Below are 273,327 nucleotides of genomic sequence, written 5' to 3'. Positions count from 1 at the left end.
ATATTTACCTGATACTTGGGCAGAGAGACTCAATTTCTATAAGAGAAGTGTTGATGCCTAAATATTACACGACTAGTTGAAATAGGAGAAATAGTTATTCTCAGCCGGACAGTATAGCCTGGAGCCCCTGACAATAGTCTGGTACAGTTGCGCGTGCGTCTATAGTAGTGAATAAAAAATAAATACAAAGAAAGTAAAGAGAGAGAAACACTCAAATTTACACGATTCGGTATAATGTTTACGTCTACAGGAGTTTGGAGAGAGGATATCCATGACTATAATATAAATATTTTACAATCGAATATAGTCTCTCATTTCTCATTATACAAAGGAAATTGACGATCTGTTTGTTGGAGAAAATCTTCTCCCTTAAGTGTTCTTTGAGAGGTTGAATAAGCTCTCTCTTGAAGTCGTCTGGCCGCTTACTTTTTTATCTAACCCTCTTTTCACGTGCGCTTCGTTAGTAGTGAGGAACGTCTGCTTTGTGTGTCTGACATCTTCTTTTTATTTTTATTTTTTCCCTTCTCCTCTTATCCTTTCCTAGCTTTTCTTCTGACTTCATCCCTCTCGTTGTTCCCATTTCCTCTCTCTCTCTCTCGTCTCCTAGTGGTGGCCTTTAGGTGGGCTAGGTCTGGTTTTGGGCTTGAATATTCTATCCCCTTCAAAAAATGTTACAGTTATAAAAGGATCTCATAATTCATAAAAATAAATTCACAAATTAACATAATTTCATATATTATGTTAAATCTACTCTACAATTCATCTCAAGATCTCAAGATCCAAGCCAGACAAAAATGAGTTGAAAACTCATCTCAAGATCTACCCGCGAACACAAAGCTGTGGTTGTAAAGAACTTTGTTATTGCAAATAAAAGTCTCTCAAATCAAATTTTCGAATAGAGGACCGCTTGAGGCCGAGAAAGCAAAATAGATTGATATATATTTTAGGTTTGGCATAAAGATTTAGAGGTTGACAGAACTTCAAAAACACACCCACCTATATTATTTGATTTGATACATCTTACTGCAAATTGTACACATATTTGGTACTGATACAATGATGAGATAAATGTTATTTTGTTTGCCTTTGGAATCACATATGTCATCATGTCCTGAGGTCGTAGACATCCAGGTAAATGCAACGAAATACATAAATATGTAGCTATTTCTATCTGCAATAAACACCTGAATTTATCCATCTATGGGATTTATTACAGTTTTCAAGACAATAAATTTTCTCAAAATGTCTGTCTTCTGTCTCATCATGCATGAAGATCCATGAGTCAGACACAAATTTCAGGGAGATATTGGACCAGAAAATGTTGACACCACTGAGGCTGTTTCATCTCTAAGATAAGCAGCAAGGCTTGGTCGGACAAACATCCTTTCACCTGGTGCCTTCCTTCCCTCCTTTATGAAAGATATGCCTTGTGTTGCCGAATTAATGTTATTTGATCCCAAGTGTTGGATGCCCAGAGAAAGTCTTCTGTTTAAAGGCATAGCATTGTTGAATCCTCCATTCAAGCTTCTGTTTGAAAGCCGCCGACTGCTGGTTCCTGGCCTGGATACAAACAAATTTTCCTGCTCAACTACTACTTGGCTTTGTACCTTCTTCTTTTCCTGTGTGGAAGAACATATCAGAGAGAAGATGAGGAAAAACTGGTTACTGTGAAAGTTTGAAGACGTACTAAGGAGAATGCTATAGATATGTGAACTTGATTAGGAAAAAGAGAAAAAAAACTTTAACTTGCTATTGCATTATTTTATTACACCAACCCTTTGTCTTTGCTTCTCCTCCTCCTTTTCCTGCCTTAACATGTTGTACTCTTCCAACATTGCCAAGAGAGGTACCTAGACAGCAGAATATGTCATTTTCAATTTAATGGCTTACCAAATGAGTCTGTCCAGATGCTTAGTACCATAATGACACAGAAAATTGCAAACTTTTAGGAGTTTGAAAATGTCAGGCGTTAAAAAGAACGCAGGAGTTGGAGTGCAACTGATTTGATGAGTTCTCAACTAAACTCTTCTTGTCAGGTTCTTGGTATTTAAATTTGTTATGTTTCTTAACAAGGTTCATTTAAATTACCATACTTAAAACCATCCATACAAAACATTTTGCAGTTTGAAATTGCTGCGTGACGAGAAATTTATGACAAGCAGCTACATTTTCACGTTTGATTTATGACAAGCAGTTGCATTTTCAGGCTTGAAGCATCGGCAGTAACGTTTTGCTTGATTGCAAAAGAGGCCATAGGGTACGTTTGGGCAGTGAGGTGATCTCAGATGATCTGTCAATAATAGTGAAAAATTGATGAAAAAGTAATGATAAAATATTAAATACTAGTGGAGGTCCCTCCACTATACTTAGAACGAATACAGTTGAGCAAGTCAGAACCTGCTATATGAGCATGGTTATATAGGCATATGATGTAATGAGTTGCCTGTTAGATGGAGGGGCGCCCATGTGGGGCTGAACCCCTCCTTAAACCACAGTATGCGTTACTTGCTTGAGCCATGCATTACTGCCATTTCAAAATGGCAATTGAAGGCTGACCTTTAAGGTCAGCCATGTAGAGGAGGACTATATATAGTCTTTTTCAATTAGTTTTTGGGACCATCTGAAAATATACAAAAAACTCTCCCTTTTTGTTCTCTCTTGAAAAAATGTTTAGGCTGTGGATTTGTTAAGTGTTACTCTAATTTTATACTACGTAGTACACTTTACCACTAAGAGGAAACATTAGAGATTTATCAATCTGGAAAAACTTGTGGAGCAATTTTATAAGCTGAACTTGAGGTATTTTTTCTGCTGTGCTATCTTACAGTTGCCATTGACTGGAAGAGAAGTATGGAATCGATGATTAACAGAAGAAAATCTCCAGAAAATGAGAGTCATCCTTAATGTGGATTCATAATAAATGCTCTTGCTTATGCTTGATTTCTATTTTACTCCAGATTTTACTGTCTCTGAAACTCTAGTCGACACTATCTTCTATTATCTCTGAATATCAACTCTCACTAAAGGTGAAATGATGTTTGTTATTTACATGTTTAGCCAATACTCCATGCAATATTTTATCAGAAAATAGTACGAGCAAGAGAATATGTACCTCAAAAACTTTCCAATACTCCATGCAATATTTTATCAGAAAATAGTACGAGCAAGAGAATATGTACCTCATCATACAAGAAAACTTTCTTTCTTTCTTCTTCCCAACTTTTTGTCTTTGCTATTAGCAAATCTAGCAAAGCTGCAGTTGAACCATGTTGAAATCGCATACAATCAAATATTTTGTAATGCCTTGTAAAATGTCTTAAGCTGTCTAAAATTAGTAGATTTTTCTATTTGTATTTTGTTGATATTTTCTATTTTACCATCTACTTGGTTAGTATTTACATGGAAAAATGTTTCAGCAATATCAGCATAGTTTTGTTACGAGTCTTTAAAAGCTTTCATTTATTTACACGGCCTGGCAATGCAATCAGGCGTTCAAAAAACAAAAACAAAGCTTCTGAATATCACCTGGGATTTTGTTGGCTGTTATTCTGGCACGTTCTGCACGTCTCAGGTTCTTGTGAGCACCTCTGCTGACTGAGTATCGATTCTCATCCTGAAAGCATACTTGGATTAACAAAAACATGTAATGGAAATGGTAAAAGGTTGGAGGAAACTTGTCATCTAAAGCAATATATGTATCTGATAACCGTGTTATATTCTTCCAACCAGAGCTCCTCATCACGTGCCAGTATCCACTTTTCCACCTTCTCCATTATCACCTTCCTGCTAAAAGCTTCCTCTTTTGCTCGTGATATCTGTTCATCCAAGCTCATGAGGAGATCGGCATGGTCAATCTCCCCTGTTTCACATTCAATTCAGTTCGTGGGATCCTTTAATTTCAAACAAGAACATCACCACACCTCTAGAAAATAAGAGTAATGCTACTATTCATCTTGAGTTTTGTCATCTTCGGTCATATACAGTTGATGTGGCACAATTTTAGCGACTTAATAAAAGTCAATTAAAATACGCCACATTAGCTAGAATGACAAAATCTGAGATGAAAAGGATCATTTCTGAGAAAACAGTTACATATTACTCAGAATCGCACCAGAATTTATGAGGTTTATTATGTTATCCATATCTGACTGTGAAGGAATCTCCATGTGTGTCTTATTGCATATCTCCTCCAGCTCATTCTGTTTCTTGAGGAAGAGCTCTTTCATCTTGCTTGCTTTTAACTGATCCAACCTCTTGACTTCAGCTTCAGCCTTGGACAGTTTACTACATTGTCATGTCTTATTGTTTCCAAAACTTTTTTGAGTGACATAAAAACATTATATACTGACCTGCTGAATTATAATTGAGGTAAGGCTTCCTGGATCTGATACTTCTTCAGACGAGACTGATAATAAATCGGTAACATGTGAAAACAAATGTCGATCATCGAAGGGTGTGTCCATAAGATTCCACAAGTTTGTCAATGCTCTACCAAGTTGGCACAGCTGCAAAATTATATGAAGACATATGCTAACTTTATCTATCAGTATATTGCATCTCCAAAGAGAAAAATAAATAAATAAAGGAAACTAGCAAAACAAATGGCTGAAGCTGGAGGTGATTAGTACCACTATTATTCAATGAGTAATTCTACATACAACTGTGAAGTGCATAAACGCCACGTAATCGCTTTGAAAAAGAGTGGGATCCACTACTAAAAAATTAATTTGTTTTTATGTTGGTCTCATGTTTTATTCACTTTTCAAAATGATTATGTGGCAGTTACACAATTCACAGTTGCAAATATCTTTCTCTTATTCAATTTGTGTGATTTAACCTTGGATTAGGTCTGTTCATCATTGAGTTCAATTTACATGTCATTACGTACACGGATAATGATAAACATACAACATTTATATGGAGGATAATTAGTTAAACTTTGAAATTAAAATTAATTAAAATTGTTTTAGTTTTTATGGAGTGATACCATCACATTAATAAGTCATAAAAAAAGTTGCATGAATATCATTATCCATGCTTCAAATACAATGATCATAGCTACATAAGTATTACCTTCTCAAACCGCTTCTGCTTTTCTTCCTCCAGAGACTTTACCGTACTATTGAGTTTAGCCAAAATACTGTCGCTTATATTTTTTGACATCCCAGATAATTCATTCAGGCTTGGATGAACTTTGGTGATGATCATCGAGGAATCCATCCCCAATATTGCAGATAGGTTGTGGACTTTGTCTGTGTACTTTTCTACTCTTTGGAGCCTTTCATTCTTCAAAGAAAATAAGAGTAAAAAGAGTAAAGCAATAACTAATCTGAAAAATGTGATCGTTGTCCACAAAACAATTTCTTATACTCTTAATGGTACCTTCTCATTATGGAGTCTTTGTAGCTCAACTTGATACTCCTCTAGTTTCTTTAATGAAAGATCATTCTCGTTCACCATGACAATTGATGATGAATCATGGTTCTCTGATTGACCTGATATTTCTGCGGAAATTTTCTGAATCTGTTCATGCAATGCTCGGAATTGGTTCACCCTCTCTTCTTTTCTCAGCCGCATCTCCCGCAAAGCCGGGGTGATTGAGTCTAGCTGCTCTTTCAGTGTTCCCCTCATTTTTTCTGGCTGTTCAGACGAAATTCAGTATCAGTCCATTTAAGACTCAACTAAAAGCATATTTCATGACTGGAAGTCAGCCATGAAACAATGATCAGATGGCCAACTGTCCATTATAACTAATTCAATGAAATTCTGAGTTCTTTCTCAATAAAACAAGACTTTTCAAGTAGGGTACCCGTCCAGGGAGAGATCTTTCACCAAGAGACAGAAGAAGATGGGTGAATTCAGCCTCAGCTTCTGCCAACTCCTGATGCAGGCGAGCTCTAGATACATTGGCGCTATCAACTTTTCTCCTGTAAACTTCTAGACACTCCTGTTCTGAATCCAGCAGAACCTTCTCTCTTTCAAATTTGTCTTCTCCAACTTCATCCCAAATCATCTGTTTCCCAAATTATGGTAAAAGAAGACAGAGTGAGAAAGATTCATAAACATTACTTTTGTATACAATTCATAGGGAAAAAAAGGGCTTGCCTGCAGCTCCTGAAGTAAATATCCACATGAAGTTTCTAACAATGCAGAGCTTCTCATTCTAACTGGCATCTGGAATGAGCCTTTCTGATTGTCCATTTGATATCGGTTAATGGAGCTTTCACAGACACACAAACTACTAGTTCGTGAAGTTCATTGATGATGCACTCAGGATTGAGGGAAAATGGAGGAAGAAAGTATGATGGTTGGGAGCTTTGAACGTGAGTTATTGCTTAAAAGGCAAGGGTGACAGAGTTAGGTAATGTTGAAGCTTTCGGTTCAAGGATAAGTCAGTTCTTTTTTATTCTTCAGGTTGGATCTTCCCTCTCTGGATATTTGAATTTGAATAATTTTAGAAAAAAAAAAAAAAAAAGGCGTCTCTCCTTTTATTTATAGTGTCTTATATTGCTCAAAGAAAAAAAAGTATTACACATTAGTCTTTAGCAGAACTTGATTCGTAAGCAATCTATGCCCAAAATGTAGACAGCTCAATTCATGCTTTTCTGCAACCAACATCGATTACACCCTCCCTCAGCTAGCTATGGCCCAATGTGTGTGCACGAAATCACTACTTATCCTAAAAATTTACACTTAAATTGATAGGAAGGGATATATTTTATTATTTATTTTATATCTTAACACTCTCTCTCACGTGCATACCAACATGTGGGATATTTAATTAAATAAGATAGAGTGTAGAGTTAGGATTCGAACTCAGGACCTCTACTTTGATACTATGTGAAATCATCACTTGTCCCAAAAGTTTAAACTAATGAAAAGATATAGATTTTATTATTTATTTTATATATTTACAATGTGATGGACCAATAGTCATCTCAGGTCACGCTTGTTGATTTAACACGTTTTAAATGGTTTAACGTGACTGATTTTAAAGAAAAAAATCTATTCATCATCCCAACTCTCATCATCTCATAATGTGGTATTAAATGATAAGTTCACAAGTAAAATATAATAAATAATTTTCAATCACTTAATATCACATCATAGAATAATGAAAGGATGATAGATGTTGAGACGATGACATTAGTCGATTTTAAAACATCATATTTCTCCGTTTAGCGGCCATTGATTCTAGACGTTTTAACTTCGATGCTTTTTGATTGGAATTGATTTTGCTGATTGAGAATCGTGGTGTGGGTTATCAAAATTTTTAAGTTACTCAACGTTAACCCCGAAAAAATTTGAAAGGTGGCATGCTTCTTTCCTTATAGGTAGAACAAAGTTTTACAGCTTTATTAATGTTAATTTTGAGATGAGTCTAATTTATAAGCATCATTATCATGTGATTTTGAACTTAATAGTGTTACCATTTTCAGCAAAACACTACTCTTTGTTCAGATTAGCAAAGTTATATATAACTTGCAGATTTATGGGTGACATGCTTCTTTCAATATTGGTAGAAAAAAAGAAAAAGTATTTTTGCCATCAGTTTCAATACTCTCATTTTCAACAAAACACTACACCTTGTTCACCTTCTTGGTTTTAAAGAGTGAGTGGTCTATTTTGTGGTTGAAGACAGAATTTAGAGAGAGAGAGAGAGAGAGAGAGAGAGAATCTGATACCAAGAGTGTTAAGGATGGATTAGTAACATAGAGATGGAGTTGAAATGAACTTGTGTACTTCTAAGAACTTCGTAAAGAAAAAAGGAAAAGTGAGATTTAGGGCTCGTTTGAATGCATGAATCATTTCATCTTATTTTATCATTATAATTTTTTCAAATTTTTATAAAAAATATAATAAACAATTTAATTTTTTCAAATTTTAAAATAATGATAATATTAAAAAATAATATTTTAATAATATTTTATTCAACTAATATAAAATCATCTTATCTAATCTTATTTTATTTTATCTCACTATCTCGTTACTAAGAACAATAATACTTCTAAATTTTTACAACCAACCAATGTGATAGTACTACCTAACAATCAATGAGCTCTTACAATTTTCGGCCTGACGCTTGATTCATTTGATTTGCTTGATGAACTGTGTTGGGAACATCTTCGTTCGATAATTATATTCCAAAACTATAATTAAAAATCTTTCTTAAAAAAACTGAATTTTCTTAAATAAAAATAAAGTGATTTTCAATATGGTCTCAAATCATAAAATCAATACTCTTAGGTTATTGTACGAATTCTATTGCTTTATTAAGTTGAGAAATGATTTGTATGCGTCTTAAATTAGACAAGTTTTGTGCAAGCTTCTGTAAAAATGTAGGCCCGAGTATAAAAAAAAATCATTCTTTTTTAGCAGAATTTGCATTTTTACAAAAGACTTATGCGAAATTTATTTATTTACGACTATACGTATCATTACTTCTATTAAGTTTACTGTTAAACCACTCATATGGTTCTTCAAGATGATTTTTATTGTAGTGTCGCATCAACCATGAGAGACTACCTTCTGTTGAAAAAGGTTGTTATGTTTAATAGCAGGTCTATTTCTTAAGACGTTATGAATTAAATTTATGTGCTGATTACCATGGTAACGTCAAGTGGCGATGGGTGTAAATAACTTTTAAGAAGTTCTTGAAATCTATGCAAATTCTTGTAAATTTGTGATTTTTCTTACTATTCCATCCATTAAAAATATCTAAGAAATCCTAGATCTAATTATATGATGAGCAAATCTAGTACACTTTTTTTAATAAAATTAGGATTCATCATTAAAAAAAATATTTTTTTCATATAAATTTTAGATTTATTTATTTTTAATAAAAGAGTGCACGAAATTTACATATTATAATACTGTAAATATTATTTAAGTTATTTTTTAATAATTTTTAGTACATTGATATATATTTTTATTTTTTAAAAATATTTAAATATTTAAAAAAAATAAAAAGATAAATTTATGCTTAACGGCAAGCCCAGCTGTCTTCACTACTCAGCATTCATACAGATATCATAAGCAGATTGGTGAACACTAACGACTGATGCGTGGAAGACCAACCCACCAAAAGCCTAACCAACGAAACGGGCCTTTTAGTTGGGAACAAACTGAGTCCCACATTGTCTAGTTATATGCCATTTTAAACGTTAATAAGCGCAGACGAGTAAAGACAAGAGCGTCCCTTCGGGGACATCCGATAAAATTGGAACGATACAGAGAAGATTAGCATGGCCCCTGCGCAAGGATGACACGCACAAATCGAGAAATGGTCCAAATTTTTTTTTTCCTTTCCCAAATTTTGCTCTCTGATTTAGCAGCAATGTACACTCTCTCCGATCAAGCTGCGCTTATATGGATTCCGCTGCGTTTGTTGTGCTCGTGGGAGGAGGTAAAGCTGGGACTTTTCTCTTCTTTTGGGATCCCCGGCAAGTCCTACTGGGACTAGGGTTTCTTTTCTGTAAGGATGGTTTCTTCTTTAGGTTTTCTTTAGGATTTTGGGCGGAGGCGTGATTTTCAAATTCCGAGTCCTGATAGTTGATATTCTTTAATATTGAAGCTTGGAATGTCTTTAACGTAGTAGTTTTTGACGTTGTGAAAATCTTCTTTTCATTTTTCAGTAGCGGTGTTCTTAATGAAGGTGCGCACACACCATACATGTAGCTATCCGGAACTTGGGGATTGCATTTAGACTGCCTTAAAACTTCATCGTGTAAATTTCAACCATTTTTTGTGTTATTTTCCTTTTTCAAGCTTTGGTGCTAAATAATCAGAAGCCTCTCATAATTTTTTCATTCAGAACGGGGATAGTTTGAGGAAAAAAGATAATATATGCTACCAAAGATCTACCGAATTACTTGCATGATGGTGGCAATGTAATGCAAAAATAGGACCCCAAATTTCAGTCTTGGCCTTAACCCAGAGAAAGAGCGAGGAATGACATACTCACTCACAGGCCCGCAAAACAAGATCACCTCTTTGTCTCTAATTGAAGCTCAATAAACTGATGGGAGTTGCACTTGAGTCTGCCTTGAATGTCATAGAGTGATTATAGGAGGAACCATTGCCGTAACTTGTCATTGTAAAGTTCCGAATGATCTCTCCTGCTCGGGCCTAAGGCCCCAAACCTTGAAAATTTCTCACACATGAGGCATTAGTGTCCCCCATTGTGAATTCCAGAGAATAAGTTGAACCCGTTGTGAGCATTGGTCTGGTTAGGATTCAAGATGGACCCACTGAGTTGATCTCAATTGCTGCCTTGCCTTCGGGAACCAAGTCGTGTGCGGAGTAGATGCATTTCATGACCATTGCTGGAGTGGTTATTGAGCTCCAGTTTGATGGTCTTTTTTCTGCTTTAGATAGTCAATCTAGCATCTACGCAAATCTTGGTGCCGCTTGTGGTTCATGTAGTTTTAGTACGTGTGCTAAATTTCCACAAAGATTTAAGGTTTAATCTGACTCTATAAACTAGCAGTTTTTTAGGTACGAGTGCTTGTTCTGACTAGTTTTCTAAGAATGTGCTTTAACCAATTAATTTTGCAGATGGGATACTGTTAGCATTTTAGAAGCTGCTAAGGAATAATGTTGGCCCAACTAAGGATATCATATTCAGTAAGTTGGGCCACAAAATCGGGAGAGAAAAAATAAAATTAAGTGAACGGATGGATAGAACCAAAGATTTAGCTATGCAACACTTTGGTTTTGGTTTGGTTTGATCGTGGAATTTGATTTGCTCGTCAATATTCATGATGTTGACCACGCTTATGGAGTTGTGGTGTGCCATATTTCTTCAAATTACTTCAGATTTAGAATTTCTTTCAAAAGAGAAAAAAAAAATCATGTAGTTGCTCACATAGGAATAGCAAAAAGATAGTATAAGTATAAGATTCATTGGTTTTCCATCCTGTAGATTAGACAACTGCTCTAGAGTTTTGATGATTCTAGCTATTAATTTAAGCTTCTTTATATTATTCTGATTCTCTGCTGTTCATTTTTTCTTTTACATTTTTCTGTTCTTATTTGATTGCCATTTTATTTTGTATACATAGTGCATTTCCTCCATTTAATCGCGAAAATTACAGCCCACATCAAACCCTGATATTGCAGAGTCGAAAATTACATACCTGTGTAGCCAATTCATGTTGTCCCAACTTTTTTTTACGAGGAATGTATCCACCACAGGTGTGCACTTTCCTGTGGTAGTATATAGTTTGATATGCTTTGGAATTCCAGGTTAATGAGCGCTTCTTAATCTCAACCAGGAAAGTAGCAGGCATGGCTCTCCCACGGTTCATTTTCACAACATCTTTGAAAGGAAAAACCCGTCCTTCAGAAATCAGAAGTCAAGACGCTTACAGCAGTAACATTATTGGAACAGTCTTCGCTCCCAGGAGCAAGGATGAGTGTAAGTAAATAGTCCATGTACTTCCTGTAGTTGTCACCCTGACCCAACTGCACCGCATGCTATATCCTGCAATGAGGTCTGAGGACCTTGAATTTAAATGCCAAACTGTGCCATTAAATAACCAACCAGGAATGCGTTGTAGTGGTGTTTGTAGACTTTGTAGCCATGGCAGTCGAAGGAGATTCGAAGTCCGAAGGGGATTCGAAGTCGGATTCTGGACTATATTTGAGAAGGAAAATTTGTGATTAGCAGTAAAGTTTTCTAAACGTGATGGCGCAGATGACATTGAAGTGGAGGAATCACAGGAGAAGAACTTCAAGAGCCATGGAAAGGGAGAGTGCTCCGTTTGATTGCAGAGTTGCTTTACACACGGTTCTGTACATACGAACATTGCTTGAATGCAAAGTTGCAAAATAGCTTGGTTTACTATTTCCCATTTGCGATTGCTTTGGTGTGTTTGAATTTGGAATGCATCGGTTTTGTAAAGGCTGAGACTACTCTCTCTCAATCAAACAAGGATACTTTCTCTCCATTCACTTAAAATGCATAAAATGACAGTTTTGGTAATTTTACTTAAATAATCTAATCATTTTTATAAATACAATGACTGAAATATTTCATGCTTCACAGTAGTACTATCCATTATCAAAGGAAATAGAAAGAATCTTATTCTCTCCTGAAAAAGCTAATAAAAAAAATTAGTTGTGGATTTTTTTGGATAATCAAATGAAGGGAAATTAAAGTTTGATATCAATTTTAAATTGAATTTTAGAATTTAGTTATGTGAATATTAATTTTATATATTCAAAACTATTGCAATGATATCAAATCTTCTTTCCAGATGGTATTTTGATATCAAAGAGTTTCGTGGAACAACTTATCAATTCGTATGTGAAAGTTGTGAGAAATAAGTACAGTTTTATAAAATACATATTTGTGTAAAGCATTGCTGCTTATTATGTATGTAAATTTATTTTTATTTCATTATTTTGTAGTTTTTTTTTTTTTAGTATAGATTGATGTTTAGCAATTAAAAATATTAGTATATTGCTTGAGTTTATTTCCTTATTTTAACCGTTTATATATTTAATTTGTTTGTTTCTTTCTTTTTAATATATTGATATATTTTTTTATTTTTTAAAAGTATTTAAATATATTAAAAAAATATAAAAGATAAATTTATGCACGCCCAGCTGTCACTGGCGGCAGAGATATCACAAGCAGATTGAAATTGGTGAAACTGACGCGTGGAAGACCAACCCACCAAAAGCCTAACCATCTAAACGGGCCTTTTAGTTGGGAACAAACTGAGTCCCACATTGTCTAGTTACATGCCATTTTAAACGTTAATAATCGCAAACGTGCGAAGACAAGAGCGTCCCTTCGGGGACATCCGATAAAATTGGAACGATACAGAGAAGATTAGCATGGCCCCTGCGCAAGGATGACACGCACAAATCGAGAAATGGTCCAAATTTTTTTTTTTCCTTTCCCAAATTCCATCCATGGCTTTCTCTCAGCTATCTTCTCCGTTTTCTGGGCTCAAATCACCAGGTTTGTATTCTTCTAGTTGTTCTCTTGTGTGTGTGTGTGTTTTTTTTTCTGTTTTTTGTTTCTATTTATATACTGGGGTTTTTCCTTTCCCATATTCCATCCATGGCTTTCTCTCAGCTATCTTCTCCGTTTTCTGGGCTCAAATCACCAGGTTTGTATTCTTCTAGTTGTTCTCGTGTGTGTGTGTGTGTGTGTTTGTGTGTGTGTGTGTGTGTGTTTTTTTTTTCTGGTTTTTGTTTCTATTTATATACTTGGGAGTGGAATTTTTTGGTAATCTAGCGATTTAGCTATATGATATTTTCTAGTTCTTTGTTGGGCTAATCTGCTGAATCAGGTTCCAACAGGATTGGATTCCCACCACAAGCCATTTATCAATCTCCATTTGTTTGATGCCATTGTGAGCCACTGTGTTCCTGTCAGACTGCAGTGCATGGCCATTCTCTCGAAGGAGATTTTGGGATCTGAAATTGCATACCCAATGAATTGTGTCGCTCAGTGTCCGGCCCCAAATGACGAGAGTTTGGATTCTGGAGGCGTTTTGTTTGCAATGTTTTACTCGAGATCCATAGTCCGGACTATTGGGTAAAAAGCCATGGAACAAGTTTGCTTTGAAGAGTAAAATAGTTGAGAGTTTCGCAGGAAGACGAGCTGCCTTATCAGCAGGCGATACTTCTGTGAGAAGGAAAGAGAGAATCTATGCAGATTGCAAGAGCCATGGAGAGGGGCATTTGTTCACTTGGTTTATGAATGCAAACTCGGCTCTGTACGTTTGTGATTGAGACACCGATCTCTTGTTTGAAATTTTAATGATGCCATTAAAGCCTCGTAGCATGGTTATGAAATTAACATATAAAAGGAAAATTCAGGTGTATCTGTAGTTGTATATATTGAACATGGAAACACTGTAAGTCCATGTTTGAGATTTCGGTAGAAAATATTACTTATAATTTTAAGACTTCAAGACTTATAACTTAAGTAATAATTTCTATTATTAAAAATTTATTTATTGTTTGGTATCTATATGTTTAAAACACTTTTAAACATGTTACGTTTATTCGGAAATAAATTTAAAAAGTGATTTCTGATGTAGAAATAATAATTATTTAAATTTTTAAAGATTATAACCATATTTTTAAAAGTTTAAAAGTTGTAATTATATTAAAGTTATACGAGTATTTTTTTCATTGACAGTCTTTTTAATATTCAAATTATGTTCCGCATTATCCGGAAAAATATGTTTAATGCTTTTTTTCAAATGTATTTTTTAGCTTATTTGAGATTAAAAGTACTTTGATGCATAACACAACCAACATAATGTTTTTATTGAAGAACTTTTAAGGTTATTCAAACACTTCTTACGACTCGTACCACAACCCCACAAACATGACCTAATGAACTTTTCAGTGAATTACTTGTATCCGTAGCACATCATATTTTTCCACTTTCATCCAGTTTTGCAGGAAGGAGGAAATGATATATTTGCAGGTCAATTGAAGAAACATAAATCTTCATCCCTTTTAAGAACGCCTGGTAATAAAGCTGATACGCGTTGTGATAGCCTCAAAAAAAAAAAAAAAAAAAAAAGCGTAGTTTCCTCAGATTACGTTAAATTCCATGTATGTAGCATTTCTATCGAGCCCATGCTCGTCCATTACCACAAAACGAAAGCCACGCAATAAATCAAGTCAAAGACCCTCTATTTTCTGTGAAACCACCTAATCCGAGTCTGCAAATGTACAAACAATTCTTCTGATTACATATTAGGAACCAACTTCTGCGCTCTTTAAAGTCAGAAACACCAGCGCCAACCCAAGCTCTTCAATTTTTTCTTCAACACAAAGAAATACAAAGAATGTCACCAAAATATGTGGACTGAGGAGCGTGTCATTCAGTGTAGTGTGTGAACGGAGCCAAAAACCAAACCACAAGAAGAACATGTCCTCAACCTCTAGATTTAACTGACCGATTGTGGTTTGTAACTAGCTTTGGTTCTTTCCCTTTGAAAGTAATCATTATAAATGATGAAATGACTATGGATATACAAAATCACAAAAGCTGGCTCCTGAAATCATCTTCTCCTCCGCCACCAGTCTGGGACTTTCAACCTCTGGCTTCTACGTACAGCAAGTTTGACTCCAGGAAGCTTGTGTTTTACCTGCCTCCATAGCATATTGACAGCATCTTCTTTATTTGGGGGGTACTGGAATTCATAATGATGGGAGATGTTCTTAAGCCGCTTCCACATTTCAATCCATCTCCCTTTTGGAAAATTCCGAAGCTCATTAACCATGTAGCCAGGTTTCAATGCCTCTTTGAAAGAGAAGAATATTGAGAATTGGGCATAGTCAATTTCATCCTCGAACGGGAGCTCAATTTGATCACTTACGATGACAGGAACACAGTGGCTCACAATGGCATCAAACAGGCGACAAGATGAAGGCGTGTCACCGGCAGGATGCAGACAAAACTTTGACGAGCGCATTCCTTGCGAAGACTGGTACAGCAGAAGAATAAAGGAATAAGGGAGACAGGAAAGTAAGCAATTAAGTTGAGGAATTTCCATGGTCAAGGTTAGATATCAAATGCCGCAAACAATATGCGATGCTATATTATCCATCTAGCAACATGTATCCAGATATTCAGAGAGTAGTTATAAGAACTAAGCTATGTATCAGGAAGTTGGGCTAAATTCATGATTACAATGACAAATAAATAAAAATAAAAATACTCTTCACAAAATCACTACATCTTTCTACTGTCAGGAAGAAGCATTGACTGATGAGGACATTACAACTGGTGATCTCTTATGGACAGAAATAATGTGCAATATCCAAATTCTATGACCAATATATGCAAACAAAATATCATTCATAGGTTAGCACCACATACCACTTTTATATTTTCACCTGTCGCGACACTTCGCTCATAATGAACATCATCATAACCAGCCAATATCTTTGCCAATTTAACACGAACAATTCCTTCCTGCAGCATGACAATATTTATGCTAATTAAGTAAATTTTTGTAAAGATTAAGAACTAGACATTGTCTTTCATGCAAACAAGATTCAGCCTGACGCACATCTTTCCTGTATGTCCTCCCACGGAAGAAAAGAAGTGTTGTACGTGATTCAAACGGTTCTGTAGTGTCATCGTCAGTAAATGAATCCACAACATGCACATATGGGGCCACCACATCTTTGCTTATATTTGACATTGTTCTAGGGTAGCGTCCAAAATCTACAACAATCTGAATAGATGCATTTACTTGTTCTCGCAGAAATCTGAATGCATTGGGATGTGTCATAGGAATCACATGGTCTCTGCCTCCAGACCGTTGCCAGTACTTGGATTGCCGCAAGAATTTCAGTAAATCAATCTGAAATCAGAAGGAACCCATACTGAACTGTAAACAAAAATACATAACTTCAAAAGGGGGTAGCATTTGAAAAATATTGAACTGTAAACAAAGATACACATGATACAACTTGTGGGTTCCTGATCACACACAACCGGTTCAATATGTCAGTTCTGATAAATGACTTGGAAGGGGGGGATCCAAATTTTGCATAAAAATCACCTGATCTATCCATATAATCTAAAATGAGCTACTTTTATTTCATCCAAGAATATAATGCTACAAACGTTGGCAATTTTTTTCAGTGTCCAAGAGATTTAGCAACTTGAGCACACTGCTCAGATCAGTACTTTAGCAAATTGAGCAAATGATTTCAAGTGTTATACAATCAAGCTTAGCTCGACCAAAAGAAGACACACAAAAAAAGAAAAAATTATAAAGTAAAATCTACCAAATGATTGCGCTATACCGCTATATATCATAGGGTTTTCTCCCCACAGACTCCTTTCCTTCATTTTGGTACATAATAGAGATCATTAGAAAGTTATATAACCACTCAAGAACTAAGCAAAAGCAACCGATTCAATACTATTAACGATAAAACTCAATGCCCATTTTTCGAATTCTCCAAAACTTAGATCAGTAGCTAACACAAATATTTACCCAAAAATAAGTAACCTCAATCAAACCGATCACGTGCCTGCAATTGGTGATCTTTCTCGGTATCCGGATCCGTCATTACATGCCCGTGGGTATTGAAGCTCAACGAAGAGAAAAACGGCACGAAGAATATGTCAGCCATTTCCGGATCCGAAACCCTAACCGCCTCTCTCTCCTCGGCACCGTCTCCTTCATACAAAAGCGAGCCCATCATCCAGTACTCCACGCTGTGCTGCCTTTTCAGGCCAGAGTTCTTGGGCCAAGGCGGCCAATTACCGCCCGTCACAGGGGTCTGGTCCGGGTTCCGGCGGTTCAGCATGCCCACGTTGAACCTGCGAGGGAGATCGTACATGTAGACCCGGAGAGGCGGGTTGGGTGCACAGAGTGGGCGCGCACCAGCGGGTGACTGCAGCAGAGGAAAGAAGTAGGATCTAAAATCGACGGTCCCCATGAAGATGGAGTACGAGAATAGGAGGAGGAGAACGAAAACGAGAGAAAGCGTGGCTTTCCCGTACATCCTCGGAGATTGGTATGTCTGTGACTCTGTATGTCTCTGAGTTGGTCTGATCTTTGCGTTGGTGCGAGTTTTAATTCGCAGTCTTTCTATCTTCTACTCCGTTGTGTCAAATATACAAACCAATAAAGAAAAACAACAACAAAGAGGAACAGAGACATCCATCCAATCTGTCGAGACTTCGAGAGTACAATTTAGGCAAGCGATGCCTTAGGCAATTGAAACGTCATGCGTTGAGGATGTGCTTGATATCGAAAATGATAGTTTGCTGATCATCCCGTGTCAGTTAAAAGAAGATCAACACTATAGTTTTGCTTCTTTTTTTATTTTTATTTTTTGAATAAAGAGTTTTGCTTATGTATTTTAAAAGTTAAAGGTTTAGGCATGTGATATTGGTTCGGTAGTTTGGCCTGCGTCAAGGTCATTTGGATTATATGGTATAAAGTTTGGTATCTAAATAGAAGAATTAGATTCGAACTGTCCACCTCAATATAAAAAAATAATAATTTGGCTTGCATTCTATAAAAATATTACCAAGTATGTTTTCTATTCTCAAACATCTACATTAGATACTGTTTACATGACATAATTTAATTTAAAATATCAATACTATTAGAAGGATAAGATCGATTAAAGTGAATAAATGAATAGATCAAAGCAACATATATCCTATAATTTTTTCACTAGATGTACACCCAAATCTGAGAATTGCTACATACAACCGGCGTGTGCAACCGACATGTAACCGCCTGATATCATCTGTCAAAATTGAAAATAAAATTACGAAGTCGACTGAAATGCGAGAGAGAAGAGATCTGAGAAGCCAAAGAAGTATTTGGCAGCGTTCCATCTTTCGTTATCTATTGGAAGAAAAAAGTTGAAGCATTTGAGAAATGACTGACAAATGCACATAGAATATAATCCAATAGACTGAAAGTCGACTGGCACCCATGGCTGAAAAGAAGTCGACTGAAACCCATTTCCGACAATCCAAAGATTAAGAATTGAGGGGTGATTAAGAAAATATATAGTTTTTTGTTTAGGTTTACTATAACATCCCTTCTCTTCTTCTCCATTATGGCAGTTGAAACTATTGAAAAATGCTACAAAAAAAAGGCCGAAGCCTATCCGCTGTAAAGGGGCAATTCTAGAGTCATGCCTCGTGAATTTTCTAGCAAAAGGGACAAAAAAAAGTGTCATAGACAGGAACTAGAAATATGAGCATTATGTAGGGGATGAATTGAAAAGAAGCTGGTGGAATGTTGAAGGATTTTGTGAGTATTATATCCATTGCACTTCCTTGTTGGACTAAGAATGTTTGGAGTTGGGCTAAAATGGTATTGAAAATGATGGTGTATGCAAAGATCGGAACAACTGAGATCAAAATCTTCACTTGGTGCACTTGAGTAACCATGCACAATCTCCATTAGCTTTCCTCTGTTTGAGCCCCGTTGTGGATTTCGATGCAAGCTCTGTCTAAGAGCTTGATATTTTTGCATGTGGTCATTATAACAGATAAAATTGATAGAGAGAGAAGAAACAAAATGGAGAGAGAGAGGAGAAAGTAATGAAAACATTTATTAAATAGGTTACCAGTTGCGCAAGGTTGCACTAGCGGTTGCAACAAATATTTTTGCCCAAATCTTAATTTAGTTGTGTACTCGATATTGAGCCATAAAAATCGTTGTAATTAGTAAAATCTAAATAACTTTTATGGATGGTGAGGGATTCAAATCGAATGTTCTCAATCATGCATACAAATTACAAAATTCTCACTCTTCAAGTCAATGTGGATCCACCCACAACATGAATCTATTACAGATCATGAATTTATTTAATTTTATCTGATAGCCACGTTTTGATTCCTATAAATTATTAAAAAAAAAAAAGCTAAAGACAATCGCTTTGTGTAAGCGCAGTGCAAACACTGGCTGATGTGACAAAAAATAAAAACGCCCCGTTTAGTGATCCCTCCTTCCATTTCCCTCCCTCTCTTTCATTACCCTCGAGAATTTAGCTCTTCTAAGACGAAACGAAAAGATAAAATACAGAACTAATGGAGTTCTTACCTCTCTAAAGACGATCATGAAAGATTTCGATAAGGTCTCTACTACATAATCAGTGGAGGCTGAAAATATCAGAGGTTGCTCTAATTCTTCCAAAATCCTTCATCTGTTTCATAAGTTCCTTGTAATATAGCAATGCAGAGCTGAAGCCTGCGCTAATGCTCAAAAAGTACGTCTCTCTTTTCCCGTTAATTTATTTATGAGTTACCAGAAATAAAGTTTCGATTTTCTACTTTTTTTTTCCTTCATTTCAATGTTTGTTTGATTTTTGGTGGTGGGTTTTCTGAGTATATGTATTTTTGGTAGTGGGTTTTTCATTTCCATTTTGGTGCCTCTTCTACTTGCTGCAAAAACTTGAAGACTCAAAACTTGGGACCAAGTCAGCTAGAGGCCAGATCCCAAAAAACAAGTAACCAAATACAACATCTAATTGACATATGTCGTAGAATATTATTTGTTGATGAAGAAGGAAAGTCCACGTCATTGGCTCCTGAAAAGAGTATTCAATTTGCGAGAAAAACTCATTCTCAAGATTTGCTAAAATTAGCTAAGCTGCCAAGGGAAGATTTGAGAATGGAAGTAGAAAATACAAATCAAGTTGGCAACTGAAAACCCAGATGAGCAGGAAGATAAAGATCCAAAAGAACACGAGCTCTGTCTCAATGTTTTTGTTTGGATTTTTTCTCTCTCATTTTGGTTTCGCGTAGGCCTGGTCTTGTCTTCTTTTTATATATTTTATTTGACATGGCCTTAGCGACCCCGCACCATTTGCATGAACCAACTGTAAAATAATTGTAAATTATTTCCATCTATATGAGAATATTTAAATATATATATATATATATATAAATAAAGGACCTAATTTCATTCTTTACACAGTAGCCGCTAACTTTATATAGGCCGAGTACGTTAAAATGGGACAAAGTACAACTAAGAAAGCGGTTTTTACTTCTTTTGGGAATAAATAATAATATCTAAAGCTAGACTGTTGGAAATTGGCGAGAGTAATAAATTTTTTTAATGAAATTGGAAAGCATTATTGTATTAGGGAGTAAGGAGATTAAAGAAATATACGGCTCTTCCAAAGTACACTGTCCTCTCACGGTGGCTCTATACAGTATACATCACCCTTCCCTACCCACCGTGGTGGTCACTCTATCGTGGACCAGTGTGATAGTGACATGAAATAATAACATTATAATGTGCAGCAATAAACACGAGAGTTATGTTAATTATTCTTCTCATCAATAACTATTCATTATATACACTCCACATTTTATGAAAAATACTTCATATTTTATAAAAAAAAAAAAAACTTTCATGTGTAGGATGAATAATGACTGATGTATAATAAAATTTTAATTTTAATTAATTATTTTCTTCGCTAAAAGGGTTGGAGGAGTGACCAGATATAGCTTCTTTATCAGGATGTGATCATAATAGTACTCAATCCACTGGAGAGACAGATAGGAGGGGCTTAGATGGCAAGAACCGCAGGCGCTCCTTACAAGTCGAACTTAAGCCATAATTTGAGGCGCTCCTTACAAGTCGAACTTAAGCCATAATTTGACCCTAGCCCCACGAAGACATTAATGGTCCATGAACCGATAGGTCACCAATAATTCTAAGCGTTTTCCGTTGTGGAATTCAACCCTAGGACCTAGTGCCCAATGGCAAACTCATGGACTATTGAGCCACCACCCTCAGTGGTCCGTTATTCATTCTTATTTTATTCCTCAGGCAATATTGTTTATATATTCTTGAATTAGTTATTTTAAAAAATTAGAATTAATCTAATAATTGATATATACCGTGACAAGTGGAATAGAAGTATAACATAATTCTTATACGAAAACTGTTGATAAGAATTAGATATTTTGTAAAACTTAAAAGGAAGGAAAAGCTTTAAAAACTTTCATTTTTGCACAATCCTTTCGCACGAAAATGACATGGCATGCCACGATGAAAAATGAAACGATGCATTTCATGGCATTCTGAAGGAAATAAGATTGTTTTGGGCAAGAGAGGAAAACAAGCGAAAATGACTGTAGGAAAAAAATAAGTGATGAAACGATGCATTTCGTTTCATCATTTACCTAAAGTTCAGAGCATAAAGGTTAAGAACATCGATCAAACAAGTAAAAGAAAAAGAGATATGTCTATATCAAAGTATCTGAATCTTAGACAGGCTCCGATAATTAGAGGAATAAGTAGCTATGTAGCCATACTCGTAAAGAAGCATCGAGAAATTTGGATAATATCAAATCTGAAATTTGAGTTACCTAAATATTAACGAATACTTTTTATTGTTAAGAAATCAAGGTAGAAGAGATTTTAACTTTAATGGTTTATTGGCTTCGGTTACTACTAAATTCAAAATTTTCCCTAATTTTCCTTCATTCTCTTAACAACTAAAAAGAAAACAACAAAGAAAAAAGAGTAAGTTGCCTCTAACTCCCACATTATTGATCAAGGCGTTGATATGTCTAAACGCGTCCCCAGCCTTTTATACGGATGCCTTGATGGTGGGAGCATCGGCACAAACGTCTAGCTTTACAGCCACAACTCGAAAACCTTGGGAATCAAACACCAAAGAAGAAGGGAGGTGATTGATTTGGTGGTAGAGGGAGTTGAAGCAGTCGACCCTGCGAGTGTCGGCCATGATCTTGCAGCATGCATTAGCGAGGTCAACACAAAATTCACATCCAAGTCTGAAGGACGCCCTGTCACCATAACCACTTTTCCCTCCAGGTTCCACCTCCATGGCTTCTGCAGGTGCTCCGAGCCTTACTTCGCCATTTCCAGAGAGAGAGAGAGGTTGTGAGGTGACCCTCATTACTTAAATTCTGACGTCAGCTTCAATACACGGATGATTTTGATTAGAATAAATATAGATAAAAGTTACTGTTAGAAGTAACTATTTTGCACACATGATGTGACATCATCTAGATCACACATCTTTTAAGTATAAAATAAAAAAAATAGAGAATTAAAAATAACTATATAATAAGTGTAAAGTGTACACTGTTACAGTGACTTCTCTTTAATATTACTCTTTTTATTAACATAAAATTTGAAAAAAATGATTTTGCCAGAATCTCCACCTTCGCGGTATGCGCAATTTCATGTGTAAAAATGACTGGTTGTAGCATAATTTTGAAAAGAAAGCTCAAAAATAGATCTAAACCACGTTCTAGTCGATGGTTTAATTGGAACGAATTGAAGTCATTATAATTAATCGCAAGTAATATGAGATCTTATATATATACCACCCTTCATTCGGTACAAAAGTATCCCAACGTCTCTGCCGAATTTCTTAGATGAACTACTCAACATGGGACGTGACAGACAATCCATCTAATCGGATCTACGTCCAAATGGAGGAATCTATTTTTGAGAATATAAAACTTGTTATCTTTTCACATGATGACATTATATTTATGCGAAAAGAATCGGATCCAACTCAATTTATTATTAAAATTTTTTTAAATTTTAATATAAAATATAATAAATAATTTAATTTTTTTAAAATTTTAAAATAAAAATAATATTTTAACAATATATTACATTCAAATCCAACGTTACCACAACCAAAGCACCTCGTATCTTATACCGAGTAATACTATATAGATTTCGAATGAGACAAAGAAGGCGTGGATCATAAGACTCTTTGTATGTTTTACATTTACGACATCCAAAGCACCTCGTATCTTGTACCGAGTAAATAGTAAATACTCGAGTGAGACAAAGAAGGCGTGGATCATAAGACTCTTTGTATGTTTTTAGTTCAAGTATGTTCATCCTTTGATTACTGGTTAATCTTTATACATTCCAATAGGAAAATGACACGTATCTTCCCACCGACTCCGCCGATAAATTCCACTATATATTCCACGAGCAGTATTTTCTTTTCCATTTGACGTCCATCAGTCAGCCACCCTCTCGAGTTTAGAAGTCGCAGCCCTCCCTCCCACGTTCGTATCGTCTCCAGATATACCGGACTCATTTCTCATAAAATCTATCCGGCCGTGTAAAATCTCGTCCGGTTTGTGCGTTTAGGCTCGCAGGGAAAGGAGGAGGTGGATAATGGCTTGGAGGTTAAGCACAGCGGATGTGTGCGGGTTCAAATTCTTGATCTCTTTGGCGGTTATGTATGGCCTCATGGCGATGCTCGCCTACTCCGTCCTCCATATGAAGTTCATTAAGCCGCTCGGCATCCAGGCGCCTCTCGATCGCTTCTCCGAGGCGAGGGCGCTCCAACACGTCCGAATTTTGTCCAAAGAAATCGATGGCCGTCAAGTGAGACCATTTCTTTTTTTGGCTTATTTGTTTTGTTTTTTCAAATGAAAATAGTTCTACTCATTTTATTTCTCCAAAGTTATTCTTACTGTTTTTTTTTAGATTAAAGTTATTCTTAGTTTAGTTAAAAAAAATAAAAGTTATTCTTAGTTATCTTTTGAATAGCGAGCTGAGATGGGATAATTAATATAGAAGTTGAATAAAATATTATTATAATATTATTTTTTAATATTATTATTATTTTAAAATTTAAAATAATTAAATTATTTTTTATATTTATGTGTAAAAATTTGATAAAATTATAACGATGGAATGAGATAAAATATTTTCATTATTCAAACGTTTACTGTTAAGTAGTAAAGTTTTGTTTCAAAATAAATTAAAATTTTGAACGTTAATGCTCTGTTTGGTTCCCTGGAAAAGACATAGAAGGAGAAGTTGACTTAGAATTGCGAAGTTCAAATTTTAACATTTTCGCCAGTGTATTTTTGCAACCAAAGAAGAGAGGGAAACTGTCAACCGTTGGAGAAGAGCCTTTAAAAACACGATAATGCTGTATACACGGACACAAGCACGGGTTCAACACGGAGACAGGACAAATAAAGTTACTGTTCATACGAAGATATTATAACTTAGGCCTCGTTTGCATTCAAAACCCACCTCAACTCATTTCAACTCATCTCATCTCATTATTACAATTTTCTCAAATTTCCACACAAAATATAATAAACAATTCAATATTTTCAAATCTTAAAACAAATTTTCCTAATTTCCATACAAAATATAATAAATAATTTAACTTTTATTCTACTATTCACAAACAATCTCAACTCATCTCTGAATCCAAACCACTCGTTAGAGAAAAACTTCTAACCGGTCTTTCTATTTATATCCCCCAATAATAGCCCTCCAATGAGGAAATGTCACGTATGCGTCCCATTTTATCTCCACTATACCGCACCACAGACCAAACTTCACGGGAACAAAAAAGCACCCCCGCCAAATCTTCCACCCCCTTCTCGCAACTGACGACAAACCCTCGCACTGGTGTTGACCGAGTCCTTACCTGTGATGCTCCCCCTCACAACCAAGCCCTCCCCTCACATCGACGGAAACCCACAATCTGTCGAAACCAAGCTCTCCACCTGCTCTGCACTCACTTGATTCTTTGGAAGATTTTCTACTAAAATCACCAAGATACACGCACGAGTCATTTCAGTATATGCATAAGATCTTGGAAAATTTGATGAACTTTAAGATTATAAACTCTCGTTGAATTCTGAGACCTTGAAGGTAGCATTCAAAATTGAGCAAGCATGGATGATTCTAATGATTTAAACCTTGATTTATGATCTATTTTAATGATCAAACCCAGCTCCTGAGCATGGGGCAGGGTCAACCTTCATCAAGTACTTTATCTTAATTGTCCCAAAAACTTCCTAAAACCAAAGCTTCGGTTCAAATCTAGGTCCTTAAAAAAATGATTTTCAACCAATAGAGTTTGAGAAGACATAGATCTCTATCATTTTTCCCGTGATTTATGCATGCCACTAGATGTTTTGTCGACAATGACATGTTTCAAATGAAAACCAGTTCTGAACATCCAACGAAAACACACTCCCTTCAAACTCTTCTTTGATAAATCCCATCGGCAGCACTCCATGGTCAATCTCGAAGATTTCGCTTGTACTCTCTTGCTCAATCTCGCACACACTAGTACTGCTATATGTATGTGGCTTGAATTGGTTATGGTACGCAGCTGTAGCACCACTTGCTACCAGCGTTGTTGTGGATTGACAGCTTTTTCTGTTTGAAAGAGGATTTGGATGATTATTTAAAAGCCTTCAAGATGATAAGGCATAAAAAGCATAAATGGGTTGTGGTTCCAAAGCTAGATAGAGAGGACGACGATGATGGACACTATTGTTGTTGACGCACTGCTGTGGATGACGGTGATAAATCACTGTTGTGGACTCTTGCGGTGAAAGTTGGTGGCTAAATCACTGATGTGGACTCTTGCGGCAACAAACCTTGGTGGTCGACAGACCTTGGCGGGCAACAAAACTAGGTGTGGCGGCGACGGAACTGGTCTGGCACCGACGACGGAACTAGTTTGACAAATAGCAAAGGATTGTTGGGAGATGGAGTGAAAAAGATGATAATGAAATCTTGGAATTCTCGGGTGTGATAGTATTATGTTCATTTGTATAGATTTGCTGACGTGGCGGCCTTTAATTGGGGGTTGTTAAATGTCCAATATTAGTCCGACTGTTCCAAAGAGGAACTGTATAACTTATATGCTTGTTTATTTGACAGGAAGGGCGTCCTGGCTTGCGAGAAGCTGCTCATTATATCAAAGGCCAGCTGGAAACAACAAAGGAGCGGGCTGGGTCCCATATTAGGTTGGTATACCGTCTATTCATTTCCATATTGTCATGAAGTTTTGTCATTCAATTTTAAAGCGGTTAGATCTTTCATTCTGTGTCCAATGCGAATTTGTAGGTCGATTTCGTCTTGTCTTATTGCAAGTAAGCTGGAGGAATTGGTTGTTGATATGAGTTCTAGTTTACAGTTGTGTCTTAATTGTTTATTTTGCAGACTAGATGTCGAGGAGAGCATTGTTAATGGCTCCTTCAAAATGATATTCTTAGGCCACAGCATAACTATGGCGTATAGAAACCACACAAATATTGTAATGAGGTACTTCATTTTGCTGATTGCGATTTTGGAATTTGCCTTCTTGTTTTGCTCATTTTGGAAGTAGTCCTCCCCCCTGGGCACACTTTTTTATGCTATTAGGTAAAGTTTTAGACATGGTGAGAAAACAAAACCTTTTGAACCCATCATAGGAAAATAGAAAAGGAAAAAAGGAAGAGAGGCTGGTGGAGTAACATCCCTAGTAACAATCTCAAAATGTGGTTTACTAGGAGAGAATGAGGAAGTATCTGGACAGACTCTACTGATATAAATTTGTTGTGTTTGGTACTTGTAAATTGTAAGAGGAAATTTGTCAATCTGCTTATCCTATGAGCAAATGAAGTATAATTTATTTACAGTTTTTTAAGAATCTGTATGGATGAACTTTTACCCAAAATGACAGGATATCATCCGCAGACTCAAAAGATACTGATCCATCACTTTTACTGAACGGCCATTTTGATAGTCCGCTTGGTTCCCCAGGTGCTGGTGACTGTGGTTCATGTGTTGGTGGGTACAATGAAAATCTAAACTTGTTTAGTGGCCACGCTTGCTCGATTTATTCATATTCTCATCATTACTTCAATCTTTTCCCAGCATCAATGTTAGAAGTAGCAAGACTCACTGTAGATTCTGGCTGGGTCCCTCCTCGACCTATTATTTTTCTTTTCAATGGTGCAGAAGAGCTATTTATGTTGGTAAGACACAATGGTATTGCCCTTTCTGGAACAAATATTATCTTACTCGGGAATAATTTTCTCCCTGCATTTTTTTCCTGTCTTGTAAAAAGTTATCTTCAGCACATGTGCCTTACCTGGTGTTCCATTGTTTTATTTAGGTGCCGTTTGGATAGTGATTTGAGATGAGATGAGATGAGATGAGATGAAAGTTGAATAAAATATTGTTAGAATATTCTTTTTTAATATTATTATTGTCTTGATATTTGAAAAAGTTGAATTGTTTATTATATTTGTGTGGAAATTTGGAAAAGTTGTAATGATGAGATGAAACACTTTCACTATCCAAATGGGACCTTAGATGTACAATGTTGTTTTGATTTTTATGTGATCCACCTGTAGAATCTTTGTTTATGCTTCTATTAAGGATATACATTACAAATTATTAAAAATTGATAGAAGCGATAATTGCTTTAATTTTTATCTCCCAATTTTTCAATGAGTAAATCCATATCTCACAAATTAACAAGTTAAGAGAAGAAATTTGAAATAGGCGGCATAGCACCCTCCTAAACAATTACATAGAAAGGAAGGCAAACCAAGGTGCTGCACAAGAAGAAAAACCAAAGTGAAAAAAACAGAAACCATCACAATTTATGCTAGCCGAGAATCATGTAGTTAATTTGTACCTGAATATTTATTTTCTTCTTTTTCTTTTCCATGTAAATTGGCTCACAGGATATGTAGCTTATGGGATGGAGTTTATTTGCACCTGTTGTTTCAGGGTTCACATGGTTTCATGAAGACACATAAATGGCATGATACAGTTGGAGCTTTCATAAATGTAGAAGCATCTGGTACTGGAGGTCTAGGTAGGATATGATCCAATGCTGATATTATTTTCCCAAAAGTTTTAGAATGTACACTTAATATGGCTGCATGAAGCAATGCAAATATGCAACTAACTTGTTGGCGTACCTTTTTCCTTTTAGTGGATAACTTAGAGAGTAATCAATGACCTAGAAAACATACAAAAAACTTTCTAGGATTTTTTTTTTACAAGTAAAAATTTATTAATGTCAATAGGCGTAACCAAGTACACTGGATGTATACAAAAGAAAACGCCTAGTTGGGATGCAAAAGGGAAAAAAAAAAAGGATAAACCCATTTAGGAAAATGAACCTAACAAAGCCCTAGCCCAAGCCCAAAGATGCGCCTGCCCCAAACCACCACCAGTGCACCAAGCCTATCCCACCAAACCAGAGTTTGCCCTCAAGCCTATCCCACCACCAATTCCCCACACTCCTCAATACTTGTAAACTCCGAACGAGCCTACTAAAAATATAAAATTGGTTATGTCTTCCCTCTGGTCCTCCCTTGACTTGAACTACCTCCCTTATCGTCATAGTTGATTGCCCAAGTAAGACGATTTAACTCTCTGCTCTTCTTAGATCTTGATTTTGCGTTACCGCCTCCATTGCATTGAGTAGTGCTGTGAATTGGTCCTCTAATTCTGCACAGGTAATCCCCACACACTGTTGTATCTCATTTACCTTGTCCAAAACCCAATCTGATGATGAATCAACTATATTGTTAATCAGTGGGAGAGATATCAGGAGAGCAACATCTTCTGCAGTCTCCTCTCCAAACTGTGGATCAGGCCCTAAAAATGCCCCCTCGCAAGGCACCAATGACAGCTCCATCCCTTCCTCCACACCAGTTCCTAAAACTCGCATCTCCTCCATAGTGCTATTGATGTTGTCACCACCTTGGCCAAAGTTATGTGTCGACCCACAAGATGCTTGAAGAGGTACACCGGTTACCTCTGACATGGGTGGTGGAACCATGATCGCCATTTGAATTTTGGGGTTAGCAAAAACTCCTCCGAAACTCGGCAATACCACAGATTCTGTCGCGGGTGTCGTAGATTCGACGAAAAGAGCATTGACTGTGCAACTCGTCGCCGATTTAGTCACCGTTGGTGAGGGGCAGTCCGTTTTGGTCGTCTCCACGCCAATACCCGACGTAGAACCCTCTTCGAATGTAGATGACCCGCTTCTTCTTTTGACCCTCCACACTCGCCTAGGTCTAAATATTGAAATTGGGCCAAAACCAACTTTCTTTTTTCCTTTATCTATTTTTTTAGCATTCAGCCCATCACTTAACACGCCAAGTTCGCCCTTATTGGGCCTTATAGCAGCACCATTACCACCTCTTAGCTCACCTAGCCTCTCAATTTTTGTTGATAACATAGCAACCGCTGCCTTCAACTCAGCAAGCTGGTGTTGCATGTCTTTTAATGTACAGTGCATACCATTGGGAAGACCCAAACCATCCAAGTAGTCAGACCCCTTCTGACTTGGAATATTTCCATGTACAATCTGTAGAGGCTGCATACCCCTTTCACTGCTTCCCTTGTTGCCCCTATTAGCAAACTGATTAACTGAAGCAGGACCCCTCGCCTCACTACTGTGGTTGCACTCGGGTCTTTTTGTTTCAGGCCCATATTGTTGTTCTCATGAGCAGATAAATTCTGTTTACTTTCTAGGATAATCCAACTGCAATCTTGATTAACTTCAAAAAACTGGGTACATTACTGTGTTATGAAATGTTCAACAAAATCAACAGATGGGAACTGTATTGACAATAAATATTAACATGTGCTTGATTTCCATTACTAATTACAAGCTCAGTGAAATAGAGGAATGATTAAAATATTGAGAATTGTCTCCTTTGTTGATAGAGCATAAGAATAACTTCTTTATTTCTTCCCAGTCTATATTTGGTTTTGTAGTGCTGTAACACACTGCTGCTGTTGTTGTACTCTTAATTAACAGACTTAGTTTGCCAGTCTGGACCTGGTTCATGGCCTTCTCAAGTCTATGCCCAATCAGCAGTATACCCAATGGCACATAGTGCTGCTCAGGTGTTTATTAGTCTTTTATTTTTTGAACAACTTTCTTATAGTCTTAAATTCACATCCAGGTGGTGATCATTTCATTTTTATGATCTACGAGTACTGAGTATTGACTTTCATGATGTCAAAACAGCACAATTTCTTCTCACTTCCTCTTGAACCATTATTTACTTGATTTTATTTAAGAATCCAAATTCATGTTAACCATACTTAGTGTTGATACTGAGGTTGGGGCAATGGATTATATTTACAATCTTTCGTCGACCTTTGTGTGTGTGGTATGCATGCATGTGGATATGTGGATGTGTTCGTATCTCCTCAACATTTTAATGTGCCTTGGCTGCAGCTATATTCTGTTTCAATATTACTGATTTAATTGCAAAGGATCTTTTTGTATGCAGGATGTTTTTCCTGTTATTCCAGGAGACACAGATTATCGAATATTTTCCCAAGATTTTGGCAATATTCCTGGGCTGGATATTATCTTTCTCCTTGGTGGTTATTTTTATCATACCTCCTATGATACAATGGAGAGACTATTGTATGCATTACATCTTCTATTTTGGTACATATTCACTTAATTGGAATATATATTCTATTTTGTCCTTGAAGACTTCCTCTTATACATCCTAATGTCTCCAGACCTGGAAGCATCCAAGCACGCGGAGAAAATTTATTCAGCCTAATGAAGGCCTTCACCAATTCTTCTAAGCTACGAAACCCCCACGATAGAGAACTTCTGGTTGCTACTGATGCAGATGAACGATCTGTTTTCTTTGATTACTTAACATGGTTCATGGTATGCTTATAATTTATGGTTTATGATGCAATTATGATACATAAGTTGTCTTAAAAGTATGATCCTATGTGATTAATAATGTGGCTTCTCTCTCTCTCTCTCTCTCTTCTGTGTCATGAATCACTCAGATATTCTATTCAAGAAGGGTAGCTGTGGTACTTCATAGTATTCCTATCGCCATCTTCCTTATTGTGCCATTCATTTTGTGTTTACTGTATTCTGGGTTGCGTTCTTGGTTTGCAATCATCTGTGATTTTACAAGAGGTAAATGGTCAATGTCAATCTATTGAAAAAGGATTCCCACGGCTCTTTTCATGTTCTTCAATTTATTATAATATTTTCTTGTTAAGTACTCATTATCTCAATACTCAGCATTGACATAACTTGGAGATTTTTTTTAACTTGAAAAATTATTGATTTTCAGGAATACTATTCCATTTTGCTGGGATTATTCTTGCAATTATTATTCCAATTTTATGTTCCATCCTAAGGTTGCTGTTCTCTAGTCATCCAATGAGCTGGTGGGTTGATATATTTTTTGGATAGCCTCTTCCTTTTAAATTTTGTTTTGTGCATATTGTTCTTTATATTATTATTGAAATGAATAGCTTTCTGATTATCCATGGGTTCCTATTTTTTCTCTTCTTTGTAGTTTTGTTTTATAATCTTTGATTTCAAGGCACTTCAGTTCTGCTGATAAAACCTGTTGTCATCAATGCGGCTCTTCCTTATGCTGGATGATACCTTGTCTGTTTCTCTGGTTGAACCAGTAGCATATTACAGCTATTGTGAAAGTCATGGCTAAATCAAGTGACCAATGCTAGCATGTAATTTCTCACGTATCAACCCATCTAACTGCGTCCTCTGACTCTACTTACTCGAGTCTTGATCATGCCTGAGAGGAGATCTGGTAGGATTCGGTTAAGAACTAAGTGATAAATTTGGCAAGATTTCGGATGATGTATTGAAATAGTATGGTTTTTTAAGAAAAATTCCATCTAATGTTCTGGTCTTAAACTTATAGAATCTTCCGCAAAAATAACCCCAGCTCTTTCAAATATCTCTGGTTCCCATTTCAAGATCTAAGTATTTGAAATCTCTGGTATTGGTGCATTTGCAAGGTTCTTGACATGTTGAACCGTAATGCAGGTTTGCTCATCCATACTTGGCTTTCATGATGTTTGTCCCTTGTTCACTTGCTGGTCTGTTAATTCCAAGATTTGTTTGGAGTTGTGTACCCCTCTTTCAAGGCATTTCACTTCTTAAGACATCTAGAGAGGTACACTTAATGTTGAATTTTTTTATACACTCCTTGATCAAGGCCAATATTGTCATATATGTCTGTCATAGATCCTATCTTTTATTTTTTCTAAATATTTCTGGCTTACTGGCTGGATCTCTCTCTCTCTCTCTCTCTCTCTCTCTTTCTCTCTCTCATTTTGTAACGGTTTCAGCACAATTAGCTGTAGTGGATCTTGCTAAGATTTAGGGCTCGTTTGGATACTAAAACTATCTCACCTCATCTCATCTCATCATTGCAACTTTTTCAAATTCCCACACAAAATATAATAAACAATTCAACCTTTTCAAATCCCAAAGCAATAATATTATTAAAAAAAATATTCTCACAATATTTTATTCAACTCATCTAAAACCATCTCATCTCGCTATCCAAACGAGCCCTTATCCATTTGTTCATTTCCTTCAAATGTTCATGGGATGGAATCCAAAGTGTTGGACATGTGATGCTGGTATTTGAAAACTGACTTAAATTTTGATGGGATCATTCCCTGGTTAGGGTTTATATATCTACCACAGATGCTTAATGTGGTTACCTTAGCATTGATCTGGAAGATAAATCTTGTAGGTATTATCTGATGAAGCAAGATTTTGGGGAGCATTTGGGTTTTATGCCATATTAACTTTGGTAAGTATTGGCCACTTTGATTAATTTTATTACTCAAATGTAGATATCTTGGAACAGAAAGAAAATTTAAAAATATCTAAATACCCTTTGTAAAAAGCAGGCTTATCTTTTAGCTGGTCTGTGTGGAGGCTTCTTGACTTTTTTTGTGTCCGCTTCTATGCTTGCTGCATGGGCTTCCTTTTGCTTGTCAAAATCTTATAGTTGTCAACCATTCAGGTATGCATTTAAGGGCGGTCAGTTTGATTTCTTTCTTCTCCGAGTCTTATGTCAATTTTACCAGCTGTTCATTTGAAAGGCTATTATGTTAGGGATGTTTTCTCATGTGTAGCGAATTTCCTACTGCATTATGCAAATGTCTTCTACAATACTGTATTAGGCAAATGTCCTCTAAAACTACTTTTTTTTTTTTTTTTTTTTGCAATCATAGCAAACAATGTTTCTAAGATCCCACATCACCTATGGCAGTTTATTTAGCTTAGAAGTCTAATGAGCTTCAGCCCAACCAAAGAAGGCAAAAAAGAATGTATTGGGCTTCCCCGGGGTATGAACTCTTTGGCTTCTAAGTTTTGGGAACCTTGTCTTGAAGAAGTTAGGTAGTTGACCTATTGGGAAAACAACCGTGTATATATTGTGGGAATGGTGATGGGTTGCCAGTTTCGTTATTGCTACAATTTGTACCTAAATAATTTTATACAAGTTTTGACAACGTCAGTGAAATGATCGAGATGTATCAAAGGACTTTCTATGTTGTCCTCTGGAGTTATGGGACAAAACCTTATTGGTGGATTGAATGGTCAATTGTGTGCGAGGCTTTCCATTGTTCTAGACTCATCTCTCCTCTGTAAACAATATGGATATAATTAGCAGAATTACATACTTTTTTTGTATTTTAAATAGATAAAAGTTCTCCTTACTAATATTCCTGATGGATAGATTTTTTTATATAAATGAAAATATCCTCTAGTAAATCCAGCAACGGAACTGTTGCAATTCTTGCCATGAACTGTTGCACCATGCCATGACTTTTATTTCAGCACAGAGATTGCGGAGTTAAGTCTTTGGTAAATCCAGTTTATAGCTGATTGTTAAATATGAATTTGGGACTTCGAAACTTTGTCATACTCTATCTCGTTCTGTTTCCATTTATTTGTTTGTTCCTTTGTTGATTTCTTCTTTTAAAATAAGAAAAAAACCTTAATTACATTTTTATTTTTGGGACACATTGTTCTCCCTCCCTCCCTCCCACTCCCACTCCCTCTCTCTCTCCCTCTCTCTCTCTCTCTCTCTCTCTCTCTCTCATTAAGGTTCTATATCTTATGTCCAGGTGGAGTTAAAAGTAATGGCATATTTAAAAGTGGGATCTGATTAATTTTGTTTTTATCAGGTCAACAGTGTTTTACATGATACCTCTGATTCCATTCCTTACTTACTCTGTTTACTTTGCGGGTTTTCTTGCTCAATTTTTGATTGAGAGGATGGGTATGATGGGCGCTGTTCCTCCACCTTTTGGTTAGTGTTTCTGAACTCCTATATTTTTCTTCACTGCTAATTATTCACTGCCACTCGGTGTGCACTTGGATAGATGTGGCAGTTAAAGTTAAGCAATCAGATGTTTCCATTTACTTGAAAAATGGATCTTGCCTTACAACTAATATTATTTTTATTGGGAGAAACTCTATGAACTAGTTGAATTATATCTTATTCACAGCTGCTGCATTGCCCTGATTGGGTGAATTTTATTCATACATTTTGATGAAAAATGTGTAAAATATTTTTGTTAAAAGTTCAATATATCAATGTAAAGTTTGAAGTCTGAAGTTTAGAACTTCTTATGAAGGCTTTAAATTGTTTTATATAAGGCTGTTTAAATGCAATGTTTGAGCTGATGAGGAAAGATGAATTAATCATTTAATTGTGGGACAGATTTGCCTTTAATAAGTCGTTCTAATACGTTGAATGTTAATTGAGATGGGGCAAAGTGTAGAGTTAGGGTTCGAACTTAAGACTTTTGTTCAAATATCAAGTTAAATCATCAATTGTCCTTTTAAGCTTAAGGGAATATATGACTTTAATCATTATTTTAAGAGTAATAATCATAGCGACCATAACCATATAAATCTTTGCAAACTTAATGGTACTGGTAGTAGTAATGATTCTAATACTTAATAAAAATTTTTAGCAACAACAATGAGATAAATAATAATGACAAGCAGACTCTTGATTATCACCATAGCAAAATTAATGGTACTGGTAGTAGTAATAGTAATCAAATATTTTGCTTTCAGGATATTTTCTTCCAGATATAATAGTGGCAGCATTAATTGGAGTTGCAACTGGTTTCTGTGTGGGCCCCCTAATACCTATATGCGGTCATTGGTTGGCAAGGTCATCAATTTTTCAATTTTTGCTGCATCTTAGCGTGCTTGCCTTGGCTGTGTCATCGCAATTCTTTCCTTACAGCATGGATGCACCTAAGAGGGTTATCTTTCAGCATACCGTTCTTACTGCAGGTACTGAAGCTGCCAGTATTTTATTCTACTGAATGAAATAGTAAACACCGTAGTTTAATAGATTATTTCCAGAAAAGAGATTTTAAAAACTATTTCTTTGAAACATCATAGTTCAAACAAAAATGTCATATTTAGAATGAACTAGAGAACATCATAGTTTTTTTTATTCCCTGAAACAGGCTTTTAAAAACTATTTCCGAAAAAGGCTATCAAACAGGACTTCTAAGCTTTGTAATATCTGACAAGTTAGAGACTGTTATACTTAGCTAGCATTACACTTTCAACCCATCATGTATACTGTTTCCACACCTCTTACGTTACTAGCAGTGGTCTCAGCTACCCCCCCAAAAGAAAAAAAAAAAGGAAACTCCTGATTGGTTACCTCATAATCTCATATAAAAAAGCTGTTGTACTCCATTGGTTATCTCATATAAAAAAGCTGTTTTATTTTGGGATTGCAGATGGAAATCAGGTTCTGGACTGCACTTACGATTTTTCTGTACTGGATTCGAATTCTTTAGCTTTTGTTTTCGACTATGCACCTGAAGTGGCAAATGAATTGCACATTGGTTCGGAGTTTTCTTTTGAAACTGCAACATTGCCTCACCGGGAGACTTGGATGGTATGTGACTTGGAGACTTTGAAACTATGCACTAAAGTTTTAAGCTAATCTGAAGTCATGGGATGAATTAGATGGCCTTGTATGCCTTACAAAGGCATGAGTTTTGGCCTTTTCCATTTCAAACATAGCTAATTTCTCAATTGGCAGTCCCTTCATCCCTGCACAGTAGCAATGTATTATGTATACCCGAATCAATTATGTAAAAAATTGATTTGAGATCTGAGCAATATTAGTATACTATCATGCAAAGAAAACTCTCTGTCAGATAGCATATTTGTCAACCAAATGTTTTGTTGCAACAAATGGTCATGGGATTAAGCAAAAGCTACTTTTACTCCTCATTGATACTTAAACTGGTCTTCTTAACACGTGACTTTTGGCCAAAACAATAAAACAAAAGCACCTGGCACAAATATTGGGGTTTGCTATTCTTTGTTGAATTTATGAATGTTGGTATATTCCCACCAAGGATAATTTCATAATATAAAGCAACTTTCAATATTGCTTTATATAATTTCAAGGTTTATGTTGACTCATGGGTGTTAATGAGTGAAATGAAAAAAATCAGAGGATCTGTTTCTTTTACAGGCGCTATTTCCAGTTTCTCTTTTGTTCTCAAGAAGCTTGAAGCTTCCTACAAAAAGTGACGATGTCCTTAAGCAGTATTCATACTTCCCCCATTTGTCTATTCATAAGCCACATACGATATCTAGCGACGGATCTCGAAGGGTTTACTTGGAACTTTCTTTAGGGTAAGGTGTTGAAATGTAGTGTTATCTATGAAGTTACATTGATCTGCATAAACATGTAGGAACATTTTCATGTGCTTTTAAAAACAATGCCATAGTTAATATTGGAAGTCATAAAGTTTCATGTTTTTATAATAAATGTAGATTTTCCTGCACACAAAATCGCTTAATGCAAATCTGTTGGACCTATGAAGATTTTAAGAGCTATACTTTTTGTAGACTTTCTGCTGTTTGAACTTTGTATCCCTGTAATCTGGTTTCATTCAGTTGTAAAGATTATGCTTCCATGCACAGATGCTCATCTACCCTGGCATTTGTGTTTTCATCAGTGCAGAACTGATCATGTAATCTCTGAAGACTTCAAAAGTCAACACTCTTTGTAAGGCATGATTGGTACATGTATGTATGGTATGCACCCAAAGATAGGGGAAGAACCAAAGCATGCAACAAGGTGTCTTCTATGTATGACTTTGCTTATCAGGCAAAAAAGTTCAGCATAATTTTGTTATCACTATAGTCAAAGTTATTCTTTCACATGATTGAAACATATGAAATGATATAAGTGAACAAAGTTAACTTTGGAAGTGGGCCTCCTCCTCCTCCTCTTGATTTCCCCTGATTTGATGGGGCATTAACATGCAGTACATAGATAGATGCAAATGGTCCATTAGTTTGTTTAGAGATCATTGAAAACGCAGATTCCATGACGTCTCTGACTATGTTTTCAGTGTAAGGATTTAAACATCTTCATGGGTTGTCTTCCTTTCAGTTCCTTAGAGGAGGTTTGGGTTGCAGTCCTCAACATTACTGGTCCTCTATCCAGTTGGTCATTTGCAGATAATATTCTTCCAGGTACGAAAATTCTCTCCAGTTCCACCTGATTTTGGTCTAAAGTAATTTCTCTTTTGTTATATCACTTTTGACCTCGTGAATCCTGTACAGCTCCTGAAACAGTCGATGGCGGTCCACCTTCATATATATGTCGGCTTAGCGGAGCCAGCCATGAGAATTGGACCTTTTGGTTAGAGGTAAAGTTTGGTCACAACTAGTAGTTTATTTTTATCCCCCACCCTCCTTGCATCCGTTTGCAAATCATTCTCAAACCTTTTGATCTTGGCAGGCTAGCAGTTCTGAGGATTTAAGGGTGGAAGTTGCTGTATTAGAACAAAAATTAGTTGATGCAGCAAAGAAGTTGAAAAGCCTATTTCCGGACTGGGTGGATGTTACTGCTTATTCTAGCTTTATGTCCAGTTATATCTTTTAGTTCCACATTGGCAGTTCTGTTTTGCAGACATTCAACAATTTTGTATGAGAATTCAATAAAACCAATCTCAGCTTTATAATTTGTCCCATTTTTTTTCCTCTCTGGGTGTATATAACTGTGGACGGCTACATCTCCATGAAATTGTATCCAATGATCGATTAAGCATATTTCGAAGGTAGAATTCATCAGGAAAATAAAGAACGCCTGGTGGGGTGGGTGGATGCAGTGAGGTGGAGACCGGAGAACTTGCCTCGTTTGGCAGCTGAAATAAATCATCTCAGAGGTCTCTAATATGCTAAACACGAAAACATCTCCCTCGGGAACTTTTTCACAAAACAGTTTTTGTCACTTCTTTGATTAAGGTTGCCTTTGGTAGTGAGGTATTTTATGAATAATAGTGAAAAATAGGTAAAATAATAATAAAATAATAAATACTAGTAAGCTGAATAGCTCAGTATCCAAACTAAAATAACATTAAAAATAAAAAAAATAAAATACAACCACCGAGGGTGGCCATCACCATGTGGCCTGTGCGGCCTTCCAAGATCAGGCCACCCAAGGGATGACTTGTGACTTGTGAGGGTCCCCAAACTCATTTTTTCTCCTAATTTCTTTTTAAATATCCAAGTATATTAGAAATAGGATTTGTGACTTTCACGAAAATTTATAAATTGTTCATCTCAAACTTTCTTTCAAATAAATTTATAAAATGTTGATACCAGTTTTCTTGTTTTCTTATAATTTGATCATGTTGCAGTATACTCCTAATTTACATGTGTTTAATAGTCATGTTTAACAATTATGCTCCTAATTTACATGCGCTAATATTCTTGCGCAGATCGGTCCGTTCGGATTTAAAAATGAGTTGTGATAATTTGTGAATAATATAATAAAATATTATTAGAATATTATTTTTTAATATTATTATTGTTTTAAGATTTGAAAATTTTGAATTGTGTAATATATTTTGTGTGAGAATTTAAAAAATTTATAATTATTAGATGAGATGAGTTGATGTGAGTTTCCAATCCAAATAAAGGTATTTTTATGTTCACCTTAGACCATTCACTATTTTTTAAAGCTCAATCTCTCTTTCCTAGATAAATTATATAGCTAAAAAAAACTATGACCTAGAATAGAAAAGTTTGTCATGCCCACGAATAAATATTTCATTCAAATGAAATAAATTTTTACTAGGTAGGGGTAAACTCAGCTCTTGAAAACAAGAGTAATCCAGTTTGGATTAAAAAAATATTTTATTTCATCTCACAATTATAATTTTATTAAATTTTAACACAAAATACAATAAACAATTCAAATTTTTTAAATCTTAATTCAACTTTTTGAAATTCTAAAATAATAATAATATTAAAAAATAATACTTTAACAATATTTTTTTCAATTTCATATTTCATTTAAAATCATCTTATCTCATATTTGAATTCAAATCAGCCCTAATTATTCCATCTTTTGAGAATATAGAAATCATTTTCTCAAAATTTTATTGGTATATTATTTTCTGGTAGGATAGGAATTTCCCGTTATCCATAATTACTTCAAATAATTTCCTGAAAATAATAGGATATAATCAAAACTAGATGGGCCTCCAAAAGCCCGGCCCAAGTCCCGATTGCCATTAGGTCACGGATGATTAGGGTTTTATACTTCACCCCCTATAAAAAGGATTCCGCCCTCCGTTTCCTCGCCTCCCTCTGCTTAGAACAAACTAAGCAAGTGGAATCCTCAGCCGAGGCAGCAGCATCGTCCCCATCCCCTTCAGCGGCCATGGTAGCGAAACTTTTTGTCCCCCTTCTTCTCAACTTCGTAGAAACGCAGTTCGTTCTCTGATCTTCGATTATCTGATAAAAAAATTTTGTTTTTATTTGGTTTTTTCAGGTGAAGTATTCCAGAGAGCCCGACAACCCCACCAAGTGTAAGTATCCTTTTCATTTTACGTACTCGGTCTCTTGGTTTTTCTCGTTAGCTACCAATTTATTTTCTTTGTTTGCTTCTTCCGTTTTCGGATTTGGTTTCAGCGTTTATCATTTCGGATCTAATAGTTTCCTTTAATGTTTGTATTTAATGCAGCCTGCAAGGCCAGGGGTAAGGACCTTAGGGTTCATTTCAAGGTACGTTCTAAGATCTTTCGCTGTCTTGTTAAAATATTCTTTTTGCAAGTTCAAGTCTGTGCTTTTGTTGGATTATATTTAAGATGTGTGAGGTATTGTTCCTTTATTTACTGTTGCTTGTAATACCTGATGAAAAAAGCAGTGGCCTGTTGCCTATGTGAATGGGCCTCTCGTAAACGTCAGGGATATCATTCTCATTGTTATTGGGTGAACCTATGTTAATTGTTTGTGACTGAAGGTTCAGTAAATGATGGGACATTTACTATTCGGTTGTTGTAGACTTTTGTATGATTTTTCACTAGAATACAAGTGAGCCGTGGTGTCTTTTAAGATTGCATTTAAAGACCCAATAATACAAGCCAAGGTGAGGTCAGTTGCCTACAGGACAGCTCTTCTGTAGGCATCAGATAACTCAGTCCAGTTCTAGCAAGTACGGTTCATTTCGAACCCATTTTCGAACTCATTGATTGTCAATGTTTGACTGTGTGGCATGTCAATATGTCTTGGATACAGCCTTATTTGTCTCCACTACCCGCCCAGCAAGTAAGGAAATAGTTTTTAGGAATAATTTTAGGTTTGTTATGAGTGAGAAAGCTTTCAAGTGACATACAGACACTCCAGCTTATCAGCTGAACTTCAGTTGATGAAAAATTGGAAGGAACTGGAAAACCAGCGCAGCTAACTGATCACAAAATATGCTACTTTGACAGGTGAGACTAACTGGCTTCTACTACTACTATCTAGAGATTATAGGGGCGGGTAACAAGCTCTATGTTCTCAGTAGATCTCTTAAAGCTCCCTCATGTAACCACACGAGCTTTAACTTCCTAATAGATAATCTGCACCGCCTTTTCCTCCTATTTCAGTTTATTATCAGCCTCAATGGAATTCGTGTGCCCCAAATATATGATTAAATGCAGGCTCTCCAAGCCAATGTGCATAAAGTCGGCCTCGCATTTGGACTAGGCTCCTTTGGTAGTACATTCCTCTAAATTCTTCTGCTGAATCCACATTGGAAAAGTTTTGGATTTGTTAAAACTCTAAATGATGTTGAGGAGTAATTTTGGATGGTAGTGAGAGAAATGTGGTGATATTTTTAATTGTAAAGATTTGGTGTTTTCTTAGGCACAAATTTTTGTGAAGGCTACAAATGTGGTGAGATTTTGCAGATTTCAGGTCTATATCTTGTGATTTTTTTTCTCCATTTTCTGGAACCTGATTAAAAAAGCAGTGCCTTTTTGTCTTTTGTGAAAAGGGCTCTCGTAAATTTCAGGAAAAATACTTGCATTGTTATTGGGTGAACCTCTGTAGTTGTTAGTGACCGAAGGTTCAGTAAATGATGCCACATGTGTTTAACAGTTTTTCTCTGCATGCCTATTTTTGGTCAATTAATGTAGTCTCTCCTTGTTCTGATTTTCTCTTTGAGCTGGTCCTTATAATTCTACTTCTTTTGTAATTGAGAATTGACTGGTCCTTGTTTCCTTATATATTATATATATTATTGTTTATGGATATTAAACTTAAAATGTGGTTTCTTTCTATAGAACACAAGGGAGACAGCTTTTGCAATCAGAAAGTTGCCATTGACCAAGGCTAAGAGGTATTTGGAGGATGTTCTGGCCCACAAACAAGCAATCCCCTTCCGACGCTTCTGTCGTGGTGTTGGACGGACTGCCCAAGCGAAGAATAGGCATTCAAATGGACAAGGGCGCTGGCCTGTGAAGTCTGCTAAATTCATCCTAGATTTGCTCAAGAATGCCGAGAGTAATGCTGAAGTATGTAACTTCTGGCCATTCCCTTTTTTATTGTTTCATTCATCCCCAATTCCTAACTGACTCGCGTAAAATCTTCCAGGTTAAGGGTTTGGATGTGGATTCTCTCTATGTATCTCACGTTCAGGTGAACCAAGCTCAAAAGCAAAGGCGTCGTACCTACCGAGCTCATGGAAGGATCAATCGTATGTGCTGAAGATATGTTACGCAATAGTTTGTCCGTCTTGGTTTGTTATGATAGTTGATTTTGCATCCTTTTATTTTTCTTGGCAGCCTATATGTCATCACCCTGCCATATCGAGTTGATCTTGTCCGAAAAGGAAGAACCTGTGAAGAAAGAGGTAATTCTTCATTATTGCAGCAACTATTTTGTCAGAAAAGTAGGAAATGTGGTGGAGAATGAAACATTGGTGATTGTATTTTGGTTCTGTTTTTTGCTTATTTACCATTGTTGGTTTGCAGCCCGAGACCCAGTTGGCAACTAGCAAGTCTAAGAAGTCTCAAGCTCTACGCAGTGGTGCTTCGTCTTGAGTGGCAGTTTTAGAACTGGCAAATTGAAATGAGTGCCCGGAATTTCTGGCTGGCTGCACGTTTTGCCTTTCGATGGAAGTTTTTTTTATGTTGTTATGTAGTTGATTTGGGTCGCTTTATCTTTATTTCAAATTATGGTTAGTTCAATCTTCAGTGATATTTTTGTTGGATATTTTTGGTTGGAAAGACTATTAATTCAAGAGTTCTATATACAAGTATTCTGAGATGCATAATGCCCGAAATTGCAATTATTGTTAGTTTGATGAACATTTAGTCATTTCCATGTACATACATTCTCTTCTCTTGATTTTGGACCCCGCTCCTTGATGATAATCATGATTTTACATCCTGATTAAATTATCATGGTGACGAACCTTTTCCTCGGTTAATGTTTTCCTTCTTTTTCTAGACCCGGTAGGAATAATTATTTTTTGAATATCGTGTTTTTCACCTATTTGGGTTTTTACTTTTTACTCCCTAGAATTCCTCGATGCTTCCCTTTCTTGGGGGAAGACTATTTATCGTTTTCGTCAAAACGTTGCCCTCTGTTGCTCATTCTGACAATTTTCCTTTTAATGAGGTGTGGCTAGTATTTTCTTGTTAAATTTATAGTTTGTTATGCACACCAAATTACGTTCTACTTCGAGATTATCGAAGGATATGAAAATTTGTTCAGCTTGCGAGTCACCTTGTAGAATGGAACTCCCCAAACAGATAAAAGACAGTAGACTCAAGTGCAACTCAATTTTTCGAACAATAACTCCTAACAAACCAAAAAAATAGGAGAAACGGAATAACACTGATATGAAGAAAGACAAGAAAGCTCTCCTTATCCTGCAAAATGGATTGGGAACTGAATTCCATGTGTATAGAGGTTTATAGAATTCGAAATTTCTTTTCTCGATTTATCGGTATAGAGTATGGACAATTGTGTTTTAGTGACAAAATAATAATTTGCAATCAAAATAATATCATACAACTTATTCACAAGATAAGATAATTCAATCTTATAATCTGGTAGATCATTATCTTTATCGTGTTATTCGTTTATACTACATCCTTTGTCATCATAGAGAAGTAAAATGTTCAATCTCTATTAAATTAATTACCCATGGTCTCAAAAACTTAGGTCCTGATTGGATTCAGAGATGAGTTGAGAATGTTTATGAATAATAGTGAGATATATGAGTTGAAATTTGTGAATAGTAATCAACTCATCTTCCAATCCAAACTAGCTCTTAATTTGTTTGGATAAAATGAGAGTGTAGAGGCCCATGAAGATAAAAATCCGCTACGATAACAATGAAGGGAGAAAGAAAGAGTCTGACAATAGATGAGGCTTGATCAAATATAAAAGAAAAATGAGACATAGAGCTAGAGGACAAGACATAAATAAGAGAAAGAGACTTAAATAGGAAGATAGGCAATAAAAGAGGAGGCGGATTCATTTTCAAGATTTGAGGATCGTTGGAGAGAAGAAGATAACTAGAGAGAGCTTCAAAGTGAATTTTGGAGGCTGAGTGGTTGTAGAGAGTTGAGTGAAAAGTATTCGATCATGTTTATAGTAGATTTTACATCCAATATTTATGGACATAGGCTTCACAACCGAACTACGTCGACACCGTTTTCTTTTCTTTACTCCTATCATTTATAATTGAAAAATGATATAAGAACAATTATATTACAATTTATTTACAATTAAATATAAAAAAAATTATTATTTTATCTACGTTGAACTGCTGCAAGTTTAAAAATTTTGAATTAAAGTCAAATTTATTAATATTTTAATATATAGCAGTAATTGAGTTATAATATAGTTGGTGGTGTATCATTGTCGTTTATAATTAAAGCCAGCCATGAATGAATGCCCTAAATACACTACTGCCAAAACCATCATTTGAGGCAAATCTAATCAAAATAGTTGAACTTTATCATTTAATTATATTTTAACGTCATCTTCGTGTATATGAGACGAAATGTAGAATCGGATCACCTACTCCTATCAAAATGAAAAGCAGCAAGCTCCCTTCCCAGTTCTTCTGTTACGACGACCTCCTTGACAGCACCGGTGACATCGACTCATCACATGGTGACTATTATCTCTTTTTCTTGCGTAGTAACATTATCATGAATAAGATGTTTACCATTTTAGACATGAAGAATCTTAGCAGAGCTCCCTCCCATCCCAAAAGTCTAGTTGTCCACCTAAGAATCTTTCTTTGTTTTCATTTTATCTTTTTCCACAAAGGTAAGTCCTTTTATTTTCATTCTTACTTTGAGACGTTCAACTATGGAAGGAAGTTTCTTCACATAAAGCGCTATTTTCCTAAAGATCAACTCCTGCTTCTCTGTCTTCTTCAGTTAAGTCAGTTCAGCTGGGCCTATTTGAAGACAAGACGGCAATGGTTGTCTAAAGAAGCTGTTTTGCAATGGTCGAAGCAAGAGCCGCTCGTGTTTCAAACTTTAATTGTACGAGACGGAATTTACACACTCACGGTGTGTCCTAGAGAACTCAATTTCTTTTCCTTCCCTTTCCTTTCTTTTCTTTTCTTTTCTTTCTTTTTCCCATTATCCAACAGCCATACGGACCCAAAAAGGTATTAAATTCCAAGTTCAATCCCAGTTCAGCCTACAGTCCGATGACGATGGACAACTGTTCTCTTCTCAAAAACCGCAATACTATCATAGAATTATTGTAACACTGAAGAAAAGAACGTTGCAATGAAAACAAAGAAACAGTTCGTATAAACATTCAAATCTGTTAAGAAAAATTGTACAAACAAGTAACAGAAGAAGGCAGCCATATCTCTCTTGTTTCTTGCTTTAATTCTTACTCGATCAGTTAAGGTCAGCGTGAAAACGGTACAGGTGGAGGCAGTCAAAGCCAATGGTCAAGGCTTGAAAGCATTCAGAACATGAGTCCCACATCGATTGCGGAGATAGATGTGCGAGAGATAGCTGCGTATAAGTAGGGGAAGCATACCCGGTTTTTAACTATCTTTGCGCTTGGGGCAATGACGCAGCTAGTGAGGTTCTAACCGAGGCGCGTCTATTGCTGGTTGAAAACTATTTCCAAACCCCCTCTTCGGCCTGGGTTCAACCTTGGCCGTCGAGAATTTCTGGAAGGGCTCCCCTCGGGGTAAAGCTCTACATTTCTAGTTCATAAAACGTTTGGGTCTTACTCTCCTGATGCGCTCTTGCATTGGACTTGGTGGTTCAGTCAAGAATTAGAGAAAAACAGACCCAACACCTTGTCAGGCCCAGATATAGCCCGTCCACCCGAGTTTGTATTGTTTAATCACAAAATTATTATTTGTTTTTACGTTCTTAAAATGATTTTATAATTTTTATATTATTTTAGATTCTGCCGTATATTTTATTGTTAGATTTTTTATGCGGAAAAATTTAATTGTAAGTGATTATGTGTATTAATATGTACATTCATTTAATATGATTGATCATAAAGTACATTTTATTAAAAACAGTGTCAATTTGAATTTAGAATATGAAGATAATAATATTAGTACGCAGATTGGTACGTAAATTTGTTTGTATATAGTAAAACTCTACGTCACCGTAGAAATGAGGGGGGTCTTCAATTTAAAAAAAAAAAGCAAATATGATGATCAAAGTAATAAAATTGGAAATCTCGTGAGCAAAATGATAACTGATAAAATCTCAAAGGCTGAGTATGGGTACTTTTAACTCAAATTCTTGTGCGTTTCTTTCTAGCACAGCCAAAGAAATAGTGCATGCTGACGTGGGATGAGAGAGGCTATTTGAAAATCATGAGTCAAGCTGTAACAATTTACAATAATTATAAGTACTTTTGGAAGAAATCGAAAAGTTAATTTATAGATATTAACTTAATTATCTTCTCACAACTGTTTTATGATGAGAAATGCTATGACTACAAATAATTTCAGAAAAATAAATTTATAAATTGATGCAATTTGATATTATAAGTGAAATTGTAAAGTTTTTTTTATTTTTATTATATAGTAGATTTAATATATCATATAAAATCATGTTAATTTCTGATTTGTTCTCTTCGAGGGAAGCTCCTCCAAGAAAATGAGAGAGAGATTGAGAGAAAGTGAGAGAGAGATAAGAGAACTTTCTATAAAATTTCAAATGATTTTCGTAGAGCTCCTTAGCTCCTTACATATAGTCTATAGATTTCCATCCACCTATGGGCCTAGACTAATAATATGATAAAATTGAAATGAGAACTACATTAAGGGCCTAAGTCTATTAACTATTACAACCAACAGTCCACTAAAATATTCTAAGGCCTAACACATAAGGGCCTAAGTCTATTAACTATTACAACCAACAGTCCACTAAAATATTCTAAGGCCTAACACATAAGGGTAAAAGAAGTAAAAGGATAAAAGGATAAATCCAGTCCATGGCTTGGATTGGGCCCAAGTTAATTGGTTTATTACATTGTCGTCCCCTTCAAAGAACCTTGTCCTCAAGGTTGGAAGCATCGATGCAACTCTACGAGTCCTTGTAACAGACTTTCCAATATATGATTCCACAGTCTCCAAATGAAATCTTCCGTTTTACTCTATTGGATCAAGACTCAGCTTGATCGTCTCATCAATAGCCTTGTAAGGCACAACGATAACATTACTATCACCAATTGGCTCTAGTTTATCACTACATGAGGCTACCAGTAAGCATCAGTTATTTCCATAACAACCCATCGTGAAATACATGTGGCCACCACCAGGGTCAAAATGAAGATGATATTTTTCCTAATTTTTTCACACTTCTCTTCTTTAGTCCCTTTCAATCCCTGTGTACTTAGTTTTCGGATAAAATGTGAGGATGCATGATTACAATGTAATCGGCTAAGAGACTCCAAAGATTTGATGCTATTACTCCACTGGCTGCAAGGTACTTCCAGAGGAACACGTCTAGGTGATCTAAATAATTTTCCAACAAGTACTCTTGCTCTGGGTGCTTGAATTTATGAGCCCAATAAATCCTCAAATCCCCCAATACTTTTCCAAGAAGACTTTAGACCATGGAGGGCATTACTATTATTACATTCTACCAGAAACTTTACCACCACCATTATTGGCAACATTGATAAGAACGCACCAAGAAATACACCCTCAGACAAGTCTTTTCCACATATTGGAATGGACCAAAAATCACCTGAACTACCACATCTAGCCTTCACTAACATTTTCACAAACGAGTGAGGCGCAATTACTACCTCTTTCAATTCCGTTTTGATAATCTGGTCATGTATGCATGTTCCAATTTGCAGAGCTTTTTTAGGAATATCATCAAACAATTGAGGAATAAAAAGTTTCTTACACATATGCAGGAGATTTGTAATTCCTTTCTCAGCATGCCCCTGTTATACACAAGGTTTTGCTCTCCCTCCATCCTCTGTCTATGGCATTCCTCACAGCCTCGCTTCAATGCGACCACCAACTCGAGCGTCAAACACCACAGGACCCAAAATAGGTTCGCATTACTCAACTCTTTCACAACTTTTGCACCAACCACCCAACTCACTACCAACTTGCCTACCCATTTAGCAAACTTGCAAAGGGCATCATCAAGATGGAGACAGACGTGGTCGGAAGAGCGGCTAAGACAGAGGACGATGACCTTTATCTTTGGGAGTGGCATGAAACCATGACTGAAATGGCTTGTAAATAGTGCTTCACTTTTGCAAGATGCAGAATCAAAGGCGCATTGGCGAGAAACAACTTTCTCAACCCTAACACAAGTACTATGCCCATAACTCTCATTCTCCCTAGATTTTAAAGAAATTAGAACTCTGAGTATCAAAAGCAATACCTTGTTTTTATAACAAATCCTAATCCTAGGTGAGCAAATTCAGGATTTCCATACAGCACCGCAACAAAAGCACTAATTCTTCAAGAGCGTTGGCACACATAACTGTATTTGATTTAACATCATATAAATCTGAGAAAAACTGCATGAATCTCCCATCGTTTGAACAAAATCTCATAAAGCTTCTGTACTTCTCTGAAATCCACTTCCAATTGGACTGATGTTGTATCTCTCTTTCCCACAATAATATTAGAAACTTCCAGTGCCTTTTGGGCTTTAGCAATCGAGAGCAGCCTCAGGTGACTCCTGAGACCCAATAAATCCCTTTGAAACTCGTACGGGGTTAAATCAGAGAACTGATTCATGCCATGAGTGGCCATTGGGGTCCAGACTCTGGTGGTACTGAGAACTTGAACATGAGCTTCTAGGACTGCCTTCCAGAACTGCGTTGTAGGTCCAAGTAGCAGATGGAGCTGAACTACCATGGCAGTCGTAAGGAGATTGAGAATGGAAGATATGGCGTTGAGACTAACGAGGTCGCTGCAAACTAGGTTCATGCATCATTCTGGTATTTTCTCTGGTCTTTTATCAAACACATTACATGCAGCTCTCACACTGATGATCATCGGCAATCAAGAAAATGGTAATGAAGAAAGACACGGGAAAGAAAGGAAATAAACGAGAGAAAGATAGAAAGGAGTGGAAGAAGAGTTGTTGGCCTTGAAAATATGTGTTTGTTTTTCGAGAAAGTGTAGGAAAAGAAATAAATCTAAAGAATCTCCTTTCTCATATGCCCGAAAGTTGCTTGAGGAGGTGAGGATTTTGATTTAAGGAAGTGAGAAGCTCGGTTTTGGGAGTTTGGGAATTGTTGGACCGTGGATGAGTGAGTGACGTCTCCTAGCTATGGAGGATACCTAACTAGACGGGGCCATTTGCTTGGAACTTCCGATAGTAGGGAATGAGAGGAGAAATAATTTCTGGAAAGTGATAGAAACGAAAGTCGGAGATAGGAATTTGAGTGTGGAAAAATTAATTTTGGAACTGTAAGAGAATTTATGAGAAAAAGGATATCGACGGGATGACCCCTGGCTTGTTCTTCCTCTTCCTACAATGCATGGAACTCTTGTTCCAGATAAGTGAATTCTTCGTTGAAGTTGTTGCTGAATTTTTCAAAATTATTTTTGACATCTCTGAATGTCTTTAAAATAACTTCATAATGTTGTTGCGACTGCTCGACCATCTCTTTAATTTTGAGTAATGATGAGATAATTTTGTCATTTTTATGGATTGATGAAGTTGATGCCAATGAAAGACTGGCTATGAATATCACTTGTAACACACCTTAAGGGTTAAAATAAAATAATACTGATTTGCTCTCTTCAAGGAGAGCTCCTCCAAAAAAATGAGAGAGAAATTAAGAGAAAGTGAGAGCTATAACATTTCAAATGATTTTCGTAGAGCTCCCTGGCTCCTTACATATTGTCTACATATTTCCACCCACCTATGGGCCTAGACGAATAACATTATAAAATTGAAATGAGAACTACATTAAAGGCATAAGTCCATTAACTATTACAATCAACATTCCAATAAAATAGTCTAAGGCCTAACACACAAGGGTAAAAGAAGTAAAATGATAAAAGATAAATGCAGTCCATGGCTTGGATTGGGTCCAAGTTAATTGGCTTGTTATAGGAATAAAAAGTGGTGGAGGAGAAGAAGAAGAGGAAGAGGGCGGTACTACCTTGGCGAGAGGGAGAGAGACAGAGATGGGAGGAGGAAGTGAGACTGAGAGAGCCAAATATGAAAGAGGAAAGAAAGAAATGTGGAGAGGTGGAGTGAGGGTTAAGTTTTGAGTTTTCTTTTTTAAGAGAATAATGTTGTTTTATTAATGAATTTTTTTAATATATATATATATATATATGTGTGTGTGGGTTGGGTCGGATGGACGGACAGACGAAATAAATCTTAGACGGACTGGGCCCAACCAAGGCCCACCTCTGCCTCAAGTTTCGTGCGAGGCATCCCCACAGGTCCCTTATTAGAGAATGGGGGCCCCAATCCTAGCCAAGCAAATGCTAGACAGGGTGGTGCCCTGCAACCCAGCCTTATAGACAAGGTTTTGGATATTGGTGGGAGCCATCATTACAACATCATCTAAATGCACCATAACACCTCTTAAATTACACACCTATTACATTAAATTAGAATTTTTTATATATATTTTTTAAGAGTTATATATATATATTTTTATATATATATATATATATATATATATATACGGGAATGGACTCAGGTGCGTTAGCTTCGGGGTGTACCTGACATAATGATTGAAATAAAAAAAATGAAGAATTCAATAACTTATTTGTCTAAGAAAAGAAAATACAGTGTTAAAAAAAGACACAAAAATCAAGATTAAACAAAAACTAAACTTCAACAAAGTAATAAACAAATTAAATATTGTACGTACAACGTATAAATATTGACAATATATACATGATATATAGTTCTTTTATTATTATTTTTTCTTCATAATATGAGCATTATTGATTAAGTATATAATATATATACATATATAAGATCATCAGTCATAAACAAATCAAATAATGTATGTACAATGTATAAATATTGACAATATATACCTGATATATAGTCCTTTTATTATTTTTTTTTCATGATTTGAGCATTATTAATTAAGTATATAGAACTATTAATGTTTATACATATTAGTATTAAAAATTGATCTTAAGGGCTTGTTGGGCGTATAATAATAATAATAATAATAATAATAATAATAATAATAATAATAATAATAATAATAGAACAAGTTCGTTGTCATTGTTAATATAATATTATTGGCTGCAGGAATTTTTAGTAGGCCGAACGGCTTTAACTTTTAACGAAAAAATAATAAAAACCGTTTTTCGCCTGATAGCCACTTTACATATATATTAGGTGGGTTGCAACGTGCAATGCACATTTGCTTAGTTTATATTTAATTTTATTTTGTTAAGAACTAATTTTTTATTAATAACGACTTAATGTTTTTGGCTAATTAAGTAATGATGTAATGTTCATGTAATTTATAAATAATTATACGCTGTGATATAATATATAAGAAGAGCATTAATAGAATGTATAACATGGTCCTATAAAAAAACGTCATCCATAGTCTTACAAAAGTTATTTGAGATAATTTTGATTCTAAGATGACGATCTAGCATTTTCCTCATCTTGCATTGCCTCAATAGAGAGAACATTAAAATGCCTATGTTTTTTCTTCTTCAGTTTCTTTGGATCTCCAAAAACTTGAATCTTTCAAATTTTTGTTGATAATTTCTCCGCAACGCTTTTAATACATGGTCGATGTTCCTACAAAATAAATTTTGAATAGAATTAATAAAAACCCAATTTCTTTTTTAATTAACTCAATATAACCAAACTGAATTTTTGAATAAAAATTTTAAAAGATATCTCTCCAACATGTTCCATCAACTCAACTGCAGAACAACCAAATGCCTCTTCTGCTACTTCACCAAACATAATAACAGCTAGTTTTTCAGTATTATCGTCCAGTTCAACATATGCCATAGCACTTTAAATGCATTGAATATATTATTTTCAATTTGAATAGTGTTAAATTCTAAGTTAAATTAGATATCAATTATAAATTAAAATTGTAAGATACATACCGTGGTTTGCAGACCCATTGACTTTTGCAATATATACAAACAAAGCTTTCATTGTATTTATATCCAGTTCCTTTATTATAGCCAACACATGACATGTAATAAAATATTTGGGCCAAGTCAATCATATTTATTTTCGCCTCTATCCAGAATTTTTCTTTATACGTTAAATCATAATCAATTTTTAGAATGAATGCTTGTGTAAATATTTTAATTTATTACTAATAAAATAATATTTACCGCCATGGGTTGCAAATCCTTCGTCAACTCTACAATATAGCAATTCTTCACAATTTCTCAAATACCAACAGATGATAGAGGGGCAAATGTATATGTCAAGTTTCTTGCAATGATACTTTTAATTATCAAATCATTGTTATCCGCCCTTAAAATTCAGAAATGAAGAATAATATAAGGAGATGAAATATATAAGTAAATTACATAAATCACATAATTAACTCTAATATAAATGCATTAATATGTAATTATTAATTTGTGAGAATTACCATTGCTTCATTGTAGCTGTCTCAGGAAGAAAATGATTGATTGTAAAGGTACTTGAAGGACGTGATGACAGAGACAATCATTTGTTGAAATTGAGATCAATATTAATGCAAGCATATCTAAAATGGAAGAATATCTAAGCTACTTAATTATTATAAATACCATTATTTGATCGAACAGATACTTTTGTTCCAAGTATTATTGGTTTATCTTCAATAATTTTTGATATTTTCTGACATTCGAGTTGGACAAATCGACCCCACATAGTCAAACATATTAGATTCAAGTTACAAAATCAAAATAATTAAAATAATTAATAGAATTTAGAAGGAATTCAATTTTAAAAGAAATGAGAAGTTATAAGAAATTTTTACCTTTCATCAATAACATTTATCTCTTGGATTGTTGTTGGTTCAAATGCAATCGTTACCTCTTTAGTTGGCTTAATTTTGATTGCAACAGTTAAAATATTTAAATATTCAAATATGAAATGTTAATTTATTGATAATTAATTTATAATAAAATTAAAATTAAATTACCTATTTCTTGAATCGACCCTTTGTAAGCATCTAAGTCCATGAATGGGACGATCTCATATTATGGTGCCTCTATTTACTCTTCATTTTGTGGAAAATCTTCTATTATTGTTCTTGAGTTCAGAATTCATTAATATTAATATTCTCTAATTTTGTACTTTGGATTTATTGGTTTGGCATGTACATTGATGATATAATACGACTGAAAAATATTTAAAGTGTCTTCCTTAGGGTCAATATCAGTTCCAAACATTGCTGCTTGCACTCGATTTCCCTGGACCAACAATAAAAATATTTGTGATTAATAATGTATTATATAAAATTATGAGGATTATTTTACTATAATATTTTTGTTAATAAATTTTGTATGTTTGATTTTTTTTAAACAAAATATGTTGTAAGAAATTAAATAAATAAATGCAACATCATTAATATTTTTATATAATATTTAAGAACCTCTAATCTCAAAGAATATAAAAAACTGGAAACATAATATATGCTAACAAATATTATACCTCTTGATCAATTAATGTCAGATTTTGGTACTTCAATATTGTGCATTGGCTTATTCGCTTAGGTGACTTCTCCGCAACGATCATCTTAATTTTTCTGTTATTTGTATTTGAAGTGATATCCATTATTGATGTATACACCGTCCGCATTTTTTCTTCTTTTCAAATACAAAAATATCAGATGCATAAGTTTAACAAGTCTTAATTTTAATTCATGAACTACCAAAACAATTGACGAAGACATTTAATTAAATGACTGAATATTAGTCATATAGAGATTAATATTATAATAGATAGTAAATCGAAACTATACAATTAAATATAGTTACCTGTATAACATTAATTCGAACATGATAATGTTAGTAATTCTATAAACACAATATTTTTTGTGCAGTGTTTTTCACGTTATTCAGTGGACACTGGTCGTATTAGAATCCTCACTATAGATGTTGTCTTCGCCCTTGATAAAACCACATATAATTGATCATGTGAAAAATCTGGTTGAGGTAAATAAATCTCAACATAATCCAATATCTACCATTGTGACTTATTTATAGTCATTGCGAAACTTAATCTTATGCTGAACTGAGTTCGTTTAAATGGAAAACTACTATTTTCATCAACATTTGGTAAGAATGATATCCTTGGAATGAACACTCTTTTTTCGATATGGTGTCCAACTGCAATTTCTGCATCTATGATATTTTGATAAAAAGCCCGACAAATTAAACGGGTTCTATTGCATAGCCCTTCTAAATGATTAATGTTTCTAAGCAGCATTATGAGACAAATTTTCTTGAGTAATAATTCATGAGGCGGAAGTCTATTTGGAGTTAGAGTATTTAAGAAATCTTTCATAACTGATTATTCAGATGCATCTATTGTCTCATCAAAACTGTAATATCACTGAACTTCACCTGGGAATCTATGAATTAATAATGCATTTATTTCATCAACAGAACCACTATTTGGTGTTAATATGATCCGATTCATCATAGTTAAAATATTTATTGAATATTCATGAATATTGTGAAAAGTATATCCTATTAAATGATCTAAAGAAGTGTTGTCATCATCATAGGGAACAAGCATCTCATTTAGAATTTTTATGGTTTCATTAACTATATTTGGTGGCATTCTATTGCCTACTTTTAACACATAATCTGAAAAAAAAAAAGATCTAATATTGCTCACATATTTTCAGTTAAGTGGAACTTGGTCAACTTAGGCCACAAATAGGAATAAATCAAACTGGAATTAACCTGTTCTTGTTTCGTTCCCTTACGAACCATGGGTAAAACCTGTCAAAAATCTCAATCGAAAACAACAACCTTTCCACCAAATGTTACATTAGCATTTTATCTAATGCTTATGTGTGTTATTTTCTTGTCATTGGAACCTCATCCCATATTATTAATTTTGCTGCACAAAGTAGGTTTGCCAAGGCACTTTGTTTGCTGACACAACATGTGCTTCTTTTGTCAGTATCAAGTAGAAGTTTGAAATGTGAGTGTGCCGTTCGACCTCCCGAAATAATAGATGTGGCAACACCTGATGAAACAGTTGCAAATACTACTAATTTTCTTGATCGTACTGTTGCGAGAAATGCTTTGTATAGGAATATTTTCCCTATCCCACCCAGGCCATCTACAAAGAATGAAACATTTTGGTTTGCAAATACTTTTTCCAGCACTGCATTATAGATATGTTTTTGTTCACTATTAAGAGATTCTGATGCGGCAATATCTTCTTCTGAAATTTCAACAGTCAATTCATCATCGATTTATCTAGATTGAAATTCTTCTTCATCAAAGCAGATGTCGTTATCAAGAAGATGGTAGGAATTAATGTATTTTCCCATCGATTCAATTGTAAAAGAGATTGACCTCAATACTTGGGTTCTTACATTTGATATAGAATCTTCTATTGATTTGAAATCAACTGACATATCTTGCTCAAAACGTTTCCAAAGCTCCCTCGGATTGGTTGGATTACAATAAATCAATATTGTTGCAAATAATCGTCTCAAACTGGACGACATTTGATATAGAAATGCTTCATGTAAGCAATCTTCTAAGCTACTGTCTTTCTGTAGCAAATCATGCATTGTTGCTATTTCGCGAAATGTTGGAGCCACAACACCATCAATTGTCCTAAGATCTTCAAAAGACAAAGGTCATCTTACATGATTTAGCAATATCTGCAGATAATATCTCTCACCTTCAAATGGATTTGCTGTAACAATATAACCTATAACGATTTTTTTTTTTCGATGAGTTCACTCTTTATATTGTTGGCTCTAAACATAATATTCTGGAAATTCTTTATATAGTAATCTCTTTGCAATATCATCTACTTGATTTAATACAAAAAATTATGTTAACATTGATTTTTTAGAACGATCTAAACTGACAACGTTGATTAGATCGTCATTTGCTCGGAAAGTCACTGAGTGTTGATCCTCCAAATGTAAATGTAAACTATATACTGTTGGGTACATTTCATTAATAACAAAGCCATATATTCTCCATATAGTTTCAGGGGAGCAATCCATCAGGCCGATTGGAATTGTTAGATTTCATGAACTTGTTGATTATTTTGTTTATAAACCAGGTTGAAAGCAACACGATCATGCCCTTTATAAATGTACTGATAAAGATATTTGACTGCTTTTATTATAGAACAAATCTCGACATTAATGTGACAGTCAAATGTTGCAAGTAGATGTGGATTATATGGAACAACCCAACAATTTTCTAAATTTTGGCCTCTGACTTTGACAGTTATTCCATTGTTCGAACGTCTATATATTGGAAAGCAATCATTTCCAACAGTCGTAGTAGATGCATAATTTTTTGGATAATTACTTTTGCAACAACCATTTCTTTTCATGCAAACATTTTATGGGTTCAAGGCTCCACATAATTCATGTATCATATGCTTAACAATAGCGTTATGCAAGTTTAAGTTTGTATTTTTATCAGACACCTCTGCTGATACGATCTCATCAAAAGATTCAGGCGCATAGACTTTTCAATCCTTCTATAAGATAATTAAAAAATGCGCATGTGGAAGACCTCTTTTTTGTGGCTCGATAACGTAGACATATGCTGAGACTTTATCAAATATTTGCCTCTTGAATAATTGATCCTTTAATTCTTCTAATTTTACATGAAAGACTCAAGCAACCAAATCAGGTCGATTCTGACTCTCCTCATGCAGACTTAGTTTGTTTGTAATTTCTTGCTAGTTTAGATTGTACATCATTGTTAAGAAAATATCTGGTTTTCCATAACGTTGAACTAAAACAATTTCTTCTATATATTTTTTTCTCATGTCTCTTGGACCTCCAATAAATGACGAAGGCAGTATAATCCGTTTTCCAACATTAGAAGCGTTTGTTTCCCCAAACCTAATGGTATCAACAATACTTTGATACAACTCTGATCGAATATGTTGTTTTTTGTTTCTAAAATAATCTAATCTTGACGTCTCGATCTTAACATACATATGTACTACAAATTGTTGCAATAGTCGACCAGAAAGTAGTAAAATTGATCTAACAGTTTCTCTTATTTACCATTTGTAGCAATAATATTTATGGCACAAAACAATTGGATCATTCATTTCTCTGTTTAACGTTACAAAAGTATAATGTGAATGAAATGTTACTAAATTGGACGTAGATATTAAATGAGATTTTTTAATATTAGTACTGCAATCTAACCTCGCTATTCTCTTGCAAGTAAGTCTTTTGCAGTCGCTAATTGTTGAGGATTTATTGATCGGTTTGTTTTGTTATGTGTAGATCTGCTTCCTTTACTAACCCTTTCAATCCATTGATGCCAATCAATATTGCCAAAAGGAAATAACAACGGATATGCAGCGGATCATAACATCCAAAATAATACCGAATCATATGACTTCTACTAGAATGGTTAAAAACAAAAATGTCGCGTCCTTTTAGTTGATCTTCATCATCATTTTCTACCCATATTGCTGCAACTTGTGAGGATGTGGGGGCATTGAATACACGGTGATCAAGGCCAACATATGATCTTATATGAATTATTTAATTTTCCAAATCTACCAAATCACCAAGAGAATGGAAAAAAATAGAATACGGATTGATGCGAAAAATATCGATGAGTTGAGTTACAGTTGATGGATTCATTCTATTTGAATCAGAAATGCGATTTTCTAATTCATACTCTGTATCATAGAAATACAATTGGAGATAAGAAGGAAGACCATTTGAATGAAGCAAATCGTTGATATAGTGATAGATCTGTCCCTGAGTTCTGAAAGTATAAATTTCTCTATTTCTCCTGCAAAAATCTTTATCAAATTTTACTCCAAATGATGTAAAATCGAACTTGTTATTATAAGTTCGAATGTATGTCCTAAAATGTGTAGATTCATCTGTGTTGAAGGTGAACAACGCATAAAGCTGATCAGGAACATCATTTGTGATTAAAAAAATTTTCCTATCAGCACAGCAAAAGCCAATTGTTTTATGGCGGAATCGCTTTGCTTTGCAATGTATGCATCTGGGTACTAATGACAGAGAATATGCTTCAGATGGCACTACCTTCAACAATTGTCTAAGTCTAGTAGAACCATGATGCGACTGACCTATTTTGTTGAAAAATGAAAATAAGGTAACAAATGCAAACTCGTCATATTGATTTGACGACTGAATTAAAAAAAATAACTAATTTTATATTTGTTTATTATCCCTACAAGGTGTCGGTATATTTTTTTCGTAGCTTGACTCTTCTCGAACAACATATGGATCCTATTTGTATAATAAATTTTGAAATCTCAAAGAAAAAAAACAAAATGATGGTTGAATAAAAAAATAATTTGGGGAGAACCTGTTGGATAAATAGTTGATTAGAAGATTCAAAGACATTGTTTATGGATGAATTTGTTTCTATTTTAATGACACATACATCAACATCAAGAAGAACACATACTTCACGTTACGAATCCTCTTCAATGATATCAATATGAATATCATAATTTCGTTGTCTCTTTGATACTCTTTGAATAAAACTAAAGTCTTGAATGTTGTCTGTATATTGGGCATCATTGTTTGAATATCGAGCAATCGACGTAATCATTTGATCACCAACAGATGTATCGAAATTATCATCACCAAATGATGTGGAATCATTTATACGAATCGAGTTGCTTCTGGATGCTCTTTGTTTAGCATATCTTTCTTTTTATTTTATACGGATCTCTTCCTTTTTCTCTTCTGGTAAATCTCTATACATGATTCTTTTTGCAGGTTGTTTTCTATGATCTTCAAGAAATAGTTTACAAACTTAAATTTTATAGAAATTTATATTTTCATTTGTAAATTTTTTTAAAAAAATTATTTATAGAATCTTACCACTTCTCATTATGTTAATGAAGGAAATGATTGTTTCAATTGTTGGATACAGTTCTACACAAGTAAGATGAAATAAATAAATAACAATTATTTCCTACACTTAGTTAAATAAATAATCAAATGATAAAATACTATAAAACTAGAATCTAACAAAAGCATATTTCAATATCACATATAAAAAATATTTTAGAAACTACTTAATTTCTATTCCAAGCAACTATCAACTATTTATTTACTAATTATTTTAAAATATTTCTCTACTAATTTTTTATTTGGATGTTATGATTTTTTAGTTTTTTTTTTAATTGTTGATTTTTGGGAAAAAATGGATGGTTTGAGCCTTGGCGAAAGAGATCGATTAATATGGCATGTGATTTGCGTCAGTTTGTTTCTTATTGTATCTAAATCATTAAGATTTGCACATTTTTTTTTTAATTTTTAATTACTATCTTTTAAAATTTTGCATCTTCTGATTTATATAAGTTGAATGTTTGGGTTTATAGGAAAAATGAAACAATACAAGCAATCAAATTATCTATACTTTAAATAAAAAAGAAACGTACATAACAAAATAACATATCAAATCAAAAAATACTAAGAAAAGGAAACCTAAAAAAGAATATATCAATATCACATATTAGAATTCTTAAATAAAATATTTGTCAAAATTTATTTGTTTTTCAAAGCAAGTAGCGAATAAAAATTATAAGTAGGACCAGCTTATTTAAAATTAAAAAAATATTTATTTATTTATATATTAAATGTGGGTGAGGGCTTGATTGGGCACTTTTAAGATCTTGTTTACATTCAAAACTCACCTCAATTTATTTCATCTCATTATTATAATTTTTCTAAATTCATATATAAAATATAAAAAATAATTCAACTTTTTTAAATTTTAAAACAATAATAATATTAAAAATAATATTTTAATAATATTTTATTTAATTCATCTAAAATTATCTTACTTCGATCATTTCTGAATCTAAACAGAACTAATTGTATATACATAAATTAAACAGTATTCATACGTGTATATATGTGCAATGAAAATGGCTGACATGATATGACATATATAGGCTTATAAAAATAATCTTTAATTAGCAATCATAAGAAGGAGTCCACGTAATGATCTTTTAGTAAATTGCCCAATTACTTTAATTACTCCTATCATGACTATCCGTTGTCTTTCTATAGTAAATTTGCAATAAATTTATAAGCGAAATTTTGCATCAATCCATTCTTCAAAATTTGTAGACTCCTTATATTAACATACAGTTCCATATCTAACTATTTAAGTTATCGACTTGGCCTAACTATATTGTGATAAATTATTTGGAGATAGATCATGTGCTGCTCATCTTTAAAGAAGTGCTAGATCCATTTAATTATAATTTTTTTTTAAATATCATCATTTTATTACTCTTTAATATAGTCTCAGATAATTAGATTTTTTTTTCAATACTTAATTGTCAAGCATTTGTTGTCACATGATTCATGATGATCACGATCTTAGGGATCCTACTGTCAGACCTAGGCTGGCGATGTCATGACTATTTAGCATCATTTACTTGTTGGGGGTCATGCATGCATCATCTCTCTAATCTAAAATCCTTATGTGAACTATGTTTTTGTTGTTTAGGCGTCTTTTATTTTTAGAGATGAGATGAAATGAATTGAGATTAAAGTTAAAAAAATTTATTAAAATATTATTAAAATATATTTTTTAATATTATTTTTATTTTAAGATTTAAAAAAGTTGAATTATTTATTTTATTTTATGTAAAAATTTTAAAAAAATTATAATGATGAGATGAGAGGTTTTTAAAATTTCTAAAATTTTAGATTTTATTCTTGAAAACAAACAAGCCCTAAATTTGTTTTTGATTTCTAAATAATGAAACTTAATTTTATTTTTTTATATACTATTTCACTCTATTAAACCCTATTTCGATTTTTGAATAATAATTTCTTATTTCTATATATATTCCCAATGTATATCTTGGTGCAAATAGTACCTACATCCTGACACCACGTGAAAATGAAGAGCTCAGAGATCCAAAAGTAACAAAACCACGCGAAAATAACAATTATTTACTGCACCCTTCTTAAATTTGTCATCAGTTTTGTCCCTCTCATTTCATTTACGAGAGAGAAACTCCGGTGTAGGATCATGATAGCCTGTGGAGTGTAGGATCTTAAATTAAATACATACCTCTATACAGTGCCGTTTAAAGAAAAATTAACCCTCATCATTGACACTTTCATTTCTGCACTGACAGTTTCATAGTTTTTAATAAACAAACTATCAACTAAACCTAAGATTTATTTCTTCCGTCTACTTCTTTTTTTCTACATGCCGACACATTCATTTCTTCTCAACTATTCTTATTTTCTTCTTTCCTCTATCCTCACACTTTCTTCTCTAATCTTCTTCTCCCCCCTCTCTCTTTTTCGTTTTCTCCTCATCTTCTCTCTCTGAAACCAGACTTTTTTCTCGCTTCGTCTTCTGTCTTTTCTTCATTTTGTATGTTGTTTTCGTCTTCATCTTTGACACTTCTCTCTTCAGGTTTGTCTTCATCTTCATTTTTGACACTTCTCTCTTCAATTTTATAAAATATATATTATTTTTTTCGTTTTATTGACGATTTTTTTCTCAATAAATAATTGTTTTAAAATTATCAATCAAAATTTAGTATTAGAAGAAATAGAGGGATTTCTTTGGTGATGCGTTTGTGTGGATTATTGTTTAAATTTTATTCATTTGCATTTTTTTTAATATGTAAATGGAGAATTGTAACAATCAATAAATAATTGTATGAAATTATCAATCAAAATGCAAGTTGCAATGTCTTCTTTGTAACCGTTATATTTACAGTGTAATTATCAAATGTGGAATTGTAATGTCCAATTAATAATTAGAGAATTGTAACAACCGATGAATAATTATTTTGAAATTATCAATAAAAATGCAATCATGATACAGTATTTATTGAAGCTACAATGTCTTTTTAGTAACAGTTAGATTCACAATATACGGATGGTATTGACGACGTTAACTTAAACGGAGAAATAACAAAATCTGTTAAAACAATAATTTTCTTTAGATAGTCACTTTATATATATAAAGATATATATAGATTCTTTTAATAAAATGTATTTATATTAAAAAAATTGAGAGAATCTCGTTCCACCCACCCATATCTCAAGAAAATGAAAAAAATAATGATAAACATTAACTCTTTTTTGTAACTATTACCAGAGTTATCTTTTAAAATGGAGTAATCTTTATAAAATAATGGTATTTTTATAATTATTTTCTAAATTATTTTACGAAATGTCTTTTGTTTAAAACATCTCTAAAATAAGTCGTGTATTTATTATTAGAAAATATTTTATTTAATAAAATTTTTTATGAAAATAAATTTATAAAATTAATGTGATATATTATATTTATTTTATAAAAAAGAAATTTATAGATAAAATTATATCAACTCATAAATGAACTTTTATAAAAAATTTTGATAAGACCTCTCTCTCTTTTATCATTTTCAAATAAAAAAAATCCAACGGCTGCTGTTTTCCTTTCACGAGAAGTACAGTATAACTATAAGTAGCTTTTGAGCTGCGTTTCTGATTCTTTTATACTCTTTGGATCTCGGACATTGTCTTTGCATTCTCGGTTCAGGTACACCCCATCACACTCTCTCTCTTTCTGATTGCTTAAAGTTAGGGCGTTATTTTGGTCTTGTTCCCAATTCCAATATACGGATTCCATCAGCACCCATTTCTCATGGCTATTTGTGAGCATTGAGCTTTGACTTGTTATGTTTGGTTGATTGAAGATCGAAGAAAACTAACCAGATACCTGGGGTTTACTTTTTGTTTCGTACTCTTCTCCCTCCTTAAGTTTTTGTTCTTTGATCAATTGGGTTGATTATCTAGGGTTTTATATCAGATTCTAGGGTTTCAGGATTGTACGATTTTATTCAATATTTGATGACGTTTGTGGAGTTTGTTTAGATGGATTGGCAAGGGCAAAAGCTAGCGGAGCAGCTGATGCAGATATTGCTCTTGGCATTCGCTGTGGTGGCGTTCGCCACTGGCTATATATCGGGATCGTTCCAGATGATGGTCCTAATCTACGCTGGCGGTGTGGTTCTGACCACATTGGTGACGGTCCCTAATTGGCCTTTCTTCAATCGCCACCCTCTCAAGTGGTTGGACCCCAGCGAGGCTGACAAGCATCCGAAGCCGCAGGAGGCCGTGAGTGCCAAGAAGAAACCCGCTAAGAAATAGGTCAGCTATTTTGATCATAGTATTGGCATTTGGTAGGGTTGAAAGTCAATGCTTTGTTTGCCTTTTCTGAAATTGATTCGGTGTACTTGATTGCCCTAAATTTCGAACATTTTAGACGATGGATAGAAAGAATTTTCTTTTGGTTTTTTTATAATATAGCTGGTATTGTTATATTTACATGTGTATCTCCAATTGTTTCCAGTGGTTCCTTTGCTTTTTTATTTTTACAATGTGAAAGTGGAAGTCCGTGCTGCCTTGATTTCCTCTTTGTCACAATCTTGAGAAAATTTTGAATTTGCTCAGTGTTGGCATTGTCAAATTCAAAATTTTCTCAATAACTTGCTTGTCTACGAAGATAGACCTAATTTAAGCTGGAGACAACAGAGTTGTAAGAAACAAGATGGGCCCAAACCCTTTAAACTCTAAAGGAAAATGGAAAATTGGATTCGGCTCTGTCCCCATAACCAGATCAAGGAGAGTATGGTGGGTCAAAAGGAAATCTAGAATATTTGAAGCAGGGTCTACTTCCAGTATCGGCGTTGAGACATCAGTAATGGAATGCCATTCGCCTCTTGTTACACCCTTGGTCTCTGAAAGAACTATGGCTCCCTCGTCGGAGTTGAACGAAAATGGTGTACTGCCAAGGTCGGAAAGAGATGTAGAATCCGATACCACCCTAGAGGTAAAGGAACTTGCTGTCACCCCAGAATCTCCAATGGGCTTGAAACCATTGGAGAGAACCGATGGAGTTGCTGAAGAACCAATGAGCTTAGCGTTGGTGCCTTGTATAGAGGAATGTCCACAGGCGGGAGTGCAGTTGGATGTTGTGTCTGGGGATAATGTTGCTCCCTTGGTCTCTCTTCCTCTAATAGCAGATTGGATTCTGCCTAAAGTTAGTGAGATTTAGCAGTTTGTGAGAATTTCACATGGAGGATGTGAAGACCAATTTAAAGAACTAATCACTGCAATTGAGGCAAGCCACGCGCTTGAAACCAAATCAAGTTTCAAGAAAAGTAGGGAGTTACAACGTCTTTATTGGGCAATCAACTACAACACTAAGGGCTCGTTTGTTTTCAGAGATGAGATGGGATGAGATGAGATTAAAGTTAAAAAGTTGAATAAAATATTGTTAGAATATATTTTTTAATATTATTTTTGTTTTGGGATTTGAAAAAGTTGAATTGTTTATTTTATTTTATGTGGGGATTTGAAAAAGTTGTAATGATGAAGTGAGATGAGATGAGATGAGATGAGATGTTTCTTGAAAACAAACGAGGCCTAAGAGTGGTAGCTCAACTAGAGGGAAGTCTAAAGGGAGGGCATTGTGAAGTTTTAGTTCTAAAGGACGAAATAAGAGGTTGGGGTTGGGTTTTCGGGTAGCGTTTTAGTTCTACAGGAAACAAGAGGTTTGGGCTTAGTGTATTTTGGGTTGTTTTTCACTGGTTTTTTGGGTCATTGGGGTTAATGGGCAATGTGTTTTCTTGTATACATCAGTGTACTTGGTTATTTCTTTTTTATATATATAATATTTTTACTTATAAAAAAAAAAAAAATTGATTATCACCACCCTGGTTGTTGAAATATATGATTTAGGGGTTGAGGGTATGGAAGTTGGAACTAGTGTCCAACTAGCCAAAAGTTCTTGTTCAGATGATACTTTCTCCATGCAAATGGAATGGAGGATAAGTCATGGGTTTGAGACTTGGTGCGTGCGTGCGTGTGTGACTTTGCATATAGTCACCAATTGGGAAAAAAACTGGAGTGTTTTAACACTCTAAAAGCGAATGTATCCTCTTTTGAGCTTTTGGCTGCGATGAGATCATGAGTCGTTCATTAAGATGGTACCCTGAATTCCTTTTTCTGTTTGAGAAAGCAGTAAAGCCTTATGTAAACACAATGATGAGTCAATGATAGATGATGGCTCTGCTTTGTCTCTTTTCTAGCATTTGGATTTTTGTTTTATGAACATCCATATGGTTACAGATTTTTGAAGTTTGTCCAAAGTTTATATGCTGGAACTTGGAAGCAATGTGAGGGGCCGCTGCCCTTCTAAATTTGGACGCCATATGGTAAGTTCTTGCCTTAGGATTGACCGTGTTTTTAGAAGCATGATAACTTTTCTGTAGATTAATGACACTAGTAGTAGGCATGAGCACGAAGGCCTGTAGCCTTGGCTGCTGCTCCATTGAGAAGAGCAGCAGCAAATGGTCCACATTTGCCACTGGATGCACCATCGTACACCCAGTCAATAGACTCCAACCAGCACCCTCTATATTTTTCAACACTGCCCTCACCAATTGCAGCAGCTCAACTCTAACTCAAGAAGCTTCCTAGCCGACAATAGAGCTTCTAGTGATGCACATGAAGTTCGCCTGGGTGGTGCCGATGGTTTGGAATTTGAAGAGAGAAGGTGAATCGGCTTGGTTGCAGATGTTGGATTTTCCTTATCCGAGAGCGAGGGTTCCCAGTTGGGCATTTTATTCTTTACTGGTACGAGCAATGGAGGCATCGCGTTACATGACAAACCCGGAGACAAACTTTACAGTCTACTGCCTGCTTAAAATTCAGGCCCCAACGATCAATTACCCACCACCTGTAATGAAAAATCTATTTTTACCAAGTTCCTTTGGACCATATGACATAAGGCCTAATCTCTAAATGGGAGAATCAGGTTTGAACCCCCCATCCCCTATATAAAAATAATAATATTTTTCTTTTCTTTTGGGTCTCCATTTGGACGACTTTGGTAGATCGGTAAGGTACAGAGTTTGTGGACTTCTGTAAGGACTGCTATAAGCCTCTACACCGCACTCTTTTTTTTTTTTTCCCTCTTATGTCATCTCTTCATTTTCCCGTAATCCCATTTCTTCATAATCCCATTTCCCCATCTCTCTCTCTCTCTCACCAAACCCTTTCTCTCTCTCATCAAGCTCTCTCTCTCTCTCTCACCGATCCCATCTCTCTCCTCGAGATTCAAGTCGGGCGAGGGGTTTATTTTTCAGAGAGAAGCACGGCCAGAGGAAGGTTGGGGTAAGGCCGGCTCAATGGTAAGGCCATTTAGGCTCTATGGCCCCCACCATGTGCAAGCTCTCCAAAAATAAAAATGAGGTTTAAAAAAAAAAAGAAATTAAAAATAAATAATTTTAATATTTTTCAATGTGTGTAAGGTCCCATAATACTAAATTTAATATTTAATACAATAAATTATTTATATTTTTAAATAAATTTTTTAAGATCTTACTAAATTAAGGTATCAGATTTGCACTGAGTCTCATTTTAAATTATTGTATTAAATATAAAGTCAAGAAAATCTTATTTAAATATTTTAAATAAAATCTCATTTTATTGAAAATTTCATCTTAGATCTTAATTTATATTGAGGCGGCCAGCTTCAAATCGTGACGTGCGGAGTAGAAAAATTGAAGCAGCTGTTGTATATAAATTCTCCTTAAAAGTTTATAAAGTAAAGGTTCCAGTTAAAGACGACCTCTTCATCACAGTATGTCAGCAAAGTTTGATTGAAGATTAGATTAATAAAATAGACCAATTCCCAAAGCAAACCTCATGAACTAATTTACATTATCTTCCAAAAAAGAAGAAAAGAAGTGAAATGCAGCAAATGAAAGCAATCCCTTTGCATCTGTCGTACAGAATGTATGGTCTATACGCTACAGTATCACGAGATTGTCAATTGTGCGACCGATTCATACATTTTCCAAATGTGCTGTTTGTAATCGTCTTTACAATAGGAGTGATATTTTCTAATAAAACTAAAGATTTATATGCGCAATCTGGATGCCTTCGTATCCAAGTTTCAACCTCTATCCTCGAATGACTCATCTCCAACTCTGTACCAATTAAATAGTTTGCAGTCCCGTCAATGCTTTTTTGGCTAAAAAGATCAGAGGGGGGAATTCAGTGGATTTGGACATTAGCCTTTCGATTAATGAAGGTGTTATATTCTTTCTCGGTCGCATCAAAGTAGATAATGTAAACTAGCTTCCGTTTGAAACTTAAATTCAACTGAAGTGAGATCAACTTAATTAAATTTAAGGATTAATTATATTTTATCTTTTCAAATTTTTATTCAATTTATAATATACTTTTAAAACTAATAATTACATTAAAATAAACTTTTAAACTTTCAAAACTTACTAATCTTTCCCTTACGTCCATCAACAGCATTAAATTTAAAGAAAATTCACTACAAAGATATAATTTTTTATTTAATTTATTATTATTGACTATATAAAATATTAATAATATATGCTAAAAAAATATTTAATGATTTATTATTAATTGATAGCATATATTATTTTATATTTTATATTTTATATAGTCAATGATAATAAATTAGATAAAAATTATATCTTTACAGTGAATGTTATGCACATGAACAGCTCGTGTAGTAAATTTTCGTTAGATTTGACGCTGCTGATAGATGAAATGGGGGATTGAGAAGTTTTGAAAATTTGATGGTCCACTTTGATGCAATTATTAGTTTCGGAGGTACATTATGAATTGAGTGAAAGTTCGAGGGAATAAAGTGTAATTAATCCTCAGTTTAATTTTAAACCGAGTCTAACATTCAAACACTCAACTCTCTAATAACTAAACTCATCTTAACTCAAAAACTCTTTACACGTGGGACCCATAATATTTTTTAACTCAATACTTTATTATACACAAGATCCACAACCTTTTTCAACTTTTTATAAATATATCTAAACTCAAATTAATATCTAAATACATTAAACTCATCTTAGGTGGGTTTTACAAAACTCACTCTATCATTTCAACTCATTACTATTTATAAAGAACTCAATACATCTCAACTCAACTCACATCAAAACGGAACCTAGATCGATGTTGGGCTACACTAGAAATACATATGCAAAAATGGAATATAGCTTCTCTAATAAAACAAGATTTCACATAAAGTGTAGGTTTCCCCATGAATTATTTATTAAAAAACAATCAATTCTATCGAATTCTCAAGAAATTTGAAGTGAAAGATATTTCTAATTAAATAAACGTGGTTGTTCGAGGCTATTGATTAGCTCCGACTCGGAACTCCTTCCTTCTTGGTATAAGATCAAAAAAGAAGTAAATTAATAGATGAGCGGTGGCAATATTGTTAGTTGAAATGTCTTGTTTAAGATGGCCAGTATTAAAAGGGGTTGTTCATAAAGGTTGCCATTACTCGTGAAGACATGTCCTTCTTGTCCAGGCATTCTTCACTCATAATTAGTCGAAAATACCTTTCGATTGAACCTATGTTGTATGCATGAGACACTAAAGATAGGAGAATTATTAAATATTTTTTAAACTATATATAGATTATTTAGTATTTTTTTCTATAAAAAAATGTTATATTATTTAAATTATTTATGTGATACTAATTTCTATTAACATGCTGTGATATGATAGGATTCAAATATCATATGTCCAAACTCTAAAAATTCCTAATAATTAATATAAAATAGAAATGCCATTGAATTTGGGACATGGTGTGTCGGATAAGGGATGTAGTAGTTGTTTATTTATGTGCCACGTATAATAGTTTCGAGAAACCCCGCCCGCCTTCTATTGAGCATACTGCATACATTACTTGACTTTTGATTGTTCACCAACCATATATTCGATGCAACGATTTTTTTTTTTTTTTAAATATAATTACATGAATGATTATTATGAAATAATGCTCCTATAAGGAAAATCACTGATATAAAGAAAGAAAAAAGGTAGGAAATAGAGTCTTTTAAGAATTCATGTAATATAAAGTTGATCATATGTGAATGATATTGAGTAGTTGATAATTGTAGTATAATTGTCTTTTGAAGGAAATATCAACCTTCTTTTATCAATTCAATATATCAACTTTGTAACATCTATAATTTTGGAGAATTTTTCTATATCGTTGGCCATTTTTATTTCGTTTTGGCAAAAACAAATATATAAATAAGAAATAATTTAATTACAAAAGTAAACTTATAAATTGACGTTGTTTAATATGGTATTGTTAAATTGTAAAGTAGATTTAACGTATCGTATGAAATTATAATCAGATTTAAGAAATTAATATTGTAAGATATTTTTCTGACTGTAACAGTGTAACCCTACTCATTTATAAAATAAGGAGGTAAATCCAACGGCTCGTATGGCAGGAATCATCGACAACCATAGAAAGCAGATCCGAACACGTGCAGGACAAGTGAGAGTGTGGCTAAAACTTGATCTAATTTGGACTGTATCGATGATATTAATAATGAGGCCGAAAAATGTCGAATTTGCGGCGAGTGTTGATCACCAAGTTTCCAGAAATCAAATTTGAAAAAGATGTCCAAATCAGCCTGAAATGATCGAACTACGTATAATCGACGTCTCCTGTGCTGATCACCATTAATTCAACGGAGAAATCTGGAGATTCTGTGTCTGTAAATCTAAACCAGAGGATTTTTATTTTTGTTTTGTTTTGTTCTTGGACACGAACACGATAGGCACTGCGACGTGTGCCACCCATTTAAGTTGTTCTGTCCTCTTTTTTCTTGTTCTTGTGCGAGTTCTACAGCTTGAAATATCCCAACATGAGCATACAATCTGTTGTTGTCTGTCTTAATCGAAAGAGGTAAAAGATCATTGAATCGTCGAGCTTTCACAGTGAGTTATGCTGCCACCACTTTTCCTTTCAACGAAAGATTTAAGATTACGTTTGAATATTGAATTGAGTTGAGTAGTGAATAGTAATATTTTATAAATTCTAATAAAATAAATTTAATTTTTTAAGTTAAAATATATGTAGTAAATTGAGATATGTTTAACTTTTTTATAAGAAATTAAAAAAGTAGTAGATCTCATCAATGATTGATTTGAAATAAGTTAAGTTTGATTCAATAACCAAACACAACCGTTGCATTGGGTGTGAATAGTAATGAGTTAAGATGTTTAAGTAGATTTTGTGAGTCCATTGAGATGTGATTGAATATATGAAATATGTTGAAATATATTTGAACTTTTTATGAAAATTTTAAAAACTAGTTGATTCTATCAATAATTAGTTTGAAATATACTGAGATGATCTCAGCATCCAAACATACCCTATGCATAAAACTATTTAATTTATATCTTAACATTTTTTTTAATATAACTTGGGCAGGTTTTCTTTCAATAAATAGGTCCAAAAGCAACAAAATATTTCTAAATTTTGGTACCCACTTGTCAGAGTATTGGCAATGGGCTAGCCAAATGTCAATGCAAGTCTAAATTTTAGCTAGATGTGAGAAAAAACTTTCATATTAGACTAGCCAATAGTCCAAAACTTAAGACTTGATGAATAGTAAATCTTAAGTCCTCTCCAAACATAGTTAGCTACTATTCATAATGGAAAGTAATATTTAATTATTTCATCACTTCCTCTCTCTTTGAATGGTAAAACATACATGGCATGCACATTATTTCTACGAATTGATAGAGTAGACATATTATTTATACAAAGTATAAAGATCTAAGAAATATATAAATTATATTTACAAAAAAAATTAAAAAAAATAAAATATTATATTATTATTTTAACTTTATAATGGCTAGTCCAATGTAGATTCACCTAATCAAAAATTAATATTATAGTCAAAAGTTAATATTTTAGTCAAACTTTAAACTTGACAATGAGTAGACCATTGCCAATGCTCTCAAGGGGATAGACATTGGGTGGAGCCAAACATCATTCTAACTTCTTATTTATATTTGATCAATTGTTGGAGTGCAATGCCCGTTGAGCTTCTATATAATTGTATATATACTCCAAATCTGACTACTTGAAATATTAAAAAAAAAAAATGTTAAGGTCTGTACAATATAATTAACGTCATATTTCTATCACATCAATCATAAAAAATAAAAATTAATTAGTATGATGTCTGTCACATTAAACGTGTTGCTTTGGTGTTACAAATTAAATTTTAATCATTTTCTTTGTTATAATTCCCTAGCGTTCTTTGTTATATGTTGGGATCATTACGACGAAACCGAAGAAAATAGAAGAATGAGAGCTCTTGAATAACCAGACTAGATGAGGCTGGCCTCATCATAAGTTCATAACTTCCATTTTTTTTTCCTTAATGAGTCATCAAAACTTATCTAATTAGGCCTGGTTAGGATAACAAAAGTCTCTCATCTTGTATGATCTTATCTTATTTTAATATGCAAAAATCATAAATAAAAATATTTTTTAATTTTTAATTTTTAATTATTTATCTGATTATCACCTAATTATTACAATTTTTTTTTATATTTCAAAACAAAATACAAAAAATCAACTTTTTTAAATTCTAAAACAAAAATTATATTAACAAATTATATTATAACAATATTTTAATTTTATAATATTTTTATTCAACTTTTTTTTTCCTAAAATTTCATAAAATCATTTCATTACTATGCACATATTATTTTATTTCATCTCACTATCCGAACGATTCTACTTGTCTTTGGTTTATCATTTGGCAATTTAGTATTTTTATCAAAGTAAATTGTCCCTAACCATTTCCATTAAATAAAAAATAAATAATTTAATTTTCTGAATTAAATGGTATGCACAAAATTAAATATGATTCACTTTGTCCGAAAATATCACGCGAAAAACATTGCATATTTTAAGATCGAATCTATTTCTTTCTTGGAAATTCACACAGAAAACCAACGGCAAAGAAGCGCGATGGCAAAAAATAGTACTGAATCGGACGGTATAAAACGTGCCACACAGAGACCACTCTGTCTGGTAAATTAGACCGTAACTGGAATTATACCTCTAACATTATCCAGTTTCGGTCTAATTTTGAGACACAAAAATATCGTAAAAAGCAAACAAAGGAATTACAATCTCCCTCTATTTCAGGAACACGAGTGCTGGTCTCTTTCCTTGCTGGTTCGAGGGATTATCTCTAACTTTTTTTTAATTTTTTATTTCTCTGGAGTGGTCTCTCTTTGTCATTCTATCCTCCGTTTGCTATTCTGAGTCCTATAAATTCCCATCTAATGCTCGCCACCACCTTCTCAATCCCCCACCCGCCTATGTATCCTCCCGATTCCAACGCTCTCCCTTGATTTCTTTTATCTTCTTTCTTTCTGGTAAGTTTCGTTAACTCGTTACCTCTTCTCTCAGTCTCTCTATTTGACCTCTGTTCTATATTTTGAACTCAAACCCACCGACATTTGTTCTCCGGATTCAGATGCTTCTTTTACGTTCTTCATTTGTTTGGTTTGTTTTCCATATTTTCTATTGGATCGGATTGATTTCAATATATATATTTTAATATCAGATCTTGTATTTGTTTGCTTGTTCTCCCCTGTAGTTGTGGTTCTGGTAAAAATTTATCATGAAGTTTTTATTTTTTTCTGGTTTTGTGCTTGTATGCAAGTTATCAAAAAATAGGTTTTTTTCAACATTAACTCGTCAGTTTGATATTTTTTGGGAATAATTAGGTGGTTGTGCAACTTGTGCTCGCTTTCGATGTCAAACATCTCATTTGCTATTTTAGTTCCCATGCGCTTAAAGTTGCTTAAATGCGCAAAAAACTTAAAAACGACTTTTTCTTTTCCCTGCACCCTTTCTATCCATCCTTCACTTAAACTTATTTGTACTTCCTATCTTATCAACTACTTGCAGACACCTATGTTGTTCAGCTTTAATTCCTCGAATTTATCTTCTGTTTCATTTTTTCATTCTATAAGCAATCGATTGGCCTCGGATCCGGTTATTTATGCTTTTGTTCTGTTATTTTTGGGCTATTATGTTAGATTTGATCTACGTTATGCTTTTTCAACTGGGAAAAAAAGAGACTATAAATAGGTGATAGGATACCCAGTGCGCTACAGTTGTGTAGATCTTTCATCTTTGTGTTTTCATATTCGCCTTTTGGTCTTTTTCTTGGAGCATGGTGGGTGGCTGGGTGGTCTTTGTAGTTTACGCGTGCATAATTCTCTTAACAGAAAAAGAAAAAGTCATTGGATTCATTATCCGTGTCCATTCAGTTGTCTACCCCTTTAAATAAATTAATACGTTCTTGTTTTCGGAGATGGAACGTGATGCCCATAATTTAGCGCATGAAGTTGGAGGAAAAATTTCTCTTTCTTTGTACTTTTTGTTTTCAATTATGGTGTTTTCTAGCGACTAGTAGGCCCGTGTAGGTCCCGCGCTTTGAAAACGATATTAACAACAAATTGGGGAAGTTTGTATTCTAATGTGTGTTTTGGGTAGAATACAGTTAAAGCCGTCTTATCACTTTGTTGTGATGCTCTTAAGCTCGAGTTTTGGTGATATTTGAATCGACTTCTTTTATATGATCAGGTTTCCTGAAATTGAATCAAATGGAGGTCACAGGGGGTTAAGACTTGCTGACTTTTATGGCCTTGTCTGGTATGTGTTTTTCCATCTTCTTTTTACTCTGATTTTCTGTATTGAAGCAGTTGTTTTTATTATTATTATTATTATTACTGCTTTATTCATACTAAAGAATAGGTTGCGATAACTTTTTCCTATGATATGTAGATATTTGGGCAATGTGTGGAGGAAGAGACAACGTTGGTTTAGAAAGTAATGTGCATATAGTAACAGGAAGAAACCACTGTAAGAGCAAAACTTCTGGCATGGAATTTGAATCAGACTGGACAAGACAAGGAAAGTCCTCGGCATTTACTGCTCAAGTGATTCGTTCCACAACATCTTTTATGCCTTGGTCTTGTAGAATCCCAATAGGTGAAGGATATCATGAATTTCTTTAGTTAAACGTCAGGAAACCAAATATATTGAGACATCATTTGGGTGATATAGTTGATTAAGCCCGAGATCATCTATATCTTCCAGGATTCTGTAAAACTGCTCATTTTATACTATGCCAAGATTTATGAGTGGAAAGAAGAGATTTACAGAATCAAATATGTGTATGTACAAGTCTGTCAAGCAAAATATACCTGCTCGTTCGAAAAACAATCCACATTTTTCTTCTCAAGTTGATAGCCCCATTCTACCTGGGCTGCCTGATGATGTGGCAAAGTATTGCCTTGCACTTGTTCCTCGTTCCAACTTCCCAGCTATGGGTGGTGTCTCCAAAAGGTGGAGGTCATTTATTCGAAGCAAAGAATTCATCATTGTGCGGAAATTAGCTGGGGTGCTAGAGGAATGGCTCTATGTATTAACTATGGATTCTGAAGGGAAAGAAAGTCACTGGGAGGTTCTGGATTGTTTAGGCCATAAACACCGGCTTCTGCCACCAATGCCTGGTCCAGTGAAAGCTGGCTTTGGTGTGGTTGTTTTTAATGGAAAGCTTCTTGTCATGGCTGGCTTTTCCATGATTGATGGGATTGCCTCTGCCTCCTCGGATGTTTACCAATATGATTCTTGTCTCAACAGGTTTGTTTTCCATTGCATTTAACGGGATTAATCTATTTAAACTGGATAGGGTTATAGATTCATATCAGTTGTCAAAGTCAGTTGAAGGTTTGTTGTGATTTATGCTGGATATGAAATATATTCTCTATTGTGAGTTGTTTTGAGCTCTTTTTTTTTTTTTTTTTGAAGTACTATAGGCAATTATCTTTCTTTTAAACAGCCCAAACTTGGCAATTTTGTTGGAAAGATTAGCAGATCTGGACTGTTTGATCAACTAATCCATTGCACTAATTATGAAAAAGATTGGTTTTGAATTACTGCCCTGAACATTAAGAACACTTGGAACATAAATGTAGAAGAAAAGGGATGACAACGTAATACTTTTCACAATACTTTACACAACTATATTTTAAAATGACGGATTTTTTTGTAAAATGTCTCATAAAAGTAACATCTCTTTATAAAAATATCCTTATTTTAAAACATAGTTGTAAAATATATTGTGAAAAACTTTGTGTGGGTATCAATACTTGAGTGGTTTATAATTTTTAAGCCATTGAGTAGGGTGGGAGCAAATTTACTACTCTAGTTCAGGTTGGTTTGGTCAGATTTTGTTGTTGCATTATATGAGTTGCAGCTGAATTATATTATTTCGTGTGGGCATTTAGTTATAGGACTTGAGTTGATTTAACATCTGAACCATAAGATGTCGACTGCCATAAATGATATTTTGCTTTTTAATTAAGACCTCTCAAAGGCAAACATTTTATAGAGCCCCCACCCCAATCTTTTCTTTACTTTTTATTTCACTGTCTTTTTTGCTAGCTTTGTGACAATTTTTTTTGTTTTTGTTTGGGTAATTGCAGTTGGAGTAAATTATCAAATATGAATGTGGCTCGGTACGACTTTGCTTGTGCAGAGGTTAATGGTATGGTTTATGTAGTTGGAGGATATGGGATAGACGGTGAGAGTCTATGTAGTGTGGAGGTATACAACCCCGATACTAACAAATGGACCCTGATAGAGAGTCTTCGCCGCCCAAGGTGGGGTTGCTTTGCATGTGGGTTTGAGGGAAAGCTATATGTCATGGGTGGAAGATCAAACTTCACAATTGGGAATTCAAAGTTCGTTGATGTGTACAACCCCGAGAGACACACCTGGTGTGAAATGAAGAATGGTTGTGTCATGGTCACAGCTCACGCTGTGCTGGAAAAGAAACTCTTTTGTATGGAGTGGAAGAACCAGCGGAAACTAGCAATATTCACTCCAGAGGACAATTCATGGAAGATGGTACCAGTTCCATTAACAGGGAGTTCATGTATTGGCTTTCGATTCGGAATACTGAACGGAAAATTACTACTATTCTCTGTCCAGGAGGAACCTGGTTATCGCACTCTACTGTACGACCCAAATGCAGCACCAGGCTCAGAGTGGCAGACTTCCGATATAAAGCCGTCTGGTTTATGCTTCTGCAGTGTGACAATCAAGGCCTAAGAACTGTCTTAGATCGCTGAGGACTTTCTCATAAAGTCTTGAATGTATCTTTTCATTTGCTGCTCTTTTTGCATCGATTTAACTCACGGCGTTTGTCACAATTACCGTTTCAGTTTAATTCTCTTATGTATTCTCTCATGGATGTTGATTTGCAGAACGTCTCATGTGCCCATCGTTTAATGCATGTGTTGTCTGCTCGGACTATTCTCAGTTGCACTGTGTTCATGAACAATTTTTTTGACATATATACTTGCCTTTAATGTGTACCTCTGAGGACATTAGAGCTAAGTTTTCCCATAATGTGTGTAGAAAAAAGAACTAGCAATCCTGATGAGATTGGTAGGCGATTCCTTGCGTTTCAGCCTAAAGAAGCCAGCTGGTCAAGTCAGCCAATTTAAGATGTTGCATCATCCAAATGTTGAAGAGGGTTTACCATTGTCATGGGTGTTGTGTTAGGGACGTCGGTTAAGTGACTAATTATTAGGGGTATGCAAGCTTGCCTTGTCTTTGTGATGGCCAACTTGCTTGCCCTTGAACGTATGATGGCAATGGAGGGTCTTTAGGTTGATGAAGATATGGTGTTTAGTGATGGAATTGATGTTATGATGGGTTTGGATGATCGAAGTGATGATTTGGTGTGTTTGACACAATATAGAACTGCTTGATGGTTGCTTTTGATGTTGGTGTCACTTGGATGATGCTTAGGGTTGGTATGATAAAGTGAAGTTAGGGTTTTGGGTGTGGCTAAGGGGGATCACGAAATTGGGATGAGGTGGCTTAGGGTTAATGTGTAGGATGAGTTGCTAGGATTTGAAAGGAGGATATGGTGGTGATTGAATCTACAATTGTTTCTTAAATTTAGGGATTGGCTAAGGTAAAATGAGAAAGATAGAATTTGGATATGGTAAGAGAATGAAGGTCTTTGGTTGACTTGAGTTATTCTAGGGAATGAGTGATTTTAGAGATTGAGGTTGTATTTGGATGTTGAATTGAGTTGAGATGATAAAATATTGTTAGAATATTATTTTTTAATATTATTATTATTTTAGAATTTGAAAAAGTTGAATTGTTTATTATATTTTGTGTTGGGATTTAAAAAAATTGTAATGATGAGTTGAGATGAATTTATGTTCCAAACGAAGCCTGAATGGTTTTAGGGGTTGAGTGGTTCAAGAGATTGAGTGATTTTAGGGATGAAGTGATTTTATGGATTGGATTTAGAGGATGAGATAAGAATTCCAAAAATGTAGGAATTACCTTGTGGGACTCTAGGGTTTTGGCTAGAGTTTAGCTGGATGAAGGGATGCTAGGGTTAGGATTCTTAAAGTTTAGGAAATCGTTATGGAATGCTAGGGTTTTCAACTAAGGCAAGATATGTGTATAGAATGATGGAGGCAAAAAGAATTTTAGCCATGACAATTTGTGGAATGTATAGAAAGTGGATTTGGTCTTTGATGACAAATGAAAGATGAAGAATTTATTTTTGGTGTTTATGGATATTTGAGAAATCAAAAGATATGAAGAATAAGGCTTATGATATGTTTGATCTGCGAGAAAATATGTGAACATTCAAGAAAATAAATGAATAACAATGGATGATATGAATATTGGCTAGAGAATGGAAAATATGCAAGAGATGGATAATTGAATCACCACCTCTTGACGAATTGCAAAGTGATGAAACAAAAATAGATAAATGGACAATACCTATTCAAGAATTGCAAGGTGTTAATAATCTCCTTGAGATTCATGAATTGCACCCAAATAGTCCAAGCGAAAAAGCACCGAAATGATCTCAAGAACATAACTCAAACCTTCTACAAAGAAAATATGCCAAAATATGTAAAATAAAATGTCTAAGGTCATATTTAAAGCAATAACATAAGTGGAAAAATCCTAAAATGTCCTATTGTAAAATAGGTCTTGAGTGGGCCCCATAATGGCCCGTGTCATATGTTGGCTTGATGGCCTAGGCTAGCCCATGCTATGGGCATGGCTGACATGACTGGCATGACTGCTGGCGTGTGGCTGGCATGGCCCAGGCATGGCCTGAGCACTGGGATGACCTAGGCAAAGGGCATAAGCATTGGGGGGGGGGGTTGCTGCTGCATGGGCACGCTGGCATGGCCTAGGCAAGGTGCCTGGACGCTGGGTGTGCGCGCTGGGCTCATGCTGCGCACGTTGCTGGCATGGTCATTAGCCTCAATGAACGTCTTGTGCTTGTCATGGCATGCCTGTGGGCTTGTCATGGCAGGGACCATGACATGCTTGTGGGCTTGCTATGGGACTGTCAAGGCATGCTAGCGATAGTGTTGAGGCCTGTGGAGCTGTCGGGGCATGTCAGCAACAGTGTTGAGGCATAGGTCGTGGGGCTGTCCAGCTTTGTCAATAACAGTGTCAAGGCATCAACCTTGGGCTCTTCAAGGCTTGTCATGATATGATTTGCAGGTTGGCCGTGGGCCACAAAATATGGGGTTCTGACATGTTGACTAATGTATTCGAGTTTACATGTACATGATGTCGAGGGGACGAGACTTTGGGCCTGTTTGGAGTTGGGGTGAGAGTATTAAAAAATGTTTAAATGATTTTAAAAGTCTTTTAATGAAAAAATTAAGTTATTTGAGTGTATATTTTAAAGTATTTTTTAATCTTAAATAAGTTAAAAATATATATTAGAGGAAACAAAATTATTTTGATACTTTTTGTCAAAGGTGATTTTGTGAATGATGTAAAACTGAATAATGTAAAACGATTTAAAAAAGACTGTCGCGAAAATATCAATATTTTAAAAATTATACATACTAGAAAAATGAAAGTGCCACAAGTTAGGAAAAAGGTCGGGCGATCTAATGGCGCACTCCGCTTAACTTTCCAATTTCCCCTCTTTCCGCTCTCTAAACAACAACAATAACAATGTTCGGAGCTCAAGCTTCCTCCTCCGCCTTCGGCACCCCCTCTTCAACCCCAGCCTTCGGCACTCCCTCTACGACCCTTGCTTTTGGTACTCCGTCTTCGACTCCGGCATTTGGAACTCCCTCTTCGGCACCGTCTTTCGCCACTGGATTCGGTTCCTCTCTCTTCGCCACCCCGTTCTCTTCTCAGCCCCAGCAGCAACAACAGCAACAACAGCAACTCACTCCGTTGTTTCAGCAACCGACTTCTACGGGTTTCGGGTTCCAAACGCCAGCGTTCTCTACGCCGCAACCCTCTCCTTTCCCCAATGCGCAACTGACTACTCAGATGGCTCCCGTGACCCCTCTCCCTTTCTCTCTCGCCGATCGAGATATTCAAGTAGGGCTATTTTTCTTTGACAAAACCCTAATGGCTTTTGCTTAATCTGCAGTTGTTGATTTTTCTTTCTTTTCCTGTGTGTTTTTTAGGCAATTGTCGATGCTTATAAGAGCGAGCCTGGAAACCCTAAATATGCTTTTAAGGTTCGTATTGTTGTCCTTTTCTCTCTTTCAGTTTACGAATGCATTGGATTCCCACTCATGAAGTAAGAAATCCGCTTGCTTTTTTTTTTTTTTTTTTTTTTCAAAGGAAAATCTTGAAAGAATGAAATTTTCCTTAAAAAAAAGGAAAGCAGAATTTTGAAAAAACAAGTTATTGGTGTGTTGTTTCTGTTATGTTTTTCGAGTGAAATGTGTTACTCAAATAATGACCGGTAAATTTCCATGACATTCTCTGAGCAATGGAATTGAGAATTAGGGTTTTGGAGTTTTATGTCATGTGTTGATGGCGGCATTGGTTTCGCAGCATTTGTTGTTCAGCGTGACAGATCCGCAGTTTAAGGTGAAGCCTGCTGGTGTATCAGATGTGAGCTATTTTCTTTCGTTATTTTTCTGATTCCTTTCACTTTAATGAAATTTGTATCGGTAGCTTCAAATATTTCTGTTTTTATTTTTTTGGGCTGAGTCTGGAGGATAGTTTGCATTACCAGATTATGTGGGCAGAGGCTATGGGGAAACTGGAGGGTATGGAAAGTGCTGACAGGGAACGCCTGTGGCCTCAGCTTGTTCAGGGTTTTAAGGATCTTTCACAGCGTCTTAAGGTAATATCTGTTATAAGTTTGGGAAAAAAATATTCCAGTTGTGTATAATTGATGGCAATGAATGATTTCAATAACTATATACATGAATTGGTAACTTAGAATATAGCTAGATGAAGGGATAAAACTTAGGAATTTAGTGAAGGCTACCCAGCTGTGGCAAAGAGATTATTTATGTTGTTGCAGTTACATTGCTGCTGTTGGTTCTATGGTTGCACTTCCGAGGATAATTGGTTATTTCAGGAAACCGTATCATTTTAGTAGATTATGTTCTCTTTCCTTTCCTTATAAAAAAAAAAAAAAATGTTCTCTTTCCTTTTATTCGGCTTTTGGGACCAGCCAATGTACCATTTTAATCTGGACTTGATGCAGCTCCAAGATGAAGTCATTGTTTCGGATGCTGAGAGATTGCGAATTACTCAAAGCAATGTGAAGATGGTACTCTCTCTCTCTCTCTCTCTCCCCCCCTCTCTCTCCTTATAGATTTGGCATTTACATATTGAACAATCTCTGCAGCTTCAAAGACATTTTCAAGCTGACACTCTTCCTCGGATCGAAAGAATGAGACAGAAAGAGCAAGCTCTTCAAAGGCGTCTTTTAAGGGTGAGGACAAGTTATGCTTTGTTTGATGAGCTGTGGTAACTGTGTAATATGATTTAATTGCATCAGAAAATCAATTTGAATGGTATGGCATTGCTTGTTTTCATCATGATGATGAATGGTTGAGAGCAGAAATGCTGTTGGTTGAATGGCTGAAGCTGGGCCAGTCATAGCTGATAGGACATACTGGACATTTTTTAGCTTGGGTCAGCCATGGCTGATAGGACACACTGGTCATTTTTTGTTTTAAATTTGATTTCTATTGACTATCTAATCATTTTGACTCTCTCTCTCTCTCTCATCAAACTTCCTTTGGTATGCCTAAGGCCCGGTTTGGATACAAAAGTCCCCCTAACTCATCTCAACTAATCATTACAATTTTCTCAAATTTTTACACAAAATATAATAAACAATTCAACTTTTTCAAATCCCAAAACAATAATAATATTAAAAAATAATATTCTAACAATATTTTATTTTATTTTTGGTAAGGAATATTCTAACAATATTTTATTCAACTTTCAACTTTCATCTCATTCATTTTATCTCAACTAACTATCCAAACCTCCCCTAAAGGTAATGAGAATAGTGGAGGCATTGGAGGGTAAGGGTTTCAGATTACCGTTAACGAAAGGGGAAGCTGAATTGGCCGAGAAGTTAGCTGCAATAACTAGACAGGTAGATGTTTCATTTTGAAGGTTGCTAATCTTATGCTGTTATCAGAAGATGGTACTGACAAAATAGACAATCTTTCAGTTGAAAGGATCTGGAGCAGAACTTTCTAGGAGGGTACAAAACCTGCTCACTTTGTCTCGTGTTCAAGCAAATGGCATTGGGGCTGGCAGTTCTATTTATCTTCCAGGATCGACCAAAATAGATGAACAGAGTCTTGCTGATATGCAGGAGGTGAGAGTAAACCAAATTTGAAACTTTTTTTTTTCTTTCTTTTGACTTGTATTTTTTTAAGAGTTGTGAATCTTGGATTCTTGGTAACGGTAAATGTATGATGTCATTTCTGAAAACATATGGTTGCATGCACGGTGTTCACGTCATTATTCTCATTTTTGTGGGTCAGGTCTTACAACAGCAGACGGAGGCCATTGCTAGGCTTGGAAATGTTTTGAAGCGAGATATCAGGGACATGGAGATCATAATGGCCGAAGACACACAACGGACAGAATTTATGAGCTAAATAAGCGTAAGATGCCCAAGGCACTGGTGAATTTATTTACTATGATGTTTACAATCTGTTGGCGAGTTTTTGCATGAGGTAACTTGAAAAGTCACTAACGGCTGATGTAAGTCTCAACCCCCCAACCTTTTCATTTGGGACTCTTTATTGATTGGAAAGCATTTGAACCTGTTGTCTTAAATTTAAATGCTAAGTTTAAATGTGTAACCATTGGAGGAATATATAGATATGCTAACATATTTAGTTAGTTGTGATATGTTCCTTTCATTGAGTAGATAGACTGAAGATCATTATACAATAAAGGAGAACAAAAACCTAGAGTTGGTAAAATAATTGAAGGAACCCCGAAAAGAAAAAAGAAAAAAAGGAACATCTTTAACGAGACCAACTGATTTTATCATAGAAGAGACGAATGTGGCTCTTTGATACCAACTACCTTATCCTTTTATAGTAATATTTTTGCCCAGATTTTGACATATTTGGTCACTTGATTGTTCTATATCAATATGTATAACCATGGATAACAAAACTTAGAATGAAAGGTAGAATTCCAAATTTATTTATACGGCATCCAGTTAATAATGCAGCCTCTATTTTATATGAACTATGAAGTGCTACTGTTTGTGTGTGTGTTTCGTTTTCATTCTTGGGTGGAGAGATGTGTGACAGGGAGTCGAGCTCTCACTGAAGAGAGGAATCCAAGCTACAGCCAATAGCCACGAGACTAACCAGAACAAAAGTACATTGAACCTTGGATGACACTATGACCAGAGTTATGGGACACATACATAGTTTATTGCTTCGAAACATTGTAACATTAACTATAAAAAAAACTCTTTACACCCTCATCTAATAGTTATAACCATTAAAAGATTGACGTTCGGTCTTGATTTGTCGAATTACAATGGAAGATGTAAAGTATCATTTTTTTCGTAGTTTTAAGTGTGTAATCAATTACCAGAACTAATTTGTGGAGAAAAAATTTAAAAAGTCCACAATTAAAAGGAGCAAAAGGTAACTATCTAGGTTTGAAACGACAATTGCCTACACTTAAACAATTAGGAGGAGAATCTGAGGAGCATATCATTACTTAATAAACACGAATCAAACACATACGGACTTGATTTTAACAAAAAAAATCATACACGTCTTCCAATGTTGGAAGTGTTAAACACTGGCAAAGATGAAATCATGAGCCTGATGATGATGCCACGACAACTCAAGTATGGAAGATCTACCAATCATGAAGTAATCGGATCCGTTAGAATACATAAACCATGCTCAGTCCACCCATATGCTAATAGCTACGTTGGTTCATTATCAAATAAAGCATATCCATTTGGATCGGAAAGCCAATTACAAGAGTCTTGCCAAACTTCCTAGCTCCTCACGCTCTTACCTCTCGTTATATACAAACCCCACCACCTTTGTTCAGCATTCAGTACAGTAGTATCTTTTCTAGTATGGATTGGAAAGGCAAACAAGGTGATGGAATGAGAACAATAAGCTTTCGATATGAAAACTACACTAACAGAAGGGCGTTCTTGAGAAGTTATCCTCTTCAATGGGGAGCGGATGATAAATCCAACGGAGATATGGTGAGGGTCGCTGATCAGCATGATCAAGAGAGACCCACGAAGAAGATTATCCAAGATGAGTGCAAGAAAGAAGATGTGCAGAAGGCTGTCGATGGGCACAATCAAAGGAGACCAGTGAAGAAGATTATTCAAGATGACAAATATATCGAAGAGGATGTGGGGAAGGTTGTAGATGGGCGCAATCAAAGGAGACCAATAAAGAAGATTATCCAAGATGACAAATATAACATAGAGGGTCAGGGGAAGGTTGTCGATGGGCGGAATCAAATGAGACCCGTGAAGAAGATTATCCTCACTGTTTTGCACTGGGGTGGAGACAAAGTTTTGTTCTTTAGGAGATTCAAACATAAGCTAGCACTTTATGCCATTGCATGTGTCCCTGCTGGCCTTAAGACCCCCAACGCCCTACTTTCAGCTTGATCTCCTCCTTTTTCTTCCCATCTTCTTCCAACATATATGGGTTGCTATCGTACAAAAAGGCATTGCCAATAAATGTTTCATGTAGTATTCAAATTGGATTTCCAACCTAACAGGCCTGTTTCAATAAAATATGATAATGCAACAAAAGGCTCTGCCCTCGGCACGTGATACTTGTTCTATCATAACCATTACCATGACAGGAATTTTTACAACTAATGATGGAATATAGGCAATGAATGGTTACATCATCAATAAAAAATTTAAAAAAAAAAAAAAATCCAGAGAACGAGGAGAAAAAAATGCCAACTAGATGAAGCAGTATTCTCTTCACACAAATCCTTTGGTATCAAATTTGGATAGATTTTCCATATGAAAAAAGTAAAAGAAAACACAGATGAAGCTTACATCTGAATACAATAAGATGTAGCTCAGAAGAAGATGATTGACACACCCATGGTAAAGCATCCAACAGCCACCCATGGGCTCAAGCGCTCACCTAATTCAGAAAACCAGACAAGGAATTGTTAGCCTCTCAGATTCCAAAGCATGAAGAGCAAAGAATTAGAAGTTGGAACGTTGCTATGTCCACAGAAGATTTTTACCGAAATCCTTTACCGAACACTACAAATATTTTTTTTATTTTTTTTATCTTTTCTTTCACTATTTGTTTAAACTATTTAAATATTTTTTTTAAAAAAAATACATTCATTTAAAAATACTTACTTAACCATTAAGTAAAAAAAATTTCGGTAGACATGTTCTATGGGCATAGTGTTTTCCTTAGAAGTTCATGGCATTCTAAATGCAAGGGCTGCTTGACTTTCAATTCCTCTGACTGCATGTCTAAGAGTTCAAATGTCAGAGACGCTGGACATCAATCAATGGGCAATCTGAAGTTCTGCAGACCCTTTGGTAATAATACTACAAGTTGTCTTGCAAAGTCAACGATCATAATTTATAAATTATCAACCACACCATCCAAAAGGAAAAAAAAAAAAATGAAAAGCAAGAAGTCCCCAAGAAGAGAAATCAAAAGAATGAAGTGAAACAGGAAAACATGGACTACTGTGGATAGATGATGGTACAACATCTAAATAAAGGCCCACCTATTCTAGCTGCCTTCCAAAAGAAACCACGAAACCTGTCAGATAAGCATATTTTAGTCATTAGGGCCAATTGTAATCACTAAAGACAATCAACTGTTGACCCAAAAAAAAATGGATAACTGTGCCAATCAATCTTTTAATAATACAAAACTGTGCTTAACATGGATAACTCAAATAGATAATAGGCTCGACATAAAAACGTTTGGAAAGAAAAAACAATGAAAATTGACATTAAAAAGACAACTACTAATTGAGCTCAGACAATTTGAAGTAACCAGCCGTAATTAGAGCTAGAATGGGGGATGGAGGGAGACAACGTCTAATCTGTCTACGAAACATCTCTGCAGGTTGTCTGGTGACCATCACAACAGACAACTCCGATAAAATTTCACTCTATAAAAGAACATATTTGTCATCTTCAGAAAATGTGTTTATAAGCGATTCAGAGAATTATGAAGTCAATAGAAGATGGTACAGGTTGACATTGTCATATCATCTACAACAAGGGTCTAAAATGTTCTCCACAATAGTCAGAAGGACCTCATCCATCAATGTACCATGTGTGGAGCTAAAAGAACTCAGCCTAGGGTAGCCTGGCTCTAAGAAAATCTTCTAAGTAGTGGGTATACAGAGTTGGTTTCCATTGTAGGGTCCGGGATCGTGTTATGGTACACAAAAATTCTTCAGTGTGACGTGAGGCACACCCATTTTGCCATTCAAAGTATGCTCTCTGACGATTCTTTTTGTTGAATGTTAAGCTTAATTGGGAAGTTAACCCTTTAACTATATAACAGGCTAACTACTAGAAGCCTAGAATAGAAAGCATGTTTACTGCAAAAGCTTCAAAGATGCAATCAAATCACTCTCCCATGAATTTCTGTGACATTATCACTCTCACAGGAAGTTCTTTGACATTACAAATCTTGCTAGAGAAGAAGAAGAATGGTAGAGTATGAATCAGTGCAACAATCTCAAAACCAAAAAAACTATAATAATGATCTATTGACCATACACAACAATCAGGGAAACAAAATCTCAATAAGAATAACAGAGAGAACATACCCCGTTCTCTGTTCAAGGATCGCTGGAAAATGCATCTTCAAATAAGTACAGGCACAGATTCCCAGCAGCACTACTGTTAAAAACGCATGGAAGTTGAAGAGTGCAGACTGGAAACGAGCAATAACAATGTCAATACTGCATCAATTTCAAAAATAAATCGGAAGAACAATTCAAGAACTAAACTCAAAATGGCTTTACCATCTCAGGCTGTCCTTAAACTCCAAAATTTATTTCCTTCCTCCACACTACAAAAATAATAATAAGATATAATGAGTGCCAGAGGTCACACAAGTTGACACACATGAGCAAACACACGAATACCGAGCAGCAGAAGTGATGCCTCGGGAGCCTTATGGTGCTAATTAAATACCTAACGTCCATGACACGATATCAAGTAATTCATGAATTTACTAACCTTTAACCAAATCTATGCATTGAACTTAGGCAGACTAAGTATCTTTTATTCCTTTTGATTTCTTTTCTAATTGGAAACAGAGAAAGTAGCTTTTACCTCTAATGGCATGTCCAAATAGTGATATGATTTTGAGTATTAAGCTTCAATTAACGCTCTTTTCTCACGATCCCAATAGAGGGTAAAAACTACAAACCGTGACTTATTAAACGAAAAAAACAACTAAAAATCCTAACAAAAATACTTTCTCATACCGCATCTTATCCTATATGAGTAATAAAAAATTTAGGAACCAAACAGGACGATTTAAACCCAAACCCTGATTTGAATTTCTTAGTGTCAGTCACACAACACCTCATTATCACAAACAAAATTAATAACACAAGCCAAGCGAAAGGGGGAAAACTTTACCTTACACGGAAAGACGAGAAAGGAAACAAAAGGGCGCGCCTGAGAGCAACGGATCCAAGAATTACCGGAGCTCAGCTCGGCAGAGAGTGGAAGGCTTTACCAAATGACGAGCAGTACTTTTTCAAGTGGTAACGAGGAGAAGATAAAAAAAGAGAAAAAGGACTGCTCCGAGAAATAAATCTGCTACGGTGCGTCACGCAGCAAGTGGAGGAGCGCCACGTCATGCGTTTCAGTAACTTTTCTCGTTGGACGTAGGGGTGGGTGGCGGGGGACGACCCGCTGGCTCATGCGGGGGCGGTCCCCCCCGCCCTGCAGTGGAAATGGGTGCTGGGCGGGCCCCGAGGCGGGCAACCCTGCCAGCGGGGCTGGGCTTAGGCCCAACCCAATATATATAATTATATGTATAATTTTGATAATGAAATTATTATTTTTTTAATAAGTCGTTTCGGAAGTTTAATTTAACCATAGGGCAACGCTACTTGCCGCCTAGCCTTTACCGCTCAGCTCTTTGGTTTTTTATTTTTTTTATGCTTTTTTCTTTTCACATTTTTTAATATTTTTTAAAAATAAAAAAATATATCATTACACTTAAAATCACTAAATAAAAAAAAAAAAAGTTTGACCAACGATCAACTAGGGCGGTACAATCAATATTTTGAATACCGTACCGGACGCCGTACCGATCAAGGCACTGGAACGAAATATTTCGATACCGGTATCGTTTCGAGATAGAGTATAACGTTTCGGGATAGTCGATATATGAATAAATTATATATATAAAAATTATATTCTAAAATAATAGTCTATATATAAATAAATTATATATAAATACATATATATATAAATTATAAATAGTCTAGTCTGAATTGGGGGTTAAAAAATAAGCTTGTAGTTTGAAAAAACGAAAAAAAAAAACACAGGCCGAAATATTGGCCGATACCAGCCGGTATGGAACAGGTATAATACTTGTACCGGCCGGACGGCCGAAACGAAAAATTTCGGCCGTACCGGTCAGTACGGTACGAAATTTAAAAAGCTGGGTACAATTGTGAGGGCAAAATAGTGTTTTCCTTAACCATATCCCTCGAGTCTCTTCCATGTTTCATCCCTTCCCGAGTGGCTCACTGGCTCTCAATCTCACCGCAGCTCACGACGCCGTCTCTCTTTTGATCCTCGCCACAATGTCATCTCTCCTTCTCAGGCTCTCTCCTTCTGTGAGTCTAAGATATCTCTTTCATCATTGTGAAATTATTGTGCTCTTGTAGATTTTTTATTGTATTTCATTATATTTTTTTTGTGAATTTTGTGCATAATAGCATGTGAGTGCGTGGTGGATGGGGGGATGGAGCAAAGGTCCGGCCCGCCCCGTCCCCATTGTGCGGGAATGGATTCCGGAGAAAGAAATCCAATCCTACACCCATGCAGAAAGGGGGGAAGGGGCACCCCTAGTTGGACGGGTGAAACTTAAAAAGATTGACGAGTGATAACCTTTATGTAACAATAAAAGAGAAGTGCCATGAAAATTCACATCTATAAAATTATAAAACATATAAAATAAATATTAATGTGTCATGTCAAATTATATTATTGTATAAATTTAATCTTAAAAAAATCATGTACTACATATATAGTATTTTAAATATTTTATTGTGTAAAATATAAAAATATTTAAACTTTTTTCACTTTACATTCTGTATAAGTTACTTAAAATATGTCTCGTTAAGATATACTGATGATTATAAAATTTAAAACAATAAATAAAATTTGCTCTCAAACTATGTTGGTCATTATATTTCTAATAAAAGTGATTAAATTTTTAGGTAAAATGATTCAAAAACTTCATATTATATGCTAATTGGATACTATAAGTTCAAATGAAATGAAGATGGTGGTTACATAATCTCATATGAAATGAAGGAGATTATTTTTAGCTTATCAAGCACCCAAGAGAGGATGAGTCAATAATAAAATTATCGTAAATATTTACCATTATGATTTGTTTTCCAAGTCTAAATATTTAAATAAATGATTATGAAGAGAATATAATAACGTGGATTGCTTTGCTTGTTTCGAAAATTATATATGTAATAAGTTATTATTGTTATTATTATTCTACCTTTGCAAACTAACATTCTTAGACTGTTCCATTTAAAAAAAAAAAAAAAACATTCTTAGACTGTGTTTGGTTGGCAAATCTACCTCAATCCATTTCAAAACATTCATTGATAGGACGTACTACTTTTTGAACTTTTCATAAAAAATCTCAACATACTTTATACATTTAAACACAAATTTTAATATGTTTACATTTAAACACGTCTCAATAAGATCTACAAAATACTATTATTCATAGATCAATTTAGATAATTTGAAATCACATCAACATCCAAGCGTAGTTTTAATGTCTTATATGTGACGTGTGAATAAGAAATTTAATATAGTCAACTAGATATGTTGCAAAATTCTGAATTTCACCACAATTTTGATAAAACTCACCTGATATTGGTACTGATTAAGAATTATTTATTTCGAAGAAAATATTGTTCAATTATGAAATATATACATAATAAAGAGAAGTGTAACCGTTATAAAAGGATTTTATAAAAATAAAATCATAAATTGATATGGGTTCATGTAACATGTTATATCAATTTATTTTTATAAAATCTCTTTATAATTAAATAGATCTCACATGCAAATAGATCTCACAACATTTAAGGTTTCCACGAATAATGTTGGCCTCAACGTTAAATATGGTGGGATCTAGGATTCTAAACATTACAACTATCTCTTCTTAATTACAAAAAATATATATATATATATATATATTATTTGGCAAGAACAATAATGGATATTGATAGCAATGAGTCAATGGGCTTGCATAAGGTCTGGATCACTTGCTTCACGTTCCGATCCTGCCAATATTTTCCGACACGTTTTTCATTCGAGGCCGAACCTCGGGGTCTGCATCTGTGCAAGCGTGCGCCACATGGAACAGTGCAAGCACCTCTTTAGTGGCATGAACTGCTTGTAGCAACATTGGGTCTACAATGTCTGAGAGCGGCTTTCCTTCTTCGAATCCCTTCCTCGACAACCTCACCAAATCCGGGACTTCCACTGAAGTCGAAGTGGTAGGAGAAATCTCTGCCGACTTCCCGGTAAGTAGTTCTAGCAACACAACTCCAAAAGAAAACACGTCCCATTTCTGGGTGGGTCTGTTGCCGGGGATGCGTGCCTCGGGGGCTCTGTAGCTGTGGACACGCTCGGTTTGGACGGACTTCTGGTAAGGCAGAGCACCGCCGATGAAGCCACCCGATGAAGAGGGATTGTTGATGCCGGCGACGCTGATCAATCGGTTGAGGCCAAAATCAGAAATGTAGGATTGGAATTCGTTGTCGAGTAGGATGTTAGATGGTTTGATGTCACCATGCACAAACTTTCTTGGACTGCATTCATGGAGGTAGGCCAAGCCCCGGGCTGCTCCCTTTGCAATCTTCAGCCTGGTAGACCATGACAGGCTCGTTGAAGGCTTACCATTTCTCCCTAGAACAACACAACTTTTATTATGCAAGCAAGCAAACAAACAAAGGTGCCAGAGGCCAAAAGGCATAGGATTTGAAGAATTTGAAAAGACAGGCTCCGACACTCACCGCGAAGAGCAGAAGCCAGGTTGCCATTGGAGATGAAATCGCTTATCAGAAGCTTCTCGTCGGGAGCCCAATAATAAGCTCTCAACCTCACAATGTTGGGGTGCTTGATTTTCCCAATGGTCTGTACCTCCGCCACAAACTCCTTGTACCTTTGCTGGTCGCCTCCCTCTCCCAGCCTCCGCACCGCCACTGGGATCCCATTCCCCAGCACCACCTTGTATACTATCCCAAACCCGCTCTTCCCGAGCACGTACGCCGACGCCCTCAACAGCTCGTCTAGCTCGAACGTGAACCTTTTGTCAATCGCTACCAGCTCTCCTCCTTCCCCTCCCTCTACTTTCTCTCCGTCCTCGATTTCAGAATCCTCGTCTTTGAAGCCTTTGGCGCACACGCAAGTACAAGCACATAACCGCGTTTTCTGGTTTCCTCCGAGTTTGCTTTTCCCTGTGCAGCTACAACCATTTGAGTTGCCTTTCTTTTTCCAGTATACGAAAACGATTACTACGCCGAGGACTGCAACTCCAGCTGCGTCACCTAAGGATACCAGTAAGATCAAACCGGGTCTTAGACCTTTTCTTGTTCTATTTTCAGCTTTCGGGGCCCATTTTGGACTCTCAGCCTCGGAATCGGGACACTTTTTTTGCAGAGGAAACCCACAGAGCAGAGGATTCTCGAGGAACGCGGTGGGTCCCTGGTTCGCGAACGACCCCGTTTGAGGTATTTCGCCGCTGAAATTATTGTTTCGGAGATCGAAACTCACTGTCACAGCTAAATTCCCAAGCGATTCTGGGAGTTTGCCCGACAGATGATTGACCGAGAGATTCAGCGTGCCGGAGAGAGAGCTAAGATTGCCGATATCTTCCGGAATCGATCCGTTGAGATCGTTCTCCGAGAGATCGATTTGGATCAGGTACTGCATTTCCGTCCAAATTCCCGTCGGAATCTCTCCAGAGAACTTATTCCTCGCGAGAATCAGCCGCTGCAACTGCTTGCAATTCTTTAGATCATTGGGGATTGGTCCGGAGAGGGAATTGTTTGAAAGATCGAGGTTTTGGAGCCCGGAGAGGTTGCAGATAGACGGTGGAAGGGAACCGGAGAGATTGTTACCGTAAAGGAAGATACTGTACAGCGAGGTGGCGTTGAAGAGCTGGGAAGGTAAGGAGCCATAGAAGTTGTTGTTGTGGAGGTTGAGTCGCCGGAGATAGGCCAGGGTACCGAGCTCAGACGGAATATACCCCCTCAGATTCCTCCCTACAATGGAAATCCCAACGACGCGTGGATCGCTGAACCCCGAGACATTCATGCAGGAAATGCCGGTCCAACGGCACGGCGTAGTGTCGTTCTCGTTCCAGTCGGAGAAAGCTTCATAGCCGCCCGACGGCTGATCCACGGCAGATTTAAGAGAGAGCAACGACAGGCCATCCGGGGAGAGACAGAGAGAGAGCTTTATCAAGACTACGAAATGAAGAACGGCAAAGAAGAAAGGAAGACTGTTCCTGCCATTCATTATGATGGGAACTGGGAACTCCAGAAATGGTTTGGGTAAGAATCCAGCTAGCAATTGGCTGGGAAGACGAAGGATTGAGATGAGGGAGAAGACGGGATGGTATTCGTGGGGATTGGTTGAGTTGGTGCAGTATTTATGAGAAAGAGAATATGGAAAGGGACGAGCTTTTTCACTGCTGAGGAAAAGAGTGGGGAAGTAGAAGAGAAGCAATTGAAGTGGATATATTTATTAAAAACAGTATCAGTCTGTTTGTTCGGTCCTGTTATTGTCTTATTAAGTTATGATGGTGATGCAATGTGTCCAGCAAGAGTCTCTTCCGCTCGCGCTTAGACTTTGGATTTTGGAATCAAATGGACTTCAACTACTTTTGTTCCAAGGATGATGTTCTTGGCTGGCAACTTCAATCCTATATGCAGTCTTTTCTAGGACCCTTTATAAATGGAAAGAACATAAAATATTTTACATATAAACTACTTTGGATGCTGGTTTTTTTACGCTGCGTTTGTAGAGATCAGCTCAGTTGATTTGAGTTTAATTTTTTTTGAATAGTAATGAGTGAAATAGTAAAAAAAATTATATAGAGTCTATTTAAATTGAATTTAAAGTGTGTTTGAATGTTAAGATAAGTTTAATACTTTTTATAAAAAATTAAAAAATATTGTGGGTCTCACGTATAAAGATATTTTAAGTTAAAAAAAGTTGTGGATCTCACGTATAAGAAGATTTTAAGTTGAAATGAATTTAGTAATTTGAGAGTTACATGTTTAGATGTTAGACTCGGTTTAAAGTTAGATTGAATTTAGTTGAGTTTGAGAATCTAATGCAGTAAATAGTACTTATAAAACTATTTAAAAATATAACATATTGATAAATAATAATCTTAATATTATGTATAATCTTAGAATAGTAATTATACTCTTAGGCCACTTAAGTCTCCAACACCACACACCACTTGAGCTGAGTAGGCTTTTATTTATTTATTTATTTTAAATAATTCTTTAGACTACTCTTTAAATTTTCCACATTCTTTCCGAATCTTCCATTCGAATTTCTCCTCTCACGTTCTCTCTCTACGCTTCTTTCTCTGCTCTCTCCCTCCCTGTCGAAGCCCAACCAAATAACACATGGACCTTTTTCTTGCATGACTTAAGATGTCAAAAACAAGCAATAGTTAAACATGAAAAACAATTATTTATTTTCATTGTTGTGCAAGGTTTCGCGTAACAGTTGATTATTTAAAGAAATTTTTATTCCCATTAAAAACAAAGCAGCAAGATGAGAATTCCACACCATATCCAAAGAACACCGTTTTCATGAACTACAACAAACCCTTCTTTGTCGGACTCTCTCTTTTATTCATTCAAAGATCTAGAGGAAGAGATAAGGTATTCTCACAAATGTTGGCTATCTCCAAGACTTTGTTGTTGATGACTCTCATGGCCATTATTCTCTCATTGGTCGGTACAGCTCAAGTCCAAACTGTTGAAGCCCCAGCATCTAGCCCCACCTCTGCTGCCCTCTCCACCTCCCCGTTCTTGAGGTGGGATTTACTCTGCTCCGTCGTGACTCTTGTCTTTGGATCTACGCGCATGGTCTAAGAGTCTCTCTCTCTCTCTCTCTCTCTCTCTCTGAGCACGTCATTCTCTTTGTGGACTGTTTCATGGCATGGATGGATCGTATAGGGTGGATTGAGATTTTATGCTTTAGAGTTTGTTGTTTTACGTTTTTTTAGGGATGAGAGTGGTTCTTTTGGAGTTGCCTTCAAAGTTTTCACCTTTCAGAGAAAATATCCATATGCAGAAGCTCAAAAACAGAGGAAAAATTACAAAACACAAATAAGCTTTTTTTCTTTTCAATGCCATTGAATTGAGACTTACTATGAGCAGAGGCTCACAGATAGTAAAGCCTGCTTATTTATCTATTCCCACTACTTTATTTTAAGTAAAAAGCTCTAAGCGTGATAAAGATGAAAACTTTACACTAATAGTTTCAGTGGTATTCTTTTTTGGGTAAGGCCCAAACCAGTCGATTCTTCCATGTCTTTTCTGGGTAATGAAAACTTGGGGCTCGTTTTCTCTCTCTTGAGTGACTAAACTCCGGTTTTGGGAAGGGGGACAGAGATTCGCAGAGGGAGGGAGGGACGAAGGGAGGGAGGGGAGAAGATGGATTCGGCAAGAAGGGGGAGAGAGAGAAGGGGGAAGCTTCATTATACCGTTTTTAAGAAATCGGGTTTACTACATCACTGGTGTGTGGTGTTAGAGAGTAAACAGACTTAAGAATAAAATTACTCATCTTAGAATGAGTAAATTCTGTATATTCTATTTTAAAAATAATAAAATTCAGTATTAAAAAGTGAGTTTTTTTATACGTTTATTGTATTTATCTAGTTTTTAAAAAAATACACGAGACTTACGTACTATACAGATAACTTTCATTATTACTAGTCTTTATGTTTCACTTATTCAACGAGGACATGAAATGCGATGGCCTATTTGAGTGATCCCTTTCACGCAACCAACACCACTTTCTGGAGGTCGAACTACATGACAATATTTTACACACTTCTAGTACGACATTTTTAAAATTATTGTTATTATGTTTTCTTTTTTCAGTGGATTCTTTTGGTTGGTTCCTTTATACATGTTTCAGGGGAGGTGGTGTTATTTTCTAAATTCTGCAATATTGTGGCTTTTTTTTTTAATAAAAAAGAATAAACAATGGAAGCAAATTATTCAACTGTTGAGTGGTATGATGGCTGATGATTGATTATAATATCAATCATTAAAATGTGCTTAGAAGCTAACAAATCTGACAAAGGGGGAAGACAGAGCTTGTCCTTTCCCACCTTATAATTATGCTGTCTCTCAGTAGTGAATGCTTTGGAATTTACTTATCCTTTTCTATTTGTGGGAGAAAAATAGCTTGTTAACGTCCATGAGATCTTAAATGGCTTCATTTTCGTTTCGTAAAAGTAGTAAAAGAAGGGATGTATTACTTACCACATCATTCATATACATTTCTTTTATTATATTACAACTGCAAGGGGATATTTTGTGAAGCTCATTTGGCCAAAGCCTGATACCCAGAGATTACTCATGAAAAAAGACGTCTGTAAGGAAAAACAAATAGATGGCTGATGAGACAGGCAGGCTTGATATATCTTGATCACACTCTGATCGTGGAGACTTGTACAGGACAGACCGGAAAAAGATAGAAAACCCTTGATCTTTTGACAATAGAGCATCGATGGGCTATTGAAAATAAAGCAGAACAAGGAACCACGTCGCATTAATGACACCACATTAATGATGTCGTCTCAGAGCCATGTCGTATTAAAGAACTCTGACAGAAGGAACAATAATGTCGTCCCAGGTACGAGTAACGCTTTCTGATCTCTAGACTCTCTTACTTATTTACAAACTTCCAAGAGAATTTACTGATTTTAGCATCGAAGACTCCCCGGCCCCAACACCACCCTATCTCAGTTGTCTTCTTCTCTATTTTTGCAGGCCCAAATTCTAAAAACTTGAATTGCTGGAATATGGCTCAAAGACGTACGAAACACGACGTTAACAACAACTATATTGTTCTCTTTTACTATATAATAAATGTTTTAATTATAAATAAATTATATAAATATAAACTCACAAAATGACTTAACTTGATGTGATACATTAGTTTATAAATTTATTTATTATAAAATAGATCTAACGTATTATATGGAGTCATATCAATTTATAAGTTTACTCTTATAGTATCTCTTTATCTCATGTGAATTCCTTCATATATTAATTATTTAAACAAAATAAATAACATACGTTAGTAGATTAAAAATGAAAAAATAAGAAGGAACTCATTTCTTTTATTTATATTTTGTGACTATTTGGCTAGTTAATATAGCCCACTAGTAAACAATATTTTATTTTTTTGAACTAGATTGCACATAGAGTAAGAACAAAACCGGTCTCAAATTAGATATGGTCAAGGTTTCACGTAGAACAAAACCGGTTTAAACTTGATGTGATTTTGTTTTATGTTTGTCGTAAAAATAATTTTTTTAGGAAACAATAAATTCCCAGAGAAAAGAAGTTGGGAAGAGAAAAGAGTAGTTAGCTTTGTAATTAAGGGATATAATTGATGTATACAGTATCGGAATTATAACAAAAACAATCAGCCTCTGGTTGTTCATCTTGATCATGAACCCCTGGGCCTGGGTCCCATGTGGCGCACAAACTGATTCTCAGTGATTACACTTCTTCTATCTGCCTGCTCACCCTTTCCCGTCTCATCGGCCTCCTGCAGGTCTTTTATACCTTTTAGATGTATTTATGTGCCGCATGTCCCAACAGATGTGATAGAATGCCTCATTCATGAACTCTCTTATTTCTCTACTAAATTTTCTTCTAAATTTAAGGGTCTTTCTTTTGGTTTGAAGCGATTATTTTAAGAGTTTTTCAGCATGGATTTTGACTCAACCAGAAAAATGGTAAATTTTAATTAGTAAGGTTACATACAGTTATAAAATACACAAATACTGTACAGAAACTTTAAAAAGAAAGTAAAGTCAACTATTAAAAAGTTTATTTATTTATTTTATTTGTATCACGTATTTATTCACTTTTTTTAAATAATTGCACAACGCTTATCCATCCACAACTACAACTATCATTTCTTAGGTCATATATAAGTAGAGTTTGCATTTCCATGAGCAAAGAAAACAACTAGAATCATTCAGAAACCACAGCTACAGAGATTAAAATCCAATTTGAGTCTATGACCAAGCTAGAATTTGGTTAAGAACATCAGCAACAATAAACAACATTAAAGTTTTAAACAGCCATGAATGATGAGGGCTCCCGTAACATTGAACGAAAGACGAGTCTATCTACGAATTGTTTCAAAGATCAAATGCAAAGACATGCACTTCAACCATTTTTTTTCCCTTGTAATGGAGCCTGGCCTCCCTAAAGTAAGAAAGCTCATCGCATTGTCCCCAAGTTCCTGCGATCCTTACGCCCCAGCCACTTCAACCATTTCCTGTTCCACTGTAGTTGGCATAACTGGATAGTATTTGTAATGAAGTTCCCCAACATCATCCCCAGAGAGCTTCTTCCACCCATCGGGCCCCACATAATAAACTGATGAAAATCACAAGCTCAAATTACACTAAAATCGTTAAAATGTGTACACAGAGAAAGAGAGAGAGAGAGTACCGCTAGCAACTCCACCACTGGCCGCATCACGGAATGTTGCATGATAAATAGCCCGTCTAGCCAACTCTGCAGCTTCTTCGATTGACATATCATACCGGTAGCTGATGTAAGTTCCACAAAACAAATATATGAATACATTGAATGCAGAAATAAATCTGGTGCAAAATGCTAAATGATGGAAGAAATAAGAAAAGAAATCGATTATCTTGTCAAAGAAAAAGAAATTGAAAAGAAAAGCAGAGCTCCATTTGAATCGAAGGGACATTGAACAAGGAAAACAAGGATAAGGCTGCCTATTCAGGTTCCTAGAAAGTTACATTCTGAACATTCCCAGGAAGTAAGTTTAAACTGCTGCGTAGATTGTCAGGTACATAATTGCTAAAAACAAAGTATCCATACTGTGTGCGCTGCAATTGCAACATTCTATGAGTTTTTAATAAAGTTCTTACTGATAAAAAAAAAAGTCTACAAGCTCCTTCAATACTCAGCCAGTTAGTTCACGAGACAGTCTCCCATGCATCAATAAAACTTTGGCTAGGTTTTTAATAAGATTATATAAGTTTCCAAACATACTTCATGTATCGGGTTCTTTTACATTATTCACCTGCTTCTTGCTCTTTCCTTCTTAATTCTCATCATTTTCTTTCATAGATATCTTAGCTTATTATTTCTACAGCAATGCCACATTATTGTTTCCTTCCACAAATCTCAAGCAGATACCTAGAGATTCAGTTTCCACAAACAATGGCTCAATCATCAGATGAGAACTGGAATATATAAAATTATGCGGGAAAGGGCACACACCCATTATCCAGCACACCATAAGCATAGGGTGAACCAGAGCCAACTGAAAATCGTGTTCCTTTAAGCCTTCCTCCTTCACTGTCGACATAATATAGCCCAGGTCCCTAACACCAGTAAAAGTACATATTACAACAGCCTGATTGAAAGAAAATGTAAAAACATGAAATGAAACATGAAATATGTTGTTACCGTTTCATCCCATCCAGCAATCATGGTCCCAACAGACAGACCCATTCCACGGTAAGAGAACAGAATGTTTGCCAGCAGCTTTGATGCCCCAGTAACTGAAATTCTGCGCTTGTTTGCCAATTCATGCAGTCGGCACTAAATAATTCCAAGATGTTTCCATTAGCAAGGGATGTGAGCAGTTACACATACAATGTTCAGTTATACGGATTCTATCCATTTTAAAAATGTAGTTACAGCCTGTAATATTCACAACAGGGCGTGCCCAGTAGCTCAAATTTATAATCTATAGCTAGGCGATGGTCTCTGCATTCGGCCAGCCACTGCTTAGGTGTTAAAGAAACATGTGATATGACTATGTGATAGATCATATTTGCTTTCCCTCTTGAAAGGAATTATTATTATCTCTAGCCCCACCATTATCCATGTTTGAAATAATAAAGTGTCATGGTGAAACATGCATGCAAAGAAAAAGTCAAGATAACACAGTATGTAACAAGTACCACCACTAGATCATTTTCTAGCTGGAAAACCAACTATAGCCTCAGCAAGAGAATGGATACTCGCATCCATTGTAGAGCACTATAACTTCACTAACCTAAAAAGTTTGTTCGACACAGTGGAGTATTACAAACATCAGCAATAAATGTAGACATCACAGAGCTAATGAGTGGCAATTTGACGAAAGGTCTTGCATTTTCTAGATGTAGACACAGTATGTAACAAGTACAACCACTAGATCATTTTCTAGCTGGAAAACCAACTACAGCCTCAGCAAGAGAATGGATACTTGCATCCATTGTAGAGCACTATAACTTCACTTACCTAAAAAGTTTGTTCGACACAGTGGAGTTTAACCAACATCAGCACTAAACGTAGACATCACAGAGCTAATGAGTGGCAATTCGACGAAAGGTCTTGCATTCCCCCCCACCCAACCACATAATTTTTTTTTTTTTTGATAGGTTAAAATGAAATATCAATTATGGCAGAAACAAAAAAACCAATAATAATAATAATAATAATAATAATAACACCCCAAAGACTTAAATCCAAGCTTCGTCCATGGAGCTAATGATACTAACCTATCATAATCACTCCCTTAAAATGAATTGCTACTAGCATGCCAGAATAAATCCAAACAGACACCCCTGACTATAAAGCTTCTTGCGAATACAACAAATATAAAATAGTAATATATATATATATATAAATTACCTTAATACCCAGATTCCGGTGCCAAAACTGGCAGTCAGCAGCTCCTCCAGCCATAGTGCCAAGCATGTAAGGATTGATTTCAATAATTTTCTTCACAGACTGCGATGCTGATAAGATTAGCAGAAAAAGTAAACATGGTATTCTTTTCATATCCAGAGGTAACACAAACAAACACCATGATTAATGTCACTAGCAACATAAAAAGAGTCGAGAATTTGTGACGGGAACAGTCATAGCTATGTCACTTAAATTAACAGAAGAAAATGTTTAAGACCAGGCCAAGCATTGGCATGTTTGTGTGTGTGTCTACAGACGTAGTCACGTAAGCATGATCATCAACAAGTCCATTTATAAAGTGAATGTTTGTGCGTGTCTACAGATGTAAGCATGATCATCAACAAGTCCATTTATAAATTGAATGTTGTGTGTGTGTCTACAGATGTAAGCATGATCATCAACAAGTCCATTTATAAATTGAAACTGGATACGTACAAAATCAACATACAACACCTAAAATTGCTCGCTAGTTAAACAAAAAAAAAAGACCAAGCACAACGTACAGATATAGCCTCCCATGCTGGCTCGAGAATCAGCAGCGACCATGACACCCTCCTTGAATATGAAGGCAAGCGTGGTTGTTCCCTTAGCTGGCTTGACCATCTGTACAGCCTCTTTCTGAAAGCCATCAAACTGGGACAGATGTGGAAAAGCAAAGGTTCAAATATTATTCAGTCCATACAACTACTACTTTCTCTAATGTAATTTGTAAATGAGAGAATGTAACAAACACCAATAGAACTCACGTCCATCGTATCAGGAATCTCAAATGATGGACCAGCTGAAATCCCATCAATAAGTACATTGCTTGACCCGAACAATGGAACAGATGATTCAAGACCACTAGTATCAAGCTTCATTTTTTTTCAATAAACTGTGAAAAGGATTTGAGTTGGGACTCCAACAATCAATCCACGTACACCTAAACTGAGATTTGAATTGTACAATTAACAATGGTAACCAAAATCAAATACCACGCCACGAAATATATCGAATTTATAGATAATAAACTGAAATCACAATACACAAAAAATCAGAGCTTGAGCTAGTCAGACAGCATTTGAAGGGAAACCGTAGATCAAATTCCATTATTTAAAAAAAAAAAAAAAAAAAAACCAACTCAGATACAATCGTTTTTTTTTTTTTTTTTTTTTTTTTGGTGTGTGTGTGTTTTCTCCAGAAAAAAGTATCAAATCATGTAAACTACACCACCATACTTTCACAGACCATAAATTTAACTACAATTTTGCTAAAATCTGAAAAAAAAAAAAAAAGGGACATCCCCCCACCCGCCCTAAGAAAACCTAGAGTTCAAGACCTGATTTATTTCTTAAACTTTCTCGACAACCATAGTTAGAAAATGAAATTATATGATCGCATAAAAAAAGGAACCCCGGGGGGGGGGGGGGGGGGGGGGGGGGGGGGGGGGGATTTGTAAACCCTATATGAAAAAAAAAAAACGATCCTAATCACCGCTGTACTGACGAAGTCACTCAGAAATCGAGAACAATTGGGATGAGAAATAATGACTACCTATATGACAGATAAATGGAACGGAGACGAAGAAGAGACTGCAGACGATTAAAATGAAGAGAATGCTCCGGAGCACGGACACTAAAAACTGTTTTGGGTTTCTTGTTCTCCAGGCAAAAGTGACGACGAGCGGGTAAACATGGGCCGGGCTTAGTATATAAAATGGGTTAGGAATTAAGGCCCCAATTATCCTGGGTGTTGGGCAATTTTTGTTGAGGCTTCGCTGAATTTATAGGGCTCTAATTCAAATTAAAATGATTTGAAATGCAGTGCAAAATTTTCGAAAGGAAAAATCTTCTGGCATGCATATTAAATTACCTATTGATTCTGACATGTAAGGTATTTAAAAATAAAATAATATAAATTAAAAATAAAAATAATTTTTGTAAAATAGATGATCTTTTATTCTCTCAAGATTTTTCTTTTTTTATTTTTCTTTTCAATAAAAAAAATCATATTAACATCGGTACATGTTGAAATACGACTGTACCGGCTGGTACGAAATATATATAGTACATGTACCGACCCAATGGCAGGTATGACAAATACCAATCGGTACGGTATGGAATTCACAATACTGATTTAATACACTAAACCGCTTGTACATAACAAGACTCTTTTCCAAAATGTTAACTCCACCTAAAAAAATAGCTCCCTTTTTGATGGATTCTATTTATTTATTTTTAAATGCTCTAAACTTGTAACTAGTATTCCTTAATACCAATGAATTTTTATGTGTGGGATATCGATACTACAAATAGATTATAGAGGAATAATAAGAGAAATGATACTTGTAGTCATGAGTGCATAAGCGTTGTGTAATTACTTTAAAAAAATAAATAAATACGAGATCTACATGAAAAATAATATTAATTTTTTAATAGTAGATCTCACTCTTTTTTAAAGAGACTGCACGATACTTGCGCACTTTACAACTGTATATAACATTATTCGAAATAATAATATGTAATTCATATCTCTTAAAATTTTAATTTATCTAATATTTATAGACAATTAAAAAAATAATAATGCTACCTTCAAATTTTGAGTGTCTATGTTGAAATAAGCACTTTGGAAAACAATAGGCTCCACTGAGAAATGCTGAATTTTTCTAATGGTGCTATTTTTTTCAAAGCACTATCACGTTCGAAATTTATATAAATAGCTATTATTTGTAAAATATTTTCAATTGAGATGATTATATTTAAAATGATCTGGTGCAAGAATGGGTAACGTGAACGAATAGAAATCAAACTCTGATTTAAAAATCATTTATACTATAAATTGACTTGCTTTTTTATTAGGCCAACAACCTATGTAGACAGGAAAATTAATTAAGGTGTATGCCCTCGTAACAATTTTTTAATTTTTACTGTTCATGCATTTTAATTTTTTTTATTTAATGATTAAAAAAGTAATTATCAATAAAATTGTATATTTATTTTTTATTTTTTATTAATAATTAAGAAGATTAAAAAAATAAAAATTAAATTAAATTAAAATTAAAAAAAATAAAAATTTATATTTAGCGATACGCCAGCATTTACCGCTAGACAGCCCGCGACCCTCGCCTAAAACATGGGGACAGCCCTTCGGACTTTGCTGTGAAATCAAGGGTATGCACTCTTATGGATCACGTGAATCCATGGGAGGGAGGGGTCCAACCACGCATATACGGCAATAAAACTATCTTTTAAATTAAATTATTTCAATATATATCAAGAACTTACGAGTGGCTATAGTATGGTCCCAATGACATCATTCTAGTTAAGTGTCGTCGGTATCTTGATATTAAGGAGATTTTTCCTATTAAATCAATCCCCCTTTCTTTTCGATTTCATTAGATTAGTCATTGAGTTTGAACAAATTATCAATAAAGAAACTTCGTCCATATTTACGTGGTAATGAAGATTAGAGGCTATAAATGAATACTTATAAATTGCCGTGTACGCATTATTTATTATGGGCTATATTATATTATAAAAAATTTAATTTATTTTTTATATTAAATGATGTAGAATAGATAGAGAAATACCTTAGTTACAAAGAGATATTATAAAAGTAAATTCCAAAATTAACGTAATTTGATGTGATAATTAGATTGTAAAGTTATTTTATATTGTAAAAAATAGATCTAATGTATCATATGAAATCATGTCAGTTTGTAAATTTATTTTTATAATATATCTTTGTAATGTAGTAATTCTCATATAAGGAAAATGGTATTTATAATCATAGGGTATGCAAGTTTTACATACTCTTTTTGAAATAAGTAGATAAATATAAGATCTATATTAAAAAAATAATTTTTTTTAATTCTAGACTCTACTTTTCTTTTAAAATATGCTGTATTTGGATATTGAACTAAGTTGAGTTGAGTTGAGTTGAGATGATAAAATATTGTTAGAATATTATTTTTTAATATTATTATTATTTTAAGATTTGAAAAAGTTGAATTATTTATTATATTTTGTGTTATAATTTAAAAAAGTTATAATGATAAGTTGAGATGAATTTATATTCCAAACGAAGGCTTCGTATATAAAACTTACACAATTCAAGACTATATCAATATTACTTCCTTAATAATATGTTAAGTGGGTTAATGAATAAATTTATAAATAGATATTTTTTGTTAAAAAAATTGAAAGGCAGAGCCTTCCGCCGAGAGAAATTGGACGTGTAAAAGCACTATTATTGATTTTTTCTATATCCATATGTAAAATCATATTTTTTAGAGATTAATTTTTCGTATCAAGAAAAATTCTCATATTAGATTGTGCATATTTAAACTATAATAATATTAAATATTATTATTTTTTATTTTTTATTGTTTTCTAAAATTATTTTTTTCTTTCAGATTTTTTTCGTTGGCATTGAGAGAGAGCAAGGAAAATGAAGTGTTTAGAGAGACAGTTTTGCTATGCACAGTTGTCTTATGCAGACGGCGTACAGTCGGCTCATGCCATGTCAGCCGTTTTTAAAAAAAAAGAAAAAAATGAAAACGAAACAAAGATGAAAAGCGAAGACCTGTTTTACATCCATTTCATTTCCCGCTCGTCCTGTATATCGTTTTTGTGCCGGGAGATTTGGAGACTGCACGAGCGAGTTTGGTCTGCAGATCGAAACCTAGAGAACGTTGGTGTGTGCGTTGGGCTGGGTCAAGGCCGGTCTGCATTGGGCTGGGTCAAGTTCGTGGGCTTCGACGGGTCAACTTAGTGGGCCAGCGTTTCGGGTCAGCGACGTGGGTCGGTTTCGCGGGTCATCTTCGTCCCCAGACTGTCGCGCTGTGGGTCATCTTCATCTCTACTTTGATTTGAAATTTTAACTTTGCATTTGATTAAATGTTGTGGTCACTGATAAACAATGAAGCATGTCGTGATTTGCTTTTTTTTTTCTTCCATTATTGTTGTGATTTAGCTGGTTTTTTTATTCCATATATTAGTTTTTTTTGTTCCACAGCATATTATGATTTAGTTGGTTTTTTTCTGTTGTGATTTAGGTTACGTTTGGGTACCAAGAGTACCTCAAGTACTCTCATTATTATTCTTTACTTTATTATTACTTTTTACCTACTTCTTTTACTATTCATTACTTTTTACCTACTATTCACTATTCTATTATTACTTTTTCATTAATTTTTCACTACTATTCACAAACATTCTCAACATATCTCAGGTATTCTCACTACCCAAACATAGCCTAAGCTACGTTTGGGTACCAAGAGTACCTCAAGTACTCTCACTATTATTCTTTACTTTATTATTACTTTTCACTTACTTTTTTACTATTCATTACTTTTTATCTACTATTCATTATTCTATTATTACTTTTTCACTATTATTCACAAACATTCTCAACACTTCTCAGGTATTCTCACTACCCAAACGTAGCCTAGGTTTCGTTTGGAATATAAATTCATCTCAACTCATCTAAACTCATCATTACAACTTTTTCAAATCCCAACACAAAATATAATAAACAATTCAACATTTTCAAATCTCAAAATAATAATAATATTAAAAAATAATATTCTAACAATATTTTATCATCTCAACTCAACTCAACTCAACTCAACTCACTTTAACATCCAAACACAACCTTTGTTGGTTTTTTACTTGCTTTTGGACAGTGTGCATGGATAATTGTAATTCTTTACTTGCTTTTGGACATTTCCGGCTGATGTTTTTATTTGTCTTTTTTTTCTTTGAAGGGATTGTGTCTTTACCTTATTTGTTTATTTCCTATCAATAAAATTTAGAAGATCATGGAAATAGTAAATCTCATGATGCCCACATCCTAAATAGCTAGCCTAGATTTTAATATGATGAGTTTGAGAAGATACATTGAAGGGCTATTAGTTACGGACTTACAGTCCTTAATTTGTGCAATCACAATGGAACTCATACCACATTTGACCCTTGTATATCACTTTTTCATGTATAACTAATTGCATTGATATGCAAAGACTTCTATGCTCTTTATCTTGGTTCATCTGGCTGATAGTCAACTTTTTAAATTTTGATGTTCCTTTTGAGTTTTTACACATCAGCTACTCATGCAGGTTTCTTCTTCCTGCAACTCTTATAGTCATCAATGATATTGCTGCTTATTTCTTTGGTTTATTTTTCGGAAGAACTCCTTTGATCAAGTTATCTCCAAAGAAAACTCGAGATTCCTTCATTGGAACGACTGTTACCACTATCATCTCTGCATTTATGGTAAGCACAAGTTTTTTTCCCTTGGTCATGGTAAATGCATTTCTGTTCTATTATGTTTATATCGATTGCTGAGCCACTTTGGGAGGCATTTCAACCGGAGTTATGGAGGCCATCTCCGGTTGCCCTCTCCTACCTTTTTTTGCTCATGAAAAAACATAGGTACTTATTAACAAAAAAATCCGATTAGTAAACATACATTTCAGTGAATGGCAGTGCTATGAGAAGAAAGGCATCAATCATCTGTGTAAATAGTATTTGATGCTAAGCAAATTTTTATTAGTTTTTTTTTTCTTGTAAGCAGTATGTACAATATTAGTCTTCTGGTTGATTGAAGTAATTTTCTTGATAAATTATTAAAGACTAACCTTGAATATTGAACAACTTGTACAGGGCATGGGAAAAGGAGAAGAACACCCATCTCTGTTACCACCATCTAGCTCAAATCCGTCAAACTCAGTATGTTGTTTCATAATTAAGAAAATTAATTGCAGCTCAATGTTTAACATTATAATTATTAATATTATTATTATTTTGTTAGGACATCCCTCAAACTGGTATACTAAACTATCAAAATTACATGCACGGTTATTTTGGACCAGCGCCTGCATGGTCACCAGCTTTCTTGTCATATCCAGATGGAACCAATAATCCAAGCAACATTCAGGTAGTTTTTCAACTCCTTTATTGTTTTTTAGTTATAAGATAATAATTTTTGAAACAAATTAAATGTTTTAGTTTTTTTATTTTAAGCTAAACGTTGGTTACCCATTTCAATTTGGGATGGGACCTTCGAGACCATTTATCGGTACAAACTCTGGAACGAGCGCATGAGTTGGTGAAGAAGATAGACCCGATTGTCTAGAAACTGAAGCGCCATGTACTTATGCTAGAGTAGATGAAGAAATTTTGTTGGATAGACCAGATGAACAGAAAACTGACGATGGCACTACCGGTACACCAACTGACGATGGCACTACTGGTACACCACAGGTAGTGCCATCGTCGGATGGTGATGATATCATTGAGGAACCAAAGTTGGGGATGGAGTTCAATTCATTTAAAGAGTTGTTCAGCTATTATAAGCATTATGGTAAAAAATGTGGGTTTAAGGTGATGACACAAAGAAGTGAGAGGTCAGAGGATCAGAGTGTCAGATATGCCACCCTTGATTGTGCACAGGGAGGGAAGGCCCGAAATAAGAGTTTCAATCTCGCCAACCCACGTCCGACGGGAAAAACAGACTGTAAGGTAAGGATTAATGCCTTAAGAGTTGAGAGAAAGATGCGGTTGACAACAGTCCATAATACACATAATCACGGTCTCAGCCTAATCAAATCCCGCTTCTTTCGATGTAACAGAGAAGTGAGTGACTCTGTTAAAAGAGTCCTAGACACAAACGATTTAGCTGAGATCCGACTGAATAAGAGTTACGGATCTCTTGTCGTTGGCGCAGGTGGCTTTGAGAACCTCCCATTTTTAGAAAAAGGATTGTCGCAATTACATCGACAAAGCACGACATCTACGACTTGGCGCAGGTGGTGCTGGAGTACTTCAAGATTATTTTATGAGGATGCAGTACAAGAATAACGGATTTTTTGCATTGATGGATTTAGACGATGAAGGAAGGTTAAAAAATGTATTCTGGGCAGATCTATGTAGTCGGGCAGCCTACTAGTATTTTGGTGATGTAATTACATTCGACACCACATACCTGACGAATATGTATGAGATGCCATTTGCACCATTTGTTGGTGTAAACCATCACGGGCTGTCGATTCTTTTGGGAGCTGGGTTAATTTTCAGTGAGGACACGGAGACCTTTACATGATTATTCCAAACCTGGTTCCAGTGTCTGGACGGTATAGCTCCAAAAGCTATTATTACTGATCAAGACAGAGCAATGAAAAATGCAATTGCTATTGTCTTGCCAAAAACTCGACATAGATTATGCCTATGGTATATACTAAAGAAAGTCCCTGAGAAGTTTGAGTCATATCCTGCATACAGAAGTGGGCTGAAAACTCAACTGATAAAATGTGTGTACGACACACAAACTATTGAGGAGTTTGAGACATGTTGAGCTGAGTTTATTAATACATATGACTTACATAAGAATCCATGGTTGAAAAGTTTATATGCGGAGCGTGAGCATTGGGTACCGGTTTTCCTGAAAGAGTACTTTTGGGCTGGAATGAGTACAACCCAACGAAGCGAGAGTATGAATGCTTTTTTTGACGGTTATGTTCATTCAAAAACAAACTTGAAGGAGTTTGTCGACCAGTTTGACAGTGCGCTGAAGAAGAAAATTGAGAATGAAAATTATGCAAAATTCCAGTCATTTAGCCAAGTCATTCCCTGTGTATCTAGATCTCCAATTGAAAAGAAATTCCAAGAATTGTATACTAACGCTAAATTTAGGGAAGTGCAGCAGCAAGTAATAGGTGTGCTTGATTTGGATCCATCTCTACTTACATCGAATGGTGTAATGAAGAGTTATTTGGTAAAAGATGAAATTCGTATTGAGGAGTTCAGTAAAATTGTTACATATTCAGTGGACTTTAATGAAGAAGACTGTAATGCTAAGTGTTCATGTGGGTTATTTCAGATGAGGGAGATACTGTGTAGGCATATTTTGGCCGTATTCAAATCTAACGGTATAAAATCATTGCCAAACCGGTACATTTTAGACCGATAGAGAAAGGACATCAAGAGGCGATACACGTTAATTCGCAGTAGTTATGACACAGGGGATCAGAGGCCTAATGGTAATAAATATTCAATTTTGTTGAATATGTGTTATGGGATGATTACATATGCAGCAGATTCTAATGAGCAATTCGAAGATGCAAAGAAGAGGATACATGAGATGACTGAATATTATCGCGAGCAAACACGCAACAGATCTTTGACCTAAACAGGTTTGAATGCGACGATTTTTAAAGTCTATTTATCTTGTTTAGTTCTTTACAAGTACTTCATTCTACTTATGAAGGAAGGAAAAAATTTATTTAATTTCTGTTGTTTAATGATGTCATATTTAAACAGTTCTTTGCCCATAACAGATTCGAATGCTGGTTATATGACACTGGATACCACTGTAGTTGCTGGTTCACAACAAGTCAAGAGTCCACTTGTTGTCAGAGGGAAAGGAAGACCCCCATCTCTGAGGAGAGCATCTAGGATGGAGAAAGACATACGAAAGGTTAAAGCCAAACAGAAGAAAGCCCAAGTCAGAGGGAAAGCCAAACAGGTAAATGTTTTAACATTGGGAGAATTAAAAATAATCGTTCGATTCCTTTAACGTGTGAATGTCTTGTAATTTTATAATGTAAACTTAGAAAAAGTTTTTTTTAATTGTTACGTTATTATTAGGGAGATGAGAGTTCCAATGTTGGAGATACACTAGCCATTGGCAAGCGCATGAATTTATTTGGGCAATCAGAAGTGGATATCACCAATCTTGGACAAGTGCAGGTATCAGAAATACATCTATTTATAAGCCAAACAATGATTTCGCCTCAGTTGAAATGGTAGCTTTTCATCCCTTTACAATTTACTAAGTATTTTGTTATTTATAAACAGACTGTTATAGACAGCTCAGTATATCACAGTAGTGGAATCCAACACCGAGAAACAGTGATGGGTAGCCAAGAAAGTGTAACGTTTCTAAACTTACACAATTTAATGGTAATATTTAAATGGCATTAATATTTTTATATTAATCGTTAATATTTTCATATTAATCGTAACAGATTTTTTTAGGTTCAATGGCGCACGACCGGACCTCCTTGGATTGTGATGGATCACAACCGGTGCAAAAAGGTTGAATTTTAATTTCTGCAAGCTTGGCGAGATACACAAGGTATTGTAATGTAATTTATGAGCCATATCACAAATCAATTGCTCTGGATTGTTGCTTGGTGTAGTGCACTAGTTATTAAAAAGAATTTTAATAACTTTATTCCAAGTACAAGTGCAAAATTTAGGAATAAAATGAATACTAGTATAATTAATCTTTTCAGGAATTGTACAAGTGCGAAAATTAGGAAAAAAATGAATACTAGTATAATTACATTAAGGAACTGTACATGTGCGAAAAATGTAAAATAAAATACTAGTAAGAAATACATTATGGTGTCATTGAAGGCTGAAAATAATCCCTTGCAAAAAATATTGAAGCAAGGAAATGTAATTGAGAGTCTTTGTTGCAGGTTGGTGAGGGAGTAATGCAACTTTGAAGGAAAAGTAATTATCTTAGGGCAATTTTGTAAGAAGAAATGTTAGTTTGTGGCATTGACTTGTATTTATTTTGTAAGAAGAAATGTTGGTTGGTGGCATTGATGAGTTTTTGTAAGTATTTTGTAAGAAGGAAGGTATAAATATATTGTTGCAGGTTTTTGTAATTATTTTATAAGTAGGAAGGTTGGTGGTTAAAGTTTTTACTATTTTGTTATATTCACATAGCTTCAAAAGTGATACCATTTCACATTACTTTTGGAAGGGTGTGCAGATTTTATTGTTACTTATATTAATATTAGTAGTGATGCAACAGGTTTTAATAGTGATGCAAACGTTATGTGAAAGTAGTTTAGTTCTTTGTTGCAGGTTTGAGTTGGATGGATTCTTTAGTTGTTGGGTGCAGGTGGCTTTTTCAATTCTTTTGACTATTTCTTTATAAAAGAGTTGCCATATCTCGGTAATGGGGCCTGTTGATTCGGAATCACGGGATGGGTAGATGTAACAGATCATGAATCCATTGACAAATGATCATTCACGTCATTCACGTACATACAATTCAGGTGGCATGGGTTGGTTTGGGGTTAGCTCCCCTGCCTCGGGCAATTGAAACATTACAAACAGCTACAGATATACTTGAATAAACCTCCCATCTCCATCAAACAGCATTCACAGAAATTATGTCAAAAACTAATAAAATATTAAATAACTTATAACACCTTATATTAATTATACAAATCTAATTATACAAATTAAATAACTTATAACACCTTAAATAACTACAATTCAGTTTTGTAGATAACTAATAACACTTAACAACTAATAACACTTAAACTAAAGATTTACAGCACTAAATAACTAATAACTTATAACACTAAATAACTAATAACACTTAAACTACAACTTCCGAATAAGATGTAACATAAACTACTACCAAAGGTATAAATAGCAAAAAATAACTACAAAAATACCAAAGTAATCCGGGATAACGTGCGTGAATGCCTTAGGACAGCTTCTCTCTCAAGAAGCACCAACTCTTTTTTTCGGACCTCCTCAGATATACTATATAGCACCATCTCTATCTTCTTGATGTTATCCACTATCTTAAGGAGCTCAGTTACTTTATTTTCAATATCGCTGAGTCTCTTTTCGAGCTCTTCCTCAGTTTTCTTTGACAGTTCATTTTTTCTTTCTTCTAGCTCTATGTCTTACTCACTATCTGCCCACTTGAAATAATTACAGTGTGGTAATCCTTGATATTTGCACAGAAAAACAATTCAAATGTTAGACGTACGTAATATTAATAAATTCATTAAATATATTACATTACAAGTCCTGTAGCTACCTTCGTGTTGTACTTTGGACACCCTAAGAAGGGTCGTCCATGATTTGCCTTAGTATTTGAGTATCTCAAATTAGCTTCAATGTCACAGAAGCACAAGGGCGATGCCAAAGTATTTTTGCCAACGGATGAAGAAGACAGTGATGATGACGACATTGTAACATGAACCAGAATCACAAAGGAAAGACACACATATCAAAAGACACACATAAACCAATCTTCTATTTTTCCCAATAAATCATCATGCTTAAGAAGTCAACCTAAGCTAACATCATCAAAGACATAACCAGCAAGAATAGTACAAGCAAAAATTCCTCTAGAGTGCCCACCAGTTTGATGTAAGTTCATCACCTCAGGAATCTTTTGAAAGTATATCACCCTAACAACTAGTTTGAAAAAAGATTAAAGCCTAGGGACCACTACAATAATTTTCCACAAGCTATTAAACCTAATTTCTAAAAAAGCCTTTTCAACGATGCACAAGCAATGAAATTATCATTCATTATACTTAATTCATTCTAGTGGTATTGAATTCACTTAACAGGTTCTAATTTTGGCAGAGTTTTTTCCAATACTGATTTATAGCACAAAATTCTCGTCAATATAATATTTTACACTTGTGGTGTGACTCATTAGAACAATATCATCTTCTTTATTAGGAACCTTTATTTTTTAAATCCAGACTAGATCGTATGGTAATTGGTTTATAGAATAAGGAAAAGGTTGTGTAGGCTCTCATTACATAGAGTAAACTCATTAAGTGACCAAGGTTGATGATTTTATATAAACCAGAGTGGAAGTTCCAAACATTCATAATCACCTCTCCCCCAACGTAACGACATTTAAAAAGTATCCTAACCCATTACCCGTCCTTGAAAGTCCCAAAATTAGCCCAAAAGACTCTTCAAAGAGCACCTGATTCAATATCTACACCTAGACACTAGCACATTTGAAACTGATAGTTAATTGTCCTATTAAAGAAGAAATCCACATAATAACTTATTGTGAAGTATGTTTACAGCAATTGGCATGCTGCATATACTACTGTTCACAGAAAACAAGGAGAACGATATCCTTCCATCTTATATCTATGACTCCAATCCATACATGAAATCCAACTAGCACAACAAATTATAAATATCATGAGAAGCGTAATAAAATATGATCTTAGAACAACAAGAGAAAGAAATTAAACATTAATTACTCCAACAAGCAGGAAGAACTAAAGACCCAAAATAACAACTCTTAGTATAAAAAAAAAAGAAGTTGGTGGATATATCCATGGCAAGGATGCTATCTAACAGTCCTATAGACCATTGAGCCAAATCCCATACTCTCCCTACAAGTCATCTTGCACAGAGCTTGAAACTTCTCAAACGTTCAAGTGGACAAGTTAAGAGCATAACTTGAGATGTTTACCCTATCATGTGTAACTATAGTGCCCATCACATGCAGTGTCTTACCACAAAGCCAATAACAAGAAACATATTAAGTTTGCACCAACTGTGAGCAATCTATAACAGAGTCAGCATTGCATGAATAAATGTCATGCTCTACCAAAAAAAACATACCAAACTCCTACTTCATTTTTTGATATTTGCCAAATACGATTTTTCTAAACTAAAAACTCGATAAAAAAACATAATACAAAAGGAATTGAAATGACGTGTACTTGTCTTCAACTTGGACCACAGGGGCGACTCTCTTCCTTCTTCCTTAATGGGCTGGGTTACGGTTAGGGTTTCGGGATGAGGGAAAAGGGCTGGTTAGGGTTAGGATTAGGGTTGGGGTTGGCTGGGTTAGGGGTAGGGTTTCAGGATGAGGGATATGGGCTGATTAGGGTTAGGGTTTCGGGATGAATGGGGATGGGCTGGGTTTGGGTTAGGGTTAGGAGGGAGGGAGGGAGGGAGGGAGGGAGGGAGGAATCAGAGTGGAAGGGCTTCGCCTCGCCGCGTCGCGACACAGAGACGAATGGGCTAGAGTGGAAGGGCGCCGGTGGGCTTCGACTGGTGGGGTGAGAAACAGAAAGGAAGGACGCCGGTGGGCTTCAACTGGTGGGGTGAGAAACAGAGAGGTTCACGGAGAGAGGAAGCAATACTGGAGAGGAAGGGGGATTGGGGGTTGAAGACTCGAAACACAGAGAAGGAGGGAGAAATGGGGGAATGGGGGGGGAAATGGAAATGGCAAACGTCGAAAACGTGGAAAATTGAAAACGACGCCGTTTTCAATTTTCCACGTCAGCGTCGTTTGCATGGCGACTGCACGAGTCGTTTGCGTCTAGAGTTTTTGTTAGATAGAGAGAGAGTATTTTTCTATTGGTGGAGAGAGAGAGGAAAGAAAAAATAGTAAAATAAGACTTGAAAAGTTAACCGTGCATTTTAAAATTTAGATATATATATAATTTTAATTTATAATCATACTGTACAAATGTATAGATGCATGTGCTCAAGAAATCAGAATTGAAAAAGACAATAAAGGACAATTTGGTCAAACCATAGGCATTTATGACAGATCTACTTGAGCGACAAACGAGGACGTCGAGGAGGTCGGCAACTATAGGCCGGTGTGTGTAACGGGGAGACAACAGCGGCGTGATAATTCTAATTCCGTTTTCCCCAAATTATTATTAAATTCAGCTGCAAATCATCTTATATTCGGTAAGCAAGGTTAATTTATTTTCACAATATATCTCATCTCATCTTATTTAATTATTATATATTTTTAAATTTTTATATAAAATAAAATAAATAATTCAAATTTTTTAAATTTTAAAATAATAATAATATTAAAAAAATATATTTTAATAATATTTTATTCAATTTTTAACTTTTATCTCTATTCATTTCATTTCATCTCATATGTGAAGGAGAAATAATATTTTAATTTGTAATATCACCTGAATAATATTCACGCTGATGTGATGAATTTTAAAATTAAAAACTTTTGATATCATTTAAAATAATTGGTAAATAAATAAAAAATGCTAGGTGATTTGTTAATTAATTGATATTAAATTATGAATGATAAAAAGACGATAATGGATAATTTATACCACTTGCAGGTATGGTATCTCAACACATCACATGTCTTGAAATTCAATAAGTTATAAACAAAATTAAAAAAATATTTATTAGTTAATGGGACGTGTTTTTATTTCCTTCGCCAATATATTTTAATATTTTAAAGAATAATATTAAATATTAGATTAAAGTGTTAAAGAGTAATACATTATTTATGTGCGAAATTTGGGTTCTCAATAATTATAAATATTATTTCTCTATATATATATATTTATAAATAAAATTTGTAATAAAAAAACACATTTAAATTAGAAAAAAAAATACACCTAAGTCATATGAGAATAAACAAATATTTAAATTTTAATTTTAGTATTATCATTCAACCCAATTTAATTTTATGTATTTGATAGAGTGATGTGTTACCTAGTACTCTGTCTTGTTCTTCTTTAAATAAGACCTTCGAAGACTTTGAAAATGTATTTCCGATTACCAGCCTTCCTCACCATCTGCGCCCGTTTTGAGTTATCCAACGCCTAATCTCCTTCCCTCTTTCTGATTCGACCCCTTCAAACCGAAAAATTGTAATGAAATGGAAGTTCACGCATCACCAAAGCCGTAGATTTCTGTTTGGTTCATGGGATCCTTGTAAATGCTCTTGTATGAAGCCTCCTTGGCTTGATTCTGTTTTTTCTGGTGCGTTTTCGGTTCTAAACCCTAGCTTCCCTCACTCTAATAGTTCACTTCTAGATGCTCTAGATTGCCTTGTTTTACGGAAATGTTGTTTCCTTTTTCTGGTTTTTTTTTTTTTAAAAAAAAAAAAAAAAACCAAAAAAACTGTTAACATGTTGTTTTCCTCTGCTTAGACGCGTGTTTATGGTTAGGAGTTGCTTTATTTGTCTTGAGTAATTCCTATTAACGTGCATTGCACTGTTTTTGCTGTTTTTAGAATTTCATTAGCTCATGGTGATTTCTGTACGTCCCGTTTCAGCTAAACATCTCTCTCTCTCTCCGGAGCTCATTTTCGAACTCCATACTTTGTTGAGATCTTAAATCTCCGGTATTTGAGCAAATGTTCAAATCAATTTACGTGATCGACGAACTATCAGAATCGATAGTTATGTTTTTCCCGTTATTCGTTTCGGAATGTCATATATCTGGATCCATTGCGTTTTACAGGGAAAAAAAAAAACCAAATAGTAGTCCGCTTTGCCGACGTCCTTCTTTTGTTTCCGAGGTGGTGTTTTTGAAGTGTCAATGTTTTCTCGTTTTTATTTGCCATAGCTTTGTTTGGTTGCTTAAAAAAAATATAGGAAGAAATATTTTGTTTTTCACCGTCAGAGCTTTACAGTAATTGGCTTACTTGCGGTGTGCTCTTCACCTTAGTTAAAAAATTCAAAACGAATTATAATGTTAAATCTCGTTTTATTAGTATCCAAAGCAACCAAACAGTGTAGTAGACTAGTAATACTTTTATTGGTTCGCCATGTATTTTTGATTCCGGCTTCTTCTACCAAAATAGTTTGGTTGTGGATTTATTAGCACGTAAAGTAGCTGATGCAACGAAAGGTCTTTAGCTGTAGCAGTTTAACCTGGTCGCTGCCTTTCTTGTTAAGCTAATTGCATCCTATGCACTTGTTGATTTCATTTTGTTCTTTTTCTAATGCAGACTCACTAAGCTTGTTTCTAATTTCTGACGGTGAGCTTCGATAATGGACATTACGGAGGTAGAAGAAAATTTGTTTGCAGCAACTGATGCCAAGGTATTGGGTGTGTAGTGTTTGCACTGAATTCAAATTACTGGTACTAAGCCTTTTGGTCAGCGATCCTTAATTGTATTTATTTTCTTTTTTAGATTTTTAATGAGCGTGACAGAGTCCCATCCACGCTATTTGTCAATTGGCCATGGTGATTAGTGTTTGGGGTTGGGTTCCAGATGAAGTAACGTATAAGGCATTTTAGAATGTCTTCTCTTTCTTGCTGGTGCCAATTATATCTACAAATTTTACTGGGTTTCCTTGGTAGACAATGATTTCTACTTTGGTAAACAAAATGACTTGCAAGCTGATTGTGTCTATGAGTTTGGGAAGAATTTGACCATCTAGTTTATCATATAAGTTGGTTTTTCATCCACCAGGCTTTTCTTATTTTTAACTGTAGTTATATAAATTTTTGAATCCGGTATTAACTGTTTCAATATAGTTCCTTAACTTTGGGTTACTACCTCACAACATTTTTCTTTTGCAGTTACATGGAGAAATGTGCAGGATACTCGCTGCGATATATTGCAAGGTAATATCAATCTTCCCTACTTTAGAAGCAGCACGCCCAAGCAAATCTGGCATTCAGGCATTGTGCTCATTGCATGTAGCGCTTGAGAAGGCAAAGAATGTTCTTCAACACTGCTCAGAATGTAGTAAACTCTACTTGGTATGATTCTTTTAATGAGACTACGGGTTCAAATTTTATACAGTGAGATATTTTCACTTCGATATTCAATTTATTAGGTAGAGGAATAAGTTATTCATCATGTGATCTTTAAACTTGGTACTCATATCTGTAATTTTGTTCTTTTGTCTTTTTTTCTCCTACCCCCCCCGGGGGGGGGGGGGGGGAATGTTCAATTAATAAAAGCTTTCTTATCATGCAGGCTATAACCGGGGATTCTGTTCTTCTAAAGTTTGAGAAGGCAAAATGTGCACTTCAAGACAGTCTCAGGCACGTCGACGATATTGTCCCACAATCAATTGGTTCTCAGGTAAGTATTACTCAAGTTCTTTTAGTCTTTTTATTTCCCTATTGTATGAGAAGTCTAAGATGTTATGTTTTATGCTTTGTTCTCAGGTGCACGCATGATAACCTTTTTCTATCCATTGAATGAATTTTTACTTGATTGTTAAATTGATGTAATCTCATCATTCCTTTGGACTGCCAAATCAGATTAGTGAATCTATTTGCCGAGTTCCAACTGCTTTGGGAAGTTTTATCCATGCTTGTATGGCTTCGGTAGTCTTGCTAGATACGTTTCCCTCCATTATGGGCAACGTTGACATGCATCTTTATTCATGTGCCATGCTATCGTATCCGCTATAACTGGCTGCTTCACAAAAATATGAGCTCTAATATTTGTGACAATTGGGCTTTAATGTATGGGTAAAAAATGATGGGTTGACTTGAGTTAACTAAACTTTTTTTTAGTTAAACTTGAAGACATAGTATGAATCTTTGACAGCCAAGTGTACATGATATAGCGAGTTTAAGCTGGGATTTTTGTTTTGAGGCCAATATGTAGGCCCCTGTATGATGATGTGTTGTGGGTCCATGGGAGGGCATCCATTATAACTTGCATATAAGGAGAGCTCGTGATTGTTAAAAGCCAGAGGATTTCTTTCTGTTTTGCCATTTTGGCTGGTAAGGGGTTAACCCGCTTTTCTTTGTCAAAGAAAGAGGGGAAGAAAAGATTTTGCTGATTATATTTGATTCAGCCTTCCATGACCCTGCTTTGGATAATATGCTTGTCTTTATTTGGTAGTCAAAACAGAGACGTGTATTGAATTTAAGAAATGAGAGTTATAATTGTGATGTGAAAGATTTTGTAAGGCTGTTTCAAATATTTCAGATGTTGCTCACTTGCTGGATGGCCATCTAAATGATCCTGGTGCATATTTACACTTCCTTCTTGGGTTTGGCTTTATACTAACCAGACATAGCTCTTTTTCTAAAGGGTCATATTTCTTATAAAATCGTTGCATTCTGATTTGAAAGTATATATAAATACACTGTAAATTGTCCTTCTTGATTGCATTTTATTCGGTCTTTTTGTTGCTATTTCTATTCAAGTATTTTTTACACATTTTTTGGATAAATATTTTTTTGACCTCATTTATAATTGAATTTCTGTGTAGATTCAGAAGATTGTGAGTGAACTTGACGATACTGTCTTCACGCTTGATCCATTAGAGAAGCATGTTGGTGATGAAATTATTGCATTGCTCCAGAAGGGGAAAAAAATCAATAACAATAATGATAATAATGAACTAGAATGTTTTCACCGGGCTGCTGCTAAACTTGGAATAACCTCTTTGAGAGCAGCTCTTACCGAGAGAAGAGCTCTCAAGAAACTCATAGAAAGAGCTCGTGTGGAGGAAGACAAGAGGAAGGAGTCAATCGTGGTTCATCTCTTACATCTCATGAGAAAGTACTCCAAATTATTTAGAAGTGAGATCTGTGATGACAATGATTCACAGGCTTCTACTCCATGTTCTCCCACTGTTCAGGGCTCTCTTGATGATTGTGAACCTGGTGGCAATGGTCATTCCTTTGAAAGGTTGAAGCCAAACAACAGAAGATCAGGGCAGATGCCTCCTGAAGAATTGAGGTGTCCAATATCATTGCAGCTTATGTATGATCCGGTGGTCATTGCTTCTGGGCAAACGTATGAGAGGATCTGCATTGAGAAATGGATCGGTGATGGGCATAACACCTGCCCAAAGACTCAACAGAAGCTCTCACATCTCTCATTGACTCCTAATTACTGTGTTAAAGGTCTCATTGCTAGTTGGTGCGAACAGAATGGAGTTTATGTTCCTGATGGGCCCCCAGAGTCTCTTGACCTCAACTATTGGAGGCTGGCATTATCCGAGTCTGAATCTGCAATTTCAAGAGCTATGGACAGTGTTGGCTCTTGCAATCCGAAGGGGGTTAAGGCTATTCCTTTAGAGGAGGGTGGTATCACAGAGGAGGCTGAAGGAAATGAAATGGAAAATTTGTCTCCTAAGCTGGAAGAGTGTGAGCTTGGTTTGTTGGAAAGTTACCAGCATTTTCTGTCTGTCTTGGACGAGGAGGAAGATTTGAGGAAAAAGTGTATAGTGGTGGAGCAAATAAGGTTGTTGCTGAAGGATGATGAGGAGGCTAGGATTTTTATGGGGGCCAATGGGTTTGTGGAAGCTCTTTTGCAATTTCTAGATTCAGCTTTGCATGAAGGGAATGTAATGGCTCAGGAAAGTGGCGCCATGGCTCTCTTCAACCTAGCTGTCAACAATAGCAGGTATGTACACTTGTTCCTGGAGTTTCATAATATCATACAGGACCTTTGGCCTTACATTGTACAACAGCATTGGCATCTTAATGGGAGTGATGACAGTACCATAACATTAAGATGGTCCTGTGATAATATGAAGAACTAAGACAACAGTTACAGGGATGAATGGTCGAATATTGTTTAATAATAAATTTTTACATGCTTCCATGCTTTATTTATTTATTATATTCGTAGCATCATAAATTGATCATTGTTATGCTGATCTGTTTATGATGACATTTTGTACAAAAAGGCTAAGGATTCTTTTCCTGATTGGTTTAGTGGCAGTTCTTACGGGAAAGAAGATGAAAGTTATAATCTTTAAAATCTGGCATTAATTCATATTTTCTTGTATATGAATGGACCAAGAGTGATTCCATATTTTGTATGCTGATAGGAATCTGTGGATCTGATACCGTTGGACCATTGGTCTATGGAGCCAATTTCAGCAACTACATTTTTATCAATGTATTTATATATATATGTATATTACCTATAAAAAAATTCATATTTTGTCTTGCTTATAAAAAAAAAAAAAAAAACAGATTTTCATGCACTATATATATATATATATATATATATATATATATATTCAGAGTGCTTTCGGAATTTTAACTATATGAGCTATGCATCGCTAGTCTGAGTAATTTGTTGATTTAATTCTTTTCAGATGCCTGTTTAAAGAATGTGTCACGCACAGACTTGCACATATGGATCTTGTACTCATAAAAACGTGAAAGTCAGGACTAATTTTGTTTTTGACCTTTGGTTAATTTAAAACCTTCATATGGGTGTGGTCCAATAGCTTGTGTCACATGTTAAAATTGTTTATTTTTTTATAACAAATTTCTTAACCATGAAGACAAACCAAAGATTCTGAAGAAACTGCTATTTTAATTTCTTTTTCAGAAACAAGGAAATGATGTTTGCTGGAGGAGTAATTTCCTTGTTGGAGGAGATGATTTCCAACCCCAATTCCCATGGATCTGCCACGGCACTCTATCTGAATCTGTCCTTACTTGAAGAAGCCAAGCCTATCATTGGCTCAAGTCCGGCAGTTCCTTTCTTAACCCAGATCCTTCGAGCTAATACTGAACCCCAGTGCAAGCTTGATGCCCTCCATGCCGTCTATAATATCTCCACTCTACCATCCAATATTCTAACCCTCATTTCAGCTGGCATTGTCAGCGACCTCCATTCCCTTCTTGCAGCTTCTGGTGATTATGCGTGGGCAGAAAAAGTCATTGCTGTGCTTATAAACCTGGCATCATGTCAGTTAGGAAAGGATGAGATTATATCAGCACCTGGCCTTATTGGTGGACTAGCAACAATGCTAGACATTGGTAAGCCTATTGAGCAGGAGAGAGCTGTCTCATGTCTCTTGATTTTGTGCAAGGGAAATGAGAACTGCTGTCAAATTATTCTACAAGAAGGGGTAATACCTGCACTGGTGTCAATGTCAGTGAACGGGACTTACAGGGGAAAAGATAAGGCTCAGAAACTTCTGATGCTGTTTAGGGAGCAGCGAAAACGAGACCAACCACCACCTGCTGAGATGCATCGGCTCGCTGAAAAGAGGGAGAATCCGATGCCTGCTTTAGAATCGAAGCCGCTATGTAAATCAATCTCTAGAAGAAAGATGGGTAAAGCATTTAGCTTCTGGAAAAGCAAGAGCTATTCAGTTGATCAATGTTAGGCTCAGAGTTGTAAATTTTTCGTTTTGATAGAGAAAATATGTACATTCCCTTGTAATCTACATAGGAGTCAGGACTACGTATATTGTATTGCATATGTCAATTCAAGCCCTGGGTAGCATTGGAAGAAGCCCTGTGATTCCGTGTGAAAGCCAAAGCGTATGACCATCAGCGCCAAATCACTCAACTTGATATTGGCTCGAGTGGCAAAAGATGCTTGACTACACGCACGGTTAGAGACTTCTTGTAAAGCATTTGAAGGCCAAAAGATGTTTAGCTTTTGGGGAGACTTCTTCCAGGTATAAAGTTGCTGAGAGTGATGCTACTAAGCTTCCCTTGGTTCTCAGTCTTTGAGTAGGGAGTCCAGATAGAAACTTCAGGGCCGATTATAAAGAGAAAGGAGATAGGGGTAAATTAAATATTTTATAGAATTTGAAAGCCTCGTCTATGTTTACTTTTATCATCATCCCTTCTTGTAGTTCATAATATGAAAGATCTCGCGCGCCATGATTGTATGGTTGGCCTGGGGACGAAAGTTGGTTGCTAGGTGAGCTGATTTTGTGTCTCATTCATTGTTCCGAGTCTATTGGCCAATATCTATGAGATGATTTTGTCGTCATAGGGGGGCTTTGGAGAAATTTTTTCACGGACCCATCAACTCAACGAGAGAGAGAACAAAATTGAAAAAACCAACAAAAGGACATCTTCGTCATAGGGATGATGTGATCGAGTACTAGTGTAATAATAAGGAAAATATTTTAATAATAAAGATATTACACAAAAGTAAACTCATAAACTGATATGGTTTGATATGGTATATCAGATTGTAAAGTTATTTTATTATAAAGTAGATCTAACGGATTCGATAAAATCGCGTGAGATTGTGAGTTTACTTTGTGTAATCTATTTATGTCTATATCAATTCTCAATAATAAATCTTTACATTGTGTAATAACATAGCTTATAAAAAAATTAAATAAACCAAAAAAAAGTCAGACTTTCTTTTTTGTTCATGCACTATATATTCCGAGTCTTTCAGAATTTTAACTATATTAGCCATGCATCACAAGTTTTGGTAATTGGGTCATACGATTAGTGGAATATACTTTTGCTGATTTAATTCTTTTCCTATGCCTCTTTAAAGGATGTGTCACGCACAGCTAAGCACGCAGGGGTCTATTGCTCATGTTTATTTTCACAAAACTTTTCATCTCATATTTTTACACAAAATAAAATAAATAATTTATTTTTTTTAAATCTCAAAATAAAAATAATATTAAAAAAATATATTTTATTTATTCAATTATCTCAACTTATCTCATCTCATCTCGTCTGCGAAAATAAACGAAATCTAAAAACTTAGGGACTACTTTTACTCTTGACCCTTGGTTAATTTGAAACCTTATATTGTGTGGTACAAATTGAATTGCTTGTGTCACATGGTAATTTTTTTGACAAATTTGCTGAACCATGAATATATATAAAAGATTATTGAAGGAACTGCTATTTTAATTTCTTTTTCAGAAACAAGGAAATGATGTTTGCTGGAGGAGTAATTTCCTTGTTGGAGGAGATGATTTCCAACCCCAATTCCCATGGATCTGCCACGGTTCTCTATTTGAATCTGTCCTTCCTTGAAGAAGCCAAGCCTGTCATTGACTCAAGTCCGGCAGTTCCTTTCTTAACCCAGATCCTTCGAGCTAATACTGAACCACAGTGCAAGCTTGATGCCCTCCATGCTCTCTATTATATCTCCACTCTTCCATCCAATATTCTAAACCTCATTTCAGCTGGCATCGTCAGTGGCCTCCAATCCCTTCTTACAGCTTCTGGTGATCACACGTGGGCAGAAAAAATCATTGCTGTCCTTATAAACCTGGCATCATGTCAGTCAGGAAAGGATGAGATTATATCAGCACCCGGCGTTTTTGGTGGACTGGCAACAATGCTAGACATTGGCGAGCCTATTGAGCAGGAGCAAGCTGTCTCATGTCTCTTGATTTTGTGCGAGGGAAATGAGAAATGCAGTCAAATTGTTCTACAGGACAGGTTAATACCTACACTGGTGTCAATGTCAGTGAACGGGACTTACAGAGGAAAAGAGAAGGCTCAGAAACTTCTGATGCTGTTTAGGGAGCAGCGACAACGAGACCAAACACCACCTGCTGAGATGCATAGGTTGGCTGAAGTGGGATAGTCCGATGCCTGCTTTAGAATCAAAGCCACAATGTAAATAGATCTCTCTTGGGTATGTTTTTTTTTTGAAACAAAGAACCTCATATATTTCATTACTCACAAGTGAAACTAGTCCAATTTGACTCCTTTAAAACTTGTAAAAGAATACAATCTGGACAATCATCTATCCATATATGTTCTTGTACTATATCTAAAGCATTTTTTGCTAACAAATGAGTACCCCATTGCCTTCTCTTCTAATAAACTTCACTTTCCAAGCACTTCTTCTTTAAACGCTGCTTTTATATCCTCAATGATGTGGCCTCTAGTAGACAGATCCTCATCTTCACTATTAACAACTTCCACTACAAGTTGAGCATCCCCTTCAAAGATGACTCTATTGAAGCCCAATTCATTACATAAATCCACAGCATACCACAAGGCTACTGTTTCTGTCATGACAAAATCAGAAACTGGGAGTCTTTTGTAACAAGCACGGGCCAATACTTCTCCCTTTTCGTTTCTTAAAACAACTCCCAGCCCCATATTTTTTTTTATTGAGAGAGGCATCCCAATTTGCCTTAATCCATCCTTGTGAAGGCTTCATCCACATTTGACAAAAGCTACTCCTTAAAATACCTTCACTCTGTGGCTTAGCTTTGTCCTTTAGTTGAGTCTCTTGAAAGTCTTCAATCACTGCTTTTGCTACTCTGATCAATGAATCAGGTCCTCTGAACTTGTCTTCAAAAATAAAGAAATTCCTTTTGAGCCATACTGATCTCATTAGAACAGCCACTAGTTCTAGTTCCTCTATTTTCAATCTCTCCATCAGCTTCTCCCAGAAAACCAGAAAAATATCTTCATTAGCAGACTATTTTTGAATGACTCGAAAAGAAACTGCCCAAACATCCCTAGCAGTAGGGCAAAATTTCATATAACATGCATTGCAGTTTCCTCTTCACGCCCACATATTGGACAGGATGCATTTTCCACTACCTTCATTCTCCATAGATTCTTTTTAGTAGCTAAGACATTGTTCCCCAACTTCCATAGAAAAGACTTAACCACTCCTGGTACCCTCAAACCCCAAATATTCTTCCATAATAGAACTTTTTTCTGCTCCCTTGAAGTCTCCCCCTTCTGTGCTCCCTTCTCTCTTGGTCCACATAATAAGTACTTCTTACAGTGAAATGACCCTTATTAGAATGCTCCCATATAAACTTATCCTCTGAACCCAACTTACTTAAAGGGATATTGCAGATTTGTTCAGCCTCTTCCTTCATAAAGATTCCCTTCACCAGCTCCCCATTCCATTTTTTTCCACCTTGATCCAGCAACTCACATACCCTTACATTTTTGTCCAAAATTCTATCAGGAGATTAGATTTTAAAAGATGATGGGGGTATTAAGCCACTTGTGACCCCAAACACGAGCACATTTGCCATTTCCTATCCTCCATCTCATCCATTGCTCTAATAATTTCAAAGATCCTCATATACTCCTCCAGATTAAATAGGGATTGGAGCCCAAGTTTGCATCCAACAGATGCTTGGACTTAAAATACTTCTCTCTAAAAATTACTACAGCTAGAGAGTTTGGGTTCTGTAGAAATCTCCAAGCCTGTTTGGCTAGTAAGGTTGAGTTAAAACAATCAAGATCTCTAAAACCCATTCCTCCTTTCAACTTTTGAGTCCCCAATCTTTCACAGCTTTGCTACTGAATTTTCTTCTCCCATTTTCCACTGCCCCATCAGAACCTCGAGAACATGGTATTAATCTCAGAACATAGATTCTTTGGAAGCTCATTTTGTATGTGGGTACTGCTTGCAGGATAGCTTTTATCAATATCTCCTTTCCTGCTATAGATAAAAAATTATTTTTCCAGCAGCTTATCTTTTGCCAAATCCTATCTTTGATGCACTTGAAAGTATTATATCTTGATCTTCCTACCATTGTTGGAAGACCCAAGTATCTCTCATAACATCCACATGCCACTGAGCCTCCATCCCTCAAAATAAGCTCCCTATCCTCAATTTTGGTATTTGAACTAAAGAAAATAGAAGTTTTTTCTTTATTCAAAAACTAACCCGAGGCTTCTTCATAGACCTTTAACAAGTCCATAAGCTTCTTTCATTCCTCGCACTTGGCCCTACCAAACAAGACACAATCATCTGTAAAAAGTAGGTGATTTATCCTAGTACCCCCTCTAGCCATAGTTACCCCTTTTGTTAAGCCCCTTGCATCAGAAAAATTGAGTAGAGCACTCTCTTGGGTATGTTAGCCTCGGTGTACGGGGCACTTGTAATTTATGAATTTCTTTGTTCTTCTCGTTTGCCACTCTTGGGAAGGAATATGTATATTATATATGTGAATTCAAGCAGTGAATTCCCGGTTGAAAAGAAACTAGTGGTGCCTGTGCCTCGATATGAAATTTCACCGGAGAAGCCTTAGACGATAGGGGGAGGGAAGAAAAAGCATGAGAATAGCTTGGCTATCAGCGCCAATCGCTCTGTCAACTTCTTGTGCCTCATGTTATTTTTCGTTGTGTGCTTTATTTTGAAGAGTTTCATACAAACTAGCAGAGTAGAGACTGGATCACTAAAATTCTCAAGAATTCAGAACGGCTAAGCACAAGTTGTGGGAAGAAAGAGCCAATTTGGTGACCACTCCTAATGGCTTTGGCCATTGGGGTTCAGCGGAGAAGAGGGAGTCACATCACATGCTTGTTTCTTTCTCGCGTGTTGTAATCCCACACGGAAGGTGAGTGAGAGCAGAATGGCGGAGGCTCTACTCTATAAAGCGAGGGAAGGGGCACGTTGAAACATACTTACCTGGACGGGGTCGATGGGTGATCAACAAGGCCCATGGCCTGGGTCAGTGACCGCCATTGCACTTTGGGAGGGGTGCTGCCCTAAGGTCTGTCCAAAGTGGCAGAGCCTACGTCATAATTTGTGGTAGTGGGGGCCTGCGTTCGCGCGGCCCCCGTCCCAATTCTAGTTACAAAAAGTTGTGTGCGTCGTTTGGGTTATGCTTGCTGATAAGCTGCCTGCTAAATGCCATGACGGCTGCTTTCGGTTCAAGGTGATTGTTGCTAGTGGTGTGGGACAAGCTGATCTGGTTCACCCACCTGGCCTAGACGAACTACGTGGGATAAACCAGATCTAGTTTCGGGAGAGGGAGAGCCTCTTTTCTTCGAGAATATGGGTACTGTTTCCCTCTTTGGGGGCTGGTGCAAGGGATTTGTTCAATGTGGAAAAACGAAAACTAAAAGACCTAGTGAGAGAAGGTTTAAATCATGTGGGCAATCTTCCAAATGTAAAAGGACCTTCCGTCGCTTGCTCTCCTTCTTCATACCTCCTCCATTTTCGGGTTTTGTCTTGGATTTGGGTTCCTCGGTAATGATTCATCTGGCTTCTTCTTCTGTACGAAGACTGCAACCAGTCCTGTCAGAGAAACATCAGAGTCTTCATTTTTCATCAGTTTTGCAACCATGGGTCCTATTTCAGTGAACTGACTTTGATTTCCGAGGTAATTGGAAGCAAGGATCTTTAACCCGAATGGATTGTGCATGCGATAGGACATGTGGATCTTAGTAATGCAGGGCGTTTTCTGTCTTTGTAGTTCGTTGTAGAAGCAATTACTCTCTCATCTCCGCAGCTCGACCAGAGCTCCACCATACAAACTAACATAATAATAGTTATATGTCGATTATGAATCTGCACCTCCATATATCGGTACCTTTTTTTTTTTTTTTGAGACAAGAAACATACAAGAGACAGATTCAGATGCATAAAATTCTAGATTATCCCAGGATAATCAACAAAATACTGTTCAAAATGGTAGTGAATGAGGAAATGCTTCTGAAAAAGCAAACTTCCAATCCTGTTTTCTCAAGGACTTGTGTGTCTACACTTTACGGTATCTATCAATTTACTGCAAAATAAGATTGCATCTGTTTCTATCATCACAATTTGCGTTGAAACGTTAGTGCGCAAAAAAAAAAAAAAAAAAAAAAAAAAGAGAAGATATTATTCTTTCAACATTGCTGAAACTAGGATACTACACTGGTAGACCCATTGAAAAATTCTCTGTCAGCACGAGCGTTAACTAGTGAGCATTTAGCATGACAAACTTGTGAGCAATAGTGACCACCAAAATTACCCTTCTGTGTTTGATGCAGCAAAATGGCTCAAAAATCTACAAGAAAGTTTCTAACCAATGTTATTCTCAAGTTTCTAACCAATGTTATTCTCATGTCACCATGTATGAACCGGAACTGGGAATTGAGCTCCCTTTTACCCCCTTCTTCCTGGATGGCCGTTCATGAGCCATCCTGCCTCGAACAATTCTAAAATGGGATCATCTTTCACTTGGCTTTCAGCTGTAATTTCCTCCTCTCCTTTGCCAACTTCATCTGTAATTTCCTCCTCTCCATTCCCAACAGTGGCTTTCTCATCCTCCGCATTTTCAACTCTCTCTTCAATTGTTTCGCTTTGCATGTCTTCTTCTGTCCCTCTCTTTAGTACCTCCTTGTACGTGCCTTTCGCAATGCCTGCATCAACTGTCTTACCGACTGTCTCAGTTTCAGCTTCTATGGGAGGTGAGTCTTCCTCTGTCTCACTGTTTTCATTGGCTTGGAACTCTAGCGGCTGGTTTGCTACATCAACCACAGCCGGTTCAAGGCAGCCGCTTACATTTCTCTTTTTATCTACAATTTCTTCCTCTATTTTCCAAGATACTTCCTGGCCAACACTGGTTATTTCATGCTTCACAACTTGAAGGTTCTCTCTCCCCGATTTTTTCCCCTTGTTTCCTTTCGTCCCTTTCTCTAGTACCTGCTTGTATGTGGCTTTCCCACTGCCTGCATTGACTGTCTCAGTTTCAGCTTGTGGGGTTTCTGGTATGGGAGGTAAGTACTCCATCTTATTGCCAACATCGGCATGTTTTGCTTCGTCAACCAAGGCTGGTTTATCCTGGAAGTTTATGTCAACCAAAATCTCCTTTTCCCTTGTACTTTCTGATCCCAAGTGAGTCAATGTAGTGATAAAAAAGTTCAACCAGCAGACAATGTGAACCAGTGTGCAATCGAAATGAACTTGGTGGGCAATCATGGCATATCTCCCCAATGCATAATCAAATTTTTCTGGGAAAATTTCTATAATTTGGACAACATAGTCAATCTTGTTGAATAAATAGTTTGATGGCGGAAAGATGTTCTCGACCACATTTTCAACCAATAGGATTTGATCATCGACAAAGGAGAGGATTGCTAACCATGGATATAACAGAGCATACGATAGAGGACTTGTGAATGAGACTAATTTGGCTATCCTTCTTGTTGTTGAGCCTATTGGTCCATTAAAATCTTGAGCTTTATTGTAAGCACTACGAGCAGTTGCCAAGATTGAAACTCCACATGTTTGCAATGGACGATGCCGAGAACTCATTCTGATGGTTGCTTTTGGTTCCTGAGCAATTCAAGCAATATGTGAGGAAGAGATTGCAAAGATAATAGGATCAACCAAATGCTACAACCAATATATCTGGGGTTTTACAGATGTATTTTTTGGGTTTTGATTAGTATTTTATGATTATCAATAGATTCCCTTTCATGCTAGATGTAAATCATTATTACTATGACTTAATATAGACAGACACAATGGTAAATCATTTAACATAATTTTATAGATCTAATGTAAATTTATGATATCATAACATGATCCGATATTTATTAAAAAAAAAATGTCTGGTTGCTGATTTTTTTTTTCTGGGCATGCAGAAAATGACCACTCGTCCAATCATTTCCTCTTTTTTCTTCTACTTTCGGTGAGAAAGATTGGTCCCAGATTATAGATATAAGATAGAAGGAAGGAAAGACTCGAACGGATGGCTTTTGCTTCAGAACACAAATGGATTAGAGACTTTTTACTTTGTATTAGGGCAGAATCGAAAGCTTATAATTGCAACAAAAAAAAAAAGGGGATGAAATCTTCGCCAAAATATAACGAAAAAATGGGAGAAAGAATTTTACAGAAAATAGCAAAAAGAAAAATGTAATTGCATTTGGGAATCGGCCAATTTTTCAAAGGGTGAAAGAAAATTCATACCTTTGGCGCAAAAGACGTGTGAGAATCCAAAAAGCCTTCAGTACTCTGCAAAAGGCTGATAGTAAGCATCTATCATCAATTTCATCGTAAATATAAAGAAAATCCCAAAAGCTCCATTTTGAGGTGGAGATTGAACAACCGACCGTAACGGTGGAAAATCATGAACCCTTGGTTTAGATTGTTTAGCGGGAAATTCCCGTTGACAGTTAAAAAAAAGGGAAAATATTGGTAGGACGTACCTACCATATATCATTTTTTTTTTAATTCATTCATTTATTTTCATCAGAATTAATAAAAATTCATTTACAATTTAAGATATCTAATACTTGAAGAGATAGAAAGGAAAAACAAAATTATTATTACTTTTTTTAAAAAGATATTCTAATTTTGCGTATGCATTAAATATTAATACTCTTTTAATTAAAAAAACAAAGTAAGTTATTTGACCATTAACCAAACTCCAAGATGTTTATTTATGCTATTTATAAATTTATTTAAACGGATTTTTTTTTCTTTTTCTTTTTCTAGAAGCCAGTATTTCATTTTTTCTCTTTTAATTAGACATGGATTTATATTTATGCTATTTATAGTTTTTGAATCATGGGATTTTTAACATTTGGCATTCCTAATAAGTAGATGTCTTAAGTCTAGTTATTGAAACGCATTGAAATCGATATTATTAGTTATCAAAATCACAATTAAGACTTGTTCATGCATTTGCAATGATTCTCATAAGTCATATTTATCTGAGAGAAATGTTTTAATCATAAAAAATATTTTATAAAAATAAACTCGTACGTGATTTAATGTGATATATTAAATTATAAAATAAATTTATTAAATTACATGAAGCAACGTTAATTTATAAGTTTATTTTTATAAAATTCTTTTATAATTGTAACACTTCTTTGTATCTAAATACTTATATAAATTTAAATTCTGGGTACTTTATTCCATGTCCAATTGAAAAGGGAAGAGTAAAAAAATAGTAATAACCAGCCTTATTCAAGAGAGTTACAATTTTATTTATAATTTGATTGTGGAATCTTTTAAATGTGGAATTTTTAAAAATATAGACAAAGGAAAGAATGAAGCAACAAGGATAAAAGGAAATCAAAGTCTTCACAAACACTTATTAATTAAAAGATGAAAAACATTTTGAATAATTAAATAATAATATTATTATAATTATATATTTTTTATAAGACTATCTCTAATAATAGTTTTTCATGATACAAATTATAATCTAATATTCTTCCAAATGAAAACAAACCATTCCCGATATATATTCCAAATGTGAAATAGTTATCAAGAAATGATAATTACAGTTGTGAGTGTGTAAACGTCGCGTAATCACTTTGAAAAAAAAAAGAATAAATACAGTATCCATGTGAAAAGAAAATTAATTTTTTAATAGTGGACCCTACTCTTTTTCAAAGCGACTGCACGTCGCTTGCACACTCCACGACCGTATATAGCATTACTCTTAGTTAGCCTTGAAGTCTTCCAAACTTTTTCTATCTCCAGAGATCTTTTTCTTTCTACCTAACTTTTGGCCATCCTTCTGACTCCTCCCTCCCTCCCTCCCTCTATCCTGCCAATGCTGGAGTTGTTTATAATGTTTTCTTTCGATTTTTTTTTTGTCGTTTTCTGTCCGTAGTATTAAGATGTGCCGATCTACTGCCTACGGGCCTCTTGCGACCACCACATGTCTAGCCAGTAGACTCTCTAGCTGCCATTTTGTTGGACGGTCGAAGAAAACTGATCTAAAGAGTAGTGCGTGAGTTTCACGTGCCACCACGCCAAAGAGAATTTGCCACAGTCACACACGTCACCATTGGGATCAGTGGCTTCGGATCTCTCAAATCCGACCACCACCTTATTTCCTAGAGCGGTGCATGAACTACACGTACCTCCACAATCAGTAAAAGTCATATGCTGGCATATCGACTTATCTTCCAGTTGCTACGTTCCTATATTCCTGCTTTCCCTAACCGATGATCAAGACAAAGTGGTCGTGGAAGTCTCCTACAGCTAATCCAAACAAACAAGATGAGCACACATCAATTCACTGCGACTTTTACGTCGCAGTCTTATAGTCTGTTTATTAGACTATGCTAAAATCACTTCAAGCGGCTTCCACTATGTGGAAAATGAGTGGCCAATTTTTGGCTCCAGATCTTTTTTTTTTATTATTCCACTTGTGTTGCATTTGTTTATTTTGAGATGATTGTTGAGGACTCCCACCCCCATTAAATCTAGTATAATATAACCACTTAGTTTATCTATGAAATTGCATGCTTAAAAAAAAATTAAAAAAAAAAAAAAAACGAACCATTCCCATCAATGTCCAACCAATGCTTCTCTATCAATAGAATGGAATTCGATTCTCGGATGGTAGCTTTTGGACCACAACTCAGAAAGGTATGGACGAGTTCTGTAACCTCTGGAGTGATCAAAGTTAGCCTCCTTCACAGGTAACTTTCCAGTTTCATATCTTTTAATTTGAACAAGCTGGAGTAGTGCTTATGCTTCTAATTGGACATGGATGTTTAATTTGAATGATGCCGAAACCAGAAACTTCGCTTGGTAATGACCCAGCTCAATTCCGGAAAATCTGTATGTTTGTCTCATCCCTTTTATGTCCATGTTCTTTTTAACGTTAATTCGTTCGTTTAAGCAAGAATGAGACAAGACAAAACCTTAAAATTACTCGGTGGACAATTAGATTGCTGTTTGTCCTTCACTTTGAACGCTGGACTTTGTTCAGATGCCTTTCTTGCAGTTTATATTTCGTTATTTAGATATGAACTTGTTTTCCTGCTATGGATTATGGCCTAGCTAGGTTTGTTTCTTTCTCTATTTTTCATTTTTTTTCCTTTCTCCTTTTTAGTTGCAAAGAGAAGTGCCCTTTTTTTTTTTTTAACGATACTGAAGTTATCTACAATTAAAGGAATGCACTTTTTATTTTCTTTTTATTTTCTGCACTTTTGGAGATGCATATTTTTGGTGGTTGAAGCCTATAACTTAATTAATCAGACACTCTTTTAGATGAGCTGCCTCACCCATTAATTACACTAGAACTATTTTTTGTTCTTTGGTTCATAAATTTATTTCATGTACCATTCTGCCCAATTTATCAATGGCATGGGATCGATCAATCTGGAGGTGCTGATCTAGTTTTCTTTAAATTTTAAGGCGGCATATGTTTGCCTATATGTATGTTTGATTGAGTGCAGGTTTTGACTGGCTAACCATGCTATTTACTACTTGACTTAATGAGTTTATTAACATGCTTTATATATTTGGTCGGTAAAGGCATACCTCGAGATGGAAGGTGTTTGTTCCGGTCTGTAGTTCATGGTGCATGCCTGAGATCAGGGAAGCCATCCCCAAGTGAGAGCCATCAGAAAGAATTTGCAGATGAGCTCAGAGCTAAAGTACAAACTAAACTTTATGTTTACCTTCTGAGAAACTAATTCTTTGTATACATGTTCAACTTTTAACTGCCATTCATGTCTGTTTAAAATAGTTTCTGAGGAACTATCTAGTTTACATGAAAAACTATCGGAAAGCTGTTTGACTACCACCAAGCATAATTTTCTGACATTACTTGCTTACCAGCTTGCTTGGTTTTGAAGGGAGAAAAAGCTGAAATTAGTTCACTTTTCTTTTTTCTCTGTTTTTAATACTCTGATTTGTGTTACTTGCGTTATCTTTCCTGCCTAATCACTTTCTTTTAGGTGCTCATACACCCAAATCAAACTTTTATGTGACTTATCCTTTTGTTTTGGTCAATTATTTCAGTTCATTCTGGCCAACCTTTCTTACAGAGAACATTAAATGGTTTGTATAGGTAGCAGATGAATTCGTTAAGAGGCGAGCAGACACTGAATGGTAATTTTCTCGAAAATTCTCTCGAGAGATTACTGATGCTGAATTTATAATTTCCACACTACTGTAGGGAGGTTGGACTGTTTGACGTGTTTGAAGGGACTGCACTGTTGGTATCTTGCAATTATGACTGCTATATTACAGAATTCACCAATCCTGATGAGTTCCTACTTTGGCAATGCAATTGAAATAAACTTCCATATTTATTTATGAAAGTCAGCAAGTATTCAATTCACTGGCAGGTATCTCGAAGGAGATTTTGACAGGTATGTTGTATATATGCGGCAGCCTCACATTTGGGGAGGAGAGCCTGAGTTGCTGATGGCCTCCCATGTCCTACAGTAAGTCATTTTCTTTCTCTCTAAAGCTTGCCCCACTGTCATTCGCTCATCCTTCATTGCTACTTGAATTCCAATGACTAGAGTATGGCATGGATTTCTCATAGAGTTTTGCAGAAAATGATCTGCAAGAGATTGCCCTATGTTCACTGGTTTCAGCATACATTTTGATGGACATTTCTCCATTTCTAGGATGCCAATCACTGTTTACATGAAGGGCAAGAATTCTGGTAGCCTCAAAATTATAGCTGAATATGGTCAGGAGTATGGCAAAGATAACCCCATCCGTGTCCTTTACCATGGTTATGGACACTACAATGCATTGCGGAGCCCAATCGGTGGTGCAGAATCCAAGCTGTAGTAACATATCTTGCCTGTTATTTATGCTTTACAGCATAACTGAATACATCAGAAATGGTTTAGGAAACTCATATCTAATTCTAGTTTAAGGTCACTGTTAAAGTTGCCTTGATATCATGAATTAATGTTCATAGATCATCTAGGTATCCACATCTCTGCTACATTTCACCTATACATGTGTCAAAATGTATGCAACAATTTGTAGTGCAGACTGAAAATGACTGATTATTTAGTTGTAGCGTCTTATGAGTTTCCTCAAGGTATTGGCAGGTACAAGAAAAGGTGAAGGGATTGTTTGCGGTAGAATGTAGTCCTCATCTTTAGAATGAAGTGTACCCTCTGGTGCCTGCAACATGTTAGGAATTATTGCTTTTGGAATTTACTATGCATCAATCACTATTCACTCTCACACCCCACACCTATAATTTTTTCATAGGGTGTAAAGGTATTACTGAAGTAGTCGAAGACCAAATATGTGGACTTAATTACCCATAGTCGTCACAAGAAATAATTCAATAGTGGCATTTCATCTACGGAGGAAACGAAGCGGGAGAATTACTCCAAAAAAAAAAAAAAGTGTGTTGCAGCAGAAATGATCTCACTCTAAGTGCTACTTATCAACTAACGCAGCATGATTCTGTCAACGAAGAAATTAAGCTTTCAAGGATCAGATTACAGCAGCAACATCGCATAATGTTAGCACCACGCTTTCCACTGTCTGCGTATGATCTTGATGTTGCAGATTGTCTATTCTATTAGCCAAATTACCCTTATCTCTCTCTCTCTCTATACATACATAAATCTGTGAGAGAAATAAATGAAAGAAACATGACTATTCACCATCTCTCCATACTTCCCGGAGAAGTTGATATCTGACAATCTTTCGACCTCTGCCTTTCTTTGGCATCGAGTTGGGTATTGCAGAAGTAGAACCCCGGAAGTTTTCTATGCCAATTGAAGTTGTGGGGGAATCCAACTCATCGAGCTCATCATCACTAGCGTGTGATTTTCGAAGCACCGATGACCTGCTCATCATAGCTTGACTTCCAACCTCTCCTATGATGCTTGTTAGTGAAGCTGCTGGAGGTGGTTGATAGAATGTAGAAGCAGCAGTGCATGGAAAGCTTGTGATGGAATAGTCCTCATCCTCAAGAAAGTCCTAAACCAAACAGAAATGGGAAGCCAAGGCTAATATGGTGAGTTTTATCCAAAATGTTGCTGGCTGTTAGATTCAGTAGTTACAAATCACATGAAATTACGAGGGAAGCAAAAATTTGCAAGAAGTAGTCACTTCTTGGTGATGGACTAACCTCAGAATCGATGGCCTTGAAAACAGCTTCTGGAATTGGGTCTGGGCAAAACTCATCTGGGACAAAATTGTTAAGAACCCTCTTAATCAATGACCCACTAAGTTTGGGGCATACCTACAAATATAAAAATTTAAACAGTGATGCGAAGCTAAAGAACAGAAATCATCTGAAAGCGTTGAAATTACAAGATTTGACCTCTTTTCTTATGGACCTATCAGCAAGCATTTCAAAAGGAAGCATCATGAGATCGCTCAATGCATTAAGGAGAGGGAAAGCCTTAAAGGACGTCTCACATTCCAGTTTCTTGTCATCATCAGTTTCAATCCCATCTTCACAAGGATCGCTATCATCAATTCCAAATAAATCTGTGAGCCATCTTGACCAGTTCCCTATCTGAAAGCACAAGGAAAAGAGAGCAAAGAACTTCTTACGGATGGTTTAAAAAAGCATGCACTAACCAGAACCGAAAAAGAGCCATGTCCAAAGGAGGACACCTAAAAATAAGAATTGGACAAGGCAACGCTTCACCAAGTGCGTGTCACCACTAAATTCCACTACTCCTTATTTTTCTAGACCTTGCATTTCAGTAAGACAAGGCTCCAAGATACTATATTTTGGATTAGTAGTTTCAACTTTGAACAGAACCAGCGCCAATTGGGAAAAAAAACTGTTTTTTATTAGGTATATTCAAGAGCATGCAGAACTACTAATTCCTTCATACTGATAGGAGACCTATTGTTTGATTTCATACTTTCAAAAAAATCCAAAAGACACATTTTAAAAGCTCCATCATATTCACAAATAAGAAACTTCATAAATATCCAAATCAATTATAACTCGTCAGGATCCATTTTAAAGTGACTCCCAACTGATGTTGAGAGGAGCAAACTTTACAGGGGAAATTTTCTTGTTAGCCTGCAAGCCTTAAACTGGGGTGACAAAAAAGCATTATCGAAGTGGATTCATCTTGCATGCTTGAGAAGCAAGCCTGCAAGGACCAGCAATTCAATCAAGTTTGTAATTTACAACTGCAAAGTTTCTCTGTAGACCGAAGTGATGTAATAAATCATGCTCTATTAATTTCTGACACCTAAAATTTAATCACTATGTAACATGGTCACAAATTCAGGAAGAGAGTGTAAAGCATCCAAAAGTTATACTCATAAAATATAAATCAATTAATATCTTTTACTTTAATTTTTTTTTGCCAAAGAGCTCAGACAAGTCTTCGCCACCAATGATAATATTTTGACAACTCAGGTTCTCAAAAACATTCCCAAGGTGGTTGTTTTAGCTTGAAATTATTGCCTAACAATCAAATGAGTTCAATTTTGTAGGGTACAAACAAGAACAGGAGAAGGATGAAAAATTGACAAAATAATGAAAATGGGTGATAAATGATTATATAAAATTAGCCCACTAAAAAAAGAACAAAAAAAAAAAAAAAAAAAAAAAAGAGGAAAGAGGAAAGAACTCACAGCATTTTTCAGCTGGGCTCCAGAACCAAAGCTTGATTTCCCCGCAGGAACTGGCAGAACCTTAGAGTCACTAATGGGATCAGAAACGGGATCTGTCGGCATCTCTTCAGCTGATTCACGAAGAATAGCATTAAACATTGCCACGTCTAATCTATCCACTAACTTCTCCATTACCTGCAAACACAACAGAAGAGCACAAATTTCTGCCAGACTGCATCTCCAGAATAGAAAGAAATCCATTTGGATGGCCATTCATGGGAGCTTTGACCCAAAAAAAAAAAAAAAAAGGAAATCCATTCATGGGAGCTTTGAAAAAGGAAAAAAAAAAATCCACCGAACTGAGTGTTGGATATTACATCTGCACTTCATTACGATAGATCACCAACAGCAGTAAGCATATTGATACCACGGCACTAACAAACAACCAAAGGCACGACAACAGATATTACATCACTTCAGATTTCTAGGAAGACATTGGATTCTCAACTAAGAATCTCATTCTTGTAATACATGTTTATGGAAGGAAGTTTGAATGCATTACATACCAATTTAGCCAGCATAGGCAAGCAGCCACACTGATGCCCTCCAGCTCGAAGAGGACAAAGTCTTTCACAAGAATCCTTGAAAGCCTTCTTCCATAGATCTATTGAGAAGTTCCCCTGCTCCTGATCACCTAAACCATATCTCCTTCCATGGGTTTTCCTTGAGCCTGAACCCTTAGCAATGGCAGGCTGCATGTGTGGAGTCAGAGTCTGAATACAATCAAACAGCAAACCAATTTAGCCATCATATGCAGACCAAGATTTTTGGTGTGATAATTCAGCATAGCAGCAGCAGAAAGAAAGAGAGAATTTGACCTGCCACCACACAGACTCAATAATCCGGTAAAAGATCCAAGCTTCAGTGTTTTCCAATGCAACTACAAGTGTTTGTGGGTCCTCCCAGTCTTCAAAATATTCCACATCATTATTTTTCTGTTCCAGGTGCAGAGATGACTGTTCATTACTGCAGGTGTTTCGTCCAGCAGAAAGTTGCAATTTCTCAATAGCCTGGCTGATTATTGCCCTCAACAAAACTGAGTTTGACAACCAGAAAGTCAACCTGTTTAAAGATGGTGAAACATTAAATTAAAAGTCAAAACAAATGTAGAACTTTTGAAGCCCTGGAAGAGGAAGATTTTCTGATGGTTTCTGTGGTGAATTAGGTACCTGGCATGGCCAATATTGTATCACTAAAATGACAGTCAAGCATCTTACCTTCAGCTTACTGGGGCTTCCAGTTTTGAAAATTTGCAAAACAAGATTAACTTTGTTTATGACGAAAAGATCCTAATTTAAAATAATTAAAATCTGCCAAACTTTTATAATGCAACATTTATGCATGATTTAAAAATTTCTAGAAAATGGAGTTTGTATATACCTTGGAACATCATTTCCACATGCTTTAGCAACTAGAACTAATCCCGAAACAGCAGTTCTAGCTGCACTTGCCCTATTAGCAGGGGACCTTGCTTTACAAGCATGAAGATAGAACCTGGAAAGGCGCCGAGCCGGAGCATGGATCTTGGTAGCAGAGCTCCCATGCTCAGCAATCACTGAATATAGCGCAACCTCAACTGCAGCAGCTTCCCGCAACTCTTCCTCAAGCATTTTGACTTTAGATTCTAATTCGAATTTTTCATTGGAAAAGTCATTTATTGTTGCTTTGTTTTCACTAGTTGCATAACTGATGGCACTGGCAGCTTCTGGAATGTCAATATTGTCTTCCTGTTCCATGAGCCGGCTAGTTTTGAACGTAGCACTGCTATTGTTAGAGTTGAAAGGGAACTGAACAGACTTTACATGTTTTATTTCATTAGTTCTATGAACACTTTCCTGAACTCCAAGTGAATACCCGCTGAATGAAAGAGAGTTATTCCTAAATTTGGCTTGCTTTAGGGCAGCATCATTTGATATTTTACCAACTAATTTTTCTTCTACATGACATGTCTCCATCTCTAAGGTCTGTTCTTGTTCTTCCTGTCCATTTTCCTGTAGCTCCTTTTTCTTTTCATCTTCCAAAATTCCAACAATAACATTTTCTGTGCTATCCTTGGCTGATTCTGATTTGCTCTGCAATTTTTGTATCCATTATCCATTCCAAAGAAGAAACTATACATTCGGTTGGATTTATCAAATGAGTGAACTAAAGCAATAAACATTTTCCAAACATATGGCTAAAATGGCCTAAAAACCTACCCTAAAACATACATTATGCTTATTCATCTTATGAAGACCTTAGAGACAGTACAACTTCAAGAAATTCATCCAGTTGGAACAAATATACATTTATATATGAGCAAATGCATCCTACTAAACCCAAAACTAGTCATGAATTGGATTTTATTAATTAAAACATCCCGGTTTGAAAGTTTGGTTATCTTGAAATGGATTTAAAATTGCAAAAATATTAAATCCACGAATTATATAACACCAGAATGCTCAAATCGTGTAGAAATAAAGCTAATACTTCCAATTCAACTCCGAGCAGAGATAGAAAGCTAAAATATTCTGTGGATGACACCAAGAAAAATGCTTAGTGCAACAGAGGAAACCAATGCATACATCTTTTTTTATCGGTAAACAAATTTTTATTGAGCAAAAGTGTAGGCAAAAGCTCAAGTATACGGGACATGTACAAAGAGCAACCCCTAGGCGTGCTAGTTTAGTGATACAAGGAGAGGAAACCAATGCATACATAAAAGGGGGAAATTCTAATATGCATTCAGTGAGAATGATAAGAAAGGAATGATATTGAACACCTGATCTCTTTGCTGTGGTGAATATCCTCCAGTCTCAAAAGCAGAAGAGGAAATGTGCTGTGATGAAAGATCGTCGTCGTCGTCGTCGTCGTCGTCATCGGTAAATGCCGCAATCTCAGCATCCTCATCATTCCCATCATTGGTCAATTGCGAATACGATTTGCTTTTTTCCAGCGAGACTTCCTTCGACAAGCTGTCCTTCGGTGAGGAGCTGGAACTATCTCTATCAAGAGGTTGAATGTTTACATAGAGAACTGGTTGCGTCGAGTTCTTGAAATTCCTTTTGCAGTTCAATTGAGCACGTACGGTTATGGTTTCTCTGATAACTCCAAAATCCGCAAGATTTATGGCAGCCGTCCCCAAGAGTTGACCTTTGACTGCCTTGTCCTTTCGAGGTTCATACAAGTAAAAATCTAAGCTGTTCTTCTGAAACCTTTCATGGGTTGTGCCTTTTCTGGATGCTTCCCTACATAAAGTAACCGGAAGCCTAAAAGACTCGCCGATTCCAATTATTCCGTCCCTAACACCACAAGTAAGGGACCCAGAATTCTGATCACCATTTTTCCACTGAATAAACAATGACCGAGAAGATTTCAAAGACCCTGTTGGGGGCCATGGCTTTACCTCCTGTACATGGATAAGGTAATGAACCTGAACTGAAACACTTTTTCGACCCTTTGATCTTAGCCCGAGCACCATTATGATTGAAAAATGCCGGCGCAGCCCTTAGCGGGTTCGATCAATCACAATGCATCTATGTTTATGAAACATAACACGATTACATACTACAATTAGAGAATATTAGAATCAAGAACTATAAAAAAAAACAAACAAAAACGGTGGAAAAGCCCACCGATTCATCATTAATATGTCCCACCCCACTCATTCCGCCATACAAAACATTATTTTATATGCCAGAGGAGGAGCCGCACGAATGATAGCAACGCACAAAACTAAATCAGCGTAAACGATCATTTCCGAACCCATAATTAGCCGTATATATATATATATATAGAGAGAGAGAGAGAGAGAGAATAATTCCAACTCATAAGACTCATAATTCCAACTCATATAGAGAGAGAGTGTTAAATATTTGAAAATGTAACTGTTGGGATGAGAAGAATATGTAAAATAATTTGTCTTTAAATAAGTTTCGATCATAGTCAAACCACTGTATGTAATGAAAAAAATAAGAAGATGAACAGCACCACATTCAGAGCAAGCAATCAAAGAAGAATGGAGAAAAAGACAAACAGTTCTTACAGTAAGATAATTAAAAAAAAAAGAAAAAAGAAAAAATCAGCAGATCTAGATAAAAGAATCAAACACGAGCAGCAAGATTACCAAAAAGGCTAAAATCCGAGAGGCAAAAACTTCGAAAATGAAAAGGTGAGGACAAAGTGCTGTGGGTAAATGCACGTACAGTAAGAGTCAGTTAACTGGAGCGAGAGAGAGGACTGAAATTCAGGGTAATGAATGCAGAAGAAGAGAATGAAGAGAGGCTGGGGCCCAGAGGGAATCTCTGGTTGGTTCGCCCAGTGATTGTCAGAGTTGAGCTTTCGTTTTCTTTCCGAGGTCGAAGTGTGAAATTTAATGCCCAGTGAAAGGCCTGGAAAAGGGTCGGGAAGGAAGAGAATCGAAAGCCAAGAACGAAACCGTGTTGGTCTATAAATGGAGCATGGCCCATGGGAATGCTAATTACGGATAGAGAGAGAGAGAGATACGAGACGTTAGGTATAGATGTTTGGCTTTTTTCTTTTTGGATCACTTTTTTTTTTAATATATATTTTTAAATTTAATATGCTATATTGTCTTTTTGAAGATTATTAGGGGTTTGTTTAGAGATTTTGAAAGAGAAATGGATTATATTGCAATGTTTTGATAATTTAGGAGTGATTAAAACTGGTGTGATAGTTTGAAAGAGTTATTTTAATGGCAAATTATATGCATACACTCATTTTCACAATCTTATTTTAAATGAAATAACTCATAAAATGACATCATTTTACATAAATATCATAAATTCTTTAATTTAAAGTATAGTTGAATGAAAAATTGTACATGTATTATTACTCTATTTTAATTTTTCAAAATAATAATAATAAAGCTCTTTGATTTTGTTTTAATTTTTTTTATTTGGTTTGTTGGAGACCAATTAGGCCTAAAATCCCATCTTGGTCACTTGGTGGAAAATCGGTTTATATATATATAGTAGGTGGCCTTGAGATAGAGATTCAAACTGCATTCATTTTCCCATGTTCTACAGCAGCTTTAACCGTAAAGTTTGATGGTTATATTAAGTAATATATTTAAAAATGATCTTGATCATAGTTGTTATAGATCAAAGATTATAGAGTCGTTTTGCCCTGTGTAGCCCGAGGATGGGTCTCGATAAGATTAAATATATTATTATTTTTATATATTTTTTTATATCTTTAAACATTTCAAAAAAAATTACAATATCATTAAAAAATACTTACTTAATCATTAAAAAAAAAAAAAAGTCTCGGTGGGACCCAAAATGGGGGACCCAAGCATTTCTCAAGATTATAACCTAACAACCTGCGTAGGTAAATATGCTATATACCATCCGTGAACCTCTTATGATTTTCAAGTTCTGTACACTTTTGACGGCAACAAGATGTGGGAGCTGCATATGTTTTCAAGTTGCTCCGATGGAACCCTTGTGCCGATCGCTAATCTCGTTAACATGAGTCGGCATGCTTTACCGGCGCAAGTTCAGATTCATGTCAAAATAGCCTTGAAGTTTTATTATAGTATTCATTCTTTGTTGAAGAACCCACAGATATGATCGTTCAATATCACATAATAGACAAGACAAAACAAACAAATTATGGACAAAATTCCTGAACATAATGGGGATGAAATGAAACACATAGCATCACTTAATGCCTTCCCGACACATCCAGAAAGAATCATGGTTTCCTCGTTGAAAGTGAATGAAGTCACATTTTGTATAGCTTAGGAATAAACATAACACCAAAAGGACAGCCAGATGCCTGAATAACCTATCTTCACAAAATCTGGGGACACTCTTCATTTTATTGGATGATAGCAAGCAGTAAAGCACTTCGCCTACACAAGGGAAACGAATTCATCATTAGCCCAAAGCAAAGCTTCTTTAGACATCAATCACCAATAGTGCAACCATGAACTACATGAAAACATTCTTCCCTGAATCTACTTATGATGAACATGTAGAACATTCTTTCCCGCAAACTACACTGCAATTGACAAGGCTATTTTGGAGTATATTTCTTCTCTTCTCCGATATTCAGGGAAGAGCACGCATAAGAATGATTTTCCTATTTATTAGCGTCTACGTATAATTATTTGGGCAGTCTAATCTCGCAAAGAGATGTATTGAACCGTCTAATCTCATCCAACATCTAGATCTTACATGTCCAATCCAGATGGTTCTTCCTCACAGTTGCAATAGAATGACTAAACATGATATATGCTCATGCAATGACTTGAGCAATCATCTCTTCCAGTGTATTCTCTCACGATTCCCCAATAGAGTAAAGAACCACAGTTCTTTTTTTTATAGGTAAAGAACCACAGTTCTTATGATATCAACATGAAAGAACGTACTGCCCCACTGGACAAGTAATATTTGAAATCAGTTATATTCCTCCAAAAGGCAGAAAAATATAGTAAGATTCTACCCTTTAGTCCTCTCTACATGTTCATTGATGTCAGTGTTTGACTTGAACATATAGGGCTAGCCCAGAACATCCATCTGTCTAGCTTTTACAAACTTCAAATATTTATTTTTTCCGCTCTGATGGGCCAAGAAAAATAATAATATTAAATCTTCCAGATCAGGCCACCAATTAGTTATCCAACATGTAGGTTGCATCACAATACAAGTTAACATTAACAGATTTCTACATTAAAGTAATCACACCAAACCGACCAAGTTAAGAATTTAGGTTTTTTTGTTTTTCCATTTATGAAATACAAAAGGAGGAAAGAATAGCAACCTGAGTAGAAAGCTTAAGCAGCAGCCTCCAGCAGCTCCCTATCTGCATGCTCCCTGATCCTTCTCTCAAGCTCTGGCCTAAAATGCCTAATTAGACCCTGCACAGGCCAAGCAGCAGCATCTCCCAATGCACAGATAGTGTGCCCTTCAATCTGTTTGGTCACCTCCTGAAGCATGTCAATTTCTTCCAGTTTTGCATTCCCAACCTTCAATCTTTCCATAATCATCCAAAGCCATCCTGTCCCCTCCCTGCAAGGTGTGCATTGCCCACAGCTCTCATGCTTGTAGAAATAAGAAAGCCTTGCAATTGCATCCACAACATCAGTTGATTTATCCATCACAATCATAGCTGCAGTCCCAAGTCCCGACTGGACAGCCTTGAGTGCATCATAATCCATCAGCACGTCATCACATATATGCTTGGGAATCAGTGGCACAGATGAACCACCAGGAATTACAGCAAGTAAATTGTCCCATCCACCTCTAACACCTCCACAGTGCCTTTCTATCAACTCTTTCAATGGTATACTCATCTCCTCTTCAACAGTGCAAGGCTTGTTCACGTGTCCAGATATGCAATACAATTTTGTCCCCGAATTATTCTTCCTACCAAAACTGGCAAACCACTCGGGGCCACGCCTTAAAATGGTAGGAGAAACAGCCACTGTTTCCACATTTGTCACAGTGGTAGGGCAGCCATATAACCCAGCATTAGCTGGAAAAGGTGGCTTCAATCTTGGCTTCCCTTGTTTTCCTTCAAGACTCTCCAAAAGTGCCGTTTCTTCTCCACAAATATAAGCACCGGCCCCATAGTGGATATGAAGATCAAAATCATAACCAGATCCACATGCATTCTTGCCCAATAATCCAGCTTCATAGGCTTCCTTTCTGGCCCTTTCAAGGTTTATTCGTTCATTCACGTATTCACCTCTGATATAGATATAAGCAGCACTAGCCCTCATCCCTACCCCAGCAATAAGGCAACCCTCCAATAGTTTGTGTGGATCATGACGCATGATTTCCCTGTCTTTACAGGTACCAGGTTCACTTTCATCGGCATTGACAACTAAATAGGAAGGTCGGCCATCAGATACTTTTGGCATGAAAGACCACTTAAGGCCAGATGGAAACCCAGCACCACCACGTCCACGGAGGCCAGACTTCTTCATCTCATTAACAATCCAATCAGCACCCTTGAGAACTAAGTCTTTGGTTCTGTACCAGTCACCTCGTTTCATGGCACCTTTTAGAAAAGGGTCATGCAACCCATATAAGTTAGTGAAAATCCGGTCTTCATCCTTCAAACCACCAAAATGGGTTTTCTCTGGAGGTGGGGGAGGTGGTGGAGGCTGTGGAGTATTAGCAGTTGTTGCACCCTGATTGCTGAATGTCCTAAAGCCTAGGCTCCTCGCATAGCTCTGATGCCAAGCCAAAGCTGTCCTTCGCAGAGAAAGAATGCCCTTGATGGGTGCCTATCAAATAGTAAATAAGAACATTTCAGTAAAAAGAGAGAAGCCAGATCAATTGAGTTCCTTATGTACAATTTAAGTCGATTACATGTATAAAAAACCAATCCTATCTAAATTATAATAGGACAAAATAAAAAACCAATCCTGTCTAAATTATAATAGGACAAAACACCCCGATGCGTCTAATAAAGGAAAAAACAAAAAACCTGATACACATACAAGTATAATTGGAAACCACTAGCCAAGGGTGAAAATAATAGCAACAACAAAAATTGATCTGAGAAGGCAGAAAAATTTCTCTATTGCGAATAAATCCTGTCCTTTTTTACTACTAGAGGGTGGGGTGTAATATCATCCCAGCATTAGCCCTAGGATTCATTTGTTTATATTGATATTAGTGGCATCATTGACATGGAAAAGAATATATTTCCATAACTGGAAAAATGCGTATGTGTATTTATTTATTTTTATTGGCACCGGGTGTCCATAAACAGCATCCTGCTTATGGGTATTAATTTGCTAGTAGATATATTATTCAAGGAAAATCTCGTTGGAAAAGGACAGGAAAGACTATCAAGCAGATCCACTAGAATACTAACGCATTTATTTTTACAGGTAACTAGAATACTAAGACATAACATATGATGTCCAGTCAAAAGTGCAGACTGCAAGGTAATGATATCCGGATATCACATGGGCTGGCAGGATTACCATACCCGGAATTTTTGGAGCTTCTGTGATAGGTGATCGAAATAACACCCACAAAAACTAACCAATTGGATCCTGACCAAACTAAACTCCCAAGCGGAGCCAAGACTCATGTCAAAAACGCAAATTTCAATGACTACCGACCATGAAATTAACATGCCTGAATGGAGGTCTATCTATTCTGTAATCACACGCGACGAAAATCTTTAGATAAAATTTTAGTGCCTATACACTGCCCAGAAGATTGAACTGTACGATTGAAGTAAACTAAGCAATAAATAAAAAGTTGATTCCTCGTTATTACAGCTGAAAAATTGTTGGTAAACAAAAATAAACGAAAACTATTTATAGCTTAGCTCGCAAAAATCTCCATCATAAATTTCAACCAGTATGGACAATCAAACCTGGACTATGACTTACACGAAAACTAATTATCCTCGTTCAACTGAGAAGACTATACTTCACAAAAGAGATTGGTAGAAACGCGAAAATGCGTGTGAACCAAACTGAAATCCCAATGCAAAAGAGTTGGCCTCAAAGAAAGGAAAAAAAAAAAAGTGTAGACGGTGAGAGCGAGCCGAGAGATGCAAAATGCGTACCATAAGTTAAAGTGAGATGAGCTCCGATGCGTCGGCGAGCGATGAAGTCGTGCGATTGACAAAACGATTTCAGAAAAGGAACTCAACGGAAACGAAGATTCACATTCACTATCCTCCCACGAGGGACGCAGATGGGAGAAATTGATGGTGGAGATAGTTGTCGCCCATCCAATGGCCGAGATTGTGGGGCTTTCTGTGATGACAAAGGATTACACGTAGCGCTACTGTTCTGTTCGATTTTGGGCTTCGTATTGGGCTTTGTTGCATTCTCCATTTGTCCAAGTCTGGGCCGTACAGTCTTTGTAAACAAAATAATAAAAAAGAAAAAGAAAATAATCAGTCGTATCAAGCATTATTATTTTACAATAATAAGAGCAAGGGTGTGCAATTGGGTTAGATTTTTTTCTAATCCGATCCAGAATTCAAATATCCTGATAAATCTGGGCAGTTATTCTTATTTATCCAGATTGAACTTGGGCAGGTAAGATAAAACCAAATATGATCTAGACTCGGGTACGGATCTAATTATTTAACCGATTATCCGTAACCGGATTTAATATATATATACATATATATATATATATATATTGTTTTAGTTGCAAATCAGGTCCAACCATACGAAAGAAAAATATCTTCCTTGGTTGTTCCTCAAACCTTCGCAGTCCACACGCTAGCTTATATACAAATTAAAAGTTAAAAATACGTTGTTGATTTTTGTGAGTGAAGACCATAGCAAGTTCTCTTTCTCCATCTCTATGCCTGTGTTTTTTTTCCTCTCCTAGAAGGACTTTAAGAAGCTCGAGCCGTTCTTCGAGTTATGATTTGGGTTCCATGGACAATGTCAAGAAGATGTTCAACAAGTTCAAAATAGGGACGAGAAGATCTCGTGTGACGAGCTCAAATGCATTCTCCATGTGCTCAGGTCGAGAACCTCGTCAGATGAGGTCATGCGCATAATGTCCAAGGTCGACAAGGATGGCGACGACTTCATCAATCTCGAAAAGTTTGCAGACTTGCACCTCGACAAATCTTCATTTGACGACTCCCAGGGTTTAGCCAAAGAGCTTTGCGACACATTCGACATGTATGACTCCAGTGAGCTCCACCAAAGAACAGGCTAATCTCTGCCAGCCCATCTTTGCGAGAAGTGCATGTTGGTAGAATGTTCCGAGATGATCAGCATCGTCAACACCAAAGGAGATGCCCATATGGATTATAGTATGGATATTTGCCCTTTCTTGAGGTTACGGATTTAGGAATTGAACGTTTGTCAAGGAAAAGTCATTTTTTGGGTATTTGGTTATGGATTGTTGAATCCAATTCCTTCGGAAGTTTTAGAAAATTGAAAGCTTGTCTATAGAAATGAAAAATTCAGAAAATTTCGAATTTTTAAGAATTATGTTAGTTTTACTACCACTCTCTTGATATGATTGAAATTGTAAACGTGATCTGATATATGAAATATTTTCAGAGGGTGGAAATAGGAGTAAAAAATGTTATAAGATTTATAAATAAAAAATAAATAAAAAAATCAGGATATCCGGTTATATCCAAGCCCAAATCTGGATACCCACCCAAATTTTGACCGGATTTACCTAGATAGATATCCACCCGCTTTTAAACATCCGAATGCATAACCCTACTTCAAAGTTAATTTGACCACTAATCATCTTCTTATAAAATAAATATAAAAAATAACAAAACGAGAATGAATATTTATTATTGTGCTTATGGAAACAAATAGTACTCGTAAATCAAACAAAAGGAAATAGTGGAAGAAAATCCTGAAATATAAATCGAAAAATGAGGAGCCTTAGGATTCTCTTGCTCTTGTTAAGTCATTTAAGTTTGTTAGTTATTCTTCCGCTAATTTTTCCCATTCTTTCCATTTATTAAGGGAGGAGAGTGAGATAATGAAAAAATCGTTCTTTTAAAAGAGAGAATACAGTATTAAAAATTATTTTAAAAGTTGTAATCCCTCGCAGTCGGTGTTCGACGGGTTTCAGAATCTCTGTAGATGCAGATGCAGATGCAGCTTATACAATTCATTTCATTTTCAACATATAAACGTTTAAACACTTCACCATTTATTCCTCAGGTGTGACATTTCAATAAAGAGCAATACTTTATCCACAAAGAGATTACACATGCTGAAGTAAATTGATGCAAAATTACTTTTAATGTAAAACAGATCTAACGCATCATGCGAAACCATGCTAATTTATAGATTTATTTTTGTATAATCTCTTTATATCTGTGTAACAGTTCTATTTAATATATAACACCCCTCCTCCTCAGTCGTTGGTGCAAAAAGCTACTCATATGGAACTTGACGAGTCAGTCCACTTGAGGAATGCAGTATTGGTCACTACACGTTATGTTTCATTTACTAAAAAATAAAAAAGAAATACACGTAGTAATCAAAAGGGCATCTCATACTTTGCATCGAAATCTGAACAGAATATTCTCTCTCCATATTTTGACCTTCCTTTTCGCACTTTCGGATGTGCATCCAACCCCTTTTATAATTGAGTAATTTTACATACAATCATGAAGTGAATAAACGCCACGTAATCACTTTAAAAAATAGTAAAATCCACTATTAAAAAATTAATTTTTTCATGTGAATCTCATACTTTATTCACTTTTTTCAAAGCGATTATGCGATGGTTATACAATTCACGATTGTAAATATCTTTTCTCCATATAATTCCAGTGTGTACATCAAACCAAGACAATAAAAATTGTAACAAACTATTCAAGATTCCCAAGAAAAAAGGCAAAATAGTAACTAAAAAAACTTAACATAAGCAAATTACGGCACTAGTAGAACACATTGTAAGAAACGAAGGTTTGTATTGTACCTCCATTAAGTCAGAAGAACACCTAATTGAAGTTCTATAGATTCCAGAGTACACAGGAAACCTCCTCAACCTGCTTGCTTTGATACTGCAGTGACATTTGCAGACAAATGTCATAAAAATCATAGGACTAGTTGAAGTTTGAATCTTTATAACACCATCAGTACAAAGGGAATAACAAGGGGCATCCAAGAATTTGTTCAGTTCCATGCTTCTTAAGGAGGTGTGAGTACTACCAAGCACAACAGTACTATGGTTAGGAAACATGAAGCAAACCAGTTACAATCCGTGACATCATAGCAGCAAGGGACAACTAAATATTATAGATAAGCAATTTGGTATCACCTAATCATACAACAATTCCACCAATTCTTGCTTGATGACGCTTGCGTTCCCCATCACAAGTGGACCAAAACAGGATTGTAGGGCTAATCGGAACTTGCATGCCAGCGACAAGGCATCAGTAGTTTAATACTAAATCACACAGTGGAAATTGTTAAGCAAGCTCGCTCAATGGCCAGGGTAGAGAGTGCTACTGGCCCCCTTTTCCAGCTCTCCAGAGTACACTAACATGATATCCATTATTCAATTGTCTTTCACTCAATTAATCAGAGCATATTAGGAAATATAGAGCTCCTTCAACTATGCATAGCTAGAAAAATCAGTTACATATTGAAGGGGGAAAAGAGGACAGTAACTATCTGAATTAGTATTAGCGCATAAAAGAGGCACATCTCTTCACTTGAACCAGTAGCACCTTGCCTTCTCATGTTCCAATTCTTCAATGGTTACTCCTCATAAAATAAGCGTGTAAGAAGAAAAAACATTTATAAAGACACTTTATCAAAATTCCATGGTTAAATCAACTAAAACCTAATCCATTATAAAGAGCATGAAACACTCTGATTCAATCCTTCAATGAATGCAACAGCATATTGAGAACAAAACCCATAAAAGCATTTGAAATGTCTGAACACGATTGCTAATCCTGGAAAATATTCTGTTCTTATGATTTCTACAAGTATTCATCTATTCCACCACACACCACCAATTTATGCAAGTAGTCAAGTAATGTGAAGTAAACATCCACTGTGGCAACTAGACCGACGTACACCAATATCAGTAGATGCAACTATTTTCACACCAGAACATTACCCTCATGAATGGAGAGCATAATCCTGATCCCTGGAAACATTACAAGACATTGAATGGATAAATTACCTCTGAAACATTATGATTACTGTCAGTTTCTTCGTCAATTGAAAGCAAAGAGCATCCCCTCCACTTCACACCAACCAAACCGTCTCTTGCAAACACAATGTGATGATTAAAAAAAAGATGAAAGAAAGAAAGAATGATAGAACTGACAGCTGGAGAAATTCGATACTATTATACAAAAACAAATTTAAAAGAGTTTACAATGATAAAAAACAATATGTTACATACACAAGTTTCAGCTGAAACTTTTTTTAATAAGAAAGGCAGTTATGCCACACCTTTCAATGTAAGCAATGATGACCAAAGCTGAACAACAAGGTTAACCTGCAATGAATCTGGTTGACAGGAAGAGGCAATACAAGTGTCTCCCCAAACCACTGATAGTGCCTGCTAAAAAACAGCATGAATGATCTTCCGAGAAACACTAACTTCGTTTCAATGCATGTCTCTCACCTCAACCTCATTTACCAGTTGGTGTTGTGTAAGGCAAAAGGAGGGAGATCAAGGCCACACTGCATACATTAACTTAGCCAAGCACACCTCCAGTTCCTAAATGACCCTGCAGCAACTCCTTTCTACGCTGCTCTTCCAAAGGATTGGGACTCTTCACTATTCTCCGCGTACGCCTAGCGCAACATGAAAGAAACAAAAAATATCATGATTATTGCATGATCAAGGACACTGCCATCAGAATTCACACCACTAGCTATTTCTAGTTTATATAGGGCCAAGTACCTGTCTTGAGCATGCTGAGCAGGAAAAGTAGGCATGAACTCTTTGGATTTGGGAAGAGGAACCTCATGGAACCATTCATGATTAAGAGCAGCCTCAGCTGTAATTCGCTGCACACATCACAAGAGGACTTAGTCACCATACTAGAAAGAAAGAACTTAGGGAAGGAACTTAATAACATTTTGGTAATTTACCCTCTCAGGGTCATAAGTTAGAAGTTTGTTCAACAAGTCAAATCCAGAATCAGAGAGCACCGGAGATCCAGTGAATGATGTAGCAGGGAATTTCTTCCGCAATAGATTATACCTGAAAGGAACATATAGATAGTTATACAAACATGTAAAACTGTCAACTGAAAGAGTCACCATAGGAGGCCAGTTGGTCAGACCAGAACCACCTAAAGCTGGAAGCCTGGGAAAACAGCGACAAAAATAAGAACACCATAAACACAGTAAATGATAAAAAAAAAAAAAAAAAAAAAAAAAAAAAAAATAGACAGATCATCATTGACACTTACTGATGCTTGACAAAGTTGACCTTGACCCCAGGGAGCTTGGAAAATCCAGGCCAAATCGTCTCATTTGGTGTCCCAAGAATCCTAAAAATCTGCAAACAATTAAAATATAACAGTGATGAAGTAATGAAAAAACCTAACATAGGTGAGTTGAATTGATCAATGACAATCAGAAGTCACCAAGTCTTATTTACCTTGTCAAGTTGATCGAACTCAGTTTTCCCATTGAACAATGGCTCCTTAGATAAGAATTCGGCCATGATGCAACCTAACGACCACATGTCGATTGCTGTGGAATACTGTTTTGCTCCCAACAGAAGTTCAGGTGCCCTGCAAAACGAGTCCATCAAGAAAATATACTACATTATATTTATGCAACTATATTTATAGAGAAAAAGGGAGGGGGGGGGGGGGCAGAGAAGTCAATTGAGAGAAAAATAATACGAATGAAAAATAAGCAAAGCAGAGCCATCTGAAACAAAACATAAAATTTAAACCTAAAATGAATTTTTTGTAACAAGTGATGAAGGATTTTTAACAAGAATGTATACAAGAGGGACACCTAGATAGACAAAAAATTTGAACCATTTCACAATTTGTGTGTCATCTCTGCAAAGTGGCCATGCTAATCTTCACTTTATGCTAAAATGATTAAATCCAGTTGCTTTTTAAGGGGAAAAAGGCATGAAATGAAATTTCTCGAGCAATGTAAATAACGAACCAATACAGACAAAACTGGTGACCAGTATTTACCAGTATAAGCCTAACATGATTAGCATCTGGCTTCCTTTTAGGGGGAAAACACTAATCCGAGAACAAGGGACCAAATTTTACGCCCATAAAGTTTATGAAAAGAATTATGTTTTGAATAAAAAATTGACCACAAAAGTGATGGTACGCAATTACCAAAAAGAACCAGGAATAACCAAAATTGAGTTCAACTAACATTCGGTTTGAAGGAACTGTGCAGTTTTTTTTTCTTTTTTTGTTTTCGGGGGGGGGGGGGGGGGGGGGGGGGGGGGGGGGGGGGGGGGGGGGGGGGGGGGGGGGGGGGGGGGGGGGGGGGGGGGGGGGGGGGGGGGGGGGGGGGCGCGCACAGGATTACTGGGAAACTTACACCTTTTCACCTTTTATGAAGGACAATGGACTAGATGACGTTCCCTAAAGTTGGATTTCCCAAGTAAGTCCAACAATATAAGATGGAAGGGGTATATGAGTGACGGTGACTGTGTGCGTGTAATGAACAACATATCCATATGCCTTCTCTATGCAAAAGAAAATGCAAAGCAGATATGCAAGTGCAGCTCACCTGTACCAAAGGGTAACCACCAAATGAGTATACGGTTTCAATGGACTCCCATACTGACGGGCCAACCCAAAGTCACAAACCTTCAACTCACCCTGGTTATTCAAAAGCAGATTCGATGCCTTCAAATCCCGATGAAGTACCCAGTTATCATGAAGATACTTAACACCCTCCAAAAGCTGGAGCATTAGGCATTTAACTTCACTCTGACTAAATGGCTGTTTCATTGTCTCCATAAGTCCTTTGAGATCATGCTCCATGTACTCCATCACCATAAATATACTATCGAGGCTACTTCCCATCACTACTTCTTTAACATCTATAATTGATGGGTGATGAAGAGAAAGAAGAATGTTTATTTCCCTCAGAGAAGTCAATGGAAAACCTTCTTTTTCCTTTTCCATTTTCACCTTTTTCAATGCAACAATGTCCCCACTCTTCTTATCCCTAGCTCTATATACAACACCGTAAGTGCCCTCATCAATTCTATTAAGTCTCTCAAACTCATCAACACTTCTACACCCTTGAAGCATGTTTACACTTCTTTGTGGAGGAGCTGCAAGTGTAGGTTCTGGTGTCCCACGAGAATCATCTTCATCTCCTGAATCTGTACTTAACTGGCTAGCGCTACTATAATTTTTTTCATGTTCATCTGCAATTTCCATGAAGTCATCCTTCTCTGGATCATTGCCAGCGTCATCCCGATTCAAAGACCTTCCATGGGTGACAAGTTCATCAGATTCAAATGATTTAACTCTAGATCTTTCCGAGCCTTCTCTCCTGATCTCCCCCATCTCTGGACTCAACGACTTGTTGCGAACTCTGACCTCCAATGACTCAGAAAGAGGCATTTTTTTTCTCCTTCTATGAATTTCTTCATCATATATAATTTCACCTTCATCAACGGGAGAGCTATTTGCATCTGCCCATCTTGAAGATGATATGTTTCGAGCTGGAACATAATCATCTTCTAGCTGCACTTCTTCCAGATTATCACCCCACTGCTGGCTTGGCAACACAGGAGAAAAACCTACAGGAGACTTGGACACTGCATGACCCCCAGACCTAGGTACCACAGGAGGGTTTATTGGTGAGGAAGATTGCAGCAAATTCTCGTCTTTACTATTCTTACTAGGAGATATATGTGCACCCCCATCTGGAACAACATTTGGTGACTGATGGTATGCCTCCGGTAAAAAAGGGGGAGGAGGAGCCTTAACTTTCACAGACACCCTACTTCTCGACGAGTTATTGACGTCTTTGTCATCTCTATCCCAAATTATAGGGGAAAACTTCCTCTTCCTTCCTAGAGGCGGCAACGGGACCCCATTATCGATCACCTGCAAATCATTGGGATCCTTCATCTGTGATTCAGAGTCAACAGCATCATCAGACTCACTCGACAACTCGCCCGGTTCCTTATCAATGGCCCTAGCCATAAACCCACGTCGCTTGGGCCCACCAACGCCACCACCACTACTGCCCGAATCACTCCTACTCGAAGCTGATCGGTACCCGCCATTCATCACCTCCCTTTCTTTAATATCCTTCTGCCTAACCCTACCCCTATCTCTTATATCCTGAACCCGGCCCCTTTCCATGCCAGGATTAGAATTACTACTCCTAATTCGATCATACCCTTCCTTGGCTTTAGCAAAATCCCTCCTTGACAATTGAATGTTGGACTCGCGGTCCCTGAACTCGTTTTCGCGATAACCCCCATGCCTTCCAGCCGCCATATTCAAACGATACAACACAGAAACTCAGATATAAAAACAAAACTTGGTCTAAAACGATACAGTACAGTAGTAAAAAGAATTACTTTGAGAACTTTAATTATCGTGTTATTCAGCTCTAGTTTCTCTCGGATTACTGGAGATTGAAAAAAATGTTTAGGGTTGCGAATCAAACCCGATAAATGGAAGCAAGAAACGAAAGGAAACCCTAGAAATTAGAAAAACTGAGGGAGCATCTTCGATCTCACCTGCGGCGATATAAGGGTTTCGAGAGATAGATACGGCTTACCGATGAGAGAGAGAGAGAGAGAGAGAGAGAGAGAGAGAGAAGTCGGCAAGCACTGCCGAGAGGGAGAGAGAGACAAAGCGTGCGTTTGATTTGATTTCGGTTTTGCGAAAGGGTGGCTTTCGGATTATATTCATACATTGGTGAAGCATGGCGGCCGTCGTTGCTGGTAACCCAAAACTCATTGGGCTCCCATGTTTAGGCAGCCCATTACCCGACCCACGTTTGTTCCAGAAAATTTTTATGATTTCCCTTAGGACGCGTTTGGTTTTACATAGTATCAACTCATCTTATCTCATATCTTCTCAACATTCAAATATTATTCAAATATAAAAAATTTTCAACTTCAAATTTTCATCGTTTCAATTTTTTTATCTGATCATTATAACTTTTCTGAACATTCAAACAAAACACAAAAAATAATTTAATTTTTTCAAATTCTAAAATAAAAATTATATTAAAAAATTATATTCTAACAATATTTTAAAATCTCATAAAATATCTTAACCCAAATAATTTTACTATTATTTACAAATTATTTCACTATTATTCACATATTTCTCATCTCATATTATCTATATAACCAAAGGTGGTCTTAAATCTTTAAAAAATAGAAAATAAAAATCATCTTAATCCAATACTCTCTTAACACACTAAAAAGTTTTTCCTTCACTAAAAAAATCATAATAATTTATCTGACTCTCAGTCAGAAGTGCTAGATAGGATTCATTTATAAGTTGATAATCATAAAACTTGATATCTCGTAGGTCAAATGTATTTTTTAATAAAAATTTTACAAATCTAGTATATCGCATTAAATCTTGTTAATTTATGAACTTAGTTTTGTAAAATATTTTTGTAGATGAGACATTTTTCTTATAAAACACACACACACACACACACACACAAAGGCAAGATAGATTTAAGTAAATTAAAAAACAACACAAAATTTTACAAATCAGTTCAACCAAATTCAAGTATTCATTTATTAGACAAGTCATTCGGGATTCAATGCATAAAAAAATATATAATTTATACAACACTTAATTCAAATCGTAAGGTTTATTTATTTGTTTTTGGAAGCAAGGTATTTTATTTATTTTTTAATTTTGCAACGATAATATCTCCATTATTGAAAAGATAAAAAGGTATCATATTGTTAGAGATAAATAGAGATCATATTGTTAGTACGATACATGTATTTCAAAACCTTATAAATATAATCTTTAATATATATAGATATATATATATATTATATATACACTATAAAATATATTAACACAAAATTAAGTTGTTTTGCCAAGATTTTTTTATAAAGTTGTATGATATACTATAAATAATTAATCTTGCCAAATTAAGTAGTTTTTTTAACAGACTTAATTTAATTTTTAAAATAAATAAATTGTTTATAAATATAAATCTAATTAGGTGATAAACTTCATGAATTTGACTCATGGCGAAACTAAAATTCAACCGTCTACTATTCACTATAAAGGCAACTAGTTTACACTCTTGAGCTCCCATTATTTTAACAAACTTATTAAATTTAATGAATCTCACAACTTTACAAAAGAAAAAGCATTAGATCTATAAAGAGAGTATAAAGGATTATTTACAAATTAACTTAATTGGATGTGATTCAATTGTTAAAAAGAGAGGTGGAAGATGTTAAAATGAAAGGACCCGCCACCTCCACCGCTCATTATTCTTGATAGGAGCCTTGTGAAGTCGTTAAAAATACAGTAACTGATCGGTTGGCATAGTTCAAATAGAGAAATGATATTTACAATCATAGAAAACGTAAATGCTGTGCACTCATTTTAAAAAAAAAAGTGAATAAATATGAAACTTACATAAATTTTTAATGGTGGACCCTACTATTTTAAAAAAGGAGTGCACGGCTTGCCCAACTCATAACTGTATATAACATCACTAGTTCAAATATGATCAAAAGTAGAAAGAATGAAAAGAAAAGTAAAATAGGATATAGGATATCCAGGAGTCTCGAACAGCTTAAGATTCGCTAAACAAACAAAAACACAGGCAGTTCTGGTTTCAACAAAAGCATCTAAAGCATGCACTAGTGTCCGTCCAAGGTTGCAAGGGATTCCTTGAGAAGTTTCTGGGCCTCCTCTCTTCTCCTATACAAGCAAATTAATGAGGACGGCAAGAACAACATTAACAAGAAATTGCGAGCTACTATCACCACTACAGAAATATTGCTCAAGGCAATGTGGCAGTATACCCCTTCATTTAAGAGAGGATGAGGGTACAAAAAAGAAAGGATCCTATTAATGCTTTCAGATATTGCAGGACAGCGCAAGAAATATAATTGGTGCAAAACAAACAATAATAGAGGCATATGGTGCCTGTCCTTTCATCATTATAATCATTTGAAAGAATAAATTCAACTAATTCAGAAGATTAGAACATCTTGGAACTGGACCATTTGCATTGTATCAAGCAGTGTCGCTGAGACAACGACATTTGAGATAGGTTGGGAGTGGTCCAGGGATAGTTAGACTATATGTCATACGCTGTCTTCTTATTTCAAGAAAGACATTGCTAGCGGTTAGGCCCATGCTGAGCATAATGTTATGAACCCAACTACGATTGGGCTGGGCTTGTTGGGCCTCCAACTTAATTGTTATCTTTTACTTTAATTGAGTTGTTTAATAGCCCATGGACTTAGTTAATATTAGTTAGAATTGGCCCTTGGCCTTAGTTGGTTGTTGCAGAATTAGATCCCCATCTTCTAGTATATGTAGAGGAAATGGGGTCCTTGTCTAGGATCTGGAAAATATTCTGAACATTGTTGTTTTTGTTTGGGAGGAATTGGAGACCTCGAATACCCCAAGGCGTAGCCATTATCATCATCTCCTTATCCTTGATTCTCTTCTATTGTCAATATTACTATTCTTTCTACTGGGTTCATTACACTCTTCTTCTTCATCCTCCTAGTCGTGACACTGCACGAGAGATTCCTGCATCTTCGTGGAATTTTGTTGCATCCGGTCGAGTATTTCACTCATATGCTCTAATTTCTCCAAAAAAATTTCCACCAACAACAATTGCTGTTTATTTAATCGCACCACAACCATGAAGAATCCGTGGCTCTAGATACCAATTGTAATGAGCCCAGTAGAAAGAATAGTAATATTGACAATAAAAGAGAATCAAGGATAAGGAGATGATGATAATGGCTACGCCTTGGGGTATTCGAGGTCCCCAATTCCTCCCAAACAAAAACAACAATGTTCAGAATATTTTCTGGATCCTAGACAAGGACCCCATTTCCTCTACATATACTAGAAGATAAGGATCTAATTCTGCAACAACCAACTAAGGCCAAGGGCCAATTCTAACTAACATTAACTAAGCCCATGGGCTACTAAACAACTCAATTAAAGTAAAAGATAACAACTAAGTTGGAGGCCCAACAAGCCCAGCCCAATCGTAGTTGGGTTCATAACACATAAAGTGGAGCTTAATTCAAGCATCAGTTTTTACGCTTCCACATGCAAAGATTAATGTATCTTCTAGTACCACCACTACAATGTACCATGTTATGTGAAATCAAGAACATTCATTTTTTGAAAACAAAAATTCAACGCCATTATCCCTCAGTCTCATGCCTACAAATCAATAATCATGGCACTGTAATTTAGGTGAGCCAAGTCAAGGAGCAGACTGCTCAATGTCAGGGTGAGAATTAGAGCTCTATAATAAGGAAGAGCTTATTTTTTGAGCCAAACCATGTGATAAACGATTGTGATGGCACCATTTTCATGACCTACGAGCAAAGCTCCAAAAAGGATAGGCTAGGCTTGTTTTTCTTGCATGTAATTTATAGAAACAAAAAAGATGCTGAAAGGACATCCCTCCAATAAACAAAAAAAGCTAAGTCATCCCTCCAATGATCTTTGAAGAGGTAAAGTCAAGAAGTGCAAATTTTCAATAAAAATGCTGAAAGGACAGAACAAACTTATTTCAAATTTGGGGGAAACAAAGCAGAATATTTAAATATTTGAATGATACCTCTTTATATCCTCGACTGCTTGTTTGCGGTGTTGTATTTGGAGTTCTAGAATGTGAATTAATGTCGCTCGAGCCTAGAGGAAATATGCATTAGATGATCGTGGATTCCTAAACCAACCAATATGAATGATTTTCAAATACTCAAAAAATAATAATTCACCTGATGGGGACGCAATGAATTGAGAAGGTGGTGTATGTTCTTAAATATAAGGGATATTTCCTCCACTCTCCTTGCATATTGTGATGGTCTCTCAACAAGAACATCTGCAAGCTCCAAAATATGCAGCTGCAATTCTCTGTTAAGTGAACTCAGTTCCTTCTTAAAATCTACAAAAGATAAATATTTACAATTATTGCGGCATATTTTGATGAAATATGTGGGTAAGCAGATGATAAAGTTGTCACAAAGGTACAATCCCTCTCTTTTGCCCAAAAACACAAACATATATGTTTGCCCATTATTTTAATCAAATGCTCACCCAATGTATAGCCCTAAAGGTATATAATGTGGTCAAGATATTACAATAAGGGCAACAACTAGATTTCCAGATTAAAAAATAAATAAATTACCTGCCACATCCAAATTAGTTTTGAAGAAGGGGTAAAGATTCCCACTACAAAATGCTACACTTACATTTTGTATTGATATACTGCTAACTTTGGCCAAGGTGGTGACAACATCAATGGCGCTGTGGAGGAGATGTGAGATTTAGGAACTGGTGTGGAGGAAGGGATGGGGCTGTCATTGGTGCCTTGCGAGGAGGAATATTTAGGGCCTGACCTACAGTTTGGAGTGGAGTCTGCAGAAGATGTTGTCCCCCTGATATCTCTCCCACCGATTAACAATATAGTTGATTCATCATCGGATTAGGTTTTGAACAAGGTAAATGAGATACAACAGTGTGTGGGAATTACCTGCGAAGGATTTGAGGACCAATTCACAGCACTACTCACTCAATAGAGGCAAGTCATGTACTTGGATCAAAATCAAGATCTAAGAAGAGTAGAGAGTTAAAGCGTCTTACTTGGACAATCAACTATGACGCTAAGGGAGGTAGTTCAAGTCGAGGGAGGACTAGAGGGAAGACAAAACCAATTGTATATTTTTAGCAGGCTCGTTCGGAGTTTACAAGTATTGAGGAGTGTGTTGGGGAATATACAGCGGCTTGGTGTATGGGCAAAACCTGGTCTGGTGGGATAGGCAAAACCTGGTCTGGTGGGATAGGCATTGGTGCACTGGTGGTCGTTTGGGACGGGCGTGTCTTTGGGTTTGGGCTAGGGCTTTGTTAGTATCCTTTTCCTAGATGGGTTTAATGTTCCTTGTATCTATTTTTGCACCCCAACTACATGTTGTTTCTTGTATATATCCAGTGTACTTGGCTAAGCCTATTGGTATTAATAAATTTTTACTTATAAAAAAAAAATTGATATGCTGCTAGGGATGAATTACTCCGTATTTGACAAACAAGGATCGAAGAGGAAAGTAAACATTAATTAGTAACCTTCCCGATCCTTATTTGAAATAAAAGCTTCCATTCTTGGAAAAGAACAAATTTTCACGAGGAACAGATTACTTATCAGATTTAATCTTTCTGATAATTACTATTTAGTACTTGCAACTGCTGCACGTTCATACCAATATTTGGTCCTTTTGGGTATAGCTGGCGCACTCCCTGCTCTTCCAAGTTCGGAAGCACATCATCAGTCTACATTTCCCCCCCCCCCCAAAAAAAAAAAAAAAAAATAGACTTATCAGATTATTAAGGAACAAGGGAGATCAAATCATCAATCATATATAAGCTCAAGGAACTCGTAGAATCCACGCATTTCATCATTAAAAAAAAAAAAAAAAAAAAAAAAAAAAAAAAAAAAAAGAGGAATTTTCCAGGATATATTCAACACAATTAACAGCTAAAACACTTCACACTGAAAAAGCAGAACTGGGAAATGAAACTTGGAACATTAATTTTGCAAGAGAGGGTGAAAATATAGGTAATTCTCACCGTGTAGTTGCCACCAAAACAAATGTAGGTCCCTTCAATAGGTGGGGGAGGCTCAGGAGCTGATTTTGGGTTCTGTAAGTAATCTCTGTAAAGTCTGTAGTACGGTGGTGGTGGCGGGTATGTAGCCTTAGCCATTACAACCTCTTCTCAGTCAAACCCTAAAAGTAGTTTAGAAAATGATTATGAAATTCTCACAGATCAAAATCTTGAACTCTCAGACCTAACGGCTTTGTTTGGATGCCGAGAAAAGTAAACGCCAGAAAAACTCTTGACTCGTCCAATAAATAATTTGCCTCTTAATCGAAGCACTCAGATAATTGAAATCTTAGCAGCTTTACTCAATCCTATGCCTAGAATTTCACAACCTAATTTCAAATAAAATCGTAATCCCCAATTTCCATGCCGATTGCCGAGAGACACATGGGAGGGGGTAGATAAAATCCTTTCTTGCAAAATGCTCGACACAAAAATCAACGCCTCTGTTTGGTTGATGAAATACACAGACCCATAAATTTAACTAGAATTTTAATAAAATGAAAAAAAAAAAAAAAAAAAAACCAACCCCCAACCCTCCCAAAGAAGACCTAGAGTTCAAGGCCTGATCTATTTCTTAAGTTTCCTCAGCAACCAAAGGCAGTAAATGAAATTGTATGATCGCATAAAAAAAAAAAAAGGAGGGAGGAGGGAATTCATAAACCCTACATGAAAAAACCGATCCTGATATCTGTTGACGAAGTCGATTAGGACTAATTTGGTTTCATAAAGTATCTTATTTTATTTTATTTTATTTCATTTCATTATTATAATTTTTTAAATTTTTATATAAAATAAAATAAATTAAATTTTAAAATAATAATAATATTTTATTTAATTTTTAAAACTTAAAAATTGCGGAGGATGAGAAATAATGACTACCTATCTGACAGATAAAGGCAACAGAGACAAAACGAAGACAAAGAAGAGACTGCAGATGATCAAAATAGAGAGAATGCCTCGGAGCACGGACACTGCCATATTGGGCGTGGATGGTATATGTTACAACACATGTTACAATATTTTTCATACATATTGTATACTAATACTATATAATAGGCCATAATGGGCATGGATTATTAATAATATATATTAGTATTAATACTAAGTATACTATTAGTAATCTACTATATATAAATGACTATATATTATTATTATAGTCTATAGTATTAATAGTTATACTAATATTATATCACTTAGATACTATAATATATATAATATACTGAAAAAATCAGACTGAATCGATAAAACCAGAAATACTAGTTTGAGAATGTAACCAGTGCGGTATCGATTCTTCAAATCTCAAAACTTGTGTATATTGGTTTAGTAGGGATGGACAGCGAGGGTCCGCCCCTCTCCGCTTCGCCCCCACATGGGCAGGCAGGCTACCCCGCACTGCCCATGCGGGGGCGGGGAGCAGGCTGACCCGAGCAGGGCCCTGCCCCCTCTCCGCCTCCCCTAATATAAAAAATTAAATTTAACTTTTTATATAAATATTTATTAAATAAATATATTGTATGTAAATATATACAACTTGTTGAAAACTTGAAGTTGTATTCAAGTTACTAGATTGCATTGACCTCCTATGCCAACTTTTATATAGGAGGCCAAGGAAATATAAGAGTCATACTTAAGTAATGTGAGACTTACTATTATAAAATACAACTCTAATAAGTTTAAATTATTTTTGTATTTAAAATTTTTAATATAATTTAAATTATATTATAATTTGGGTCTAAAAATTTTTTTAAGACAAAAAAATAATTTTTGGACCTAATGGATTGTGGCTTGGGCGGGTGGCAGTTTTGATCCCACCCCCGGCACCGGGGAAGGGCCCACCCCGCCTCACACTATGCGGGTATCACCCCTATAGTTCGGTTTTGAAATATATCCAAAATCGGATTAATTACACCCCTACATGGGAGAATTGCGTTATTTTTTTCTTTCCTTTTTTTCGAATAAGACAGGTACAAAATATTGAAAAATGATAACCTTACAAATATTTTACAAATATTTTACAATTCTACATGATTTCATTTTGTTATGAGAATATTGTCTACAAATAAAATGGTTAATCGGATAAACCAGCAATAAAATCACATGTCTCTAAATTTTATGATCTTTCCTCGTAAATAATATTTATAATTTTAAAGTGTGCAAATTAATATCTTATGAATGTTTTTTAAAAAAATGATATTTATAATTTTAAGAAATACAAATTCGAAAATATGGGTAAATTTAAAACTCACGTGATTTTTTTTTTAATGATAAACTTACTTATTTTTAAATACACATTCTAAACTAATTCATCCTCTAACAGAGGTAGCCATCTTCCCTAGAGAATTATCCCAATCTTCAAGAATATTGTAGCTTGATTCAACGGCTGTAATTGGTTAACCCAAAAAGCTCACAGAAGTACAAACTATCTCGCCGCTTCCCAAGATATGATAGATAGCATACACATTACGAGCATTCCTCAACATCTCTACACCACTCCCCACCTCTTTGACCCACCACCCTAACTTCCAGTCCGACTTATAAAGATTACGCTCGGGCTATGAAGATATATTTACAATTTTATGATTAGGCTCGGGCTCTGGATGTTCCTGTTGTTTGTATTATCATGGGGATTGACTGAAAATCAATGTTCTCTCTCAAAAAGGAAGAAAAGGCAGGATATTTATAAGCAATTATTTTATATTAAAAAAAAGTACTATATCCAATCATATTACCAGAATATGGAAGGAGTTCGTAAAAGTAACTGCACGTAAAGTTTTTGTATTTATAACTCATGCAGCACATTACTCGGAATAACAGCAAATGGCCAATGCAAAAAGAGAAAGAAGACTTCCCCAGAAAAGGGTGTCCAAAATTTATTGAAGGAACCACATGTGAATGCATTTTTTTGCAACATCAGTAGCATATGCAAGAGCTTACATATAATTCAAGTAACTGGCAAAAGTTACATGTCAATGTAAATGCAGAGTTGCTACCAGCAAAGAGAAGGCAACTTGAATGAGAATGTATAGGGCAAGTGACCCGTCCTTCTTATATAATCTGCTGTCTCAGAAGTCTTTGCTGCTTTCTCATTCAGTTCGGCCTCCGCATTTGCGCGCTTTTCTTCAGCTATTCTTCTAGTTGCAGCAAGTTTGTTTGCCAATCTCTCTTGTGCCCTTGCTTTCAATCTCTCAGCTTTCACCTAGTTATATAATATTAGTGATTTCATATCATAGTAAAATTAAATGGTAAATCTCCATGGTGGTATTTGAGCAGACCATATGATGAACTGTTACAGCTATATACTTGTAAGTCTTAATTCTTCCATATAGTTACTGAGGCACCCTAAGCAATGGATGTTGGAATTTTCATGAAGCATGATATGAGAGAGGCGTTTGCTGCAAACTTGTTGGATTGCATTCCCTGGAATAAATTGACTCATATGCTTATAGCTTTTAAGTTTCAATGCAGCTTTCCTTGTCATGTCCACACCATTCTTATTGTGATGGGGGACAATGAGGCCCAACCCGATCACCTAAGTCCAGACAAAGAAAATAAAAGCCCAGACCAGAATATGGACATGGAGTTCAGGTCGGGACAGGAGATCTGAAGGAAGACTAGGGAAAGAGGGAAGAAGACTATGACATGCGTCACCAGATGGAAGGGACGAGGAACAGAGGCCACGTCGCATTTAATGCGGCCCAGAATAGAGGCCACGTCGCATTTAATGTGGCCCAGAACAGAGGCCATGTCGCATTTAATGTGGCCCAGAACAGAGGCCACGTCGCATTAAATGCATCTCAGGGCGCAGGGTGTGCGGCATTGAATGCGGCCCAAGACCAGAGCAGTGCACAGAGAAAGCCTGGGGCCATCGCTGCTCGGTGAGGTAACAACGTGAAAACTGCTCGGTAATGAAATACGCAAGGCGAATCGCTCCGCGCTACGCAACGCCCCGCCATGGGGAAATCCTATACAATAACTATAAATAAAGGTAAACCCAGCGACAAATAGGGTAAGAGAAAAAATGCTATCATCCTTTTCCATTGTTCTTGCTTCCATTCTTTGATCTTTTCCTTCAAGATACTGACTTAAACATCGGATGATTAACGGACCTTGAGGTCCCCTCTCCGTTTTGACTGTGCAGGATCGCACTTAGATACCGGGGGGTGAGAAGTTGTCCAGGCCGCGAAACACAACATCGACACTTATTTTTTCTTCTTTTCTAATCTTTATATGGCTTGGCTAACCGAGACCATGAATATAAATGAAGATACATGGTTTTCCAGTTCTTTTTTTATGAAATCCTGAATAAAAAAGAAGTACCTCCATTTTCCTCATTGCCATCTCAGCCTTCCTCTTCTCATGATTTTCCCAGGCTTGTATCTTCACCTCTTCACGCTTATACCTGCAGATTCACAGCAGATAAACAAATCATACTTGATAATACATTCTCTGAGGCCTTTGGTGACCTATGAAAATGTGGGGAAACTTACTATATTGTACTACGTTTGATTACATTCTAGGAAAGAGCATTCTATGGTTACCTTGCCATGTATTTGGCACGTTCTGCCTCATCCCAAGCCATTGCTCTGCTTTCTAAAGGACTCATCGTTTTACCTTGATCTGAATTCTTGTTCTCAGGCCTATAGCAATCATTTGAGTCGCCTCCGCACTGTCTGCTCGCGCCACTCCCCCTGCCAATAGGAATGGCTTCTCCTCTACCATCAGTCTGATACCCCTCGTTTTGCTTTCCATTTTGACACCTGACTGGGGTGGAGGATCCCGAAGCTACAGGGCTCCTTGCTGCAGGAGTTGTGGCTCTAATCGGGGTGGCTGTTCTTGAAGGCTCAAGGCTTGCAGCTGGGGTCATCTCAGTTCCCATGTCCCTCACACATATTGATCGCACAGCCGGTGTTGAACTCTCTGAAGGCTTACCGCCACGCCAAACTGACTCGTCCACCTTCTTTGTTTCCACTCCATATTGATCTGTCATTGCAGAAACGGCACATCCATTTTGTTCTTCTTCACCTTCGTCCTCCTCACCGCTCGAGTAATCCTGCTCCTTTTGCGGAACAGGGGCTATTAGTCTCAGGTCATCAGCATTTGAATTCCGTGGCTTGGTTTTCGACTGGCTTTTTTCTCCCACTCTTGACAATCCAACCAGCCATTTTTGTGCATCGTCCCATTTTGAGGGTGTCGGTTTACCCAAGGCAGTCCTATGATTGCGGGTATTAGCTCCATTACCTTTGTGAAACTCAAAACTAGTGGCACTGCTAGTTGAAATCTCAGCCGTTGACCCATGGTTGTAACACCCCTTATCCTCTACAGATCTCATTTTCAAACTCAACAAAGTTGTCTGTCTCCCTCACAAGATCAGTTAAAGATGACCACAAACCAGACCAACCTCCATTCAAGTCATTGTGAATGGAAGTTAAAAGCTTTCCAACCTGCGATTGAGCAGAACAGATGCTAGAGGCAAATCGAAATGATTCAGGTCCGAGATGCCTAAAGTATTTTTTTTTTTCCAACCCACCCGACAGGGGAAACATGGGGTTTAAATTTACAAACAATTATAACACAATGACCAGTGGGTAGCATCAAACAAAAACCAGTATATCCTGCAGGAACGGGAACCCCCCACATATCCATAATTTCCTTCACTGCAGCAAGGACCCCATCTGAAATCTATCCATATAAATATGGTTTTGGGTTGTTAAACTTAAGATCGAGTAGAAAAAGCATTAAGGCCTCATAATGCAACAGCTCCTGCTCAACGACACAAATGCCAGATGGGTTTTGCAGAAGGGAAGGTAAATCTGTAGAGAATAGTACCTTAAAAACATGGAATTTTGAGAGTTGCAGAGATTGAGATGAAGTCCCAGATCCATCAGATATTATAATACTAACAAAAAGTTACGTGGTTAAACTCGAACCAGCCAGCGTCTTTAAAAAAAGACATACCGAATACTGCAATAGAATAACTATTTGCATGGGAATTGATGAACCTTTTTCTTTAGGGGTAAATAAATATGTATTGCTGAACTTTCCCAGTCGCAAATCCGACTACTGCATGGTGGGGTGCAAGTGGAAGTGTACAACCCGCAATTTTACCTTCACTCACAAACGGAATCTGGGGAAGAGTTTCCGAGACATTAAATAATTAATGCAGTGGAAAAAAAAATACAAATCAATAAATATAATAATAATGCAGTGAAAGAAAAAAAAAAAGTATTACACCCAAATTACATAAAAATAATTTTATAATCTAACAAATCACATTAAAATATATTAATTTATAAAATTATTTTTATATAATCAATTAAAATATTTTTACTTATCTTCCCTTCCCTTCCTGCAGAGAGATCAGAGAGTTGTTTTGGAATACGGTTGTCACATTCTAACGGCTACTAGCTGAAAGTTGATTCGTTGGGTGACAAGTGGACGGTGGAGGATTGGCTAAGTGTCAGATTATCTGATGGACTGTCGCGCTAGGACTGATAATAGAGGTTTTTTCCCCTCTGGATGGGTGGTTTATAAAAGTGGCCTCTGGTTTTCTGAATTCTGACCCTTTTTCACATGTCCATGACGGGTAGCGGATGTGGGTCTGAAGCGTCAAAAAGGAATGGCTTATTAAATGATTGAAATGTTGTCCCATCTTGACCAAGTTTTTGGAGCCACTTTACTGTGCTGTGTGCGGAGCAACTGGTAAATGCAGTGGTCGTCATCTTTAACAGCAGTGAGCAGAGCCAGAGGCACCAAAAAAATCACATATCCATAGCAATATCCCCTCCCTTTTAAGGCTTAACAGTTGACATCTTTGCTATAGTGTACCGTTCAGTAATTTTAACTATTCAAATATAATCCATCTCTTAAATTTTGAAAATATATATTTAAATGAAAATTATAAACAATAAAAAATGATATGAACAATATCAAATTGATGTAAACAGTACATAAACTGTATATGAACAGTATATAAACAAAACTGAAGTAAACAGTATTTGAACAATATACAATTCGGGTACTCTATAAAACAGTGAGACCAACTTCCTATCATATTCCAAAAAATAAAAATCATCTCTTCTTATCTCACTAATCAAATACATATTTTTTTACAAACTATCTCATCTTATGTTAATTTAAAAAATTTCACTACTATTCAAAACATCTCATCTCATTTTATATTAACTATCTATTCAATTCAACCCTAAAGTCCATTTGTTGTACCTTCTTGCTTCTTTGCAACTTGTTTTGGAAATTGCAGTGTAATAACAGCCAAAAGTTCAAAACTCCATTCTCAATTATATGATTTTCCCCATCTGATATGAGCATTATGAGTAAAAGGATAGTTTTGTGAGAAGCCATTGATCCTTTTAAATTCCTTGATGCATGCAAAAGTGACCACCGACATATCATTTTTTATTACCTGTATGTGGGTTTTTATCCGTTTGAGCCATGTTTACAGGTATCTGTCCATTGTGTCAGTTTTGAGTTTCTGCCCACGTGCTGGAGGATCATTTGGGTATTTTTCCTTGCGATTCATATACCCCGCAATCCATATAAAAATAAAAAAAAAATTATTTACAATCATAAATTATATATTTATTACGTAATTATTTTAAAAAAAATAATAAAATATAAGATTCATATAAAAAAATTAATTTTTTTATAATAAATCTCACTTTTTTTAAAATAATTATATTTATACACTTCACAGTTATATGTAGAATTATTTAAAAAAATAAAATAAAATTATTAAAATACGGAGATAAATAATTACTCATACATAACAAAATATTATTATTATTTTTTTCTTTTACCATTTTAAAGTTTACAATTCCACTAACCAATGAGGAAAGCGCCCTTGAAGTTTGCGATTATTTCTCCTTGTAGTCTTGGCTCTAATTCTTTGTTTGAAAGAGGTAAATGTTGACTGTTGCTCATAGATTCCCAATTGCAAGTGGTCTTGGTTAATAGCCCTCTTTTGTGCAGACAGTACTAGTCCTGTGGTAGATCTGATGCAAGTTTTTTCTTTCTTCCACGAAGCTTCTCGCAACTCTCCAGTACATTTAATATGTTCTTCATGCACTAAAATAGTTGGCAAGAATCTGTATTCTGACGCGTGGCGTGCTCAGAAATTACCACCTTTAGGTTTTGTTTGGAAATCAAATTCATCTCAATTTATTTTAACTCATTATTATAACTTTTTTAAATTTCAATACAAAATATAATAAATAATTCAACTTTTTTAAATTCTAAAATAATAATAATATTAAAAAATAATATTTTAATAATATTTTATCATCTCAACTCAACTCAACTCAACTCAATTCAACGTCTAAACGCAGTCTTAAACTATTCTTTTGTGGAGTTGGATACTCTGTTGTGACGTAGATTTGACGCATTATTTGTTGTGATATTAAATTGAATTGAATTGAATTAAAATAATAAATATTATTATTATTTAAAAATTTTAAAAAATTAAATTATTTATTATATTTTATATTAAAATTTAAAAAATTTATAATAATAAGTTAAGATAGATTTAAGAAACAAACAAAATCTTAAGATGCCAACAAGAAATAAAGAGGGGCAAGACTATATCTGCATGAGCATCTTGTTTTTTAAAGGGTGAAGCTTCGGTGTGTAATTTTATTTTACACCCACCAAATTAGAAACTGCCACGTAGATATCTCAGTAAAATACATATTGCATCCGCATGTAGTTGATCCCACTCTCTCTTTCTCCCCTCTCCCCTCTCTCCTTTCCTCGTCGTTCTCTCTCTTCTCTCTTTTTCTTTTTATGTTGTTTTCTATGCCGACTGAGTTTTGGCATATGCATCCAATTTTTTGTGCTTTTCTTTATGAATTTGCAGATGTTTATAGACAGACAACAAATACCCAAAAAGATTAAAGCACCAGCAAACGTCCAGACCCAGCATCATGGAACCATCTTCTTCTTCCTCCTCGAAGAAGCTATATGTAAATTTACTCCTCGAAGAAGCTTTCAAGCTGTTGTGTTCTACTCCCAGCAAGAAGAGAAAAAAACTAAGATCTAGAAGCAATTATGCAACTTTCTCTCTCTCAATTGGTCATTCCTAGCGCTATTTTATTTTTTTCAAAGGGGAATGAAGTTCGCACTGCTATATTCTACTCCCAGCATGGAGAAGAAAAAAAACTAAGAATTTGCATTGTTGTGTTCTGCTCGCAGCAAGAAGAGAGAAAAAAAATTAGATGCTCTTAGCAAGCAATGGTAGAGTGAGGAGAGAGAAAGCACTACCAAGGAGAGAGATGAGAGAGAGAGAGCGTGTGTGGCACTAAGCATTTCTGGGCTGTTGCTAGTCCCATTATGTGTGGCACTAAGCATCCTCTTAGGTTGACATATCTACCTCATTTTGCATAACAAGACTACGATTGAGTACCATGAAGGTGGTGGGCGTTCCGGCGTGAGTTTGGCTCATAGTTATGAGTCGTGGAAGGGGTGATTTTTCTTGGAAAAGATTACGTGCAGGGGAGGGAGAGATATTCAGAGGCAGGGAGATGGATTCAGAAGATAAGAGGGGGAGTCACGTGGATGTGGGTTCAGCTAAGAGTACTTACGTGTCGTTTATTTATTGGCTGAGTGTGAAATTGGGTTTTAAATCCATCCGGCTGAAAGTTTTTTTCTTTTTTAAAATATATGAATCTATTTAAGCCGATAAAAATTAAAAGATGGACCGGTAGCCTTTTAGAGGATTAGGGAAAACCATGTCCTGGTTGATGAGGTCAATTTATGTTGATTGGAAGAGGAATATTTCTAACTGTTTTGGCCAATCTTAGAAAAATAATCATTTCAAAAAATTTAAATAACTTGAATACTTGGCATTCAAGATGCTCACAAACTGGCATTCAGTATTATTTTTTTCTAGATTTTTATTTTGGTTCCTATTAATTTTCATTATGAATTCAATTATTCATCATCCAGATTGCCATTTTTAATAGAGCACTTAATGTTCAGAGCAGCCAGGGGAGTTCCTGCTACACTTGGCCTAGATCCAGCTGTTGCAGACTATGGTAAACCAACACATCTTGTTCTTGTATTAATAATTTGAAAATGATATTCTTCCTATTGATTCTTCCCATTATAAGTTACTATTGGGACTTTTTTATTTTTTTAATATTTTTATTTTTACTTAATGATTAAATAAGTATTTTTTAATAATATTTTGATTTTTTTTTATTTTTTAAAAAATATTTAAAAATATTAAAAAATATATATATATAAGTCAAAAACAAGAAACAACTAACGAGAGCCCTCAGCTGGAGCTCCAAACAGTGGGAGCAGCACCTTAATAATTACATATTCGAGCTTTTTGGACCTTGAGATGTTTTCACTTCAAGTTCAAGGTCATTTATGGCATGTTGTAATCGTGACAGGGATAAAATCCCATAATCATGTCTGCAATCCCATAAATCAATGGACTAGATGGCTGGATTAGTTTCCCTTATTTCCTACCATAATCTCTCCCAATTTGTAGTTACGTTTGTTTCCGTTAATTTCTATTACAGGTGTACATTCTTTCGTAATTGCATATTGTAATCTGTAAAGCTTTATATATGGCAATACACAAGCCTAGCTTCTTGCAAGCATTTTCCTGAATTTACATTGTATCAAGAGCCTAGAGAACAATCCTAAATCATGTCGTCTTCCTCTATCTCGCAAGCTCCTTCCACTAATGACCCCTCATCCCTTGAGTTGTTTTTTTTTCCATCGAAACACACCTACCCGATATACCAACCAAACTTGCATCCACAAATTACTCACTATGGAAAGCTTAGGTACTTTCTGTTCTACGAGGTCATGGTCTATTGGGTTATCTCACCCATGAATTGCCTTGCCCACCCACCACAATTTCTGATGATTATCATCAGCTGATAACCAACCTAGCAACAACAAAATGGTTGCGTCTGGATCGGTTAATCCTTGGTTGGATCAACAGCTCCCTGTCGGAAGCTCCTCTCTCACAAGTGATTCATTGTGAGATGTCATATGCAACATGGAAAGTTCTTGAAACTTTTTATGGACAACATAGTCATAATCGTGTCCAGCAGATACGTGGAGAGCTATAAGCTCTCACCAAAGGTTCTTCGTCTATGGAAGAATACCTGCACAAGGCCAAGTAGTTGGCCCTTACTCTCCGCGATTCCAGAAAACCAATGGATGATGATGAATTCATCAACTGCCTTCTTTGGGGTCTTGGATCAGAATTTGATCCTATTGTGGCATTTATAAATGCTAGAGATAATTTTCCTTCTCTTGAAAACGTCATCAATAAGCTCCGAGATTTTGAGTTGCGTACTTCCTCTGCTTCTCACACAAATTCCTCTCATGTTGCCTCGTGTACAAACAGATCCTCTGGATCCAAGTCCACTAAAAATAAGTTTAATCGTGGTAGACTTTCAAACTATCGTGGACGAGGCTATCGTGAAAGTCCACATTCTAATGATCGCTCAAATGGGGGTCGTGTTTCACAACCTTCAAACTGTGGATACAATGATCGAAATTCAGTCTGTGGTGGCCGAAGCTCGTGCATTACATGCTTTCGTTGTGGAGGTCCAAACCACAAAGCTGATGCATGTTGTGCCTCAGATGAAGAGGTCAATTAGTACCACGCCTTTCTTGTTATTCAATCTGGTGTTAATATTGATGAATCATGGATCCCAGACACTAGTGCAAACCATCACATGGCCCTGACAACGAATGAATCTCAAGGTATTACCCCATACACAGGAACTGATATGGTAATGGTTGGATATGGGTCTATTTTACCTATATTTGAAACTACCACTTTTACTCTTTCTAATACCTCAATGCAGTTGAAAAATACCTTGATTGTGCCAACTTTATGAAAAAAGCTTATTTCAATTTCAAAGTTTACCACTAACAATCAATGTGTTTCATGTTTTATCCTTGGGGATTTTTCATTAAGTTTACCCTTGGGGATTTTTTATCAAGGACCTGTGGATGAATCAAGTGTTGTTTAAAGGGCCTGTGCATGATGGCTTATACCCCTTGTCCTCATCCATTTCAACTCTCAATCCGATGGCTTTTCTCATCAATAAAGTCTCAGGCAATACATGGCATACTCGGCTTGGACATCCGAACATTAGAACTCTTCATAATTTGTTTATGTGTCTTTCTATTTCAAATAAACAAGTGGATTTTTGTGAAAGTTGTGTTATGGGAAAATCTTTCAAATTACCATTTCAAAATTGCAGTTCTCATGTTACAATATTTCTTCACTCTCTTCACACTAATGTATAGGGTTTGGCTCCTCTAACATCATTTGATGGCTATCGTTATTATCTAGTCATAATTGATGAATTTTCTCGATATGGTTGAATATTTCCTTTAGCACGTAAATCTGATGTTATTACCATATTTCCAAAATTCATTAAGATGGTTGAAAATCAATTTAACACTGTTGTCAAATGTATTCAAAGTGATGGTGGTGGAGAATTTGTCAATCATATCTTAAAGAATTACTTTGCATGTTGTGGTATTATTCAAAAAATTTCTTGTCCTGACACTCCTAAGCAAAATGGTCTAGCAGAACGGCAACATCCCCATATAGTTGAGACTGCTCTTGCTCTCATGGACCACTCTTCAATGCCTACAAAATTTTGGACTGCTGCTTTTCAAACTGCAACTTTTCTTTTTAATCGCTTGCCAACTTCAGTTCTTAACGGAAATACCCTTTATCAATTGGTGTTTAAATCCACTCCATCTTTTGATTCCTTACGAATCTTTGGTTGCATGTGTGATCCTTTTCTCGCTCTCTTTGGTCAGAACAAACTTCAACTTAAGCCAACCTCTTGTGTTTTTCTCTGCTACACATCTCAATATAAGGGGTATAAGTGCATGGATTTAGCCACATGACGCATCTATATTTCTAGACATGTGGTTTTCAATGAAGACAAAATTTCCTTTTTCTAAGAAGGATCATATCTCAGTGAAACCAAACTAGTTTATCACTCGATCCTTACCCACATCTATAATACAAGGGCCACTGATTGCATCTGCATCATCAACACCTACCATACCAATCGAATCCACAAGTCTCTCCTTAGAGTCTGCTACATTGCCTACAACCACATCACCTCATGACTCAATTGCACCTGATATCTCACCCGTTTTTTAAACTGGACCTGCAAGAACCCATCCAATGATCACACGTACCCAAGATGGTACGAGACGGCCCAAAACTTAGTTCTCTACACGGCACCCAGTTCCAATTTGTTTCTCCACTGATCTAGCAGTAACACATTCAGAACTTAAAACTTTAAGACAAGCCAAAAGAGATCCAAACTGGCAACAGGCCATGAAGTCAAAGATTGAGTCACTCCATGCAAATAAAACTTGGAGTCTTGTACCCCTATCTCCAAACATGAATTTAGTCACAAGCAAATGAGTCTTTAAGGTTAAAACAAAAGCTGATGGTTTCGTAGAACGCTACAAAGCAAGACTTGTAGCTCGAGGTAGTATACAACTCCAAGGCCTAGACTATGATAAAACATTTAGTCCTGTTGTTAGACCTGCTACAATCAGACTAATTCTTCATTTGGCTTTATCTAAAGGGTGGCCTCTCAAACAACTTGACGCCAGCAATGCCTTTCTACATGGTGAGTTGCAAGAAACAATGTACTTGACTCAGCAACAAGGATTTATAGATCCTCAACATCCTAAATATGTTTGTAGATTGCACAAGGCCTTGTATGGGCTTAAACAAACCGCTCGTGCATAGTACCTCAAATTTAGCAATTATCTTATGCAATTAGGTTTTCAAAGATGTCCATATGACAATTCATTATTTTTTCAGAATGACAAAACTGAGGTCCTCATGCTCCTGATTTACGTGGATGACATAATCCTCACAGGAAGTTCTTCTTCTTCCATTGCTGCATTTATTCAAACTTTGCCAGCTGCTTTTCAAATGAACGATCTCGGCAATCTACATTATTTCCTAGGGGTCCAAGTTACTCGCGACAATGAGAATTTGTTTTTGCATCAGTCTAGATATCTTCTATCCTTACTGCAACGGTTTGGTCTAGATGGTGTAAAACCAGTGTCAACCCCTCTTGCTTCTGAACAACACCTTTCAGCTCAAGAAGGAACTTTTATTAACGATCCCACATCCTATCGACAGATGGTGGGAACCCTCCAATATCTCACCTTAAAAAGGCCGGATGTGGCCTTTGATGTTAACTTTATTTGTCAATTTATGCAGGCACCTCGTGCTCCACATTTACAAGTTGTTAAAAAGATCTTCAAGTATTTAAAGGGCACAATTAATCTTGGTCTTCACTTCACCAAATCCCCACTATCAGCTCTCCAAGGGTACTATGATGCAAACTGGGCTAGGTCAAGGGATGACCGATGTTCAACATCAGGCTTTGCAATCTACATGGAATCCAACTTGCTGTCATGGGGAGCCAAGAAACAAAGCACAGTTGCTCGCTCTACTACAGAAGCAGAGTACCGAAGTCTAGCTTCAACAACTATAGAAATCCTCTGGTTTATGAGTTTATTACAAAATTTGGGTTACAAACTCTTGGCACCTACACTACACTCAGACAATATTAGTGCAATCAACATGGCATGAAATCCAGTTTTTCATCAACGAACCAACCACATCGAGATTGACATTCATTTTGTTCGTGAGAAGGTAGCGGCTGGTCTCATTCATCTTGCACATATGCCTGGTCAAGAACAAGTAGTAGATGTTTTTACGAAGCCACTTTGTAGTCCACAGTTCATTTCCAATCGAGACAAGCTCTACATCGGTCCAATACCGACTTGAACTTGAGGGGGAATGACAGGGATAAAATCCCATAATCATGCCTGCAATCCCATAAATCAGTGGACTAAATGGCTGGATCAGTTTCACTTATTTCCTCCCATAATCTCTCTCAATTTGTATTTATGTTAGTTTCCGTTGGTTTCTATTACAGGTGTACATATTCCTTATTTGTTCATTCTTTCATAATTGTATATTATAGTCTGTAAAGCTCTATATATGGCAATACACAAGCCTAGCTTCCTGTGGGCGTTTTCCTGAATTTACAAATTGTTGTTCCTTTTGTAGGATATGCAGTATATCTAGTCGTTAATGGTGGTGATGGGACAAAAGAGAGCAATTTTGGATGGAGTTTTTACAATAGATATTGCACAGCTCTCTAAATATCTTCTGAATGAAAGCAACCCGCTTGGTTCTTTGAGACTTGCTAAATTAAGAAGTATATTTGAAGAAGGAAGGAGCCTTCAACTCCAGTTCTTGGTTTCAGGTATCATGACCTCCTTCTAACTCAATATTTGGTGGTGTTGTTTCATTCAAAATTCTTGAAGATGACTTCCACCATGTGCCAAAATGTAGGAGTTGATTCAAGAAACTAGCCCCTGGTGTTGTGTGGATCTAACTATAAATGTCAACTAAAAGAGGAATTGGGTGCTCCAAAACCGCCTACTGTTCCTTCTGCGGCTCCATGGTCAAGACTCAATCTTGGAATTACCTTCAAGGGTCCTTTCATCATACTAGATTGATAGATATTTGTGCGATAATGTCCTTGGATATCTGTTTTAGAAACCAGGGGCTCTAACTCATCCAGCAATTTGCTACCTAAAGGCTATAGTCAAGCTTACCAGTGTTTCAAGTGCTTTTAAATGGTAGCGTGTTATGTTTTTCACTTGTAATTTTAACATGAGTAAGCGTTTTCGTAGCTAGATAATTTCAGCGCTAGATCTTGTATCTGGTGACAAAGTTGAGTTCCTTTCTGATTTTGGAACCAGTCAATAGCCATGTCATTGTTCTAATGCTGCACTCAAGGTGGCAAAGGAATTCAAATTTTCTGCTTAGGTATGTGTTTTATGGCCTGATGATACCGCTAGAGAGGAAGTAAGGTGGCATTGATCACTTGGGAGAATTACATAAATGTTGTGGAAGTGAAGAGCTCACCTACTTCACCATCACGGTGCGATATAAAGCCAGAAAAGGCTTTTTTTTTTCTACGATTTTGGGTGTAAAGCCAAAAAAAACTATGAAACCACGAGCTCATGCTATGGCCTTTAGTTGAATTCTCCATCAGGTTTTGAAGGAGCTTTATTACCTGCAAGAACAGGTGCCACAGATCTCTTGCAATTTGTTGGATGTGTGAACACACCTGATTCATCAATTGTTTAGGGACGTGTCATAGTCCATGAATAGAATAACATGGCCATTGGCCTTGGGCCAGTTTACCTTCATTTACTTTGATGTTATCTATTATTTAGACTACAATAGAGTTAATGGGCCTTAGGCCTTAGTTTTATTTACTTGTATGTTTTTTAGTGTGTTAGCCTGGGCCCATGTGGGGGGTCCTCTCCTTTATGTATAAGCCAAGGGCTCTAGGGTTTGGCATTCAGAAAGTTAATGAAATTCTCTATTCATTTTTCTTATCTTCATCTTCCTTTCTTTAATGGAGGAGCTCCCCTGAAAGTGAGCGATTCCTTTGTATTTCTCTTTTAAGTAACCAGAGGCGTGTTACAAGTGGAATCCAGAGCCAGTCTTTCCTTAGCATTGACTTTATCAATGAGAATGAAAAACATAATCTCAATCTCGCTAAATATCAAAGAGTTAATGGAAGATAATCTTCAACGCTTCGATGTTGTTCAACAACATCTGAAGGATTTGCGGGAGAGTCATAACAAAATGCACCAAGTATTTCAATAGTCCCTTGATGATTTTTCTAGCAACATTCAAGAAAGCTTCAACCAATTCAAAGATCAAATCTGTGACATACAAGAGATAAATGCAATTGCTGTTGAAGAAAAAGATGAAATCGAGCCCGCTCAGCTTATTCTTTCTTATGTTCTCAAAAATCTCGAACCATTTCTACCATTCTCTGATCCTTACCTAAGAATCTCGTGTCCGTCTCTTCATCTCAGAAATTATTTTTTTCTCTTCTTCCTTCCTGTCGGTCGCCACTAGCAACAGAGACCCATTAATTGAAAGAGACCAATCCACCATATGGGAGTTCGATCCCGATGGTGTCAATGAAGTCCAAAAGACATCGAAATTCACCGATCTCTTGAGGCGGTGGGAACTGATGAAGACGATGTCGTATAGGGGCAAACAGATAACGAATCTGTCGCACAGATCGTCGGTGATGCAGATTCACGGCCTTCAAAACTTCGTCGTCTCTCTCTCTCCTTTCTCTTGCGACGGCGAGAGGATGACCTCGCTCTCCATGATAGCGATTTTTAGGTCCTTACTATATAAGGCATGTGGGAGGTTAGTGAACCCGATTTATGGGTCAGTTTGGTTGTTATGGTTGAGGAGTGGGCAGCTCTGCCAATCTGCTGTGGAAGCCATGCTAAAGGGTGCGCTGATTACGGCTATCACCTCCAAAGCTGCGGCAAGCCACCATGGACCACCTCTCAAGGCCTATGAAATTCGTCTTGTGTTGAAGGACGAGAATTCAGTCGCGTCGAAAGATCCCCACCGGGTCAAGACGAGATGTCGTTTCAAGCGCTCCGTGATCAAGCCGAGGTCGAGCAAGGTTAGGCGTGGTGCCGCTGATGACTCGTCTCCGAACGTGAAGCTCAAATGGGATGGTGGGTGCTGTACACAGGAGTTGAACAAGTCAACCAGCCACGAGTCATCTTTGAGCCACCAGTCCATGAACATGGTGAACGTGAACGTGGAGGGCGAGAGCAAAGAAACCGAGAACATGCGCCTGATGCTCCAGAACTTTACAATCCTTCAATACGGCATTTCCGTTGGATTTACAGGTACGCTCACCATACTTGCTATCCTATGGTTTAATCCGTCGACTTATGTCATGTGGTTTGGGTATGAGATAAAATTTTGGTGTTGGGATGAGCTTCCATCGCTCTATTTACTGGCCGAAATGTTGTATTTGTGATTGTTGCCTACCATCGAGGCACAACATGGAAGATGATTAAATCATTGGTAGTTGAAGTTGACAAGAAACTGAGGGAGGTACTTAGATCTAGAGATGATCTTAAGCTTAACTTGTTTGATGAAATGCCTCATAAATTATCTGATAGTCAAGTCATCGTCAAGTTTTCATCGCTTCGATATTGGAACAATAATTTAGTAAGTTGTCATGAAGAAGTGATGGATGGGTTTTATGAGGTATATGGCATTACCGCAAAGCTGGACACACAAGGGAAGATGCCTTTGTTGGGGGATCTTCTAGAAATATCCATTTCAAATAATTTTGACAGTGTCAAGCCAAGTGTCACAGATTATGATCAAACAAATGCCACTACAATTCTTGAATATTTAGGCAATTACAGTACTTCCTCATCAACACCAATTTTCCCTAGCAGAGATTATGTGTTCTATGGAACACCAATAGAGCGAAAGGAAGAAATCAACAACCATAAGAAGAAAGCTGTGGTTGAGTCCTCTGGTCACCTTCGAAACCTCCCTGTTTGGAAACAAGATGTTACATATGAAGAAGGGCGACGAAGATTTCGGGGAGCATTTACAAGAGGGTTTTCTGCTGGTTATTACAATACTGTGGGGTCTGAAAAGTGGTGGGCTCCATAGTCATTTGTATCATCCCGAGAGGATAGAGCTGAAGTCAAGCAGCAGAGCATTTTGAACTTTTTAAATGAAGACACAAAATCTGAATTGGACGGTCAATCACTTGGGACATCTATGCAGTTCAATACATTTGGATTTATAGCTGCAGAACATGCTCGTAAACAAGCTGAAGAGGAACAACAACGTAGGCCCTCAACTATTCCTAGGCATGTTGCTGATGAAATAATTCTTCTAGTCACAGAGTCTATTGAGGTAAAATTGTTTCTGAAGATGGGATGGCAACATGGTCACTCAATTAAGGATTCCCATGCAAATTCACAATATGATGCTTGGAAAGAAGCTGGTAAAACTTTCTTGGCATTTTCTTCTGATGATGCAAAATCACAGCTTGCCGAATTTGGGCCTATCAAGGGCAACATTGAAAGTTCTATGGAACAGCTCGCTAATGATGATGTTGTGTATATTCGGCAACTCTTCAAGGTCAAAACAAAGGTTGTGGGAAGTACAAGGAAAATACTCGTTTTTAATCCGGGGGGTGCGACATGTGTGGGCAAGGATACCGCACCTTGTGGACAAGGTGCTTCTATGGGGGATGGTTTGTCATAGTCCATGAATAAAATAACATGGCCATGGGCCTTGGGCCAGTTTACCTTCATTTACTTTGATGTTATCTGTTATTTAGACTACAATAGAGTTAATAGGCCTTAGGCCTTAGTTTTATTTACTTGTATGTTTTTTAGTGTGTTAGCCTGGGCCCATGTGGGGGGTCCTCTCATTTATGTATGAGCCAAGGGCTTTAGGGTTTGGCATTCTGAAAGTTAATAAAATTCTCTATTCTTTTTTCTTATCTTCATCTTCCTTTCTTTAATGGAGGAGCTCCCCTCAAAGTGAGCGATTTCTTTGTATTTCTCTTTTAAGTAACTAGAGGCGTGTTACAAGACAATTCATAGGATATATGATCGTTTATGGGAATGGAAAATGATAGTTGCAATCGTGAGTGCGTAAACACTGCGCAATCACTTTGAAAAAAATAAAAAAATATGAGATTCATATGAAAAATAATAATAATAGACTCCACTTTTTTTCAAAGCGACTGCACGGCACTTGCGTACTCTACGACTGCAAATAACATTACTCTTATGAAATATATGACATGGCATATTAAATTTCTTGGTGTGTAAATACAGCATTTATTCAGTTTCCACTAGACATTCATTATTTTTGTTCATATGTAAATATACACACACACAGCAGGGCGAAGAGAAGAGAAAAGAAAGAAATCCTCACATGGAAGACCCAATCTCAGTATCAAGTGAAACATAAAACAATATTACAATGAATGGCCAAATAGAAAAACGACCCAAAGGCATTCTTTCCTTTCGGCCGAACTAACAATGAGGTTTTATTTTGAATCGAGTCACAGAGACCAACGTTTAGCCCAACTTGAGCAACATCACAAGGGATCTTCTTTTTTGTTAGGTTTATAGAGTTTTGTTACATAAAAACTATGCAATCAATCAAATTCCATCTCCTGAATGCTAGCAGACTTCTATTAAAAGAAAGCAATTCAATACAAGAATATGCAGACGAGCTACGTATTCAAATTTCGAAGGAATTAGGTTGACAGATCTTCTGAGTTGCAATTCTGTATGCTTGCTTCATCAAATACATGTGGTAATCAGAGATGCTGCCTGATGATATCCGTGATCTACATGAGCATGAAACTCAGCTGCTAGTCAAGGTATCAAATGGCCAATAGCTGCCGTGACAATCCCGAGCACTCCACCAGCAATAACCTGTAATCAAACAATAAGATGAAAGATGGCAATAACCAACACGATACAATGGATTTCACAGCTTCTGTCAAATGCACATAAATCTTAGCCAAGAACAAACAAAAGCATGTAAATTTTAATGGAGCCTCAACTCACAACTTGCACCAGTCTCTATGGAGAGAGATGAGATGACCCCAAAGTAGAGGAAGTTAACCATAGATCAAAATCCTCTAGCACCCAGCAACACAAACATCATAGGCACACCATAAACTCAAGCTAAACGAGTTTTAATTTCCAATATGGCATTACAGGGCCCATGATGTTCTGTGGAAGGCAGATCTTTTAGTAAAATGGGCAGCTAAATTCACTTAAATCTTGAACAATTTTAAGCTAGGAATTTAGCATGAGTCCTTAAAACTTAAGTGGACGACACATATCAGTTTCACCATTTCTACCAATCCACAGAGCAACTAAACTTAGAGATGTTATGATGCCCAATAGTAATATCAAAACACTATCCATCAACAATTTCAATATAAACATGGCAGGTTAGACAAGAAAACCCAAAAAAATTCACATAAATGCCTTCAACCCTAAAAGATATGTCGTGTGGCTCCACTAATTAATCATAAAGGCAGCCTTATATAATAAAGCATACCTGAAATGGGGTGTGACCAAGAAGTTCACGCAGTGGTCTACTCTCCGCCAGAGGATGCTCAGCAGGAAGTTCATATACAATTCGATTTAAGACCTGAATAATATTCAGATTAATTACACTAAATGAATCAACTATAATGTAAGCAAGATGCTCATGCTTCTCAATGTTATAAACAAAGCTGTAAATCAAATGCATTCAAACAACAAAACTACTGTAGAGAGGAATGGGAGAAATCATGCAGGACAAAAACTGAGGCATCAGAAGGAAGGAGGGGGAGAGAACTACGATCAACAAGAGCACCAAACCTCTGCTTGGCGTCCAGCATGTAATCTCACACCAGTGGCATCATACATCACCTGCCACCAAATTACTTACATCAGACATCTCCATTATGGAAAACATTTATTCTAATGATCCTTCTATCACATTGTTTGAAAATAGTTAAAGAATGCAAATAAATAATAACTAAAAAATCAAAAGAGGTGTTCAGACAATATAGTAACACAAGTTTTATAGTGAGGTCTAAGGGGGTTTTATTTATGTTATGCGAATCATAACTATATAAAGAGAGGGAATCATACAACACATGCTAAGACCAATGCAATCGCAAATATGGATCCTCCAAAGCCTTCCTGGAACCCAACAGCCGTAGCTAGAGCAGTTACAGTTGCAGAATGAGATGATGGCATTCCACCAGATCCAATGAGTTGCTTGAAATCCCATCTTCTATCAGTATACCTGAAAATCAATAGATTAAGACTCGGTAAAAAACTAAATCTAAACAGGACCTGCACCTATCTAAGCAGAAGCATAAAAACTACAAATAGCTAGAAAGCCTTTTAGCAAGGTACAAAAACATTTAGATAAGCTTCCAACTCAAAATCTACCAATATATCTAGCATATCTTTCGATTCCACCCTACAATATAGGGTCAAAAGGCCAAAATATATGATTTTAGCCATTATAAAAAGAAAACAGATTCATGAACCCATTTCAGAAAAATTGCAAACCGTTTGCAGAAAAATTAATTTATTACTCTAAAAATATTCACTTTTTCGTATCATTTGCGGAACAAATGAATCCATTGGCTAATCAGAAATTCAATCAATTCATACACTCCTACTTAGTATTATATCTCGCGCTGGTTCCATCGTGGCTATAGTTTGGAGAGCATGGCGCTTTGAGACTTTGCCAGGCGGCATATGAGATTCCATTCAATGACACCAAATATAAGAAACAAATTAGTAGCATTCAGAGAAGACGCAGGAAATTAGTAGCATCCAATTGTTTTGATGGGGGTAATGGACTTAGTTTGTATACGGCTGAATTTGAAAAGAACAAACAAATAAAGTTGAACCCAAGATGAGTTTTAAGGCTTTTTATCAATTTCATTTCAGGATCGGGGTAAAGCTACATTTTTCTTTAAGATATAATCGCAAAGCAAAATCAGAATTGTCATTATGATACATAGCAGAAGCATAGATTTGATCCAAGGAAAAATAGAAAAACGAAGACATCAAATTCCGAATCTTGTTACATCACACATAGAAACTCAAACGAGAGCCATGCAAGATCCAATTCTTTGAGTGAGTTTCTTGAAACAACCAAAACCCATTAACACAATAAGAGATAGATACCAGGTGGTGAAGAACTTGATGGATTGGGCAAGAGCGAAGGCGGCGAATGCAGAAATGAGAGGGTAATTCGTAAAAATTGTGGATGACAGGGACGACGAAACAGATGTATCCGCGGCCTCATCCATCTCTCTCTTCCTCTTTAGCTACAATAATCGGATTCCCAAGTCTGGATTTTTCTACAATATTACTACGTTGTGATGCTATTACCTGTTCCTTGTTTCTTTCGTCTAGAGAGAAACTATGAGGTGGTCGGTGTGAATGGAGGAAAGCCAAGGAAAAAGAGCTGTTCAAGTGACGACTTTTGATTCGTTTGGAGAGAAGAGGAGGGAGGAAGCAAGCTTCCGTCTCGTCAAGGTTCCTTCTTATTTAACGAACGAACGAACTCTCTCGATTGAATATGCTTCTTCGCTTGTTCTTTTTTTTTTTTCTCTTGTTCTTCGCTTGTTCAAATCATGGCAAGAATATACCCCCAAACTCCTCTCCCTCTTTTGCCATCTTCTCTCTCTTGATGATTTCGTGTCCGATTCGTATCATATTTTAGGTTTGGACAAAGTGGTGAGATGAATTGATATAAAAGATGAAAATTAAATAAAATATTATTTAAAAATTATTTTTATTTTAAAATTTGAAAAAGTTAAATTTTTTTATTATATTTTATATGAAAATTTGTTGAAATTGTAATAATAAGATGTGATGAGATGGGTTGTGAAATTTTCTCAATTCAGACTATATGATTCAATTCTTAATTCCATCAATTTTTAATTAATATGTCAAATCTCTTAATCCTATACTTTTTACACTTTTATTGGATTAGTGTCAAATTTATGGATAGCCATAAAATTTATTAGCTTAGAATGTACAATGTATGGAGTTGGGTTGTGTCATGACGTTAATTTTGTTTTTAAAAAACGATTTCCGCAAGTATCGAACCAGTTACAGGGCTTGTATCCGGTACTACTCTTCACTTTGATTAGTCAAATTCGTAAATCATGTCAAAGGCTACTGATCCTAAATTGTCTCTCTTGTTTGGTTTATTTGTTATATTGAGCAAGAATCCGGATCGATCAAATCATGTAGGACGTGATGATGCAAATAATTAGATATGTGTACGTGCAAGTAATGTGCAAGCGAATGGGCCATTTCGAACAATGTCATCGAGAGAGAGCATTCCCCCCCCTACATTCTCAATCCTTCTCGTATCAACAAATGGCTGCTGACTGAAAATCTTATGGATAATTAATATACATATATATATATATATATCCACAAATCCATTATTATAGACGTAAAGAGATTATATAAAAATAAATTTACAAATTAACATAACTTTATGAGATTCATTAATATGATGCACCTCATCAACCCTCGTCATTTGTAAATTTACTTTTGTGACTAAAGTATTTATCTAATCAGAATTTCAAGTGCACGAGAAGAACTAGTTGCTAAAGCCGTACATAAACCTTATTTGGACCGCAAGGGACAGCCGTTCACGAGATCATGTACAAACGCATCTGTCTCACTTTTGGTTTTTACCTTCAAAAATTTAATGTGCAGTCACTTTTGACTCTATTAATGTAATTGACTGTATTTTTTTAATATAATATAATTATTTTGATCAATCATATCAATAGAATGTATAAAGAATACACATAAGCTTATGACCTCTGAGAAGTAAACCTGCTGGGATCTCCGCTACTCCAACAGTGGCATGGATTTCTAGCATCATATCATGACCAACTGGACTAAAGTTCTTTTTGTTATAGGCTATAGCCCCCTCTCTTCAAGAAATGAAGAAAGATCCAAATATCATTCTTAAAATATATTTCTTTTTTATTTTTTATTTTATTTTCTGACGTAGAAAATTTTAGTTTTTGTATTAAATATAATTAATAACGAGTCAATAGGCAACCATTTTAAAAGTTTTTGTTATTAATTTCCCATGTAACCAAAGGTAATACCACCTTCCTGCACAATCATAACGATTAAGATTAAGGGAAATAGAACAAGAATATGTGGCTACTGGAGCAAACACAAACTCCAGTGCCCTCTCACTAATGCCAGCCTAAGAAGAAAAAGAAAAAATAATAATTACTTTACAATTATCAGAACCCAATCGGCAATAAGTCAGACAGCCCATCAAGCACTAAACATTAAGTTAGGGAATAGCATGGGTTATAAGGGCAGCATGAGCACGACCTGAGTACAAATGGGGAGACTTCACATTACTGTGCAGTTGCACTTGGATTCCAGCTTTGGAGGCTCCATGCTGTCCACCTTGTTGGGAACCCCAACATTGCAGTTCAAAGAGTCGTCGGCGTTCTCATCATTCTCGGTCTTATTGGATGCATACTTCACATCTGTTTCCACCTGCCTTTGCCTGGCCTTGTGGGCTTTCCAAGCACGTGGTTTGCCAGTGGTTCTGCGTGCAATTTTTCTATCAGAATTCGATTTCCCCAATATTGTAACTGTTGGCCATGAACCTTCCAATGAGATTGAGTTTTCCTTCTCAATTGCCAGGTTTGCAGCTTCGTAGGCCAGATTGTGGACAATGGAGCTGCAGAAAAGTATTGCATCCGTGGCTTCCTCCAGTGTTACACTCCTTGACTTACTTCCACCCTGACAGTCTACCATTACTGCTGATTCCTCTGTCAAAAACATTAAGAATTCATCAGAGAATTAGCTAAGGCATGCTAATATTATCTCAAAACATGGGTTAGAACATCATACATATGATGTAATCAGAAGTGAAGTCAATAATGGAGTAAGAGCTCATAACAGAGGTGAAAAAATTGGTTTTGATTATATTCTCTCAATCAGCAGATGGTTAACAAAAATGAGATGCGCAATGACAGTGGAAACCTCAAATGGAAGAACACAAAAACAAGGCTGACAAGCATACCAAGGATGCCATATGCATGATCAGAGGTGTTGGGGTCTGAAACTGAAGACTCCTGCAATTCAACCTTGGTGCTCATCGATATGAGACAGACCTCATCAATCTGTGAACCAGGGTTACCCAGACAGCACTTTTCAGTTTCCACTTGTGACAAAGTAACCACAGAGCTCTGTGAAGGAACCTGTGCATCATCCACTTCATCAGTGCTACTGTTCATCATGACAAGTTCCTCTCCAGAAGAGGACTCTGGAGTTCTAATAGTTGCTTCCACATCCATGACACTCCTTGTGTTTTCTGGGATATACTCACCATTTGCATAAGCAGTGTAATTCCTCTCATAATTTGGAAATGATGCTACCGAATTGTTCTCTAGCAGAACACTATCAATACGATGGGACAATCCCAAGTTGGAAACATCAACCGTTCTACAATCATTACATTCAGAATTATCAGTCTCAACAACACCTGTCCTGGTAAAATATGTACCGGTAGCATCTGCTAGTGCATACTCCGACACAAGTGCTTGCTCTTCGAAAGCTCTTGGTTTTTCCACTACAGCATGTTCCACATTGCCATCGGAAACCACAAGGTTTTCTAACCCTCGGTGACCATGGTTTGAAATTCCAGATAAAGGCGACCCAGTGCTTTGAGACTTCATGTTTACGTCAGATCTACCATTCTCCATGTCTGCTTTCCTGCCACTTGACTGCCGTTGTATATGAGTTTCCAATTGTCTAGCTAAGCTGAAATCAGTAGAGGATGATGCCGAGAAACTGCCTTGCCCAATGGAGCTTCTCATACTGCTTGCACTGTCTCTTGCATGAGACCGATCATCATAAAGTATTGTAGTAGCGGCAAATGTCCTGCCTTGGAAAACAGGCCCCTTGCTACTACTTGGCCTCTTCAGCAATATGGATATGCCTGTGCCTTCCGAAAAATCAACCTTCAAATTTGGATAGTCATTATAGCGATGCAGTTGCTGACCCACAGTGTCATCACCAGTTATGCTGTAACCAACAGTTGGTTGGCCCACCTCTTGCCGATTGACATCCATAAGCTCAGCTTCCTCCACCAACAACCTTGCATATTCTGGAGAGCAGTTTTGTTGTTGCGCACTCTGGGGAATTTGGCCTTGCTCAGCGGTCTCTTCACCCACAGAAACCCTTCGTTCATCCACACAAGTAATGGGTACAAATTCTGGTACAACAATTACAGGCTCCATCTCATCAGAAGGTTTTTCTTCTTCAGAAATCATAGACGTCACTGGGGAGTTTACAGCAACTACACTTCTTGGGTCCGAAATTATAACACTCAAAATGTCATCTTTCCGACGGCATTCCGGACAAAGTTTAATGCCCCGTTCCACTTCATCAACAACACTGTACACTGAACCACACCTTGAACAACTTGCCATATTTTCAAGAATATCAACTCCTGGAGAATCAGCCTTGACTTGAGAAGCTTCAGAAGTTGCACTGATTTCCAAGGCAATACCATGGTGACCAAAGTTTTCAGAGACGATATAGCCACAATCAGCTGCAGGACTTTTAACAAATTCACCATGCTGAATGCGAAGTGATACATCATGCATTTCATGGCCACTGTCTTCATTCACTTCATCCATCTTATCAAAGGCAAAGACTTCTTGAACATCAGGATATGCAACTTTCCCACATTCACTTGCCATGTCATCCTGGTTCTGGTCACCACCTTCATTATCAACTGCAGCACGATCAGAACTTGCTTTGCTGCTTGTTGTGACTGAGTTCCTAGATATCAGAGAACGATGTGCAGAACTTGCTTTTCCAACATAAAAGGTGGTGCTGGGGACACTAGATAAAAGTGGTCTGAACATATTCTGAGGACTCTTCCGGTTATCCTGCACAAACATTGAATAACACGTCATTACAATTACTGTGAACCACAAATTCACAAATCTTCATAAGTTAGATTACCGCAAAAACTAAGGGGAGGCGCAAGTCCTCAGAAAAGCTATCATACTCGCAATCAATGGTGAAATTTATTACTTAAAAAAAAACAAATACTGAAATCTTTAGAAGTTAAAGGTAGACTATGAGAATATATGCATACAGACCAACTATTCCGAGGTGTTGTTAAAACTCTATTTTTGTCACTCAATTCCAACAAGAGATATGAAAAGTATTGTTATTCGCAACTCAATTGATTTCACTTGCAAAAGTCTGAGGATGGACAAAATTTCAGATGAAAGGATAAAATACCATCTGTTGAAGGGCAGGGTCAAATGATCTTTTTGGAGCAGATGTTGAGGATGCTATTCTAGTAGATTTCTTCGAAAAGGGCAGAGCTCGATTATTTGATAATGGCCCAACTCTCCTTGAAGTTGCTCGGTCTAAACTACCCACAGGAATGGACTGTAGAGAATCTATATCATCGTCACCAGATGATGCTACAGAGCCTTTGCTGTGATAGCTGAATCTGTCACGATCATGACTATGAGATGAACTGATGCTTCTAGAAGCTGTTGGGGACATTGACTGCCTGCTGACTTTGGTGGTAGAATCCCTACCATTTCTAGATGCTGGTGAGGAACCCCTCACATATGATGCTGGCCGATCAGCCAAAGAAGTACGGAGATTGGGAGGTGCGTCAGAGGAGAACCCCGGAATATTAGTTTGCCATGCCCTTATTTTTGGCGATACAGAGTTTCCTCGATTTGTCTTTATAGGTGAAGTTCCCCTTGTCCCTGGTGAGGCTATGGTACCACTGGACCCAGTGCTCATCCTCCAAGGAGTCGGGGTAGACGACCTTGGAGTAGGTGTCGAGGGTTTACTAGGAGGAGTAGATGGTCTCCGTGATGGAGAAGCATGCCGTAGACCTAGAGGTGGACTGGAATGAGTTGCTGATGAAGGCCTTCCCCTCGACTGGAACGTGCTACTCCCAGACCGAGGAGATGGGCTTAAGCGATTTGGACTGGAACTACCCCTACTGCTTCTGTAGCTCTTCTCCATCTGCAAAAGTATGTACATATTATCAAAACAGAGAGAGCATAAATATTTGAGTACATTTCCAAGGAAACTTTTAGAGAACATAAACAATCTGATTATGATCATTAAAATGAGAACAGTTACCGTGGAAGATCTTGAGATAGAAATAGGTTGACTCCGAGGTCTGCCCCTGGGAGCAGCATTAGCTGGTAGCAGCTCATCATCCAATGAAGGAAACAGAGGAGTGTCTGGAGGAGTTAATAACCTGTGAAATCAGTAATACCGGGCATCCCATTAAAACCAAGAAAAGTAAAATGCATTTATACCAACTAGAAACTATCATGTAGGAAAAAAATGCAAGAATAAGCTTATCACCAAGGGAGCACACTAGGGAAATAAATTGACAAAATTTTACAGTAGAATTTTCAGCTTCGTGATGAAAGACGAGATCATCAAGGAGATAAATTTCAATATGAATATGTACTAGGAATGAAGACACTTGTTGTAATTTAAATTTATTTCTGCTTACTTGTAAGCCATAAGTTAATCTTTTTTTTTTTTTTCTTGACAATTATATTTCCGTCTTTGTGGCAAGAGACATAAATTATGACCCTGTTAAGTTGCATCATTTGGATATATGTGAAACCATAGAATTTAAATTGTGAATCAAAGATGGAAAGCTGAAAGCATCAGAAAGGGAAAAAAGATAACCAACCAGTCATAGTCATTCTTCTCCTCGTCAGCATTAAGCAGGTCACTATTCTCTCCACGAACAGGAATGGAGATTCCAAGCTTATAATCTGAAAAGTGCCTCAATTTTGTCGCTGCAAACAACAATTCAACATGCAAAGCGAAAAAAATGCAGCACTATTAGCAAGAGGGAACAGACAAAAAAATTCACATGACATATATCCAAATTCCAAATTACAGAACCGAGATTGGTATAGAAGATTACAAAACGTGTCTTCAATGTCATCAGTCAACAGAAGCAAGGAATTCTCTCTTTCCCTGGTCTGCATTTCGTTGAACAAAGCAAGATTGTCATCTTTCTCACTGAACAACAATCCACTCTCGAAACTCTGTCCTCGCTTGTGATTGGCTCCTCCGGGCTCTCTCCCTGGAGAGTATCTCAACACCGGAGAAGGAGGCATCTCGGCACCTAAAACTAAACCTTTTGGAAGTGTCACCCCAACCTCTCCGTACCCCCCGAAATCATACAATGGTTGAACCAAAACAAAAGCCCCACAATATCCATTCAGCTAACTACAAGGCTCACTAAGAAACTAGATGTCCTTCCCCACGTTCTGCCCACAATCAAATCATAAAAAACCATGTGCGGCTTTCATTAGCCAACTTCGCGTAATTCACCAAGTTAAAATAATTCCGATTCCGACAACATATTACCAGCCGAAAACCATACATTGTGAGACCACATCGACTCAACGTAGAATCTTATCGCTTGAACACATAATTGCATATAATAACATTGAGACTGCAACAACAGTACCAATAAGAGAGTAGAGGCTCAACGTCCATAAGAAAATTCAGAAAACAACCAATTTGAGAGTCTGAAACCCTAGATTTCCGTCCAGCTAAAAAACCCAACATTGCCAGTGATAACTCCACCAAAACCTAATTCAACTTCCACAAACCACTGAACTCCCCATTGGAGTTCAAAGTTCAAACTGCAGAGAAAAATTCACTACTGAAAACTACTAACCGTAACTAGACTAACCAATCTTCCCCGAGTCAAATTTCTTCAAAGAAAGAGCAAGAAATCGTTGAGTGATACTACGATCTCAAAATAAAAAAAGGAAAGCGGGGCTGAAATGCTAGTTACAAATGCGACGAATGTCGCATCGGACACTCCGATCTAGAAGCATTTATTGCTTTTGTCTGTAAGTATGGATCAGAAAACTTGGGAGAGAGGGACCGATCTGTGCCAACGAATGCAGAGTAAATTTTCCAGCAACTTCACTCTCCTCCGAGTAAATGAGGATTCAGAATAAAACCCTTTTGGTGGTTGTTTAGGTTTGCTTCTTTCCTCCGCAGCAAGCTTTCATTTCTTTTTCTTTTTCCTTTTTTTTTTTTTTTTTTTTTTAATTTTCCCTTCGTTTCCTTTCTCACTTTCTCTCTGCTCTCAGATATTTATTTCATTTTCTTTTTCTTTTCTCTGTGCTTCTTCCCTCTTTCTTGATTCTTGATTTTTACAGTGATGCCACTCGCAGCTGTCGGATTGGAAAATATTTTGTTAAGGCAAATGTTCAAGGTTAGGTGTGATGAATTGAGTTATTTATAAATAGTAATAAATTGAAATGATTGAGTGAGTTTTGTAAGATTTATTTAAGATGATTTTAAATATGTTTGAATGTTAAGATAAGTTTAGATATATTTACAAGAAAGTGAAAAAGGTTGTGAGTTTCAAATATAAAGAGATGTTGAATTAAAAAAAATTATGGATCTTACGTGTAAAAATGTTTTACGTTGAGATAAATTTAGTGATTTGAGAGTTAAATATTTAGATATTAGATTCAGTTTAAAATTAGACTGAATTAAATTAATTTCAATTTAATTAAACTTTCAAATGTGGCCTAAAACTTTGATAATTTTTTTTAATATTAAATAATTTTCTTAATTTTTAAAAATACTTTCACTAACTATTTATTTGAATATTTGTGAAAGATATTTAAAAACCGAAGAAAAACATTTATCAAAATAATCAATCGTTAATTTCAATACAAAATGCATCTAAAAAAAATTTCTAAACAAATTTTCTTTTGCGCCCACCCTTTTCATAAAAATTTAAACAAAACATATCTTAAATAACTTTTTTTTGGGGAGCATATCTCAATAACTTTTAAAAAAAAAATGTTAAAAAATTACAAAATTCTCAATGGGGCAATCAAGGAGGAGATTTGGCTATTCAAAGATAGCAATTGAAGAAGCTACTCACAGATATCAATTTTTTATTGGAGTCCTTTCAAGAATGGTCCACTCAAAATATTCATCGATATCAAAATTGATAGGCACACAACTTGGTGCAATGGGCCACTACAAATAAGATGTTTGGATGCATATCTTTTATTAAGTTATCTGAATGTGTTCTTGAAATTTCAGAGAGATAAAGGCTTCATTCGGAACATGAATTACTCTCAATTCATCTCAACTCATCATTATAAATTTTTTAAATTTTAACACAAAATATAATAAACAATTCAACTTTTTCAAATTCTAAAATAATAATAATATTAAAAAATAATATTCTAAGAATATTTTATCATCTTAACTCAACTCACTTTAACATTCAAACTCACCCAAAGATCTCCCGTTTGTAATATTTTTTAAAACTATATCAGCACTTTATATCTTATTCTATATTATGCCTTGATTAAAAAAGAAATAAAAAATAAAAATAAAAAAAGATTTGGCCTAGCGCCCAGCTATGCCACAAGGGATTAAAATGAGTACAGTGTCGTTTGCAGTCAGAACTGGGTCCAATAATTTTATTCATTATCTAATTTATCTAAGAATAATGTTACCTAGAGTCACAAAATATATAAGTATTGTGAAAAAAAAAAGATTTATTATTAAAAAATAATTTTTTTATATAAATTTCATAATTAGTCATTTTTTTCAAAATAATTAGACAACACTTGCACACTTTACGACTGTAAATATCATTTCTATTTATTTAATTGTTTTCATATTTCTTATTGATAACAAAAATAAAAGATAAAATACTTAGTAATGTGATCCATCATTCATAAAATCTTTTTTATTTTAAAATAAATATAACTTATTTCATTCAATCACGTAACTAATTTTTTATATAAACTTTACGTGCAGACCAAATATTTAAAAAAAAAACTATATAGTTTGAAATTCAATTATCATTTGGGATTCGTTTATTACTCTAGAAGCCATTAGGGAATTTGTTACATTGTTAATTATTGACAAAAGAGGCGGAGATCGGAAGATACGATATTCATTATTTATATGGCATAAATCGTTTACTTTCGCAGGTGAAATGAGTTGAAATGAAAATTAAAAATTAAATAAAATATTATTAGAATATATTTTTTTAATATTATTTTTTTATTTTGAGATTTAAAAAATTTGAATTTTTTATTTTATTTTGTGTGAAATTTTGAAAAAATTATAATGATTAGATGAAATAAAATGAGATAAATTGAAAAATGTTATAAAAATAAGTGAGTAAAACGTTCATTTTTATTTTTTTATTTTTTAGTTTTAATATAAGTGTATTTATCTATATAAGTTTTGATATGATCTCTCGAAGATCATATAAGACCTTGAAACCATAGTTTATATATAAGAGGAAAGTGGGTTGAGAAGCCCTAACCGTCTCCCATTCTCCCTCTTTCTCTCTCTTAAAAAATCAAAGGCTCTAGATCTGATTTTCGATGGACGGGGAGGCCTTAGCTTCCCCCTCCTTCCTCTTTTTCCTTTCTTTGGTCCATCCATGCACATTGTCTATCAATGTAGTTTTTTTTTATTTAGTTTTATTTTGCTTCATTCAAAGTTGAAAAAGACATATCTATAGCTTTCTAGCAACTCTCGAGAAACACGCGTGGCACAAAAAGACTCCCAAGCTGCAAATAGTTCGGAAGAAAGTGACGATTTTGTAAAAATCACCATAAGTGGTTTTCAAGCACCACCCCTTCCGGCAACTCTTATCACCATATGCACCAGATCACCCCTTCAGATCTGACATTTGTTGTTGAAAAGAGACAAGCATATTGCCTTTAAGGGCCGTCACAAATTTCGAAATCTACCAGAGTTAGTCTAAACTGTAATATGTCATTTTTTGCATCTATCTTACTGTTTTTATTTTTTATTTTCTTATTGTTAATTAAAAAAAAAATGTTTGTCTCTCGGACTTTTGTTTGTAAAGGTTGAGTCATCTCCTTCTATGAAGGGTGATGTTGGGCTATCTCTTGGATATTTGTCTTTAGAAAGTATCAGTAGTAGTGAAGACTAGACTAGACACAAAAAGAAATAGTGTACTAGTGGAGCTCCAAATGTATTATTTTGGTTTATGATGTCATGTTTGACATGGGGACATCCCAGAATGTATCCATTCATAAATATAAGTTATTTGATGAATGAATGATGAAAATTTCCCTTAAAAAAAAAAAATATATATATATATATATATACACGGGAAAAGTGATTGATGTTTTTTGGCTTGATTTATGAAACCATCTTATGTACGAGAGGAAATGGAGGGAACTTTTGAATGTTATATGCACATTGTAAGAGCACTGGTATTGGTGTGGCCAAATGTTAGTGCCTAGTCAAATTTTGGCTAACTTTTACTAAAATAGTCAGTATTTGAGCAGTCAAAACTCCAATGCTCCACTTTTGAGCTACAGTAAAGTCAAACAATTCTCCAAGTTTGGCCAGCTACTGTTTATTTCCAAAATAATATTTTATTCTAAAAATATTCCCATCTACTGTTGGGTGTGAAAAGGATTGTCAAAATGTGTTTGTTGAATAATTAGGTTGAATAAAAAAATAGTTGGGAAACAATTATTTTAAGTAAAAATTAAATTATTAATTAATATATGGAGTGTATTTGTAAAATATAAAAAAAATTCAAAAAAATATTATTAAAATATCTAATATTATATTATTATTTTGATTTTGGGATGAATAGTCCAATGTGGATGAATATCTCCAATGATTTAGCCAAAATCTCAACTTTTAGTCAAATTTTAAACTTGACAAAATGACTAAACCATTTGTGAGGGGAAAAAAAATACACAAGCCCATAAATTGGATCCAGCCCATCAAGATCTCATTAGGGACAAAAGAGGGGATTAAAAGAGATATAAGGGCTGGAAATGTTAGGAGAGATCAAGGAGAGCAAGTTAGACACGCCAAGGGAGAAGTCATATCATGGTAGAGAGTTTCAGAGCATGCCAGAAAGAAAGCAGACCAAGGAATGAAATTGACATACGCAACAAATGGGTACATATATAAAGAATACAGCCAGATGAAAAGATATAGACTAATGAACGACTTCTACTTCTCAGAGGGATCGAGCTCTCCCTTAATAAGATATTCTTCTTCAAGCAACCCCAAAAGGAAGACATCGCCCTCAACAAGAAGAGTTTCGACCTTCTCTATACAGTGAGATATAAGGATTCATGAGTGATTGTAACTTGATATATTATATTGGAGACTTCCCTCCCCAAACCCCATGGATGTAGACATATTGTCGAACCACGTAAATCTTGTGTCATCTCTTCTTACTTTCACAACATTTATTTTCTATTCACTGTTATCGACGTACGAAACGCCACCATACAGCCGCATCGAAAAACTGTCGGGAGCTCTAAATAATTCATATCGCGGCACCAGGGGTGTGGATTATCCCAAGCCCGCGAAACACGACATCAACACCATTGCCCATGCTCTAACCCATCAATAAGCATCTAATAAGTTCATGTGACTTCTTCAATACCAAATACCTTTCATTAATTTACACATTTCTAGTTGTCTTTTTTGTGCTGAGGAATATATATAATCTTCCTAGATTTACGACAATATGGAAGGGCCAACATCATTCATTAATGGTAAGTATTTTAATATTTTCTAAATTTATGCTAATTATCTAAATCGTTATAAATAATATATATAGAGAATAATTTTATATATAACTGTGAAGTGCATAAACGTTACGTAATCACTTTAAAAAAGAGTAGGGTCCATTATTAAAAAATTAATTTTTTTCATATAAGTTCTATATTTTATTTACTTCTTTCAAAACGATTATATAGTAACTACGCAATTCACAATTATAAATATATTTTCTTATTAAGAAAGTCAAGACTATATATATATTTTTCATTAATTAACTACGACCTACTAGTTAAAGAGCCTGTTTGGATATATCATCTCTTATCTCATTTTTTTTAATTTCAATTAATAACTTCACTATTATCTGTAAATTATCTCAACTCATCTCATCTCACTATTCAAATGGATCATTACCCTCATTTTAATACAAAAATATTTTCAACTTATCTCATTCCATCTTATTATTATATTTTTTCTAAATTTTCATACAAAATATAATAAATAATTCAATTTTTTAAAAATTTTAAAATAATATTAATATTAAAAAATAATATTTTAATAATATTTTATTCAACTCAATTTCCCACTCCGCGATTGTTCTGCAGTAGCTGGTTAGGGGCGCGAGTCGACAAAAATTCACCTTGCAAAAGAGAACGTCGTTGCATTGCAGTTAGGCACAAAGATTTGCCAACCAAAGCTTATGTAATCATTAATGCATGATAAAATATTCTATCCAATTCCCTAGACTCTCTCTCTCTCTTCCCTGGCTATCATTAATTTTGTTTATAGCCATCATTTAATTAATTAATAATTACATATATAAAACATGAAATTAACCATGCATGCATGCATGCACGAACGATCAATCTTGACTCATAATGACCAATTCTCTTTATGATGCCCAATCCTGCTGATTCTCAGAGAAAATTAAATGATTAATATATATTATAAATAGTAATTTTATATACAATTTTAAAATACATAAACGCTATATAATCACTTTAAAAAAAATAAGATCTATTATTAAAAAATTAATTTTTTTACATGAATCTTATATTTTATTCATTTTTTTCAAAATGATTATATGGCAGTTGTACAATTTACAGTTACAAATATATTTTTTCTATTATAAAATTTGGTCTAGTTTGATTACATCCGTGAGATGTGATGAGATAAAAATTGAAAGTTGAATAAAATATTATTAAAATATAATTTTTTAATATAATTTTTATTTTGAGATTTGAAAATTTTGAATTATTTATTATATTTTATGTAAAAGTTTATAAAAATTATAATGATTATATTAGATAAAATGAAATAATTTGATCTGTGCAACCAAACTATGTCATATTGTATATGCCAATCTTTTTCTCTTAATTATAAGACCTGAAATAAAATAAAAATAAAAATAAATACATGGAGGATCCTGCTCCCATCCTAATTTTAAAGAGTGCCATTTTTTAATGAACAAAGTTGTAGCCAAACCGTACGTACTCGATCGGAATATTCTTGCTGGGATCAATGGGACCTACCCGGTCTTGGACTCTTGGGACATTTGCCAATCCGGTTACAACGATATGCTCTTCGAAAAATAATAAACACATAACATTTATATAATATTTTACACAATAATATTTTAAATAAGGGGTACTTTTATAAAATAACTTATAAAATTAACATCATTTTATAAAAATATTCTTATTTTATAACATATGTTGTGAAATATATTATAAAATATATTGTGTGAATATCACTACTCATTATCTTTCAATGATTACCGATACAGTTAGTGGCCGAACCAATAATTTTTTTGAGGGAGCCAAATTTTCTAGTACTGTGTGACATATTGAAATTTAAAAATAATAAAAATATAACTATATATAAAATTAGATCTCGATAATTTGAAATATACACGTAGAAAAAAAAATTCTAAAAATACAACATCTATATGTTTCAAATTTTTTATGTTAAAGTTTCATGAAAAAATATTCATCCATTATTATTTTTGTAATGAAATATTTAGAATTTATTTGATTCATAGAAACTATCAAGTGATCTTTTAGAATGTCATCTTTCATTCTAGTATCTAAACTAGTTTATTAAGTTTCATGTAAACTCTAGATATTTTCGTATCACATTATGCATACAATAGTCTATAATAGAAACCTTAAATAAGTTTTTTCTTACTCAATGAAGTCTAGAGGATAAAACCTATCAACTATTTTTCATATAGATCACCAACTTTAAATAATTTTTCTTATATTTTTATTTTGGACTCCATATTAAGAAACCTAATATTATATAACAAAAAATTTTGAGATCTATATTAATAAATTTAGAATTTTATAAAATTTTAGAGAGCATATGGGAAGTATATTTTTTTTTTGGGGGGGGGGGGGGGGAATTTTCTATATTTATAAAATTATGAACTAGGGTATATTTTGATTTTCAAAAAATCTGAGGGGGCCTATGGCCCTAGATACACGTAGATCCGCCATTGGATACAATCGAACTCGAACAATTCAATTTGTTCAGACACTCCGAATTTTCCTTTTTGAGCAATGATATAGGCTCCGCTTGAATTTATAAATGAGATGATATAAATTGAGATAATTTATAAATAATAGTAATATTTGTGAATTGAAATTTATGAATAGTATTAATGAGATGATCTCAACTCATCTCTCAATTCAAACCGACTCATAAACACGTTTCTTTAGCATTGTCGTTCCTTCTTTTCCCAACTTTTACTTTTTAGATAACACGTTCGGCTACGATGCGATGAATTGGGGGTCTTGGCTCTTGAGGATTTTTTTTTTGAAAAAAAAAAAAAAACAAAATACTAGGTTATTTATATGCTCAATATATTATAAGCTTTTCAATTCTCAATAATCTTATAAAATGGTCTTGGCCAACTCTTTTAATTAATCAATTCTTCTACGTATAGTCGCTGAGTGCAAATGGGGGAAAGTTGTTGATGCCACATCAGCTTAAAAAAAAAAGAGGCTAAATTTTATCTGCACGTTGTTTGTTGTCCTTTCATCGAAAAATAAGAAAGAAACTTTTACACTAAAACAGAGCTTGTTAGCTTTCAGAGAGGTTTTAGCTAGATTTCATGTGGGTTTTCGTTTGATCGTGTTCGTGCTCGTGTGGATCTTTTGTATTCGTGTTAGTTCTTCATCTTCCTACTCGTCTGATCTAGTTCATTGATACCCACATTGATTTGATTTGCCATGTTTGTCTGGGATTGTGAGTCGTTTGTGGGTATTTTTCTACTCGTCTAAATACCCTTTACTTTCTCTCTGAAAGCAGAAACTAAATTGGAAAGTAACATAGAAGCACACGAGCCGAAGAAGAATACGCCATTAAAAATGTCCGCTAAAACTCCCACCTTTCCTCTTTTTACTCCTTACAAATTGGGAAAGTGTGATCTGTCCCATAAGTACACACCTTGCAAAGTCCTCTTATTTATTTATTTTTTCTTTTATTTTTTCCTTTATTATGATGCGAATTATCTATATATGTTTTGGGTTTTGAGTTTTCTTCGTTGAAATCATGTTGGTAGAGTAGTTTTGTTCACACCGAGTTTGCAGGACACATTGGTTCACTTATACTCTTGTTCATTTATGCAAATATTGATTATGTACTTGTCGAGTGCATTTATGGTTTTGTTATAACATGCAAATCAATAAAATCTGGTGTAATTCCAATATTCCTATATTCAATTTGGTTTGTCTGTACATGGGTTGGAGCGTGGAATAGAAATGAAGACGAATGGAGGTTGACAAAGGGAGGAAGGCTTCGAGGGAGAGAGGCTTCGAGGGAGGGAGACGCTGCTTTGAGTGGTTTTCAACTTCAAGGGAAGGAGGAATGGAAAGTAGAAATGCGGGAGATAGAAACTGAGAGAGGGAGGGAGAGAGGGATAAAATGGTGCGTTTGAGTTTTTTTTTTCACGTCAACCCATGCTTACCCGACACTTGCATGAGGCGACTAAATGTAAAGTTTTTCTTAATTAAAAGGTTAAATAAATTAATTAACTCCAAATCCCTTTACACTTTTCTTTTCTTTTTTCTTTTGGCCTTTGTTTCCTTTTCTCTCATTTCTAAAGGCAAAGCCATGAAAGAGAAATCCAGAAGAACCAATTCCATCACAGTCTGCCACGTAGTCCACCTGTCCATCCCCCGATAAAGCATAGAGAAATGGGTTTCAAAAAAGTGTCCTAATGAGTTTTTTTTTTTAATAATTAAAGAATTATTTTTTAAAATATTTGTGATGATTAAAAAAAAATAAAATGTACTTTTAAGGACATCTATTCGGAACATCTATTCCGGAAGTGTAGTGCTGCTCTGAAGCATATCATCTTTTTCTTTTTTCCTCTTTTCCGTTTTCTTTTTAACTTTTCTCCTGCACCAAAATCTGTGTACGGTTTTTGGCGAGCAGCGGAAAACCCGGTTCTCGCTGAGATTAGGTGCACTGGAAGATACTCAATTGAAATTAAAGGATTTCAAAACAATGAGCCATCATATTATCTAATTGGAAAATGCTACTGGGCTGATTTAGATACTAAGAAGAGTTAGAAATTAAAAATTTAAAAAATTATTATTAAAATATTATTTTTAATAATATTATTATTATTTAAAATTTTAAAAAAATTAAATTGTTTATTTTTTTTTATTGAGTTTCTAATGTATTATATTTATGTACATTATTTTAGTATTAGTTTATCTAAACATAATAAGTAGACTTCATACAACATTAAATAACGTAAGGTTCATATATTATTTTTATTCATCTCATTATGAAAGAAAAATTTCTAAAACACAAATTAATTAGTCTCGTACGTGCAATCCAACATCCAATGAATGATGAATCTCTTCATCCTATACATGCATGATCGTTTGGAACCTAAATATATCTTAACTCATCATTATAATTTTTTTAAATTTTAATATAAAATATAATAAATAATTTAATTTTTTCAAATTTTAAAATATTAATAATATTAAAGAATAATATTTTAACAATATTTTATCATCTCAATTCAATTCAACTTAATTCATTTCAACATCCAAATCCAACCTAACAGTTATTCTAAAATATTCAACCACTGGTCAATTTCTGTTTTCTATTTCTTTTTTCCTCTGTTTTTTTTGGAGGCAGATTGATATTCTTTTATAAATTTCTACCAATAATCTCTTATACCGATTTATTATTTTTATCGTTCTATTTAAATATACATATTGATATGTAAATATATATTTAAATAAAATGATAAAAATAACAAATCATATACATATTATACATAGTATAGTGTGAGAATGCATGTTATATAGTGTAATGTGAGAATGCATGATCGCCATACAGATCGCACTCATGAGGAGGAGAAAAGAGAATGCGTAATCGATCAACATGGATTTCATCAGTATTACCGGAAATTAATGACCTTTTTTCTTGATTTTCCGAATCCTTGCATGACTTGGCTTTTGGTTTCTTGTTTCGGGTACAAGTCCGTATTCGACTCGGACTTAATTATCTACACTGAGCAAAGCTAGCTATCGTACATATATATATATATATATATATAGATATATGGGGCCCAATTAAATTCCTCCACATGATCAGTAGTCGTCCGATCCAAACTTTTCTTTCTGTTTCCCTCATGATCGAGTTCTCATAAATCTCTCTCTCTCTCTCTCTGGGATCGGCAGAAAAAAGCCATCAGCGGCAGCAATAATGGCTACTTTGAAGGCGAAGAAGACAATGAAATACAAGAGATCATCACGACGACTTGATCATGAAGATCAATGTTATTGCCCGAAACTTGTATCTCTTCCCCGAGACATGCTGATCATGGAAATCCTAGTACGGGTCGCCTCTGCTTCTTTCACCGATCTGTTCAATGCCAAAATAAGCTGTAAAGAGTTTCTAGAGTTGGCAGAGGAGGAGGATTCTATATTCCAACACGTATCGCTAGAGAAATTCTCAGTCATTCGATGGAATATAAGCGGCGAAGCATCGTCATTCTTGAAACGCTGCAAAGACTGCGGCAATCCCGAGTCCCTATACAGACAAGGAATGATTTCTTACTTCAGTTACAGAATGACAGAGGTAGGGTTCGAGCACTTGAAAAAAGCTGCAGAGAAAGAACACGTCGAAGCAACTTATGTCTATGGGATTATCCTACTGTGCTCGGGAGATCATGATCAATCAAAACAGCAGCAAGCAGGCATAAAGATTTTATCTTCTCTGAAAGCTAAATCGGGACGTTCGAGAATGAAAGAGTGTCGTGACAAAGTGAGGACGATGTTGTGGCGATCTATGCGGTGGTTTACGAACAACAGTTTTGGGAAACAGCAAGTGTCATCATGTTCACGTAAAGAACCATGCAAACTGCAGATCAAGAGGAACGGATGGTTATCCATTGACGTGTTAGTGGATGAATACGACGATATTCCGTGTGAAACTTGCAGATCCAATCGAGAAGTGACTTGGTTCTATTATAGGCAGCATGGAATTGGAGATTGTTCTGATAATTCTTTCTAGTATATAATTGATAAAGAGAAGTTGGTATTAGACTAAAAACAATTCTAGAATGCGGAATTACACTTTAGAAACAAGAATTGATAGGTTTTAATGCCAAGAAATATAAACCTCCGGCCATTGATACTATTCACTGTTTTGCTGTGTTTCTCTCTGTGTTTGGCACTTCCAAACTCTTCTCCACTCTATTTAGATGGTGTAATATCGAAGAGAATTGAGTGAGTGAGTTTGGGGACCAAACACTGTATTTATAGCCGAAGCCTCCATCAAACTTCGGTGTTTATGTGTCCCACGTGATCCTATTTTCATGGGATCAATTATCAACGTGATGGAAGAGTGTTGGACCACTTCAAAGACTCTAAAGTGATAGACTCGTTCTCACAGACGTCTCCGTGATTACACTTTAGAAACAAGAATTGATAGGTTTTAATGCAAAGAAATAAATACCTCCGGCCATTGATACTATTCACTGTTTTGCTGTGTTTCTCTCTGTGTTTGACACTTTCAAACTCATCTCTACTCTATTTAGATGGTGTAATACCGAAGGGAATTGAGTGAGTGAGTCTGGGGACCAAACACTATATTTATAGCCGAAGCCTCCATCAAACTTCGGTGTTTACGTGTCCCACGTGATCCTATTTTCATGGGATCAATTATCAACGTGATGGAAGAGTGTTGGACCACTTCAAGGACTCTTAAGTGATAGACTCGTTCTCACGGACGTCTCCGTGATTACACTTTAGAAACAAGAATTGATAGGTTTTAATGCCAAGAAATAAATACCTCCGGCCATTGATACTATTCACTGTTTTGGTGTGTTTCTCTCTGTGTTTGGCACTTCCAAACTCTTCTCTACTCTATTTAGATGGTGTAATACCGAAGGGAATTGAGTGAGTGAGTCTGGGGACCAAATACTGTATTTATAGCCGAAGCCTCCATCAAACTTCGGTGTTTACGTGTCCCACGTGATCCTATTTTCATGGGATCAATTATCAACGTGATGGAAGAGTGTTGGACCACTTCAAGGACTCTTAAGTGATAGACTCGTTATCACGGAAGTCTCCGTGAGAAACGGTCAACATTCTCCCACTTGGTCCACACTCCTAATCAAAGATTTCATCTTAAGCCCATCGATAATCTCTATTTAAGTAATAAATACATGAATCATGGCGATAGGTCCTCTAATGACGAGTATTACCTTCCATGTATTACTATGTATTTATTTTTTAAACATTATAATTTATGTGGGAACAATTTCTTAATGAATAAACCCTATGTTTATTCTTGGTCCAACATAGATGAATTTTTCTTAAAATTTAAATTAAGATGCACATCAATATGAGAAAAAATATTAAAATATTTATGAATTTCATTAAAATAACATTGTTCATACAATGAAAAATTACATAATGGAACCAAGTCCCATGTTCACTACATGATCCTTGAATTTCAACGGTGGCATGCCCTTAGTCAAAGGATCAGCGATCATTAGTTCAGTGCTTACGTGCTCAATGACCACTTTATTTTCTTTAACACGTTCCCTTATGGCTAAATATTTAATGTCGATGTGTTTGCTCCGACTCTCACTTTTGTTGTTTTTAGCCATAAAAACAGCAGCTGAATTGTCGCAATACATTCTCAATGGCCTAGAGATCGAATCCATAATTCTAAGCCCAGAAATGAAATTCTTAAGCCATACACCATGTGAAGTAGCCTCAAAACAAGAGACGAACTCGGCTTCCATAGTGGAAGTGGCAGTCAAAGTTTGTTTGGCACTCCTCCATGATATAGCTCCACTGGCCATCAAAAATATGTATCCTGATGTTGATTTGCGTGAATCAATACAGCCAGCAAAGTCAGAATCTGAGTAGCCAATTACTTCCAGATTATCCGTTCATCTATACATAAGCATGTATTCTTTGGTTCCTTGAAGGTACCTCATTACTTTCTTTGCAGCTCTCCAGTGGTCTAAACCTGGATCACTCTGATATCGTCCCAACATTCCTACAGCAAATGCAATGTCAGGTCTTGTATAGACCTGAGCATACATTTGGCTTCCGACAGCAGAAGCATATGGAATGTTCTTCATTTGTTCCCTCTCAAGGTCGTTCTTTAGGCATTGGTTCAAATTGAACCTATCACCTTTCACAATGGGAGCTATACTTGGTGAACAATCATTCATCCGGTATCTCTCTAAAACTTTATTAATGTAGGTTTCCTGAGACAAACCCAAGATACCTTGAAATCTGTCTCTATGGATCTTAATGCCAATGACATAAGATGCCTCACCCATATCCTTCATATCAAAATTTTTAGAGAAGAATTGTTTCACCTCATGCAGCAAACCTTTATAATTGGTTGCTAGCAAAATGTCATCCACATATAAAACAAGAAAACATATTTTACTCCCACTAACCTTCTGGTATATACATTGATCTATAACGTTTTCTACAAAACCGAATGAAGAAATTACATTATAAAATTTCAAATACCATTATCGAGATGCTTGTTTTAAACCGTATATGGATTTCTTGAGCTTGCAAACCAATTGATCACCATCACTAGAGTGAAATCCTTCAAGCTGTTTCATGTAAACCTCCTCCTCTAGATCTCCATTGAGAAATGCTGTTTTCACATCCATTTGTTGCAACTCTAAGTCAAAATGGGCTACTAATGCCAAAATAACACGCAAGGAATCTTTCTTAGAGATACATGAGAGAAAATCTCCGTGTAATCGATTCATTTTTTCTGAGTGAATCCTTTAGCAAAGAGTCTTGCCTTGTATCTCTCAATGTTGCCCAATGAGTTTTTTTTAGTTTTAAAGACCCATTTACATCCAATGGCCTTTTACACCATCAGGCAACTCAACAAGATCCCAGACTTCATTACTCTTCATAGAATTCATCTCTTTCTTCATGGCATTGTACCATAATTCTGATTTTTTACAACTCATGGCTTGTGAAAAGAACTCGGGATCATTTTCGGCTCCAATGTTATAATCAGATTCTTGCAGATACACAACATAATCACTAGGAATTGCTGATCTCCTTGCTCTAATAGATCTTCTTAATGTTGCACCATCATCTTCCTGAGAAGTATGTGGTTCAACTTGTTGTTCAAAAGTTATTGGCAACTCTTGAACTACTTGATCTACTAGAACGTCATCAACAGCTTGTGGAATGTCAATGATTGGTTGTTCAACACCAGTTTGCACTTGAGGGGTATTGTAAACAATAACCATTCTATCACTTGAGGTGGAAGGTTGAGATTCTGAATGATCATTCTCATAAACTATGTTCCTGGTTTGATCACTTCCACTGATCAAGTCATTTTCAAGAAACTTTACATTTCTTGATTCCACAATCCTAGTGCTGTGAGATGGACAATAAAATCTATAACCCTTAGACCTTTCAGCATATCTAATGAAATACCCACTAATGGTCCTTGGGTCTAGTTTCTTCTCTTGTTGATTATAAATTCTCACCTCAGACGGGCATCCCCAAACGCGTATATGTCGCAAACTCGGTTTCCAACCTTTCCATAATTCAAATGGCGTTTTAGGAACAGCCTTGGTTGGAACTCGGTTTAATATATACACTACCGTCTTAGGTGTTTCAGCCCACAATGATTTAGGAAGATTGGAGCTGCTAAGCATACTCCGCACCATGTCTAATAATGTTCGGTTTCTTCTTTCTGCTATACCGTTCTGGTCCGGTGAACCAGGCATGGTGTACTGGGCAACAATCTCATGCTCTTGAAGAAACTTTGCAAATGGCCCAGGTGCTTGTCCATTCTCTGTGTATCTACCATAATATTCTCCACCTCTATCTGATCTCACGATCTTAATTTGCTTATCGCATTGTTTCTCTACTTCAACCTTAAAGATTTTAAAGGCATCTAATGCTTCGTTCTTGTTATGAAGCATGTAGAGATACATATATCGTGAGTAATCATCTATAAAAGAGATGAAGTATTTCTGACCATGTGAGTCCATGTCTGGACTACATATATCAGTATGTATGATCTCTAATATTTCTGAACTCCTATTGGTACCTTTCTTTGACTTGTTGGTCTGCTTTCCTTTTATGCAATCCACACAAGTCTCAAAATCAGTAAAATTCAGAGTATTAAGTACCCCTTCATTTACTAATATTTTAATTCTATCTATGGAGACACGACCTAATCTCCGGTACCATAATTTAGAGGAATCCTCATTAATAACACATCTTTTAGTGCCAGTGTGAACATGCATTGAATCATAAGTGGTATTGTTTTGTAAATTAATGCAGTAAAGACCATCAGACAAAATACCATTCCCAACACAATCAGATTTATAAAATAAACTGAATGTTGAATTTGAAAAATTAAAGGAATATTCAAAATGTAATAGTCTTGAAACTGAAATCAAGTTTCTAGAGAAACTTAGAACATAAAAGGCCTTTTCCAACTTTAAAATAAAACCACTAGATAAAATTAAATAGCAAGTTCCTACAGCTTCCACATGCGAGCCCATCTTGTTTCCTGATAAGATGCTTCGCTCACTTCCCACTGGCTTCCTTAGGTTTTGCAAACTCTGCAAGGAATTTGAAATGTGGATTGTTGATCCAGAATCAATCCACCATGTGTTAATATTGACATTAACCATATTAGATTCATAACAAACAAGTGAGGTTGGATTACCTTTGTCTGCAAGCTATTTTTAGAATTTGAAGCATTCCTTCTTCATGTGTCCTTTCTTTTTACAGAAAAAACACTTGGAATCTTTCTTAATACCACCTTGGGGAGGTATTTTGCATTTTCCTTTCAGTTTGGCTTGAGATTTGCCTCTTCCATGCGTTGCCAGCATTGCACTTTCACCTTGTTCCATCATCAGTCTCCCTTCCTCTTGAACACACATGATCATGAGTTCATTAATTGACCATTTATCCTTATGTGTGTTGTATGAAATTTTGAAGGGTCCATATTGATGGGGAGGGTGTTCAAGATGTAGTGCACCAGGAAAGACTCTGACATTTCAACCTCGAGTTTCTTCAATTGAGCCACATTGTCCCTCATTTGCATGATGTGCTCACGCACACCTTTCACACTGGTGAGCCTTAGAGATGAGAACTTCATGATTAGGGTGCTTGCTAGTGCCTTGTCTGAAGTGACAAATTGTTCATCAATGGCCTTTAGCAAGTCTCGGACCTTTTCATGCTGATCGACAGAACCACGAATATCAGCAAAAATTCTAGTCTTAATGAACATCATGCTGAGGCGATTAGATCGCTCCCATCGCTCATAAAGTGCGATGACTGCTGCATTGCTGGTATCAGTGAGTGCTGGTAGTTCGTATTTCCTAATAGCATAATCTATGTCCATCCACCCTAAATGAAGAAGAACTCTCTCATTCCTGACTTTGTAATTATTTCCCTTAAGTTCAGGGATATCATAACGAATATCAGAGAAATTTGTAGGTTGTGTAACTGCATATAGATTACATGCTTACGTTAAAATTGAGGTCTAAATAAATATTCATGTGTTACCAATGTAAATCATGCTTTAAAAATTGAATCTAATGACATAAAATTGCCTGTGGGCTAAATTTTTAATTCAAGTAGATCCAATTAATCTATATGATAGAATTTTATCAAATTATTTACTTAATTCAAAATTCTAAAGGGTATATTATAATTTGATGTATATTCTATCTTAGACTTTTATGATAAAACTATCAAATTATTTACTTAATTCATAATTCCTGTGGGTAATTTATGAATAACTTGATATTTTATCATAATTAATAATATAAATATAATAAAAATTCATGTGAGATAAAATTTATTATATTAAGTATAATTAATTACAATTAATGTCTAATATTCTTTATGTGATTCTAATCAATTATAATAATTTTACTTAATTAAAGATGCTGTGGCTATTATCTAATTAACATAAAATTATATGGATCACTAGACATTCAAATTGCATAAGACTAGCTTAATATTATGAATTACATAATTTTAACTAATACTAACATGTTATTATTATGCAAAAAATATTCATAATGTAAGCATAAAAAAATGCATAATCAAAACTGCATAACATTTAATTTCATGTTATAAACTATATACTCATCCAAAAATTGCATGTATTAATATAAAGTAAAATTAATCAATTCATGTAAACTAAATATGAGCATAATAAATAAATTTATACTACAATTATTCAAATTGCGTATAATTAAAATATATATATATATAAGCACAAAGGCCTTTTTTTTTTTTTTTTTTTTAAACAGGCCCATATAAACGACGTATCGTTTTCCTTTTTGTTTAAAACAAAAATAGCCACGTAAACGACATGTCGTTTTTGTCAACCTTATAAACGACGTGTCGTTTAGTATCGTACTGGTTAAATGGCTTCCGAACAAAACGACATGTCGTTTTTATCAAATTGAAAACGACGTGTCGTTTAGCATTATACCGGATAAAATTGCTTCAAACAAAACGACATGTCGTTTATCATTATACGGGATACAGACTCCTGAAGAAAACGACATGTCGTTTTCATTAAATTGAAAACGACGTGTCGTTTAGTATTACTGAATGAAACATTCCTTGCTTAAACAACATGTCGTTTTCAATAAGACTGAAAACGACATATCGTTTGGGTCGTCTTCAACCTCCAGACAGCCCGCAGAAAATACGATTTTTAGACCATTTTCACCTCAAAAATCACATTTTTAAGCACATAAAGTTTAGAAAAACTATTTCTAAATTATTTCTAAACTTCTTTCAAGTCAAAACCATCTAACAATCAAAACTTAAAAATTTTGAAAAATTTCGGCCAAAAAAATAGAGATGATCCGAATTTGATTTTAAACATCAAGGCAGAGGTAAACCTTTCTCTGATACCAACTGTTAGACTAAAAACAATTCTAGAATGCAGAATTACACTTTAGAAACAAGAATTGATAGGTTTTAATGCCAAGAAATAAATACCTCCGGCCATTGATACTATTCACTGTTTTGCTGCGTTTCTCTCTGTGTTTGGCACTTCCAAACTCTTCTCCACTCTATTTAGATGGTGTAATACCGAAGGGAATTGAGTGATTGAGTCTGGGGACCAAACACAGTATTTATAGCCGAAGCCTCCATCAAACATCGGTGTTTACGTGTCCCACATGATCCTATTTTCATGGGATCAATTATCAACGTGATGGAAGAGTGTTGGACCACTTCAAGGACTCTTAAGTGATAGACTCGTTCTCACGGACGTCTCCGTGAGAAACGGTCAACAGTTGGATTAATTATTAGAGAAAATATATTTACAACCGTGAATTATACAACTGTCGCGTAATTACTTTAAAAAAATAAATAAAATATGGGACCTATATGAAAAAAATTAATTTTTTAATAGTAGACTCCATTCATTTTCAAAATAATTACGCAGCGTTTACGCATTTTACGATTGTATGTAAAATTGCTCTAATTATTAATACTGATAGAGGAGATCTCTATCTTATGTATTTTTCTTGAGTTGTGATATTTTATGCGTTTTGTTCTATTAATTAATTAATTGATGGTTATTCTGATAAAACAATATCTTTTTTATCAACCAAAACATGAGTTAGAAATATATTCAGGAAAGAGATCTTACTTGCAAATTAATTAAGGTTTGTTTGAGAACACAATTATTTTTATATATTTTCAAATTGTTTTATTATTATTTATAAACTATTCACTATTATTTACAAATTATTTTATTATTTTTATAAATATTCTTAATATCCAAACGATTTAGTGCACTTATCATCGTACCACTTATTGTGATACCCTTTATAGCTATAAAAGGTTATAATACCAATATTTTTATTTTGGTTAATTAAATATTAAAATAGTTCACGTGATTTGCTTTTAAGATAGATTAATTAGCCTCTAAATTTTAATTTAATTTGAACTTTTTACTCTTTGTACCTTCAGGTTTGATGAAATTAATCATTCCATCAATATTATGTTAATTAATAGTTAAAACTGTCGTGTTAATACCGATAAAAAAATTTAAAAATTAAGATGTCCACATAAATAATATAAGAAAAATAATTTTTAAATTCAAGTTAAATCCTGAAAATCCTGTTTTCAGAAGTTTGAATTGAAATAAAAACCTAAAAATGATATTCATTTTTTATTAGGCCTTGTTTTGTAGAAGGTTTTTATAGTTTTTAAATGACATTTTTTAATATTACATCTATATTTTGTTAATTTTTAAATATGATATGCACATGTCAAATATTTATTTGTGTTAACCTATCATTTTTAGCAAACGGAGTAATAACTAAACAGTTATTTTATAGGTAGTCCATTTTGTGCATCCTTACGCGCACCTTTTGTCATGTCTGCTGCTATTTAAAAAAAAATTGAAAAACACAAGAGGATGATTACCCCCCAAATCTCCACTGCTTGAAATCTACGAGAAATTCACCGTGCCTGTCATTCCTCTGCCTGCAGTCGACGGGAAAATTTTCGTCCAAAAAAGACTAACCCCTAATCTCACCATTTTCTGCCCTTGATGGAAACTGAAACCTACCCCCAAATCTCCACCGCCTGCAATCGACGGGAAACTCGTCGTGCCTCTCGTTCATCGTTCATCCACCTACACTCAACACGAAAGTCGTCGTCCATCTTTAAGTACGTATATGTTCAAATTACAAAGAGAAAAAGGTTTATGTTTTCGTTGGTTTCTCCTTCTCTCTCACTTTTTTCGTTTCATCTTGAGTTTGTTGATTGTCAAAGTCAAGGTAATCTCTCACCTTCATATTTAATGGAAAGGGAAAATGCCCTCCATTTCCAATCCATCTTTTGTTGTAGTGGACAACAGTATATTTGACTCTAACTTCTTGCTTTCCATTTGTCTCGGTGGATGCAAAAAGATTCTAAAGATATGAGGTGCTCATATTCTTCCCTATAGCCTCATTTTTTCAAAACAATAAAAAATAAAAGATATTATAATAAGCAAATTTAAGGTAAAAATGTTGCTAAAACCAAAGTTAGAGTTATCACGTACTCTTGTCTCATTTTGTGGTAATTATGTTGAGTATTGTCCAACAAATTGGTTATCAATGACTGAGGAATATGATTTGTTTGACCAAGTGAATTTCATATCGAAAACCATTGAAAGTATATTTTGTGGATGCTACTTATATATATGTTGTTTCCATCTTATTTTTCTTTCTTAGTGGATGTAGTTTTATATTGAGAACTAAATTTTCATATACCATATAAACTGTTAATTGTACATGGTATAAACTGTCTAGCTATATATATATATATATATATATATATATTTGTAGATGTAATCTTTATGTTGTGATCATCCTCTAGTACATTTTCTTGACATATATCTATGGTTCATTTTCTAGAGCATCGTATGTTCACATGCATAAACTGAGTTGAGCCAGCAAGTCATTAAAAAAAACATAATATTGCTTAAGGGTATGTCAATATAATTTTAAAACTTGTTTTGCAGCTTTATTTTTCTAACTAAGTTAGGAAATTGTACTGGATTTGGAGACAGTAGTAGCTAGAAATTGTACCAGTTTTTAAGACTACTAAATGGTATTGAATAATTTGACATGTGATTACAATCCTTTGAATAATTTCATCTCGTTATGCATGTATGTTCGGAAATTTATATGGACTATGTTGACATTTATGGATAAATTGCTTGAACTAATACAACATAAGATGCTTTTGTTGTCCTAAAATATTGATAAATATTCTCTAGATAGAGAAAGGAAAAGAGTACGCATATCCATTAACACCTTCTACCACAGATTTATCAACAAATCCATCAATCCAAGTAGAAGCAGTGTATTTGAAGTTCAATTTAACAGTCTCATTTAATGTCTACATTTATTAGTTAAGTTTTGGTTTATTATTATGATTCTACAGTTTAACCGAAAACCATTTTTTACACAATTCTCAACACCTCCTACAACAAATCCATCAACCAATCCAGCAACCCAGGTATTATGATTAGTTGTGAATTAGTTAATTGTTCTATTAGTTCTATATTTATTTGGAGATTTTGACACTACTATCAATACTTGATTTATATGTTAGGTGATACCAAGAAGCCGCATCCGACATCAAAGAAGGGTTGTAAGGTAAATCTTAATGCTATATTGATTGATGTGATGTTAAAAGTATTAACGGTTCACAATACACGCAATCATGGCCTATCCCCACAAAAATTTCGTTTCTTTTACTGCAATAGAGAAGTTAGCGAGTTTATAAAGAAAGTGCTAGATACAAATGATTAGGTTGTCATTTGAATGAATAAGAGTTTCGTCACTCGTGTGCAAGAAGTTGGTGGGTTCGAGAACTTACCATTCTTAGAAAAAAACTGTTGTAACTACATCGATAAGGCACGTCACCTTTGACTTGTAAAAGGTGGCACTGGAGCTCTTCGTGAGTATTTTGCTCGAATGTAATATAAGAAAGATGGTTTTTTTGCACTTATGGACTTCGATGATGATGGAAAGTTAATGAATGTTTTTTGGGAAGATGCACGAAGTAGGGCAGCCTACAAATATTTTGGTGATGTCGTCACATTCGACACCATGTACTTGACAAACAGGTATATTTGCACCATTTGTGGGTGTAAACTACCATAGTCAATCAATCATGTTGGGATCATAGTTGATTTCTAGTGAGAATATAGAGATGTTTGCATGGTTATTTCAGACTTGGTTTAGATGTATAGATGGTAAAGCTCCCAATGCTATTATCACAAATCATGATAGAGTTATGAAAAATGTCATTGGTATAGTCTTTCCAAATACTCGACGTAGATTTTACCTTTGGCACAAATTGAAAAAAGTACATGAAAAGCTCGGTTCCCATGGTTCATACAAAACTAGGTTGAAAAGTTAGTTGCTAAGGTGTGTATATGACTCTCAAATAATTGACGAGTTTGAGAAATGCTGGGAAGTGTTAATTACAATGTACAACTTACAGGATAATGCCTAGCTGCAGAGTTATACACTAACCGTATATATTGGTTACCAATATCCCTCACAGATTTCTTTTGGTCTAGAATGAGTGTAACCCAACGAAGCGAAAGCATGAATGTTTTTTTTTACGGGTATGTTCATGCATGGACAAACTTAAAGGAATTTGTTGATCAGTTCGATAATACGTTGAGGAAGAAGATTGAGAGTGAAAATGCAGCAGACTCCCACTCATTCAATGAAACAATTCCCATGGTCTCTATCTCTCTACTTGAGAAGACATTTCAGCAGTTGTACGCAAACTCTAAGTTTAGAGAAGTTCAGAAAGAGGTGATGAGAATACTCAATTGTCTTCCAACTCTATACTGAAAGGATGGTGTAATTGCAACGTACCACGTGGAAGAAGAAGTTCGTGTTGATAATTTCATCAAGGAGGTTACCCATCATGTGTACTTCAATGAGAAGTTCATGCAGATTGTTTGAGATGAGAGGGATTTTGTATAGACATGTATTTGTCATTTTCAAAAGTAATCGCGTCAAAGTCGTGCCAGAGAGTTGCATATTGGATCGATGGATGAATGACATAAAATGAAGATAACTCTGATACAAAGTAATTAAGACGTAGCTGATGCAAGACTAGAAGTGATCAAATATACACGTATAATCAATGTGTTACGACATTGCAACAAATGCAGCGTAATGTGATGAGTGTGCTGGGAATATGATTGGTAAGTTAGTCGCCATGAACCTAGTCTACCACACCAACAGGCCACTCCACCAAACGGATTCCAACGTTGCAGCTACAACAGTCGATGGGAATACAGCTGAGAATTCAAAGAAAGTTCTTAGCCCCTTGTTGTGAGAGGCAAAGGCAGACCGCCAACTCTCAAGAAAAAATCTTTAATTGAGAGAGTGTCCAAAACCACGACAAAGTGGGCTGGTAAGAAGGGAAACGTAAACAAGTAATTTAATATTAGTGAATTAACAATCTCACTATTTGAGCTCTACATTTATTTTTGTTTGTTATATATAACCTGGTTTTTTATTGATTCGTAGCTGTATGGGAGAAATAGCCAAGTTGTTGATACGTGGAGGAATTTATTTAGCCAAACGGTCGATGGGACTCAAGAGATCATTCTCGTTCAGGTTTAATACCTCTTACTATCTATGTTGATTATAATGTTATTCGTTGCAGTTAAATGATATGATTTGGACTTGTGATTTGCCACTACTTTGATCTCATTTGTTTACTTATTGATAGCTGCATAGAAACACTACCAAAGTTGTAGACTCAAGCGGAATCTAGCTTGGTGAACCAGTAATTGAGACTCAAGAAGGTGTAATAAACCACGTTAACCATGTCACTCTCTCTAAAGTTCATGATGTTGTTGGCATGGTAATTGAACAACATTTTTAATTAAGAGTTTTAACAATATGCATAGATTGAACTTGAGGTGAATGAAACACAGTCGGATAGCTTCGCTGGAACATAACCAGACCTATATGGAGTTGTGGTTGGCGATATCGATGTAAATCAGAATAGGAGTGAAAAGTCACCATCTTCCGATGGGCAGCCACAATTTTATATGTGAAATTTTTTATTGATTGAGAGAAGTAATTCCTTTTGTTTGACTTGGTGGATATGTATAGTAAATTCTAAACCTGAGTAATAGTCTGGAGGAAAGTGCTCAGATATGTGAAGAGTTTTTATTCTGAAGGAAATTAAACTCTGCGACTTGTATTTTGAAGGAAATTATAAAATTATGGATGTCCTTTGTATTATGAATTCCTCTGAGGTGCACTTGTTTGGCATAATATTGATTACTGAGTCATGGCAATTGATTTTCTAATACTGATTATGAACAATGATTATGAACTTGCTTCAAGTTGTAATGACGTAACATATTTCTATTGTGAGTAGGAAAAGTTGGAGAAGAAGAAGGCTGAATATGTGGACAAAATGAAAATCAAAGTAGCTATGATACACAAGGCAACAAAAGAAAAGAGGGCAATGACTGAAGCTGAACGTGGGGAAGATCTTCTCAAGGCAGAGGAAATGGCTGCAAAATACTAGGCCATTGGAACTGGTCCAAAGAAGCTCCTTGGTTGTTTGGAGTTCATTCTTCATTTGGAATTCATTTGTTAACTTATATGTGATGTTTGGTTATGTAGTCAGGAAATTGATCAATTCCTTTTATGTGTGTCACATTTATTTATGTGTGTATTGCATTTGAATTTTAAAGAAAACCTAACTTATTAGTTTGTAAAAAAATATGTATATTATTGGATGGAATCATGGAGTTCTTTGAAACCCTGTTGTAAGATTTGTTTGTTTTTATTTTGAAAAAATGAGTCAATTAGTAGCAATTATACATTCTTCAAGTAAAGCATCTCTGACATGGCACCAATCAAAGGGAATATACCAAAAACTTACATACTGTGCTTCTAGGCCCTTATGATTGATTATAATGAAGCTATAATCAAATATAGACAACTTGAATTATATCAACCTTTATGTTCATGTAGTGTTTAATCTCTTCTTTCTGGATCTTTTCAGAAATCAAGATGAGCAATTGGCGAGAAAATGAGGAAGAAGAATGACACTTTTTGTTTAACAAAAAAAAAACACATGCAGATTTATATTTGAAATGTAAATGCAACATTAAAGCTTGGAAAATAAGGATATAGACAACAAAATAGGACACGCACATACTAAATCCCTTACAACAAAGTGAGCGAGGTGTTTGCTCGAGATTATACACGACAAAGTTTTCAAACTACATTTGTACAAAGTTTCTATTCATTGGAGATTTCATTGTGATCTTATATAGTACAATTAAATTAATATGGAAATCACCTAATACATTCGCAGTATTATGCATTCACGCCAGATGTCTGCTTGTTGCATTTGAATATCGACTTGGTCAACTTCCACTTTCAAATCCCTCTTCACAATCTTTTCCTTCCTTCTTCAAAGTTGTTCCTTCTTCATTAATAATTCAGTCTCTATTTTAAGAATTTCTTTTTCTCTGTCTTCACTGCTATTTTCCAATTTGAAATATTTGCAGTATGATAATCCTTAATTATAAACAAACAACTAGTATGTTCAATTGTAAGTTTTATACGAGCACATGAAACTTAGTAATAAAGATTGTTTCTACCTCGATATTGTAATTTGGACACCCAAAGAATGCTTGCTTTGGATTTCTTAGCGTATTTGATGTTCTATGTGAAGCTGCATCCCCGCATATGCACATTGGGTTGTTCCACGAAGTACAATTAACAAGAAAAGATGAAGCAATTGATGATGACATTCTAAATCTGTCAAATAAGATGTTAACACTTCCATTTAGAGAGGCCAAGAGAATATTCATATGTTCTTTTTATAAGGATTTGATGGTGGCATCAAAACGTGGCCATGAAAGCAACTATGGTTGGTTTTAGCAATGACTTTAACGGAGAAATCATGGCCAGTGGCTGTCATTGTTTAGTTTTACACGATTTTTCAAGTCATTATGGAGTTGAATTTGGATCCCACAATGCAATCTTGGGATGGTGGTGTTTGATATTGATTGGATTTTTCCAAGAACTTGTTCCTAGAAAAGGAGATTTGAAAAGAAAATGCACACTATAATTTACAAACCGAGCCCATTATAATTAAAACATATGTTGCGTAATTAAGATCCATAAATGTAATGATCTGCAGATCTCTATTAAGTGGGGAAACAATCAACAACACTACTAATTGGGAAGGTCATAACGGTGCATCTAAGGAAAACAAAAACAAAGTAGCAATAAGATTCATTACTCTCTCAATCTGAGTAGAACCTTTTCAAGCTTTTTATGAGCATAATCAGTCAAATATTTCAGATTTCAAAATTTTCAAACCCAATATAAGACATTCCACATGCTACTAACCACAACACTAATAATCAAAGTATAAAAAGGCTCAGCTCAGGAAATGTGATTTGTAAGTGGCATCAATCAAGGAATATGGGTGGCCATCTAGGTCCCATGGGGATCTCAGTTGGGATTGATCGAGATTTAGGGAGATATTCAATCGGTAAATGACTTAATCTCAGATACAAACAACCAAAAAACAACAAATCCTCAATGCAATTTTTACCAATCCAAAATCACAAAGAAAGAGACAGAGAGATACTGATGGTGAGTGCAATCCGAATTTGGGATGAACTTGGGGCTTACTACTGGGCGTTGATCGTGGCTGGAAGATGCAAAGAGAAGAAGGGGACATTTCTGAGCTGAAGATCGGCGCTGAGAAGAGGAGAAGGTATGCCTAGGGTTCAGATAAGAGAAGGGGAGAGACGGGGTTCGGAGATCGAAGAAGAAAGAAGAAGGGCAACTGAAGGTTGACGGTTGATTTTGCGAAGGAGAAGAGAATAAGGGGAGAAGGCATGGTTCAAGTAGAAGAAAGGGAGATCTAGATCGAGCCTGGCTTGAAGAGAAGAAGTGGGGACGAAGGGGAAAAGAAAAACACGAAGAGAAGAGAAGAAGGCTGATACATGGCGTTTACCTTTTCCACGTCAGATTTCGTACGCAGGGGGTGTGACAAACCGCCTACATGTAGTGTTTCCTAACTAAATAAATGATTAGCTGATCAAACTTAAAAGCGTAAAGAGCAAAAAGTTCAAAATTAAAATTTACGGACTAATCTGTCTTAGGACAAATCACCAGACTATTTTAGCATTTAACCATTTTCCTTGTATGATAAAACCAACTCCAATAATGTGTTGACTATGTTAACAAAAAAGCTTACAAATAATTGATTTTAATAAAAATAATAATTAATTCGTATTAGAAATAACAAATAAGATGAATATATTTATTTACTTCAATAAAACCCATTAATTTAAGAATAGTCATTAAATTTTTTTTTTTAGGACAATGCTAGGGTACATTACTGCTGCTGGGCGTGCCCCTAATCCATTTGACCTTTTTTTCATTTTCTTTTAAATAATTTTTTAACATCCTTAACTATTAAGAAAAAAAAAGTACACAATTTCACTAATAGTCAATTTCTTAATCATTAAAGGAAAAAATCAAATTGTCCGAATAATAATTTTGAGCAATATCTTTAAGGTATCGTTTGGATAGTGAGATGAGATAAGATAATATGTAAATAGTAATGAAATAATTTAAGTTGAGATGTTTTATGAGGTTTTAAGAAAGATAAATTGTATTTGTAATCCCCACTTGAGGACTGTATATGCAGACCCTTTATTAAATGAGAAAAAAATCATTTTAGGAGGAATAGTTTTGTAATTTTAAAAAATTTTAAAGATAAAATTATCTAGACTTGCATTGCAGTCCCCAAATGGAGACTGTACCTAGCATTGCTCTTTAAGAAATGAGAGCATTGGCAATTGTCTAGCTATTGCCAAATCTAAAATTTGGCTAAAAGTTGAGGTTTTGGCTAAAATCAAAGTTATTGAGGAAACTAATCCACATTGGACTATCCATACTAAAGTCAAAACAATAATATAATATTATGTATTTTAATAATAATTTTTTTATTAATTTTTGTTATAGATTTTGCAAATACGTAATATAGCTGTGAGGGGAGGCCCACTTCCGAAGGGCTCAAGCCTAGGAAATCCCAACCACAAAGCCCGGGCCAGAGTAGGGGAGCTAAAAACCAGGGGCGAGAGGATCGGGGAGTAAGTGTAGGCCCGGTCAAGATGGGCCTCTCGACTCAAGGTCTGGGAGGATCGGGGGTCTGCGAATTAGCAAGTCTAGTTACCGAGCTTGGCGGGCACAACATCAGCATGCACCCGGTCCCAGAGTCACGAATCCCAAGCACGAGCCAACCCAAGTCGGTGTAAGGAAATCCGACGAGCGATGGAGCATCCCACAAGCCAAGGACGGCTTGCCCGCGATCTGACTCTCCTGGCATGATAGAGAAGTGGCAGCGGCCGCACAGACGTAGGACAACAGGCACAACATGATCTATCGCTAGGCCGTAGACTGGCCCTCACTAAGGCGACAGAGAATGGGTGGTGGTAGGCCTGGCATCTGATATGCCTCGATCTCCCTCAACTGAAGGGCCCGGCTTAGGTATAAATAAGGGATAACCCTCTTACGGGAGTCTCTCGATTCAACCTGCATAACTCTTTTACTTTGCATTGTATTTTCCTTCTCCATCACTAGAGAACTATCCACTGACTTAGGCATCGGAGTGACCTCGAAGGCCACGAGAGCCTCTCTTTCTTCTTAGTTGGAGGCACTAGGGAGCTTGGGTTTTGTGGAACTGTTCGGGCTGCGAAACACGACATCAACAATAGCCTTATTTACAAAAAAACATTTCCTGAAAAATCTGAATATAATAAAGCCTTGTTTACTAATTAAAGTTTTAAAAAGAATTTAATAAAGCCATGAAGAAATTGTGGAGTAATCTGACCAAGATAAAAACACAGTCTATAGCACACACATTAAGAACGATATCTGTTCATTGCCAATAATTTCAAAATACAACATTTTCAGCAATGTAGTCTATACCAACACTAACACTTTGCTGAATCAAAATACAAATAATTCAGCAATGTAGTCCAACCCACCAGTCCACAAAAATTTACAACATAAGCACCCACAGCCTATTCATCCATTTACTATTTGTGTATTATCCATGTCAAACACAAAACCGGATTATCCATTTCAACCAATATAAATTGTTCAGGTCTTGTAAGGCAAAATAAAAACAAGTCACTTCAACTGTGCATATACCATATCTCATCCATAAAAATATGACACATTTAGTTTCGTTTGTTTTCGCAGATAAGATGAGATGAGATGAATTGTGATAATTAGATAAAATGAAATGAGATAAGATGAGATGAGAATAGTTGTAAAAACAAACGAGATAGTTGCTACCCAGTCACATGTTTCTCTAGCCCACATGTGGCTAGACAGCCACTAAAATCATAGTAAAAATAATCTGCTCAGCCAGTTACACACATCCATAAGGTATGGATGGAGATGTAGTTGTTTCAAAAAATTAGTAAATTGTTTCCTGAAAGTATTTGACCAGACCTTTCAATGGCATAAAAGCATTCAAAATGAGAAAATTAACTGTCAACCTGTGAACCTCCTAGATTGCTTTAATATATCCTCTTCCTCAATGGTTAGGAATGCTACTAAAAATAAAAAATCACATAATTGCTTTGCATAACCATAAAGCATTTAAGCATTTTTCTTGCGTCTATGCATTTGATGTTAGATTGATGATGATGAACATCATGCATATAGTATGTCAATTTTTTTGGTTTCAAGAATTCTCTATATATAGATGGATGTGTTTACCTCTTTGTTCGATATTACATTAGTGGAACCCTGCTTCTTGCTCTTGTCTTGCAGTATCTGTCCGTTCTAATTGGTAACTATATACATGCATGATTGGCTGCAAACTGTGTGAATGAAATGGATGCTCAAAACGTATATGGATATGCACTTTTCAAGGATGGGAGAAATACTAGACTGTCTTATCCCTTGGAAAAGTTCCATCCAAATGTGGCTATGAGAAACTTTCACAATGGGTGTTTCATACAAAGATTGGGAGGAAAAGCTACATCTCTTACAAATTATTCTTCATTTCCCTTGAAACATGTTCATTTTTTGAAGTCAATCATGTTTCCTAATGCTATTGATTGGTTATTACAATAAAGAATTGACAAATATACAATCTTAAAATCTATGAGCAATGAAGTTTTACAAAACTTCGACAAAATGTGTAATTGTCGACACTATCCTTTAGCCTGCCATGTGTGTTGACGCTTTGATTTTAAAGAAACTATGCAATTCGAAATTATCATTTCAAGAAACACAAAATTAGAACCTAAAAGAAAACCACTAAAATATAACTACTAAAATCAGCAAAATACAACCAATAATAGTAAAGATCAGCACAAAATCAAGTAAGATCAAAGAGAAATTTCATAAACTTTTAACCTTTCATATATTCAAACCGAAAAATACAGTCTCAGAGAGGTAGTCTAGGGCTTTTGATCGAAGTTCCTCAGAAGGCATCGTAGAACAGGCTGAAAGGAAGCTAGCTGCCGATTGTTGGTGTAGAACAAATGCGAAGGGCTGTAATTTGGTCCTTCACCTAGACCAACGAAAGGACAATGGTTGGACGGAGAGAGAAAGTGACAACGAAACAAAAAAAACCAGAGAAGGGAATAGAAACTAACTGTCGGATGAAGCTTTATGAGAGAAAGGGAGAGAAACAGAGAGAAAGGGTGTCGAGCTCGAGAGGAAGGGAGGCAAAAAGAGAGAGAAGAGAAAAAAAGATAGAAAGGAAAGAGAAAGCGTGAGAAATAGTTTTACTGTTGCTGATTATTTGCGAACAGAATATGGGTTTGATGGGTGAAATGTGTCTCTCTAACTTTGGATCTGCCTTTAGAGTTACTATAGTTCAGAATCTAAGGTAAACGTTTTTAGCTAGTCTAGTGCAGATTATTTATATAAAATTTAGCTATATTTTAAATTTTATTGGCATTTGGTTAGTCTAATATGCTTTGAGAAATAAAAAATAGAATAAAAATATTATAAAGTTAAAATATTATTAGAATATAATTTTTAAATATAATTTTTATTTTAAAATTTAAAATATTTTATTTTAAGAATTTGAAAAAATTATAATAATTAGATGAAAAAGTTAAATATTTAAAATTAAAAATATTTATATTTATAAGATTTGAAGGAAAGTAGGTCGGATTTAGTTGGGCGGATGAACCTAAGTGTCTATGCTAACATTATTACACTCTTGCCCCTAGTACATTCTTAAGCATAACACAAATTTCATTGGCCTGTATAGTAATTAAAGTATAAACAGGGCCCGACGACTGACATGTGGCTCAGGTACTATAAAAGTCACCCGCAAGCTTACCTGACTTCGCCTACTCCGACACCTTCCGGAGCTTCCAAAGCTGAAAAGTTGTTAGTTTTCGCCTCGAAACTTCATAAAGACCAACTCGTAGAGTTTTACTTTTGGCTTTAATTTCTGGCTAAACTTCTCGCTTCCCATTTTTCTTCTTCTGCTTCAATCTTAACTGTTCGGAGACTTTTCGGAGCTGCCATGGCTTCTTCAATTGCCGGATCAGATGTCATTGCCTTCAGATCCGCCGCGAGATTCGGATGTCCCGGAGACCGCAAATTTGGTCAGTTTCGTCAATGGTCTCCAACTCTGGGTGGAGTCAGGTCGGCGCATGCCCGGCCTTGCGTTGGCCTCCGGTGCAGATCGAAGGGCTCGTTTACTTCTTCCGGTAACGAAAATGTTCTTTTTCACGTGGTTGTTTTTCTCCTATATGTGGTATGTTTGAAATTTCAATTTTGGAAGCCAAAAATCGCATATATTTTAAGCTTTTGAGAGCACGAAAAGTATACGTTGCATTTGAATTTTCAAGATGTTGTCATTTTGACGACTAGTCAGGGATTTTCAAAAAAAGTCTAATGAGGAATTTAATATTAATATTATTAATAATTCGGCTGTAATGAATGGTACACGCAGGGGTGAGGGCCCAGGTAACCACACTCGAACAAGCAAGCGCTGAAACAGCCAAAGACGTGGTAGCCCCTGTGGTGATTGTTACAGGAGCTTCTAGGGGTATTGGCAAAGCAATTGCATTGTCATTGGGACAAGCCGGTTGCAAGGTTAGTGATATTCGGACTCCCCCGAGTGTCTTACTTGATTGTGATTCAGAGAACGCACAGTAATTTTCCTAATAGTAGAATTGTACCAATTTGTTTTCAGTAAATAACGCGGTCTTAATTGAGTGGTTGATCTGGTTCTGTGGAAGATTTGATTCTTTTCTGCCAGATAATTGTTTGGTTATTGATCCGTGAAAAGGGATCACTGAAGCTCTAGTGGTTTCTCTTTATTGTTTTGATTTGCATATTATATCGAACTCATTTTATGTAAAATGAGCTGAACTGCATTCATAGTTTCAATTACAAGATGCATTATTGACCTGGAATCATTCCCAGTTTGCTCTTTGATCCCCCGGTGATGGTGATGATTGTGGATTTTGTCGTGATATATAGGTCCTGGTTAATTATGCTAGGTCATCCAAGGAAGCTGAGGAAGTCACTAAAGAGGTAGATGATTTCTCCACCACTTTGATGTGCTATCTTTTCTGAGCACATGTGAAGTTGATATTGTGTTACAGAAATCACGTGTGATAGTTTATTGGTCTATTTCATGCAGATTGAGGCAAGTGGTGGACAAGCCCTGACTTTTGGAGGAGATGTTTCAAAAGAAGCTGATGTTGAATCAATGATTAAAACTGTAAGCAAATGTTAATTCAGCTAAGGAAGTTAATTTGATTCTATTTTCTACTAGTGGCATGCTTGATGAATTTTTCATTACTGCAGGCAGTTGATGCATGGGGAACTGTTGATATATTGATAAACAATGCAGGTCAATTGATGTCCACTTCCTCTTTTGTCGTTTATTAATAGCAAAGCTTTACTCCCCAAACTTATCCACCATTCTTGCAGGAATTACTCGGGATACTTTATTGATGAGAATGAAGAAATCTCAGTGGCAAGAGGTTATTGATTTAAATCTTACGGGTGTATATCTCTGTACACAGGTATGTTAAACATTTTCCCCCCCACAGAAGTGCATTGGCTGAATTATTTATTCGAAGCTGAGATAATTTACTGTTTGTAGGCAGCAGCAAAAATTATGATGAAGAAGAAAAAGGTAACATGGCATTGCCCTCTCTAGGGTCCTGTACTTTTGCTTCCCTTCCATTTGGGCTGCACAAATCTGTCACCACAAAGTTAACTTTTCTTGTAATCCATTCCTCTTTCATAACTGGAACATCTTTTTTTCTGATTATGATGGGATGTTGCATATTGACATAATGGAATTTTCTGTAAAACAATTACACTGTTATGATCTACCATAATCTCCACCATCTAATTGTGGAGTGTATCACCAAAGAACTAAAACTGGAAAGAAACTCGATTTTTAATTATTGAAAACTTCCTGTGCATTATTACCATATTACCTGATGATAAAGGAAATGTAAAAGTTAGTTTTCAACTGTCTCAAAGCTAACAATGCCTCTTACAACAAGTAAAATTTAATAATATTTCCAAATCAACACTTTAGATGGATGTGGGCTTCTGTAGAACTTGCAGTGTTCATTTTTTGTTGCTACCTCCTCATCCCAGTCAAGTGGTCTTCTGCAGGGAAGGATAATCAATATTGCATCAGTTGTTGGCCTGGTTGGGAACGCCGGTCAAGCCAACTACAGTGCCGCAAAAGCAGGGGTAATCGGCCTGACAAAGACTGTTGCAAAGGAATACGCAAGCAGAAACATCAATGTGAGTCCTTAGAAATTTGTATCTTTTTGTGTTAGTTATATATCACACACATTAAATGATTCAGCTAGTCCGAGATGATAGAAAACAGTTATAAAGAATTTCCTTTCAGGTTAATGCTGTTGCCCCAGGGTTTATTGCATCTGACATGACAGCCAAGCTAGGGGAAGATATTGAGAAGAAAATCTTGGAGACCATCCCATTAGGTGAGACTGTAAGAAAGCTCAATTTCGTTGGACCTAAGAGCGATATCTTTGAGGAGATTATCAAGAATGATAGTAGAAGTTGTCTCCTTAAAACTAGACTGATTGTTTTGACTTTTACTGTATATTCAGGAAGGTATGGCCAACCAGAAGAAGTTGCAGGACTTGTGGAATTCTTGGCCCTTAACCCTGCGGCCAGTTACATCACTGGACAGGTTCTGAGCTTAATTTTTGTAGTTTATTTTGATACTGTTTCACATACTTGCTCGAGCTGTTAGTCCCACTTATGCCTGCCATTTTGGTTAAGAGACATGGCTCGGTGAGGTCCTGATGCTATCTTAACCAATTTCCTGGTGCAACTTTGTGAATCAAGGCTCAATTTAATGAGACGAGTTTGCGTTACACCTTTTGTTTTCTTGCTGTCTATTTTTCACCCGTTTGGTGCTCAGTATGGCTAAAATTGCTGTCTTTCAGGTGTTCACCATTGATGGAGGAATGGTGATGTAGGTCAGCTATCCATCCATCTGATTATGTGCATGCAGGGCTTTTCAGCTTGACAGTTCAGACTTATGGCACTGGAATCACAAGATTCATCTTCGCGTGACAATCTATGTGGAAGCTTATGTACTTGCGCTTTTTTCTTGAGATGGTTAGGTTTTAAAATAATACTACGGCTATTTTGATAGAATTTCAATTAAGCTTGTTAATGAAACCAGATAAGTGGTATGAAATGATAAGAGGCGCTATGCTTCTTTTTGGCTGTGTTGTCCTCCACGTAGTTTTGTTCTCGTGGTTGATAGGTTATGTCCATTGGAATTTGGAGGTTGAGAGATGTATTGCCATGAAGGTAAGTTTTTTGCTGAAGTGTATGCGAATTGGTCACATGGATCTGAAACCAAGAGGATTTTGTGGTTGTACCTTGAATTGGGATTAACGTGTGGGCACTCGGTTTGATGAGAATAATTTTTCATAAATATATATATATATATATATAATTGTATTTGCGTTTGAGTTATGCCTTCTGGTGACAACAGATTGGCATTTATTTGTACGAATTTATTATAATTTAATGATATTTCCCTGCCAGCCCAAAAACACAAGAAATGTTGATTTTTAAAATGGAAAATAGTAGATTTTGGAGAGTGCATACTGCTGTTAAGGCCTCGTGAGAAGTTTTATTGAAAGTTAAATAATATATTATTATAATATAATTTGTTAATAATATTTTATTTTAAAATTTTAAAAAATTGAATTGTTTATTATACTTTATATAGGAGTTTGAAAAAGTTATAATGATTATGTGAAATAAGATAATTTGTAATGATCGTCGGAGAATAATCCAATGTGTAGAAATAATCTACCTCCACGCGTTTCAAACGGTTAGAAATTGATAACTCGTTGAATAATTAATGTGTTTTTTTTTTCCTTTCTATTCTTTATGAGTCACAATAAGCTGCATAACATTAAAAAAAAAAAAAATGGTTTGATACGTGGGCCTGTTCGCTAAGAAGCATAGAATAAAATATGCAAGCATTCATGTCGCTATTTAGTGAAAAATAGGGTGATAAATCATAAGGAATAATTGGCTAATCTAGTTGATTTTTGCCATCAGTTTCGGTTCAACTCTCTGTGAAGTTATTGCATTGATACAAGATACAATAAATCGAATTTTTACAGAAACATGACTGATCAAGGCGGTTTCATTGGCTTTAGTACTAAAGAGTAGGAAGTGCAAATCTTCTGATCAACACGCTTCCAACAAACTCAATGCCCTCCTGTAGACAACTCCACTAGCTCAATTCCACTCCAAATCAGACAGAGAGGCTTGAAAGTGATGATGGCCAGATCTTGGATCTCCTGTCTTCAATATTTCTTTTCCTGGATAAAGTACCTTGAATAATTCACTCCTGGATTTATATGCCGATAATGGAAGCATTGGTCGTGTCAGGACCTCCACAGTAGTTGAGCTCTGCAAAAGTGCCCCCTCCTTCTCCTTTTGATAGTCTTCCGGGATTCACACAAATGCACTTCACTTGCTCGTCTCCTTCCCCAAGAGACAGCACCTGTGCCAAATGTCAGATTCAATCATACTTCCAGTTTTGGCATACCTTTTCCATTAGACTCGATATGTTATGTTGTGAGCAGTTAAGACATAGTCATTCATCAGTGTGATACAAGCATTTTGACAAGTCTAGTCAGAGGTACTTGGCATGTTCGTTTACCTTTACAAAATACTTCATGTCTGAAGGTAGGATGAGAATATCTGGAATGGACGAGATGTGAAGAGCTTCTGGAGCAAGTGAGAAGTCCAATGGAATGCCTTCTGCTGGTGGGTATAGAGGATAAAAGCTGTTTCAAAATGCAAGAAGTAAATAACAAGTGGTTATATACCTATGCTCATTAGGACCTATAGCATTAACTGAGCAAGCTATTGTAAAGTCAAATTACTAAAACGTGCCTCTGCTGTCTAAGAATATGGTTTGCAAGTCTACTCATACGATCATTGGGCATTCCATCTGATGGATTTTGTGACATCTCCTCTCCGCTAAGGTGTTTCAGAATATCCACGGTGCAGCAACCTATCTTGACCTGAAACATCAAGTTGTGATTTGCTTGCTTCACATGCTCTAAAATTGCAATAATAACTTTTCCATATGTGCTTTCTTAATGGTAAAAGGATCCGACTTCCATAAGGCCTATAAATTACATCTACATCCCATAAGAAACAAAACAGTCAGAAGGACAGGTTGAAAGTTTACAACAGCCAGAATGATAAATCTTAATTGCAAGACAGACACTTCTTTTAAATTTGCTTGGCTAATGTGTATTAACTCTTAACAGAATTCGTCAACTGTGAGGTTCTTCACGAACACTGCAAGATCAGCCAATAGAGTAGCTCATTGAGTTTTGGCTGCACTCGGGAAAGTTTTTCTCCTGACAAATTGGCTCTCTACACATAGTCAATGATTAAACCACCGCCTACTAAACAATTTCCTACTTTTAGAGCATCCTGATAGATCTCTTGATTTCAGTTTAGTTTTTTGGAGTTTTTAAGTTATTCCTTTTTACTTTGGTCTCATTACTGTTTCTCTTACCCAAAGACAAATGAGTTAAGATAAGTGATACTTTTTTTAAGGCTTAAGTGATATAATATTTGAAAATGCGGAAAGAGGCAACCATGACTTTAGGACAAAATGTCACTAGTGTTTTACCTGATTTGCCTCAAAAGACCCCGGATTTGGGATACTGATAACCTGAGTATAAAAGGAAACATTCGGTAAACATGGTTGAAAGTAATGGAAAATATTTAGAAGGATCATAAGTTGAAAGATAAACTCCTGAAGATAGTATACCTGATGCTTGAGATCAGGTGGATGGATCTCAAAAGGAGGCTGCACAAAACCAAACCAAACCAATACAATACTCAGTAATTATACACTATCTCAGTGGAATATCAACATGCAAGCCAAAACCAAACAAATAAGTTAAAGTGGAGTATTAGCATCATTAGGATCTCAGTAATCTTATACTATCTCATATTTATTTCAGTTCTTTCAACGACATTACCTGGGGGAAAACAAAGTCATGGCTTGCGTCACGTGTCGATGGCATAAGAATCACATGTACATCAGAACCCATGTATTCTGCATAATCTTGCAACTGAAAAAGAGAAGAAAGGATAAAGGTTAAAGAATCAGAAATTACTTTTCTCTAAAACAATTATATTATAAACCAGCCGCCTTTAGAGACCTAGCCCCAGGGAGGGGGAGGGGGAAGAAAGATACCCGTCTGAGGATTTCCAGATGGAATATTTCGTCAAAGCTCCTGTCAGTAGTCCCTTTCTTAATCTCAATATGTTCAGAATCAAGAAATGGCCCCAGCTGCCAAATTTGTCAATAATGTCAACCCCCTGAAACTTGCCTACTAATTCCAAACACTTTAAAAAGTTCCAAGAACAATTAAATAACAGAAACTTACTGACTCGCTACAAAAGTTGTTCAAAGAATAAATGAATTAAAGAACAATAGAACCTTACCAATATAAGCACCTGAGGTGGCTTTCTGGTTGCATATGTTAACAGTTCCGTCAGAGGCTCAAACAATAAGTTGTCCGTGGTGGTAAAAGGGCCCGATGCAATAATCTATTTAAATACCACAGATATGTTTAAATTATCGAGGGATTAAGAGAAGACATGAAATTTTAAAAGGCATCGCCATTCCATATATTGATATCAGGTGAGCAATGAGTTACATAATAAGATATTTACAAGAGTGTAAGTCTAACATGATAGACCCAAAATGAAGTCAATATTAGAGTTTTATATCATTAAAACTAGACAATAAAAGTGCCTTGTTTCAACATTCAACCACTTTGGCTGGGATTCCAATTCTCCTGTCTTTTCAGAAAGCAAAAATGATGCTCTTCAGTTGAAAATGGATCTGTCTCTCATTAACCTTCCTATTAAATAATCTACATTCGTTATTTTGGGCCTACCAACTACCTTCAAGTGTTCACATTCATATTTGTTGTTCCCCAAAAAATTCCTGATAAGAATATTTAAGAATGAAAAAAGGTATATTATATGGAAAATCAACTATATTACATACAGAAACAATATCGATAAACAGAGACAGCATTTACATAGAAGCCAAAGAATAAGACACAATGTCCCTTTAAGATACTTATTTTTAGTTCATCCATGGATCATAAAATACAAGCTTACATACCACTGATAGCTCTGCCTGTATACAGGAGAGATCAGTAAATTGAAACTCCTGATCTAAAGCTTGTTTCTTTGTAGGACGGGAATTCACATCAGCAGTAGCAGATAAAGGAATAGAATCCACCAGTTTCGATGCAATTAGGCAGTGTCCACTAGGATTATGCCCTTCAATACCAACAACCTGTAAGAATGCCTTCCTGGTTAATTTTATATTGGCATGGTCTAGAGCTACACTTGGTTTGTTCCATTTTAACAGAGAAAAAAAATATTTGTTCTATTTCATACCTGGCCAGGGAAAACTGAAAACTGGCTCAATTTTTGCAGTTCCAGACGAACACGTTGCCCTCCGGAATGCTCAACACTACAGGAACAAAAGAAAAACCTATATCTGACGGAAAAAACTAAAGACACGGCATGGTAGTGCTCCCTTAGCAATGTAAAGTCACATAAAGTTAGTTCAGCCTTGCATTTGACAGGCTACTTTGAAGTGGTTTTCTTATGGTGGATACAAAAAAGATAATCCTGGACATGTGATGTTTTCACTGATCAGTGTATCTAAGCTCTCTTCGCCTCAGGAACAAGCATTGTGGGCCCACCTTGGTTAGGTTGCCTTTTTAGTATAAAAGCTTCTTCTTGTATACGTCTGTGTACAAGGGCTATATTGTCGTTTCATTAATAAACCTCTCGTTTACTGGTATAAAAAAAAGTCCTAGAACTTCTTATGCCAGACCATTATCTCTAGCCATTCAAAGATAGATCCTTCGAAACAAGAAGTCTGACGATTGATCATATTCAAATTATGGAGAGATTTAAGGATTTGGATGACAAGTCAAAAAATGTGGCTGATAATTTCAACGTGTCATTGATGCAGTAGGAAGGAGGCCCTGCTATCAGCTGCTCAGGGACTCATATATAGGAATAGTAAACAGAAAAGAGCAGCAATACTCACCTGCTTTGCAGCAAGGTGGACTTCTCATTTAAATGGCCTTCTCCATCACAACAGATCATACCAACAGTAAATATGCTTTTCTGAAACAAAATATTCCTTCAGACAGTTAGATTTAGAGATTTTTTCCATACAGACTCCTAAATCTAATAAAATGTGAAGTAAACAAGTAATATGTGGAGACAGAAGCCAGCAGTTAAGTTGCTGTAAGAAAATAGCAATAGAAGAACACCTCTTCATCAGTTCTCAAAATTCGTGTCTCCCTCTGTGTGTCTGTGTGTGTGTGTGTGTGAGAGAGAGAGAGAGAGAGAGAGAGAGAGAGCAGTTAAATTACCTGGGAAGCCACTGTAGGGTCCACTGGCTCCTCGTAGAGCCCTGAGGCAACAAGAGCAGTTGTACACCTCTTAATTTGGTTTTCCAGTGCATTAAACTAAATCACCAAAATGTATATTAGGGAATACCTATATGGAGGTGAAGAATAAGAACAACCCCACTGTACATAACTACCACATACCCTATCTTCAATCCGGTCATACATGAATCGACAACCTGGTTCAGGCCTTGATTCATGAACTATTAAAGAGCACCTCTTTTGAGGCTGAACCTTTTTAATAATATCATCCTCATCATTCTCCTGATCACGTGCCATTTCTCTGACATCTGTACATGGCATGTTATTCATGCTAAATTTTGTCATGAACTTATTTGTTCGTTGCCCAAAGGGTGTCAAATGTTTTGATGATTTTCCTGAAGAAAATATATTCCCATTTGTTTGAGGTGTTGCATCCAATGGCTCTGGATAAAGTCCCTGAGATCTGTCTGTTGGAGAGCCCAGAATATCTTCTTTTAAATCTCCAACTTCATCATTCAAAATCCTGCACAACAGACCTCCCCGATAATTCACATTGTAAGAATGAAAAGGATATTGCCAATCAAATCTACATATTTAGTATGTTAATCATCAATAATACAGTTGAGACTGGTCATGCCATTATAATTACAGAAGAGATTTTTTTTATAGTTCATAATTACAGAAGAGAATTAAGTATATCTCATCAAGTCCCATCCTTTTCCTTTCATAATTCCCACTATAATACAAAGTACCAAAATATAAAATCACATAAAACAACTACCGACTACAATGTTTCATGTACAACATGAAACATCCTAGCGATCAAGTAACAGTAACAACTAGAAACACAGATAGAGACATGACATGAGAGTAAGAGATACTTTTTAGGTGGGCCATCGGTCCTCCCTTAATAATCCAAGATATTGATAGCCATTGTGACCGACAAAAATGAGTTTCTTAGTTCCATTTTGCTATACATCAAGTGATTATTAACTTATGACTAAAACCCACCTTAATTATGCAGCCCAATGTTTGAGACCCAACATGCAAAGAAGGATCAAACAGATAAGAAATCATAAATATAGATGCGTAACCAAAAGAAGAGAACAAAAAAAAATGTTAGATTCATACATGTCCACATCTTTACTAGAGTAAAAATGCAAAGCAGTTTCCTCCTTAATAACCGCCTCTTTCTGCGCATTTTGCAAGTGCTGTAAAAACCCATCCATCTCTGCATCTTGCACAATTGCCTCGTTCAGTTGCCTGGAAAATTTCACATCCCAATTATACTATAGAGCAGCTAAAAATGTCTATTGTTCTTACATTAGAAATTCCATAATTTCCTGGCATAATTAAAATGGATCTTCTTTCATTTCTTTTATAATTCCCAATTTCCTCAGTTTTTCAACCATTGGGGTGTATTCAAACTGAGAAAGCCAATCTAATAAGCAGTTTTTAACAAAAGAAAAACAATGACAATAATAAAGTTACCTATTGAGATAGTAAACCTCCCAGCTTGAAACAAGTTCTGAGGGCTTGAGATTGTAGTTTATGCAGAATGTAAGACCTGATCGAGAAGTTGCTTTAAGATCCAGCAAATGGAAGGGGATTTCGTTGGGGGAGGGGGGCAGAAAGAAGGGGCAATAAAAACTTACATTTCTTGGCAATCTCCTCTTCTTCGTCGAGAGAGAAGCCACCCTTCTTGAATTCCTCCACGATTTCCTCTTCCATGGCCTTTTCCTTTCTCTCCCTCGCTAGGGTTTTCTCAAGCTGCCCGCTTTTTGAGAGTAGCAGGAAAATGGCGGGAATATTGATCTCGAGTTGCCATCGCCATTAATCATTAATATATGGCGGGCATTTTTGTTTAATATTCCCACTATAACCCTATTCTAAGTCGTATGTACACTGAAAATGCCTGGGAAGTCTTAGAAATGACTCTGCGAGATAAGGTGGAACCGGTCTGGTCCGGTCAAGTTTTAGACAAAATTTAGAATCGAATTGGTATGTATTGATTTTACATTTTTCAAAATCGATTACGTCCCGATTATCCTCCTAAATCGGTATTTCCGGTTTTATCCGTTTCTAGTCCAATCCAGTCCAACTTTTCGATTTTTTTAAAATATAAAAAATATATAATAAAATATTATTTCTTATGATAAAATGTTATTAATAATTTAATATATATTATGTTTAAAGCATATGATCAATTAAATTTTCATCTTTAAGATTAAACTTTTATTTTATAAATTATAATAACATTATCTTATATATAATTATATTAATAACATATGATTAAATAAATTACAAATGTTCATATTTAATATTAACATTTTATGTTATAATATATAAATTATAATATGAAACTATTTTGATATATAATTATATATATTATATATAAAAATTTAATATATAATTATATATTATATATAAAAATTTAATATATAATTATATATTATATATAAAAATTATATATATAAATATTTTGTATAATATATATTTTTTTTCCAACCTGTCCAGTCTGGTCCCGTAAACTACAGAACTGAAACCGGACCGGATTCGGCCAGTTTTCATAATATAAGCACCAGTTCCAGACCAGACAGGTTCAAAACCAGACCAACCGATTTAAATTTATACTCCAACTGCGAGATTTAGTAAAATTAAATTTATAAGTTGATATTATTTTATATGTTACATTTATTTTATGATAAAATAAATTTATAATTTAAACATCTAACATCAAACCAAGTCAATTTATAAATTTATTTTTATAAAATTTTTTTTATAACAAAATCTTTTTATTGTTAAAATATTTTTTCTCTAAAATGATATACATCTAATTTATTATATAATCATATTTTAAATAAAGATATTTTTATAAAATAATTTATAAAAATAACATCATTTTATAGAAATAAATATATTTTAAAATATAGTTATAAAAAAATTATGCGTGTATCATTATTCTATGTTTGTCTCGCCTTTTCTTAGGTTCTGTTTGGATTCAGAAAGTGTTTCATTTCATATCATATCATTATTAAAATTTTTTTAAATTCTCATACAAAATATAATAAACAATTCAACTTTTTCAAATTTCAAAACAATAATAATATTAAAAAATAATATTCTAACAATATTTTTTTTAACTTTTATCTTTTTTTTTTTAAAATCATCTCATCTCATTTTTAAATATAAACCAATCAGGTTGCTTCAGAGAAATTCAAATTAATTTATAAATTTGTGAAAGTAATAATTCCTTTGAAGTCGCTTCCCACCTCATTTTCGTATTTCATCTACAGAATTTCTTACCTAGCTAAGTCCAACATTTCATTAGGAAGAATCATACATAACAGTAATGTCGATACAATATTAAGGTGTGTAAGTTCTACATATTCATTTTAAAAAAAGTGAAATAAATTAGAAAAACAATAACTTTTTTATGCGGATCTCACAATTACAAACTTTTTTAAAAAATAATATACGAAATTACATTGCAAATATCATTTCTTCAAAATATTCAAATGTCTACTAGTGCTGATGTCATAAACCACTCAACCCACGATAGCATCCTCGTATGGATGTTGAGCTGAGTTGAATTCTTTATGAATAGTAGTGAGTTGAGATGGTGGAGTAAGTTTTGTGAAATCCACCTAAGATGAGTAAAAGATATGTTTAGATGTTAAGATGATTTTAAATGTATTTATGGAAAGTTGAAAAAAGTTGTAGATCTCGCATGTAAAGAGGTGTTGAGTTGAAAAAGATTATGAGTCCTACGTGTGAGTTGAGATGAATTTAGTGATTTGAAAGTTTAGTATTTAGATGTTAGATTTAGTTTAAAATTAGACTGAATTGAGTTGAGCTCAATTTAGTCTAAGTTCCAAACGGCCTTAATGTTATTCAAAAGTTAGATGATTTTGACTGAAAAGGCACGTTAATGGTCTGGTATCTGTTATCTGTTACCAGAAAACAGAAAACATTTTTAAGCAGAAAACATTTTTACACTTTTTTCCTCTCGTTTTAGGTTCTCTTCCATTGTTATCTGTTAGTGCTCATTAGATTCTTTATCAGAACCACAAATTTGTTGATATTGTGGATCGATTTCGTTTTAAGGAAAGCTATATTATTACGCATTTTTAAAGAAAAAATCTAATTTATTTCGATACAACGTAGTTGTCATTGATGAGAATGCTGCCTATATTGTCAATAAAATCACACTAGTTTTCTTTTCTACAACCATTCATTGATAAAATCACAGTTGTCAATTACAACTATTTTTTTTTTTTTTTTATAATTTTTATACAACCATATGTTAAATGAGGAATATTTTTATAAAATAACTTATTAAAATAATATCACTTTACATAAATACTCTCAATTTAACACATAATTATATAAAAATTATAAAAACGCGTTGTAAGTGTATCATTACTCACATACTATATCAAAACTCATTAATTTGTAAGTTTCTTTTTTGTAATTCAACATTACCGAGTCTCCATGTCTTAGCAAGAGCTCCCAACTATTTCAGTACGAGAAATACTTGAGTCACAAAAAAAAATTATATAAAAGTAAACTACAAATTTATGTTTGTAAAGTTATTTTTATTGTAAAATAAATCTAACGAATCTCATGAAATCACGTCAGCTTGTGAATTTACTTTTGTATAATTTTTTGTCTGTTGTAGTACTTAATACAGTCAAATCAAGCTACTAGAGAGCTTGAACGCATGTGATTCTTATCTGGCTGCACACAGCGAACTGAATCTTCCACAGCAAGGCCTTGAGCACCAAAACAGAAGTGCTGGTTCATCAACCTCTTATCGAAGGAACTCAGTCTGTAGTTTTTTTTGGAGGATGGGCTTGGATGATCACCCACAAGAGAAAATGTCCTTGTATGATTGTTTGGAAAGGATGATGATTGTGAGTACTTCTGCCGAAGTGGGATTAGACTATCTTCCATGTTTCTAGATCTACTGAACGATGATTCCAGAGAATTATCATCATCTCTAAACTCTCTGCTGCCAGCAGCACTCTTCTCTTTTCTGCTGGGCCACTGGAGCAGGAGCTTCAGGCGCCCTGCACCATAATTTACAGAACCTGCCTTCTTATTGCTCGACTGATCAATGCATAATAATATCTCTGAATCAGGGACTCTGAAACAAGTTCCAGGAGTTCTGTTCCCAACACCCTGCATTTTTAGTTGGGAAACAAGGGCGCTTCTTTCCCTATGATCCTCACAGTTGGAGATCCCCCCAGCAGAAATCAACTGCTTTATTACAATATCAGAAGATGCCGATCTTGGCCTTTGCTTGAGAGTATCCAGAGGGGTCATCCCATGGGCATCCTGGATGTTCAACCCGATAGATGGGACAGTCATGAGTAGGTCAACCAGATTAGATTGAACATTTTCAGTTACTGCCATGTGAAGCACAGTTCTTCCGCCATTGTTCCTGACATTGATGATGTCTTCCATGTTCACGATCTTACCACATAACAACTGCTTCATGAGGCCAATATGCCGGTCCAGTCTTTGGAAACTCGGGGTCCGGAAACCATCCACTGCCATGTGTAGAAAAGTATCTCCATAGTTGTTTGTTAAGGAGGCTAGTGATGGAGATGCTAGAATCAGGGCCTCTACCACGGGTAAGTAACCCCTGTAAGCAGCCACATGTAGTGCTGTATTCCCTTGATTATCTGTAGAGGTGATAATATCATAGGATGCTACTAGATCCTTTACTACCTGCATTAGAACCTTAATCTTCAGTATAGCAAAAGGAGTATGGGGTCGAAACTTGAGGTTTGATTAGGACACAAACATCAAACTTTTCAAACAGTTTTTTTGAGCACAAGAAGTCCATAAATATTAGTAAATACACCACTTATTGCATAACCCATTATCGTTTTAAAAAAAGTTAAAACACTGATAGTTTATGTCAATAAGAAGGCTTGCAAATAGAGTAGATGCTGTATTACAAGTACTAAAGCATTGGGATGCATGAATTAATGGCAAAAGCATCTGACAAGTATATAAAGATAGGAAGCCCTACCTCAACCTGCCCTCTGCCAGAGGCTGTATTCAAGATTGTAGATCCCTGAGCATCCCTATACATTAAAACATCAGAACAATCATCAAGAAGCAGCCTTAACATCTCCAAATTCCCTCCTCTAGCTGCAGCATGAACAGCCCGGTTCATCATCTCCCCCCAACATTCTGCGCCAATATTACCCAACTGCACCTCAAATTCACCTCCACTGTTAAGGAAACACCTTGGTGAAAATGCAAAATCAAGCAACAGTCTGAAAACCTCAGAATTCTTGCTCTTTGCTGCAGCATAGAATATCTCGGTAACCCCATATTCTCCTTCTCCAAAGACAAGAAGAGGGTTTCTCTCTAGCAATTCCGTGAGAAAATCCACATCCCCAGCAGAGGCAGCAGAGTACAGAAGCCAACCGCCATAGCCAGCTCTAATGAGAGAGTTATGACCCCTCTTTGTTTCACTATCGAGGAGGAGTTTTCTAGCAACATGAGAGCGACATTTGGCAACATCTTCGAACTGAGCTTCATCGTCCCAGACTGTCTCAAGGCGGCGGATTCGACGAAGGGAGGTGAGCTTAATGAGGAGATTGGAGTCAAGGTGGAGAAGCTCCCTGACCAGTTCATAGAGGCCATTGGCAGCTGCCCAATCAATGGGAGAAGCATACCACCACTTGTCTCCGGTGCTCTCCCACCTAAGAGGGAAGTACGAAGGCGGCATTGCAAACTGGAATTGACCAAAGGATGATTATAGAGGCAAAGAAATTGATTCTTTGAGATGGGGAATTCCGGAAAAGAATCAAACTATAACAAACAGAACCTGTAAAGTGAATAGAGAACACTTGAACAACTGAACAAGAAGTCTTTTAAAAAAGAAAGAAAGAAAGCAAAAGAGCGCAAGATTAGAGAGAAAGAGATAAAAGAGTTTGAAGAAGATGGTTATCTGAAATAGAGAGGATAACTAACCCGTTTGATATTGATTGAGAAAACGAAAAGAAAACCCACTAGATATTTGCAACAAGAACAATGGATACGAGAATGGGAGTTATAAAGAGGAAGCAAAGATGGCCATTACCAACCAAATGAAGCCAAGAAAACAAAGAGAAAAACAACGGGCTTTAGGAATGTGTGAACGGTACACATGGAGGCCAAAGTATCTGTCACAAGATAACAAAACGAGAACGACCACCCTGATCGCAGATTTTTGGAGGGTGTTTTTGTATGGAAGTGAAAAGGTTGGATTGAAAGCATAGAAGGATAATGTAATGAAGGTGACGGACTGAACAAGAAACTTCAGTTCGTGGGAAATGTAGTGGATTTTGTTCTTTTGTGGGTAGTTTTATCAGCTTCGAGGGAAATTTCGTTGAGTGGAGCCGGGCCGCCGGCGACTGATTGCTTCCACATTCAATTCATCCCTATTTTTTCCTCTTCTTTTTAAGCTATATTCCCAACACTTTCAACTCAAAAACATTAGCTTCTCAATAACCTGTTATTTAACACCCTTCAATTCTAACAACATTGTTGAGGGAAAAATTAGTTGATTGGCATATTCTTGTGAAAACCTGTGTAAAATTGAGTTGTAACAAGTGTTAAAGCAGTATGATATGAAAAATATTGAAGTGTGCTCAACATGGCTCAACTGGCGCTCGACTGGCGCTCGAGCGGGACCTTCCAGAGAGGTTCGCTCGATGTGCACTCGACGCAGCGCTCGAGCGGAACCATACAGAGAGGTTCGCTAGATGTGCGCTCGACTTAGCGCTCGAGCAGAACCCATCCAGAGAGGTTCGCTTGATGTGCGCTCGACCCAGCGCTCGAGCAGAATTCATCCAGAGAAGTTCGCTCGATGTACGCTCGACGTGGTGCTCAAGCAGAACTCATCCAGAGAGGTTCGCTCGATGTGCGCTCTACGTCTCGCTCGAGCGGTTTCAGAAGACAACGTGCGCTCAACCTTCACTCGACACCTTGCTCGAGCCAATGTTCAAGACAACCTAAAATTCATGATTTTGAGCGCCGTGTCTTGCTGGGACTATAAATAGAACAGCTTATTTCTGTTCTTTGGTATGGAGAAACAGAGCAAAAACCCTAGTTGCTTCAAGAGCCATAGAGAGAAACTTTTCCACATTGTTGAATCTCTCTTGGACAAACACATCTCCACTACACCACGCTCAAGATCAAATCTTATTTAAAGTCTATTAAAGTGAACGTTTTGTTTGGCCGGAAGGTTTCCGGAGCTGCTGTTGATGCAAAGATCGAGAGGTTCTCGTGGGATGCTATAGAAAGGTCGGAGTTCCGACACTACATGCGTGTAGAGATCGAGTGGGTCACTCGTGATATTGCAAGCCAAGTTTAAGAACTACAAAGGTTTTGTGAGTGTCTCTAAATTGGTTGTAATAAACTTTTTCTATAGTGGATTTTAGGTGGTGGCTTACACCCGGAGTGGTTTTAGATTTTGAAGACGTTCTTCAAATGAGTTTCTACTTCGTGACCAAATCTCTGTGTTGATTATTTATATGATTTGTGTCATCTTTTAATTGCTTCTTGTCATTAAATTTTATTATATCAGAAAATTTAAACTGCACCTATTCACCCCCTCTAGGTGTTGTATGGGATAGAACCACTGCTTTTTCAGTTGGTATCAAAGAGGGTTCACTCCGCTGGGATTAAATTCCTGAGTGTGATCCTGCTGTAGTGGTTCAGATGGATAAATCTCAATCTTTCACATGACCACCATATTTTGATGGAAACAACTACGCTTATTGGAAAGTTCGAATGAGAGCATTCCTAAAATCTGTGGATGAACGAGTGTGGGTTTCCATAACAAATTGATGGAGAGAACCAGTTACTATTATTGAAGGAGTTCAAATCCCCAAAAGTGTGGATAACTACTATAGGGATGAATTAAATGAGTGTGATTGGAATAACAAAGGCCTGAATGCGATTTTCATGGCTGTGTCCCAGGAGAAGTTCAAGCGAATCTCCATGTGTGAGAATTGTAAAGAAGCTTGAGACATTCTTGAGGTCACCCATGAAGGTACCAAGGCTGTAAAGAATTCTAAGTTTCAAATGCTGACCACTAGTTTTGAAGAACTTAGAATGAAGGATGATGAAACATTTGATGCTTTCTATGCCAAACTCAATCATGTTGTCAATTCTAGTTTTAATTTAGGGGACAGAATCCCTGAGAATAGAATTGTGAGAAAATTTCTCAGATCTCTTCCTGAGAGATTCAGTCCCAAAGTCACTGACATTGAAGAGAGCAAAGACTTGGACAATATGAAGATTGAAGAGTTGGTGGGCTCTTTACAAACCTATGAACATACTCGTCCTGTGGATAAGAAAAATAGGTCCATAGCTCTCAACACTATCGATGAATCATCTGATGAGTCATCCGATGAGTTGGCTATGAGTGACAAAGAAGTAGCATTTTATGTTAAAAAATTCAAGAAGATGTTTGTGTCCAGAAATAGAAAGAATTGGGGCCATAAGAAGAAAAATTTTGAGAGAGTCAATAAAACTTTCAGTTCAGGAAATAAGGAAATGAGCTCTAAGAAATACACTAGAGCTACCAAAGACAAGGTTCAACCTGATATACAGTGTCATAAATGTTATGGTTTTGGGCACATTCGCCCTGAGTGTGCAAATTACAAAAAGGTTAAAGGGAAGGCAAAGGGTGCTTCCTTGAGTGATAATGGTGCTGAGACAAGTGACTCTTCAGAGAGTCCCTCTCCAAAGAAAAATTTCAACTACATGGCATTCACTTCTTCTGTTGGTGGCCAAAGTCACAGAAGTGAATCAACGTCTGAAAATGAGAGTACATCCAGAAGTGAATCCGGGGATGAAGATGAGTTTGAGGAAATCTATGAGAAGTTGTACAAAGAATGTGTGAAATTGAGGAAACTCAATAAAGCACATATTGAGAATATAGATATTTACAAAAGAGAAAATGAGGATTTCCAAGGTAAATTGAATGAAGCCATTTGTCTAACCGATCAGTTGCAAAAGAGGAATGTGTCACTTGAGGATAAAATGAAAATGCAGGAAAGTGAGTTGATTTTGTTAAATGATAAATTGAAAAACTTTTCTTCTGGGAAACAAAAGCTTGACAAAATCCTAAACTCGGGAAAGTCCTTTGGTGATAAGAGAGGTATAGGATATAATGTGACTTCAACTTCAAAAATCTCCTACAAAAATGAAGGAAAAATAATGTTTGTTCCCGCATCGAATGAGAATGACAAAGCATAACTTTTTAAAAGGGGTAAGAAAACCCTACATGTGCAAAAGTTTGTCCCACCTCCCAAGAGACAAGGAGCTCACAACATGAGCCCTATATGTCATCACTGTGAGAATGTTGGTCATGTTAGACTAGATTGCTTCAAGTTAAAAAATCAATCTGTTCATGCTCATGCATTCTCTAAAAGTAGGACTGGTTATCCATCTAAAAGGAGTGAGAAGTTCTTGAATGCTCCTAGGTACGTCTCACCCTCCATGGGACATAAAGCTCACAAGGCAAATCAGGTTTGTCACAATTGTGGTATGATTGGTCACATACGACCAAACTGTTTTGAGCTTAGGGGCCATCCTAAGAGAATGGAAAAGTCATACTCAAGAAAAGGGCATCAAAACTTGTGGAGCCAAGTCATGGTCTTGACCAAACAAAATGAGATTATCAATGTGAAGTTAGACCAATTGACTACTAGCCAGAAAGCTGATAAGGTGAATCATCCAAAAGTAAGACAAGTGTGGATGAGAAAGGGGGAGGAGCAGACCAGACATGGTATAGACTGATGGTCATGCATTCATGCATTTATGCATTTTACACTTGTTTAGGTCCTGTATAGTTTTTCTTCATTTTTGTCTTTGGATATTGGTGTGTGTATTCCTCAAACATCATGCATTATGTTTTGCACATGAATGTGGCTAAGAGTGTTAGTGATGTCAATTCTGAAAATTCTAGGTACTTATATCTTTTGAAAATTGTATCATGCACCATTATAAGTTACAAATGTTTGAAACATGTATCTTTTGTAATTTGTGACTAGCATCACACACTTCACTCCCTACTTAGTCAATCGACGTTTCATCACTGTGAGTTTTGGGGAGGCAATCAAAAGTGTTAGGAAGCTCTACCTACACACAGAATTGACCATGGGCTAGACAACCTCATTATTGTTCCATTGTGCAAAGAAAAAAAAAGAGATGATGTTGTATATCATTGAAAAGAAAAAGGGATGTTGCAAATTATTATTCCCTTGTGCAAAGAAAAAGGAAAAGAGATGATATTGTATATCATTGAAAAGAAAAAGGGATGGTGTTGCAAATAAAAAAAAAAAAGGAAAAAACAAGTATCTTGATATTGATACAGGTAATCAAACAGAAGAACCCAGGTTTTAGCAGCATTAGGTTTGACTTTTTGCATCTTGGAAGAGCATCCCAAACACTTATGGTTTCTTGTATAGCCCAACCCCGCTCATACTTTTCGGTTGAAATTTCTTGATTAAGCAAGGACCTTGTTAACACGCATGTCTTTATTACTTGTGGTACTTTGTTTTTATTACCTGCGTGTTTTATGAGGATATGATGCTCTTTTACATTTGATGTGATTTTCAAGCTTCAAAATTGACTTCATTAATACTTGAATCACACTGAAATTTTTAAGCAAAAAATGAAAATTTTGATCATTCGCTCGAGCGAACTTAAACTCCGCTCGAGCGAAAGTGTTTTAAAAACACCCTGCGTCCTTTCTTTTTCCCCAGACTCGTTTCTCTCCTGCGTCGTTTTCCCTTCCCCTGCATGCAATACTTCCCTCTTTTCTCTCCGTGTGCATTTTTCTTGATTTCTCTCAAGAAATCTCTTCTTAATCACGGTAAGCCTCTCTCTTTTGTGTTTATTTTTCTATTTTCGGCATTAGGGTTTGTTTATTTTCCTAGTTTCGGGGTGCTGCATTTGGGGTTTTTGTGTTGGTGTTTGAAATGGAGATTTGATGTTAGGCATTTTGTTGGTTTGTGAATTGGGTGTAGAGAATGATTCTCTCACTCTTGTATTGAGGAGGTTCATGGAACTCCCAAAGAGTTTTTCATTTGGTTTTTGCTTGGATGCACACCAAGTGTTCGGTGAAATGCCTCAATGAGGTTTGGTTTCTCATTTTCATTATGCATCAACATAACATTGTTCCCATACTCATTACATGTCTATCCTAGTGTTGGGAGGGTGTTTGACATGAAATTGATTTATGTTTAAAGATGGTTTGTGTTTAGGAGGGCCATGGGACTTCTGTTGGTTTTTTGTTTTTAACCCAAAATTGGATTTTTTTTGGGTAGTGAAATGGGCTTTTATAATCTAATTTTGGCAAAGTATACATTGGTTTGAATCATGCATTGGGCAATTTAGACATGCATTGGTCATTTCACATTACATTTAGCCTTGTCTAACGTCATTGATTATGTCCACAGCCAAAGTCATGTCTCGACGTGTTCGTCCACGCCAAAATCCTCCTGCCCCCGCTCAAGCACATTTCCACGATGCTTGTGCAAGAGAACTTTACGCTCAGAACTTTTCTAACTGTTCTCCTATTGTCGAGCGAGAAGTCACCCTCGGTGAGCTTACTGAGACTATTATCCCACATATTTTTGAGTCTCGCCAGTGGCTGGCCTTGACCACTGGTCATCCCCCTCCTTCTGTGGAGTTGGTTAAGGAGTTTTACTCCAACATTCATGCCATCTCTGATGATGACTCTTTTGATGTTAGTCTCCGAAACATTGTCTTCCGGGTGACTTTGGGCATGTTAGCGGACTTGCTAAATGCCCCGCATGTGGCAAATCCTATGTATCCCTATACACAGACTTCTCCTCCTAGTCCGTCAGTCATTGTTGAGTGTCTAATAGGTCCATTTTCTAGTTTGGATGGTAAATCACCCATTCAAACGGTACGTTTTCCACCTGATTTTCTCATTCTCAGTCCTTACAAATCTCTATCCTACTGGTCATCAGAGTGATGTGGGTCCTGACCGCGCCACTCTTTTGTATGCACTGATCAACGATGTCTCCATGGACCTAGGGAGTCATCTCTGCCGGGTTATGCTTGAGGCTTTTAATTCCCCTAAAACACGGACTGGTTTGCCTTTCGTTTGCCTCATCACTAGGTTAGCCCTCTCTCAGTCAGTTGCACTTCTTCCACAGGAGCCTAGAGTCCCTCTTAAAGCTCCTATTGGTCGTAGGACTATGCAACTGAGTCGTGCTCACATTACCCCTCAACCTCTGGATAAGTATCCTCCACCACCCTCTTCTCAGCCATCGAGCTCTCGGCCTTCGAGCTCACAGCCACATAGCTCGGTACCATCCACATCGGCACCTGGCTTGACCGAGCCCAACCTTCAGTAGGTCGTTGAGTACCTTGCCCGTCTTGAAGCCGGGTTTGATGCCCGGTTTGATAGCCTTGATGCTAAAATTAACAGCCTGCAGCAACTTGTGACTCAACGCTTCAACGATATAGAGGAGCGCCTTGATGATGATGGTGGCAGTCAGACTGATGGTGATAGTTGAGACCCTTGGCTTGTCGTGACAAAAAGGGGAAGTAGTACATATTCAGGAGGAGTGGTATAAATGTAGGGGGAGCAGCTTTTGTGTTTGTTAGTAACACATTTTTTTTTGGGAGCAGCTTTTGTTGTTAATTACTTGCTGCTATTGTTTGTCTATTGAACTCAATGTCTGATTAATTTGTTAATGAAAAGTTTTTTATGAAAACTGTGCAACTGACATTGTTTATGCTTATGAGATTATTTCTTGCATATTTTTGGTGGTTCGTTTAACCGTTTGCTAAGTGTTTGCAGAAATTTCTCAACATGTTCAAGATTTTGTCTAAATCATGGGAATCCTGTTTGGGGTGTATCAGGATTAGGTCCTATGTATAGGTTAGAGGTTTTGTCACAGAAATGCCAAAGGGGGAGATTGTTGAGGGAAAAATTAGTTGATTGGCATATTCTTGTGAAAACCTGTGTAAAATTGAGTTGTAACAAGTGTTGAAGCAGTGTGATATGAAAAATATTGAAGTGTGCTCAACATGGCTCGACTGGCGCTCGACTGGCGCTCGAGCGGGACCTTCCAGAGAGGTTCGCTCAATGTGCGCTCGACGCAGCGCTTGAGCAGAACCATATAGAGAGGTTAGCTCAATGTGCGCTCGATGTGGCGCTTGAGCAGAACTCTTTCAGAAAGGTTCGCTTGATGTGCGCTTGACTTAGCACTCGAGCGGAACCCATCCAGAGAGGTTTGCTCGATGTGCGTTCGACCCAGCGCTCGAGCAGAACTCATCCAGAGAGGTTCGCTCGATGTACGCTCGACGTGGCGCTCGAGTAGAACTCATACAGATAGGTTCGCTCGATGTGCGCTCGACGTGGCGCTCGAGCAGAACTCATCCAGAGAAGTTCGCTCGACGTCTCGCTCGAGCGATTTCAGAAGACAACGTGCGCTCGACCTTCGCTCGACACCTCACTCGAGCCAATGTTCAAGACAACCTAAAATTCATGATTTTGAGCGCCGTGTCTTGCTGAGACTATAAATAGAATAGCTTATTTCTGTTCTTTGGTGTGGAGAAACAGAGCAAAAACCCTAATTGCTTCAAGAGCTATAAAGAGAAACTTTTCCACATTGTTGAATCTCTCTTGGACAAACACATCACCACACCACACTCAAGATCAAATCTTATTCAAAGTCCATTGAAGTGGAGGTTTTGTTTGGCCAGAAGGTTTCCGGAGCTGCTGTTGATGCAGAGATCGAGAGGTTCTCGTGGGATGCTATAGAAAGGTCGGAGTTCTGACACTACATGCGTATAGAGATCGAGTGGGTCACTCGTGATGTTGCAAGCCAAGTTTAGAAATTACAAAGGTTTTGTGAGTGTCTCTAAATTGGTTGTAATAAATTTTTTCTATAGTGGATTTTAGGTGGTGGCTTACACCCGGAGTGGTTTTAGATTTTGAAGACGTTCTTCAAATGAGTTTTCACTTCGTGACCAAATCTCTGTGTTGATTATTTGTATGATTTGTGTCATCTTTTAATTGGTTCTTGTCATTAAATTTTATTAGATCAGAAAATTTGAACTGCACCTATTCACACCCCCATTTAGGTGTTGTATGGGATAGAACTACTGCTTTTTCAAACACAATAAGATAGCAATATTTCTTGAAGGAATTCAAGACCAAATTGTTCTTTTAGCTTACATAGATTTGCTAACTGCCGGGACATTTTTTTAATAAAAAAATATTAAATTAAAATAGGGATGGATGTGAAAATCTATTTATAAATTTTAATTTTTACGCATCTAACAAATCTTCGATATAAAACTTTCACATCAGCTATACTAAAAAATTATTGATGTTTCAATTTTTTTAAAAGTTATAATACACAATACACGGAGAGAGAAAACCCTAACGTACCCAATCTCTGTCGTCACCCTCCACCCAAAACCTAGGGCACACCTTCACTGCCACCGCCACCCAATCTCTGGGGCTAAATCGACGAGATTCTCAGTGACAAGGAAATCTCTCGGAGGCGACATCGACTGTCGAACCTGTGCCTCTGCCACCGCCACAGACACAACCGACAAGCTCCAACGACTCCTCTGAGGACACTCCGGTGTCGGTCCTCCCTTCAGCGATCAAGATTTTCCATTCCTTTGGTTCGTCAGTATAGATCTGGGATAGTTCCATAACTCTTTTCTCGTATAACATCTCAGTTCTGCATTTTATTCCCATATCACATCTTCTCTCCTTGAGATGACGAAGCAAGATGACGACACATAACGTGGATTCGTCTCAGATGGACGGTGAGATAGGTGATTGAAGGTAGAATAAAAAAACTTTTGTTTTTACAAAAGAGAGAGGAAACAGTTTTCGCATCTCTAAACAAAGTAAAATGATGGATAAGTTCATGTGTCTGTGTGGGACGACAGCTTCATGGGTAGCTAAGGGGATAGAGAATTGTTTAGAACTTATCTGTCATGAGGGATTCTCCAGGGAGCTAAGGATGGGTAATGAAGCTCTCATCATTCAACATCATATTAACGTAGTTTTCTGCAACTCTCAGATTTCTAGAATGAAAGGAAGAAAGGTTTGTTGGTGATCCTGGAAGGTGCAAATGGGGATGAAAGGTTTTATATGTTCCATTCAAAGTGTCACTTGGTCCAAAGCCGTTTTCTAAAGCAAGCAAACAGAAGAGAGTTTGTTGATGGAAAGACAGTGGGAAGGCCTCCCTTAGTCAAAGGTGCCACGTACGTCTCGGTGTTGAGGTCACCAACGGGTAGTCCAGCAGAGAATAGCTCGAAAGGAAAGGATAAGGCACTTGTTGGAGACAAAGGCTGTTAGGTGACATTGGGAGAAGTGAAAGGAAAGCACCATGTGTTCAGGGTGAGAAAAGTTGAGGGGGTCTTGTGGGTTGTCAGAGCTCAATTGATGATAGTTATGGAGTATATGAGAGATCTTATGATTAAAGTGGATAAGGGGCTGGACCTGGTCACGGGTTTAGGGTGTGGATTGAAAACGAACGAGGGGGCGGGGGGTACATCCTACGGGTTTGAAGGCCTCTAGTGCGCCGGCATAGAGCATCTCGACGTCAACACATATAGGGTCGTGAGACGTCGGCATCACTGTTCGTGCAGTATCACTCAGGACATCGGCAACTTGTTGTCTGACTACCTTCAGTCAAATGGGGTTGGTAATTTTTTCCAAGATTCACTTTCAGTTGTAGATGGGGGTCTTTACAAGGTTTTGAGTAGTTTGGAAGAAGCATACGAGCCTCTTTCAAAAGATGAAAATGAGGTAACAAAAGGTAGTGCTTCTCCTACCTGTTCTATGCCTCCTGAGGGAGCAGTAGGGTCTAACAAAGTGGCACAAAAAGGATCGTTGGGGGGTGGAGCACCTACAAGCAATGTCATCGTCGATGGAACGACGACACCAATGTCGAAGGTGAAGGAACTGTTAATGGTGACATCAACAATATAACTGTTGAAGAGGTTCAGGATTTGAATGCAAGACATGGCAGGGATGAAACTATGGGTTTGTCGTTGGTGCCTTGTGAGGAGGAATGTCTAGGGGTCGGAAGTGTAGTTGGAAACTGTGTTTAGGGATAATGTTGTTCCCCTGGTTTCTCTTCTTCCGATAAATAATATATCAGGTTCACCATTGGATTGGGTTATGGATAAGGTTAACGAGATTCAGCATATTGTGGGAATTTCATATGGAGGATGTGAAGACAAATTTAAAGTACTATTCACTGCGATGGAGGCGGACCCTAGCTTAAAACCAAATAAAGTTTTAAGAAAAACATAGAGTTAAAGCGTCTTTCTTAGGCAATCAACTGCGACGCTAAGGGTTAATGTTAGGGACCCCGGTCTTGTCCCTAACACTAAGGACCACGAGCTTGCCTTGGTAAGGATGATGACCGAGTGACATTGCCAACTTGTTTGGTCTTTGAACAATAATGACACGTATTATGGCAATGATGGGTTCCTAGGTTGATGAAGGTTTAGTGTTTGAATGATGAAATGATGATGATGATGAGTTCAGGTGATCTAAGAGATGAATATGAGTGTTTGATGCAATGTGGAACGAATGGAAGGTTGCCCTTGATGTTGGAGCCAATTGGATGATGATTAGAGTTGGTATGATGAAGTATAGCTAGGGTTTTGTGTGGTGGCTAAGGAGGATTTCGAGATTGAAAGAGTTGGCTTAGGGTTGGAGTGTAGGATGAGATGCTAGGGTTTGGGAATGATGTGGAAGAATGAGGCTAGGGTTTGGTGGCTAGGGTTGGCCGACTTTGGGGAGTGATGGATTAGGGTTAGAGTCTAGGATGATTGCTAGGGTTTGGAAGGTATTTGAATGAGTCTAGTGTTGCTCATTGACTTAGGGATTGATTAAAGATAAGATGATGAAGATAGGATTTGGATAAGGTAAGTGGATGAAGATGGATGGTGTTTGAATGAGTCTAAGGTTGTTTCTTGTGTTTAGGGATTAGGAGATGGAAGATAGTGTTTGAATATGGCAAGAGGAATTGGATATGGTAAGATGTTGGGAGTCTTGGGTTGACTTGAGAGATTCTAGGAATGGATTGATTTTAGGAATGAAGTGATTCTAGAGAAGTTCCTAGAATTAAGAGATTGGAGATGGAAGAATAATTTGAATGATGGGTATGGTGGCTAGGATTGATCCTAATTGGTAATATGCATGAGAGTTGTTAGGAGTTGGAAGTTTGACTAGGGCAATGGAGGTATTTCGAATTTGGAGGACTTGGAAGATGGAATATGAGCTCCTAACTTGTAGGCGATGATTTAGGGATTGGTTGGATTTTGGAAAGATAGAGATGATTAAGGGAAGATTCCTAAGTGGTAGGAATCTATCAAGGAAAGATAGGGTGTCGGTTTTGGTAAGTGAAGCAGGTCTTAGTTGACTAGAGTAATTCTAGGGAATGAGTGATTGGTGGGATTGATTGAGTGATTAGAGGGATTGAAAGATTTTAAGGATGTGATTGGGATGAGTCAACTTTTCTAAAATTAAGGAAGTTGCCAAGTGGGACTCTTGAGGGATGACTAGGGTTTATGGAGATGATGGAGTCTAGGTATGGTAAGTGACTAATATGGAAAGATGGTGGCAAGAGAATTTCGGCTAGGTCAATGGATTGGATGAAAGGTGGCTAGGGTTAGGATTCCTAGAGTTTAGGAAATCCTTATGGAAGGCTAGGGTTACCAAATAAGGCAAGATTTGTGTATGGCAAGATGGAGGCTTAGTGGATTTCGGCTAGGGCTAATGACTTTGATGGATGAAGGGTAATATGGGCTATGGACAACTAGGGCAAACACTATAATGGTTGAATTATAGTGTATGAATGGATTGAATGAGGCAATGGAAATACATGGATGAACAATATGGATGAACATGCATGAACAAGATGGATGAACAATATGGAAGAGTATGAATAAAGGATGAATGGACTTATCAAAGGAATATGAAGACTCTTTTTGGTTTATATGGATATTTTGATATGCAAGAAAATATATGAACATCAAGGGAAATGGATGAACACATACAGACTTTCAAGAACACAATCATGAACAACTCTATTTATAGAGAACACAAAGTGAAAACCTAATAGGTCCCTTGATAAATAAAATAAATAAATAATTAAATAAATAAGTTATAGTGGTGTGGGGCCCACGACATTGACCGGCTACACATGCATGCCTAAGACCTTGTTCTAGTGCGATTTTTTATGGAGTCTTGACAAGTAGCTCAAGTCGAGTGAAGACTAAAAGGAGGGCATTATGAAGACATCTTCATAGAGGGAGTTTAGGGTGGAGTATTAATCTTACAGGAAAACAAGGGATTGGGGTTGGGAATGTGTGTTCTATTCCAATTCGGGCTTGGTGTATTCCATTGTATTCGGGCTTGGGGTCATTAAGAGCTCTCTAGAATGGACTATAGGTATTTTCTTATATACGTCCAATGTACTTAGTTACTCATTGATATATATATATATATATATATAGTTTTTACTTTTAAAAAAAAAATTATAATACTTCTCATTATAAGTATCATTAAAAAATATTTTCTTAATCACTAAATAAAAAAAAATCTCATTCGAGACAAATTCGGGACCCAAAGCATTTCTCGTGTAATAAAACTCCCATACAAAAAGTTACCGCAACCCAATGCCCGAAATGAGAGTAGATAAAACAAAAAATAAAGAGGCAATAAACCATAGTTTCAGGCTTATGTTTCTTGGCTCAGTCACGAATGGGACCGTAAAAAGTATAGGATACAACATTAATTGTTAACCCGTGTAGCACTCACATAATACATTGATAACGAGTATTTCAGATGATAATGAAAAGTTGGTAAATAATAATGAAATAATTTAAGAATATCTGAGAATAATTATATTCCTAATAACCTTGTGATGAGAATGCTAAGCAACATTAAACAAACAGACAGAGAGATGTGCCTTCAGCATCAAACCATGCCCTTAGACGAGTAGTGATCAGTAGGGGTTCTTGTGGGCGAAAGCTCAATTAGCCGAACTAGAAAGAGAGGTGCTTATATTGAAAAGGTTTCATCCGACCCGGTTTAGCAATCCATGCATTTTGAAAACACGGACCCTCGTGGGTAAAAAGTAAATCTTTTGTCCTCAAGATCACGCGACTCTGGTGCTCCGACCAGCAACACAGAGGCAAACAGCATACCAAGAAAACGCTTTAGAGAGAGGCATAAACACCCAGCAAAGTACAATCTCGAGAACACAAATTAGTGCATTATTAGCGACTTCTTTTTGCTTCAAGTTAGTACATGCATGGAACACAGTTCAAGCCTTCAATTCCATATTCAAACATTCTCACGCAGTTCTGTTTGGTGCTTGGCTACTAATGGGAATTACAGAATTAGTAATCACAAAAAGAATGTTGGCAAAGAGCATCAAAGGAAAGTGCAAACCCCATTCATATGAAAACCATGAAATGCCTTAATATTAGCTGATACTGGTCCACTGCTTCCGATACACTTGTTCTCAAAACATCCAAGAAGATAAAACATCCAACAGAGACCTACCGCGAGCAAAAGTTTGACAGAAGATAGCAATAAGACTCGGGAGGTTTATTCCAAACTCCAAACCGAGTGACACACTAGTAACTAAACCCTCGACTCCATAAACAAAAATATCACTCGAATATTCAGGTTTTGCTTCAAGCATGTACAGATGCGATGTGGACAATCAAGTCAACCACACGAGTGCTGCCAATACAAGAGAGGAAAAAGGTCGTTAGAACTGTCATCTAGCTTCAAAACAAAAGACCAAGAAAGAAGAACGTGCTAAAAAGCCGGTGTTGAAAGTGAATGCAACAAAAAGACAAGGAAATAACGATTACTGAAACAATTCATATCTTGACATTTCATCCTCAATCAACAAGTGAGAAGGAATCTAATAACATGTTTTATAGACCATATTTTGGTTTCTAAAGTCTAGGTAGTAGGAGAGGAAGCCTCAAACAAGTCAACAGAACAGAGATAAGTTCCACAGATTTAAAAACAGTCCGGACTACATAAGAAAGCAATGGAAAAATAAGATTACCTGTAGCCCCATTCGTTGTCATACCAAGAGACAAGTTTCACAAAATTGTCATTCAATGCAATTCCAGCCTTGGCATCAAATATGCTAGATCTGCAAAAGTATATAAAACATTATTAGAATTTAGAATAACCATGGTATATCAGACCTTCACTAACAGTAAAATAAAGCAAAAACTTCAACTTATTTTCTTGTAACATAACCATGACACATGCTTAAAGTGTATAATTATGGATTTAAATTCAAGAAAAGATACAAGCAATATGATTAAATTACAAACATTAATTGTAGCACATGAAAACGGTCCTCGCATTAATCTACCTGTTGTCACCAACAAAGTCTGAAGACACCACATCATCTTCAGTGTAACCCAAAATCCCCTTAAGCTTGCCCTCAGATGCCTCCCTGAGCATTGCCACAGCGAGTACATAAGTTAGAAAAGATATACATTTGCTAAGGTATTAATCAATATCCTACTAGTCCTGCCAGGTAAGATTAGAAAGGATTCACTAAAGACAATGACACCTGCACAGTCTTAAGTATACAATATGAATATTCCAACACTTACTTGATGGCATTTTTTATCTCCTCATAGGTCGCCTTCTTCTCAAGCCTGACAGTGAGGTCAACGACTGAAACATCCACGGTGGGTACACGGAATGCCATTCCGGTCAATTTACCATTAAGTGCCGGAAGAACTTTCCCCACAGCCTATTTGACCACAAAACATGCAGCAAATTAGTCAGGCTGCTAAATACAGCAATATAAAATACTTATCTGATAAAAACCCCATAAACTCCTAAAAGTGAATCCAATTGCAGTAGATATTCAAGGACAGAGAACACCAATCGCATATGCTGTTTACATGCCAAACTAAGCATCCAGACAGTTGGCAAAGATTTCTAACTAGCATGTCGTAAGTCACCAATTACAAGCATTTATACAATCAGGCAAGCCCCATGCTCAACAGCAAACAACACTGTCAATAAAAAGTAGTTAACTACCTTGGCAGCTCCGGTGCTGCTAGGGATAATGTTGAAGGAAGCAGCTCTTCCACCCCTCCAGTCCTTGCTTGAAGGCCCATCAACAGTCTTCTGTGTGGCTGAATCACAAAACACAGCGACCAATATTCACTAAAGCCATCAATTCATACAGCCAAAACTACTTCACAGAAGGATTGTTATATTACCAACAACTTACCGGTGATAGAGTGGACGGTGGTCATGAGACCCTCAACAATTCCAAAATTGTCATTGATAACCTATACACAAATTTCATACCACCAGAGTTAAGCACAATAATTCGCAAAAATAAAAAAATAACGTGAAGAGTGGTCATAACCATATAAATCAATTTCAAAACAAACCTTGGCAAGGGGAGCAAGGCAGTTGGTGGTGCAACTAGCGTTGGAAACAATGTCAAGCTCGGGTTTGTATTCTTTCTCGTTCACACCCACAACAAACATGGGTGCATCTTTGCTTGGAGCAGAAATGATGACCTTCTTGGCACCACCCTGATTATCAAACAATTCAAGTCAAAAAGCCCCCACTATGAAAAACCCAACAGATAAACCCCATTTCTAATTCTCATTCTATATAAGTATAACCAATCGAATCATACAAGAAAATTCAAAGAGAAAGAGCGAGATGATTTTCTTTCCAACCAAAAAAAGTTCCGTTCACAAGACTCGTAATAAACCTTAACTTATTCGAAAAGATCTAACCTTTAAGTGGGCAGCGGCCTTTTCCTTATCGGTGAAAACACCAGTAGACTCAACGATATACTCGGCTCCAGTCTGTCCCCATGGGATCTCTTCTGGGTTCCTGAAATCCATCCACACACAAAAAAAAAAAAGCGTCTTTTGAGTCTGATGGCCATACTTCACACTACCACACACTAGAAAGAAGCATGCACCGATTATGCGATGAAATATGGAAAATGGAAACCGTTACCTGACGCCGAAAACAGTGACGGCCTTCTCGCCAAAGAGAAGGGTATTAGAGTCCTTCACCTTGATGTCGTGGTGCTTCCAGTGACCGTGAACGGTGTCGTACTTGAACATATATGTCTGTCAAATACTCAGTTATTAGTATGACCCTCGTCTCACACAGATCCAAGTTTTCTCGCTAATAATACGGTCTGTACACTGTTTTGTTTTGTTTTTTGTTTTTCATTTTACCATGTAGTCAGTGGTAATGAAGGGATCGTTAACGGCGACAAGTTCGACATCGTTTCGCTGAAGAACAACCCTCGCGACCAATCGACCAATCCTTCCGAACCCTACAGATCAGAACAGTATACGAACAAACAAACAGAACTCATCGGAAAATCATCTACCAGAACGGGTAAAAAAAAATAAAATTACACAAACACTTAGATCGGAAAATTTACCGTTGATTCCGATCTTGATCTTCTTGTCCGAGGCTGTAAAAAAAAACCAAAAAATAAAAAATAAGCAATACAAAAGGATGGAAACGAAAAGCAAATCAGCAAACGAAACGAATCACGGAAAAATGAAGGAACAGAAGACGGTATTTGAACTAGTTACCCATGGCGATCGGGGGAAGACGGCACTGAATAGAGAGCTGAGATGGGGAGAAAGTAGAAACTCAGAGAAGAGAGTGAACACACAGATCAGTGAGCATGCGATTGGTGATTATTTAAGGACAGATGTATGATGAGATAATTCACATTAAAATTAATAAATTAAATAAAATATTATTAAAATATATTTTTTTAATGTTATTTTTATTTTAAAATTTAAAAAAAATTAAATTTTTTATTTTATTTTATATAATAATTTAAAAAAAATTATAATAATGAAAGATAAAGTTTTGAAAATCTTCAAAATTTTAGGTTTTAACCTTCAAAATAAAGCAGGCGAATCGGTGGGTTAGGCAGGGGAATCGGTGGGTTAGGCAGAGAGAGAGAGAGAGAGAGAGAGAGAGAGAGCGCCTGAAAACCAGTGGGCTTGTCACGCGCCCACATTGAAGGTTTTGAAAATTCCAGTGCTGTATCATGTATGTAGCAGCTGATTTTAGAAACGGTGGGTCACGCGCTGATACGGGGAATCGAAATTTTTGAAACTGGTTTGGAAAGTGAGATAAAGATAGAATTTTATAAATAATAATTAAATAAATTATAAATAATAAAGAGATGAATAATATTATATATAATTATGGAATGTGTAAGTATTATATAGTTATTTTTAAAAAGAGTGAAGTTTATTATTAAAAAATTTATTTTTTTTATGTGAGTTTCATATTTATTAAATTTTTTTAAAATGATTACGCGGTACTTATATACTCACGACAGCAAGTATCATTTTATTATAAAATTAAAATATTATTATAATATAATTTTACAATAGAGGATTGTTAGAGACACAAGTAAATTTTACAAAAAGATTTCACACTCTGATGTGGCGCATTACTAATGTGCCACATCTTTTTTTTTTCTCCCTCTCTCTCGTGCCTCTTTCTCCCCTTTTCCTCGCCGACAATGTCTACCATCTCAGGGGTGGTTCCTGACCACCCCAACCGACGGACAGCAGTTGTCAGCCACGCAAGTCACGACCATCTTGGCTACGACACAGTGCACAAAACGTGCACGGCGTGAGCTCCCATGTCTCTGTAGATGATGTCGTTTGGACTATTGGCGGCTTCTAGCTACTCTGATGTAGTCTCTAACCACCCTGGCGGGCATAGAGAGGGAGAAAAAGAGAGGGAAAGGCGGAAAGGGGAAGGGAAAGGGCACAGGAGAGGGGAAGGCAGCAGTGTGCAGAATTCTTTTGTGAGATTCGGATTACACGAAATTTATACCTTATAAAACTTGGCAATCTTGAACTGTCAAAGTATGACAGAACCAATGATATACTTTGAAAGCACGGTAATATCTATATATAATATAATTACTACATGTTTTCTTGTCTGAATAATTAGTTCATATAATATCAATAAAACAAGTTAATAGTTATTTAATTAACAAAAAGATTGATAACAAATGGCGATTATTTATTGTGAATTTTCTTTACACAGGATTGAAACAATAATTTATAAATGATAATAGAGAGATTGACAAAAAAAAAAAAAATATCCCTCGCAAATTTTGAGTTATGGCTTTGTTCATAAGGCTATATTTTGCCACTTAGATGAAATGAGATCATCTCAAAACATTTTATAATTTTATTTTCAAACGTCACTCAAACACATAACATTTTTTAATTTCAAATTTTTAACTTTTTCATCAAATCATTATAACATTTTTAAACATCTAAGTAAAACAAAAAAGACAATACAATTTATTCAAATTTCAAAACATAATCCAAAACATCAACTTAAACAGGTTTGAGTTATTTAATTAAGTTGTATCTGTTAATAACAATTTAATTATTAGTTTCTAAATATTACGTGTTGTGTCCAAATCATGTTAATATGTGTTCGGATTGAGTAAAATTTAATCTAATTCACTTAAAATAAATGATATTTGCAATTATAGAATGCGTAAACACCGCACATTCATTTAAAAAATAATAATTAAATATGAGACTCATATGAAAATTTAATTTTTTACTAATAGACTCTACTATTTTTCTAAATGAGTATGCGGTGCTTGTATAATTCATAATTATATCTAAAATTACTGTTTATTTAATTAAACAAGTCGGATAGCTTAATTAGCTTAATTCTAACTCCCTAATTTCGCACACTTGCCAATATATTATATACGAGCACAAAAGTGAGTTTTTTTTTTTATTATTTGTTTTAATTAGAGTTTCGATATTTAGACTATTTTTTGCAACCATTCAATAAATCTCCAAAGATGAACAAAGCTATACTATTTATAAGTCGACATGAAATATACATGTGATGGTTTGATTTATAAGATAATTCAATTTAAAATTTATCTTTTTAATCAAATAATATCATGTCAATAATGTCTCGCACCCTCCACATTATGGATCAAGAGGAGATGTCAGATTTTGAAATGGATTGATCGGTTAAAGGTCAGAGACGATATCACTAATAGCAAACTTGGAAGTTATTGGTCCGTGTTAATGGGATTAATTTGAATTTCATGGAATCAAATTGCTTAATAATAAAGCTTGTTTTGGTAAAGTTTAGTTGGTAGGAGGCACGGCCAGAATCAAATGGCCCACTGAAATTTTATAAAAATGAATTTTTTTTTAAAATTATTTTTATACAGAAATTTTATAAGGATTGATATTTGCTCTCCCATATATATAAATATATATATATATATTTAAAAAGTTCACACTTCCACCTCAACCTTTTGTTATTAATTAAGTTTATTTAGATTCAGAGATGAGATGTGATGATTTTAGATAAAAAATGAAAGTTTAAAAAATATTGTTAGAATATTATTTTTTAATATTATTATTATTTTGAGATTTGAAAAAGTTAAAGTGAGATTTGAAAAAGTTGAATTGTTATTATATTTTATGTAAAAATTTAAAAAAATTGTAATCATGAGATGAGATGAAACACTTTTCAAATTCAAACGGGACCTTATTCTAACAAATGTTGGAACATTACATATGTGATCAGTTTCATGCAATTGTTTTAGGTTGAATTAATTAATTGTATAACTCAATTTGGTTTAAATTGAATAAATAGTTTGCCTACATTTAAAAAAAAAGAGTATTCTTATTGTGCTGCTCCAGTTATACCGCTCACGTTGTCATGTTGATATGGTATTATCATTAAAAAAAAATTTAAAACAAAATGATGTTTGAAAACACAAAAAATAAAAAATTGAAACTCTAATAATTTTTCTCTATTCTTTTTATATTTATATTTTTAATTTTTTTTAATAAATCACGTGGTACACCGTGTGATGCTATGTCAATAGAACAAATTAAGTGATATACCTCAGATGGTAGAGTAATATTTATCTTTAAAAAGGGATAAATAGTATAGCAGCCAATGCCTTTTTGCAAGCCGAATCTAAACAAAAGCAAAAGGTTCAAATTACAGATTTTAAAATTGTTTAGCATCACATAAAGCAGATTATAATATGAGTTAATTTAGGTCATGTTTGGATATAAAAACACTCTCAACTCATTTCATTTCATCTCATCTCATTATTAAAACTTTCTCAAATTCTCATACAAAATATAATAAACAATTCAACTTTTTTAAATTCTAAAATAATAATAATATTAAAAAATTAATATTTTTATAATATTTTCTCGCTATCCAAACGAGACCTTACTCAAATAGAAGCATATGCTTTGTTAAAATACTGACGATGATGATGACAATGGAGTTGGCGGCCATGATTATTGTTATGAAAAATGTTAATATGCCGCCTGAGTTTGCCTCTTCACTTTGATCGTTCATGTATTTATTTTTTTAATTTTTTTACTTAATAATTAAAGAAGGAACTTTTCGTGTATTGATATATTTTTTTAAAAAAAATTAAAATATGTTAAAAAATGAAAAAAATATAAATATAAATTTGTGTTAGACGGCACGGTCAATAGTCATTGTTGGGCAGCAGCCTAACATGACTCTATTGTTATATTTCTTCTCTCGCCCGACTAATATTGTAAACAATCAACTAAAAGTTTCAGCACTTTTGCAAAAAAATAAAAAATAAAAAAATACTCTGCAAGTTTTCAACATAAAATCGAATTTATAGGGTTGGAAAGTTTTGTGCATGAGAAATGATAATTGAAATCGTGAGCGTACAAGCGCACGCGTAATCAATTTGACAAAGTGAATAAATAAGAGACCCACATGAAAAAAAAAATTAATAGTGTACCCCACTCTTTTTCAAAATAACTGCACAGTACTTGCGCACTCTACGATTGTATGTACTATTACTTTTTAAAAGAAGTTACGTGAAATTTATACACTCTAAAACTGTAAATATCATTTCTCAAACTTATAATATTATAAAAATAAAATGATTTAGACAATTTTCTTTTTATATAAAAAAAATTGGGCCACATTTTTCTTTTGGATTCAGGGAGGGGGTCGAATCCAATACCTCAATTTTAAAAATTTATGTGTTATGTTATCATGCTATATGAATAAATTATATATATAAATTTCAAATAATAGACTTGTAATTTGAAAAAATAAAAAAAATAAAAAAAAAGTAAAGACTGAAATATCGGTCAGTATGGATCGAAATATAGGTTGATACGAGTCAAAACGGTCAAAATTCTGACCAATACGAAACTATATCATTTTATGTACCGGCTACACTACAAAAATAGTATATTTCAATCGTATTGTATGAAATTCAAAACATTGGGTGCTACTCCCGCAAAAGGAGTCCAGCTATTCATCCATTGAATAGGCAATTGTATTTATTTTTATTTATTTTTGTTTTTTTAAATCAACTATTCATCCATAGAATAGGCAATTGTACTTATTTTTATTTATTTTTGTTTTCTTAAATATTTTTTAAATCTATTAAAAAATATATAAAAAAAATAAAAATTATAAATTCATTAAAAAATATTTACTTAACAATTAAGTAAATAAAAAAATAAAAAAGGGAAACGGTGGCCATTGGCCCTGATAATATGGGAGGGTCCATGGCCACTCGCCCATACCAACATCCCTCCTTTCTTTCCGTCAACCTGTCTGGATGGCAATCTACTCCTCCTTTACGAGACGTCCTTCTTTATAGAGATTGAACCGGAGGCAAAAATTAAAAAGGAACTCAGCAAATGGCGTCGCCCGGGTTCGAACCGGAGACCTTCAGTGTGTTAGACTGACGTGATAACCAACTACACCACGACACCGCTTATTCTTCTATTTGGACCCCATACTAATAAAAACATAAAGAAGCTGAAACTTCTTCACAATCAATAAATTTTGGCTGTTAAAAATTTAAGAGAAATTATTTACATCATCCACTGTAGTCGTAGCATACCGTGATGAGGAAGAAAAAAAAAAAATCACGTTGAGTGTGCAGAGAGTGCGGTTGATGCGTCTCATTGCTCAAAATTTAATCATCGTCACCAGAACTTAGAACAGAATAAGAAAGGAAGCATGCATGGCTTAACAAAACTTGTCATGAATTGTATACAAGTTTTTAAAGAATAATTTTAATTATAGTTATAGGTTATGCAAGTTTCATATTTTTTTTTAAAAAAAAATTATGATTCATTATTAAAAAATAATTTTTTTATATAAATTCAAAGTTTACTAATTTGTTTTAAATAAATTGACATGTACATATATACAACTGCAAATATCATTTTCTTTTAACTAAATTACGTCTAAAGAATGATTTGCTAAGGTCAAGGATAGCCAAAAAAAGAAACACGTTCATTGTGTTCTTGCATTCCTTCGGTCTCTATAACAAATCATTGTCGAGTTGAAGCCTCTAAAATATGTAGTCTTGTAGATTTCCATTTTTTTTTTCCTCTCTCCCACCAAAATTCAGTGTGTTAGGCACATTGGAAGGAATAATATTCTTCGAGATCCTTTTAAACATCATATTCTTGGTCAGCACGCAACTCCATGGAAAAAATAAAGCAGAATATTCGAGGTGCCAGTAATTTTATAATTTTATAATTTTATGATTTTTTATAATTTTATAATCCAAACATTCTTCATCATTCTCAGTGCCAGTAATGCTAAAAATTTAAAACTAATTTTAAAAATAAAAATAAAAATTTATTTTATAATATGAGTTTTTTATTAAATTATGTCAATTTGTATATTTATTCTTATAAAATTATTTTATAGCTAAAGTATTAATCAATACTAAATATCTACTTCTATTAAGTTTCATTTGTTTCCGCAGATAAGATGAGATGAACTTAAATTAAAGTTAAAAGTAGAATAAAATACTATTAAAATATATTTTTTAAATATTATTTTTATTTTGAGATTTAAAAATATTGAATTATTTATTTTATTTTATGTGAGAATTTGATAAAATTGTAATAATTATATAAGATGAATTGAAAAGAATTGTAAAAACAAACTAGACTTTATACTCTGTAAAATGAAACTTTTATGATTCTTAGAATTATCTTTTAATAAAAAAAAACTTTGTAAATTTTTCCTTCTGAGATGAACACCAACAAAAAAACTCACTGAATTAGAATATTAAGGTCCATATTACGACGAGTAGCACAAGATCTATAATTTATTTATCTTTTTTTCAAGTTGAAGAAAGTTTTTGAGTCAGAAAATTGCACAACATTGGAGGAAATCTCAGTTGAAACGAGGACCTTTGACTTTGAATACCAAAAACATAGGAATAGCAACCCGCTCGCCCACCGCTCCATTGCCAACCACTTGACATTTTTCGGCTCCTGTCATTGCTGACCCTTTCCTTACCGTACACACACGACCCTCCTGCATTTTCGGAGTCTGCATTAAAATCCACCGCCCAAAAAACCCATTGCTTTCCATATATAGACCAGATATAGCTTCCGATATCTTCTCCTTTTGTTCTGAGTGCTTCGATTTTCTTTTGTTTGTTAAGTTTCTCGGAATTGTCGTCTCAAAGTTTCTTGGGGAAGGGGTCCTTCTTTCCTTGGTTGGTCTCTTCTCTGCGTCTCTCCTGCGTCTCTCCGCTATGGCTTCCTCCGCCGTCAACAGATGGTTGAGGCCTGAGGTACGTGACTTCTGTATCTGATCAGTGCAAAAAAGGAGAGGTTTTTTTCACTAACATTTTATGTTATTTTCGTTTGTTTCTAGGCATTTTCTGTTATTTTGGACCTTTGGTTGCTACTACATACGAAGCAAAACTCATGTTATATTTTGTTGATGCATTTATTCGATAATATATATATATATATATATATATGTATATATCTTTGGGTTATAGCCACTATATTTTCAGGTATCTGGGCTGATTGGTTAATTTTCGATTTCTTATATGCCTGTGCGTTTAGCTAGTAGCTCAATTGTAATAAAAACAGGACTCGTTAACAACAAAAGTAGCATTGGGATAGACAGCTCAATTTTTCTCTCTGATTTTTGGTCCATTGGGATGACTAGAAACGGCTTGTGGTTAACAAACCTTGATTTCTGGTCAGCCTTTAGATGTTGAAACAATTGAACAATGGTAACAGATTTTGATGAAAGCTACCTTGTTTGATATGTCTAGTTCGGCCTAATGCTGTGAAATTACAATTAAAAGTAGCATTAATACCCAGAACTGGTTGTGATGTCGTTGATGGATGCCTATTGGCTATTGGACCAGACAACTGGTGTCTTGATTGTTCATATCCCGATATTTTACACAAACTGAAATTTGACCGACATTTGCAATAGAATGATACGATGGAGCAGACAATTAGTTTGTTTAATTACTAGAAATCCTTTGGTGATCATGGATTCTGTGCATTCGGCATAAAGGACAGCCATGAAGAAATCATCTTGCTTTTTCTGCTTGGTTCTGTTTTTGTTTTTTGTTCTCATCCCCTTTTTTTTTGTGATGACATTTGAGTGATATCATTCATTACACAACCTAGTGCAACAAACCATAGCACGCTCATTTGCTAGACTCAGACAGATGTATTCATTTGCAGAACGATTGAGACCCTGAAAGCAGTATCCTTTTCATTAACCTCACAACTTCTTCTATTGTCATCCGTGTGAGATAGTTATTCAAAGAAATTTTAGTCGTCTTGCCAAGGTCTTCAAATCGAAGAACACAAGGCTTAACTAGCCCACTTTTTTTCTGTCCGTGCTTATTCTGGAAGATTAACCACCGTATGATAAGATTTTCACTAGCATGCAACCATGGTATTCAAATTAAATAAGGTTCACTAAATGCCAATGTCTTCCTGTTTCTTTTTTCTATTGGTATATAGGTATATCCACTCTTTGCCGCGGTTGGTGTTGCTGTTGGTATTTGCGGCATGCAACTTGTAAGAAATATCTGCACCAACCCTGAAGTGAGGTATATATCTGTTTTACACACTCCTACATTACCAGTCTAATTTGATTTTTGCTGATATTTTATAAGCTCGAAGCAAACTGCCAATCTAAACATACAAGTGCTTTTGAGAATTCTTTGTAACTGATTGCAAGCCCTCCCTTCAGGCTTAGCATCTTATAGTGCTTTAATTATACAATCCTTATATATCTGTTCCAGGGAATCAAACTAACATGCAATAAGATCTTCTCTGATATTTGGCTCACAATACGCTTCAATCTTCGTGAACTGATAGTATTTGATTAGAGAACTATGTATGAGCATCTTGTGGTTCTATAATATTGATACAATGCTGCCATGTGCATTTGTGTAATTCAATGGAAGCTTATAATGGTTTAACAAATCAAGATTTTGATATGCCATCAGGGTTATCAAGGAGAAGAGAGCTGCAGGAGTGCTTGAGAACTTTGAAGAGGGTGAGAAATATAAAGAACATGGCCTCAGGAAGTTTGTGCGCAACAAATCCCCTGAGATCATGCCATCCGTCAACAAGTTCTTCTCAGATCCAAACTGACTCAAATACTGGGATCTTTCCACCTTGCTAGAAATTGGACTTTTGAAAATGGCTTTTGTTTGCTTAATTGATTGAGTTGGTGAGGACATAAGACTTGTTTTCTAAATGAACATCAGAACATGAGACAATTGCTTGTACTACAGGTTGCCAAATCATTGATTCATGATCTTGACCATCGAATAATAATGTCGATTTTCTTGGAAATTCAACCTTAACTTTATTGCTAGTTCTCTCATATTTGATCGGGTGTGTGTGCTTGGTTCTCGTATTTTCTGATCATAGGATTGCATCAGAAGGCCAGCCAGATAACAAGAGAAAAATTAAGAACATGTTGAGAAAGGAAAAATAAACTTGCACCATGATCAAACTTATTTTTGTTTCTCTCTAATCAGTATGCCATCGACATAGTTTTGCTACAAAGAAGAAAAGTTACAGCATCTTCACTAGCTCACAGTCATGATCCACCTCATCCTATTGTAGCTATGTGTGTTGTGTATATGCTGATATGAGTATAACAATGACTTCATGGTCTAAAGGTTGCCCTACTTGTCAAGAATAAAGATTGCTTTGAAGACAAAGTTAATTGTGCAATTCCAAGAGCACAATCAAAGAAGATCTCCACTCCATTTTTGGCTACAAAAATATATTAGATTTTTTTTTTTTTGTATTCAAATATGGAAGAATAGTCTGCTGGATTCTGCAATATTTGGATCTGAAGAGCTTGAATCTATAAGATTATACCTTAAATCTACAGGGCGTGCTACTTACATTAGAGATTGCCTTTAACTAATCTGATTTCATCGTCCCATGTTATTAACATATGAGAAATGATATTTGCCGTCCTAAGGCGTGCAAGTCTCACATATTTCATTTGAAAAAATTTATTTATTAAAGTCAATGGACCTTTGTGTTGGGCCTAATATTCGATGTTATAAAACCCATTATGTCAACTCCATATATAGGAAGAAATTAACGAGAATCATGAAAATAAAAGAAACAAAAAGGAGATTGGAGAGGAAATTCTGACCGATTAGCCCCACATGGGCTTGGACTTTTGCTTGAAGCCTGAAGCTTGCCCTATTACTGAAAAGCCTAATCAATACCGAGAGAGCCCAACCCACTATCAATACTGACTGAGTAACCACCCAACGACGATAGAAGATAAGAACGGTTATCATTTGAATTTACTAAGGGATGAACCTTTATATCCAAATTTAAATTTGAATAACGGATAACCATTATCGCCCAAAGAACAAGAACGGTTCAAAAGCTCTATATAAGAGGAGAATCTAGGTATGTAAAATCCATCCGATTCTTTGGAATTAAAAAGTTACTTCTCAATCACTGATTTCGGCATTGAAGGTGTTCCCTCGAAGCCCTAAGCCGTCTTAGTCCTTGGTTGCAGGTGGTCATGAGGTGGTGGTAGTGAAACACGTCCATAACAAAGATCATTAATACAAATTTGTTAAACCATATGAGAAATTCTAGTTCTTACTATTATTTCTTTTCTTTTTTCAAGCGATTCAGAGGTTGTTAAATCCATCTCTCATTCTCTTTGGGGACATGAGATTCACCAACAAGACTCGAAAAAATAAAGATAGAAAAATCTATGATCCCCCAAATCCCAAACCTCATACTAATGATTTTGATGAATTCTATGCATCAGTCATTGTTCACTGCACACCCTACACTTATAATTTTTTTTTTTCCATTAGGTGTGGGTTTTTTTATAGGGTATGAGAATATTTTTCATAAAGTGTAGGGTATGGGATGGTGAATAGTAACTAACGAGAAGAATTTTTCTTTCAATAGTAGTATTAAGGCAATGCAGCACACTCCTCTGCCATAGAACAAAGTCACAAAGGACTCACGCACCAACAAGAATATTTAGGAAGAATAATTTGTAGCCTTCTAAAACATAGTCATCTAATAGCATAATATTCTTGTACAGCTGTCAATACTAGAAGGGTCGGTGTCTAGGAGTTGTTATGTATTGAGGTTATAACTATGTGTATTGTGTGATGTATGAAGGCGACATAGTAATGAGTAATTGAAAATGGTTATTGAGTCTGTCCTGAGTTGCGCATTCTATCAAACACCTTTCCTCCAAAAGTTTTTCTCATTTTCTCAACATGGTATCTAGAGCCTAAGACCACCGCCACTACAACTTATTCATGGAGTCCCTAGAAAGATCCTCCACCCCTTCCGTAACTCCCTCCATCATCAATTATGCAGCTTATCTAGTCACTATTAAACTTAATATCGACAACTTTCATCTTTGGAAGGTACAAATAGTGTCGTTCCTTAAAGGCCATCAACTTTATGGTTATGTTGATGGCACCATTCCCTCTCCCATATCCTTCCTTGATGGTTCTCCCAAACCAGCACATACCAAATGGGTGCTCCAAGATCAACTAATTATCTCTTCTATTAATTCCTCTTTATTTGACTCTGTTTTTGCCCAAGTCTTAGATTGCCATACCTCTTAATCCTCGTCCTCTAGTTGGTTCCCTGATACTGCTGCGACACACCACCTCACGCCTGATTTGTCTTTGTTAAATCTGGATTCTGCTTCCTACCAGGGCTCCGACATTGTTAGTATTGGAGATAGTTCTTCCTTACTGATTCAACACGTTGGCTCGGCTCAAATCAATTCTCCTTCTGGCAGCTTTCTCTTGCACAAAATTTTACATGTACCCTTAATCTTTAGAAATCTTCTGTCTATGCGTCAGTTTTGTATTGATAATGGTGTGTATTTTGAATTTCACTCTCATTTTTTTTCATGTGAAGGACTTGCATTCTCAGGAGGTTCTTCTGCAGGGCCCCGTTAAGGATGGTATCTACGTCTTGCCATCCACCACCACTCTTCCCTCTTCTGCATCTTCTACCTCTCCCCAAGCATGTGTAGACACCATAATATCCATTCAACATTGGCATCAGAGGCTTGGTCACCCTTCTTCTCGGATCACCTCTCTTACCCTTCATTGTTTCCAGCAGCCCCTTACTTCTCAACATGGACTGCTTCAGTGTTCTGCTTGCAATGAAGCCAAGGCCCATGCCTTGCCCAACCCCATGTCTCTCTTTCGATCTAGTGGGCCTTTTGAATTACTTTTTTTGGATGTATGGTGCCCGACCCCAATTTTATCCACTAATTCATGTCGTTACTACTTATCTATCCTAGATGATTTTTCCAAATTTATCTAGTTATTTCCCATGCAGCTTAAGTTCAATGTTTCCACTATCCTTCTTGCATTTACACCTTTAAAAAAATGTGGTTTCGATTCAAACCGATTGGGGTGGCGAATTTCGCCTGCTTAATGCTTTTTTCAAAATCAATGGTATCACGCACTGTATCACGTGTCCTCACTCCCATCAACAAAATGGGAGTGTTGAACGTCGTTATCGTCATATAGTAGAAACTGGTCTATCCTTATTCTCTCATACTTCCATGCCTTAATTTTACTGGGTTGAAGCCTTTCAGACAGCTACATTTTTAATTAATTGCATGCTCACACGGTCACACTTGTACTGGATCATAAATCTCCTTATGAAAAATTAATAAGCCACCCATGCGATTATCACTTTTTATGTGTTTTCAGCAATGTTTTGAATACCGTACCGAATGGCGTACCGGTCAAGGCACTGGAACGAAATATTTCGGTATCGGTATTGTTTCGTGTACCGTTTTAGGATAGTCAATATATAAATAAATTATATATATAACTATATATAAATTATATTTCAAAATAATAGTCTATGTATGAATAAATTATATATAAATATATATATATATATATATGAATTATAAATAACCTAGTCTAAATTATGAGTCAAAAAATAAACTTGTAGTTTGAAAAAATGAAAAAAAAAATAAAGGCCGAAATATCGGTCGGTACAAGCCGAAATATAGGCCGGTACAGCCGGTATTTAGGCCGGTATGAAACATATATGATACTTGTACCGGCCATTGAGCCGGTACGAAAAATATCGACCGTACGGTACGAAATTAAAAACAGTGATTTTCGGTTCTCTTATTGGCCTAATTAATGGGCATTCAATAAACAGAAATTAGACCTCTGGTCCAAAGTGTGCATCTTCATGGGCTACGACCCAGACCATAGAGGATATATCTGTCCTCACCTATCATCGAGCCGGACCTACATCTCAAGAGATGTGGTCTTCAATGAATCTGTCTTTCCCTTTGCATCTCAGCTCATTACATCCCAGAGCTCCTCTTCTTCTGCCCAAACTGATATCATCTCATGACTCGTGCCGCATTTATTCTTCTTTTCCTCCCTTAGCATCTTCGCCCTAATCCACATCACTTCGGCCCATTGGCCCATTTACTCCCTCAAACACATCTATCTCTCAAACCCTAACTCTAGAAACTCATTCGCCACCCACTCTATCTCTTCTCTCAAACCCTAATTCATCACCTACATCAGAAATTCCTCCCACTTAGACATCTCAGGCCTTTACTCTACCGCCGTCTCTCCCACCTGCTCAACCGTCCTCCTATACCACATCTAATCATCCTATGACCACTCGCTCACGATCTCAGATTATCTACCCTCAGCGTCGCACATACTAGACTATCCCGTGGCCACCCACCAAACCGTCTGTCTCTCTCACCATGACCACTTCTTCTTTACCAACATCATCTATCCCTGAGGAACCTTCCTCATTTACTGAAGCATCCAAATATCATGAATGGTGATCTGCCATGAATGATGAGTTCAAAGCTCTTCTTCAAAATCAGACATGGGATTTAGTTCATTTCTCTCTCACTCTTTTGGGTTCGAAATGGGTATTACAGACCAAAAGGCATGCTGATGGTTCCTTGGAACGCCGTAAGGCATGACTTGTGGCCAAAGGCTTCCATTAGTAGCCTGACCTGGACTTTACTGAGACCTTTAGCCCCGTGATAAAACCAATTACCGTCCGTCTTCTGATCTCCATAGCAGTCACCTCAAAATGGCCCCTTCACCAGCTAAATGTCCAAAATGCCTTCCTATACGGGGACCTTGAAGAAGACGTCTTCATGAGACAACCACCTGGGTTTGTCAATCCAGACTATCCGTCGCACGTCTATAAGTTAAGGAAGTCGATTTATGGTTTGTTAAATTGATTGAAAAATTATTTACACTTGGTTTTCATGCTTCCCGATTAGATCCTTCACTATTTATATTCCATAGTTCATTTGATTGCATTTACATTTTAATCTATGTTGACGATATCATCGTCACATGATCAAACTCTATACTTATTTTAGACTTTATCTCTACTTTAGGTCAATTTTTTCCTATTAAAGATTTAGGATTATTACACTATTTTCTTAGAATCAAGGTTACACAGCTACCTATGGGTATTTTTCTTTCACAGTCCAAATACATCTCTAACATATTGTTTCGCACAAATATGCATAATAGTAAATTTATTTCCACCTCGATGTCATCTTTTGTAAAACTTACAGCCCTTGATGGATGTTCTTTTAAGGACCCCAGTTATACCAGAGTGTTGTAGGCTCCCTGCAATACATAGCTTTTACTAGGCTTAGCATCTCCTTTGCGGTTCTAAAAGTCTGCCAGTATATGCATTGTCATAGACTTCCTCATTGGCAGGTTGTAAAGAGGATTCTTAGGTATATAAAAAATACATCAAATCTTTGTCTCTTTTTCTCTTCTTCTTCATCCTTTAAACTTTCTGCCTACTCCGATGCTGACTGGGCTGGGTGCCCGAATGATTGCAAATGCACTGGTGGATTTTATGTATACTTTGGTACTCACTTAATTTCCTAGGGATAAAAAAAAAAAAACTACAATTGCTCGTTCTTCAACAGAAGCTGAGTACAAATCAGTAGCTAATACCGTGTGTGAGCTCATTTGGTTACAATCCTTACTAAAGGAACTCTGTGTTTTTTTAACTGATTATTCTATTTTGTGGTGTGATAACTTAGGAGCAACCTATTTGTCTGTTAATCCAGTTTTACATGCTCACACTAAGCATGTAGAATTGGATTATCACTTTGTTGGTGAGCGGGTAGTAACAAAGACACCACAAGTCTCTTTCATCTCTGGCAAGGATCAGATTGCAGATATATTAACCAAGCCCCTTTCTTTTGCACGTTTTCATCTGTTAGGTTCAAGCCTCACACTTCTCATTGTGCCACTTGAAGCGCGGGAGGATATTAAGGCAATATAGCACACCCTTTCGCCACAGAACAAAGCCACAAAAGACTCATGCACCAACAAGAATATTTAGGAAGAATAATTTGTAACCTTATAGAACATAGTCCTCTAACAAAATAATATTCTTATACAGCTGCCAATACTAGAATGGTCAGTGTCCAGAGAGTACCGAGGTTAGAAATATGTGTATTGTGATGTATGAAGGCAGTGCAGTAACGAGTAATTGAAAATGGTTATTGAGTCTGTCTTGAGTTGCGCATTCTATCAAGCACCTTTCCTTCAAAAGTTCTTCTCATTTTCTCAACAAATGGTTAGCTTATAATTATTATTATCCAAAAAATAATCTTGTGGTCCAAATATTGACAATGACCAAAAGACAATTTCCTAATAACAATGAGAAATTATATTTGCAGTTGGAGAATGTGTAAGTATTATACAATTATTTTAAAAAAGTAAGTAAATATATGATTTACATAAAAAAATTAATTTTAATAATAAATTTTATTCTTTTTTAAAACAATTGTACATTATTTATACACTCTATAACTATACGTAACATTACTTGTAACAAACATATAGACTGACAAATATCGGTTGATTAATTATTATTATTATTACATCTTTTTATTTATTTATTGGATTCACATGGTCAAGCTCGTCCCAAAGCCACCCTGAAAAGCTTCAATGCCTCATTGAAAGGTAAGTAGGAATAGATTTGATGCATGATAAAGCAGGTCATGTGGATATTATATGCCCAGTAAAGGATAAGTGCCAGCTGATGTGATGGCAAAGAATACCTTATAATTGCATAATTTTGGCCATATTAGTAGGTTGTCTGTCCAATTACCCGACACCATCTATTTATTTTCAATACATTAAGAAAACAAATTGAGTGGAAGATGGCAACATGTTATCTTTATTTTATTTTATTTTATTTTATTTTATTTTGTCTTGATTGAGACCAAAAATAAAAAATAAAAATAAAAAACGTTTTGCCTTTTACAAAGCATGAGAGATGGGACCATGATCAAGAAGATTATAAATGTTTTGGCAAAGGGACAGAAGAAGTTTGGACGGCACATTGAGAGTCACTTTTTTGTTTCTTTATTAATTCTTTCTAACAATTATACATACTTAAGAAGATTATAAATGATATTTATAGTCATAAAATATATAAGTATCGTACACTCATTTTAAAAAAAATAAATAAATATAAGACTTGCATAAAAAAATAATTATTTAATGATAGTCCCTACTTTTTTTTTCAGAAAAAGTGAACGGCTCTTGTAGAATCTAAGATTAGTTTTTAATATATACAACGTTCAAATCCTACATTTGATATTTTACCTAAAATTAATGTAAATAAATGCTTAATAAATATTATAAGGTATGCATATTGTGCCTGTCCCTTCATAAATATAGACTCAATTGAAACAATCTGTCATGTATTACCTATTTATCTCCTATATTACCATAAATAACTAATAAATGTACGGCACAATTATTCCGAGAGCAGTCTTATTTATTTTTATAGATGAGATGAGTTGAGATAAAAATTAAATAAAATATTATTAGAATATATTTTTTAATATTATTTTTATTTTGAGATTTAAAAAAATTGAATTGTTAATTTTATTTTATATAAAAATTTAAAAAAATTATAATAATTAGATAATATAAGATAAGAAAAATTGTGAAAACAAACTATACTCCTTTTCTTCGCCACATTTTAAACTGAAAATTGAGACGGCATTGAAAGTTTCGACCACACAAATGCTTCAATTTTACCTTTCATAACGTATATTCGGATATTCCTCTTTGTTCTGTACACTTGCATGATAAAAAAAAAAAAAAACAAAAAAAAAAACAAAAATGAGAGCGTTGCTGTGTTTGTCCTCTTGTGGACGTGACATTTAATTGGATTAACAAAAATATTATTAAATATTTAATTGTGCGTAATTTCTTTTTTTTATAAAGAAATTATACAATAATTATATACTGGCAAATATCATTTATCATTAATAATACAACCAGCACGGGGCCATGACTAGTGCTCACGAGAAAGGATGTTGGAACTTTGGAAGATTAATCACGTGAAGAGCTCCGAGCCATGCGTTATTTATTTAATTTTTTTCTGTTTTCTGTTTTCAAAAGAAAATTGGTAGAAGGGTAGCTAGGTGCAGGTTGAAAGTAATTAGGCTGATTTGAATAATGAGATGAGATGAGATGAGATGAATTAAATAAAATATTATTTTTTAACATTATTATTATTTTAAAATTTGAAAAAATTAAATTATTTATTATATGTTGTATAAAAATTTAAAAAAATTATAATAATAAAATGAAAAGAGATTAAATTATTTTTTTTATCCAAACAAGTCCTTAGATTCATCTATTCGTTGGGGCTAGTTTCTCTTTAAATTATTTGAGTTGTATTTGTGGGAATTATTTTCAAATTATAATTCAAAGGAAATTTATAATTTATATTCCAAAAATAATAAAATAAAATTATAAAAAAGTGAGAAATATCAATCATCATATTAAATTTTAATTGATAAGATGGATGAAAAATACGTGAATAATTTAAATATTAAGGGATGGTACTAATTAAAACTTCTTGGCAGTCCAATAATAGAATGTATTAGTTTTGACAACCTAGCCCTAATCACTTATATCCAACATCCCATGAGTTATAAAAATCGTAATATTTAAGAAAATTGATACTATGTTGTTTGAATTTATCTCTTCAATTTGATTGTTTAGGTATTTTATTTTATTTTAAAATTTTTTTACTTAATAATTAAAGAAGTGACAATTAGTATATTAATATGTTTTGTTTTAAATATTTTAAAAACATTTTTTTAAAAAATACAATTTCCACTAAGTGCAGGAATCAAATCTGGCGATGATCTAATATTTAATGGTGCAAAGTATATTTATAGAGCAGAAGAAATTATTAAAACTTTTTGAAAAAAATTTACGATTAGTTTAATTACATAAAATTAAACTATCTCATCTCATATAATCATTACAATTTTTTTAAACTCTCATACAAAATATAATAAATAATTTAACTTTTTCAAATTTTAAAATAAAAATAATATTATAATAATATTTTATTTAACTTTCAATAAAACATCTCAT

General features: G+C 35.7%; 30 protein-coding genes, 3 long non-coding RNA genes and 8 other non-coding genes across 56 annotated transcripts; 24 read left to right on the top strand and 17 right to left on the bottom strand.

Moving 5' to 3' along the window:
• Nucleotides 1-975: 975 nt before the first annotated feature.
• On the bottom strand, nucleotides 976-6,405 carry LOC121257348 (65-kDa microtubule-associated protein 8-like). Its single transcript, XM_041158318.1, has 11 exons — nucleotides 6,106-6,405; nucleotides 5,810-6,013; nucleotides 5,383-5,640; nucleotides 5,074-5,286; nucleotides 4,350-4,505; nucleotides 4,112-4,271; nucleotides 3,708-3,859; nucleotides 3,526-3,613; nucleotides 3,180-3,253; nucleotides 1,776-1,850; nucleotides 976-1,619 (listed from the first exon to the last, which is right to left on the bottom strand). Exons 1-11 carry the CDS (start codon nucleotides 6,199-6,201, stop codon nucleotides 1,296-1,298), a joined length of 1,800 nt encoding a protein of 599 aa, XP_041014252.1. The 5' UTR covers nucleotides 6,202-6,405; the 3' UTR covers nucleotides 976-1,295.
• A 2,764-nt stretch (nucleotides 6,406-9,169) lies between these two features.
• LOC121257347 lies at nucleotides 9,170-11,888 on the top strand. Its single transcript, XR_005939203.1, has 3 exons — nucleotides 9,170-9,475; nucleotides 9,636-9,727; nucleotides 11,248-11,888. It is a non-coding gene; the product is annotated as an uncharacterized LOC121257347 (long non-coding RNA).
• Nucleotides 9,196-9,298, top strand: LOC121258905. Its single transcript, XR_005939457.1, has one exon. It is a non-coding gene; the product is annotated as a U6 spliceosomal RNA (small nuclear RNA).
• A 908-nt stretch (nucleotides 11,889-12,796) lies between the features above and the next one.
• LOC121258904 lies at nucleotides 12,797-12,899 on the top strand. The gene has a single exon (XR_005939456.1). It is a non-coding gene; the product is annotated as a U6 spliceosomal RNA (small nuclear RNA).
• Nucleotides 12,900-14,649: 1,750 nt separating this feature from the next.
• Nucleotides 14,650-17,755, bottom strand: LOC121257346 (probable arabinosyltransferase ARAD1). Its single transcript, XM_041158316.1, has 4 exons — nucleotides 17,032-17,755; nucleotides 16,056-16,352; nucleotides 15,863-15,958; nucleotides 14,650-15,467 (listed from the first exon to the last, which is right to left on the bottom strand). The coding sequence occupies exons 1-4, from the start codon at nucleotides 17,506-17,508 to the stop codon at nucleotides 15,042-15,044; spliced, it is 1,296 nt and encodes a 431-aa protein (XP_041014250.1). The 5' UTR covers nucleotides 17,509-17,755; the 3' UTR covers nucleotides 14,650-15,041.
• A 5,713-nt stretch (nucleotides 17,756-23,468) lies between these two features.
• LOC121257345 (endoplasmic reticulum metallopeptidase 1-like) lies at nucleotides 23,469-38,113 on the top strand. 2 transcript variants are annotated; one of them, XM_041158315.1, is made up of 21 exons: nucleotides 23,469-23,870; nucleotides 26,187-26,272; nucleotides 26,469-26,570; nucleotides 26,971-27,077; nucleotides 27,165-27,265; nucleotides 28,029-28,116; nucleotides 30,082-30,170; nucleotides 30,563-30,702; nucleotides 30,804-30,960; nucleotides 31,089-31,224; nucleotides 31,385-31,481; nucleotides 32,110-32,239; nucleotides 32,828-32,887; nucleotides 32,988-33,103; nucleotides 34,272-34,366; nucleotides 35,173-35,397; nucleotides 35,859-36,019; nucleotides 36,608-36,771; nucleotides 37,538-37,620; nucleotides 37,711-37,796; nucleotides 37,889-38,113. In XM_041158315.1, the coding sequence occupies exons 1-21, from the start codon at nucleotides 23,658-23,660 to the stop codon at nucleotides 38,030-38,032; spliced, it is 2,580 nt and encodes an 859-aa protein (XP_041014249.1). In that variant the 5' UTR covers nucleotides 23,469-23,657; the 3' UTR covers nucleotides 38,033-38,113. The 2 variants fall into 2 exon arrangements, with proteins under 2 accessions (XP_041014249.1, XP_041014248.1); XM_041158314.1 differs by having other exon boundaries at nucleotides 23,472-23,870; nucleotides 34,272-34,396.
• Nucleotides 38,114-39,664: 1,551 nt separating this feature from the next.
• Nucleotides 39,665-42,690, top strand: LOC121257344 (60S ribosomal protein L17-2-like). The gene is made up of 7 exons (XM_041158313.1): nucleotides 39,665-39,820; nucleotides 39,929-39,965; nucleotides 40,121-40,161; nucleotides 41,706-41,936; nucleotides 42,016-42,118; nucleotides 42,207-42,274; nucleotides 42,396-42,690. The coding sequence occupies exons 1-7, from the start codon at nucleotides 39,680-39,682 to the stop codon at nucleotides 42,462-42,464; spliced, it is 690 nt and encodes a 229-aa protein (XP_041014247.1). The 5' UTR covers nucleotides 39,665-39,679; the 3' UTR covers nucleotides 42,465-42,690.
• Nucleotides 40,294-40,422, top strand: LOC121258896. The gene has a single exon (XR_005939448.1). It is a non-coding gene; the product is annotated as a small nucleolar RNA snoR74 (small nucleolar RNA).
• Nucleotides 41,383-41,511, top strand: LOC121258897. The gene has a single exon (XR_005939449.1). It is a non-coding gene; the product is annotated as a small nucleolar RNA snoR74 (small nucleolar RNA).
• A 2,770-nt stretch (nucleotides 42,691-45,460) lies between the features above and the next one.
• On the top strand, nucleotides 45,461-45,611 carry LOC121258903. The gene has a single exon (XR_005939455.1). It is a non-coding gene; the product is annotated as a U4 spliceosomal RNA (small nuclear RNA).
• A 16,861-nt stretch (nucleotides 45,612-62,472) lies between these two features.
• LOC121257343 (probable signal peptidase complex subunit 1) lies at nucleotides 62,473-63,405 on the top strand. The gene is made up of 2 exons (XM_041158312.1): nucleotides 62,473-62,617; nucleotides 62,953-63,405. The coding sequence occupies exon 2, from the start codon at nucleotides 62,953-62,955 to the stop codon at nucleotides 63,226-63,228; it is 276 nt and encodes a 91-aa protein (XP_041014246.1). The 5' UTR covers nucleotides 62,473-62,617; the 3' UTR covers nucleotides 63,229-63,405.
• An 8,659-nt stretch (nucleotides 63,406-72,064) lies between these two features.
• Nucleotides 72,065-76,312, top strand: LOC121257342 (F-box/kelch-repeat protein At1g67480). Of its 2 annotated transcripts, none has more exons than XM_041158309.1 (4): nucleotides 72,065-72,354; nucleotides 73,574-73,642; nucleotides 73,775-74,635; nucleotides 75,481-76,312. In XM_041158309.1, the coding sequence occupies exons 3-4, from the start codon at nucleotides 74,118-74,120 to the stop codon at nucleotides 76,106-76,108; spliced, it is 1,146 nt and encodes a 381-aa protein (XP_041014243.1). In that variant the 5' UTR covers nucleotides 72,065-72,354; nucleotides 73,574-73,642; nucleotides 73,775-74,117; the 3' UTR covers nucleotides 76,109-76,312. The 2 variants fall into 2 exon arrangements, with proteins under 2 accessions (XP_041014243.1, XP_041014244.1); XM_041158310.1 differs by lacking the exon at nucleotides 72,065-72,354 and adding an exon at nucleotides 72,761-73,105.
• Nucleotides 76,313-78,922: 2,610 nt separating this feature from the next.
• Nucleotides 78,923-82,204, top strand: LOC121257341 (nuclear pore complex protein NUP54-like). The gene is made up of 9 exons (XM_041158308.1): nucleotides 78,923-79,399; nucleotides 79,489-79,542; nucleotides 79,865-79,924; nucleotides 80,049-80,159; nucleotides 80,529-80,594; nucleotides 80,673-80,759; nucleotides 81,333-81,434; nucleotides 81,513-81,662; nucleotides 81,832-82,204. Exons 1-9 carry the CDS (start codon nucleotides 79,022-79,024, stop codon nucleotides 81,946-81,948), a joined length of 1,125 nt encoding a protein of 374 aa, XP_041014242.1. The 5' UTR covers nucleotides 78,923-79,021; the 3' UTR covers nucleotides 81,949-82,204.
• Nucleotides 82,205-83,089: 885 nt separating this feature from the next.
• LOC121257338 lies at nucleotides 83,090-84,269 on the top strand. Its single transcript, XM_041158306.1, has 2 exons — nucleotides 83,090-83,711; nucleotides 83,793-84,269. The coding sequence occupies exons 1-2, from the start codon at nucleotides 83,412-83,414 to the stop codon at nucleotides 83,964-83,966; spliced, it is 474 nt and encodes a 157-aa protein (XP_041014240.1). The 5' UTR covers nucleotides 83,090-83,411; the 3' UTR covers nucleotides 83,967-84,269.
• Nucleotides 84,257-87,239, bottom strand: LOC121257339 (protein kish-like). The gene is made up of 5 exons (XM_041158307.1): nucleotides 86,958-87,239; nucleotides 86,333-86,379; nucleotides 86,135-86,241; nucleotides 85,073-85,107; nucleotides 84,257-84,462 (listed from the first exon to the last, which is right to left on the bottom strand). The coding sequence occupies exons 2-5, from the start codon at nucleotides 86,333-86,335 to the stop codon at nucleotides 84,395-84,397; spliced, it is 213 nt and encodes a 70-aa protein (XP_041014241.1). The 5' UTR covers nucleotides 86,336-86,379; nucleotides 86,958-87,239; the 3' UTR covers nucleotides 84,257-84,394.
• Nucleotides 87,240-89,553: 2,314 nt separating this feature from the next.
• Nucleotides 89,554-92,481, bottom strand: LOC121257337 (receptor protein kinase-like protein ZAR1). The gene is made up of 2 exons (XM_041158305.1): nucleotides 90,608-92,481; nucleotides 89,554-90,500 (listed from the first exon to the last, which is right to left on the bottom strand). Exons 1-2 carry the CDS (start codon nucleotides 92,112-92,114, stop codon nucleotides 89,860-89,862), a joined length of 2,148 nt encoding a protein of 715 aa, XP_041014239.1. The 5' UTR covers nucleotides 92,115-92,481; the 3' UTR covers nucleotides 89,554-89,859.
• Nucleotides 92,482-96,813: 4,332 nt separating this feature from the next.
• Nucleotides 96,814-162,135, bottom strand: LOC121257333 (proteasome subunit beta type-5). 4 transcript variants are annotated; one of them, XM_041158299.1, is made up of 9 exons: nucleotides 162,099-162,135; nucleotides 101,126-101,156; nucleotides 100,339-100,519; nucleotides 100,096-100,225; nucleotides 99,536-99,642; nucleotides 98,321-98,455; nucleotides 98,132-98,235; nucleotides 97,328-97,428; nucleotides 96,814-97,252 (listed from the first exon to the last, which is right to left on the bottom strand). In XM_041158299.1, exons 3-9 carry the CDS (start codon nucleotides 100,450-100,452, stop codon nucleotides 97,125-97,127), a joined length of 819 nt encoding a protein of 272 aa, XP_041014233.1. In that variant the 5' UTR covers nucleotides 100,453-100,519; nucleotides 101,126-101,156; nucleotides 162,099-162,135; the 3' UTR covers nucleotides 96,814-97,124. The 4 variants fall into 4 exon arrangements, with proteins under 4 accessions (XP_041014233.1, XP_041014232.1, XP_041014230.1 ...); XM_041158298.1 differs by lacking the exon at nucleotides 162,099-162,135 and adding an exon at nucleotides 113,386-113,396 and having other exon boundaries at nucleotides 101,126-101,163; XM_041158296.1 differs by lacking the exon at nucleotides 162,099-162,135 and having other exon boundaries at nucleotides 101,126-101,279.
• On the top strand, nucleotides 114,878-121,730 carry LOC121257329 (U-box domain-containing protein 6-like). The gene is made up of 6 exons (XM_041158292.1): nucleotides 114,878-115,137; nucleotides 116,111-116,204; nucleotides 116,689-116,871; nucleotides 117,092-117,199; nucleotides 118,347-119,488; nucleotides 120,431-121,730. The coding sequence occupies exons 2-6, from the start codon at nucleotides 116,154-116,156 to the stop codon at nucleotides 121,215-121,217; spliced, it is 2,271 nt and encodes a 756-aa protein (XP_041014226.1). The 5' UTR covers nucleotides 114,878-115,137; nucleotides 116,111-116,153; the 3' UTR covers nucleotides 121,218-121,730.
• LOC121258899 lies at nucleotides 119,797-119,981 on the top strand. The gene has a single exon (XR_005939451.1). It is a non-coding gene; the product is annotated as a small nucleolar RNA snoR2/U65 (small nucleolar RNA).
• LOC121258788 (U-box domain-containing protein 7-like) lies at nucleotides 121,722-123,466 on the top strand. The gene is made up of 2 exons (XM_041160327.1): nucleotides 121,722-121,762; nucleotides 122,713-123,466. Exons 1-2 carry the CDS (start codon nucleotides 121,722-121,724, stop codon nucleotides 123,410-123,412), a joined length of 741 nt encoding a protein of 246 aa, XP_041016261.1. The 3' UTR covers nucleotides 123,413-123,466.
• On the top strand, nucleotides 126,213-126,375 carry LOC121258901. Its single transcript, XR_005939453.1, has one exon. It is a non-coding gene; the product is annotated as a U1 spliceosomal RNA (small nuclear RNA).
• On the bottom strand, nucleotides 127,251-129,714 carry LOC121257331. The gene is made up of 3 exons (XM_041158295.1): nucleotides 129,497-129,714; nucleotides 127,804-128,857; nucleotides 127,251-127,770 (listed from the first exon to the last, which is right to left on the bottom strand). Exons 1-3 carry the CDS (start codon nucleotides 129,563-129,565, stop codon nucleotides 127,685-127,687), a joined length of 1,209 nt encoding a protein of 402 aa, XP_041014229.1. The 5' UTR covers nucleotides 129,566-129,714; the 3' UTR covers nucleotides 127,251-127,684.
• On the top strand, nucleotides 130,517-134,332 carry LOC121257334 (OVARIAN TUMOR DOMAIN-containing deubiquitinating enzyme 4-like). Of its 2 annotated transcripts, XM_041158301.1 has the most exons (7): nucleotides 130,517-130,536; nucleotides 131,871-131,971; nucleotides 132,073-132,115; nucleotides 132,815-132,936; nucleotides 133,353-133,393; nucleotides 133,633-133,731; nucleotides 133,921-134,332. In XM_041158301.1, the coding sequence occupies exons 2-7, from the start codon at nucleotides 131,873-131,875 to the stop codon at nucleotides 134,087-134,089; spliced, it is 573 nt and encodes a 190-aa protein (XP_041014235.1). In that variant the 5' UTR covers nucleotides 130,517-130,536; nucleotides 131,871-131,872; the 3' UTR covers nucleotides 134,090-134,332. The 2 variants fall into 2 exon arrangements, with proteins under 2 accessions (XP_041014235.1, XP_041014236.1); XM_041158302.1 differs by lacking the exon at nucleotides 130,517-130,536 and having other exon boundaries at nucleotides 131,913-131,973; nucleotides 132,047-132,115.
• Nucleotides 134,687-141,401, bottom strand: LOC121257327. 2 transcript variants are annotated; one of them, XM_041158288.1, is made up of 9 exons: nucleotides 141,100-141,397; nucleotides 139,677-140,430; nucleotides 138,296-138,987; nucleotides 137,734-137,977; nucleotides 137,422-137,628; nucleotides 136,877-137,050; nucleotides 135,594-135,791; nucleotides 135,399-135,512; nucleotides 134,687-135,247 (listed from the first exon to the last, which is right to left on the bottom strand). In XM_041158288.1, the coding sequence occupies exons 2-9, from the start codon at nucleotides 140,373-140,375 to the stop codon at nucleotides 134,921-134,923; spliced, it is 2,655 nt and encodes an 884-aa protein (XP_041014222.1). In that variant the 5' UTR covers nucleotides 140,376-140,430; nucleotides 141,100-141,397; the 3' UTR covers nucleotides 134,687-134,920. The 2 variants fall into 2 exon arrangements, 1 of the variants encoding a protein (XP_041014222.1); XR_005939198.1 differs by having other exon boundaries at nucleotides 135,104-135,247; nucleotides 135,692-135,791; nucleotides 141,100-141,401.
• Nucleotides 142,560-150,700, bottom strand: LOC121257330 (NADH dehydrogenase [ubiquinone] flavoprotein 1, mitochondrial). 2 transcript variants are annotated; one of them, XM_041158293.1, is made up of 4 exons: nucleotides 150,541-150,700; nucleotides 149,323-149,407; nucleotides 143,684-145,154; nucleotides 142,560-142,772 (listed from the first exon to the last, which is right to left on the bottom strand). In XM_041158293.1, exons 1-3 carry the CDS (start codon nucleotides 150,549-150,551, stop codon nucleotides 143,697-143,699), a joined length of 1,554 nt encoding a protein of 517 aa, XP_041014227.1. In that variant the 5' UTR covers nucleotides 150,552-150,700; the 3' UTR covers nucleotides 142,560-142,772; nucleotides 143,684-143,696. The 2 variants fall into 2 exon arrangements, with proteins under 2 accessions (XP_041014227.1, XP_041014228.1); XM_041158294.1 differs by lacking the exons at nucleotides 149,323-149,407; nucleotides 150,541-150,700 and adding an exon at nucleotides 146,459-146,686.
• LOC121257328 (cyclin-dependent kinase G-2-like) lies at nucleotides 148,780-155,229 on the bottom strand. 6 transcript variants are annotated; one of them, XR_005939201.1, is made up of 9 exons: nucleotides 153,093-155,227; nucleotides 151,978-152,113; nucleotides 151,787-151,875; nucleotides 151,464-151,575; nucleotides 151,273-151,379; nucleotides 150,991-151,163; nucleotides 150,816-150,924; nucleotides 150,541-150,625; nucleotides 148,780-149,407 (listed from the first exon to the last, which is right to left on the bottom strand). XR_005939201.1 is itself a non-coding variant. In XM_041158289.1 (6 exons), the coding sequence occupies exons 1-6, from the start codon at nucleotides 154,826-154,828 to the stop codon at nucleotides 151,064-151,066; spliced, it is 2,280 nt and encodes a 759-aa protein (XP_041014223.1). In that variant the 5' UTR covers nucleotides 154,829-155,227; the 3' UTR covers nucleotides 150,691-151,063. The 6 variants fall into 6 exon arrangements, 3 of the variants coding, with proteins under 3 accessions (XP_041014223.1, XP_041014224.1, XP_041014225.1); XR_005939199.1 differs by having other exon boundaries at nucleotides 150,816-151,163; XR_005939200.1 differs by lacking the exons at nucleotides 148,780-149,407; nucleotides 150,541-150,625 and having other exon boundaries at nucleotides 150,691-150,924.
• LOC121257335 (mediator of RNA polymerase II transcription subunit 7a-like) lies at nucleotides 157,001-161,945 on the bottom strand. 2 transcript variants are annotated; one of them, XM_041158303.1, is made up of 7 exons: nucleotides 161,855-161,945; nucleotides 161,153-161,310; nucleotides 160,786-160,855; nucleotides 159,310-159,476; nucleotides 159,150-159,223; nucleotides 157,127-157,252; nucleotides 157,001-157,056 (listed from the first exon to the last, which is right to left on the bottom strand). In XM_041158303.1, exons 2-6 carry the CDS (start codon nucleotides 161,285-161,287, stop codon nucleotides 157,192-157,194), a joined length of 507 nt encoding a protein of 168 aa, XP_041014237.1. In that variant the 5' UTR covers nucleotides 161,288-161,310; nucleotides 161,855-161,945; the 3' UTR covers nucleotides 157,001-157,056; nucleotides 157,127-157,191. The 2 variants fall into 2 exon arrangements, with proteins under 2 accessions (XP_041014237.1, XP_041014238.1); XM_041158304.1 differs by having other exon boundaries at nucleotides 161,751-161,898.
• On the top strand, nucleotides 159,938-160,218 carry LOC121257336. The gene is made up of 2 exons (XR_005939202.1): nucleotides 159,938-160,116; nucleotides 160,154-160,218. It is a non-coding gene; the product is annotated as an uncharacterized LOC121257336 (long non-coding RNA).
• Nucleotides 162,136-164,022: 1,887 nt separating the features above from the next.
• On the bottom strand, nucleotides 164,023-167,338 carry LOC121257326 (uncharacterized protein At3g61260-like). 2 transcript variants are annotated; one of them, XM_041158286.1, is made up of 3 exons: nucleotides 165,727-167,338; nucleotides 165,506-165,587; nucleotides 164,023-164,384 (listed from the first exon to the last, which is right to left on the bottom strand). In XM_041158286.1, exons 1-3 carry the CDS (start codon nucleotides 166,515-166,517, stop codon nucleotides 164,175-164,177), a joined length of 1,083 nt encoding a protein of 360 aa, XP_041014220.1. In that variant the 5' UTR covers nucleotides 166,518-167,338; the 3' UTR covers nucleotides 164,023-164,174. The 2 variants fall into 2 exon arrangements, with proteins under 2 accessions (XP_041014220.1, XP_041014221.1); XM_041158287.1 differs by lacking the exon at nucleotides 164,023-164,384 and adding an exon at nucleotides 164,421-164,679 and having other exon boundaries at nucleotides 165,388-165,587; nucleotides 165,727-167,324.
• A 10,973-nt stretch (nucleotides 167,339-178,311) lies between these two features.
• On the top strand, nucleotides 178,312-179,121 carry LOC121258787. The gene has a single exon (XM_041160326.1). The coding sequence runs from the start codon at nucleotides 178,312-178,314 to the stop codon at nucleotides 179,119-179,121; it is 810 nt and encodes a 269-aa protein (XP_041016260.1).
• Nucleotides 179,122-181,059: 1,938 nt separating this feature from the next.
• On the bottom strand, nucleotides 181,060-184,256 carry LOC121257324 (uncharacterized membrane protein YuiD-like). The gene is made up of 5 exons (XM_041158285.1): nucleotides 183,842-184,256; nucleotides 182,786-182,942; nucleotides 182,510-182,560; nucleotides 182,205-182,297; nucleotides 181,060-181,567 (listed from the first exon to the last, which is right to left on the bottom strand). The coding sequence occupies exons 1-5, from the start codon at nucleotides 183,964-183,966 to the stop codon at nucleotides 181,508-181,510; spliced, it is 486 nt and encodes a 161-aa protein (XP_041014219.1). The 5' UTR covers nucleotides 183,967-184,256; the 3' UTR covers nucleotides 181,060-181,507.
• Nucleotides 184,257-185,914: 1,658 nt separating this feature from the next.
• LOC121257323 lies at nucleotides 185,915-191,837 on the bottom strand. Its single transcript, XM_041158284.1, has 6 exons — nucleotides 190,659-191,837; nucleotides 190,419-190,527; nucleotides 189,848-189,968; nucleotides 188,978-189,727; nucleotides 186,741-188,616; nucleotides 185,915-186,486 (listed from the first exon to the last, which is right to left on the bottom strand). The coding sequence occupies exons 1-6, from the start codon at nucleotides 190,852-190,854 to the stop codon at nucleotides 186,059-186,061; spliced, it is 3,480 nt and encodes a 1,159-aa protein (XP_041014218.1). The 5' UTR covers nucleotides 190,855-191,837; the 3' UTR covers nucleotides 185,915-186,058.
• Nucleotides 191,838-202,042: 10,205 nt separating this feature from the next.
• On the top strand, nucleotides 202,043-202,852 carry LOC121258786 (putative F-box protein At1g67623). The gene has a single exon (XM_041160325.1). It carries the CDS (start codon nucleotides 202,043-202,045, stop codon nucleotides 202,850-202,852), a length of 810 nt encoding a protein of 269 aa, XP_041016259.1.
• Nucleotides 202,853-213,956: 11,104 nt separating this feature from the next.
• LOC121258785 (remorin-like) lies at nucleotides 213,957-215,916 on the top strand. Its single transcript, XM_041160324.1, has 3 exons — nucleotides 213,957-214,172; nucleotides 214,899-214,988; nucleotides 215,764-215,916. The coding sequence occupies exons 1-3, from the start codon at nucleotides 213,957-213,959 to the stop codon at nucleotides 215,914-215,916; spliced, it is 459 nt and encodes a 152-aa protein (XP_041016258.1).
• A 6,828-nt stretch (nucleotides 215,917-222,744) lies between these two features.
• LOC121257322 (3-oxoacyl-[acyl-carrier-protein] reductase 4-like) lies at nucleotides 222,745-226,255 on the top strand. The gene is made up of 11 exons (XM_041158283.1): nucleotides 222,745-223,120; nucleotides 223,366-223,508; nucleotides 223,899-223,952; nucleotides 224,062-224,142; nucleotides 224,229-224,274; nucleotides 224,355-224,449; nucleotides 224,530-224,562; nucleotides 225,057-225,191; nucleotides 225,301-225,394; nucleotides 225,524-225,606; nucleotides 225,866-226,255. The coding sequence occupies exons 1-11, from the start codon at nucleotides 222,934-222,936 to the stop codon at nucleotides 225,896-225,898; spliced, it is 984 nt and encodes a 327-aa protein (XP_041014217.1). The 5' UTR covers nucleotides 222,745-222,933; the 3' UTR covers nucleotides 225,899-226,255.
• A 681-nt stretch (nucleotides 226,256-226,936) lies between these two features.
• On the bottom strand, nucleotides 226,937-233,328 carry LOC121257320 (DNA polymerase alpha subunit B). Its single transcript, XM_041158281.1, has 16 exons — nucleotides 233,068-233,328; nucleotides 232,904-232,979; nucleotides 232,544-232,675; nucleotides 231,575-231,935; nucleotides 231,395-231,490; nucleotides 231,064-231,143; nucleotides 230,400-230,475; nucleotides 230,119-230,295; nucleotides 229,428-229,532; nucleotides 229,177-229,272; nucleotides 228,959-229,051; nucleotides 228,745-228,783; nucleotides 228,604-228,645; nucleotides 227,850-227,980; nucleotides 227,614-227,740; nucleotides 226,937-227,454 (listed from the first exon to the last, which is right to left on the bottom strand). Exons 1-16 carry the CDS (start codon nucleotides 233,141-233,143, stop codon nucleotides 227,305-227,307), a joined length of 1,857 nt encoding a protein of 618 aa, XP_041014215.1. The 5' UTR covers nucleotides 233,144-233,328; the 3' UTR covers nucleotides 226,937-227,304.
• Nucleotides 233,329-236,048: 2,720 nt separating this feature from the next.
• On the bottom strand, nucleotides 236,049-238,720 carry LOC121257321 (ankyrin repeat and death domain-containing protein 1B-like). Its single transcript, XM_041158282.1, has 3 exons — nucleotides 238,409-238,720; nucleotides 237,456-238,262; nucleotides 236,049-237,148 (listed from the first exon to the last, which is right to left on the bottom strand). Exons 2-3 carry the CDS (start codon nucleotides 238,161-238,163, stop codon nucleotides 236,111-236,113), a joined length of 1,746 nt encoding a protein of 581 aa, XP_041014216.1. The 5' UTR covers nucleotides 238,164-238,262; nucleotides 238,409-238,720; the 3' UTR covers nucleotides 236,049-236,110.
• Nucleotides 238,721-239,177: 457 nt separating this feature from the next.
• On the top strand, nucleotides 239,178-246,033 carry LOC121257319. The gene is made up of 3 exons (XR_005939197.1): nucleotides 239,178-239,224; nucleotides 245,650-245,701; nucleotides 245,806-246,033. It is a non-coding gene; the product is annotated as an uncharacterized LOC121257319 (long non-coding RNA).
• A 5,884-nt stretch (nucleotides 246,034-251,917) lies between these two features.
• On the bottom strand, nucleotides 251,918-255,211 carry LOC121257318 (glyceraldehyde-3-phosphate dehydrogenase, cytosolic-like). Its single transcript, XM_041158280.1, has 12 exons — nucleotides 255,089-255,211; nucleotides 254,932-254,964; nucleotides 254,720-254,820; nucleotides 254,493-254,608; nucleotides 254,264-254,363; nucleotides 253,907-254,053; nucleotides 253,741-253,801; nucleotides 253,545-253,642; nucleotides 253,109-253,251; nucleotides 252,862-252,945; nucleotides 252,544-252,633; nucleotides 251,918-252,206 (listed from the first exon to the last, which is right to left on the bottom strand). The coding sequence occupies exons 1-12, from the start codon at nucleotides 255,090-255,092 to the stop codon at nucleotides 252,158-252,160; spliced, it is 1,026 nt and encodes a 341-aa protein (XP_041014214.1). The 5' UTR covers nucleotides 255,093-255,211; the 3' UTR covers nucleotides 251,918-252,157.
• A 5,035-nt stretch (nucleotides 255,212-260,246) lies between these two features.
• Nucleotides 260,247-260,320, bottom strand: TRNAV-AAC. The gene has a single exon. It is a non-coding gene; the product is annotated as a tRNA-Val (tRNA).
• A 1,486-nt stretch (nucleotides 260,321-261,806) lies between these two features.
• Nucleotides 261,807-264,204, top strand: LOC121257317. Its single transcript, XM_041158278.1, has 3 exons — nucleotides 261,807-262,152; nucleotides 263,357-263,445; nucleotides 263,848-264,204. Exons 1-3 carry the CDS (start codon nucleotides 262,114-262,116, stop codon nucleotides 263,993-263,995), a joined length of 276 nt encoding a protein of 91 aa, XP_041014212.1. The 5' UTR covers nucleotides 261,807-262,113; the 3' UTR covers nucleotides 263,996-264,204.
• The last annotated feature ends 9,123 nt before the right edge of the window (nucleotides 264,205-273,327 follow it).

The sequence above is a fragment of the Juglans microcarpa x Juglans regia genome, chromosome 3S (genome assembly GCF_004785595.1).
Source record: "Juglans microcarpa x Juglans regia isolate MS1-56 chromosome 3S, Jm3101_v1.0, whole genome shotgun sequence".
Taxonomy (NCBI): domain Eukaryota; kingdom Viridiplantae; phylum Streptophyta; class Magnoliopsida; order Fagales; family Juglandaceae; genus Juglans; species Juglans microcarpa x Juglans regia.
This window is presented reverse-complemented; position numbering and strand designations above follow the sequence as displayed.

Bases quoted from the DNA above. Each gene is read 5' to 3' on its own strand.
- LOC121257326 (XM_041158286.1), bottom strand. From the start codon at position 166,517: ATGAGATCTGTAGAGGATAAGGGGTGTTACAACCATGGGTCAACGGCT. The intron at 165,588-165,726 runs GTAACCATAGAA...GTGAATCTGCAG, and splicing joins CGTGCCAAATACATGGCAAG to GTATAAGCGTGAAGAGGTGA. The intron at 164,385-165,505 runs GTACTTCTTTTT...TTATATAACTAG, and splicing joins TGGCAATGAGGAAAATGGAG to GTGAAAGCTGAGAGATTGAA.
- LOC121257328 (XM_041158289.1), bottom strand. From the start codon at position 154,828: ATGGCGGCTGGAAGGCATGGGGGTTATCGCGAAAACGAGTTCAGGGAC. The intron at 151,876-151,977 runs GTAAATAAGACT...AATTGTTTGCAG, and splicing joins AGTTCGATCAACTTGACAAG to ATTTTTAGGATTCTTGGGAC. The intron at 151,380-151,463 runs GTAAATTACCAA...TGATGTGTGCAG, and splicing joins TAACTTATGACCCTGAGAGG to CGAATTACAGCTGAGGCTGC.
- LOC121258787 (XM_041160326.1), top strand. From the start codon at position 178,312: ATGTCGTATAGGGGCAAACAGATAACGAATCTGTCGCACAGATCGTCG.
- LOC121257321 (XM_041158282.1), bottom strand. From the start codon at position 238,163: ATGCCGCCTTCGTACTTCCCTCTTAGGTGGGAGAGCACCGGAGACAAG. The intron at 237,149-237,455 runs GTAGGGCTTCCT...GTTCTAATGCAG, and splicing joins CTGGCAGAGGGCAGGTTGAG to GTAGTAAAGGATCTAGTAGC.
- LOC121257324 (XM_041158285.1), bottom strand. From the start codon at position 183,966: ATGGATGAGGCCGCGGATACATCTGTTTCGTCGTCCCTGTCATCCACA. The intron at 182,561-182,785 runs GTATGATTCCCT...ATTTGGTGGCAG, and splicing joins CATTGGTCTTAGCATGTGTT to GTGATGTATGATGCCACTGG. The intron at 182,298-182,509 runs GTTTGGTGCTCT...AATATTATTCAG, and splicing joins ATGCTGGACGCCAAGCAGAG to GTCTTAAATCGAATTGTATA.
- LOC121258788 (XM_041160327.1), top strand. From the start codon at position 121,722: ATGATTGTATGGTTGGCCTGGGGACGAAAGTTGGTTGCTAG. The intron at 121,763-122,712 runs GTGAGCTGATTT...AGATTATTGAAG, and splicing joins GGACGAAAGTTGGTTGCTAG to GAACTGCTATTTTAATTTCT.
- LOC121257346 (XM_041158316.1), bottom strand. From the start codon at position 17,508: ATGTACGGGAAAGCCACGCTTTCTCTCGTTTTCGTTCTCCTCCTCCTA. The intron at 16,353-17,031 runs GCACGTGATCGG...TTCTGATTTCAG, and splicing joins AGAAAGATCACCAATTGCAG to ATTGATTTACTGAAATTCTT. The intron at 15,468-15,862 runs GTATGTGGTGCT...CTGCTGTACCAG, and splicing joins CAGGTGAAAATATAAAAGTG to TCTTCGCAAGGAATGCGCTC.
- LOC121257338 (XM_041158306.1), top strand. From the start codon at position 83,412: ATGGATTGGAAAGGCAAACAAGGTGATGGAATGAGAACAATAAGCTTT. The intron at 83,712-83,792 runs GTTGTAGATGGG...GGTCAGGGGAAG, and splicing joins TCGAAGAGGATGTGGGGAAG to GTTGTCGATGGGCGGAATCA.
- LOC121257318 (XM_041158280.1), bottom strand. The intron at 253,252-253,544 runs GTAGTTAACTAC...GTGGTCAAATAG, and splicing joins GCAGCACCGGAGCTGCCAAG to GCTGTGGGGAAAGTTCTTCC. The intron at 252,207-252,543 runs GTAATCTTATTT...TTGTATTGGCAG, and splicing joins GACAACGAATGGGGCTACAG to CACTCGTGTGGTTGACTTGA.
- LOC121257331 (XM_041158295.1), bottom strand. From the start codon at position 129,565: ATGCTTACTATCAGCCTTTTGCAGAGTACTGAAGGCTTTTTGGATTCT. The intron at 128,858-129,496 runs GTATGAATTTTC...TGAATTGCTCAG, and splicing joins ACACGTCTTTTGCGCCAAAG to GAACCAAAAGCAACCATCAG. The intron at 127,771-127,803 runs ATGAAGTTGGCA...AGGAAATTACAG, and splicing joins TGGAGAGGAGGAAATTACAG to CTGAAAGCCAAGTGAAAGAT.
- LOC121257335 (XM_041158303.1), bottom strand. From the start codon at position 161,287: ATGGCTAAGGCTACATACCCGCCACCACCACCGTACTACAGACTTTAC. The intron at 160,856-161,152 runs GTGAGAATTACC...GGGGAAATGTAG, and splicing joins GTTTTGGTGGCAACTACACG to ACTGATGATGTGCTTCCGAA. The intron at 159,224-159,309 runs GTGAATTATTAT...TATTTCCTCTAG, and splicing joins ATTCATTGCGTCCCCATCAG to GCTCGAGCGACATTAATTCA.
- LOC121257339 (XM_041158307.1), bottom strand. The intron at 85,108-86,134 runs GTATGTTCTCTC...CTTATCTGACAG, and splicing joins ATCCTTGAACAGAGAACGGG to GTTTCGTGGTTTCTTTTGGA. The intron at 84,463-85,072 runs GTGGGCCTTTAT...TTTCTGAATTAG, and splicing joins TTGGAAGGCAGCTAGAATAG to GTGAGCGCTTGAGCCCATGG.
- LOC121257337 (XM_041158305.1), bottom strand. From the start codon at position 92,114: ATGAATGGCAGGAACAGTCTTCCTTTCTTCTTTGCCGTTCTTCATTTC. The intron at 90,501-90,607 runs GTGAGTGTCGGA...GTGTTGTTCTAG, and splicing joins CCTGGCTTCTGCTCTTCGCG to GGAGAAATGGTAAGCCTTCA.
- LOC121257344 (XM_041158313.1), top strand. From the start codon at position 39,680: ATGATTAGGGTTTTATACTTCACCCCCTATAAAAAGGATTCCGCCCTC. The intron at 39,966-40,120 runs GTAAGTATCCTT...TATTTAATGCAG, and splicing joins GCCCGACAACCCCACCAAGT to CCTGCAAGGCCAGGGGTAAG. The intron at 42,119-42,206 runs GTATGTGCTGAA...TTTTCTTGGCAG, and splicing joins AGCTCATGGAAGGATCAATC to CCTATATGTCATCACCCTGC.
- LOC121257341 (XM_041158308.1), top strand. From the start codon at position 79,022: ATGTTCGGAGCTCAAGCTTCCTCCTCCGCCTTCGGCACCCCCTCTTCA. The intron at 80,760-81,332 runs GTGAGGACAAGT...CCTCCCCTAAAG, and splicing joins TTCAAAGGCGTCTTTTAAGG to GTAATGAGAATAGTGGAGGC. The intron at 81,435-81,512 runs GTAGATGTTTCA...ACAATCTTTCAG, and splicing joins TAGCTGCAATAACTAGACAG to TTGAAAGGATCTGGAGCAGA.
- LOC121257342 (XM_041158309.1), top strand. From the start codon at position 74,118: ATGCCAAGATTTATGAGTGGAAAGAAGAGATTTACAGAATCAAATATG. The intron at 74,636-75,480 runs GTTTGTTTTCCA...GGGTAATTGCAG, and splicing joins TATGATTCTTGTCTCAACAG to TTGGAGTAAATTATCAAATA.
- LOC121257345 (XM_041158314.1), top strand. From the start codon at position 23,658: ATGGCTTGGAGGTTAAGCACAGCGGATGTGTGCGGGTTCAAATTCTTG. The intron at 35,398-35,858 runs GTACTGAAGCTG...TTGGGATTGCAG, and splicing joins GCATACCGTTCTTACTGCAG to ATGGAAATCAGGTTCTGGAC. The intron at 36,020-36,607 runs GTATGTGACTTG...TTTCTTTTACAG, and splicing joins CTCACCGGGAGACTTGGATG to GCGCTATTTCCAGTTTCTCT.
- LOC121258785 (XM_041160324.1), top strand. From the start codon at position 213,957: ATGAATGTTTTTTTTTACGGGTATGTTCATGCATGGACAAACTTAAAG. The intron at 214,173-214,898 runs GTGATGAGAATA...ATTGATTCGTAG, and splicing joins TTAGAGAAGTTCAGAAAGAG to CTGTATGGGAGAAATAGCCA. The intron at 214,989-215,763 runs GTTTAATACCTC...TATTGTGAGTAG, and splicing joins AAGAGATCATTCTCGTTCAG to GAAAAGTTGGAGAAGAAGAA.
- LOC121257317 (XM_041158278.1), top strand. From the start codon at position 262,114: ATGGCTTCCTCCGCCGTCAACAGATGGTTGAGGCCTGAG. The intron at 262,153-263,356 runs GTACGTGACTTC...ATTGGTATATAG, and splicing joins ACAGATGGTTGAGGCCTGAG to GTATATCCACTCTTTGCCGC. The intron at 263,446-263,847 runs GTATATATCTGT...ATATGCCATCAG, and splicing joins TGCACCAACCCTGAAGTGAG to GGTTATCAAGGAGAAGAGAG.
- LOC121257333 (XM_041158299.1), bottom strand. From the start codon at position 100,452: ATGAAGCTTGATACTAGTGGTCTTGAATCATCTGTTCCATTGTTCGGG. The intron at 98,236-98,320 runs GTAACAACATAT...TACTGGTGTTAG, and splicing joins TTGCTGGATGGGATGAAACG to GGACCTGGGCTATATTATGT. The intron at 97,253-97,327 runs GTACTCTCTCTC...GATTTTCATCAG, and splicing joins CAGTGGTGGAGTTGCTAGCG to TTTATTATGTGGGGCCCGAT.
- LOC121257322 (XM_041158283.1), top strand. From the start codon at position 222,934: ATGGCTTCTTCAATTGCCGGATCAGATGTCATTGCCTTCAGATCCGCC. The intron at 223,509-223,898 runs GTTAGTGATATT...CGTGATATATAG, and splicing joins TGGGACAAGCCGGTTGCAAG to GTCCTGGTTAATTATGCTAG. The intron at 224,275-224,354 runs GTCAATTGATGT...CCATTCTTGCAG, and splicing joins TATATTGATAAACAATGCAG to GAATTACTCGGGATACTTTA.
- LOC121258786 (XM_041160325.1), top strand. From the start codon at position 202,043: ATGGCTACTTTGAAGGCGAAGAAGACAATGAAATACAAGAGATCATCA.
- LOC121257323 (XM_041158284.1), bottom strand. From the start codon at position 190,854: ATGCCTCCTTCTCCGGTGTTGAGATACTCTCCAGGGAGAGAGCCCGGA. The intron at 188,617-188,977 runs GTATTTTATCCT...ATGTTTGTGCAG, and splicing joins ACCCTGCCCTTCAACAGATG to GATAACCGGAAGAGTCCTCA. The intron at 186,487-186,740 runs GTATGCTTGTCA...TGTTTTTGACAG, and splicing joins TCATGCATATGGCATCCTTG to AGGAATCAGCAGTAATGGTA.
- LOC121257320 (XM_041158281.1), bottom strand. From the start codon at position 233,143: ATGGAAGAGGAAATCGTGGAGGAATTCAAGAAGGGTGGCTTCTCTCTC. The intron at 229,533-230,118 runs GTATGTAAGCTT...GTATTTAAATAG, and splicing joins TACAGGCAGAGCTATCAGTG to ATTATTGCATCGGGCCCTTT. The intron at 229,052-229,176 runs GTATCTTTCTTC...TCTCTTTTTCAG, and splicing joins ATCTGGAAATCCTCAGACGG to TTGCAAGATTATGCAGAATA.
- LOC121257330 (XM_041158293.1), bottom strand. The intron at 145,155-149,322 runs GTACAATACAAA...ACTATTTGATAG, and splicing joins GTTCTTCTGACTTAATGGAG to GCACCCATCAAGGGCATTCT.
- LOC121257327 (XM_041158288.1), bottom strand. From the start codon at position 140,375: ATGGTGCTCGGGCTAAGATCAAAGGGTCGAAAAAGTGTTTCAGTTCAG. The intron at 138,988-139,676 runs GTGTTCAATATC...CAAAAATTGCAG, and splicing joins CACCACAGCAAAGAGATCAG to AGCAAATCAGAATCAGCCAA. The intron at 135,248-135,398 runs GTTAGTCCATCA...TGTTTGGTTTAG, and splicing joins TCAAGGCCATCGATTCTGAG to GACTTTCTTGAGGATGAGGA.
- LOC121257329 (XM_041158292.1), top strand. From the start codon at position 116,154: ATGGACATTACGGAGGTAGAAGAAAATTTGTTTGCAGCAACTGATGCC. The intron at 116,205-116,688 runs GTATTGGGTGTG...TTTCTTTTGCAG, and splicing joins TTGCAGCAACTGATGCCAAG to TTACATGGAGAAATGTGCAG. The intron at 119,489-120,430 runs GTATGTACACTT...TTTCTTTTTCAG, and splicing joins CTAGCTGTCAACAATAGCAG to AAACAAGGAAATGATGTTTG.
- LOC121257334 (XM_041158301.1), top strand. From the start codon at position 131,873: ATGGAATTCGATTCTCGGATGGTAGCTTTTGGACCACAACTCAGAAAG. The intron at 133,394-133,632 runs GTAATTTTCTCG...ATTCACTGGCAG, and splicing joins AGGCGAGCAGACACTGAATG to GTATCTCGAAGGAGATTTTG. The intron at 133,732-133,920 runs GTAAGTCATTTT...CTCCATTTCTAG, and splicing joins ATGGCCTCCCATGTCCTACA to GATGCCAATCACTGTTTACA.
- LOC121257343 (XM_041158312.1), top strand. From the start codon at position 62,953: ATGGATTGGCAAGGGCAAAAGCTAGCGGAGCAGCTGATGCAGATATTG.
- LOC121257348 (XM_041158318.1), bottom strand. From the start codon at position 6,201: ATGGACAATCAGAAAGGCTCATTCCAGATGCCAGTTAGAATGAGAAGC. The intron at 4,506-5,073 runs GTAATACTTATG...ATAATTTTGCAG, and splicing joins AGCAGAAGCGGTTTGAGAAG to CTGTGCCAACTTGGTAGAGC. The intron at 3,614-3,707 runs GTTATCAGATAC...GTATGCTTTCAG, and splicing joins GGTTGGAAGAATATAACACG to GATGAGAATCGATACTCAGT.